The sequence below is a fragment of the Mya arenaria genome, chromosome 2 (genome assembly GCF_026914265.1).
Source record: "Mya arenaria isolate MELC-2E11 chromosome 2, ASM2691426v1".
NCBI classification, from domain to species: domain Eukaryota; kingdom Metazoa; phylum Mollusca; class Bivalvia; order Myida; family Myidae; genus Mya; species Mya arenaria.
The window spans coordinates 22,482,671-22,765,270 of record NC_069123.1 but is presented as its reverse complement, the minus strand read 5'-3'; the positions used below and the strand labels follow the sequence as shown (position 1 = coordinate 22,765,270).

The following is a 282,600-nucleotide window of genomic DNA, read 5'->3' as shown; positions in this document are numbered from 1 at the left end:
AGCCTTCGAATGATTTCTCCTGATTTGGAGATTTCAGCACATGCTCCTTTTGGAGCACTACCAGGTATAATTATTTGTACCCAGAGGCGTACTGGCGTAAGCCTAGGTATGCCCCTTCTTTCAGCCATCAATATGTTTGTTAACTTGTGATAAAAGTCACTTCCTCTAATTTATGGAATTTTTTTTTAGCATCTTGACCTTTATAAGGTCGCATACAGGAAATGATGTAATGAACAGGAATACAATTAGGAGCATTTTTCTGTGGAAGTTTAAATATACACCCATTTTTATACAGTAGACACATGTATATCTTATTTATATTGATGGTGAAGCTGAGTACTATAAATTGTTTATGACACTGTTCAACATGTATGTTAGTGACTTAATAAAATATATTTTGTAAATTGCCTCACATGATCTTTAGTTTTCCATACCTGGCTTAGTTGATAATAATTGTCGGTGCATTGTTTTTTATGAAACGAAGCAGAAAAGGTTCGTTTTTCTAGTATACCATTTTGCCCTATTTTGCACTGACCCTGATTTGTCAAGCCTGCTTGAATTGATTGTCGTACACCAGAGCAATGATACTTAGAGTAACACAGATTTAGCACAGTCGACCTCTGATAAATGAGAATGGCTTGCAATGAGCTCGACATAGCTGTCACAATGGCTGTGAGGAGTTTGTGTAAGTGTGTGCGTGCAACAAGACTGAACCTTGACCATGCATTATAGACACTATTTATATCACACTTAGAGGACGAAAGTTAAAATGAGCACTGTTGATATATTGATAAATTGAGTGAATGATTAATTTAGAGGTCAACACCTTGTACAACATACATAACCAAATGCTATGTCTTAATGAACATAATTATCTGCTCATTGTTCAACTCCATGTTATTCTGTGTTTGCACAGAAGAACATTATGTCTGTGTCTAAGGCTCTTTAAACAGGCTCGGCATGTCACCATTTGGCATCTAGTTTTAATTATCAGCAGACTTATTTCTGACTGTTACTTTTTTCCCTGTAATAATATTTTAGTAGTTATATTGCATGGGGAAAAAAATGTACCTTCTCTTTATTTTTGGGTAATGAAAGACAATATCCAATTCTGTTAATAATGTTAGCTAATGAAAGCAAGGAAGAAAAAAATGTATGTGCTACTGGATGGCTTTGAACCTCTACCTTGCATGCCTCAAAAGATTTATAATTCTGTGCTGAACAACATAGGCTAAATCATTAAAACTGAAGTGTGTCAAGTGAAGGTTTTAATTGGGGGCGAGCTACCTGAAGTTGATTATCAATGGCTCTGGGCAGACACATTCAAGCTTTTTTATTAATTGAAGTGCAATAAATTGTGTGTTACTGACCTGATATTGACGAATCATGTGCATGCACCCTGCACAAGGGTTATACACACTTCACTAAAGTTTCGTTAGTTCTGTCAATGAGGAACAAAGAAACGACTACAGCTGGACACATTTTAGCTGTTTTTCTACATTAAGGACTATTACTCCTGTAGTACTGATACCATAAAGCCAAATATTAGGTGTGCACCACTTGAAACTATGGTTAGACATAACTGACATCAGATTCATGAATGTTGGTCTAGTAATTACAAAGTAATGCATCTGCACGACGGAAGGACAGATGGACATTGATATATCTATATCCCTACATCAAAAATATTTGCTCAAAAAATGTAGTAGAATAATAAAAATGCTCAAGTTAGAGAGTGTACATAAAAGTGTAGTTGTACAAAAGACTAAGACGATGATTACGTGAAGACACTGTCAGGATCTGTGTGTCTGCCATGTACACTGGTGACATAAAAACTTTCTACACTATACTTATTCTCAAATTACCCTTTTTAGGATATGTCCAGAAATTTAAAAGTCATGCAAATATCACATTTGATTTATAGTAGTATGCTTGTTGTGAAATGCTTTAAAACACACACAAGGTTTTAGAAATATATTATCAAATCTGTTTGTGAACACAAAAAAATGTCATCACCAAACAAAAATTCATTTAAAAGATACAAGTATAAATTGAGATAAAAAGAATATCTTGACACTGTATTTCGCAAATACCAGAATATTAGAGAGTACTAGCTTGTCACTTATACATATATGGTGTGTATATCACTGCTAAGCCTCTGGGTCAATTCCAACTTCATGTCTTATTTCACAAGTACAATATTTGCCTATAAACATTGTATACTGTGATAATAACTATATGTTGGTAAGCTTATGTTATCTGAATCATGCTCATATATCAAGAACCAAAACATCAAGAGTTCTTTAAAATGCAGCCATTGTCACTCAGATTATAGCAGGGCAGTGAGCAGCACACTCACACACCCTCTCTCCACACCATTGTTATTACAGTCCAGCACCTCCCTGGCAGGGCGGTGAGCGGGACACTTTACCCCCTGTGTCCTCCCACTGGGCTGGGGTCTTTGCCTGAAATAAAACAATCCTTGAAAAACTGCGGGGAAAATGAAATGCTTCATATGTTAGACTTATTTAATAATCTTACTGACAATTTCACAAATTATCATTAGAATCCAGGAAGACATACAGTTATTACACCTGATGTCTAATCCCATAACTCAGTCTAGTTGTAAGAAGTTTCTTCTTTCATGTGACCTTGTGGCCATGGGCTTGACCCTACTTGACCCATAATCAAATTTGACTTCGATTTGATGCAGACAAACATCCTGACCAAAATTCATTATTTTTAAAGTGTAAAGAAGGCATGTTGCTCTTCTGATCTAACAACCTTGTTTTTGAACCAACATAATTCAGTGTCAAATGTGACCTTACTGTTATGAAGAAAATCATTTTTGACCAAGTTTCATTGATTCGGGCTAAATTTGTGTTTACTTGTTACAAGTTTTGTTTTTGTTTTATTTCTCCTTTAATTTCATGTATTGTAACCCTACATAACCTATAATCCAACTTATAACTAACATTTTTGTAAACTACAGACTTAGCCCCTTATTTTGATGTATAGAAACCTGTGTTTACAGACACAGACCGGTATGGTGTCAGTTTTACCAACATATTTGCAGGACTATAAGCCTAGATTTTAGCAGACAAAAATATTATTATTAAAGTTTCATTGATATTTGGCTGAATTTTTGGCATGATTAGTGTTAACAATATTTTTCTTAAACCTCTAGAACTGTGGCCTATCAAGTTTTAACAAATCAATTGTCAGCAACAGACATCCAATGATCCTAAAAGCTCAATAGAGGTTAAATGAGCTTAGAGATACCACATTTCAAAACTAAACATCTGATCTTAATTCTAGGCAACTGCCAGCAAACAAATAAAAACAGCTGAATAAAGTGTAAAATTTCATTAGACTTGCATTAAGCAATGCCACCACACTAGATGTACTGAGGGTAAAACTTACAACAATGGATAAGGCATGCACTCCCGTGTCTAACTCTTCCTTCAATGTTTCATTGACAAGGCGATGTCGCTGAAAACAAATTATTAAGATGATAAATGACATGTGGTGCACACAACTTATACGTTGCTTAGGCATAACAAAAAGGAATGTTTGTTTCCAGTTCAGCAATTGCCACCTGACAAAATGTTCTGTCCGTTTACTTACTTATGTGCAATATTTTTTTAAAGAAAATCTTTCATATGTCACTTTCTTGAAGAATATACTTAAACTATGCAAACCTTGATAAGAGGCAAACTGTCAAATTTATCCGCGACTATGACAACTTTGAAGTGGGTTTCTGATCCTGAAAAAGATATTGAGGACTTATCAAATATGACAGATTTTATGACAATATATGTATACATGTAGAATAATAAGACTTAAAATTACAGTATTGCAAATACACTGAAATTTCTAGTTTTACAGTATGCACCAGTATTCTGGGCAATGAAAATGATATGCAAGTGAAATCGGCAGGAAAACGACCATTTTGGTGAAACATTGGTTTCCTTCGGCAAAAGTTATTAAAGGGACTGTACACCAGATTGGCACAAAAAAAAGTTCTTTTCTGTAACAAATCTCAGGACAATTATTTAATAAAATGTTTTACTCTTTGAAATCATAATCGTAAAAAAAACATAACAAAATGTAAAAAAAAAATCCAGTCGGAAACTGGGTTCCAACTGGTGTCCCCAAAATTGCAGTCCAGTGCTGTATCCACTGTGCTACGAAGGCTTACACATACAGTTGGGATATTTAAGCTTTATACCTAACATTGTCATATCACGTGATAACATCATCTAGCCAATCACACATAAGGAATGAATTCTACTAGGTAGACATACCTAGTAATATTTTTTAATGGAAAAATACGAAAAAAACTGCGAAAAATAAATTAATTGTAAACTATGTGGTACTTTAGTTAGTAAATTCCAATGCATTGTACACAGCGATACCAAGTTTATGTCAGTTTTCGACAATTTTTTTTTAATTATACGGAGTACAGTCCCTTTAACGCAAAAACACAATAGTTTTTAAATAAATTGATAAAGCAAGGACAAATGATGATTATTCTTTGTAAAAATACAATATAGTGAAATCCGATGCCTCTCATGTACGTTCGTGAACCAAGCCCTTTTGATGTACAAATGTATTCGAACTTTCATAACTTCTAAGTCAATTTTTAGTGCAAAATGTTTAGGCTGCGCCTGTGCCAACAACTGTGAAAAATACATGTGCAAAATATAGTTGATAATTGCTTGTTTCAGTGTAAGATCATAATATATTTCACTTAGTGAGCACCAAAACTTCATTTATGAGTGGTGTAGCCATGAGTAAAATATTTACTTTTGATGTTCAAAAGGTGAAATATATTGCAACCATAAACTGAAAAAAAAACTCTTTTTTTCTGTTTACCATTTGTCTAAAAAGGATATAAAATGACAGCTAATTGTAGTTTTAAAAGTGCCCCAAATAGTATGCCAACTTAATGTCATTTCAGAAATGATGTCGTTAAAATTGTGTCCCAGCCCCGTAGGCAAATGAAAATAATCAAAAGTCAATTACAAATTACATTCCTTTGTAAACATTTATGGGGTAGAATGCTCTTTTCTTACAAACCTTTGGGAACACTGTGCATGTAACTTTCATTCATCACTTGTAAAACTGAAGGCTGAAAAACAATAGTCAATTTTAAAATGAATTACATAAGGTACAAATGTAAATACATATAGGCCAGTAAGAATTACATTCATCATATTGATAAAACAACATCTGTCAGAATCAAGGGTGCTTTGTCAGAATCAAGGGTGCTTTGTCAAAATCAAGGGCTGTTTGTCAGAATCAAGGGTGCTTTGTCAGAATCAAGGGCTGCCTGTCAAAATCAAGGACTGCTTGTCAAAATCAAGGACTGCTTAACAGAATCAAGGGCTATTCATTAGAATCAAGGACCGCTAGGATTGATACTTCAATATCTTTCTTCTTCTTTTTTTTTAAGCATAACATTTTTTCTTTTTAAAATAAACAAACACAAGCCGTTAAACTTCTATGAGCTAGTTATGTAAAGTACAAAATGTATTGGTAATATGCACTACAATATGTGTTAGTATTGTACTCTACAATATGTGTTTGTTATGTACGCTACAATATGTGTTAGTATTGTACTCTACACTATGTGTTTGTTATGTACGCTACAATATGTGTTAGTATTGTACTCTACACTATGTGTTAGTATTGTACTCTACAATATGTGTTAGTATTGTACGCTACACTATGTGTTAGTATTGTACTCTACACTATGTGTTAGTATTGTACTCTACACTATGTGTTAGTATTGTACGCTACACTATGTGTTAGTATTGTACTCAACACTATGTGTTAGTATTGTACGCTACACTATGTGTTAGTATTGTACTCAACACTATGTGTTAGTATTGTACGCTACTCTATGTGTTAGTATTGTACTCAACACTTTGTGTTAGTATTGTACGCTACACTATGTGTTAGTATTGTACTCTACACTATGTGTTAGTATTGTACGCTACACTATGTGTTAGTATTGTACTCTACACTATGTGTTAGTATTGTACGCTACACTATGTGTTAGTATTGTACTCTACACTATGTGTTAGTATTGTACGCTACACTATGTGTTAGTATTGTACTCTACACTATGTGTTAGTATTGTACGCTACACTATGTGTTAGTATTGTACGCTACACTATGTGTTAGTATTGTACGCTACACTATGTGTTAGTATTGTACGCTACACTATGTGTTAGTATTGTACGGTGTTAGTATTGCACGAAACACTATGTGTTAGAATTGTACGCTACAATATGTGTTAGTATTGCACGCTACACTATGTGTTAGAATTGTACGCTACAATATGTGTTAGTATTGCACGCTACAATATGTGTTACTATTGTACGCTACAATATGTGTTATTATTGCACGCTACAATATGTGTTACTATTGTACGCTACAATATGTGTTAGTATTGCACGCTACAATATGTGTTAGTATTGTACGCTACAATATGTGTTAGTATTGCACGCTACAATATGTGTTAGTATTGTACGCTACAATATGTGTTAGTATTGCACGCTACAATATGTGTTGGTATTGTACGCTACAATATGTGTTAGTATTGCACGCTACAATATGTGTTGGTATTGTACGCTACAATATGTGTTAGTATTGCACGCTACACTATGTGTTAGTATTGCACGCTACACTATGTGTTAGTATTGCACTCTACACTATGTGTTAGTATTGTACTCTACACTATGTGTTAGTATTGCACTCTACACTATGTGTTAGTATTGTACTCTACAATATGTGTTAGTATTGTACTCTACAATATGTGTTTGTTATGTACGCTTCAATATGTGTTTGTTATGTACGCTACAATATGTGTTTGTTATGTACGCTACAATATGTGTTTGTTATGTACGCTACAATATGTGTTTGTAATGTATGCTACAAAATGTTCACATGTACCTGGAAGGCATTCTGCAATTTCTTTTTTATCAAGTTTTCAACAGGTTTGAGCTGGAAAAAAAACAAAAAAAAAACGATTAAGATTTTTTGAAGCACTATTTTAACCACCTTAAATACATTTCAAATCATTGTTACTAAAATATACTTGGTAATTAAGAAAATAAACACAACAAGGATTGAAAAGATTTGGCCAAACATGCATGGATTACTGTTTTAAGTCTCAATTAAACAAGAGATGTTTGTCAAACATTATGCCCCCCCCCCCCCCCCCCTGAGCGCCATGTTGTAAAAATTATTTGGACAATTAAATCAAGTATGCATGGACATCCAAGTCAAGGTTCAGGGCCATGGGTGCAGGCAGTGTCAAGTTATCACACAAGCTTTTTGCGTTCAAGGTCACCATGACCTTGTACCCGATCCCTATCTTCATGTCAAGTTTGATAACCATACGTCAAGGAATTGTTATCACTCAGACAAGCTTTGGTCTACTAACCAACCGACCGACTTCCTGACCGACCGACATGTGCAAAGCAATATACACCTCTTCTTCAAAGGGGGGCATAATAAATAAAGTAGTTGGTGAGGTATTAACCTATATGTGCGTACATGCAAAACCTTGATCAGAATTTCTAAGTCCAATACTAAAGGGGCAAGATTTATATTATATGCAAGATAGAGTTATCTAACTTGATATATTAAGAAGGTTGAATGGCTGGGAAACCTTTTATAAAGTTTCAATGCAATACATGTTGTATTTGCTGAGATATTAACATAAATGTGGTTACATGCAAACTTTTAACCAGAATTTTAAGTCCAATAATAAAGGGCCATTATTTGCAAAATAAAGTTATCTAACTTGGTTATTCAAGTAGGTTGGGTGGTTGATCATTATTGCATAAAGTCTCAATGCAATATATCAAGTAGTTGCTGAGATATTAACCTATGTGTGCTTACATTCAAAACCTTAACCAGAATTTCTAAGTCCAATAATAAAGGCCAATAATTTGCATTGTATTCAAAGTGTTATCAAAAGTTTCAATGCAATAAATGAGATATTGACTTAAATGTGCTTACATGCAAAACCTTAACAAAGGTGTGACGCTGACAGCGCCACCAATGCCGACGCCAGGGTGAGTAGAAAAGCTCTCCTTATTCTTCGAATAGTCCAGCTAAAAATATCTAAGAGTTGCTCATACATGTTTAATTTAAAGCCTGCAAAAGGTCTCTTTTTGTCATTAACTTTCATCAATTTTTTTTTTTAACTTGTTTTCTAAGAAAACAATATCATTACAGATCCTTATTCACAGAGTTATTTCTTAAGATAATTTTTCAGGTATGATTATTTTAGTATTGTGGTTCATCTGAGTAGAAAATCATTTGGTCAGTGCAAGAAAGGGTTTCACAATTATCCGAGCACTGACCATTTGATTTCATACAAAGATGGACCACAAATCTAAAACATTCAATGTTTATATTAATACTTATATTAGAAAATTTCATTTCAATAATCTAAATAAAACTTGAACTAATAAAAATTTGGCCATTTGAACAGTGGCAGTGTTAATGATGTCACTTGTAAATATCAACGTCAAATACATCTTACTGTTGTTAAAATGCATTTCACCAACCACAAGCAGTATGTGCTATTGGAGGTATTCGGATGATGTTGGGTGCATCAGAATGTGATATTATGAAGCATGTGTAGGAGAGGTTATATATGTATACCTCCACTTGCTCAGCCATGAACCTTGCCTGGGTATACTGGTGGTACCTAACTGCCGAGATAAGTCTGCTGTATGCTAAAAAAGATCAATTACTTGACTTGAGCAAAATTATTAAATACAAGTTGTACAGTCTTTAAGGTGTCACAATTAAATGTATAAAACATAAATAGTGAGAACATTTAAAATTTGCCATAATAAAAATGAATTATTCACGTGATACAGTTATATGTTCAAACATTCTGAATCAACAGTACCAGTCTGTCTTTACCCAAGAAAACAACTCAAATACACCAACACCCGATGGAGATCCATACCCATCCATGAATGACATAGAAGTAACACCAGAAGGAGTACTAGCTTTGTTAAAGAAACTTAACCCCAACAAGGCCACAGGTCCAGATATGATACCATCCAGAATCCTTAAAGAATTAGCCGACCAGTGTGCACCATACCTCAGCACGATCTTCAATAAGTGCCTACAGTCTGGGGAGGTCCCATCCATCTGGAAAACTGCCAACGTTTCTGCCATTTTCAAGAAAGGTGAACGTTTTAAGGCCAGTAATTACAGACCAGTGTCCCTAACCTGCATATGCTGCAAACTTCTTGAGCACATAGTTGTAAGCAACGTTATGAAGCACTTCGACAGTCACGATATCCTCACAGATAGCCAACATGGCTTCAGACGTAAGCGTAGCTGTGAAACCCAACTTGTAACACTGGTTGATGAACTCATATCTTCTATGAGTAAAGGAAAACAGTTTGACCTCGCCGTACTCGACTTCTCCAAAGCGTTCGACAAGGTGCCACACAGACGACTCTTGGCTAAACTAGACCACTACGGTATTCGAGGAACTACTCTGCCTTGGATTAGATCGTTTCTGTCAAACAGATCCCAGAGGGTAATTGTTGATGGCGCTACGTCCGAGCCAGCACCCGTAGTCAGCGGAGTCCCACAGGGAAGCGTACTCGGGCCCATATTATTTCTAGTGTTTATCAACGATCTGCCACTTCAGGTTTCATCCAGCACGAGACTGTTCGCCGATGACTGTGTGGTTTACAGACAGATAGACAACCAATCAGACTGCAACCAACTACAAACTGATCTACACAACCTAGCTAAATGGGAAGAAAAGTGGGGGATGTCCTTCCATCCGGAAAAGTGCAGCATCTTGCGGGTTCACAGGAAGAGATCTCCAACTGTACACGATTACAAACTTAAGGGCCATACATTAGAAACAGAAGACTGTACAAAATACCTTGGTTTGAACATCTGTACCAACCTCTCCTGGGACACTCACATCAGTAAGATCGCTAAGAGGGGCAACTCAACCTTGGGATTTCTTCGACGCAATCTACGTATCTCAAGTGAAGAAACGAAAGCCCGCGCCTACAACGCTCTAGTGCGCCCACAACTTGAGTATTGCTCAACAGTCTGGAACCCCTACACCAACACACACATTAGGAAGCTTGAAATGGTTCAGAGAAGAGCTGCAAGGTATGTGACAAAACGCTATCACAACACCAGTAGTGTAACATCCATGCTGGAAGATCTTGGATGGGAGACCTTAGAATCGCGTAGGACCAAGGCACAACTGACCATGATGTATAAGATCGTGAACAACCTGGTCGACATACAAGCTGATTCCTACCTCACTCCCTCCAACCGCTCCACAAGAACCTCTAACAACAGGAACTTTACACAGATATCAACTTCTACCTCTTACTACAAGTTCTCCTTCTTTCCATGGACCATCACAGAGTGGAACAAGCTACCATCAAGCATTGTTGAAGCCCCAGACTTGGTATCCTTCAAGCAGGGGCTGTCCACCGTCTTCTCGTTAAGGGTTAGGGGTCAGTTACAAGTAGCTTTCGAGGATTCTTAAGGCTGTGCCGGCAGTGGCCACCATAACCGGATTGGCTTAGGTTAAGGAGGTGAAAACGTAACTGACAATAAGTACTTTAGACTTTTTCTTCTTTTATCTATCTGCTTACTCTAATCTTTCCTATCATTTCATTCTTTTTTCTTGACCCTATACCACCCGTCACATAAAAGTCAAGCGTGACTGAGATGACGTAACATATAGATGTAGATGTAGATATTTAAAGATTTTTACATTTTCAAATCATGTACAGTATATACATGAAATGTTTTTTTATCAATTTTTTTGTTTATAATAAATCAGTGCTGCCAGTTGTGTACTGAATAAAAAGTCTCAATCGATTTTAGAGTATATTCCTTGACGATGATGATGATGGCTAAAATATTACATCACACAACCTAAATTATACACGCGAAATGACTAGTTTTGTTTAATTAACATTTGAGACGTCACGAGTCTAACAGCATTTGATGTGCTTTGATTCAACAGCTTTGACATTTTCAAAAAGACAAGACATTTTGATTTATCAATGATTTGAATACCTTAGAAAGTAATGTGAGTAATACATGTGGTACTTTTTATTCACTTAGTTTCCAGAATTCATTCTAAAAAGTGAAAATGTCTTTAATATTGTATAAGAAAAGGCCTACCTAATCTCATATTAGTAAGCGGAGCAGGCAACAGTTTACTTAACATATTAAATGCAGTGGTTACTTCCCTTCTTGCTCAGAATTCGGTTAAAAGCTGGGGCCAATAACAAAATCCTACCCAAAGCAAATAGTGAACGCATGAACTAAAATAGATTCTTTACTTAATTTTAAAATTCAGATATAATTAATTTGGATAAGTTAATGTATATTTTTGAATACGCATGCATTATTTCTTCTGCCATACCCATTACCTACTTGAGTAAAGTGAGCGTACACAGTCAAGTTGCCAGTTACCATGCAGGTACCTAAGTTACATACAAATGTATATTCACCAAAAATAAATGTCAAAAATAAATTAGGCTGTAATTAAATTGACCAGCAGAATGCTGTTTTCACTCATAACTGTAAAAAACCCGTTTACAACTAAGATGTAGAATGATAGCTAATTAATGATGTAAGCCGTATCAAACGATTTTCCGGTATTCATGTAAATTATTTTGTGATGGAAAAAGGAAAAATAGTCATAACTGCCCTTTCCGGAAAAATGAAACAGCAAGTGAAATTCTCACGATATTCTCATTTAATTTGCTTCTTTACAAGCAATAATTATATTCTCTTTGTCAGCCATGAATAAATCAGAAAACGCGATCCATAATTGCAGAACAACTCTTGTTGCTGGGACAAATGAATGAAACGACGAAAACGAGTGTATCTCTACCCTTGACCGATAATAGCCTAAACGAAGAAGGACACCGGCTTTCAATACTTTCAGTTTGTTAAGAACCGACATGCATCTACAGAAACATTGCAGACAATTTTAACAGCAATTTATGTAATGGAGTTGAACTTGTGAATAATGTTATTGTGACAAGCCCCTCGCTTAAATGTGTCACAGAAAAGAGAGTGAATGTTATTTAACGGCTATGGCGATACATCGTTATCCGAAACTGACCTGGCTGTATTGGGAAACAAATGTATGTAACCCAGATCTATCAGACATACATGTCTTCCTATACAGTTTTGTCCAATACGATGTGGTAAGCGGAAATGTCTGTGAACAAGGCTATTGTATGTGCTGTAACAACGAATTGACTTCATACGTCTTCGAATATAAAACTGTAGCCAGTAGAATAATTTTCTTTTGTGCCGATTCGTAATTAGGTACGTGTTATTCTCATGACGACTGGGGAAAAATGCTGTTTAATTTCTCGGACCAATAATTGTTTCTATGGTTACTCCTTAACAGAAAGTCGAAGTTATAACTGTGAAGTTACACCATAAAGGGTTCGGGTTTCATTGCCATGGACATCATATTTTTTCTGAGCCCATGTTCATACAGTGCCAAAATAGGTAGTTTTCCGGACATAGCGGAATAACATTCTAGAAACTAGTGATCTGAAAAATCAGGCGATATCTCATTGCCATGGCAACAAATTGGAACACGAGACCCCCTGACAATGACACAGTTTCACTGAGGCCATACCAAGAGCTGGAGGTTGATGTGAGTATAAAGTACAAATGTAAAGGTTAAGTTCAGAAATCATCACTATTTTAAGAGAATGCCTTTGTAAAATAGAATGTAAAACAGCATTAGCCGTACATACAAACCCATATGATTGTATCCGTGACAGGCTCAACTAACATAATTATACAGTACACGTATAGAATAAGGATACTAGCTGAAACTGAATTATTTGAGTGATGCCTATTTAAATATGAGATGCCGAGAATTAGATTTACACAATTATTCTTAACTCTGAAGGAATGTGCAATCGATTTCTCAATACCTTCTCTTCTTAAATTCGCAACCCCAGCATCAATCATTTAGTTTGACAGAAACAAAAGCAATTAATAAGACTATTTAAAACACACACACACACGCACGCACGCACGCACGCACGCACGCACACACACACACACACTATTTTGTAAATCTTCTCTTTTGAACATTGTGTTTAAGTGTGTACGTGTTTGTTTGTTCCCCAAACCATGCACGCCAAATGCACAATTACTAGCCAGTATAGTGTTTGTTGTAAAAATATTAGCTTGATATTGAAATCAAATATCAAGAGTCGCAGATGTTTTCAGTTGGTGTTACATAATGAGTATAGAGACAAGTTTCCGACTGGTGGGTGCTGTTTTATATTGATTGTCTTCCGAAATAACGCCCGTCACATTGTATCTCCCACAATCTTTGCCTTGTTTGGCCCAGATCCTAAGCAAGTAGACACTCTCTTATTTGCAGAAAATGTTCAAAGTGCTGCATTTGTCATTCATATTGCTTTGTTTCGCAATTATTTGGCGATTTTACATTATGGTTACTAGAATGATTTTTTTTATTTCCATTCTCTGTGATAAAGACAAATGCAAGGCCCGAAACGATTTAGTAGGTATTCCATGTGCATACTGTCCGCACCTGCTTGCATTAGTTTTATTTAAGTTCTTTTATTCTCCGGTAATTAGTGTTTTAGCATCTGTTTCTAAACATTTAAATCCAAATCCCAGCGGTCACGGGTTGGACAATGACCAGAGGCGCATTTTTCTGCGGAGACATGGAATAAACCTTGTAGTTATATAAACGGGTTGCTGCGGAGACATGACATAGATCTAGTAGATATATAAACTGGTTACTACGGAGACATGGTATAGACCTCGTAGTTATATAAAGTGGTTGCTGCGGAGACATGGAAAAAATCTAGTAGATATATAAACGGGTTGCTGCGGAGACATGACATAGATCTAGTAGATATATAAACTGGTTGCTGCGGAGACATGGTATAGACCTCGTAGTTATATAAAGTGGTTGCTGCGGAGACATGGAAAAAATCTAGTAGATATATAAACGGGTTGCTGCGGAGACATGACATAGATCTAGTAGATATATAAACGGGTTGCTGCGGAGACATGGAATAGACCTTGTAGTTATATAAACGGGTTGCTGCGGAGACATGGTATAGACCTAGTAGTTATATAAACTGGTTGCTGCGGAGACATGGAATATAAATGGTAGTTATATACACGGGTTGCTGCGGAGACATGGTATAGACCTTGTATTATATAAACGTGTTGCTGCGGAGACATGGAATAAACCTAGTTGTTATATAAACTGGTGGCTGCAGAGACATGGAATATACCTAGTTGTTAAATAAACGGGTTGCTGCGGAGACATGGTATAGACCTTGTAGTTATATAAACGGGTTGCTGCGGAGACATGGTATAGACCTAGTAGTTATATAAACTGGTATAGATATAGTAGATATATAAACTGGTTGCTGCGGAGACATGGTATAGACCAAGTATATATATTAACGGGTTGCTGCGGAGACATGGAATAGACCTCGTAGTTACATAAACCGGTTGCTGTGGAGACATGGAATAAACCTAGTAGTTATATAAACGAGTTGCTGCAGAGACATGGTAAGATCTAGTAGATATATAAACTGGTTGCTGCGGGGACATGGAATAAACCTAGTAGTTATATAAACGGGTTTCTGCGGAGACATGGTAAGATCTAGTAGATAAATAAACTGTTTGCTGCGGAGACATGGAATAGACCTAGTAGTTATATAAACGTGTTGCCGTGGATGGAATAAACCTAGTAGTTATATAAACGGGTTGCTGTGGAGACATGGTATAGACCTAGTAGTTATATAAACTAGTTGCTGCGAAGACATGGAATAGACCTAGTAGTTATATAAACGGGTTGCTGCGGAGACATGGAACACACCTAGTAGTTATATAAACGGGTTGCTGCGGAGACATGGCATGGACCTAGTAGTTATATTAACAGGTTGCCGAGAAGACATGGAATAAACCTAGTAGTTATATAAATTGGTTGCTGCGGAGACATGGAATAAACCTAGTAGTTATATAAACGAGTTGCTGTGGATGGAATAAACCTAGTAGTTATATAAACGGCTTGCTGCGGAGGCATGGAATAAACCTAGTAGTTATATAAACTGGTTGCTGCGGAGACATGGAATAAACCTAGTAGTTATACAAACAGGTTGCTGCGGAGACATGGAATAAACCTAGTAGTTATATAAAAGGGTTGCTGCGGGGACATGGAATAAAACTAGTTGTTATATAAACAGGTTGCTGCGGAGGCATGGAATAGACCTAGTAGTTATATAAACGGGTTGCTGCGGAGACATGGAATAGACCTAGTAGTTATATAAACGGGTTGCTGCGGAAACATGGAATAAATCTAGAAGTTATATAAAACGGTTGCTGTGGAGACATGGAATAAACCTAGTAGTTATATAAACGTGTTGCTGCAGTGACATGGAATAAACCTTGTAGTTATATAAACGTGTTGCTGCGGAGACATGGAATAGACCTAGTAGTTATATAAACGTGTTGCTGCGGAGACATGGAATAAACCTTGTAGTTATATAAACGTGTTGCTGCGGAGACATGGAATAGACCTAGTAGTTATATAAACGTGTTGCTGCGGAGACATGGAATAAACCTTGTAGTTATATAAACGTGTTGCTGCGGAGACATGGAATAGACCTAGTAGTTATATAAACGTGTTGCTGCGGAGACATGGAATAGACCTAGTAGTTATATAAACGTGTTGCTGCGGAGACATGGAATAGACCTAGTAGTTATATAAACGTGTTGCTGCGGAGACATGGAATAAACCTAGTAGTTATATAAACGTGTTGCTGCGGAGACATGGAATAGACCTAGTAGTTATATAAACGTGTTGCTGCGGAGACATGGAATAGACCTAGTTGTTATATAAACGTGTTGCTGCGGAGACATGGAATGAACCTAGTAGTTATATAAACGTGTTGCTGCGGAGACATGGAATAGACCTAGTAGTTATATAAACGTGTTGCTGCGGAGACATGGAATAGACCTAGTAGTTATATAAACGTGTTGCTGCGGAGACATGGAATAAACCTAGTAGTTATATAAACGTGTTGCTGCGGAGACATGGAATAGACCTTGTAGTTATATAAACGTGTTGCTGCGGAGACATGGAATAGACCTAGTAGTTATATAAACGTGTTGCTGCGGAGACATGGAATAAACCTTGTAGTTATATAAACAGTAGTTAAATAAACGTGTTACTGCGGAGGCATGGTATATACCTAGTAGTTATATCAACTGGTTTCGTTTAATTAAACGTTCGGACGGCGGGCGCACGCGGGCTATGGAGCCATCTTTTCAAATATCGTATCATACGAACGCTTTTTCAAATCAATGTTTCTATGGAGTATGAATATATATATTTCCAAAGTTACAGTTGTATTTGTAAATTCAGTCATATTTTATTGGATTTTGCAGACAAAACGTTCAATCTTATTTGCAACGCTGACTATAGGAGTATTCTAAAATACTTACGATCGATTGTAGTACACACGTAGATAAGATTTACTCTACTTAAAGACAAAATAAGGAGAAAGATTTTCCCTGGTAACCTGACCTAATGGTATTATTAGAACAAATATGTTATTTTCCGCTGATGTACATTTAAGTTATCAATTTGTCTTGGATTAAACTATTCCGCGGTCAACAGTGTTCACATACTGTTTGCACTTAGAGAAACATAAACTAAGTGAGTTGATGAGTTGTTCATTTTTAATTGAGACAAAAATAACTACTATTACTATGTACACTAAAACAGCATATACAATGCACTCTTTTCCTTGATAAGTAAAAATAAACCTTTAAAATAATACCAATATTACGTTGGGTCATTTAACATTTTTATTAAAGGGGCTAGACACCAGATGGTCCAAAAATTGGCATACTAGTATACAGTATTTCCTCAAAACAAGCCTAGAGTTGTCAGTGCATGTGAGTAGGAGGCCGAAAATACATCATTTAAATGATTAAAAGAATATTTACGCAACACTCATGTTGCTGTCTCCTCTGAGTTTCCCCATTTAAAAATGCATGTAGCGCATAATAGATTCCAAGTTTAAGTAATATCTGTTTGAATACAGATTAATATACCGACGCTAGTTTTTAACTTACTGGGATTTACGTGTTAGGCAAACCAAGAAAGTTTCGAATTTGAAAAATGCGCAAAAACTGCGAAAGATGCAGGCGTCGTAAGCGATGAGATACATCAGTAAGTAAGATTCAATGCGTTGTACACAACGATGTCAATTTTATGTAAGTTTTTTACAATTTTATTTTTTACTTGCAATTGTATCATCTGGTGATAAGTCTCTTTAATGGAACGAATAGTTTCGAAAAGTGCACACTATAACATGAGTTTTATGTTTGCCTCATTGCCAACGCACTTTCTTGATGTCAATCATTTGGCCTCAGTGTGACAAACCTGAGACCAAGAAAACATGATATGAATCGGAACATTCTAGACATCATTGTATGGACTCAGAAGCAATCGACTTGAAAGTACGTCGTTTATGGAGCACTGATCTCACCGATAACCCAGCGGCATTCTTTTCGAAAAACAATATTCCCTAGTAAATAATAACACAAATAAATACAACAAATACCAAACAGACTGATGTTGATTTTATCTTTTTTCCCTAATACTTCCCTTAAAATAAGCTTTTCGCCTTTTTTATATGATACGTTTACTCATTTATATTTTCAGAAATGGAGAATACTATTCGATAAGGTAAGTGAATACTTTTGAATTTGTTTTTCTTCCAATTCTATTTGGTCTGGCGTGAATATTCAAAACACAGCATTAAAAAGAGACGCCCTAATAACACACTAATAGCAATCTGATGGAGGGAGGATTATATGAATCCCAGCTGTCTGTCGTATTTCTAGTTTGCCCCCGATCAATGATGATTCCCTAGAATTTGTCAGTCATGTCCATCGCGTATCCGTTCCTTAACTAATGAAACGCCACCGTTTTCACCTACCCCGAATTCAATTTTCGATCATCATAGCCTGTTAAGAGATGGATACCGTTTTGAATATGGATTTAGTAGAATTACTTCATTTTAGTATTGTGTTTTTTATGGACCTGTAGTTAAATAGAGTTGCACAAGAAATTTCCATAAATTCTAGACACAAATTGTATCAGCCACAGAAACATTATAATGTTGATTTTTACGAAACCATCAACATCAATTTGCATCACACACACTTAACTCAATAAATGCATTTATTTCAGTACTGTGCTTATTTCAGTATGACGAGCTACAGTGCGGGGAGATCACGGTATGGGCGCTCAGACAGCTCCTACGGGATCCTGACTTCCGGGAAATGGCGGACGCGCACGTGATTACCGTGCTCGACATGAAGTGCACGTGCAGCATTTATACCTACCTCACATATCAAGAATTTGTAAACATTGTAAGTTTGTCAGAGTATCTCAATAGAATCAAATATTTTTTTAAAATGCTCGTCTATCCTCATTTTTAGCTTATAATGATCTGAAATGAGGAAATGGTTAACCGCCTGTTTCATAAAGTTAACGCATACAAGTAGCAAGAGGCCCGTTCATACTATTTTCATAGCATGTTGATTTAACAGACGGATTGAAGGAACAAGCTAACGGTCATCTTTTGTCTGTAACTGACCCTTACTCTGATGACTGTATTGTCCTAAAATGAAGCCCGGGCTATATTCGCTAAATTGATACATAACAGCGTTTGCAAGTCTGATAAAACGGACAATTTGGATAAATCATCCAATTGCGTGCGATGTTTAATTTTGTTCTCTCTCTGAGTTAAATAGCTTGGGAAATTACTGTTCTGCTGGGGCTTCTTTTTGTTAGATCCTTTTTAAATAGTGTTCACTCTTGTAGCGAATTATAAAGGATTAATGTATCACAACTTGTCCGGTGTGTATTAAAACACTCTTCATGTTTATGGCATAAAATTCAGCCCCTTTTTATTGCAATTTTGCAGCCTTGTTTTCTCTGAAGACAATATTTCTTCTCCGATTTTAATACCGGCAAAAAAATCCAAACCATCGAGTTTGTAGTTATAAATTAGTTCTGCTTTCAGACTATATGTTAGGAATCGTTTTTTTTATCTTAACAGCCAAATCTTCTTTATTCATACTTGCATATGTACATTTTAAATATCTCCGAAAAGTTCAAAAGTCACAAAAATTTCAAGCTCACAATGCTTGACTGCCCAACTTCATACTGAGCAACTTGCATCTGCTACCGTGTCTATTTGGCAGTTACAAGCTGTCGTGTATAATCTCAACATAACAATTAAACTGTTCATTACTAATTTACAGGAGTGAGAGTCACCTTAATATGAATTGGAATAAAAAAAACTCCGTTTCAATGCCCCGTTGTGGTGCACAATAGTCCCGTGTCATCGGAGCGGCGATGATGAAAATACTATTGACAAAATACAGCCACAATCAAAGCGCGTTAAGTAATAGTGAAATGGAGCCATCGACATGTAATACAAATTTGGAATTATTTGTAACAAGAGAGATAGACGGACTCTTTATAAACAACTGGGACTCAGTATCTTCGTGGTTTTCCAATTAATAATAAATCACCACAATTTTGTCCTCAGGGAAATACAAATAACAAAACTTTCCCCCACTATTTCCGCTTAGTTTGTTAAACCTAAACGCAAAGACAATGGTCATCATTTGGTCTTTGTAAAGTAATTTATTATCCTGACCCTGTCTGTTTTGTCTTTTGTAAGGTATGTTAGGACGTCCATGATTTTTTTAAATCATTAATAAGTATTCGCAAAAAAATCGGTCATGAGCAATGCTTTAATGAAATCGCGCGTAAAACCTGGAAACGGGTTAGCTGTCAAACATTAAACACAATTTTTAGCTCTTTCAGTTGCATAATTTGTTAAAATAAACTTTCAAAATACAAGGATTCTTTCATGAGGACATTTATAGCGTAAATACACACACCGAATTATGATTGGGTAAGCAAAGTGCAATTTAAATAGTATATTTTGTTATGTATTTTTGTATTACAAAGGTAACATTTTATTTTTAGTATTCTGCTGGTGTCACTCACTATGTAAATATATTTCATGAAACATTGTTCGCTTATATCAAGCTCGATGCCGCGATGGCACAACTCTAGCAATAAGCAAAACAAAGAGTAAAACTAATGTCACAATAAATAATTGCTTTTTTCTGCATTTATTGAAAACTTTTATTTATGAAACACTTTTAAATCCTGTTCGTATATGGTTAAATAATCGGCTTTCATAATCACTGTAATGCAAATATTCAACCATGTTTTGTTATTTCAAATGACTGTGGCGCATGCTTTTACAGTGATCGTTGGACTTTTACAACACAAAATACACACTTCGACAACAGAGTTCATAAAAGGTATAGCATCATACGCCAATGGCCATGAGCTGCAAACCTTTTTCTTTTGATGTACATGTATATCGTAATTAAGTTAATCAAATTTAACGGAAAGTATGCATTTGAAAAAAAATCCTTGACTATTTAGATGAGCAACAGGAGAAACGCAAGCTTCCGGTTAGCCGTCGAACATGCAGGGCCACAGTGCCTGGTTCCCCTGAGCAGAAACAACTTTCGGTACCATTCTATAGAGCGATCAAGAACCAGCCACAAACTCTTCAGGACAATGGTGAAAAAAGTAGCGCGGGAGTTTCTCACGGATGACCTTGACCGACAGTATTACGCCGACAACTACACGTGCTGCCCTCCACCTCTCTTTGTGCCTTTAATCACCTTCGTAGAGGTATTGTAGTCTATTGACAAATATGCTTTTCTCCCACCTCAGATAAGTAGATCAAAATAAATTAACCATGCTAGAAATTCTTAACTTGCCCACGGGCAGAGATAAAACCAGTACCCGCATGGAACTCCTTTTTAATGGTCATCACATTGTAATTACCTCCCTTGTTAAAGACTGTCGTCTGGTGCACCATAGAAACCTTGTTTTGTGGAAATATTTAAAATTCTAATTAATCATTTATCGCTTTAAATGTCACCTTAAAAATGTTTTCACGCACGTTTCGAGAAATGATGTTTCACTCTCCTCAGAACTATTTAAAGCCCGATTTAACTATTAGCATAATCTGAATCACTGCGCGTATATCCATGACAACAACGAATTTTTACATATTCATACGCATTTATTTTTACAACGCACAAAATAGTTCCAGCAAAATATACATTTTTACTTAATTTTGTTTAACTGAGGTGGGAAAAAAAGCATTTACCATAGCCGCTCGTGTAAGATAGGTTCATCCCAACCCTCGCGCAGGGTGTTAGCGGAAAATATACAATTTTACTTAATTTTGTTTTACTGGGGTGGGAAAAAACCATTTACCATAGCCGCTCGTGTAAGATAGGGAAACCTCGTTTCCGCAAAACACCCTACGTTCGGGTCGGGATGAACCTATCTTAGACTTTCGGCCATGGAAGATACTTATAATCTTAGTATCTCATGTATTTATAACGACACAATTACGTATAAATATATATATATTATGTGTTACATCTTCGAAAGAATAGTAATAATTTTGTTGTATTTCCTATAGAACCGGTTTAAGCAATTTTTTGTTTACCTTTTCATTAATATGCATTTTGACAAGTAGATTTGATCAAAGACGTGTCTCCAAATTTCAGATCGGTTGTTTCATGTACTACAGCGTTGACGGAGGTCGTCTCACAATAAACGGCCCTCTCCCTCTCTCCAGCATCTTTATATACCGACCAGACAGACGGATAGAGATATGGAGATTCGTCTTCTATATGTTCATTCATGCTGGGTATGGCATTCTTTTATGAAGTAAATGATATTGTAAATTATACATGTATTTGTATGGGTGAATGATTCTTTCTCCAAGCCATGGGAGGGCTCGATTTTGTTGAATTTCATTTTCACCTTGCGGTAAAACAATTAGACCCCATTCTGTGCTTTAAACAAAAATGACCGTGTAAACCGTGAAAAATCTCCATATATGACGTTACCCGTACTTTCCATTTTGATGTTGTAGTCTGGAAAGTATATGTATTCGATACTCCACATGTACATACTGTATCATCATACCAAAAGTTGAACAGTCATATTCTGTTTACGAATGTGTACATGTATCCCTTTCTTTGTGGTGGTCTTGTGAGAGGAATGAGGGTTGGTTCTGTTGCAGGAAAACTGATAACGGCAATCTACACAGTAAACGTAGTTCTTCCTGTTTTCCTATCTGATCAAATTAGGCTGTATTTTATCACGCTTATTCGATTAGCGATCTCAAAGTAACTGGCCAACAGAATGACCAACTACATAGATTTCTCTTCCTCAACACAGAAACATATAGTTTAAGGTATAATGTTCAAATTATATCCTGAGTCCAACTATTGAAAGCTACTGCCAAAACGATACCATATATATGGCATATGTAAGTATACTTTTGTTTGGCAGAGTGGTGCCTTTCTAAGGAACCTGACCAACAATTTTACCAAAATGTTAGAAATTAAAGCCGCTTGATCCCATTTAATTTAGGTATCATTTGAATTGGGTATTGCTTGTTGAAAAAAATATGTTAAATAAAAGACCAAAACTGCATTATTTGTAAAGTTATTGCCGTTCGTGTTTTTGCTTTTTATTTTAACTAAAATCAGACGATAAATGACCTACTTCGCAATTTTGCAAGGCCAAACATCCTTGTTTGTATACTTTTTAGTCTGTTTTATCTTTTTCTGCACAGAAATCCCTTTCAAATGATACCAAAATAATTTTGTTTCACACGCCAAATGTGCAGCACACATACGCACATTTCTTGTTTCACACAGACATAGTTTATAAAGTAATAATTCATTTTGAAATCTGCAAAAATTCGTCTGTTGGAATCACATACTACTATTTCAAAACCATGGCATTGTTCCATGGGTCTTCATGAAGAACTCGGGATGCGGAGGAAATGAATTAACGTAATAAAAGCAACATTGTATCCAGACTTCTGCATTTGCTACATAGAAATAACACTGAGAATGCCGATCGACATTTATATAATGTTTCTATACTTAAGGTCTGTTGTTCTGTACTATATTATCTATTAGTTACAGTAATTATGGAAAATGGTATTGCAATAATTGACACAATTCTTGGCAACATCCAGTAAATCTCATGTTTATTTTATTTTACACCAAAACTCACATTGCACACAATACGTAGTTTCTAAACCTTAGGTATATAATACTGTAGTTTAATGCCTATTGATTACAATAATTCTGGTAATTTAATTGCAATATTTGACACAGTAATCGGTAAATTCCAGAAATTCCCATTTTATTTAATTTTCTTAACATTTTAACCCCAAAATCACTTTTCACAAAATGACGTAGTTTCTATACTTTTAAGTATGTTTTACAGTAGTATAATATCTATTTAATATAATAATTCTGGTAACTTTATTGCAAAAATTGACAAAATTATTGGCAAATTCCCGAAATCCTCATTTTCGTATATTTTTCAAACATTTTACCCCTAAAATCATCTTTCTCAAAATAAGGTATTTCTTAACTTTCGGTATATTAAACTGTATTATAATATTCATTACATACAGTAATTCTTTATTGCATTGCAAAATTGGACACAGTTATTGGCAAATTTCAGAAATTCTCACTTTAATTGAATTTTTCCAAAATTTTACCTCAAAAATCACATTTTGGACCATTGTTTTATACTTTTAGTATGTTAAATGCGATGCCTGATATGACACGAATCCACCAAAAAAAATCTGTGCATCCCCCGCCCCCATTTTTTTCCTTGGATATATTATACATGACCTTTGCAGATAGTTGTTACTGGTCTTTAACATGTTATAAATATTGCTCTCACCTGCTGTTTAACTTGAGTTGAATACTAATCTTTTGTAGATAGTTGCACCTGGTCTTTAAAATGTAATGCATCTGCTGTTCAACATGATATAAAAACGTACCATATATATTTTGCAAAGGAGTATATCTGCTGTTATTTAGACAGAAATAAATGTTAAATGGGTGCACCTGTTGTTTCATCCTCGGCACCTATAGGTTATGATACGCTGGGTGCCGAGGATGCTACTATTTAACATGATACGAATACTATATATGTTGAAGATGGTAGCACTTGTTGATTAACAAGATACGAATTTAATATATTGCAGATGGTTTACCTGTTGTTTAACATTATACGGACACTGTATGTTGCACATGGGCGCACTTGTTGTTTAACATGATACGAATAATATATGTTGCAAATGGTTTTACCTGTTGTTAACCATGATACGAATAATATATGTTGCAGATGGTTTTACCTGTTGTTTAGCATTATACGAATACTGTATGTTGCAGATGTTTTTACCTGTTGTTTAACATGATACGAATTCTTTATGTTGAAGATGGTTACGTCTGTTGTTAAAACATAATACGAATTATACAATGTTTATGTTGCAGATGGTATTATCTGTTGTTTAACATGATACGAATTATATATGTTGTAGATGGTTTTACATGTTGCTTAACATTATACGAATACCGGTATGTTGCAGATGGGCGCACTTGTTGTTTAACATGAAACGAATAATATATGTTGCAGATGGGCGCACCGCACCTGTTGTTTAATATGAAACGAATAATGTATGTTGCAGATGGGTGCACCTGTTGTTTAACATGAAACGAATAATGCATGTTGCAGATAGGCGCACCTGTTGTTTAACATGAAACGAATAATGTATGTTGCAGATGGGTGCACCTGCTGTTTAACATGCTTATACAACTGATTGTGGGTGTGCCGCTGGAGATGATCCACGGACCGTGTAGGATCGCCACAGTCTATCTAGCGGGCGTTTTGGCAGGTAAGAACAATTGGTTTATATTTTTTTTGTTCAGGTCTTTACCGTTCCTGTTGACTGAAATAGTTGATGGTGTTTTCTGGTATGGTGTAATGAAGCTGAGATTTGGTCAGATATGCGTATGTAGTGGAACAGAATTGTCGAATTGTTCGCAAACATGTATAGTTTGCAGAGCTGAATAACTACCGCTAACTAACTAGTTAAAAGGATATGGAATACATCAACATAGTCATGTTTTATTTTGTCTACTTTTTAATCTTAAATTTAAATGTTGGTCAATTTTATATTTGTCATTTGAATAACCGATATTTTCCAAAGGTTCTTTGGGTACCAGTGTATTTGACACGAATGCGGTGCTAGTGGGGGCGTCTGGAGGCGTGTACGCCCTCCTTGCAGGCCACCTCGCCAACATTCTCCTGGTAAATACTATACAACCCATCTTTATAAAATTACCGTTAAAGTATGTCTTAACATACGTACGGAATATGTGTCATAAAAAGGCTCATATGTTTGTTTATTGTGAAAACAATCGTATTGACCATGATACAAACAGCTGTGTGAAGTTAGCTAAACATACGACATTGGACATTGGACATTCAAAATCGAATGTTGTGCTGGCACGACATTGGACATTGGACATTCAAAAGTGAAAGTCGTGCTAGCACGACATTGGACATCGGACATTCAAAATCGAATGTTGTGCTGGCACGACATTGGACATTGGACATTCAAAAGTGAAAGTCGTGCTAGCACGACATTGGACATTCAAAATCGAATGTTGTGCTGGCACGACATTGGACATTGGACATTCAAAAGTGAAAGTCGTGCTAGCACGACATTGGACATTGGACATTCAAAATCGAATGTTGTGCTGGCACGACATTGGACATTGGACATTCAAAAGTGAAAGTCGTGCTAGCACGACATTGGACATTCAAAATCGAATGTTGTGCTGGCACGACATTGGACATTGGACATTCAAAAGTGAAAGTCGTGCTAGCACGACATTGGACATTGGACATTCATAATCGAATATTGTTCTGGCACGACATTGGACATTCAAAGTGAAAGTCGTGCTAGCACGAAATTGGACATTGGACATTCAAAAACGATTGTCGTGCCGGCACGACATTGGACATTGGACATTCATAACCGAATGTTGTGCTGGCACGACATTGGACATTCAAAAGTGAAAGTCGTGCTAGCACGACATTGGACATTGGACATTCAAAATCGAATGTTGTGCTGGCACGACATTGGACATTGGACATTCAAAAACGATTGTCGTGCAGGCACGACATTGGACATTGGACATTCATAATCGAATGTTGTGCTGGCACGACATTGGACATTGGATATTCAAAAGTGAAAGTCGTGCTAGCACGACATTGGACATTGGACATTCAAAATCGAATGTTGTGCTGGCACGACATTGGACATTCAAAAGTGAAAGTCGTGCTAGCACGACATTGGACTTTGGACATTCAAAATCGAATGTTGTGCTGGCACGACATTGGACATTGGACATTCAAAAGTGAAAGTCGTGCTAGCACGTCATTGGACATTGGACATTCAAAATCGAATGTTGCGCTGGCACGATATTGGACATTGGACATTCAAAAACGATTGTCGTGCCGGCACGACATTGGACATTGGACATTCATAATCGAATGTTGTGCTGGCACGACATTGGACATTGGATATTCAAAAGTGAAAGTCGTGCTAGCACGACATTGGACATTGGACATTCAAAATCGAATGTTGTGCTGGCACGACATTGGACATTCAAAAGTGAAAGTCGTGCTAGCACGACATTGGACATTGGACATTCAAAATCGAATGTTGTGCTGGCACGACATTGGACATTGGACATTCAAAAGTGAAAGTCGTGCTAGCACGTCATTGGACATTGGACATTCAAAATCGAATGTTGCGCTGGCACGATATTGGACATTGGACATTCAAAAGTGAAAGTCGTGCTAGCACGACATTGGACATTGGACATTCAAAATCGAATGTAGTGCTGGCACGACATTGGACATTAGACATTCAAAAACGATTGTCGTGCCGGCACGACATTGGACATTGGACATTGATAATCGAATGTTGTGCTGGCACGACATTGGACATTGGACATTCACAATCGAATGTTGTGCTGGCACAACATTGGACATTGGACATTCGAAAACGATTGTCGTGCCGGCACGACATTGGACATTGGACATTCATAATCGAATGTTGTGCTGGCATGACATTGGACATTGGCCATTCAAAATCGAATGTTGTGCTAGCACGACATTGGACATTGGACATTCAAAATCGAATGTTGTGCCAGCACGACATTGGACATTGGACATTCAAAAGTGAAAGTCGTGCTAGCAGTTAGCACATTCAAATCAATGTATGACATGTTTTATGAATGAATGTTTTTTTTACCGACTTTAAATTAATTTTGATGGCATGCAATGTTCGGATTTTTTGTTTGTTTGAGATATTGTCTTGAAATCATTTAAAAAGGGTCAGAGATCACAAAGCAATGAACCATTATAAAATTTATTAACACCAAGAGAGCATTGTCATGACGATTCCATCGCAATATTTGTAACTTAAGCATGATTCAGATATCTATGATGTCACATATGCAGAGAAAGATTCAAATGAATATACTTATGAATGGTCGTGGATTATATGAAGACAAACAGTGATAATGCTTTCAAAATGGCATATTTTTAATAAGCTTAATTGTTTACACACCACTGCTACACATCTAGTACCATTTATAAAGGAGGTGACGATAATTATATCCACAGTATATAATGACATATGGAAAATATAGACATGCATTGATGATTCCTACAAGTATAAATGTAATCGTCCGTACATCTTTTTTTATCTGGTTTTACGTAAACACAAAAAAATATTGTCAATGAGTCGATAAAGTAACCTATTCCTGCCTGTCGACTTGTGTTTTTATCGACTCAGTTAGTCGAACATGCTACGTCGTCTTCATTTGGTAAAGATTATATGAAATAATTGTTTTCGATAAACCTTTTTGATATTTATAAGTCGACAGAATTACACAAAGCGTTTTATAATCAATCGCATCGACATTTAAGAATTCAAAATGACGTCTTCATCACATACGACATAAGTTCTTATAGGTTTTACAGAATATACAATTTATACATGTAAAATGTGACACCAGAGACATTGGAAATGGCATCTTTGGCAGAACTGACAATGGTTGAAATGGTTGAAAGGAAACAAAGCGCAAATAATTATATAAACCCAACAAATGTGCACTTCAGAATGTGTTTATCTACAGAGCTTTAGAATAATTATATTACATTAATGAATGTGTCTGCATTTACATGGGAATATGTATGTATATCAATCGAAAGGATTGTTTTAATACAACTCTCAATAACAATGTTGCGGACCTTCAAATACAAGTTTCTTTGTTAAATATGTGTTAGGTACCTCAAACGTATAATATTGTCGGACATGGATGTGACTTAAGGCAACATACACACAGCTAAACTTGTCAATGCATAAACCATTGGCGATAATGCTACATTTTGATGCATGGGGATCCCATATAATTTTGGTATTATTTTAAAGTGTACTCCTGACAGATAATTAATGAGTAAAAATGACATATATCCAACAATTATTATTTGTATACTGGTTGTCGTTTCATTATATTTTTTCTCTTAATATTTACCACTTCCATTGGATGCCTAAATAATATTTGGTCACTATGAATAGACAGATATACGTTATTATTAACCATATTTTAAAAAATAAAAGCCAAGTTGAATGTCGTTATTTAACACATTAATTTGAATGGACAAATTAGAATTGCAGCCTTATCACCAGTCCAAGATTTCAGATATATATATTTCTGCCACCTCAGAAAAGTAGATTCAAACATTTGTCCATGCGTGAAATTCTTATCTTCCCAAAGGGCAAAGATAAACAAGTACCCGTATGGAACTCTTTTTATTGCCTTCACTTTGCTGCATCCAGAACTATTTAAAGAACGATTTGACTATTAACATAATCTGAATCACTGCGCGAATATCTATGACAACCAGGAATTGTCATATATCTATACGCACATTATTTTCACTACGCACAAAAAAGTTCCAGCGATAAAATACATTTTTACATCATTTTGTTTAACTGCGGTGATAGAGAAAAACATCTACCATAGTCGCTCGTGTAAGATAGGTTCATACCAACCCTCGCACAGGGTGTTCTGCGGAAACAGGTAAACATCGGGTTGGGCTGAACCCATCTTACACTCTCGGCCATGGAAGATACTAATAGGCTACATAATGTGATTCTTGAGAAAACTAAATAAACTTGAGTGCTTCTACACTTGACAAAAAATAGCGTGGTAATGGACCTAGCTGTCCGACCAGCCCGTCATACCACACGTTTCCAAAGGTTTCTGATTGAAGTACTGCACAATAGTGCGTCTCTCTGTGCATCGTGACTCCTGCAAGTTGATATATTTTGTTCTGACACCTAATTGTTGAGTGATTCAGCACTTGTTCCAATGAAACAAAACTCGTTACGACACTTTCGTATAACCGTAGAACCATCACTGGGGAACACAATGTGACGGTCCTCGTGTTGGTACGCCGTCCCTTGCACGATATATTGACACTGAAATGTAACAAGGTCACCTGTAGACCAGTGGTCATAATAAGAGAAAAATTTACTAAAATTTGACTATTGGTATTTTCAACAGACTAAAAATCTTGCCAGGGAAATACTACGGCGTATTTAAATCGTTCTAAACGCCATATTTCAGCGATGTCATGGAACTTTAACAAGTAAAGCATAACATATGCAAGTCTTCGAAATTAGTCCAGTTTCCGGAAAAAAAGCTGAGCACATACTTTTGATTCGGTATAGATTGTGTAATTTCTCTTTTTAAAGAGTTCTTAGACCCTTAATGGAAAAAGTATTAGAGATAAATAAGATCAGCTTCTGTTTTGTTTAATCATATTTTAGTTTTTAATTTTGCTGAATGAAATAATATACTTAAGCGCGTTACGCTTAAGAATTGTCGAGAAATTAGGGTCGGGAGAAACGAATAATTTGTTCGTCCGAGCTTGCTGCAGTGCTCCGCTACATACAGCAAGCTCCAAAGGTATTAACACAATACTAATTTTGATGCAAAGCATCAAAGCCTTCGCGAATGTTGTTAAAACATGGCTAAATGGAAGTAGATGGAGTTTAGTAACTTATCATCATTTTCCAGTGATACCGGGACATTATCGGATGAAAAATCTCGGTATCAAATGGTTATACAATTACAATTGTAAAGGATCATTATTTAGTGATATATCTACTGCCTTTATGTATACAATGACTATATGTACAATTTGGATTTCACTTTATTGGGGCTAACATCTGCAACATTTTATAAATGTCGCACTCAATAAATGTTCAAATATAAAACAAGCAGTTCAATTCGACTACAATACTGGCCACATATTATTCAGCTAATGGACGCGTGAACTGCTCAAATCTATCTTAAAGGATCATTCGAAGTCTCTGTCTATCATGGGTCCAAAATTTATATTTATTACCAAGACAACTAGCCAGCACGACATATTATTTTGAATGCCCAATGTCGTGCTATTTCGATTTTGAATGTCCAATGTCGTACCAGCACAACATTCGATTTTGAATGTCCAATGTCCAATGTCGTGCTAGCACGACTTTCACTTTTGAATGTCCAATGTCCAATGTCGTGCCAGCACAACATTCGATTTTGAATGTCCAATGTCCAATGTCGTGCTAGCACGACTTTCACTTTTGAATGTCCAATGTCCAATGTCGTGCCAGCACGACTTTCACTTTTGAATGTCCAATGTCCAATGTCGTGCCAGCACAACATTCGATTTTGAATGTACAATGTCCAATGTCGTGCTAGCACGACTTTCACTTTTGAATGTCCAATGTCCAATGTCGTGCCAGCACAACATTCGATTTTGAATGTCCAATGTACAATGTCGTGCTAGCACGACTTTCACTTTTGAATGTCCAATGTCGTGCCAGCACAACATTCGATTTTGAATGTCCAATGTCGTGCCAGCACAACATTCGATTTTGAATGTCCAATGTCCAATGTCGTATGTTTAGCTAACTTCACACAGCTGATACAGCCAGTGTAGCATTATAGCATCCCGCCGATTTTAGCCTGGCGTTCAATACTTCGTGTATCCATAAACAGTATTAAACATTATGTGCGCAAAAATAATGCAGTAATAACTATGCCCTAAACTGCACGCATGATAGTTAAAGGGCTGTATTTCGTCCGATTCCAATTGAAATTTGGAACAAAATTACAAGCAACACGAATTTTGGCTCCATCAACAAGTAATTGCAGTGTTATTTATTCAGTTATTTTAATGCACATATTCTTGCACAGCAAACAGAACCTTTCAAGGCAACTAGAAGCAATTATGAGTATCAACATTCGTCTTTTGGTTAAAGGGTATATTAAAAAAAACTAATACACCATAACGAAACGTATTCAAAATAAAGACTTGTAAATAATTTGAAATACGAACACATGCATTTGCGCCTCTTTCAGTGGCTTTATGATATTTATACTGTTTTCTTTCCAGAACTACACGAACATGGAGCTTGGTATTCTAAAACTAGCAGCAATATTCATCATAGGTAATAACATGGGTGTCGTTGGTGTAGCAAAATCATTAAAGGTAATAACAGGGGTGTCGTTACTGTAGCCATATTAATCATAGGTTTTACAGGGGTGTCGTTGGTGTAGCAAAATCATTATAGGTAATAACAGGGGTGTCATTGGTGCAGCAATATTAATCATAGTTAATAACAGGGGTGTCGTTGGTGTAGCAATATTCATCACACTAAGGTTATAATAGGGGCGTCGTCGGTGAAGCAATATTCATCAAAGGTGATAACAGAGGTGTCGTTGGTGTAGCAATATTCATCATAGGTAATAACATGGGTGTCGTTGGTGTAGCAATATTCATGATAGGTTATAACAGAGGTGTCGTCGGTGCAGCAATATTCATCATAGGTAATAACAGAGGTGTCGTTGGTGTAGCAATATTCATCATAGGTAATAACAGAGGTGTCGTTGGTGTAGCAATATTCATCATAGGTGATAACAGAGGTGTCGTTGGTGTAGCAATATTCATGATGGGTGATAACAGAGGTGTCGTTGGTGTAGCAATATTCATCATAGGTAATAGTGTAGCAATATTCATCATATGTTATAACAGAGGTGTCGTTGGTGCAGCAATATTCATCATAGGTAATAACAGAGGTGTCGTTCGTGTAGCAATATTCATCATAGGTTATAACAGAGGTGTCGTTGGTGTACCAATATTCATGATGTGTAATAACAGAGGTGTCGTTGGTGCAGCAATATTCATCATAGGTAATAACAGGGGTGTCGTTGGTGCAGCAATATTCATCATAGGTAAAAACAGAGGTGTCGTTGTTGTAGCAATATTCATCATAGGTAATAACAGAGGTGTCGTTGGTGTAGCAATATTCATGATGGGTGATAACAGGGGTGTCGTTGGTGTAGCAATATTCATCATAGGTGATAACAGAGGTGTCGTTGGTGTAGCAATATTCATAATAGGTAATAATAGGGGTGTCGTTGGTGCAGCAATATTCATCATAGGTAATAACAGGGGTGTGGTTGGTGTAGCAATATTCATCATAGGTAATAACAGGGGTGTCGTTGGTGTAGCAATATTCATCATAGGTAATAACAGGGGTGTCGTTGGTGTAGCAATATTCATCATAGGTAATAACAGGGGTGTCGTTGGTGTAGCAAAATCATTATAGGTAATAACAGGGGTGTCGTTGGTGTAGCAATATTCATCATAGGTAATAACAGAGGTGTCGTTGGTGCAGCAATATTCATCATAGGTAATAACATGGGTGTCGTTGGTGTAGCAATATTCATCATAGGTAATAACAGAGGTGTCGTTGGTGCAGCAATATTCATCATAGGTAATAACATGGGTGTCGTTGGTGTAGCAAAATCATTATAGGTAATAACAGGGGTGTCGTTGGTGTAGCAATATTAATCATAGGTTATAACAGAGGTGTCGTTGGTGTAGCAATATTCATGATGGGTGATAACAGGGGTGTCGTTGGTGTAGCAATATTCATCATAGGTAATAATAGGGGTGTCGTTGGTGTAGCAATATTCATGATGGGTGATAACAGAGGTGTCGTTGGTGTAGCAATATTCATCATAGGTGATAACAGAGGTGTCGTTGGTGTAGCAATATTCATAATAGGTAATAATAGGGGTGTCGTTGGTGCAGCTATATTCATCATAGGTAATAACAGGGGTGTGGTTGGTGTAGCAATATTCATCATAGGTAATAACAGGGGTGTCGTTGGTGTAGCAAAATCATTATAGGTAATAACAGGAGTGTCGTTGGTGTAGCAAAATTATTATAGGTAATAATAGGGGCGTCGTTGGTGTAGCAATATTCATCATAGGTAATAACAGGGGTGTCGTTGGTGTAGCAAAATCATTATAGGTAATAACAGGGGTGTCGTTGGTGTAGCAAAATTATTATAGGTAATAACAGGGGTGTCGTTGGTGTAGCAATATTCATCATAGGTAATAACAGGGGTGTCGTTGGTGTAGCAATATTCATCATAGGTAATAACAGGGGTGTCGTTGGTGTAGCAAAATTATTATAGGTAATAACAGGGGTGTCGTTGGTGTAGCAAAATTATTATAGGTAATAATAGGGGCGTCGTTGGTGTAGCAATATTCATCATAGGTAATAACAGGGGTGTCGTTGGTGTAGCAAAATTATTATAGGTAATAACAGGGGTGTCGTTGGTGTAGCAAAATTATTATAGGTAATAATAGGGGCGTCGTTGGTGTAGCAATATTCATCAAAGTTGATAACAGAGGTGTCGTTGGTTAAGCAATATTCATTATGGGTGATAACAGGGGTGCCGTTGGTGTAGCAATATTCATCATAGGTAATAACATGGGTGTCGTTGGTGTAGCAATATTCATGATAGGTTATAACAGAGGTGTCGTTGGTGTAGCAATATTCATGATGGGTGATAACAGATGTGTCGTTGGTGCAGCAATATTCATCATATGTAATAACAAAGGTGTCGTTGGTGCATTAATATTCATAACAGGTAATAACAGGGGTGTCGTTGGTGTAGCAATATTCATCATAGGTTATAACAGAGGTGTCGTTGGTGTAGCAATATTCATCATAGGTAAAAACAGAGGTGTCGTTGGTGCAGCAATATTCATCATAGGTAATAACAAGGGTGTCGTTGGTGTAGCAATATTCATCATAGGTAATAACAGAGGTGTCGTTGTTGTAGCAATATTCATCATAGGTAAAAACAGAGGTGTCGTTGGTGCAGGAATATTCATCATAGGTAATAACAGAGGTGTCGTTGGTGTAGTAATATTCATCATAGGTAATAACAGGGGTGTCGTTGGTGTAGCAATATTCATCATAGGTTATAACAGAGGTGTCGTTGGTGCAGGAATATTCATCATAGGTAATAACAAGGGTGTCGTTGGTGTAGCAATATTCATCATAGGTAATAACAGAGGTGTCGTTGGTGCAGGAATATTCATCATAGGTAATAACAAGGGTGTCGTTGGTGTAGCAATATTCATCATAGGTAATAACAGAGGTGTCGTTGGTGCAGCAATATTCATCATAGGTAATAACAAGGGTGTCGTTGGTGTAGCAATATTCATCATAGGTAATAACAGAGGTGTCGTTGGTGCAGGAATATTCATCATAGGTAATAACAGAGGTGTCGTTGGTGTAGCAAAATCATTATAGGTAATAATAGGGGTGTCGTTGTTGTAGCAATATTCATCAAAGGTGATAACAGAGGCGTCGTTGGTGTAGCAAAATCATTATAGGTAATAATAGGGGTGTCGTTGTTGTAGCAAAATCATTATAGGTAATAATAGGGGTGTCGTTGTTGTAGCAAAATCATTATAGGTAATAACAGAGGCGTCGTTGGTGTAGCAAAATCATTATAGGTAATAATAGGGGTGTCGTTGTTGTAGCAAAATCATTATAGGTAATAACAGAGGTGTCGTTGGTGTAGCAATATTCATCATAGGTGATAACAGAGGTGTCGTTGGTGTAGCAATATTCATCATAGGTAATAACAGAGGTGTCGTTGGTGCAGGAATATTCATCATAGGTAATAACAAGGGTGTCGTTGGTGTAGCAATATTCATCATAGGTAATAACAGAGGTGTCGTTGGTGCAGGAATATTCATCATAGGTAATAACAAGGGTGTCGTTGGTGTAGCAATATTCATCATAGGTAATAACAGAGGTGTCGTTGGTGCAGCAATATTCATCATAGGTAATAACAAGGGTGTCGTTGGTGTAGCAATATTCATCATAGGTAATAACAGAGGTGTCGTTGGTGCAGGAATATTCATCATAGGTAATAACAGAGGTGTCGTTGGTGTAGCAAAATCATTATAGGTAATAATAGGGGTGTCGTTGTTGTAGCAATATTCATCAAAGGTGATAACAGAGGCGTCGTTGGTGTAGCAAAATCATTATAGGTAATAATAGGGGTGTCGTTGTTGTAGCAATATTCATCATAGGTAATAACAGAGGTGTCGTTGGTGCAGGAATATTCATCATAGGTAATAACAGAGGTGTCGTTGGTGTAGCAAAATCATTATAGGTAATAATAGGGGTGTCGTTGTTGTAGCAATATTCATCAAAGGTGATAACAGAGGTGTCGTTGGTGCAGGAATATTCATCATAGGTAATAACAGAGGTGTCGTTGGTGTAGCAAAATCATTATAGGTAATAATAGGGGTGTCGTTGTTGTAGCAATATTCATCAAAGGTGATAACAGAGGCGTCGTTGTTGTAGCAAAATCATTATAGGTAATAACAGAGGTGTCGTTGGTGTAGCAATATTCATCATAGGTGATAACAGAGGTGTCGTTGGTGTAGCAATATTCATGATGTGTAATAACAGAGGTGTCGTTGGTGTAGCAATATTCATCAAAGGTGATAACAGAGGTGTCGTTAGTTAAGCAATATTCATTATGGGTGATAACAGGGGTGTCGTTGGTGTAGCAATATTCATCAAAGGTGATAACAGAGGTGTCGTTAGTTAAGCAATATTCATTATGGGTGATAACAGGGGTGTCGTTGGTGTAGCAATATTCATCAAAGGTGATAACAGAGGCGTCGTTGGTGTAGCAATATTCATCAAAGGTGATAACAGAGGTGTCGTTAGTTAAGCAATATTCATTATGGGTGATAACAGGGGTGTCGTTGGTGTAGCAATATTCATCATAGGTAATAACAGGGGTGTCGTTGGTGTAGCAATATTCATCATAGGTAATAACAGGGGTGTCGTTGGTGTAGCAATATTCATCAAAGGTGATAACAGAGGTGTCGTTAGTTAAGCAATATTCATTATGGGTGATAACAGGGGTGTCGTTGGTGTAGCAATATTCATCAAAGGTGATAACAGAGGCGTCGTTGGTCTAGCAATATTCATCAAAGGTGATAACAGAGGTGTCGTTAGTTAAGCAATATTCATCATAGGTGATAACAGAGGCGTCGTTGGTGTAGCAATATTCATCAAAGGTGATAACAGAGGTGTCGTTAGTTAAGCAATATTCATTATGGGTGATAACAGGGGTGTCGTTGGTGTAGCAATATTCATCATAGGTAATAACATGGGTGTCGTTGGTGTAGCAATATTCATGATAGGTTATAACAGAGGTGTCGTTGGTGTAGCAATATTCATGATGGGTGATAACAGATGTGTCGTTGGTGCAGCAATATTCATCATAGGTAATAACAGAGGTGTGTTGTTGTAGTAATATTCATCATAGGTAATAACAGGGGTGTCGTTGGTGTATCAATATTCATCATAGGTTATAACAGAGGTGTCGTTGGTGTAGCAATATTCATCATAGGTAATAACAGAGGTGTCGTTGGTGCAGCAATATTCATGATGGGTGATAACAGGGGTGTCGTTGGTCCAGCAATATTCATCATAGGTAATAACAGAGGTGTCGTTGGTGTAGCAATATTCATCATACTAGGTGATAACAGAGCTGTCGTTTGTGTAGCAATATTCATGATGGGTGATAACAGGGGTGTCGTTGGTGTAGCAATATATATCATAGGCTATAACAGGGGTGTCGTTGGTGTAGCAATATTCATCATAGGCTATAACAGGGGTGTCGTTGGTGTAGCAATATTCATCATAGGCTATAACAGGGGTGTCGTTGGTGTAGCAATATTCATCATAGGTGATAACAGAGATGTCGTTGATGTAGCAATATGCATCATAGGTGATAACAGAGGTGTCGTTGGTGTAGCAATATTCATGATGGGTGATAACAGGGGTGTCGTTGGTGTAGCAATATTCATCATAGGTAATAACAGAGGTGTCGTTGGTGTAGCAATATTCATCATAGGTAATAACAGGGGTGTCGTTGGTGTAGCAATATTCATCATATGTTATAACAGAGGTGTCGTTGGTGCAGCAATATTCATCATAGGTAATAACAGGGGTGTCGTTGGTGTAGCAATATTCATCATAGGTAATAACACGGGTGTCGTTGGTGAAGCAATATTCATCATAGGTAATAATATGGGTGTCGTTGGTGCAGCAATATTCATCATAGGTAATAACAGAGGTGTCGTTGGTGTAGCAATATTCATCATAGGTGATAACAGAGGTGTCGTTGGTGTAGCAATATTCATGATGTGTAATAACAGAGGTGTCGTTGGTGCAGCAATATTCATCATAGGTAATAACATGGGTGTCGTTGGTATAGCAATATTCATCATAGGTAATAACAGAGGTGTCGTTGGTGTAGCAATATTCATCATAGGTTATAACAGGGGTGTCGTTGGTGTAGCAATATTCATCACACTCGGGTTATAACAGGGGTGTCGTTGGTGTAGCCATATTCATTATAGGTAATAACATGGGTGTCGTTGGTGTAGCAATATTCATTATAGGTAATAACAGGGGTCTTTTTGGTGTAGCAAAATCATTATAGGTAATAAGATGGGTGTCGTTGGTGCAGCAATATTCATCACACTAAGGTTATAATAGGGGTGTCGTTGGTGTAGCAATATTCATCATAGGTAATAACAGAGGTGTCGTTGGTGTAGCAATATTCATCATAGGTGATAACATGGGTGTCGTTGGTGTAGCAATATTCATGATGGGTGATAACAGGGGTGTCGTTGGTGTAGCAATATTCATCATAGTTAATAACAGGGGTGTTGCTGGTGTAGCAATATTCATCACACTAAGGTTATAATAGGGGTGTTGCTGGTGCAGCAATATTCATCACACTAAGGTTATAATAGGGGTGTTGCTTGTGTAGCAATATTCATCACACTAAGGTTATAATAGGGGTGTCGTTGGTGTAGCAATATTCATCATAGGTAATAACAGAGGTGTCGTTGGTGTAGCAATATTCATCATAGGTGATAACAGGGGTGTCGTTGGTGTAGCAATATTCATGATGGGTGATAACAGGGGTGTCGTTGGTGTAGCAATATTCATCATAGGTAATAACATGGGTGTCGTTGGTGCAGCAATATTCATTATGGGTAATAACAAGGGTGTCCTTGGTGTAGCAATATTCATCATAGGTTATAACAGAGGTGTCGTTGGTGTAGCAATATTCATCATAGGTAATAACAGAGGTGTCGTTGGTGTAGCAATATTCATCACACTAAGGTTATAGTAGGGGCGTCGTTGGTGCAGCAATATTCATCATAGGTAATAACAGGGATGTCGTTGGTGTAGCAATATTCATCATAGGTAATAACATGGGTGTCGTTGGTGCAGCAATATTCATGATGGGTGATAACAAGGGTGTCCTTGGTGTAGCAATATTCATCATAGGTTATAAAAGAGGTGTCGTTGGTGTAGCAATATTCATCATAGGTAATAACAGAGGTGTCGTTGGTGCAGCAATATTCCTCATAGGTAATAACATGGGTGTCGTTGGTGCAGCAATATTCATCATAGGTAATAACAGAGGTGTCGTTGGTGCAGCAATATTCATCATAGGTAATAACATGGGTGTCGTTGGTGCAGCAATATTCATCATAGGTAATAACAGAGGTGTCGTTGGTGCAGTAATATTCATCATAGGTAATAACATAGGTGTTGTTGGTGCAGCAATATTCATGATGGGTGATAACTGGGGTGTCGCTGGTGCAGCAATATTCATGATGGGTGATAACAGAGGTGTCGTTGGTGTAGCAATATTCATGATGGGTGATAACAGAGGTTGTCGTTGGTGCAGCAATATTCATCATAGGTAATAAAAGGGGTGTCGTTGGTGCAGCAATATTCATCATAGGTAATAACAGAGGTGTCGTTGGTGCAGTAATATTCATCATAGGTAATAACATAGGTGTTGTTGGTGCAGCAATATTCATGATGGGTGATAACTTGGGTGTCGCTGGTGCAGCAATATTCATGATGGGTGATAACAGAGGTGTTGTTGGTGTAGCAATATTCATGATGGGTGATAACAGAGGGTGTCGTTGGTGCAGCAATATTCATCGTGCAGCAATATTCATCATAGGTTATAATAGGGGTGTCGTTGGTGAAGCAATAATCATGATGGGTGATAACAGGGGTGTCGTTGGTGTAGCAATATTCATGGTGGGTGATAACAGAGGTGTCTTTGGTGTAGCAATATTCATGATGGGTGATTACAGGGGTGACGTTGGTGTAGCAATATTCATGATGTGTGATAACAGGTGTGTCGTTGGTGTAGCAATATTTATCATGGGTTATAACAGGGGTGTCGTTGGTGTAGTAATATTTATCATGGGTTATAACAGGGGTATCGTTGATGTAGCAATATTCATCATAGGTAATAACAGGGGTGTTGTTGGTGTAGCAATATTCATCATAGGTAATAACAGGGGTGTTGTTGGTGTAGCAATATTCATCATAGGTAATAACAGGGGTGTGGTTGGTGTAGCGATATTCATCATAGGTAATAACAGGGGTGTTGTTGGTGTAGCAATATTCATCATAGGTAATAACAGGGGTGTCGTTGGTGTAGCGATATTCATCATAGTTGATAATAGGTGTGTTGCTGGTGTAGCGATATTCATCATAGTTGATAATAGGTGTGTTGCTGGTGTAGCGATATTCATCATAGTTGATAATAGGTGTGTTGCTGGTGTAGCAATATTCGTGATGGGTGATAACAGGGGTGTTATTGGTGTAGCAATATTCATCAGTGGCAATAACAGGCGTGTTCCTGGTACAGCAAAATTAATCACAGGTAATAACATTGGTGTTGTTGCAGCAACAGGGGTGTTGCGACGGAAATGTATATCGTAGGTTATAACAGGGATGTTGCGGTGGAAATATATATCTAAGGTTGTAGCAGGTGTGTTGCAATTTTCGTAATATGTATAAACGGGGTTGTAGTGGCAGCAGTATTCATCATAGGTTATAACAAAGTGCTGATGGGGCTGTAGATATAAATATTGACACTAAGTGTGTTCTATAATGATAGATGTACCACAGCCGTAAGTGTTTCCAGTAAGCGGTTTTTATGTTCCGCTGTCTGGGCATCTGAAATGGAAGTATTTCGGGGATGTTTATTGTATTCGATTCGAGGGAACTGTTCTGAAACAAATTTTTGTTTTTACATTTTTGTTTTATGTTTCTATACTTTATAGGGAACCAATGATAAATAAAGAAATGGCAGTTCGAAATTAAATGTGTGTAATGATCAAATATCATTAGTTATACCAATAATCAGCATTTGTATAAACATAATTTTGTGAAGGTGTCGCTGTATGTTCTCATATATGTTTTTGCATGTTAATACAATATTACAACATTTGGTAACATTTTGGTCAACTCATCATGAATTTTAGCGGTTTGATCTTATTTTACTCACAGCCAGCGCGGATGTGGGTTTCGCCGTCTGGGACCGCTACACCATGCGCAGTTCCAGTGAGATGCCCGTTGGTTATACTGCTCACGTGATGGGCGCTCTGGCTGGGCTCACCATCGGACTCGTGGTGCTAAAGAACTTTGAACAGAGGCTGCACGAACATTACCTGTGGTGGTTGGCGCTGGCTGTATACATGGCGGGCATAGCATTTGCAATATTCTGGAATATTTTCTACTACTAAAACTCACAACATCTCATGGGCATGTTTATTATCGGTGTGAGAAGCGTAACTAGAAATGTTTGAAATAATCATGTCTGTGTTGACGTAATGAAGCTATTAAATGTGATTAGACCATTTTCGATTTTGCTAAAAATAAAATCTGCACCATTTGCAAGAACTATAAAGCGCCTGATTAACCAACATTATTTTGGAACGAAAAAATACATATTCCAACTCTTCAACAATTTCTTACAAGCTTATTTTATGCAGCACTTCCATCAATTATTAAAAAACAACAACACCGCAATTATTTTTCAGCACGAAAATGAATGACAAAAATATCATGGAGCTCAAGCAAGGGGTTTTAACAAAGTGAACGATATTTGTGTATTTGTACGGTCATTTTGAGCTGTAGCTCACTGTTTCAAAACAACCATTCACTATAAAATTTCGTTGTCTTTGTATGAACACCATTATTCATCAGCCAACGATAACAAGTATGCACTTATGCATTGCATTTCCGATTCAATCTTCATTTCGTTGACTTAACACTAGTGGCGGCAGCTTAGCCTAAGGTTGTACAGTCCTGGAATTGATTTACAGAGATGGAAATATTTAACACTTAAAGAAACTTAGTGATAATGAAACGAAACAGTTCATTAATTTAAAGTAAGGAAACAATAAATGGCAGTCATGCGGCATGTTTATATCACAATATTCGTCGAAGATTTCGAAAGTAATCTTTTACCTTTACACTACATTTCCGATAAAATCACAGCTGTCACACATTTGTTGTAATCAATATCTTTATTTCTCATACCGTATCAAAACTGCTGCTTCCCCTAATAAGTGGTCAACATAATATTTGTCCAATTGGAAGGCAGTATTTCTCAGGTTTCAGTAAATCAGCAGTCATCCGTTATCTATTTTTATCAGGCGAAGCGGTAGATATAAGCAGTGGCTGGCCCAGTTAGTGGATAGTTCACAAACTAGTATGTAGACCACTCTAAGATAGTTAGCTGTCCTTAAACAAAATAAATAGTTATGCGACTGCCTTTCATCAAACCATTTATTGTTTTAAGTGCATACTTTTAATACAATCTTTAACCATTAAATAGCTGATGATTTTCCCCGGCAAAAATATCTATACTTTGTTGTGTATATAACAGTGAATAGCTTGCTGTGTAAAATGAAGGCGAATTTACATGTCCGGAAGTTCAACTACATTTTTCACAAATGCATTGTTTTACATTTTAAAATTGTAATAGAATCTAAATGAAAAATTATATTTCGCTGTGCTTTAATGGCCAGTTACTATTAGCAATGACGAGGTAACATTAGTTGACTAACATATTAACCTCACTGTTGAAATACCTGTTGTTTTGGTTAAGTTACTCTTTATAATGATTCCACCAAAACTAGCCGGCAATGATTTTCTCAATTTTTCATATAAAAAAATAAATGATGGTCTTCAAAGAGTTAACACTGTTTGTATTTGTTGTGCAGCCGGTTTCAAAGTAATTTCACGTTTAAACGTCGCTTGCCGTCTTGTATACATTTGATTCAGATATACAAACTATCAGTATGGTTTTAGTATCTACCTCGAAACATTTGCTATGTTGTTTGGATCTGTATTATAAATGTATGCTAATTTCTTACATGTACATATACATGTACATACTGTCCGTAAAAAGTCATTGACTGTGGTTGATTCCCGGCTGTAGTAGTTGTACAAGTCTGCCCTTGAACTATTCAACGGTATAACACAACTTTAAGATTACATAGAAATGTGTTTTCAATGTGATAGTGTTTACATTTTATTTAAGTAATTAAAATATCGATGTTAAAGTAGCAACTCATGGTATCGATGAAAAATGTCGAAAAGGAGCCAAAACCAAGAGAGAGGTTGCGAAGCATTTCTTGTAAGTGAACGTGTACATCTTGGTTTTTCTTGCACAACGTCATCAAAGTATGTGTACTTTGTACACATTAAGTATCCCGCATACGGCATAAGATCAGCGATCATTCAAGTATACGTTTAAGGTGAAAAAAAAATACAAATTACATTTGAATTTAAAATTCAATTAAGACATGCACGTGTAGCTACACATTCATGAACACGTACGTACGTGTAGCTACACATACATGTACACGCACACGTCGTATGGCTATGAATAGAGGTACACGCACGTGTACCTACACATTCAGATACACGCACGCGTACGTATAGCAAGCACATGTCGCTTAGCTACACATACGGGTACAAACACACATTATTTAGTTACACATACGCACGTTTTGCTCTACCGTGATCCAGGCACACGCAAACGTAGGTATTATTACTCATACATGTACAAACACACGTCGTTTAGCTTCACATACAGGTACGTCGTACGGGGGTGCTACAGGACCCAATAGTTTGATGCCTGCACATCGAAATTGGAATAGCTTACGCCCCTGAGAATTTTATTATTACCCAACCTACAATGTCTTGAGGCTTTGTGGAAATGAATTTAATCCACTCTTTTTCATTATTTTATTGAGTATCTTTCTTATTTGAAAAGATATCACCAAGAACCCTCAATACATTGTTGAGTGTGTGGTATGGGGCATTTTGACACGAAAACAAAGTTATAATGTCGATAGATTTTTCCGAAAAATGAACCAAAATCTGATAAAATCTTCTTTCGTAAAATTTGATCAACTCCGTACTGCCCCCAAACATGTCACAAACAATGTAAAAGTTACTCCCGAAAAAGATAGTTCCTCAAAACTAAATAAAACAAACTTTTGAAATGTTTTAACTCGTGGCCTTCCCCACCCAATTTTGCACTGTGGGAGACAGTGGAAGACCCTTAAGTTAAAAGAATTTGTATATTCTATGATGGTATACAAATGACTAAATGCAATTTGTATTGTGAATTTGTAATAAATAAGAGAACTGAATGGGTGGGTGCGTTTGACTGTCTCTTTTTCAAAATCGGAATTATTAAAAGACAGTTCAACAGTCTCTGCAACACGAAATCACCTACCTCAGCAATCGTTTACAATCTAGTATGCTACAACGTATAGTATATGAGCTCAATTTCACCTAAGAGGCGCAGCGGCTCCATAGCTCAGTGGCTAGAGCGCCTGTCTAGTAAACAGGAGGTCGTGGGTTCGATCCCCACTGGAGCCTTTTATAAGTTTTTTTTTCTCTTTTTTTTAATTACCGTGTTATTTTATAAGCTGTCAAACACTTATTTGATCTCCAATGAAAATGGATTATATACCAATGAAAATATTACGGACAGAGTAAAACGGTATTGCAAAAAGGTTTATCAAGAATAATGAGAAATGAACATGCTCCACCACATCTCGACCATTTGAAACACTTAAACTATCATTGACAACAAAGGCTAGAGCTCCTCTTTACTTTTTTAAACAAAATAAAAACAATTCAAACTCATGAGTAATTTTCTTTTCCCTTTTTGCTGGCTGACTGACTTAGAAGCAACAGTGTTTTTTTTTCAGACTGCAAATCTTACATTGACGGAAAGGATGACCCAGGATTAGGGGCACTGATTACGAACAGTCTCAAGTCCAAGTCTAGACTCAGAAAAGCACATTTTAGTAAAGTACTACCGATCATCTTTATTCCATTCGAAAGCAACTTCTTTTTACTGTAAAATGTTTAAAGAACGTGACATTCTGTTGGCGCTAAGAAAGGTTTCCACTTAAAATGAGATTCACACACATACAATTTAACCAGAAAGCAGCAACTGTTCATTATGCTACAAATGAACTAAAAAAATCTATAAACACTGAAAATCGGTTGCAAAATGGTTTTTAACTTTTCTAACACAATATTATTAACATGTTTCTTTAGTGCAAACAAAATAGAAATGAATCGAACAAGCCGTTATAAATTTCAGAAAATATGTATCCAAACCATGATATCGTTCGTAAGCAAAAACACAATCAATATGGAAACAAACATACTCTTTAAACACCGGATACGATAGAACATGTTGCATATATAACGCTGACAAAAAAACGTGTGTCATGAGTGGGATTCAAACCCATGCCCAAATACGTGGACCAGAAAACTCGTTGTGAAAGTAAGACGGGCATTGAGTCTGGCGCCTTAGACTAGTCGGCCATGATTTTACAGCTGTCGGACCGCGAAGCTTAGCTAGCCTTCATTATACATATATTGTCGAGATAACTGGTATAGCCAAGAATAAGAAAGATAACGTGTACATAGAACATGGCTCCATAGCTCAGTGGCTAGAGCGCCTGTCTAGAAAACAGGAGGTCGTGGATTCGTTCCCACTGGAGCCTTTTTAAATTAGTTTTGAGCTTAAGGTTCGATGTTTAAATTTCTATTTTGAATACAACATTCGTAAAACTATGACGATTTTCTCCTACTAACGGCCGGACAAAGGTGCATGGTTACATCTATCATAACTTACACAACGGGGAATTACTAACAAACATTTCAAGAAAAAAAAGCAACACCAATTCACTTTGTTCATCTTAAAACATTGCGTATGATAGAAAAAGGCTGCAAAGATTACGCTGACTAAAGTGTGTGTGTCAGAAGTGGGATTCGATACACGCCCACATACGTGGACCAGAACACTCGTTATGAAGGTGAGACAGACCTTGAGTCTGGCGCCTTAGACCACGGTTACTCTTAATACCGAATAATACCGGATAATACCGAATAATACCGGATAATACCAAATAACTACCGAATAATACATTTATTTTGCAAATAAAACTTATATTAGTATAAATTTAGGTGAAATATATATAAATAGTTTAATTATTTAGTAAAAAACCCTGTTTTGAGCATATAGGCCTATTGTTCAAAATGTCTGTTTCAAATGTTTTTGAGTGTTCTCCCTTTAGATTTATAAGAGTGTTTCCATTTGTTCAGTCCATCAAGAAGTCTTTAGATTCAAAGTGTTTATTTTAAGTTGTGTATCAAGTTATATAAAATAATTGTGAAAGAAAAATAAAAACATATTGAAGTCATATGTAAAAGGTTTCGTTTGAATATAAGCATGTAACAACATTGCAAAATAAACTACTAAGAAGTTGTTTAAGGTATTAGCACGTATGAAATGATTATGTAGTGAAGTAAATGATTATGACAATATCTAAAAATAAATTTAGAAAGGAATTATATTCTGGAATTGTTCTATTTATTTGCGCATTTTTAGAAACACTGTTCATGAGAATCTTCGATGACAGGTTGGTTGTCATATCAGAGATTGTTCATAGAAAAGGGGTCTCCATTAAAGCATTTAGCATACGACATACATGTAAAAATATAAATTAAATTGAAATGATGACTTGTTTTTAAAGGATATGATATAATGAGCGTCGAAATGACCCGTAAAAAGCAAAATGTTTCATTTCATTGGTAAGCTTCTTGTTTACATATCATTTGAAACTCACGAGTTTGAGTGTAAATGTAAATATGATTTCATGGGGTTACGTACTCAGATTGCGTATAGCAGTGCGCGTGGAACGCATGGGACGTAAGCAACATATGAAACGTGGAACAGCTCAAATTCAGACACGAACTAAAATCATATTGTACAAAAAATATCATCCACAAATATAAGCCATATGTTTAAACATTATGTCCATTGATTAACACTGTCTATTATTGATTAACAGTTTAACCACCAATGAAGAATAGTCAGATTTGTGTCATTGAAGGGTTAAAAAGTGACGAATGCAATCCATAGAGATAATTAATTTGGCTAATTTATACCATTATGAAACTGTGTCCTTTAGTTCGAAGAAATATTACGAAGTTTATTTATTTAATGCACAAACTATTTTTTTTCTATTTGACATGTTAACGTCATTCTCGTTCAACGGAGCTATAATGCTACGTGAACAATATGCGTTAATAAAGCATTGTCGAACTTCTGAGGACTTGTACATAATATAAAATTGAATCAGATATTGATACTTTTTTTATCCAATAATTATGCCAGTGACGAATAGTGTTAATATAACATTGTATTTATAATTGAAAATGTTATAAACTCAACACGTGAGACTAATTGAACATTTCCAGGCAAAAAAGAAGAATCCCACCTGGACGGAGGCGAACACGAAATGTCAGCAGTATTGTTCATGTAAAATTTACCCTTTATAAATTATTTGAAAATATTAATGACTTTGTCCATTGCATTTATTTTATGTGTATATGCTATTGCTTTACTAAATGGTAAAATAATTGTGAATAGAACATATATGGTATAAATCGCTATGAATTCTTTAACACGACGATAAAAAGTGTGTGACTTATTGGACCCACTCAATAAACTGTGTATTGACCCCCCCACTAATACCCCTTATCTGATTGTTGAAATATCCTATTTCTGCGCGTTACTGATACCCGGATTAAGAGGAATATTGATGGGCGTGTCTTAGCCAATCGTACTGTTCAAAAGTTCTGCTAACCCCTATTCGTTCATCCAATCAGAGAGCACGCTGTATGACCAGATCAGCTGGAGGCTGGACCATGAAAAGAATGTTTTTAAGTTTAACTACTATCTGTTAGCTTCGGATGGTTCGCTAAGTACCGTCTTCCTGCGCCAGGAACAGTCCTGTGTCCGAAAAGTTGTCCAGAAAAAGGTTGTGTACGTACCTGTGAACCCGCAGCCAGAAAAGGCTAAGGTTGTCGTGGTTCACAGGTACTACACAGCTTCTAAACTTGATAACAAATACAAAAAAGGGTCACTTGGCTTGGGGATAGGGGTCTTCAAAGTTCCTGAGCTGTTGTCGAGTACTTGGGGCAATTCCCAGGTCTTGCCCCACACGGAAAGGCATCTAGTAAGTCTAGTGAGTATGTAAGAAGCGACAAAGAGGTGTTCACAAATATTGATGAAATGACAGATAAGGTCAAGCCCCACCAAATTTACAACCATCTGAAGAACAATTTTGATGAGGTCACTGGTCCGTCAGATCGTAAACAGAGTCAAAAGTAAGAAGTCTAATGGTCACTCAAATAACATGGCGGACCAAATTCTTGAGTTAGAGAACATGGTCTCTGAAGGTCGTTCCTTTATTAAGTCCATCATCAGAAATAGTGGAAAGCCCCCTTCAATCCTCCTCTACACCGATGAGCAGTTGGCAGATATAAAGACTTTCTGCTGTTTAGGTCAAACTGTTCTCGGTGTCGATAAGACATTTATGCTCTGCAAAATGCATGTCACAGTGATGTGTTACAAGCAATTAACAGTCACCAGATCTCTAACAGGAGAACCCCCATCTGCATAGGACCTATGTTCATTCACGATTGCAGTGATTATGAAACATACGCCCATTTTTTCCACCATCTTAGGCTAAAGTTACCAGGTGCCAACTTAGGAAAATTGGTTATTGGGTCAGATGATGAAAGGGCACTGGTAAAGGCAATAACGACAACTTTCCACCCATATACTTTGTACCCGGCATTTAGAACAAAATGCTAAGCAAAAAACGACTGATGTAGGGTTAGGTAGGAACGATAGGAAAAAGATGATGAAAACATCTTTGGTCATGATGGCATAGTGAGTGCAGATGACACAGTTTGCTTTGAGGAGCGCTGTGACGAATTTGCCCAACAATACTCCTCCACATCAGGGCCCTTCTTGGAGTATTTTAGGAAACAGTCAAAAGCAAATTTGCAAACCAAAGTCAACGAACCCTCTAGGAAAGCACCATTATGCCAAAAGTGGATGAACAACAATTGTGAATCCATCAACCATTTGTTGAAGCAAACTGTAAATTGGAAGTCAAAAGGTTTAACCGAATTTGCCCAGTTAGCTCATGATCTAGTAATAGGTCAGTTCAAAGAGGACAAACGTGCCCTGTTAGGAACTGGCGAGTTTCGTCTTGCCCCGTCCCATAGCAAATTCAAGGTTACTAAGACTGAGTGGCTGGCCATGACAGTTACTCAGTGGTCAAATTTGTATAAGAAGTTTAGGTCACATAGGACAAACAAGTCCTTGGTAAACTCTACTGATGGACGTTGTATAATTGTTGAACCCCGCACCAATGGAAAAAAGCCTGGAGCGCGAAAGCGCAAGGTCAACATCAAAACAAGAACATCCAAGAAGGTCAAACACCAGGCCCCCATTGACCCCACTTAGGTCTAAGGTCTTGGTCAAACAACTCTGCTCACAACTTCTTTGTGTCTTTTCGTGTGGGGCTTGGATGAAGCTTGTGTGACGTTACGTCATTAAGCCGTTACGCACGATGTTGCCATTATTTACGGTATCATAACTTGACGTTGGCTTTACTATGCCATGGTAAAAGTATATTGTAAATACCATCATCGCTTTACAATTGAATGTTTTACGATTAATATCGGAATTGATACGCTTATGCAGAGACATAAAATAAAGATATGTATTATATGGCTCTGGCTTAAGCGATAGGAAATGCTGCATACATATATTACACCTAATTTCAAACTGGTACGTGTCTCAATTCGGAGATACTTAAAAATAAAAATGAGCACTTTCTTTTGCAATTGAGTATAATCATATTTATTGAATGTTGAAACAAGGATCGCGGACTTCCATCTTGATAATATGATATTATTATTCATGAACTGATAGCGGTAAAATACAAAGGGAGGCAAATCTTGGATAAAATAAAATGTTGAAAAAAGCAATAAAAACAATAAAAATGTACCTTTTTACGTCATATTTATATATACTTCACCTAAATTTATACTAATATAAGTTTTATTTGCAAAATAAATGTATTATTCGGTAGTTATTTGGTATTATTCGGTATTATCCGGTATTATCCGGTATTATTCGGTATTAAGAGTAACCCCTTAGACCACTCGGCCATCCTGACAACTGCCAGATATACAAACTATGGTTAAAGTATCTACGTCGAAGCATTTGCTATATTGTATCAATCTGTGTTATAAATGTATGCGTAATTACGTACACGTACATGTGCATGATACTGTCTGCAAAAGGGACTGGTATTCGTATTAGAAAGTTGCATCTTCTTATCGTATTTCGTTGTACGTCTGAAAGCTGCACTCACATAGATTGACAGTTTTGCCATTTTTTGAATTTTTGTCTCAGAATCAGCTTATTTATGGCATCAATACCTTCAAATCAGTCGTTTAAGACAACTAGAGCAGATCTCATTCGGTTGTAAAACTGCGCAACAATTCATTTTCCTTAAAGCGTTTGTAACGCTTTTAGCCATAGAATATAAATTTTCGACATAACGGTATGCAATTCTGCGATTTTATCTTTTGTCAGCATTCGTATATCACTGGTTTCCAGACATTTACGAAGAAAATGGCTCTTTCCAATGCAAAAATATACAAAAAGTTGTCAAAACTTCTATCAGTGTCTGTGTTTTTCCACTGGAGTACTTCACAGTAGAGGCGTAAAGTTGATACAAAACCTTTTGTCAGAAGCCACGCCCACATACCTGATCTGAAAGTGAGATAGTCTGGCGCCTTTGACAAGATTTTATCATGCTTAATTAAATAATCAAAGTGCTGAAAGCACTGATGGACTAGGGCTTCATTTAGGGGAATTTTGACAACCATGTTCTAAGCATTGAAAAAATCGGCTCACATCACAAGGGGTCACTGTTTAATGGGCTAGCTTAAACTTTTGACTTAAATTGCTTGCAAGATGCAAAGGAAATTTGAAAAATCTCGTTAAGTGTGTGTAGAGTGAGGGGGGCGGGGTGTGGGGCTAAAACGTTAAATCAGATAAAGTCATAGTTCTTTTGAATTTCTCAAAGTCGTTTAATCAGACTTGTACAAATCAATTTACGTGTTTGGCGTATGTTAGTTAACCAAAGTACACAAACTTCTTTAATTTGATCAAATCTTTTATATCAAAGGTCTGTTATTTGCAGTTTCAGAGAAGATTTTCAATGATGTAATTATATACTATATAGAAAACCTGTCACCTCTTTTTCAGGGGAGCTTTAAACCACAGGGCCATACTTTGAACAATCTTTGTAAAAGACATCTACATTGTACACCTATGTCAGACTGCATGCACAATGCTATTAGGAAGTAGTTTTTATTTAAAAAGTGAAGAATTATTTTCTCCCTCTTAATTAGTGCTTGGTATTCAATTAATATAAAATGTTACCATGATAACTTAGTGCTGTTGATAAATATAAGGCACTGCCTTCTGTCTCATGCTATTCTTATTACTGCTGCAGACTTTTGTACAAAGCAAGTTGAGTAGACTAAGATGAGATGAATATCGTTTATCAAGTATGAAATATTGAAATGTCTTTTAAATACATTGACCATCAAATTTCATAACATGGTGTCAGCAGTTCATCACACTGTTTGTGAGAATGGAATACCAAACATAATCATATTCTTTATTATATACCCATCATCAATCCACATGCAATACATATCACAAAATACTTTAACCCATATTCCGCTCCAGTGCATTACGGCCATATACCACTCTTGTGACGTCACGTCATAACAAGTATGTTGCGCAATATTAAATTGACGTCATTAAACCAATGAGTGCATCCTTAAAATGCAATTTATTATGCAAAGATGTGGCTTCTAAGTGATCTAATCAGTAATGTATATAATAAAGGGATTATTAGTTTGGAAAAATGAGAATTATTTTCTCCGTCTTAATTTGTATGCATTAGATAACTCAATAAATGCAGCAGTTGACCATTCTTGTATTGTCCTCTGTCACTGTCCTGATAGCTCCCTATCTCAATAGTTGCAAAAGGTTGTAGGTTCATGATTCCCTGGTCCAATATGTCATACAGAAAGAAGATGTTAAATGTAGAATCAAGAAGCTTTCTTTTCAGGCACTTCGAATTGAATAGTACTGTAACATTTGGAGTGCCTAGAATTTGTTGGATTCGTAGGCAACATGTATCAGGTGTTGCAGTACATTTGGCAATTACTTTTCACCCGTCATTGTAAATCTAAAAAAGCTTTCATTTTGCAAAAGTAGTTCATATAACTATAATAAGGTTGCTAAATCAGATTTTGAATAATTCTGAAAACTAGATGTGCCTTTAATTGCAGCAATTTGAACTCCAACTCATAATGTCAATTAAGCTGGTTAAGCAATACTGCAGTTCCTTGGTATGGGGATTGCTTTATTTACTTGAATAAACACACATTTCTTGCGTTGGATAGTACAATGTATCTTTGATTTGGATTGTAAAGTATAACTTATATAAATAAATATATACTCTTAACTTTTAATATGTAATTAGACAATTAGTTAATTTTTCAACTGCGCACCAAAACCCTGAACCCGGAATAGTGGGGACCTTTTTTTTCGGTCCAGCCAACCCCAGCTAAATTCCCCGCCCTGCGGAGATAATCTGGTGGTTAAGTCCCCACCAAATGCACCCGCACCCAAGGGACAATAGGTTAAGCCCCATCCACACTGTATTTTCCGGGAAGACCCGGCACTGCGGGGCCTACTGAAAGGTAAAAACATGGCCCATTTCGACGGCTATCCCCGGTATATCCCCGGATGTGGTTTCAATTGACTGGTGCATAATGATCCTTGTGATCCAATCTCATGCCAAGACGATTTCTGTTCTAACATTGCCAGGTTAGTTATTCTTAAGCATAAAAAGCCTTTAGACAGTATTTGAGAAAGACTGTTGTGAGGTTAAATCTTCATTACTTCACTACATTTTGTATTCCACAACATTGGGTGATAATGGAACTTAATTGAATATTTTGATTTTAATTTTGTTCCCTAAACGCCACAAGTCAACTGATTAATACAAATTAATTCAATTCTATCTCCACAATATTCGGCACTGCATTGTTAAATGAAACTCAAAAGTTACACTTGTAAATTATATAACCAAATACCTTTCCCTCAAATATTTCACAAATTTATATTGATATATCAACAACAATGCATCACCATACTGTATCTCTGACTGATTATTGATTTTCATTCTTGGCTAGAAAACAAAAAGTGAGCACAAATCGTCTTCAGAAAAAGAAATTGTAAAGTATGCACCAGTCAATTGTAACCACGCTCCCTCCCCCCGCAGTGAACAGCAGGTACTTTGACTTTCGGTCCAGCAAACAGGAATAGCAAACAGGGATTCATGGGTTCAACCCCCATGGGAGCCTCAAGTATTTTACAACTCTTGTTTAGTTAACATGAGTAGTTGTTTTCTCTTTTCATCGACTGTGGTTGATTCCCGGCTGTAGTAGTGGTACAATTCTGCCCTTGAACTATTCAACGGTATAACACAACTTTCAGATTACATAGAAATGTGTTTTCAATGTGATAGTGTTTACATTTTACTTAAGATATTAAAATATCGATGTTAAAATAGCAACTCATGGTATCGATGAAAAATGTCGAAAAGGAGCCAAAACCAAGAGAGAGGTTGCGAAGCATTTCTTGTAAGTGTACGTGTACATCGTGGTTTTTCTTGCACAACGTCATCAAAGTATGTGTACTTTGTACACATTAAGTATTCCGCATACGGCATAAGATCAGCGATCATTCAAGTATACGTTTAAGATGAAAAAAACAATGCAAATGACATTTGAATCTAAAATTCAATTAAGACATGCACGTGTATCTACACATTCATGAACACGTACGTACGTGTAGCTACACATACATGTACACGCACACGTCGTATGGCTATGAATAGAGGTACACGCACGTGTACCTACACATTCAGATACACGCACGCGTACGTATAGCAAGCACATGTCGCTTAGCTACACATACGGGTACAAACACACATTATTTAGTTACACATACGCACGTTTTGCTCTACCGTGATCCAGGCACACGCAAACGTAGGTATTATTACTCATACATGTACAAACACACGTCGTTTAGCTTCACATACAGGTACGTCGTACGGGGGTGCTACGGACCCAATAGTTTGATGCCTGCACATCGAAATTGGAATAGCTTACGCCCCTGAGAATTTAATATTACCCAATCAACAATGTCTTGAGGCTTTGTGGAAATGAATTTAATCCACTCTTTTTCATTATTTTATTGAGTATCTTTCTTATTTGAAAAGATATCACCAAGAACCCTCAATACATTGTTGAGTGTGTGGTATGGGGCATTTTGACACGAAAACAAAGTTATAATGTCGATAGATTTTTCCGAAAAATGAACCAAAATCTGATAAAATCTTCTTTCGTAAAATTTGATCAACTCCGTACTGCCCCCAAACATGTCACAAACAATGTAAAAGTTACTCCCGAAAAAGATAGTTCCTAAAAACTAAATAAAACATAAACTTTTGAAATGTTTTAATTCGTGACCTTCCCCACCCAATTTTGCACTGTGGGAGACATTGGAAGACCATTAAGTTAAAAGAATTTGTATATTCTATGATGGTATACAAATGACTAAATGCAATTTGTATTGTGAATTTGTAATATATAAGAGAACTGAATTGGTGGGTGCGTTTGACTGTCTCTTTTTCAAAATCGGAATTATTAAAAGACAGTTCAACAGTCTCTGCAACACGTAATCAACTACCTCAGCAATCGTTTACAATCTAGTATGCTACAACGTATAATAAATATATGAGTTCAATTACACCTACGAGGCGCAGCGGCTCCATAGCTCAGTGGCTAGAGCGCCTGTCTAGTAAACAGGAGGTCGTGGGTTCGATCCCCACTGGAGCCTTTTAAAAGTTTTTTTCTCTCTTTTTTAATTACCGTGTTATTAGACTTGGAGGCCGCGTCTATAGGGAAACATGTTTGCAATTGTCAATGGGGAAGTGTATACGGATACATTTTAGTTATGAAAAAAAAATGTGTTAATGATTTCAACTCTCATTCAACTTTACTTAAAATTTGTCGTCAATAACCGTTTTGAAGCGTGTAAAACTTCCAAACGTCATATAACACGAATAAGGCTAATGTTTAAAACAGGAAATTAAAAAAAAAAGTTATTCTCTGTGTTTTTGTATTGACTGTCGCCGGTCGTACAAGTTCGTTATTTTAGAAATTTACTTTCTGTGAAAATGATTTATATACACGCTGTGGTAGTAAATAAGCATGTGAGAATTTACGGGCATATTGTGAATAATAGTTTATATTATGAATTTGATAACAAATATAAGTGCCTTAACACGACATTAATTGACTATTTTAAATTTAAGTGATATTAAATGGAAGTACAAAGCTTAATTCACACGATTTTACTAACAAATATAAGTCGCAACGTCTAATAATGATATTTACACAATTTGAATTTAACTGATATAAAATGAAAGTTCAAAGCGTAATTCACACAATTTAAAATAAACATTAATGAAAAAATAGGCCGAAAAGGATCAGGCCGAAATGATATCTCGGCCGAATCGACCCGACACAAATAATTTTATCGGTGATAATGCAAGGTGCCAGTCTAAATAATTTACGCATGCCGGAGACGACCGAGTAACTACGATCTAGAAGTTTATTAAACCGTCATAGTTCGGCTATGTCCGTGTTTATTCGGAATGTTAACAATTGTTTACTCTTGAATGTGTTTTTGACAATATGACGCTTTTTTCAATCACTAATATACAATGTATATTAAGTGTTAAAACTTATGCATGTTTATCCTTATTCGAATTATGCTGAAAACATATATTCACTCTTAATCCTATTCTGCCGCGTCTTTGATGTCTTGCTGCGAAATTCGTCTTGTTTTATAATCTGTCAAACACTTATTTGATCTCCAATGAAAATGGATTATAGGTTTATCAAGTATAATGAGAAATGAACCTGCTCCACCACATCTCGACCATTTGAAACACTTAAACTATCATTGACAACAAAGGTAATCGCTCCTCTTTACTTTTTTTAAACATAATAAAAACAATTCAAACCCATGAGCAATTTTATTTCCCCTTTTGCTGGCTGACTGTTCCTTTAATAATCATCTTATCAAAGACTAACGTACACAATAAGTGATAGAATAAAAACAGTTTTTTCAGACTGCATATCCTACATTGACAAAAGGATGACCCAGGATTAGGGGCACTGATTACGAACAGCCTCAAGTCCAAGTCTAGACTCAGAAAAGCACATTTATTAAATTACTACCAATCATCTTTATTCCATCCGAAAGCAACTTCTTTTTACTCTAAAATGTTTAAAGAAAGTGACATTCTGTTGGCGTAAAGTGAGGTTTCCACTTAAAATGAGATTCACACACATAAAAACTAAAAATCGGTTGCAAAATGGTTTTTAACTTTTCTTACACAATATTATTAACACGTTTCTTTAGGGCAAACAAAATAGAAATGAATCGAACAAGCCGTTCGTTAAATATTTCAGGAAATATGTATCCAAACCATGATATCGTTCGTAAGCAAAAACACAATCAATATGGAAACAAACATACTCTTTAAACACCGGATACGATAGAACATGTTGCATATATAACGCTGACAAAAAGCGTGTGTCATGAGTGGGATTCAAACCCATGCCCAAATACGTGGACCAAAAAACTCGTTGTGAAGGTAAGACAGACCTTAAGTCTGGGGCCTTAGACCACTCGGCCATCCTGACAATTGCTCGTACTACAAGAGGTCCACAGAGCTTACGTGGCATTCATTATACATATATTATCGAGATAATTTGTAATGCCACGTATACGGATTAGAAAGATAACTAAAGTGACGTACACAAACAATGGCTCAGACATAAAAAGAATGGCTCCATAGCTCAGTGGCTAGAGCGCCTGTCTAGTAAACAGGAGGTCGTGGGTTCGATCCCCACTGGAGCCTTTTTTAATTAATATAGGTTCGATGTTTAAAGTTGTGCTTTAAGTTCAACATTCGTTTCAAAACTAAGAAGATTCAATCTTGCTTACGGACGTGGAAATAGTAACCTTCATCATTAACGAACAACATGGGGAAGTACATGTACTAACACATTTTACAAGAAGAAAGAAACTCCTATTCATTTTATTCATCTTAAACACAGTGTATTTTACATATATTCCTATCAACATGAAAAGCTGTAATTAGGAGATGAGCATTTTTTACGAAAGAATATTTGATTAGATTTCCAATCAAAAAGCATTTACGTTTTCCAGGAAATTTCTTAATACAAAAATAATATGTTTATGAGTCAAATTTATCGGAACTGCCCAATCAACAATGTCTTGGGGCTTTGTGTTGATTGCAACTATTTTAAAAAAGATATATGGATTTTTGTAACCCGGAAATAAGTTTCATCTACTATTTTTCATTATTTTTTTATTTTTCTGAATAACTTTTCTTAGTTGACAAGACATCATCAAGAGCTCTCAAGACATTGTTGAATAGGTAGTCTTGGGCATTTTGACAAAAAAAGTAATAATGTCGATAGACTTTTCCGAAATAGTGTGAATACTTATTTTTATTCAAAATCTGATAAAATCTTTTTTTTGTAACATTTGTATAACTCCTTACTACCAAGAAACATGTCACCAAGAATATATGTTTCACTCCCAAAAAAGATCGTTCCTCAAAACAAAACAAAACATTAACTTTTTAAACATTTTAGTTTTTGACCTTCCCCACCACTTTTGCATTGTGGCCGGCCCTTAACTGACAACATGGGGAATTACTAACACATTGTACAAGAAGAAAGCAACTCCTGTTCATTTTATTTATCTTAAACACAGTGTTTGATAGAACAATTTGCAAATAAATCTGACAAAGGTGTGTGTCAGAAGTGGGATTCGAACCCACGCCCACATACGTGGACCAGAACACTCGTTATGAAGGTGAGACAGACCTTGAGTCTGGCGCCTTAGACCACTCGGCCATCCTGACAACTACGTGTATTTCATTTGATCCGCGGAGCTTATCTAGCCTTCGGTATACATATCTTATCGAGATTTTGTAAAACCACGTATACGGATACGAAAGTTAACAAAAGTGACTTGTACAAAGAATATGGCTCCATAGCTCAGTGGCTAGAGCGCCTGTCTAGTAAACAGGAGGTCGTGGGTTCGATCCCCACTGGAGCCTTTTTGAATTAATATAAGTTCGATGTTTAAAGTTCTGCTTTAAGTTTAACATTCGTTTCAAAACTGAGAGGTTTTAATCCTGCTTACGGACTTACAAATGGTTACATTAATCATTAACGAACAACATGGGGAATTACTAACACATTGTACAAGAAGAAAGCAACTCATTTTATTCATCTTAAACTTAGTGTATGATACACAGACAGACAGACAGACATTTTTTTATTAAGACTTGTACAATGTACATCATCTACATAAACAGAATATATTTTCATATAACATGTCAACGTGTATATACAACATGTAATGGTAAATACGTTTTATTTCGAATAACAAGAGCTTCTGTAATATAGAAAGCTAGTTTAATTAATTCATTGCTATCATTTGATTTCAATAATCGTAGAAATTTGTATACAGAAGGGTGCATGTATTAACAACGTTTTAGATATTTCTTTCTAACATCGGAATAACATGGACATGCATTTAAATGAAATTCTTTTTCAATATCATTAGTATTGCAAGTTAAATAATAACGTTCCTCTCGAGGTATTCGGTTTCTGGCATATCTACCAGTCTGAATTCTCAGAGGAAATACAGATAACCTTAGTCTGGAGAAATACAAGCGTAAATTAGAACAATCTGCAAATATTACGCTGACAAAAAGTGTGTGTCAGAAGTGGGATTCGAACCCACGCCCACATACGTGGACCAGAACACTCGTTATGAAGGTGACACAGACCTTAAGTCTGGCGCCTTAGACCACTGTGCCATCCTGACAATTGCTCGTACTACAAGAGGTCCACAGAGGTTACGTAGCCTTCATTGGCGCCGCACTGAAATATATTATCGAGATAATTTGTAATTCCACGTATACGGATTAGAAAGATAACTAAAGTGACGTACACAAACAATGGCTCAGACATAAAAAGAATGGCTCCATAGCTCAGTGGCTAGAGCGCCTGTCTAGTAAACAGGAGGTCGTGGGTTCGATCCCCACTGGAGCCTTTTTTAATTAATATAGGTTCGATGTTTAAAGTTCTGCTTTAAGTTCAACATTCGTTTCAAAACTAAAAAGATTCAATCTTGCTTACGAACGTGGAAATTGTAACCTTAATCATGAACGAACAAGATGGGGAATTACTAACACATTTTACAAGAAGAAAGAAACTCCTGTTCATTTTATTCATCTTAAACACAGTGTATTTTTCATACATCCCTAGCAACATGAAAAGCTGTAATTAGTTGTTGAGCATTTTTTACGAAAGAATATTTTATCAGATTTCCAATCAAAAAGCGTTTACGTTTTCCCGGAAATGTCTTAATTCAAAAGAATATGTTTATGAGTCAAATTTATCGGAACTGCCCAATCAACAATGTCTTGGGGCTTTGTGTTGATTGCAACTATTTTAAAAAAAGATATATGGATTTTTGTAACCCGGAAATAAATTTCATCTACTATTTTTCAATATTTTTCTGAATAACTTTCTTATTTGACAAGACATCATCAAGAGCTCTCAAGACATTGTTGAATAGGTAGTCTTGGGCATTTTGACAAAAAAAGTAATAATGTCGATAGACTTTTCCGAAATAGTGTAACACTGTTTTTTATCCAAAATCTGATAAAATCTTCTTATGTAAAATTGTTTAACTCCTTACTATCAAGAAACATGACACCAAGAATATATGTTTCACTCCCAAAAAAGATCGTTCCTCAAAACAAAACAAAACATTAACTTTTTAAACATTTTAGTTTTTGACCTTCCCCACCACTTTTGCATTGTGGCCGGCCCTTAACTGACAACATGGGGAATTACTAACACATTGTACAAGAAGAAAGCAACTCCTGTTCATTTTATTCATCTTAAACACAGTGTTTGATAGAACAATTTGCAAATAAATCTGACAAAAAGTGTGTGTCAGAAGTGGGATTCGAACCCACGCCCACATACGTGGACCAGAACACTCGTTATGAAGGTGAGACAGACCTTGAGTCTGGCGCCTTAGACCACTCGGCCATCCTGACAACTACGTGTATTTCATTTGATCCGCGGAGCTTATCTAGCCTTCGGTATACATATCTTATCGAGATTTTGTAAAACCACGTATACGGATACGAAAGTTAACAAAAGTGACTTGTACAAAGAATATGGCTCCATAGCTCAGTGGCTAGAGCGCCTGTCTAGTAAACAGGAGGTCGTGGGTTCGATCCCCACTGGAGCCTTTTTGAATTAATATAAGTTCGATGTTTAAAGTTCTGCTTTAAGTTTAACATTCGTTTCAAAACTGAGAGGTTTTAATCCTGCTTACGGACTTACAAATGGTTACATTAATCATTAACGAACAACATGGGGAATTACTAACACATTGTACAAGAAGAAAGCAACTCATTTTATTCATCTTAAACTTAGTGTATGATACACAGACAGACAGACAGACATTTTTTTATTAAGACTTGTACAATGTACATCATCTACATAAACAGAATATATTTTCATATAACATGTCAACGTGTATATACAACATGTAATGGTAAATACGTTTTATTTCGAATAACAAGAGCTTCTGTAATATAGAAAGCTAGTTTAATTAATTCATTGCTATCATTTGATTTCAATAATCGTAGAAATTTGTATACAGAAGGGTGCATGTATTAACAACGTTTTAGATATTTCTTTCTAACATCGGAATGACATGGACATGCATTTAAATGAAATTCTTTTTCAATATCATTAGTATTGCAAGTTAAATAATAACGTTCCTCTCGAGGTATTCGGTTTCTGGCATATCTACCAGTCTGAATTCTCAGAGGAAATACAGATAACCTTAGTCTGGAGAAATACAAGCGTAAATTAGAACAATCTGCAAATATTACGCTGACAAAAAGTGTGTGTCAGAAGTGGGATTCGAACCCACGCCCACATACGTGGACCAGAACACTCGTTATGAAGGTGACACAGACCTTAAGTCTGGCGCCTTAGACCACTGTGCCATCCTGACAATTGCTCGTACTACAAGAGGTCCACAGAGGTTACGTAGCCTTCATTGGCGCCGCACTGAAATATATTATCGAGATAATTTGTAATTCCACGTATACGGATTAGAAAGATAACTAAAGTGACGTACACAAACAATGGCTCAGACATAAAAAGAATGGCTCCATAGCTCAGTGGCTAGAGCGCCTGTCTAGTAAACAGGAGGTCGTGGGTTCGATCCCCACTGGAGCCTTTTTTAATTAATATAGGTTCGATGTTTAAAGTTCTGCTTTAAGTTCAACATTCGTTTCAAAACTAAAAAGATTCAATCTTGCTTACGAACGTGGAAATTGTAACCTTAATCATGAACGAACAAGATGGGGAATTACTAACACATTTTACAAGAAGAAAGAAACTCCTGTTCATTTTATTCATCTTAAACACAGTGTATTTTTCATACATCCCTAGCAACATGAAAAGCTGTAATTAGTTGTTGAGCATTTTTTACGAAAGAATATTTTATCAGATTTCCAATCAAAAAGCGTTTACGTTTTCCCGGAAATGTCTTAATTCAAAAGAATATGTTTATGAGTCAAATTTATCGGAACTGCCCAATCAACAATGTCTTGGGGCTTTGTGTTGATTGCAACTATTTTAAAAAAAGATATATGGATTTTTGTAACCCGGAAATAAATTTCATCTACTATTTTTCAATATTTTTCTGAATAACTTTCTTATTTGACAAGACATCATCAAGAGCTCTCAAGACATTGTTGAATAGGTAGTCTTGGGCATTTTGACAAAAAAAGTAATAATGTCGATAGACTTTTCCGAAATAGTGTAACACTGTTTTTTATCCAAAATCTGATAAAATCTTCTTATGTAAAATTGTTTAACTCCTTACTATCAAGAAACATGACACCAAGAATATATGTTTCACTCCCAAAAAAGATCGTTCCTCAAAACAAAACAAAACATTAACTTTTTAAACATTTTAGTTTTTGACCTTCCCCACCACTTTTGCATTGTGGCCGGCCCTTAACTGACAACATGGGGAATTACTAACACATTGTACAAGAAGAAAGCAACTCCTGTTCATTTTATTCATCTTAAACACAGTGTTTGATAGAACAATTTGCAAATAAATCTGACAAAAAGTGTGTGTCAGAAGTGGGATTCGAACCCACGCCCACATACGTGGACCAGAACACTCGTTATGAAGGTGAGACAGACCTTGAGTCTGGCGCCTTAGACCACTCGGCCATCCTGACAACTACGTGTATTTCATTTGATCCGCGGAGCTTATCTAGCCTTCGGTATACATATCTTATCGAGATTTTGTAAAACCACGTATACGGATACGAAAGTTAACAAAAGTGACTTGTACAAAGAATATGGCTCCATAGCTCAGTGGCTAGAGCGCCTGTCTAGTAAACAGGAGGTCGTGGGTTCGATCCCCACTGGAGCCTTTTTGAATTAATATAAGTTCGATGTTTAAAGTTCTGCTTTAAGTTTAACATTCGTTTCAAAACTGAGAGGTTTTAATCCTGCTTACGGACTTACAAATGGTTACATTAATCATTAACGAACAACATGGGGAATTACTAACACATTGTACAAGAAGAAAGCAACTCATTTTATTCATCTTAAACTTAGTGTATGATAGACAGACAGACAGACATTTTTTTATTAAGACTTGTACAATGTACATCATCTACATAAACAGAATATATTTTCATATAACATGTCAACGTGTATATACAACATGTAATGGTAAATACGTTTTATTTCGAATAACAAGAGCTTCTGTAATATAGAAAGCTAGTTTAATTAATTCATTGCTATCATTTGATTTCAATAATCGTAGAAATTTGTATACAGAAGGGTGCATGTATTAACAACGTTTTAGATATTTCTTTCTAACATTGGAATAACATGGACATGCATTTAAATGAAATTCTTTTTCAATATCATTAGTATTGCAAGTTAAATAATAACGTTCCTCTCGAGGTATTCGGTTTCTGGCATATCTACCAGTCTGAATTCTCAGAGGAAATACAGATAACCTTAGTCTGGAGAAATACAAGCGTAAATTAGAACAATCTGCAAATATTACGCTGACAAAAAGTGTGTGTCAGAAGTGGGATTCGAACCCACGCCCACATACGTGGACCAGAACACTCGTTATGAAGGTGAGACAGACCTTAAGTCTGGCGCCTTAGACCACTGTGCCATCCTGACAATTGCTCGTACTACAAGAGGTCCACAGAGGTTACGTAGCCTTCATTGGCTCCGCACTGAAATATATTATCGAGATAATTTGTAATGCCACGTATACGGATTAGAAAGATAACTAAAGTGACTTATACAAACAATGGCTCAGACATAAAAAGAATGGCTCCATAGCACAGTGGCTAGAGCGCCTGTCTAGTAAACAGGAGGTCGTGGGTTCGATCCCCACTGGAGCCTTTTTTAATTAATATAGGTTCGATGTTTAAAGTTCTGCTTTAAGTTCAACATTCGTTTCAAAACTAAAAAGATTCAATCTTGCTTACGGACGTGGAAATTGTAACCTTAATCATGAACGAACAAGATGGGGAATTACTAACACATTTTACAAGAAGAAAGAAACTCCTGTTCATTTTATTCATCTTAAACACAGTGTATTTTTCATACATCCCTAGCAACATGAAAAGCTGTAATTAGTTGTTGAGCATTTTTTACGAAAGAATATTTTATCAGATTTCCAATCAAAAAGCGTTTACGTTTTCCCGGAAATGTCTTAATTCAAAAGAATATGTTTATGAGTCAAATTTATCGGAACTGCCCAATCAACAATGTCTTGGGGCTTTGTGTTGATTGCAACTATTTAAAAAAAAGATATATGGATTTTTGTAACCCGGAAATAAATTTCATCTACTATTTTTCAATATTTTTCTGAATAACTTTCTTATTTGACAAGACATCATCAAGAGCTCTCAAGACATTGTTGAATAGGTAGTCTTGGGCATTTTGACAAAAAAAGTAATAATGTCGATAGACTTTTCCGAAATAGTGTAACACTGTTTTTTATCCAAAATCTGATAAAATCTTCTTATGTAAAATTGTTTAACTCCTTACTATCAAGAAACATGACACCAAGAATATATGTTTCACTCCCAAAAAAGATCGTTCCTCAAAACAAAACAAAACATTAACTTTTTAAACATTTTAGTTTTTGACCTTCCCCACCACTTTTGCATTGTGGCCGGCCCTTAACTGACAACATGGGGAATTACTAACACATTGTACAAGAAGAAAGCAACTCCTGTTCATTTTATTCATCTTAAACACAGTGTTTGATAGAACAATCTGCAAATAAATCTGACAAAAAGTGTGTGTCAGAAGTGGGATTCGAACCCACGCCCACATACGTGGACCAGCACACTCGTTATGAAGGTGAGACAGACCTTGAGTCTGGCGCCTTAGACCACTCGGCCATCCTGACAACTACGTGTATTTCATTTGATCCGCGGAGCTTATCTAGCCTTCGGTATACATATCTTATCGAGATTTTGTAAAACCACGTATACGGATACGAAAGTTAACAAAAGTGACTTGTACAAAGAATATGGCTCCATAGCTCAGTGGCTAGAGCGCCTGTCTAGTAAACAGGAGGTCGTGGGTTCGATCCCCACTGGAGCCTTTTTGAATTAATATAAGTTCGATGTTTAAAGTTCTGCTTTAAGTTTAACATTCGTTTCAAAACTGAGAGGTTTTAATCCTGCTTACGGACTTACAAATGGTTACATTAATCATTAAAGAACAACATGGGGAATTACTAACACATTGTACAAGAAGAAAGCAACTCATTTTATTCATCTTAAACTTAGTGTATGATAGACAGACAGACAGACATTTTTTTATTAAGACTTGTACAATGTACATCATCTACATAAACAGAATATATTTTCATATAACATGTCAACGTGTATATACAACATGTAATGGTAAATACGTTTTATTTCGAATAACAAGAGCTTCTGTAATATAGAAAGCTAGTTTAATTAATTCATTGCTATCATTTGATTTCAATAATCGTAGAAATTTGTATACAGAAGGGTGCATGTATTAACAACGTTTTAGATATTACTTTCTAACATTGGAATAACATGGACATGCATTTAAATGAAATTCTTTTTCAATATCATTAGTATTGCAAGTTAGATAATAACGTTCCTCTCGAGGTATTCGGTTTCTGGCATATCTACCAGTCTGAATTCTCAGAGGAAATACAGATAACCTTAGTCTGGAGAAATACAAGCGTAAATTAGAACAATCTGCAAATATTACGCTGACAAAAAGTGTGTGTCAGAAGTGGGATTCGAACCCACGCCCACATACGTTGACCAGAACACTCGTTATGAAGGTGAGACAGACCTTAAGTCTGGCGCCTTAGACCACTGTGCCATCCTGACAATTGCTCGTACTACAAGAGGTCCACAGAGCTTACGTAGCCTTCATTGGCGCCGCACTGAAATATATTATCGAGATAATTTGTAATGCCACGTATACGGATTAGAAAGATAACTAAAGTGACGTATACAAACAATGGCTCAGACATAAAAAGAATGGCTCCATAGCTCAGTGGCTAGAGCGCCTGTCTAGTAAACAGGAGGTCGTGGGTTCGATCCCCACTGGAGCCTTTTTTAATTAATATAGGTTCGATGTTTAAAGTTCTGCTTTAAGTTCAACATTCGTTTCAAAACTAAAAAGATTCAATCTTGCTTACGGACGTGGAAATTGTAACCTTAATCATGAACGAACAAGATGGGGAATTACTAACACATTTTACAAGAAGAAAGAAACTCCTGTTCATTTTATTCATCTTAAACACAGTGTATTTTTCATACATCCCTAGCAACATGAAAAGCTGTAATTAGTTGTTGAGCATTTTTACGAAAGAATATTTTATCAGATTTCCAATCAAAAAGCGTTTACGTTTTCCCGGAAATGTCTTAATTCAAAAGAATATGTTTATGAGTCAAATTTATCGGAACTGCCCAATCAACAATGTCTTGGGGCTTTGTGTTGATTGCAACTATTTTAAAAAAAGATATATGGATTTTTGTAACCCGGAAATAAATTTCATCTACTATTTTTCAATATTTTTCTGAATAACTTTCTTATTTGACAAGACATCATCAAGAGCTCTCAAGACATTGTTGAATAGGTAGTCTTGGGCATTTTGACAAAAAAAGTAATAATGTCGATAGACTTTTCCGAAATAGTGTAACACTGTTTTTTATCCAAAATCTGATAAAATCTTCTTATGTAAAATTGTTTAACTCCTTACTATCAAGAAACATGACACCAAGAATATATGTTTCACTCCCAAAAAAGATCGTTCCTCAAAACAAAACAAAACATTAACTTTTTAAACATTTTAGTTTTTGACCTTCCCCACCACTTTTGCATTGTGGCCGGCCCTTAACTGACAACATGGGGAATTACTAACACATTGTACAAGAAGAAAGCAACTCCTGTTCATTTTATTCATCTTAAACACAGTGTTTGATAGAACAATCTGCAAATAAATCTGACAAAAAGTGTGTGTCAGAAGTGGGATTCGAACCCACGCCCACATACGTGGACCAGAACACTCGTTATGAAGGTGAGACAGACCTTGAGTCTGGCGCCTTAGACCACTCGGCCATCCTGACAACTACGTGTATTTCATTTGATCCGCGGAGCTTATCTAGCCTTCGGTATACATATCTTATCGAGATTTTGTAAAACCACGTATACGGATACGAAAGTTATCAAAAGTGACTTGTACAAAGAATATGGCTCCATAGCTCAGTGGCTAGAGCGCCTGTCTAGTAAACAGGAGGTCGTGGGTTCGATCCCCACTGGAGCCTTTTTGAATTAATATAAGTTCGATGTTTAAAGTTCTGCTTTAAGTTTAACATTCGTTTCAAAACTGAGAGGTTTTAATCCTGCTTACGGACTTACAAATGGTTACATTAATCATTAAAGAACAACATGGGGAATTACTAACACATTGTACAAGAAGAAAGCAACTCATTTTATTCATCTTAAACTTAGTGTATGATAGACAGACAGACAGACAGACATTTTTTTATTAAGACTTGTACAATGTACATCATCTACATAAACAGAATATATTTTCATATAACATGTCAACGTGTATATACAACATGTAATGGTAAATACGTTTTATTTCGAATAACAAGAGCTTCTGTAATATAGAAAGCTAGTTTAATTAATTCATTGCTATCATTTGATTTCAATAATCGTAGAAATTTGTATACAGAAGGGTGCATGTATTAACAACGTTTTAGATATTTCTTTCTAACATTGGAATAACATGGACATGCATTTAAATGAAATTCTTTTTCAATATCATTAGTATTGCAAGTTAGATAATAACGTTCCTCTCGAGGTATTCGGTTTCTGGCATATCTACCAGTCTGAATTCTCAGAGGAAATACAGATAACCTTAGTCTGGAGAAATACAAGCGTAAATTAGAACAATCTGCAAATATTACGCTGACAAAAAGTGTGTGTCAGAAGTGGGATTCGAACCCACGCCCACATACGTGGACCAGAACACTCGTTATGAAGGTGAGACAGACCTTAAGTCTGACGCCTTAGACCACTGGGCCATCCTGACAATTGCTCGTACTACGAGAGGTCCACAGAGCTTACGTAGCCTTCATTGGCGCCGCACTGAAATATATTATCGAGATAATTTGTAATGCCACGTATACGTATTAGAAAGATAACTAAAGTGACGTATAGAAACAATATCTCAGACATAAAAAGAATGGCTCCATAGCTCAGTGGCTAGAGCGCCTGTCTAGTAAACAGGAGGTCGTGGGTTCGATCCCCACTGGAGCCTTTTTTAATTAATATAGGTTCGATGTTTAAAGTTCTGCTTTAAGTTCAACATTCGTTTCAAAACTAATAAGATTCAATCTTGCTTACGGACGTGGAAATTGTAACCTTAATCATGAACGAACAAGATGGGGAATTACTAACACATTTTACAAGAAGAAAGAAACTCCTGTTCATTTTATTCATCTTAAACACAGTGTATTTTTCATACATCCCTAGCAACATGAAAAGCTGTAATTAGTTGTTGAGCATTTTTTACGAAAGAATATTTTATCAGATTTCCAATCAAAAAGCGTTTACGTTTTCCCGGAAATGTCTTAATTCAAAAGAATATGTTTATGAGTCAAATTTATCGGAACTGCCCAATCAACAATGTCTTGGGGCTTTGTGTTGATTGCAACTATTTTAAAAAAAGATATATGGATTTTTGAAACTCGGAAATAAATTTCATCTACTATTTTTCAATATTTTTCTGAATAACTTTCTTATTTGACAAGACATCATCAAGAGCTCTCAAGACATTGTTGAATAGGTAGTCTTGGGCATTTTGACAAAAAAAGTAATAATGTCGATAGACTTTTCCGAAATAGTGTAACACTGTTTTTTATCCAAAATCTGATAAAATCTTCTGATGTAAAATTGTTTAACTCCTTACTACCAAGAAACATGACACCAAGAATATATGTTTCACTCCCAAAAAAGATCGTTCCTCAAAACAAAACAAAACATTAACTTTTTAAACATTTTAGTTTTTGACCTTCCCCACCACTTTTGTATTGTGGCCGGCCCTTAACTGACAACATGGGGAAATACTAACACATTGTATAAGAAGAAAGCAACTCCTGTTCATTTTATTCATCTTAAACACAGTGTTTGATAGAACAATCTGCAAATATTACGCTGACAAAAAGTGTGTGTCAGAAGTTGGATTCGAACCCACGCCCACATACGTGGACCAGAACACTCGTTATGAAGGTGAGACAGACCTTGAGTCTGGCGCCTTAGACCACTCGGCCATCCTGACAACTACGTGTACTGCATTTGATCTGCGGAGCTTATCTAGCCTTCGGTATACATATCTTTTCGAGATTTTGTAAAACCACGTATACGGATACGAAAGTTAACTAAAGTGACTTGTACAAAGAATATGGCTCCATAGCTCAGTGGCTAGAGCGCCTGTCTAGTAAACAGGAGGTCGTGGGTTCGATCCCCACTGGAGCCTTTTGAATTAATATAAGTTCGATGTTTAAAGTTCTGCTTTAAGTTTAACATTCGTTTCAAAACTGAGAGGTTTTAATCCTGCTTACGGACTTACAAATGGTTACATTAATCATTAACGAACAACATGGGGAATTACTAACACATTGTACAAGAAGAAAGCAACTCATTTTATTCATCTTAAACTTAGTGTATGATAGACAGACAGACAGACAGACAGACATTTTTTTATTAAGACTTGTACAATGTACATCATCTACATAAACAGAATATATTTTCATATAACATGTCAACGTGTATATACAACATGTAATGGTGAATACGTTTTGTTTTATATAACACAACATACTATGTGTAACAAAAGCAACATACTATTTGTAACAAAAAATTGGAGGCTGAACTTAATATTTATCTTTCAACATTCAACAAATTATTTCGAATAACAAGAGCTTCTTTAATATACAAAGCTAGTTTAATTAATTCATTGCTATCATTTGATTTCAATAATCGTAGAAATTTGTATACAGAAGGGTGCATGTATTAACAACGTTTTAGATATTTCTTTCTAACATCGGAATAACATGGACATGCATTTAAATGAAATTCTTTTTCAATATCATTAGTATTGCAAGTTAAATAATAACGTTCCTCTCGAGGTATTCGGTTTCTGGCATATCTACCAGTCTGAATTTTCAGAGGAAATACAGATAACCTTAGTCTGGAGAAATACAAGCGTAAATTAGAACAATCTGCAAATATTACGCTGACAAAAAGTGTGTGTCAGAAGTGGGATTCGAACCCACGCCCACATACGTTGACCAGAACACTCGTTATGAAGGTGAGACAGACCTTGAGTCTGGCGCCTTAGACTACTCGGCCATCCTGACAATTGATCGTTGTACAAGAGGTTCGAGTAGCTAACCTAGTCTTCATTATATATATTTTATCTAGATAATTTGTAAAACCTCGTAAATGGATAAAAAATAACGAGTCTTTGACCAAGAGCATGGCTCCATAGCTCAGTGGCTAGAGCGCCTGTCTAGTAAACAGGAGGTCGTGGGTTCGATTCCCACTGGAGCCTTTTTAAAATTTTATTTGGGATATAGGTTCGATGTTTAATTTCTGTTTTTTAAACCATTATTCCTTCTTTTTAGAAATATAACGATTCAATCTTGCTTACGGACTTGCAAATGGTAACCTTAATCATTTACTGACAACATGAAGAATTACTAACACATTTTACAACAAGAAAACAACTCCTGTTCATTTTGTTTATCTCAAAACACAGTGTATGATAAAAAAGTCTGCAAATATTACCCTGACAAAAAGAGTGTCTCTGAAGTGGGATTTCTCTTCCCCTGCTTATGTAACGACCGGGCAGAAATACTCTTTATTATTAACTTACTTACACAAATGGATAATTACAAACGTACATTTGAAGAAAAAAGCAACTACTTTTCATTAAACTTTAAAGATATATGAACAATGAAAATTCTGCGGAAAATATGTTCCTGCATATAGTTATTAATTTTAAATATATATTATAGTCATATGTCAAGTAACGAAAAACAACCACTGGTTAGTGTTATACAAGCTAATTATACATAAAGAAACCTATCAAATTTCACTTCCAGTTTAAGCCAATACTTTTAATATTTTTGTTTCGGCAACCACATTAGAAATGAGACCATAATATTTTCCCAAAAATGAAATAATTTTTAATAATAATGTCTTATTTCGATCTAAACAAATATGTCTTATGTTAGCGAAATTACAATATAAAAGGCCGGATATTGACATGTAATCTTACAAACATGATAGAACGGACGGGAAATACTGCATTAACAAATACAATCTATCCGTAGTGGTATTCGAGCCAACGTCCACATTCGTGGCTTCCAAGATCTTAACAATAATATATTTTGTATTGATTCAACCAGCTAATGTGCTATGTACGTGCATTTAACGTCGCCACAGAACTTTCCATACCAGTCCAAATACTGATGATGTCTTGTTCGGTTGCATACATACAGTTGAGGAAGATCAAGCTCAATAACAATCGTAACAGATAAGCCTGGGTTCGAGTTTATGACCCGGTTGATGGTTGTGTTTCGGGACGGAGATACAAATAAATGGGTTACTTACACATTTGCCCAAAATAAATTGATCGTCTTTATCTATTATTGCACTACCACGGATAAAGCATTCGGGCATTTTTAGTATTTGTATACATACCGTAGAAATCTACTCTACACTTCATAATTGAGTCGTATATAGTTTACTATGCCCTCCAAACAAAATGTAACTAAATGCGTTTGACATATAAATAAAATTAATGTTTAATGTCTTTTTCTACAATGACAGGATCTTTGTGCAAAATCCCTCCGGATCTAATCATACACGCACTATGTCTTCCCTGTATGTATCTAAATATTGCTCACAACCTATGTCACTTGCGGATAAAATGAACATGCATTTATATCAGTGGCTTATTAATATGCAAATATAAAACTTGCTCAAGATTCTGAGCTGAAATTACTGAGACAAAATGAGAAATTTTCACAGACGTCACATTCGATTTGGGACTTAATTCATATTTTCCGGAAGATGGACTTGATTTTCATTACTTAACTTCATTCACAAAACGTAGCTGACCGGCAGCCTTGCAACGCTTTAAGCGTTTTGATTAAGTATTTGTTATACCTAAGTACAGTACTTAATAATGTAAGAGAAAACGAATATGGTTAAGGTATGATATTAAAGATATTTATTGCTAAATAATAAATTATCTCTATACCTGTTGGATTCGGATTCTACAATGAAAATGAATTATCGGCGTTTTATTATTGACGTTTCTCCAACATCCTCTTTCACTGGTTTGTATGGTGTTCCGTCAAGTGTTAAACTCAAGTTTTTGACGGTTATGTTTCAGTAGTTTTAATGTAATAATTAAGAGCCATATTTTTTTATAATAGACACTAAGCATAGTAATCAATACGAAGTGTTTCATAAGAAGACACACCAAAATGAACGGAATTATGATTACACCCTTTGTTTTATAGACACTATTGAAATTCAGTGCGTTAACAAAAATGTACTGTATTGATTGGATTCGAACTCACGCTCACAAATTATCTCTGAGTTACGAGGAAATTTACTTGGGCAGATCCTTTGTTGTTTAAATATAAAAAAACAAAATTATGCCATGTATAATGGCCTAATTACTCGTAAATACAGTCAAACTATCTGTTAAAACGGATGTATAATTTCTTTAATGGACAGTTTGTTTTTGCACTGCATGCTTAGCTTACATATTTATCTTTCCGGAAAAGATGTTTGATAAACAACAAGCAGCGTTATTATTTTCCTGGGATAAATCACTGTGTGTGAACGGACACCGGATATTCAAAAAAGTGATTAGTAAACAGACAAATTATGCAGTTGTTTTTCTTAACCAGAGGTAAGATCTTGCTGCGTTAACGCATATCTACCGTATCCACAAATGAAGCAAGTGTTTGAATTAATAGCTGAATGCTAAATTTAGCCTATGGTATACTTTAAACTGCTTACGATTTAGCAGACTTCGTAAAATGTTTCTTCAAATCTGAGCTGATCACCTCAAAACTTACAGAATTTCGACAAGTATTGTTATTTTTAGGAAATATGTCGAATAAATAAAAAAATCTGAATCGAAGGATTTCACTAGCATAAGCTCAACTATTTTTAATGTAAGATATGGCAATGTAACTTTTTAAACTGTTATAGATATGCCCTTAGAAATGTTCACAGTAATGTACTGGGGATAGCCGTATTATGTACTGGGGATAGTTCAAAGTTGCGAAATTTGTGTCCTGGTGATAACATATAAAATGGGACAAAAATTGATAGTAACACTGTTAATATACAATATACATGTATATGTCTATTTCGAACTTTCAAATAATCTGCAAAAAGTGAGAGAACAATTTGATAAGAAATTATTGAGCAAACTTTAGTTAACAATGAGTTTGATCCATGCTCTCCTAAATGAACGTATATGCACGCTGCGTAAATATCAGGGTTGGTCACAATACATTCTTTCTCACTGAAATGAACAAACATGGACCATTATTCTGTTCTAAGTAATACCAAAATCGACCCAAGCTAAGAAAAAAGTTTTACGTGTTCCACATTTGATCACAATATCTCATTCCCTACTGGTGACTTTCTGTGTGCAAAAACGTACCTACTTGATTTACAAAGCAACACTATATATATGAATAGCAAACACCACAAAATTCTACGGCCATATGTTTTGTGTTACTCATTAAATCAGATTACTGGCGTATTTCAAATAGTTAGATATTGATGCTTGTGAAAAACACATCATGGTTAAATAATATGTATGAATGAAACAGTTTTAAGTGCATACAGATACAAAAAAACAAAACAACATACATACTTTTGCTCTCATCCCTCGATATGGACAACATCGACCAATTTCCCTCGAGCTCGCGTATAGATAAATAGCCGTAATCATGATCAGAGTCTCGTTATTCTAAATGCATCGTTACTATTCTCAGTCCACTTAATAGCCATCCCCTGTGCAGTTATTTATTTGCTTCCTCTATCCCCAGTACACTGCCAGGGCATCAAAAGGTATGAATATCTCCGTAACAACAAACTATATCATATTGATATTTTACACATTACTAGATTATGTAATTACAATAAAATCGCTCGATTCAGTTTTTATTCTTATTTTTAATTTGTTGATTTATGTTTGAAATCGTACCACATAAATTAACATTTGTGAGCGATTATGCAACTTTCGGAGTGAATTGGGCTATTATACAAAAGAGGAGACATATTTCCATCATAGTCGTATATTGCACGGTATCAAGTAATTCAAAACTCTTCGATTTTGTTAAATATATCAACATAAAATACAAAAAAAGATAAAAAAACTGACCATGTGTCAAAATCAAACGCTTATCGATTGATCATTTTTAAGCTATATCCGGTGTCCATTCCCACACCGTGTAAATGACGAAAAAGAAACCAAAGGTCACCAATGCCCGCTACGCTACGATTAAATTCGTCTATACACTGAAGCCACTAAAGAGACTGTAGACTAGTACTTAAAATGGCTTTCCTTAGGCAGATATTGTTATACATATATGGTGTTTCGACCAGTGATTTGGTATTTCTTTATGCCTAATGTTCAATGTTTATAATACCTCATGGATTTGGACATGTTAATAAAATTTTGTCCTACATGAACCTGATAGTAAATTGAGGCCAGCTTACACTTGATAATGAATCATGTATTCATTGCTCATTCTTGTTCAACATGAGAGCATTCAAACTTGCACTTCTATTTGCGTGTTTTGATTTATCGCACTGCCACGTCTTCGATGACTTTTCGAAAGAACTTCTGAACAGGATAGAGAAACTAGAAAATAGAGGTACATGTAAACGGCAACAGCTCAGTAGTCGAATGCATTGTTAAGATAAACAATCATATTATCAGTTCTTCTTCAATGCTTCTCTACTTATATTACAGCGGGGTTTTGTATGCTCGTTTTTTTGTAACACTCTCATTGTCTTACCTCTACAGAGAGAGAACTTTCGTCCACGACCGAGTCACTTCGATTGCTAGTTTTGGATAAGGCCCAAACCATTCAAAACCAAGGAGAAGAGATTAAAACTCTTAAGACAATGCTTCTCGTAAACAATGGTGGAGTCGGCAACTCGAAGACACCAGACTTGCTCGAGAGTCTCAGACGCCAGATCGAGAGAAACTTTCAGACACGTCAGGAACTAATTCAAAGTCCAAATTATTCAATATTGAAGATGATGTCCTCGGACAAAATATATCGACTGAACTGAAAATAAAAAGACGAATTTCTCTTCCCCTTGAGCCAGTAGCCTTTCATGCACTCGTGGCACGCGGCGATGTCTACCATGTTGGACTTCAGCAGCCGATTGTCTTCGAAGATATTCTCACAAACATCGGAAACTGCTACAACGGAAATCATGGAAGCTTTACAGCTGCAGTCCGAGGCATCTACTTGTTCAGTGTAAGCATATTGAGTGAGTTCGCCGACCATTCATACATATACACGGAGTTAGTGAAGGATGGTGCCGTTATAGGAAGAACATACAGTCATGGTGACAGCAGCATGCGCGATCAAGGATCCGTCACCGTGGTAACAGAGCTACAATCCGGGGAAGAAGTCTGGGTCCGCCTTTATCATCCCCACGATGCTGCGTTTTATGGAAGAGAGTACAGTTCGTTTGCTGGAGTATTGCTATATGAAATGTGATTTTAAATTTAGAATAAAGAATAAACTTATATGAGCATACTTTATCATTGGAAACGGTTTACATGTAGTTTCTGAATGCTCAAAAATTGACTTTTACTGAAAAAAACACATTATAAATGGGATAAATAAGAATAAAATAATGAGGGGGTTTGAATGTTTCCATCGTAGGATCGATACCTCTGGGTCTGACTATCACCATGACATGACATGGTATAGCTTGCCATACATGTACATACATGGTGTCGAAAGTCGAAATCGAATAATCATTTTTCAGAAAAATCAGTGGTTTAAGCATATAATCAGTGGTTTAAGCATATGAATGGTTGGTTAGTTTTATTTTCAAGAAATGTTTATTTAATGAACTTATAGTATCCATATTATTTCATTTGATGAGGTCAATATTCGCAAATGCCTGGAGTTGAAATCAGTAATGCAAAATTCTGTCACATTATGGAAGTTTGGATGCAGAATGTGATGAAATGAAATGGAGACAACATTTTTCGTTAACGGCTTGGTTATTGAGTTGTGATTGATTATATCTATTTATCTGTAATATGAACATAAAGGCACTTAATAAGAAGTTTGGAAGTGGAATAAGGTGTAAATATGCGATGAATCGCCTGTGGATGTCATTGGCTATGCCGTATTTCGAAACTGATGTGACAAGTTTTGACTCTTTTGTTGCTATTTAGCAGCAAATAAATTTTAACATTTACGTACTGAAATAGTTACAATTTTCCCCAATTAATATTTTTTTATTATTATTATTAAAGGCCCTCGTATAGTCGACTGTGTTTTTATAAAGCTCGTAACTAACTTATTTTTCAACCAATTGTCTCCAAATTACTTGAATTATTCTCAAAACATAATAAAAGTTCAGAAAATGTTTAACATTTTTACACCCATCAACAATATGGATTTTATAAGCCCAACCCCCGACAATCATCGATAAGCCCTTAGTAGGCAACTCATAATCACTATCGGAATTTGTGCTTTCAACATAAATTTGCTCCTTTCATTAAATTAAACAAATGGGAGAGCATGGTGTTTTTTTCGTTGAGTTTTAAATGAATCACATATCAAAAACTCTACTTTTATTATCACCCCCCGAATTAGACATGGGTTATAACATAAGAATAAATCAAAACTAGCTTTCTTCTCCATAATTCAGCTTGAAACTATTTCTTCTGATTTGGATGCAAAGTTTTACAGTGGCTCGGAGTTCTCTGTGAGTGGCTGTAAAGATGATGCTTACTTCATTTGGTGACGCATTTTCTTACAAGTTTAGAGTATATGACCAAAATACTGTCTGTATTGATAAGGTTCAGTCATTGCGATACAACCTCGGACAAATCTTATAAAATATCAAGAGGTCCGGGTAACTTTCGAAGAAAATCGCTCCTTGTGTCCGGGGAAATTCCTGTCCAAGTAAATCCAATGTTTACAGATTTTTTTTGTCAGGATTATTTTGCAGGCCTGAATCCTATCTCATGGGTTGCTCAATACAGTATGTATGTAGGTCATGCATACAAGCCTGCATTGAAAGTTGAAACAGAAGGCGAAAACCGTACTCGCTAAGGAATTAGTTGCTGAATAATACCGGACAAATTGTATCCAATGGTGTAATATACAAAATACACGGTGCTTTAAGATGTTTTAAGATTGATAATTCATTTTCAAATTGATATTGCCACACAATTACTTGAATCAAAACACTTTTATGTCCTTGATTGCCTGTATAGTATATATCATGGTCATTTTAGTAGACATTAAAGTGCCGGTGTTTATTGCCATATAAAAGAGAAACAATATAATATAATATATAATATTTTGCTATAAAATTTGCAACTTTGGGAATATCTCACTGAAGGTTACGACTGGGAATGACTCACTGAAGGTTACGACTGGGAATAACTCACTGAAGGTTACGACTGGGAATGACTCACTGAAGGTTACGACTGGGAATAACTCACTGAAGGTTACGACTGGGAATAACTCACTGAAGGTTACGACTGGGAATGACTCACTGAAGGTTACGACTTGGACTATTTTTTTTAGACAAGACAAGACAAGACAAGAGATGTAACTTTTTGGAACTGTTGCCATTGGTTTAACCATATAAATGCTCGTCCTATTGCACAATTCAACATGCACATATCAACCCTTAGATAGAATGAAAGTAACAACATGTAAAATTCAATTTAATCAATTATATATGTCATCGAATGGTAGGTTGAGGCATATGGAGTTACGTATTATTTTCGAAAGTCACAACGGAATGTTGGTAAAACAATGCATACAAGTGTTGTTGTTTTTTTATTAATGATCTTAAAACATGCACTCGATGTGTGATACATTGTAAAATTAGGATTCTCAATTAGATGAATAGCATTTCCATTGATATAATAATTTCATATCATACATGTCGCATCTAAGTATTATGAATGTTAAATATTGCATGCCATTTGCATTTAACTGATTCTTTATAATACACTTTTTGAACAAATGCACGGAGATGCATATACACAGTGTAGGAAATAGCAACTGCTTGAAAGACATCGGTTCGTAGTGTAGATTTTTATGAGCAGTACTTGACTAAATATTGAATATAAAAGATATCAATTACTTTGCCAATTCGATATCACACAATCTAAGTTTAGCCCTTCCGCTCCCTCGGGTCCCTGAGCAAGGCAGCCTGGGCCTGGTACTTAGTCGAGTGGGACGCTGCCGCATACACAGGGCCGTACTTCACCGGTGCCCCCATTTTCGACTGCCCGGTCTGCGGGGCGTAAACATAACGGGGAGCCGCGGGATTCTTTGGGTAGCCTCCCAGAGCGCCAGCGTAAAATACTGGATAAGCAGGTCCTGGAAATCCACGCGCTCCATTTTCACCCGTAGGGCCCTGGTCCCCGTTGCTACCTTTGGATCCAGGATTACCATGACCTCCAGAAGCGCCAACTTCGCCCTGGTATCCCTTGGGTCCTGCACGTCCTGGTGGTCCGCGAACTCCGATGGCGCCCTCGACTCCCCTCAGCCCCGGCCGCCCCGGATCTCCCATCGATCCACGATGTCCCTTGGGGCCTTGCCATCCGAAGGCTCCCATGAAACCCATGTGTCCCATTACTCCCTTTTGTCCAACGCGGCCGTCGACTCCATCCACGCCCTGCAGTCCCTCATCGCCCCAGTCTCCCCGGGTTCCGGGGAAGCCAGCGAAACCATCTTCACCTGGGATCCCTGTTGGTCCAATAGGTCCGGGTGCGCCGTCTACGCCTGGGTTTCCGTAGGGACCTGGTGGACCCCGGGTTCCCTGTGAACCCTTCACCCCCTTGTCGCCATTGTTTCCGCGAGGACCTTCACGTCCCGGTCGACCTGGTTGGCCTGGAGGACCTGGGGAAATGTCAAAACGCAGTTAATGTCGTGATACACTGATATCTATATATTTCCAGAGAATGAAATGTCAACTTATTTTATATGGCAACGATATTTATGTACTTTACGCCTGCAGCTTGAGGAATATATTAAAACAAGAGGGCTTATGGAATTAATTTTTAAAAAGAACCAGTGTATATAATTAACAAAGATGTTTTGAAGTGTAACCATACTATTGTCGTTTTAGCTTAAAGAACTCGTCTAGTCAAAACAACAGAAGGCACGTACCATTCGGTCCTGGTGGGCCCACCGGTATCTCGGAGGTGTGGACGACGTCAGGCCCCATGTAGACGGGGGCCGCCACCATCTTGCCGCCAACCATCTTGCCGCCCATCATCTTGCCTCCCATCATCGGGGCCATCATGACGTGGCGCTTCTCACCTACAGTACATATATAACGCTGATATGAACAACTTGTTGACGAATTTTAAAATATTGGTACTTGTATTCAATAGTTGACATGTACGTATCGTTAGACGGGTCACAGTGATTACATTCAGGCCGATTGACGTCAAATGAAACTATCTTATTGAGTACTATCAATCTGTGATGTTTATTGAGAATGGCATATATCTGTTACTTTATGTAGCGATCGCGTTCATATCTTGTTAGTACATTCTGGGGTGGTAGTCATAAAATATCTTAAAGATGCACTCTCACAGATTGAACGTTTTGACAACTTTTTTTATTTTTTGTCTTGAAACGAGCAAATTTTTGCGTAAACATCTGCAAACCAGTGATAAAAGACGGCCGACAAAAGATCAGATCGCAGCTTTTCATATTTCCGTCCCAAAATTGATGTTTTATGCATTTTTCTTAAACCGTTAGTAACGGTTTATGCCATACATTCGTAAATTTTGAATGGAAATATGAAGATATGCGATCTGATCTTTTGTCAGTAGTCTTTTATCACTGGTTAGCAGATATTTAAGAAAACAAAATCTAATTCCAAGCCAAAAAATAAAAGTTGGAAAAACGGTAAATCTGTGAAGGTTGCAGGTTTAAGTCATCTCTGAACTTTAGTTAATTTCTTTAAAAAAATAAAAATAAAAGAAAGGTATAGATGTTGTGTATTTTGCACCAATTAAATGCTTATAAAGTTTCAGATATTATGAAGCGATTATATCATAGGATAAGTGAGATATTTAACTTAAGAAAATGTCTTAAGTTAATAGGAAATGACTTAAGATGTTTCATGAATATCGCACTTGGTCTCTGCATGGAATGCACAACATATAACTAATAATGAAAAATTCACGATGGTTACATTCGTAAGTTCTATAAACATTTAGAGTACGTAAAATTGTTTTTAAAGGCGCTCAATGTAAGGTGGTTTTTTTATCTTTTCATGCATCATTATAAATTATGATCTAATGTATGATAAAAACAACATATGATTTGTGTACAGATAACCAAAATATAAGCGGTATGTTTTTGTGGCTACTTATCTATTTCTTAAAAAATATATATATATAAATTATAAAAAAAAAAAAAAATTATAATAGCTCATATTATAACTGAACAGAAATCATTTTTGTGGTCATTTTTTAAAAATCAAATGAGTTTAACATAATAATGCATTACAATCACATTTTATGCATCAGCCTATATTGTGAGCCTAAAACAAAGTAGCGAATACAATATGTACACATGTATATGAGTTTCTATAAGATTCTAAGCAACGTACGAAGTTCAGCGCGTTCTGCCTTCATGTCATCGAAGACTTGCTCGAGCCTGGCGACACGATCCATGTACTCCACGAGGAACGCATGATCCTCATCCACAGACGTTTGCAATTGCCGGATCTGCTCTCGGAGGTCAGAGATCTGGAGTGAGAAAATGCTTATACATGAGAACTATCGAGAAATCTCGGGGCCCTAATACGCGCCAGGGAGTCTACGAAGATGCATCCAAGGTGCCCTGCTGCTGTCGTCTGCATCTGTCAATAATCCGCACATGAAGGTAAGCGCTAAATAAGGACTTAATCAAGGTGTACGATGCACAATTATGTGTATTTCGGGGTTTGTGTGTGTGATAACCATGCCGCACAGAATATCACACATACGGGGTTTGTGTGTGTGATAACCATGCCGCACAGAATATCACACATGCGGGGTTTGTGTGTGTGGTAACCATGCCGCACAGAATATCACACATGCGGGGTTTGTGTGTGTGATAACCATGCCGCACAGAATATCACACATGCGGGGTTTGTGTGTGTGATAACCATGCCGCACAGAATATCACACATACGGGGTTTGTGTGTGTGATAACCATGTCGCACAGAATATCACACATGCGGGGTTTGTGTGTGTGATAACCATGTCGCACAGAATATCACACATGCGGGGTTTGTGTGTGTGATAACCATGTCGCACAGAATATCACACATGCGGCGTTTGTGTGTGCGATAACAATGCCGCACGGAATATCACACATGCGGGGTTTTTGTGTGCGATAACCATGCCGCACAGAATATCACACATGCGGGATTTGTGTGTGCGATAACCATGCCGCACGGAATATCACACATGCGGGGTTTGTGTGTGTGTGATAACCATGCCGCACAGAATATCACACATACGGGGTTTGTGTGTGTGATAACTATGCCGCACGGAATATCACACATGCGGGGTTTGTGTGTGTGTGTGATAACCATGCCGCACTGAATATCACATATGCGGGGTTTGTGTGTGTGATTACCATGCCGCACAGAATATCACACAAACGGGGTTTGTGTGTGTGATAACTATGCCGCACGGAATATCACACATACGGGGTTTGTGTGTGTGATAACCATGCCGCACAGAATATCACACATACGGGGTTTGTGTGTGTGATAACCATGCCGCACAGAATATCACAAGCACGGGGTTTGGGCTATGAAAGATTACAAAATATGTAATTTCACTTTGTTGTAGAGGAAAAAAAACAAAAACAAAAACACGAACTACAGTACTTTATCTTGAATATGTTTTTCGGCCATTCATTTTACAAACCACTGGGACATACCCTTTCAAATAATAACAAAATTATTTGTGGGTCACGCACGAACTTAAACATTGCATGATAAAACGAAAAACCTTAATACATATAGAATTAATAAACATTCGCGATTGACAAGGCATCGTCAAACCGGGTACAGTCCTAATGTCGTTGGCTGCTGCGCTGATCATTTGTAAGGAATTTATTTCAAAAATCTATGCTATATACATGCGAATATTGACCCGAACCTTGTTGCCTTATGCCATGGAAACCACGAGGAACCCATTGGTATTATTTTTTTTATATTTTTCAAATTCGTCTGCAACTGCCTGACATACTATCGGAGGACAGATGAATCTAGAGTTCGTAATGGTAATTTATGGTAAATTAAGACTTTCATTTTCATTTTGACTCAGTTTTTAAACATTACACATATAACACAGTATAACTGCATATATATTGCACGCATATCTTTTACGTTTGTATTCGTAAATAGTTTCATTATCATAGGGGCATTATTTTATGTAGGTTTCCTTTATTTGATGAAAGATTTACAAAAAATCAATGGCAACCGTTCGATAACAACAAAATAAGAATAACTCTACAATATAAGTCTTGAAATGAGTGTAAACTATGCGAAACAATGTCCAAACACTTTTTATACGCGATTTAATCATGACCCTTGAAGGCCCTATTTGTCGATAGGCACTTCCTTCGTCATTAGACATTTATTGCAACATTGATCTTTAGTAGACTTGTTCGGAATCGTCATTCTTTTAAGACAAAGTGAGTAAAGTTCCACATATAAACTCTTACATATAACACTGTATTTTCATACATTATAATTGTATTTGATTTTCTATTCCAATAACTACGTAACATTTTATTTAATTGACCAAAAAGGTGGCCGAAAACATTCTTAAATTGTTTAAAAATAGCTCAGTTTTTATTATAAAAACGCAAAAGAAACTATTTAAGTTTTTGTTTGACCAAAAAAATAATGCCATTCCTGATATTGGTGACATCGACGCCAACACGACTTGTCTTAATAAGATATCATGAACAAAATACTAAAATTTATAAAATTGCGAATTAAAAACGACGTACCTTGTCCTGAACGCCGGCATACGCCAGGGTAGCCAAAGCCAGTAGCAATATAAGTCGAGTTGTCATCCTGTGATCCTGCGAGCTTGTGGTCCAAGTTCCAGAAAACACGACCCTGTCTTATCAACTATCTCTTGGGGGCTGATTATAGACCACTGAAATCTCCGCCTTCCCTTGCTGGTAACAAAGCTGGCTCCTGTTCAAATTGGGAGGTGCGTACGTTACTGTTTTGGTTTGAAAGTAATTTGATTTAGAGCCACATGCCAGGAATTAAAGATCAAGAATCTCCGGCCGTGATGCCGTAATTTCATTGACACGCTCGACCTACATTGATAATGTAGCCTGGTATCCATTCTCCGTAATTTTGACTAGTCTGAAGTTTTAATGGAATCTTGTTAAGTTATGCGGTATTTTGGAATTCATGTTCTTTTAATTCAATACATCATCAACATTTATAAACACCAGGTACAGCATTTTTTACAACCAATTCCTGGTGTGTCTAAATTCAAAAGCTGGCAGGAACAAACATTACTGGTACATGTATTGCTTAATTCTTTGCAGAAATATTGTACTTAAGAGTATATGACCGGATGAATACTTTCTATGTATATGTTAGAGTTCACTGTGGCCTCATTGCGCTCGCTCCATTTTCTGTAGATCCGCCAAAATGAACTCTAACTTATTTGGTGTTCGAAATTAGTTGACCCACTACCTCCGAGGAAGGAGGTGTGCCATGACAAGTTCGAACTAGGATGGGAAACGTAAATGTTGTATTAAACCACAATAATAATTAAACATGTATTCCAACACAAACATATTACGACAATTTTTAAACATATCTACCATCAAAAAAATCGATGGTAAATTCGTTCTAAAATACCAGATTTACAAAAATGTGCCATTGCGGCAGCCAATTATTCAAATTTCCTTTCGTGCCTCCCTATTCCATTTGCAATGTGAGAATCACAACAATAATATGATTTAAGATGCTACGTTAAAAGCTGTAAATGATGCTGGGTGGAGTCTGGAGAAAGTTACTGTTAGCTTTAATTTTATAGATAACTTACTTAGGTGTTTAATTAGAAACTTGGTTACATAGTTTTACACGCAGTTAAAACAAGTAGTTCGTCTTACGATGACTCATGAATTTCTCTCTAAGTATTCAGTATACAACGAAGAAGTTAAAATGATAAATACTCCATTTTTGTTGGTAGGAATTTGGCCGAGAAAAATATAAGTTACATCGAAAAATTATTTTTTAACTGTTTCAATCTTTCGAAAGATGTCAGGGACAAAGTTGTATCAACTAGTGCAGCATAACATACTGTTTCTTCACGTTTTTAAAACCATATTTCATCAGTTTGTTTAATGTGAATGGGGATTTGAGAAGGTTCGTTTGTAACAAAGCATGCTGCATTGTTGAACTTAAATACTTATAATGACATTATGCACACAAAAGGCTCCAGTGGGGATCGAACCCACGACCTCCCGTTTACTAGACAGGCGCTCTAGCCACTGAGCTATGTGCCTTAGCGAGCAGAGTTATATTTATAATGAGTATTGCTATACAAGTTATCTCCATAACGGTATACTCAGGCCCAAAAAATATGTTTGGTTAGGGTTACATCCTTTTCAAAAATAGGTAGGGTAGGTAGGCTTTTTTATTAGGTTTATATAAGAATGTCATTTTCATCATAGCGGAATGGTGTTAAAGTTATCTTCAGTGTAAGCATTTAAGGTTTTAAACTACACATTGAAAAGCAATTAAAAAAAAACTTTCTTTTTTTTCATATTTTTTTTCAAACTCACTATACAAACGGTAGAGTCGGCGCCTATTCCGTAGGTAGGGTCGGGTAACCCGAACCAAATGTATTTTTTTTTTAGGCCTCAGCAAAATTCCTAACGTAACGACAAAATTTCGATTCTTTGTCTATCATTATCCAATTAATAGTCAGAACCTTATTGATTGAGAAGAGTGAGCCGAGCTACGCTGGAGATCCAAACCCAATGCCTCATGTTTTGTGGACATGCTCCAGTGGGGGATCGAATCAACGACCATCTGTTTACTGGACCGGATCCAATATAAATCGAACCCACGATTATCCGCTAACTGTACAGACAGCAGTGGGGATCGAATCATCGACCATCTATTAACTGGGCCGGCTCAAGTATGGATCGAACCCACGACTATCTGCTTACTGTACTGACACCAATGGGGATCGAATCAACGACCATCTGCTAACTGGACCGGCTCCAGTATGTATAGAACCTACGACTATCTGCTAACTGGACTGACACCAGTATGTATAGAACCCACGACTATCTGCTAACTGGACTGACACCAGTATGTATAGAACCCACGACTATCTGCTAACTGGACTGACACCAGTATGTATAAAACCCACGACTATCTGCTAACTGTACTGACACCAGTATGTATAGAACCCACGACTATCTGCTAACTGGACTGACACCAGTATGTATAGAACTCACGACTATCTGCTGACTGTACTGACACCAGTATGTATAGAACCTACGACTATCTGCTAACTGGACTGAAACCAGTATGTATAGAACCCACGACTATCTGTTAACTGGACTGAAACCAGTATGTATAGAACCCACGACTATCTGCTAACTGGACTGACACCAGCGGGGATCGAGCCCGAGACTATCTGCTAACTGGACTGACACCAGTATGTATAGAACCTACGACTATCTGCTAACTGGACTGACACCAGTATGTATAGAACCCACGACTATCTGCTAACTGGACTGAAACCAGTATGTATAGAACCCACGACTATCTGCTAACTGGACTGACACCAGTATGTATAGAACCCACGACTATCTGCTAACTGGACTGACACCAGTATGTATAAAACCCACGACTATCTGCTTACTGTACTGACACCAGTATGTATAGAACCCACGACTATCTGCTAACTGGACTGACACCAGCGGGGATCGAGCCCGAGACTATCTGATAACTGGACCGGCTACAGTATGTATAGAACCCACGACTATCTGCTTACTGGACTGACACCAGCGGGGATCAAGCCCGAGACTATCTGCTAACTGGACCGGCTCCAGTATATATAAAACCCACGACTATCTGCTAACTGGACTGACACCAGTATATATAGAACCCACGACTATCTGCTAACTGTACTGACACCAGTATGTATAGAACCCACGACTATCTGCTAACTGTACTGACACCAGTATGTATAGAACCCACGACTATCTGCTAACTGGACCGACTCCAGTATGTATAGAACCCGAACCCACGACTATCTGCTAACTGGATCGGCTCCAGTATGTATAGAACCCACGACTATCTGCTAACTGGACTGACGCGAGTATGTATAGAACCCACGACTATCTGCTAACTGGACTGACACCAGTGTGAATAGAACCCACGACTATCTGCTAACTGGACTGACACCAGTATGTATAGAACCTACGACTATCTGCTAACTGGACTGACACCAGTATGTATAGAACCCACGACTATCTGCTAACTGTACTGACACCAGTATGTATAGAACCCACGACTATCTGCTAACTGGACTGACACCAGTATGTATAGAACCCACGACTATCTGCTAACTGGACTGACACCAGTATGTATAGAACCCACGACTATCTGCTAACTGTACTGACACCAGTATGTATAGAACCCACGACTATCTGCTAACTGTACTGACACCAGTATGTATAGAACCTACGACTATCTGCTAACTGGACTGACACCAGTATGTATAGAACCCACGACTATCTGCTAACTGGACTGACACCAGTATGTATAGAACCCACGACTATCTGCTAACTGTAGTGACACCAGTATGTACAGAACCCACGACTATCTGCTAACTGTACTGACACCAGTATGTACAGAACCCACGACTATCTGCTAACTGGACCGGGTCCAGTATGTATAGAACCCGATCCCACGACTATCTGCTAACTGGACCGGCTCCAGTATGTATAGAACCTACGACTATCTGCTAACTGTACTGACACCAGTATGTATAGAACCAACGACTATCTGCTTACTGGACTGACACCAGTATGTATAGAACCCACGACTATCTGCTAACTGGACTGACACCAGTATGTATAGAACCAACGACTATCTGCTAACTGGACTGACACCAGTATGTATAGAACCCACGACTATCTGCTAACTGGACTGACACCAGTATGTATAGAACCCACGACTATCTGCTAACTGGACTGACACCAGTATGTATAGAACCCACGACTATCTGCTAACTGGACTGACACCAGTATGTATAGAACCCACGACTATCTGCTAACTGGACTGACACCAGTATGTATAAAACCCACGACTATCTGCTAACTGTACTGACACCAGTATGTATAGAACCCACGACTATCTGCTAACTGTACTGACACCAGTATGTATAAAATCCATGACTATCTGCTAACTGGACTGACACCAGTATGTATAGAACCAACGACTATCTGCTAACTGTACTGACACCAGTATGTATAGAACCCACGACTATCTGCTAACTGGACTGACGCGAGTATGTATAGAACCCACGACTATCTGCTAACTGGACTGACACGAGTATGTATAGAACCCACGACTATCTGCTAACTGGACTGACACCAGTATGTATAGAACCCACGACTATCTGCTTACTGTACTGACACCAATATGTATAGAACCCACGACTATCTGCTAACTGGACTGACACCAGTGTGAATAGAACCCACGACTATCTGCTAACTGGACTGACACCAGTATGTATAGAACCCACGACTATCTGCTAACTGGACTGACACCAGTGTGAATAGAATCCACGACTATCTGCTAACTGGACTGACACCAGTATGTATATAACCCACGACTATCTGCTAACTGGACTGACACCAGTGTGAATAGAACCCACGACTATCTGCTAACTGGACTGACACCAGTATGTATAGAACCCACGACTATCTGCTAACTGGACTGACACCAGTATGTATAGAACCCACGACTATCTGCTAACTGGACTGACACCAGTATGTATAGAACCCACGACTATCTGCTAACTGGACTGACACCAGTATGTATAGAACCCACGACTATCTGCTAACTGGACTGACACCAGTATGTATAGAACCCACGACTATCTGCTAACTGGACCGACACCAGTATGTATAGAACCCACGACTATCTGCTAACTGGACCGACACCAGTGTGAATAGAACCCACGACTATCTGCTAACTGGACTGACACCAGTATGTATAGAACCCACGACTATCTGCTAACTGGACTGACACCAGTGTGAATAGAACCCACGACTATCTGCTAACTGGACTGACACCAGTATGTATAGAACCCACGACTATCTGCTAACTGGACTGACACCAGTATGTATAGAACCCACGACTATCTGCTAACTGGACTGACACCAGTATGTATAGAACCCACGACTATCTGCTAACTGTACTGACACCAGTATGTATAGAACCCACGACTATCTGCTAACTGTAGTGACACCAGTATGTACAGAACCCACGACTATCTGCTAACTGTACTGACACCAGTATGTATAGAACCCACGACTATCTGCTAACTGGACCGGGTCCAGTATGTATAGAACCCGATCCCACGACTATCTGCTAACTGGACCGGCTCCAGTATGTATAGAACCCACGACTATCTGCTAACTGTACTGACACCAGTATGTATAGAACCAACGACTATCTGCTTACTGGACTGACACCAGTATGTATAGAACCCACGACTATCTGCTAACTGGACTGACACCAGTATGTATAGAACCAACGACTATCTGCTAACTGGACTGACACCAGTATGTATAGAACCCACGACTATCTGCTAACTGGACTGACACCAGTATGTATAGAACCCACGACTATCTGCTAACTGGACTGACACCAGTATGTATAGAACCCACGACTATCTGCTAACTGGACTGACACCAGTATGTATAGAACCCACGACTATATGCTAACTGGACTGACACCAGTATGTATAAAACCCACGACTATCTGCTAACTGGACTGACACCAGTATGTATAGAACCCACGACTATCTGCTAACTGGACTGACACCAGTATGTATAGAACCCACGACTATATGCTAACTGGACTGACACCAGTATGTATAAAACCCACGACTATCTGCTAACTGTACTGACACCAGTATGTATAGAACCCACGACTATCTGCTAACTGTACTGACACCAGTATGTATAAAATCCATGACTATCTGCTAACTGGACTGACACCAGTATGTATAGAACCCACGACTATCTGCTAACTGTACTGACACCAGTATGTATAGAACCCACGACTATCTGCTAACTGGACTGACGCGAGTATGTATAGAACCCACGACTATCTGCTAACTGGACTGACACGAGTATGTATAGAACCCACGACTATCTGCTAACTGGACTGACACCAGTATGTATAGAACCCACGACTATCTGCTTACTGTACTGACACCAATATGTATAGAACCCACGACTATCTGCTAACTGGACTGACACCAGTGTGAATAGAACCCACGACTATCTGCTAACTGGACTGACACCAGTATGTATAGAACCCACGACTATCTGCTAACTGGACTGACACCAGTGTGAATAGAATCCACGACTATCTGCTAACTGGACTGACACCAGTATGTATAGAACCCACGACTATCTGCTAACTGGACTGACACCAGTGTGAATAGAACCCACGACTATCTGCTAACTGGACTGACACCAGTATGTATAGAACCCACGACTATCTGCTAACTGGACTGACACCAGTATGTATAGAACCCACGACTATCTGCTAACTGGACTGACACCAGTATGTATAGAACCCACGACTATCTGCTAACTGGACTGACACCAGTATGTATAGAACCCACGACTATCTGCTAACTGGACTGACACCAGTATGTATAGAACCCACGACTATCTGCTAACTGGACCGACACCAGTATGTATAGAACCCACGACTATCTGCTAACTGGACCGACACCAGTGTGAATAGAACCCACGACTATCTGCTAACTGGACTGACACCAGTATGTATAGAACCCACGACTATCTGCTAACTGGACTGACACCAGTGTGAATAGAACCCACGACTATCTGCTAACTGGACTGACACCAGTATGTATAGAACCCACGACTATCTGCTAACTGGACTGACACCAGTATGTATAGAACCCACGACTATCTGCTAACTCTACTGACACCAGTATGTATAGAACCCACGACTATCTGCTAACTGGACTGACACCAGTATGTATAGAACCTACGACTATCTGCTAACTGGACTGACACCAGTATGTATAGAACCCACGACTATCTGCTAACTGGACTGACACCAGTGTGAATAGAACCCACGACTATCTGCTAACTGGACTGACACCAGTATGTATAGAACCCACGACTATCTGCTAACTGGACTGACACCAGTTTGAATAGAACCCACGACTATCTGCTAACTGGACTGACACCAGTATGTATAGAACCCACGACTATCTGCTAACTGGACTGACACCAGTATGTATAGAACCCACGACTATCTGCTTACTGTACTGACACCAATATGTATAGAACCCACGACTATCTGCTAACTGGACTGACACCAGTATGTATAGAACCCACGACTATCTGCTAACTGGACTGACACCAATATGTATAGAACCCACGACTATCTGCTAACTGGACTGACACCAGTATGTATAGAACCCACGACTATCTGCTGACTGTACTGACACCAGCGGGGATCGAGCCCGAGACTATCTGCTAACTGGACTGGCACCTGTTGGGATCGAACCCACGGCTATTTGCTAACTGGACTGACACCAGTTGGGATCGAACCCAAGACTATCTGCTAACTGGACTAACACCAGTGGAGATCGAACCCACGACTATCTGCTAACTGGAATGACACCAGTTGGGATCGAGCCCACGGCCTCCTGTTAACTGGACAGGCTCTAGTGGAGATCGAACCCACGGCCCCCCGTTACCTAGACAGGCTCTAGTGGGGATCGAGCCAACAGCCTCCTGTAACCTGGACAGGCTGTAGTGGGGATCGAACTCACGGCCTCCTGTTACCTAGACAATCTCTAGTGGAGATCGAACCCACAAATTCATGTAAACTGACCAGGCTCCAGTTGGGATCGAACCCACGGCCTGCTGTTAACTGGACAGGCTTCATTGGGGATCGAACCCACGACTTCATGTTAACTGGACAGTCTCCAGTGGGGATCGAACCCACGGCCTGCTGTTAACTGGACGGGCTTCAGTGGGGATCGAACCCACGAATTCATGTTAACTGGCAAGGCTTCAGTGGGAATCGAACCCACAAATTCATGTTAGCTGGCTAGGCTCCAGTTGGGATTGAACCCACGAATTAATGTTAACTGGCTAGGCTTCAGTGGGAATCCAACGCACGAATTCATGTTAACTGGCTAGGTTCCAGTGAAAATAGACCGATTAACTAGACAGACTCTAGTGGGGATTGAACCCACGAATTCATGTTTACTAGACAGGCTCCAGTGGGAATCCAACCCACGAATTCATGTTAACTGGCTAGGCTCCAGTGAAAATAGACCGATGACCTCCTGTTAACTAGACAGGCTCCAGTAGGGATCGCTTTATAATTTGTTTGTAAAGTTATTCAACTTACTTTATTCTAATTATGTGATTTGTCAGGATGGCCGAGTGGTCTAAGGCGCCAGACGTAAGATCTATCTTACCTTCATAACGAGTGATCTGGTCCACGTATGTGGGCGTTGGTTCGAACCCACTTCTGACACACACTTTTTCTCTGCGTAATATTTGCAGCCTTTTCTATCAAAAACGATGTTTTATGATACACAAAATGAACAGGAGTTGCCTTTCTTCTTGAAATGTGTGTAAGTAATTTCAATTGTGTTACTTAATGATAAATGTTACCTTTGTCCGGCCGTAAACAGGAGAACATCGGCATAGTTTTAAAACGAGTCTTGTATTTAAAACAGAAATTTAAACATCGAATGTATATATATATATATATATATATAAAATACTTTAAAAGGCTCCAGTGGGGATCGAACCCACGACCTCCTGTTTACTAGACAGGCGCTCTAGCCACTGAGCTATGGAGCCATGTTATTTACATATGTCATTTTAGTTATATTTTGTTATAAATATACGTGATTTTACAAGTTATCTCGATACTATATGTGTAATAAGGACTAGGTAAGCTACGCGGATCTATTTCCGTTCAAACAGCTGTCATGATGGCCGAGTGGTCTAAGGCCTCAGACTCAAGGTCTGTCTCACCTACATAACGAGTGTTCTGGTCCACGTATGTGGGCGTGGGTTCGAATCCCACTTCTGACACACGCTTTTGTCAGAGTAATCTTTGCAGCCTTTTTCTATCATACGCAATGTTTTAAGATGAACAAAGTGAATTGGTGTTGCTTTTTTTTCTTGAAATGTGTGTTAGTAATTCCCCGTTGTGTAAGTTATGATAGATGTGACCATGCACCTTTGTCCGGCCGTTAGTAGGAGAAAATCGTCATAGTTTTACGAATGTTGTATTCAAAATAGAAATTTAAACATCGAACCTTAAGCTCAAAACTAATTTAAAAAGGCTCCAGTGGGAACGAATCCACGACCTCCTGTTTACTAGACAGGCGCTCTAGCCACTGAGCTATGGAGCCATGTTCTTTGTACAAGTCACTTAAGTTATCTTTCTTATTCTTGGCTTTACCAGTTATCTCGATAATATATGCATAATGAAGGCTAGCTAAGCTTCGCGGTTCTACAGCTATAACCATGACCGACAGGTGCCAGACTCAAGGTTTGTCTTACCTTCACAACGAGTTTTCTGGTCCACGTATTTGGGCATGGGTTTGAATACCACTCGTGACTCACGCTTTTTGTCAGCGTTATATATGCAACATGTTCTATCGTATCCGGTGTTTAAAGAGTATGTTTGTTTCCATATTGATTGTGTTTTTGCTTACGAACGATATCATGGTTTGGATACATATTTTCTGAAATTTATAACGAACGGCTTGTTCGATTCATTTCTATTTTGTTTGCCGTAAAGAAACATGTTAATAATATTGTGTTAGAAAAGTTTAAAACCATTTTGCAACCGATTTTCAGTTTTTTATGGATTTTTTTAGTTCATTTGTAGCATAATGAACAGTTGCTGCTTCCTGGTTAAATTGTATGTGTGTGAATCTCATTTCAAGTGGAAACCTTTCTTAACGTCAACAGAATGTTACTTTCTTTAAACATTTTACAGTAAAAAGAAGTTGCTTTCGAATGTAATAAAGATGATTGGTAGTAATTTAATTAATGTGCTTTTCTGAGTCTAGACTTGGATTTGAGGCTGTTCGTAATCAGTGTCCCTAATCCTGGGTCATCCTTTTCGTCAATGTAAGATTTGCAGTCTGAAAAAACACTGTTGCTTCTATCACTTATTGTGTACGTTAGTCTTTGATTAGATGATTTATTAAAGGAACAATCAGCCAGCAAAATGGGAAAAGAAAATTGCTCATGGGTTTAAATTGTTTTTATTATGTTTAAAAAAGTAAAGAGGAGCTATAGCCTTTGTTGTCAATGATAGTTTAAGTGTTTCAAATGGTCGAGATGTGGTGGAGCATGTTCATTTCTCATTATTCTTGATAAACCTTTTTGCAATACCTTTTTACTCTGTCCGTAATATTTTCATTAGTGTATAATCCATTTTCACTGGAGATCAAATAAGTGTTTGACAGATGATAAAATAACACGGTAATTAAAAAAAGAGAAAAAAAAACTTTTAAAAGGCTCCAGTGGGGATCGAACCCACGACCTCCTGTTTACTAGACAGGCGCTCTAGCCACTGAGCGCCTCACTGGTGTAATTGAACTGATATATTATACGTTATAGCATACTAGATTGTAAACGATTGCTGAGGTAGTTGATTACGTGTTGCAGGGACTGTTGAACTGTCTTTAAATAATTCCGATTTTGAAAAGGAGACAGTCAAACGCACCCACCCATTCAGTTCTCTTATCTATTACAAATTCACAATACAAATTGCATTTGTAACAGTGTCGCACCTACCATTGCTTTGAGCAGCGTTGGCAGTGTCGCACCTACCATTGCTTTGAGCAGCGTTGGCAGTGTCGCACCTACCATTGCTTTGAGCAGCGTTGGCAGTGTCGCACCTACCATTGCTTTGAGCAGCGTTGGCAGTGTCGCACCTACCATTGCTTTGAGCGGCGTTGGCAGTGTCGCACCTACCATTGCTTTAAGCAGCGCTGGCAGTATCGCGCCTACCATTGCTTTGAGCCGCGTTGGCAGTATCGCACCTACCATTGCTTTGAGCGGCGTTGGCAGTATCGCGTCTACCATTGCTTTGAGCCGCGTTGGCAGTGTCGCACCTACCATTGCTTTGAGCGGCGTTGGCAGTATCGCGCCTACCATTACTTTGAGCCGCGTTGGCAGTGTCGCACCTACCATTGCTTTGAGCGGCGTTGGCAGTATCGCGCCTACCACTGCTTTGAGCCGCGTTGGCAGTGTCGCACCTACCATTGCTTTGAGCGGCGTTGGCAGTATCGCGCCTACCATTGCTTTGAGCCGCGTTGGCAGTGTCACACCTACCATTGCTTTGAGCCGCGTTGGCAGTGTCGCACTTACAATTGCTTTGAGCGGCGTTGGCAGTGTCGCACCTACCATTGCTTTGAGCGGCGTTGGCAGTGTCACACCTACCATTGCTTTGAGCCGCGTTGGCAGTATCGCACCTACCACTGCTTTGAGCCGCGTTGGCAGTGTCACATCTTCCATTGCTTTGAGCCGCGTTGGCAGTGTCGCACCTACAATTGCTTTGAGCAGCGTTGCCAGTATCGCGCCTACCATTGCTATGAGCCGCGTTGGCAGTATTGTACCTTACATTTCTATGAGCCGCGTTGACAGTGTAACACCTACCATTGCTTTGAGCAGCGTTGGCAGTGTCGCACCTACCACTGCTTTGAGCCGCGTTGGAAGTGTCGCACCTACCATTGCTTTGAGCTGCGTTGGCAGTGTCGCACCTACCATTGCTTTAAGCAGCGCTGGCAGTATCGCGCCTACAAATGCTATGAGCCGCGATGGCAGTATTGCACCTACCATTGCTTTGAGCCGCGTTGGCAGTGTCGCACCTACCATTGCTATGAGCCACGTTGGTGGTATCGGGCCTACCATTGCTATGAGCCGCGCGGGCCGTGTTAATGAGCCACGTTGGCCGTGTAAATGAGCCGCGTTGGCCGTGTCAATGAGCCGCGTTAGCAGTGTTAATGAGCCGCGTTGGCAGTATCATGCCTACCATTGCTATGAACTGCGTTGGCAGTGTAACACTTGCCATTGCTTTGAACCGTGTTGGCAGTGTAACACCTACCATTGCTATGAACCGCGTTGGCAGTGTAACACCAACCATTGCTTTGAACCGCGTTGGCAGTGTAACACCAACCATTGCTATGAACCGCGTTGGCAGTGTAACACCAACCATTGCTATGAGCCGCGTTGGCAGTGTAACACCAACCATTGCTTTGAACCACGTTGGCAGTGTAACACCAACCATTGCTATGAGCCGCGTTGGCAGTGTAACACCAACCATTGCTATGAACCGCGTTGGCAGTGTAACACCTACCATTGCTATGAACCGCGTTGTCAGTGTAACACCAACCATTGCTATGAGCCGTGTTGGCAGTGTAACACCAACCATTGCTATGAGCCGCGTTGGCAGACTAACACCTACCATTGCTATGAACCGTGTTGGCAGACTAACACCTACCATTGCTATGAACCGCGTTGTCAGTGTAACACCAACCATTGCTATGAACCGTGTTGGCAGTGTAACACCAACCATTGCTATGAGCCGCGTTGGCAGACTAACACCTACCATTGCTATGAACCGCGTTGTCAGTGTAACACCAACCATTGCTATGAACCGTGTTGGCAGTGTAACACCAACCATTGCTATGAACCGTGTTGGCAGTGTAACACCAACCATTGCTATGAACCGCGTTGGCAGACTAACACCTACCATTGCTATGAACCGCGTTGTCAGTGTAACACCAACCATTGCTATGAACCGTGTTGGCAGTGTAACACCAACCATTGCTATGAGCCGCGTTGGCAGACTAACACCTACCATTGCTATGAACCGTGTTGGCAGTGTAACACCAACCATTGCTATGAGCCGCGTTGGCAGACTTACACCTACCATTGCTATGAACCGTGTTGGCAGACTTACACCTACCATTGCTATGAACCTTGTTGGCAGACTAACACCTACCATTGCTATGAGCCGTGTTGGCAGACTAACACCAACCATTGCTATGAGCCGCGTTGGCAGTGTAACACCAACAATTGCTATGAACCTTGTTGGCAGTGTAACACCAACCATTGCTATGAACCTTGTTGGCAGACTAACACCAACCATTGCTATGAACCTTGTTGGCAGACTAACACCTACCATTGCTATGAGCCGTGTTGGCAGACTAACACCAACCATTGCTATGAGCCGTGTTGGCGGACTAACACCAACCATTGCTATGAGCCGTGTTGGCAGTGTCGCATTGGGTTATACCTACCATTAGAAGGAGCCGCGCTGGCAGTGTCGCGTTTAGTTACACCTACCATTGGTAGGAACCGCTTAGGCAGTGTCGCACTGAGTAACACCTACCATTAGTAGGAGCTGCGTTGGCAATGTCGCACTGAGCTACACCTACCATACGTAGGAGCAGCCGCGTTGGCAGTGTCGTACTTAGTTACACCTAGTATTGGTAGGAGCCGCGTTGGCAGTGCTGCACTTAGATACACCTAGCATTGGTAGGAGCCGCGTTCGCAGTGCTGCACTTAGATACACCTAGCATTGGTAGGAGCCGCGTTCGCAGTGCTGCACTGAGTTACACCGTCCATTGGTAGGAGCAGCCGCGTTGGCAGTGTCGTACTTAGTTACACCTAGTATTGGTAGGAGCCGCGTTGGCAGTGCTGCACGGAGTTACACCTAGCATTGGTAGGAGCCGCGTTCGCAGTGCTGCACTGAGTTACACCGACCATTGGTAAGAGCAGCCGCGTTGGCAGTGCCGTACTTAGTTACACCTAGCATTGGTAGGAGCCGCGTTCGCAGTGCTGCCTGAGTTACACCGTCCATTGGTAGGAGCCGCCGCGTTGGCAGTGTCGTACTTAGTTACACCTAGCATTGGTAGGAGCCGCGTTCGTAGTGTCGCACGGAGTTACACCTAGCATTGGTAGGAGCCGCGTTCGTAGTGTCGCACTGAGTTACACATAGCATTGGTAGGAGCTGCGTTCGTAGTGTCGCACGGAGTTACACCTAGCATTGGTAGGAGCCGCGTTCGTAGTGTCGCACTGAGTTACACCTAGCATTGGTAGGAGCCGCGTTCGCAGTGTCGTACTGAGTTACACCTAGCATTTGTAGGAGCCGCGTTCGCAGTGTCGTACTGAGTTATACCTTGCATTGGTAGGAGCTGCGTTCGTAGTGTCGCACGGAGTTACACCGACCATTGGTAGGAGCCGCGTTCGTAGTGTCGTACTGAGTTATACCTTGCATTGGTAGGAGCCGCGTTCGTAGAGTCGCACTGAGTTACACCGACCATTGGTAGGAGCCGCGTTCGTAGTGCTGTACTGAGTTACACCTAGCATTTGTAGGAGCCGCGTTCGTAGTGTCGCACTGAGTTATACCTTGCATTGGTAGGAGCCGCGTTCGAAGTGTCGCACTGAGTTACACCTACCATTGGTAGGAGCCGCGTTCGTAGTGTCGTACGGAGTTACACCTTGCATTGGTAGGAGCCGCGTTCGCAGTGCTGCACTGAGTTACACCGACCATTGGTAGGAGCCGCGTTCGCAGTGCTGCACTGAGTTACACCGACCATTGGTAGGAGCCGCGTTCGCAGTGTCGCATTGAGTTACACCTAGCATTGGTAGGAGCCGCGTTCGTAGTGTCGCATTGAGTTACACCTAGCATTGGTAGGAGCCGCGTTCGTAGTGTCGCACTGAGTTATACCCAGCATTGGTAGGAGCCGCGTTCGCAGTGCTGCAATGAGTTATACCTTGCATTGGTAGGAGCCGCGTTCGTAGTGTCGCACTGAGTTACACCCAGCATTGGTAGGAGCCGCGTTCGTAGTGTCGCACTGAGTTATACCTTGCATTGGTAGGAGCCGCGTTCGTAGTGTCGCACTGAGTTACACCTACCATTGGTAGAACCCGCGTTCGCAGTGTCGTACTGAGTTACACCTAGCATTGGTAGGAGCCGCGTTCGTAGTGTCGCACTGAATTACACCCAGCATTGGTAGGAGCCGCGTTCGTAGTGTCGCACTGAGTTACACCGACCATTGGTAGGAGCCGCGTTCGCAGTGCTGCACTGAGTTACACCGACCATTGGTAGGAGCCGCGTTCGTAGTGCTGTACTGAGTTACACCTAGCATTGGTAGGAGACGCGTTCGTAGTGTCGCACTGAGTTATACCTTGCATTGGTAGGAGCCGCGTTCGTAGTGTCGCACTGAGTTACACCTACCATTGGTAGGAGCCGCGTTCGCAGTGCTGCACTGAGTTACACCGACCATTGGTAGGAGCCGCGTTCGTAGTGTCGCACTGAGTTACACCTACCATTGGTAGGAGCCGCGTTCGTAGTGTCGCACTGAGTTACACCGACCATTGGTAGGAGCCGCGTTCGTAGTGTCGCACTGAGTTATACCTTGCATTGGTACGAGCAGCGTTCGGAGTGTCGCACGGAGTTACACCTACCATTGGTAGGAGCCGCGTTCGTAGTGTCGCACTGAGTTACACCTAGCATTGGTAGGAGCCGCGTTCGCAGTGCTGCACTGAGTTACACCGACCATTGGTAGGAGCCGCGTTCGCAGTGCTGCACTGAGTTATACCTTGCATTGGTAGGAGCCGCGTTCGTAGTGTCGCACGGAGTTACACCTACCATTGGTAGGTGCCGCGTTCATAGTGTCGCACGGAGTTACACCTACCATTGGTAGGAGCCGCGTTCAAAGTGTCGCACGGAGTAACACCGACCATTGGTAGGAGCCGCGTTCGCAGTGCTGCACTGAGTTACACCGACCATTGGTAGGAACCGCGCTCGTAGTGTCGCACTGAGTTACACCTACCATTGTTAGGAGCCGCGTTCGCAGTGCTGCACTGAGTTACACCGACCATTGGTAGGAGCCGCGTTCGCAGTGCTACACTGAGTGACACCCAGCATTGGTAGGAGCCGCGTTCGCAGTGCTGCAATGAGTTATACCTTGCATTGGTAGGAGCCGCGTTCGTAGTGTCGCACTGAGTTACACCCAGCATTGGTAGGAGCCGCGTTCGTAGTGTCGCACTGAGTTATACCTTGCATTGGTAGGAGCCGCGTTCGTAGTGTCGCACTGAGTTACACCTCCCATTGGTAGGAGCCGCGTTCACAGTGTCGTACTGAGTTACACCTAGCATTGGTAGGAGCCGTGTTGGTAGGGTCGCACTGAATTACACCCAGCATTGGTAGGAGCCGCGTTCGTAGTGTCGCACTGAATTACACCCAGCATTGGTAGGAGCCGCGTTCGTAGTGTCGCACTGAGTTACACCCAGCATTGGTAGGAGCCGCGTTCGTAGTGTCGCACTGAGTTACACCCAGCATTGGTAGGAGCCCCGTTCTTAGTGTCGCACTGAGTTATACCTACCATTGGTAGGAGCCGCGTTCGTAGTGTCGCACTGAGTTACACCGACCATTGGTAGGAGCCGAGTTCGTAGTGTCGCACTGAGTTACACCGACCATTGGTAGGAGCCGCGTTCGTAGAGTCGCACTGAATTACACCGACCATTGGTAGGAGCCGCGTTCGTAGTTTCGCACTGAATTACACCCAGCATTGGTAGGAGCCGCGTTCGTAGTGTCGCATTGAGTTATACCTTGCATTGGTAGGAGCCGCGTTCGTAGTGTCGCACTGAGTTACGCCGACCATTGGTAGGAGCCGCGTTCGTAGTGTCACACTGAGTTACACCGACCTTTGTTAGGAGCCGCGTTCGTAGAGTCGCATTGAGTTACACCTACCATTGGTAGGAGCCGCGTTCGTAGTGTCGCACTGAATTACACCTTGCATTGGTAGGAGCCGCGTTCGTAGTGTCGCACTGAGTTACACCTACCATTGGTAGGAGCCGCGTTCGTAGTGTCGCACTGAGTTATACCTTGCATTGGTAGGAGCCGCGTTCGCAGTGTCGCACTGAGTTACACCTACCATTGGTATGAGCCGCGTTCATAGTGTCGCACGGAGTTACACCGACCATTGGTAGAACCCGCGTTCGCAGTGTCGTACTGAGTTACACCTAGCATTGGTAGGAGCCGCGTTCGTAGTGTCGCACTGAATTACACCCAGCATTGGTAGGAGCCGCGTTCGTAGTGTCGCACTGAGTTACACCGACCATTGGTAGGAGCCGCGTTCGCAGTGCTGCACTGAGTTACACCGACCATTGGTAGGAGCCGCGTTCGTAGTGCTGTACTGAGTTACACCTAGCATTGGTAGGAGACGCGTTCGTAGTGTCGCACTGAGTTATACCTTGCATTGGTAGGAGCCGCGTTCGTAGTGTCGCACTGAGTTACACCTACCATTGGTAGGAGCCGCGTTCGCAGTGCTGCACTGAGTTACACCGACCATTGATAGGAGCCGCGTTCGTAGTGTCGCACTGAGTTACACCTACCATTGGTAGGAGCCGCGTTCGTAGTGTCGCACTGAGTTACACCGACCATTGGTAGGAGCCGCGTTCGTAGTGTCGCACTGAGTTATACCTTGCATTGGTACGAGCAGCGTTCGGAGTGTCGCACGGAGTTACACCTACCATTGGTAGGAGCCGCGTTCGTAGTGTCGCACGGAGTTACACCTTGCATTGGTAGGAGCCGCGTTCGCAGTGCTGCACTGAGTTACACCGACCATTGGTAGGAGCCGCGTTCGCAGTGCTGCACTGAGTTATACCTTGCATTGGTAGGAGCCGCGTTCGTAGTGTCGCACGGAGTTACACCTACCATTGGTAGGTGCCGCGTTCATAGTGTCGCACGGAGTTACACCTACCATTGGTAGGAGCCGCGTTCAAAGTGTCGCACGGAGTAACACCGACCATTGGTAGGAGCCGCGTTCGCAGTGCTGCACTGAGTTACACCGACCATTGGTAGGAACCGCGCTCGTAGTGTCGCACTGAGTTACACCTACCATTGTTAGGAGCCGCGTTCGCAGTGCTGCACTGAGTTACACCGACCATTGGTAGGAGCCGCGTTCGCAGTGCTACACTGAGTGACACCCAGCATTGGTAGGAGCCGCGTTCGCAGTGCTGCAATGAGTTATACCTTGCATTGGTAGGAGCCGCGTTCGTAGTGTCGCACTGAGTTACACCCAGCATTGGTAGGAGCCGCGTTCGTAGTGTCGCACTGAGTTATACCTTGCATTGGTAGGAGCCGCGTTCGTAGTGTCGCACTGAGTTACACCTCCCATTGGTAGGAGCCGCGTTCACAGTGTCGTACTGAGTTACACCTAGCATTGGTAGGAGCCGTGTTGGTAGGGTCGCACTGAATTACACCCAGCATTGGTAGGAGCCGCGTTCGTAGTGTCGCACTGAATTACACCCAGCATTGGTAGGAGCCGCGTTCGTAGTGTCGCACTGAGTTACACCCAGCATTGGTAGGAGCCGCGTTCGTAGTGTCGCACTGAGTTACACCCAGCATTGGTAGGAGCCCCGTTCTTAGTGTCGCACTGAGTTATACCTACCATTGGTAGGAGCCGCGTTCGTAGTGTCGCACTGAGTTACACCGACCATTGGTAGGAGCCGCGTTCGTAGTGTCGCACTGAGTTACACCGACCATTGGTAGGAGCCGCGTTCGTAGAGTCGCACTGAATTACACCGACCATTGGTAGGAGCCGCGTTCGTAGTTTCGCACTGAATTACACCCAGCATTGGTAGGAGCCGCGTTCGTAGTGTCGCATTGAGTTATACCTTGCATTGGTAGGAGCCGCGTTCGTAGTGTCGCACTGAGTTACGCCGACCATTGGTAGGAGCCGCGTTCGTAGTGTCACACTGAGTTACACCGACCTTTGTTAGGAGCCGCGTTCGTAGAGTCGCATTGAGTTACACCTACCATTGGTAGGAGCCGCGTTCGTAGTGTCGCACTGAATTACACCTACCATTGGTAGGAGCCGCGTTCGTAGTGTCGCACTGAGTTACACCTACCATTGGTAGGAGCCGCGTTCGTAGTGTCGCACTGAGTTATACCTTGCATTGGTAGGAGCCGCGTTCGCAGTGTCGCACTGAGTTACACCTACCATTGGTATGAGCCGCGTTCATAGTGTCGCACGGAGTTACACCGACCATTGGTAGAACCCGCGTTCGCAGTGTCGTACTGAGTTACACCTAGCATTGGTAGGAGCCGCGTTCGTAGTGTCGCACTGAATTACACCCAGCATTGGTAGGAGCCGCGTTCGTAGTGTCGCACTGAGTTACACCGACCATTGGTAGGAGCCGCGTTCGCAGTGCTGCACTGAGTTACACCGACCATTGGTAGGAGCCGCGTTCGTAGTGCTGTACTGAGTTACACCTAGCATTGGTAGGAGACGCGTTCGTAGTGTCGCACTGAGTTATACCTTGCATTGGTAGGAGCCGCGTTCGTAGTGTCGCACTGAGTTACACCTACCATTGGTAGGAGCCGCGTTCGCAGTGCTGCACTGAGTTACACCGACCATTGATAGGAGCCGCGTTCGTAGTGTCGCACTGAGTTACACCTACCATTGGTAGGAGCCGCGTTCGTAGTGTCGCACTGAGTTACACCGACCATTGGTAGGAGCCGCGTTCATAGTGTCGCACGGAGTTACACCGACCATTGGTAGGAGCTGCGTTCGTAGTGTCGCACTGAGTTATACCTACCATTGGTAGGAGCCGCGTTCGTAGTGTCGCACTGAATTACACCCAGCATTGGTAGGAGCCGCGTTCGTAGTGTCGCACTGAGTTACACCCATCATTGGTAGGAGCCGCGTTCGTAGTGTCGCACTGAGTTACACCCAGCATTGGTAGGAGCCGCGTTCGTAGTGTCGCACTGAATTACACCCAGCATTGGTAGGAGCCGCGTTCGTAGTGTCGTACTGAGTTACACCTAGCATTGGTAGGAGCCGCGTTCGTAGTGTCGCACTGAGTTACACCCAGCATTGGTAGGAGCCGCGTTCGTAGTGTCGCACTGAGTTACACCCAGCATTGGTAGGAGCCGCGTTAGTAGTGTCGCACTGAGTTATACCTTGCATTGGTAGGAGCCGCGTTCGTAGTGTCGCACTGAGTTACACCGACCATTGGTAGGAGCCGCGTTCGCAGTGTCGTACTGAGTTACACCCAGCATTGGTAGGAGCCGCGTTCGTAGTGTCGCACTGAATTACACCCAGCATTGGTAGGAGCCGCGTTCGTAGTGTCGCACTGAGTTACACCCTGCATTGGTAGGAGCCGCGTTCGTAGTGTCGCACTGAGTTACACGCAGCATTGGTAGAAGCCGCGTTCGTAGTGTTGCACTGAGTTACACCCAGCATTGGTAGGAGCCGCGTTCGTAGTGTCGCACTGAGTTACACCCAGCATTGGTAGGAGCCGCGTTCGTAGTGTCGCACTGAGTTATACCTTGCATTGGTAGGAGCCGCGTTCGTAGTGTCGCACTGAGTTACACCGACCATTGGTAGGAGCCGAGTTCGTAGTGTCGCACTGAGTTGTACCTTGCATTGGTAGGAGCCGCGTTCGTAGTGTCGCACGGAGTTACACCGACCATTGGTAGGAGCCCCGTTCGTAGTGTCGCACTGAGTTACACCGACCATTGGTAGGAGCCGCGTTCGTAGTGTCGCACTGAGTTATACCTTGCATTGGTAGGAGCTGCGTTCGTAGTGTCTCACTGAGTTACACCTACCATTGGTAGGAGCCCCTTTCGTAGTGTCGCACTGAGTTACACCTACCATTGGTAGGAGCCGCGTTCGTAGTTTCGCACTGAGTTATACCTACCATTGGTAGGAGCCGCGTTCGTAGTGTCGCACTGAGTTACACCGACCATTGGTAGGAGCCGCGTTCGTAGTGTCGCACTGAGTTACACCGACCATTGGTAGGAGCCGCGTTCGTAGTGTCTCAACTACTATTCCTGTCTGTCATTGTCTCAATCATAACCTTATACAAATGATACCATAAATTATATTGGGTCATCAGGCATCAACAGTTTACTGTATGGCTAATGGAATTATCTGAGAAAAGTCGAATACCTAAAATAGACCACGGAACGTAAAAGAATATGTATTCAAGATCAAGCAGCTTTTTAAAATTTTATAAAAATATATTTAGGGTTGAAATCAATCATATTGTATTGTAAATTTTTTGTGTATTAACGTATTTAGCCTGACCGAAGGTTTTAAGATATAACTATGCAAAACCTATTTCTGCGTTTTGCACTTGAAATACCACAGCGTTTAATGCATCAAATGCCCAGATTTACACACTTGTTAATACAAACCCTATTGACTTTGCTCTTTAAAGACAAAAGACTTTCAGAAATGAACTTTACAATATCTAGTGAATATACGTACACATGAACTTTACAATATCTAGTGAATGTACGTACACATGAACTTTACAATATCTAGTGAATGTACGTACACATGAACTTTACAATATCTAGTGAATGTACGTACACATGAACTTTACAATATCTAGTGAATATACGTACACATGAACTTTACAATATCTAGTGAATATACGTACACATGAACTTTACACTATCTAGTGAATATACGTACACATGAACTTTACACTATCTAGTGAATATACGCACACATGAACTTTACACTATCTAGTGAATATACGCACACATGAACTTTACACTATCTAGTGAATATACGCACACATGAACTTTACACTATCTAGTGAATATACGCACACATGAACTTTACACTATCTAGTGAATATACGCACACATGAACTTTACACTATCTAGTGAATATACGCACACATGAACTTTACACTATCTAGTGAATATACGCACACATGAACTTTACACCATCTAGTGAATATACGCACACATGAACTTTACACCATCTAGTGAATATACGCACACATGAACTTTACACCATCTAGTGAATATACGCACACATGAACTTTACACCATCTAGTGAATATACGCACACATGAACTTTACACCATCTAGTGAATATACGCACACATGAACTTTACACCATCTAGTGAATATACGCACACATGAACTTTACACCATCTAGTGAATATACGCACACATGAACTTTACACTATCTAGTGAATATACGCACACATGAACTTTACACTATCTAGTGAATATACGTACAAATACTGTTAATGTTTAAAGTGTTTCGAAGCAAAGTCTTTAACGTACAATATTGCGATTATTTGAATATATACATATATATATATGTTTCGATGTCTCTCTCTGGAACCTGTACGCCCTGAAGCCATACGGTGTACGGGCAATTAATCAATAGCTGAATTTTGGAAGGCATATTCTTTAAAGAAAATGATAATATTTCTTAAATGCCTTAAATACGTATATTACTTTTACCACATAGTGTGCTTTCAACTGTTACCATAACTAGGCAAATTCTGGCTCTAGTTGTTATGATTTTTGTCTTGCAGACTGAATTTTAAAGTAAATAAATCATAATTGATTAAAAAGTATAGCCTTACACCGCATACACGTATCTGACAGACCGATCCGGGGGCTTAAGAGGGTAACACAGAATAGCTTAGTTTATTCCTAAGTAGGTTAGTTGTTTTCTTCTAGACCACAAGAATACACCACCTATTAAAGACCTGTTTTTTCTTTTTTTTCCAAAAAAGATGCTTATGGTCCATGAAAGCCTTGGAACTTTCAATAACTGTTTTATTATGTGATCTATGATTCATGGCAAGTGAGTGAAGTATGGAATTAAGTGGCCATTTCATTCCTTGAGTAGTGTTTCTCGTAATCACTCACTCATAGCCATTTTGAGATATATTTGGAGAAAAAAAAACGTTTAAAATATACATATTGTGATCAGGGTTTTTCTCTCAATCCTATCACTCTTGGTGTTGTTGTCAATGTCACTGCCTCACGCTGACGACACGTTATTTAAAGAACCATATTTGCAGGTCTGGCTGCATGGCGGACAGTCAGGGCGATATAAACGCTCGAATACAAGTATTATCAATGCATGATCAACTAAATAAAGTTGAATGTTATACTTTTACACTCTTTTGATGTCGTGCAAATGTTGCAGCTCAGGTGTTATAACAACTAACGACTTCAATGTATTTTCTACTGTTTATTTCGCCACAGCACCGGCCTCAGATATCACAATACTTTGCTAACAGTGAAAATTACTAAAACTGAGCTGAGAAAATATCGAAATTCGAACAGAGGAAACTATAACCAAAATGTAAAACGCATAAAATGAGTCAAACTACGACGGAAAAAAAATCAATTAAAAAGACCGAGGGAGATGAAAATATAATTAAAATATAAAAAAGGAAATTATAATAAAAATAGTAAAATATAAACTGAAACTGGGGGAAAATGAGGTAACCTAAATAATACAGAAGTGTATGGGTAATGGTTGTAACAAATAAACAGTGTATAAATGAGGAAGAAAGCAAACACAATAAATAAACAGACGTGTGATGTACCAATCCGACCGGGCCGGATTAGTTGGAATTAAATATGCGTGTTAATCAATAACGTATTTAACCCTTCTTTGACATAGGAGCAGCAACACCAGCAGCGACGTATGGGTATCCAGGAGCGCCTTGGGCACCGGGTCGTCCGGGGAATCCACGGTCTCCCTTTGCTCCGGGAGCGCCGGGCATGCCGTACGCGCCCTGAGGTCCTGGATGGCCCTGAGCGCCACGCTGTCCGGGGACGCCAGGAGCTCCCTGAGGACCGGTCTCCCCTGGTGATCCCTGTTCTCCCTGTGGTCCCTGGAGCCCAGCGTCACCTTCTTCGCCCTTGACTCCTGGAAGGCCTGGTGGTCCGAATGGTCCCTGGTCACCTTTTAGTCCTTGAGGTCCGTCGAGTCCGGGAATGCCGGGTGGTCCCTGAGGTCCTGATTCTCCCTTGTCTCCGGGAAGACCGGGGGCTCCGAACCCGCCACGCTCTCCCTGCATTCCCATTGGTCCCTCTGGTCCTTGCTCGCCTTGAAGCCCCTGGGGCCCTACTGGTCCGCGTGCACCCATATCTCCCTTGTCACCTGGCTCTCCCTGAACGCCTGGTGGGCCCATGGGTCCGTCACGACCAGGTGCTCCGGGGGCACCTATAAATGGTAGTTCAGTTGTTATACAAAATGGTTTTTTTTATCAACATTCTGATGTTGAATCTTAAATATGTAAATTAATACGCATAGTGCATTAGGAATATGTATATTTTCTTTATCAATAATGTAAATAACTTTTAAATCCACGAACGGTTTTTCATACTCTTAAACCCTTAGTTTTTTCATTAACTTTCTTCGATTAAGTGTCACTCAAAGATTAGCAAACCCTTTACACTTGTTTTTTCGTTCAAAGAAAATTGCAATTGAAGCTTTACTCAGAACAAAGTAATTGAAATATAATAAATTATTATATTGTTATTAAACTGGTGTTTTCATACTGGTTTTGTTGTTTGGCAGATAAATGTTCAATGTCAAATTACACAGCCAAATATTATGTGCAATAATTTGAAATAAATGATCCCGGGTTGGCTAAGGTTTCAAGCCAATCAAAATACTTCATTTCCGTATTAAATGCTCGGGATTTTTTTTAAATATATTATACAATTGAAAAAAAAAATTCACAGGTTGAGTCTTACCTGCTTCTCCGGCGGGTCCCGGGGGTCCGGCCAGATAGTAGCTTCTCTTCTTCCTTACAACGCCTGCAATAGAAATAATCATGTCAAATATAGCGATATCTATAGATCACATTGAAACAAGACTTCGTTTGGCCTAACCCACTGTTTGATTTGTACATTCTAACCCCTTAATTCCGTATTGTAAAGATGAAAAATAATGACCAACAAAGAGGCTAAACAAATTTCGGATCGCGGGTATTGTTGTGAGTCGGTCGTGTAAGGCCAAACACACTAATTAGTAATTGCGGCCCTATTGATGGGTCATAAATGTAATATGTTGGTACAAGCATTTACCAACAGGTGTTGTTTGGCTAAGGGTAATTCTCTATTATTTTATTTCAAACGCCTTTACGTATGTTTACGTTCTTGTGAGTTAGGTCGTAAGTTCCGAAGAGGCCGTGACGGACGAGATAGTTGGGCGATGTTACATATGTGCTTAAGCAGATAAATATATGTGACATTTGATGTGATGTTTATTATGTGTATAATTATGTATGATATTGTATTCTATGTGATATTAAAATTAAATAATTTGAGCGTGCAAGTAGTCAGGAAATATGAACAGTTTATAAAAAATAAACATAAAGTAAAAACAACGAGATTCATTTCGTAGGTCAGTGTTTGATAATTTAATTTGGTTGAAGTGTTCCACTAAATTAACTCTATCAAGTTTCTTTGAAAAGATAAAATTCAAAGAAACAGCCTCTTTAGAAATCACTTGAACAAGATTGGAAATGTTTACATTATCAGCTTGAAGTCTGACATGTCAAGGCTAATGTAATGCATGTTCACCGTCCTTTCATGACTGGCATGTGGGCAATTCATATTTCCACCTTTACTTATCATAATCATTCTTTAAAGGAGTATTATGATATAACTTTTCCGCAATACCATGAAAATTCATCAATATAGTGTTGGTCATCACGGTAATGGTAAGATAGTCACTGATTATTTTTGAGCGCAAGATAGTTTAGTTATTTTTCGCCGTTCAATGTTGTTAGGTCTGGTTCCTAATACAGAATTGAGAATGAGGTTACGTGCTTGAGTGAACGCGCTAAGTAGGCGTTAACGTCTTAAACGTAATTGCTCTACTTTATTGAAAGACGCCCATAGGCTGGCCGATTGTTTAAATTAATCAAGAGGAGGGCCCGTGAGAACCACTACAATCACGTTACGTAAACAGCGGTGCCGTGAAGCGTTACGACAAAGAACGAATCATTCGGCACATGCGAAACAAATCGCTTAAGTAAATTGTTAATCATTTCGACAATGTGGCGCCTTAGGACTTTGCCGTGTAAGACATTAAGTATCCAGAACATAATAGCAAGTGTATTTATCAAGTCATGTGATACATTAACACCGCAACATTGTTCATGGTATCGAAACATCGTGTTTAATCATACTGACGATAATATTCTAGTAATAATCTCGATTTTTATTGCTAATATACCATTTTCGACAAATACAATACGAAGTCGACAACAACGAATAAGTCATTTTTTTACCGATCCCGTAATGAGTAATGTATGCATCCTCAAATAGTTTCCTACACGTCATTTAGTTATATTATGTTTGTTAAGGATTACTCAAATGTTCGTATTTTATGATAGAGTAATATAAAAACATCATGTTAGAACTATAACAGGGTAACGAGAACATAAACTAACAGGGTAACGCGAACAAATTTCCAACAGAGTAACGCGAACTATAACAGGGTAACAAGAACATAGTTCCAACAGGGTAACGCGAACTATAACAGGATAACGAGAACATAGTTCCAACAGGGTAACGTGAACTATAACAGGGTAACGATAACATAGTTCCAACAGGGTAACGCGAACTATAACAGGATAACGAGAACATAGTTCCAACAAGGTAACGAGAACTACAACAAGGTAACGATAACATAGTTCCAACAGAGAAACGCGAACTATAACAGGGTAACGAGAACATAGTTCCAACAAGGTAACGCGAACTATAACAGGGTAACACGAACTATAACAGGGTAACGCGAACTATAACAGGATAACGAGAACATAGTTCCAACAAGGTAACGCGAACTATAACAAGGTAACGATAACATAGTTCCAACAGAGAAACGCGAACTATAACAGGGTAACGAGAACATAGTTCCAACAAGGTAACGCGAACTATAACAGGGTAACACGAACTATAACAGGGTAACGCGAACTATAACAGGGTAACGGGGACATAGTTCCAACAGGGTAACGCGAACTATAACAGGGAAACGCGAACTATAACAGGGTAACGAGAACATAGTTCCGACAGGGTAACGCGAACTATAACAGGGTAACGCGAACTATAAAAAGGTAACGCGAACATAGTTCCAACAGAGTAACGCGAACTATTACAGGATAACGCGAACATAGTTCCAACAGGGTAACGAGAACAAGGTTCCAACAAGGTAACGCGAACTATTACAGGGTTACACGAACTATAACTGGGTAACGCGAACTATAACAGGATAACGAAAACATAGTTCCAACAGGGTAACGCGAACATAGTTTCAACAGAGTTACGCGAACTATATCAGGGTAACGCGAACATAGTTTCAACAGAGTAACGCGAACTATAACAGGGTAACGCAATCATAGTTTCAACAGAGTTACGCGAACTATAACAGGGTAACGCGATCATAGTTTCAAAAGAGTTACGCGAACTATAGCAGGGTAACGCGAACATAGTTTCAACAGGGTAACGCGAAAACCTACGATATTGATATGTTTGTTTTGTAATGCATACGTGTAATACAATACAGTGTGTGTTGTCTTGCATACTTTAGTGTTTGACTTTTGAACCTGCTTTAATCAGAATATTCTAAGACATCAGGGAATTTCTAGACTTTACTTTATAACTAGGAGTTGATGTCAAAATAAAACAATGTTAACTAGGTTAACGAATCCAATCAATGAGTTTGAGAAATGGCACAATGATTTAAGCCCAAGAAATAAGCTTGTTCTCAGATAGCTACATTAACTTCAATGTTAACTTCTGATCCCTGTTGACCCCATATAATGTTGATATCATTTGAAAGGTTGCTGTTTACAAACATATTACTTAAATGACAAAAAGTAAAGTATGCTTAAAATTATTGCAGTTAGTACATTTCTTATAAATGAAATCGGACATACAATTATTTAATTGCAATCTTTGAAGGATTGTTTGATATTTCAATTTCAGTATTTTATTACATTTTCTTTCTTCTTTTTCTCCACACAATTTGTTTAAAGTGACACCAAAATGATCGGCACCCCAATTTCACTCTTGGTATGTAGGATACTTTCAAATACAGGTATCACTACTTGTTCGGGTTACAGCCTTAAAACGGTCAGAGACAACTACTTAGTATACAATGTAACACCTCTTGCTACGTTAGGCATTTAAGCCTAAGCTAGCACTGAACACTTACCCTCCTCGGTTTCGTCAAGTTCCCTTTCGAGTTGCTCGAGCTTTTCGAGGACTTCAGACCTCATTTTGTTGTTCAACTCCATCTGCTCCTGGATTCTGCAATACACAATTACATACACAATACAGATTCTGGGTGATGGATCCATTGGTTAAAGAACAATAATAAAACAATACAACCAATACAAGGTAGGAAAATTGCTGTCTCGCTTTGATAGAGACCCAGGTGCTCACTGACAGAAATGGTAGTGAATTAACACCCCTACAGTCAGCATAGGCCATATTCTATTTTCACGACCCTTAAGGACCACTCAAGCAGGCCAATACACTAAGCGTGCTCTATATGAACTACACTAACCTTTTATATTAAGATTTTGTTTTTGATGGCATACACAGCCATCCATGTTATTCCAAACGTTTTAGCTAAATTAAAGCTATTTTCCACACATTTTTACAGATGGAAAGTTTTTTTTTGTCCTGATACTGCGGAATTGTATATACAGATTTTTAATGCGGAATAGGGTATTATAAATATTTATAGATTAAAAATTTAGCAGAAGCTTAACTCAAACACGGATGACTGGTAATATAATCACCTTGCAACTCAAGTGTTCAACAAAACGTATTGCAAAATAATTTGGCTTAACTTCAATGTCAAACATCGTAAAACAAACTTGTTATTCCGTTGAAGTTGTTTCTTCGTTCTGCTTACTATAAACGTACCAAAATTGGCAATTGCAGGCAAACGAAATATTACAATGTTAAAAAATCATTTTACCAACAAATCTGATTACATGAAATTCAGATATCAAGTCCTTCTCAAGTCGATATATATATAGCATTATATAATTGAAACAGAAACAGAAACAGTATTTCAACAACAGCAACAACGCAACATGTTCATTCACAACACAAGCACGATCACACATATAACACGCACATTGTCCACTTACTGTTTAAGGCTCTCCTCACAGTTAAGAGTGACCATAGCGGTGGTCCAGCCGGCCAGGGCCAACAATAACACACACTTGATCGTCATTGTGTATGTGAAGCGCGTGAGCACATCGACTGATGAGGCCAGCCGACTGGCTGGGCTTATATACCGCCTCTGTTCCATGCTCAATTACCAACATATCTTTGATAGTATCTTGAATCTTGGAAGCTTTGAGCTGAATGTTTTCTTTCATGATGTAACTAAATAGTCCTGCAACATACATATATTTAAAGTAACGTAAAAAATAACGAAACTAAAGGATAAAAACACATGAAAAAAGCATTGTTTCAGCAAATAGGGGTTATCATAATGTTTTGAGTCATTTAAGAATTCACTATGTTGTGGTTTGAAGAGGAGTTGTAGTTGAATGGTGATAAAACATCTCCTGTGTGTTGACTGTTGCTCTAGAATAACGTAAAATAAACAAACTGTTCATACAAATAAGAACAGTCATTTTTGCCTGGTTCTAGAGCATTCCATTCATGCAATTATTATCAAAACATAATTAACTTGCTTACAATATGATAGCTAAGACGTTATTTCGCTGGCGTGTTCTTACTCTTCCCCAATTCATGAGATTGATTATGTTAACCCGAGTCCAAAAAGGGTCGCAGTGTGTTTGCCTTCGATTGAAGGAACTACATAAAAAGTAACCACACAACACAAAGCTGATGAAGTAAAATCCATAGTTACTTTCTATAGTTTTATGGCAAACAAAACGGATTAAATAGTTGTGTCTACCCGTCGTTTTTTAATTTAAGTCCAATTAATTTTAAGGTACAAAGGCGTCAATCTAGTCTGGTGTGGGTTAGAAGATGATCGAAAATACTGCATACTATTTCTATTTGTCTTTTGAACCTCTAGGCTGGAATCGGCATATGCCTTTCTCCTATTCATTTGTAAACTGGAAATTCTTTTGAATGATAATTTGAAATAAAATTTGAAAGAAGAAACAAGTCACATAGTAGGGCCAACCAAATTAATGATTTATTACTGATGCTACTCGTAAACCAAGTTTGACAAATGGTTCCAGTATTCTAAAATCTTAATGTAGATTAGTCAGAAACCAAACCCATAGCAAGTCAGTATGGGTGTTGTATTATTTATTTTACAAGGCGATTCGCCTCCTAGAGTTTTGGTATTAAAGCAATCAGGAGGTTAACTTATGACAGTTTGTGTCTTTGACAACACAACTTTATAATTATGCTCTGTCAGGTATAGGAAGGTGTATGACTTCTCGGAAGGAATACTAACATTAATCATAGTTTAACCATAAATGGAGCATTAGTTTAAGAAATGGTCTTTAAAACACGTACTTGCCCAATAAAAAGAAACGTTTTTGTATTCGGCATACCAAATGTCGCCAAGGTAAAGTGTAACCAGGGAGAGCATAATAACTGTCAACATCCATCACGTTCCGCCTACAAAACATTTCTGGACAATGGTTGGGGCAATGTTAGAAGTCTAGTATAATGAAGAATTATTGTTTGAATATAAAACATATTCATCTAAGTAAACTTTCCAATAAATTAACTGCAATCATGCTAATTGTGCACATGTTTTCCTCTTGTGTATTCGTATCTTATTCTAAAGTTTAAGTAATTTGACGGAGAATAATTTTTTTGTTTAAATTCACATACTTTGTTTTTTATTGCTGTTGGCTTTTTACCGGGACTACAAATTAGTTTGTTATTAATAAAGACTATAAGTATATGTGTTGTATTGCGCGGACATTTCAAATACTCAAAAGACAAAATTATACATATTGACACAGTTTTTTGTTTTGAAAAAAAGTATTCATTGAATCGAATTAAAGATAAAAATCATAAGTATTCACAGAAAACATTGCATAGACAAGGATTAAGCGTGAGTCAAGTTAAATCAGGTTAATGATAATACACTTTGTATTAAACATTTTGAAACGGAGTCATTTGTGGTGCCTGGATAGTGGGTGTGAATGCGTACAGTCATATGTAAGGATGTTTCTTGACAAATAGTTCTGACACCAAGAAAACACAACCATTGTCAATAGTGATGTAGAGAAAGCAACAGGACAGACGTAAGACCTTTGTCTGCGCTTTTTCACGGTGTGGTCACATAAGACACGGACTGTTTTTAACGTTGAGAGTACGTTAACGTGTGTAACGAGTGTGTTGTGTTAGAGTTTCTCCGTGGCATGTATTGTGACTTTGCTAATAATGCCCCGGGATTTTCTAAATAATCACACTCATAGCAGCTAAAATGTATTTGGCGATGTCTTTCACCACGGATTTGACGTTCTTTCTGATTGTTGATACTAATCATGCAGAACTTGAGTAGATCAGGATTAAAGAATGTTGACTTTAAATATTTGAAAAAATAAAAACCTGTTCTGATCACTGTTCTCAGAAAACTGAAGTTTTATGCGTAAAATTCGATGATATTCAGCAATGAACAACATCATGTTTTTGGTTTTAGATTAGTGTTGTAATTAAGTGTTCCTTCGTACTTTCTTATAATAACATTGTTTTCGACAACGAAATAACAATACTGATAAGGTTATATTTTGAAAATTAAGAATGATTATATTTGTTAAACAGCCAATAAAACATTCGGACGAGCAAATGAAATATGTTTGTTTTAGCGCTTTTTTAATTTTTGATCACAACACCATAGGTAATTTTATCATTCATAACAACTTGTATACATATAAATTACATGTGACTCATTTGGTCATAACATAAAGATATTTTTATCTAATTGAATTGAAGTTAGCATTCAATGAAAAGAAAGCTTAATCAGACAAGATGAGATTCCGCCTTATTCTTTCATTAACTATTTCAATACAGAATATATCTTTATTTCTATTGCTTGTTTCTTCATAAATCAATGTGCAGCCTAATATTCATAGATCCGGTATAATATAGCACTTAATGTTTATGGTTAAATTTATTATTTGATTAAGAAACACAAGGTATTTTTATTATTATTATTATTATTATTATAATTATTATTATTATTATTATTTTTATTATTATTATTATTATTATTATTATTATTATTAAACCAAGAGTGCTTGCAATAAATATTTCCATATGGGCAAACACTGCAAAAACCGATGATATCTTACGAAATATATTGCTAAATAATTGATATAAATTAACCACAATGTGCATTTTTTATGAAATAAATTTAGCTGAACCTATTTTATTTTTTTTAGTTAAGAGCAATTATATTGAAATTTAATGATTTGTTAACGTTTATTTAACAGAAAGTAATACAATCGAATAAATATATTGTTACCATACATGCACGTTGACATATTCCATTGCAACCGTTATGTGTTTGACGTCCATGTACATTGTTCAAAATGTCTGTCTCATGTCTATTTATTACTGTACAGTTGTAAATGTTCAAGTTTGTATTTACTTATTTCGAAACTTTATTATACATTTCATCAGAAAAGATTTAATTAGCAAACCGCATTTCGATATTAGTTTTTTTTCCTAAAAATGAATTTAAAAAGTATTTTTTAACAATAAATGCATCTGTAAAGCCAAGGTTTTTGTTACCCGAATGACGAAGAAAATCATTAGCAACAACATAATATTTATGTTTTTTTTATTAGATGAAAAAACAAACAAACAAATACAATTGGAGCAATGCTGAATAACCTTCTTTAAGGCGCCGAACTCCGCAAAACAAATCCTCTTGTTCATTTTCAAATCCCATACGGACTTCTTGTACATGTAAAAATCCAATACGGGATCTATTGTTCATTTACAAATCCAATACGGGACCTCTTGTACACTTACAAATCCAATACGGGACCTCTTGTACATTAACAAATTCAATACGGGACTTCTAGTACATTTACAAATCCTATACGGGACCTCTTGTTCATTTACAAATCCAATACGGACCTCTTGTTCATTTACAAATTCAATTCGGACCTCTTGATCATTAACAAATCCAATACGGGACCTCTTGTTCATTTACAAATCCAATACAGGACCTCTTGTTCATTTACAAATCCAATACGGGATCTCTTGTTAAATTTTCCAATCCAATACGGGACCTTTTGTCCACGTACAAATCAAATACGGGACTTTTGTCCACGTACAAATCCAATACGGGACTTTTTGTCAACGTACAAATCCAATACGGGACCTTTATCCACGTACAAATCCAATACGGGACCTTTTGTCCACGTACAAATTCAATAGGGGACATTTTGTCCACTTATCAATCCAATACAGGACCTTTTGTTCACGTACAAATCAAATACGGGACGTTTTGTCCACGAACAAATCCGATACGGGACGTTTTGTCCACGTACAAATCTGATAGGGACGTTTTGTCCACATGTATACAAATCCAATACGGGACCTTTTGTCCACGTACAAATCCGATACGGGACGTTTTGTCCACGTACAAATCTGGTACGGGACGTTTTGTCCACATACAAATCCAATACGGCACCTTTTGTCCACTTACAAATCCAATACGGGACCTTTTGTCCACGTACAAATCCAATACGGGACCTTTTGTCCACGTACAAATCTAATACGGGACCTTTTGTCCACTTATCAATCCAATACAGGACCTTTTGTCCACGTACAAATCAAATACGGGACCTTTTGTCCACGTACAAATCCGATACGGGACGTTTTGTCCACGTACAAATCTGATACGGGACGTTTTGTCCACATACAAATCCAATACGGGACCTTTTGTCCACGTACAAATCCAATACGGGACCTTTTGTCCACGTACAAATCCAATACGGGACCTTTTGTCCATGTACAAATCAGCTGCTCATTTTATCGACCGGCATGGCAGTGCCATTTGGCAATAAAAATAAGTCCTGGTGACCACAAATCATTTTTAGATTCTAATAATAATAATAATAATAATAATAATAATAGTAATAATAATAATAATATTTTTTTTTAATGATCATAATAATAATAATAATAATAATAATAATAATAATAATAATAACATTAATAATAATAATAATAATAATAATAATAATAATAATAATAATAATAATAATAATAATAATAATAAACTGATTCATTGGAGAGAAAGTTATTGTCGTTTGCACTTGTTTTTTATTTCGACTAAAAGTCGCCGTGAAAATTACCCATATATACAATCTCTCAAGGCCGAAAGACGACTTTGAAATATATGTTCGGTATGTTTTTCACATATTCTTTTTATATTCCTAAATCTTTCAAATGATAACAAAAAAACATGGGGTCACCAGGCATACATAAACAGAATTGTTTTTTGTTGTTGTTTTTTTTAGTTTTAATAAGGTACATTAATTGTCGTTAACATTTGATATGCTATGTTATAACTTAACTATATCCAAGTTCCTATGTTAAAATGTCAGAAAAAAAAATCATTGTTTACTATGTTTAACTAGAATTTTAATTGTAACACACTATACATAATGAGTTGCCTGCTGTTTGTAATTGGTTATGATAATTGCATAGAAAGGCAAAAGCGACTAAAACTACAATTTAGTGCAAGAGAATGACATGGAGAAATAGAAAATAATAAGGCAAGTTGATTTAGGTGAAAGCTGTTCTAAAGGAAGTTTCAGAAACCCATGGAAGGCTTGGGTTATATTCCCGAGAATGTACTATAAATTAAGCCATGGTATCTTACGCCTTTGATGGAGGATTTTTTTCGGTCGATTTCAAAATGTGGAGGGCCATTAGTAGTTCTTATTTATAGGGACAAACCAACTGGAAACACGCAGCTCAGTTGTAGTTCATTAAATCAAGAACTTATCATACACACACAACCAGTATGAATTTATTGGTCTAGTGCTGCATATTTCACACGGAAGGCCTTACTGAATATAATATATTAAACTGGCAAAACTTATTTTTCCTTTGCACATGTATTTATCATCACTTACGGATATGGCCAAGATGTCTGATACATATTGATTGCAATATGGTGCATTACAACACAAAACTATAGAGGTACGATGGCTCTAAACCGGCTCCTCCCCGCTTCCCGGCGACCCTACTTTTCATAGCTTTTTAAATAATTATTGCGAGAGCACATGTACAAAAATCCGGTAGAGGAGCAAATCTAAGGCAAAATCCTTCTTTTCATTTTCACAACAATACCAACAAAAAGGTGTTTCACAGGAAATCTCCAGAAGCGGTTTTCTTTTTTCTTCTTTCCGCGAAATAAATCTCAAATCAATTTCTGACAAGAAGAGTTTTGACGTTTTTACTACTAATATATATGATAGGGAACACAGCCCTACCCCGAATTTCAAATCCGTTTCTGGCATATAGGGTTTCAAAGCCTTTTCAAGAACTAAGTAGTAAACAGGGGCGGATCCAGGAAATGATGCTAGAGAGGGTGTAACTTAGGGGAACAACCTTTTGACGTGCATTCGTCCCTCTCACAAAGCCGAAATTGAAATAGTTTAAAATGTTGGCAGATGGGTTCTGGGGTTCTCCCCACGAAAGTTTTAACAATTTTTTGTCCGCCTTTTGACACATGCGAGTAATGTAAACACGGGGGATATGCATGCCCTAGTGCTAGTCTAGTGTTGTTTTGTTGCTATGGCTTCATAGTAGTTTCCGATGCCATTATTTTGGTGTTTTTTTTCATTGTAGTAAGTGGTTTCCCGTGTCGATTTTTATACGCCTGTTTGTATATCGGGACTTATTATAGTTTCACATGCGGCCTACTGGTGTCCAGTATGTTGTCCTGTCTATTTACTTTGTCCAATTATCACCAAATTGTGTCGGAATGCGGTTGAACATAATATTGCTCGAGTCACTTGAGAGTTATCGCCCTTTAATTATAGGAATTACTAAAAGTGGTTTTGTCCCATCAATAGCATTAGAAGCCTTTTTTCAATCATCATTACATTTGGTCGGAAATGCAGTGGCTGATCGAGGAAATGACGTCAGAGGGGGCGTTACTTCGGGGCACATCCTTTTTCCATTCGTCCCTCTCTCAGAACCGAGCTTTAGATGGTTTAAAATGTTGGCAGGGGGTTTGTGGGTACTGCCATACGAAAACTTCCACAATTTCTAGTCCGAAATGGTGCATTTTGGGCGTATTTTATTACTTTTTTCTCCGATATTAAACGTAAAATTTGACGATTTTAGGAGTGCCTCTCCTTACCTCTTGGAGCCGCTTGTACGTACATTAACCAGCCATATCGCTCGATGCACTCGAGAATTATCGCCCTTCAATTATAATAATACTGAAAATCGATTTTGTCCGACCAGTAACGTTAAAAGCCTTAGTCCGATCATCACCAAATTAAAAAAAAATGTGTTTATGTTGACTGAATCACTCCAGAGTAATCACCCTCGAATTGGCAAACAAAGTATTTACACGGTGTCCGCACTCTAAATTTGTCTGACGTACAACCAATAACGGAAACGTTCAAATAGTTTGTTGTAGAAGAATGCGGCATTATTGATAAAAGCTCTATTATTATGAACTTTGGCATAGAACGTGAAGTTAAGTTCGAGTGAAAAATGCATACATTGTAAGATCCGAACTCCAAAATGATATATCTAAAGCAATGGGCATTGAGGAGAACTGAATCCGACAAAGACTATTTCAACAGTTATTTTTAAACTGTTGCATTTCGTGAAACAAAAATGCAATAAAAAAATAAAATAAAACGCATTCTGGAACTGATAAATAATAGAAAAGGAGTATAAAAACGCCATTCTCGTCAACACTGAGCCTGGAACAGGAATGGTACTATTGGCAATACTGTCAACGCCTCATAGCATCAGCTTCAGATGTAGTTATACGGAATAATTGCCTAGACCAGAAAACAAATATCACCGTACGGCAACACGCCAACACACAGCAGTTAACACCACTGTAGTTGGAGAAAAGGAGAGATCGGAGCGTTGTTTGGTTGGGAAGGGTGGGGTCATCAAGAAGAATTGAGTTGCTCTGGATCCAAAACTGTTTCAGTATATATCGTATGTATGTATATATTTCAGATATTACGATATTCGATAAAACTTTACTTATTTTCAATGTGGTCCTTAGTTGTTGATTTAAAGACCACAGAGCAGAAGAGATAGTGCGAGATACAATGGAGTCCAGGTAAATTACTGTAGCCCTTTTTCGAATATAGGTACCCATTGGTTGTTTTAACGTGCCCGTCGTAAAGCATCGATATACTGGATACAACTTTCTATGATTTTACCGGTACTGCGAACTCAATGTATTAACCAGTACAAGTATTTTCCTCGAATCCGTTTGGCAGGTGATGTGAACCACTGGTACCATTTTTAACAATCCTCTTTGGTATGACGCGGCAGAGTATTGAACCGGGTACTCTTAATTGAGATTGTTGTGTACAAATCATTAAAAAGGAAGGATGTTGGTGGTATATTAGTTTCGGTCAGAAGCCAATAAAAATAAAACAAAAATAAAAACAAAGCTTTGACGCACTTTTTGCCGACTTCGCATTTAATAACATAGCCATTGTGAATTAGTAATGAGCATAAGAAGACATCTTTTAATAATATCAGAAAAACAAACAACTTAACGTGATTCTGTGACTCTGATCCATTTTGAACAATGGAAATCTCAAATATCAATAATTTACACACAAATTTCAAATTGGGTTGTCTTTCTTTTCTTTCTTACAAAAATCTATTTCATATTAACTGGGACAATTATACGCATATTAATCCCAGATTTTTGCCATATTTATGACCGCATCAACTAAGATCTTTTTGTTTTAATATATAAATCAATAATTCCATCTACTGCTTAATAAACCCACAAACAACAAAATAAAATTAGACCTACAATAAAAGTAATTTAGATAAAGCCGATCTGTCTGGTCTGCTAATGTAGAAATTATATACGGTCGTTTTTATAGACAAAGATTTTATTAAAATTTACATGCAGCATTGTTTATTTATGAAATAAGAATTTCAATTTCTTCAACTTGATTATTTTGCCAATTGCGGGTATTTATAAATGGAGAAATGACACCGCGCGAATTTCAAATATATCTATTTATAACAGGTCCAAATATAGTAACACTTCCTAGAAGGAAGGTCGAGCCGACTTCCATGAATTGAGCTAAATAGGGCGGCTTTCATGTATAGGCCAATAAATATCATTCCAGTGTTATAATCGAGTGAGTACGTGTGTTTACTTATTTATTACATTAGTGTCCGTCCGTGTGTTTGTAATATCTTAACGCAGTTTTGCGTTTTGCGCGTATAATCGGGGTATCTCGTGGCATTTTTAAGATGGAGTAAAATAATGCCCCGTGAAATCCTTATTTTGCGTGTTCGTCTGCATTTTGTGTGTCTTTGGAGTATGTCAGGTATGTACCCGTATTTATATGTGCTGGTGTGTCGAATTGTATAAATAATGTAGTACTGTAGTATACTTTTAAGATTTATCAGTATTATTATTATTATTATCATTATTATTATTATTGTTATTATTTTCATTGTTGTTTTTGTTGTTATTATTATTATTATCATTATTATAATTATAATATTATTATTATGATTATTATGATTATTATTCTTATTATTATTAACTTGTCTGCAAAATTTACATTGGAATTTCTACAAAATAGAATTATTGAACACGTTTTTGTTGATAAAAATAGCGTTCTTGGTGTTCTATGAGCGTAATTGAACTGGTATGTCGAGTTTTTCTGGACATTTCAGACGAAGTATTACCTTGTATTATCGAAGGAAATGAAAATACATGTTACACCAGTATATTTAATGAACCTTCAACAAACAGAAACAGTGCAGTTTCGTTAAGTGTTTTTGTACATATATTTTATATTCTAACCTTTATCTAACCAATAACAATCTGATGTTTAAAAATGAGTTGTATTAATAAAGGTTTTAAAATTGCAAGCATCATTCTATTAAAGGAATCTTACTTTAACCCATGTTAGATATCAGCACATCACCGATTGACCTACTGAACTGGTCAAGTCGCTCTTTATATACAGTCCCCGTTGCCGAAATGTCGCCAAGTTCATTATTTTGTTACAGTATTCTTAGATCACCTTTACTCTAAAGTTTAACTTGCAATGCCTTTATCCATTCATATATTTATCAAAAGAATTAAATATTTATCATATTAATTTATTCATTCATTCGTGTTTTTTCATCCATTTGAAGCTTTTTTCATTCCCTTATTTATTTATTTATTTATTTGTTTGTTTGTTTGTTTGTTTGTTTGTTTGTTATTTATTTATTTATTTTTATTTTTTTATTTTTTTTATTTATTTATTTATTTATTTATTTATTTATTTATTTTTTTTTTTTTTTTTTTATTTAATAATTAATTAATTTATTTATTCATTTAAATAAATAATATTTATTTATTTATTTATTTATTTATTTATTTATCTATTTATTCATTTATTTATTTACTTATTTATTTATTCATTCATTAATTTATTTATTTAATTATTTAATACATTCAAATTAATTTATTTAAACTATTTTTCTTTGCTGAGTTTTGTCGTAGTAACCGAGAAAAAAGTATTTATATCATGTGGCAAGAAGATCTTTCTCTATTATTTTAAACATAACATCATGATGTGTTTAGCAGTTTGCATGTTGATATGTTCTGTATAATTTCTTTATTTAGAAGATGGCAAAAGTGTGCAACAATTGATTTCGAAATGAGCTGAAATAAGTTTATTACATGTAGTTTGATTATGTATACCTTTTAATTTGTATTTCCATCATCTAAATGTTCAATTTATCTATAATCACTTGAATAATTCGGATACAAAATGTGCGTTACTCAACATACTTTTCATGGCGCAAGTCGCAAATGTAATATTGTTAATGTTTCCAGAGCTGCGATTTTTGTAATTTCTGCTATGGTTGAATATGGAATTTCAAAAAAACAATACTCTTATTATAACACTGTTAATAGTACATTAAATATATGCATCTATATTTGTATGTAAACATCTGTTGTCAGAAAGTTATGCAATTTCATGTAAATTTATAGGTTTTGTTTTCCCGCCCACTAATTTGCATTACATATGATGATCTATGGTCTTCCTTACAAAAAGGCGGACTTGAAATCACCAACTTAGCATAACGTGTAACTCACAACAACACTAAATAACAATTATGAATATATTGTATGAATGAAAGAAAAATAAATTTCATATTTAAGTCACTTTTGAAAATTCAATAAAAAGGAATCCCCAATGCTTCCTTGAGGTCAATTGCGTCATCAGTTACATACAGTAGCATTCCATGGTAGTTTTCAAAGAGCAGACCTGTCAAAGTTAAATGACTTAACGCTTGTATAAGAAGATAAAAAAACCATTATTGAAACATATATATATATCAAAATGGATGGTTTATACATTTAACCAAACAAAACACAATACAACAACAAGACAATATAAATGTACATTTTGATAATGTTGTAATTATAATTATAACCATACTAATTATTATATACTTTTTTGTTTCCGTTGATTTGGTTTAAGCAAAATTATTTGTGAGATTTCGTTTAAAACAATATTTGACTGTCGTCGATGGTTTGTTGTTGCCTTCAATGGAAGTAGACTCATTGGCATTTTAATGACAACCATTGCAAGTGAGCTCAAACAAATGTATACACTAAAATCCTGCTAATCTTGGCATTGATTTTATGGAAATCTACATAAGGTGATATTTTGAGTAATTTTATTTGATTTTTGAATGGCAAAATCTTTTTCAGGTGAAATATCAATAGTTAAACATGAAAATAATCACTGCAAGTGTCTTTAAAACATATTGTGAATTAGTCCCTTACTATTTACAGCATAATAAAAAATCTCAAATTGTTCTGTGTGTGTTTTTTTAAGTTTTTATTAAGAATCGTTATACATTGGACTTTTAAGACGCTATAGTTTATACAGCATTTTTTTTGCACAACTAGAGCCTTATATTGACGTAAAACAGAGGAATAATATTATGCAATCGTCACATATCCGAACGACTTAATGCATTCGCACTAATTTAAACTTCCTTGTTGGGCTGAAAGCGGCAATTCGATTGGCTGCTAGGGTTCACCCGTATTTGCGCTACGCAGCAGTGGTTATAAACGCGCGGTTATGGTGACCCTGGTACGATTACATACTTGATAAAACTTGTTTATTTGTTTCAAATGTACTTTACTGAATCATAAATTAAAATTCGAAATCGAATAAATGCTAGGCCCCAAGCTGTAGTTTCTTAAAAAAACTAAACCCATTTATTATATTTATATCCGTAAAAAGAATATTAAAACGACCGTCTGTTCACTTGTGTCTATGGCCCAATTGAAACACTTTAAAAAGTTGATGGCAAACACAAAGAAAACATATTACAATGCTTTTTGGCGTTTGAATTAAATTTTACAGAATACATTTATTTTTTTGCAACATAAACACTGTCAGAATTTGTGCATTTGTTTTCGCCGGATTCCACTCATAGAAAAACGGGGTTCGTATTCCATAAGAAAAATGACAGAAAATACAATGACATTCATTCCCAATTAAATCGTCCACTTGGCGACATTTTCAAAGAATGAATAAATTTTTTCTCAGGGGGAAGGCGCCCGCTCACCTCGTACCACATCAAAATTTACATGTATATTGTTTGGCTCATTGACAGGGGCAAATCTGCATGTACATTGTTTGGGGCAAAATCTACATGTATGTTGTTGGGGTCATGGAAACGGGCATTTTCCAAATCCTCCGAACCTTTTACTCCCAGCGCCAAATATAGAAATCTTCGCAAGCCACGTTCATCAAATATTAAAGTCTGTGGAGTAGCTCCAAATAATAGTTGGTTTTGAACAATGTATTTATTATACAGATTGACTGCGTAAATAGGTATATAAAAGAAACGGAAAGAACATATGAATTCTACGCGGTCTTTTTTCTTCTATTTCATATTTCTTTGGAATAACCATAATTTTGTGTGAACTTGACTGTTGGTGTGAAGGCCCGCACAATTCTAAGAATCAACTGGGCTTAGTCTGAAGTGATTACCGTCAACAACTATAGAGTTAGGGTGTGATCTTCACGAACTTTCGGTCGCATTCCGGGTTTGTTTGTTTTTTGGCTCACTTAGCTGGTTTTCATTTATATCTAGTATAAATCATAATTACATTATTGCATGTTAAATGTATAATCATGTATTAAATTATTAATGATAAAGTTTTCCATGTATTTGATTTAAGGCAGACAACGTTGGCATGCAATACCAGAAAACATGTTACTAATTGTTTTAATTATTCCAGATTTTTTAACGCTTCTTCTTTAAATACAATTTTCTCCGGATCCCTACCTAAACAGGCCTACATATGTTGTACGTCTCCCTATTCGTGTTAACTCACTGTAAACTCACAATAATAATAATAATAATAATAATAATAATAATAATAATAACAGTATGACCACTATGGAGTAGAGTGCCAGAGAAACCACGATAGAAAGAAAATGTACTCGTGAGCATAAAGCAAAATTGAGACAATTTATTCAATATTTATACTAAATAATATTCAGAATTTCATTTTAAAAGCGGTATTCCGAAATCCGATTCAAAATTAAGCGGTATTTTGAAATCTATGGGGAAGGGGCGACACCCTTATTATTTTATTATGCTCCTGCTTTTCCATTTAAATCTCTTCTTATTTAATGTCTTCTATCACCAGTATGAAACAACAAATATGTTACATATAAATTAATATATGTATTTATTTGCTTGTTTGTCTGATTGTTTATTTTTATTTAACTTTTTCCTATTTTTCAGTTTTTTCCCCGTACTTATTTACTTACACTTCATGTATTAAATATATAGGTTTGTCCCTCTTGGACATTGATGAGCTGTTGTTTAATTTAAATAAACCATCCAAGAGAATATTAAAAATTAAGCTTTTTTTTAAATCTTCCAAAAACACATATGTCTTTGTTTCTTACCTACTTCAATTAGCGTGTTTATTCCACACATATGAGCTTTCACTAGTATATAACACATACTTTCAAAACAGTCTACAAAGAAATATAACGCAGATCTCAAAACGCAGACATAGACGATATATAACAATATTCGTGACACGTGACGGGCGTATTTCTAGCAACAGCATTGACATTTCTTGGTAATTCGTTCTTTCAACATGGTAACCACTGTGCTAGAAAAGATGGATGACTAAACCCTCTTTCAACGCAAGGAAATCATATAAACGATATAAACTCTCACTCTCAGGTGTAAAGTAATGCCGCATATTTTATACCGGTATTACTATAATTAATTGCTGTAGTTGAGTGTTTCTAGGAAAAGTGGACAATTAAGAAGACTTTGACCCGCTGACCACTGGAAAATAGCAACTTTAGGACGAGACCTCAATCCGTGACACCAATTAACCGACAGAAAAAGATCGCCTTTTCATCAACCGAAAATGATTGCAAATTGTTAGGAAACTACATTAGGACCAATGAATTAATGGAACAGACAAAATATTATGTAAATATAGTATGTATGTAAACAATTATATTTATTTTAAATGTGTGCAATATAAATTGTTTCCGCTTAGGGAACAGTAAGCGATGTGACACAAAATTGTTATTTAAAAAAAAAACAATTGTCGGAACAACAATATACTAAAATATATTTGCAACACCTTCTAAAGTAGAAGTTGGCATTGGGGTTTGGGATTTTCATCAACCGGAAACTGAAGTTAAACTACGACTGTGTTAAATGTGCAGCAATAAAGACTTACAACTTGTATTCAAATGCATGTGCAAGATCTTCCAGAGAATCTGCCAAAGACCGAAATTGAGCAAGAAAATTGACATCAAACTTAAAAAAATACTTATGTTCCTTAAATACTGGTTTTGTCCGTCATTAAGTCACAATTTCTGTTTATCTACCAGCGAAACGTTGTTGTTGTTTTGTCTTGAAAACCTATAAGTAATCAAAAATATATGCGTTGACCAGCGACAAAGAAGTGTGCGTTTTTAAACCGAAGATACATGAGTGTAGTAGATTAATAGTGACGAAAAACATTGTCAGGTAGAAACATAGCAATGCCATTTTACGCGAGAGGCTCTATGGCGTATATAATAATATTGTGTATTTTTATTTGTTATATTTGTAAATATATTCAAAATAAACATGTTTGAAGTTAAGTGGTATTCAATGTTGTTTTTTTTTTTTTATCATGGACCAGTTCATACACCATTTGACACAAAGTCGTAATTTAAAAAAAAATCGTGCGGAAGCAAAATATACTAAAATATCATAAAATGGCCGTTCCTTATCAGATTGTGTGCCCTCGTTGCAGGGTTGATTATGCACACACATGTGCATGTTAGATGTTCGTTCATTATATCAGTACTAGAACTGCGGGTGTCTTGAGGTTAGGGCGTCGGCAGGTCCTTGCCCAATCCAGGATCGCTTTTATCAAATTGGGGGCAGTGAAAAAATCCGTAAGATAATATATTTTATTTAACAAATTATGTTCGTATCGAATTCATAAAGATATATACCGATGTACATATGTAAAATGTCGAAAAAACAAATCTGAGAATAATCGGTTATACATGTAATATTAAAAGGGACGACTAGTTTCCAACTTGACATTACAACATACAATATACTTCACTAGATAATCTAATTATGGAAAGATAAAAAATATCATGGTTAGAGCAATTGAAGCAAATATCATTATTAACTGTAGCTCCAATACAAAAATAAAAGAAATAATTTTCGCGTAAGGTTGTGGCTGTATATTTTAATAATTACTCTGTTGAGTGTTTAAAAAGAAAATAACATTTTTACTAAAATGCTTTATCAGTGACAATAAGTTGTAAATGATTTATCCGCAATCAAATGATGTGCGTCAGTTTGTATACTTTGCAACATATATTAACCGCGACAAGCAGGAATGGGGTCTTGTTTTAAGGTTAACAAGAGCTGTCATAGTCACGTGGCAAATGCCCCCGAGTGGGCCTCGTCGGACGAAAAGGCATCAATAGACCTCAAGAGATGTTTTTTTAAAAACCTCTATGCCCCTGTACACCAAATTAGTGGACCGTAATTCCAAGCGTTCTCTTCGGCAAGGGTTATTGTGTTCAAGGTCACTGTGGCCCTGAACATTTTAATCTGCTGACATCAACATAAAAAAGGGTCATAACCAACCATGGCATGACATGTGCATAGCAATAATTCCCCGCTTTTTCGAGGGGCCTTTTTCTGATTGTCGCGGTTAATGTGAATTTGAATAACCAGTGTCAGTAATAAGCAGTACACAAGATAGATATAAGAAAATCCACTGGCATTTACAGCAATAGTGCAATAGTAAAATGGTAAAACATGTCCTAAATGTTGGGCAAGCTCACATACAAAAGGACACCCCAACAAAAAAGAAGGCGACATCAGTGTATTGCCGAAACTTAAGTTTGTGGTTTTGATTTTAAAAATGTGGTGTGCAAATTAGTCATTTAAATTGCATTAAACAATAGAGCAACAACCTGGCAATCGAATACATACGCCTGTCGTGCGTGCCATGTAGTAAAAATGGTAGACTAAACTGCTAACTTTGGTGAATTGAAAAACAACGTTCGCCGCTGCAACAGCTGTGTGGCAACAGCTTAAGCTGTTAAGTGGTAAATATGTTATTGACATTGCATTCCACAACTGTTTGCATACAAACTAGTAAATCAGTAAAACAAAGCGCGATTGCAATGCTATTTTCCACCGAAGAGTTCGAAAATTTAACTTCCCAAACAGCGGCATACTATGGATAGGGTAACAAGTCCCCCTGTTCAGTAGTTAAATCCTGGTGATACGTCAGTGTATGCTTTATCACTGATGGTTGCCGCCGGTTTCTCTGATGTGGGAATTCGTTCAATGGGCTATAGATTTTTTCACTTGATTTTAATTCATTTGATGGAAAAGGGCGAACTTAAAGTCACGATCATGAAATGTTTCAAAAACTTGAAATGCTAAGTTCATTTGCAATAAGTAGTAAAGCATAATATCAGCTATATATAACCATAAATCCCCATGTGTACAGATTTGTGCCTTATTGTTTTGTGTATTTCTTATAGGTCAGAACATTGTCCCAAATATTCAAATCAATCAAGGTAGGGGATACCAGCATTAATGGTTTATAAGGTATTCCCTTCTTCCTAAACAACTTATAAGCGGGTATTTATTGTAAGCAGGGTTTTTCATATAGAAATCTAACAAGAAAGCCCTTTAACCTTATATTCCAGTTAAACCCGTAAACCCTAAATGTTGGTAATGATTTACCTACAGACATGAGTGTGGACAATGCCATACAATAGTATGTTTTCTCTAAAGAGCGTGCATTAAAATTCAACAAGAATATATATATAAAACAAAATAGCATGACAATATAATACACAGAAGAATATATATATATATATATATATATATATATATATATATATATATATATATATATATATATATATATATATATATATATATATATATATATATAGGGACCTGTGGCATTGTGTACCCCTCGTTGAAGCATTCATACATCTTCACATAATGCTGCAATTTGTCTTCAAAATATTGAATACATGCACATGTTGACATTTTGCAATTGCAATTGTAAAATAGGTTTAACAAACAAGTGTGTATACAGCTTAAATATCAAGCACATTTGATTATCTTTTATATTCATAAACACAGTTTTACTGAATATGAATGTTATACTTCAACAAATACAAATGTAAATCAATGGTTAATTACTGGTAACTCTTAAATCCCATTAATCTATACAAAGTAAACACAATTTCAGCAATCCCAACACCAATCTTGACAATATAAATAGATGTTGACTCTATGGAGTCTGTTTCTGTAGAATAAAGTATATGCTCGCTCAAGTACTCCCTCAAGAAAGTTTTGTGATTTAATTTTGATTAATATAAAACATTTACAAAATTACATTCCTCTGAATTACCTTACAGCTTTATTTTTTTTGATAAATTCTACCTGAACATTTACGGTCCATCTATTTAACATGTATACTAGTTTTCAGCATATTGTTTATGAAATATCTTTGGATACCTTGTGCTTCGAAGACTTAAAAAATGAGCAAATTTAATAGTATCTCGTTATAGTTTCCAAAATTAGTTGACAAGTAATGAGTTATGAAGGAATATTACTATAAGTTGGTACTCAAATGACTTAAAAATATGGTCAGCAAACTTATTGTACATATACACTTAAAGACAAAAGTTCTGCATGGGTTTTCAGTATTAAAATTAGACGTCCAAACATAAAGTATTGTTTTATTTATGTTATTGTAAGCAAATCCTTTCAACCAGATTATTTTAAAGCAATTGACTTATTTACGTTACAGATGATTTACCATGGGCACCCACAATAATTAAGATGAATTAATTTCAACAGACTCATGTGTAGACGTTTTTGCTCTCGGAGTCATGCAATACAAGCCACTATTTGACTTATGTAAATTTACGTAAACGTGCTCAAAATAATAACGTAAAGCAAAATTTGTGTAGGTAATTTGGGTTCTAGGGGGCAGTAAGAGCTGTACAATTACTAAGGACCTTGAATGTCAACAAACGGTCTTTGATAGGAAGCTGGCAAGTTGGAAACATTTTGATGTATCCATGTCCACAACATTGACCATTTGGCCACGCACATACATGTAGCAGTACTTATATACAGACAGAGCAAAACCTAGTCCGTTGATGGATTTTTTTTTACGAATTTTGATATGGCAGGGATTGGAAGAATCTTGCATAACACGTCTATTATTTTAGACTAAGCAACGCCTTGCTATACAAATAGTAAACTTAACGACGCAAATACAAGTACCTTTAAATGTCATTGGAACATCGGCAGTGGATATTTTCATAGATAAAATAATGTTCAACTATCGCCCTTATTCAGATCATCAGGGGCATCATCAGAAAAAACACAAACCATTAGATCCGCCAAAAAGTTGAGGAAAGAAAATGGAATTGGTTCATTGTTACAACGAAACTGTTGAATTCAAAATGATATCATTTGTTGGTTCCGTTAAGTATATGGGGTTATAACAAAACAAGACGGGTCCGTATTCACTAATGTCTTGAGTCTGTTTTTTCAGACGACATAATTTTTACATTTAAACATATCTATAATCTAACTAATTTTGAGAAAAGTTGTGTGTCTGATTGTAGAACAGGTTAATTGTGACAGATACAGCAAATTTTACCATCTTTGCTCTTCAAATAACATTTTTACAACAAAAGTAACATTTTGCTCTTCTAAGTCGGTGTCTCAAACATAGACTCAAGATGTTAGATAATTTGAGCCAAACTTTTGTCCTTAGGTATATATACTAGCTTACTACAGATTGCAACATCTATAAAGGCTCAAAACGCTCGGAAATGGTTTCACAATTTAAGATTAAAAAATCATTATTTCCCCCTTAAAGTCCTAAAATCTAAGCAGACAATAATAATTACAATTAATCCAATCAGAAAGCTGAAAAGTGGTTGCTTAGTCTGTTGTATTAGTTTCTTTGTGGAATCGGGCCCAAGAATCTAAGTGTGAGCAGCAGCCCTCATACAGTGAGAATGTATTCGGGGTTGACGAAGGAGAACCCTGAGAACTCTGTCTGGTCGAGGTTCATGATGAACAGCTTGTCTGTGGGTGTAAGTTTGGGCTGCTCACTGGTGAACTCACGGTCAAAGTTACTCACGTCCTTCCGAGATTTCTAAACAAATACATGGTAAAGATAAGTAAAATGGTTATTATTGGTTAACCTTTATACAGTTTTTGTAGGTTTAATAGTGTTGGAGAATTCGTTACTATATGTTCTAAAATATTTCTTTGTTTTACATCAAGATCCATGATTTTTTTTTCAATAACTTGATTTAATATGAATTCCAATAAAGAATGTATTTTTTTTTGTATTTAAACATAATAAATAAGGATGTCCAAAATGTAAAATGTATGCAAGTAAATTATGTATGAAATACAATGTACTATAACTGCAGTATTACTTAGATGATATACAATTACTGAATGTTAAGATGTATAAAAAATGTATGCTATGATATGTAATTGACTAGTAGAAAAGGGGTGGATATTTTACCCTACCCTAAATACAACACCATAACCCATCCATGTCTTCAACGTAACCCATCCATGTCTACATCGTAACCCATCCATGTCTTCAACGTAACCCATCCATGCCTACATCGTAACCCATCCATGTCTACACCATAACCCATCCATGTCTACACCGTAACCCATCCATGTCTACACCGTAACGCATCCATGTCTACACCATAACCCATCCATGTCTACATCGTAACCCATCCATGTCTACACCGTAACCCATCCATGTCTACACCATAACCCATCCATGTCTACACCATAACCCACCCATGTCTACATCGTAACCCACCCATGTCTACACCATAACCCATCCATGTCTACACCGTAACCCATCCATGTCTACATCGTAACCCATCCATGTTTACACCATAACCCACCCATGTCTACATCGTAACCCATCCATGTCTACACCGTAACCCATTCATGTCTGCACCATAACCCATCCATGTCTTTACCGTAACCCATCCATGTCTGCACCCTAACCCATCCATGTCTACACCCTAACCAATCCATGTCTACACCCTAACCCACCCATGTCTGCATCGTAACCCATCCATGTCTACACCGTAACCCATCCATGTCTACACCGTAACCCATCCATGTCAAATTCCCACTATGAACTTTCGTAAACTATACCATGGTATGAACAATATTCTACACGCAGTTTCAGTTAATATAACATTAACAAATATTCAGTGTAATGCTTAGGAGTAGGCCAAGGATCACCAATCGTCCGATTTGAGTGGCAGTATACATACATGTACATGCATTTATATAGCTTACAAATGGATTGTTACTTGGACATATGTTTTAATACATTAGGGCCTATTTCACTCGCCTCAGTAAATGCATTAGATTTTAATGTGAAAATGAGCACTGAGGACATCAAACAGAAACCCTCTGGTCAAGTTCAATGAAGACCATGGCATCAAACATGTCCAGTTTCCATACTCATATATTCGGCGTTTTTGCTCTGACATTAACATTACACCAACATGATCAGATTCTAAGGACACCAGTACATTTTGTATTCATTCAGGAGACAAATATACCTTCTTGTACATTATCTGACATTAAAAGATTAGGAAGAAAGGTGCCTCAAGATTCTTAATAGTGCTTCCCAGTCTCTAAAATAGCCAAATCGTTACTGACAGCGTGTTCAACATTTCATAAGGGTAAAAATGCTTTCAAAACCTCTAATATAGCCACCTAAATATTTACTGACAATGTGTCCTACATTTCATCAAGGTAACAATGCTAGCGGGCATTTTTTTTATTAAGTTCTATTATGATTTGATAACAAAAAATGCACTAGGAATACAAAATGTTTCAAGCCAGACAACTAATGATAGACAAAGGGCAACCAGAGTAGCCTATCATTAGCCCTTGTAGAAACATTGCATATACTTTTTTCTGTGTGTGAAATATTTCATACAAAGTTATTATTAGGATCATGACGAATTATTATCTAAAATCTAAGAGCATTCCGACAATCTAGGACTGTTTAAATATCTCTTTATTCCAAACAATACGTTGACAACCTAAAGCCTGTATTTCCATAAGGTGAGTATTTCAAATCCAGGCTAATCCTTAAAGTCAATATAATGTTTCAAACTAGAAGTCCGCGAGTCGGATGTGTCGCCTGACGAATTATTTACTGTCGACATTATAGCTGTTAGATTGGCATTTTATTCATTTATAGACAATGATGTTGCCATTTAACTTTCAAGTGTAGGTGGCATTTGAACCCTCAATCAGATATACCTACGGAATAAGTTTCAGGCTGAAACCTCCTATAGTTTACGGGAATGCCACAGACAAAACCTAAGCAAGAAAATTAACAAAGGGCAATAACTCTAAAAATATGGCAGCAAGAGTAACGGTTCTTGTGCACTGCACTTGCCCTCAATGAGATGTATCTAGCTATGAAGTTTCAAGTTGATACCTCTTATATTCTTCAAGATATGCCCCGGACAAGACTTTAAGCATGAAAATTAACAAAGGGCAATAACTTTAAAACTAAGAAAGCAAGAGTTACTGTTATTGTGCACTGCACTTGCCCTCAATCAATGAGATATATCTAGCTATGAAGTTTCAAGTTGATACCTCTTATATTCTTCAAGATATGCCCCGGACAAGACTTTAAGCATGAAAATTAACAAAGGGCAATAACTTTAAAACTAAGAAAGCAAGAGTTACTGTTATTGTGCACTGCACTTGCCCTCAATGAGATCTGTCTAGCTATGAAGTTTCAAGTTGATACCTCTTATATTCTTCAAGATATGCCCCGGACAAAACTTTAAGCATGAAAATTAACAAAGGGCAATAATTTTAAAACTAAGAAAGCAAGAGTTACTGTTATTGTGCACTGCACTTGCCCTCCATGAGATCTATCTACATATGAAGTTTCAAGTTGATAACTCTTATATTCTACAAGATATGCCCCGGACAAAACTTTAAGCATGAAAAATAACAAAGGGCAAAACTCTAAAAATATGGAAGCAAGAGTAAGTTCTTGTGCACTGCACTTGCCCTCAATTAGATCTATGTACATATGAAATTTCAAGTTGATACCACTAATAGTTTAGGAGATATACCCCGGACAAGCGAAAATGGGACGCGGACAAAAGTAACCCATATATGTCGTCTCTTCAGGTGACACAAAAATGCACTATTTTAAATTTGCTTTGGTCTGTTAAAACCAAACTATGAAAGCTTATTTTTTTCTAAATATTCACATGTTTAAAATAAACCTAATGCTAGTTATACAGCACAACACCATATTCAACAACACCAATCTCACTTCCTGTAATGAACAGCAGAAAACAACACACCCATTCATTGTTATTTATTATACTTCAAAATTTGAAAAAAAAAGAGAACAAAGATAATGTCATGCATTTATAAGCTGACTATGGAAGAAATATGAATAGAACACATGTAGATCTCATAAAAGTAAGCTGAGATTTCATTGCTAACAAAAGAAAAAGAAGATGTTGCACTGAGCATGATCTGGAAAGATGAAGACAAAATGTTTAGTGACAAGGCTCATGCAGATGTCATTGTGACCATGATCAAGTTCATTCTGATACTAAGGTAGATACCAATAGGGTATTCATGTTTTGACCTGTAAAACCACTTTTTGCAATGAAACAGCTAATCCTTACAAAAGTAATATTAAGAGAAAGAGGACCAGTCCAGTAGCATAAATAGCATAGTATTCTGGCTAGTTTACATGGCACCTCAACTGTATGGTCTTACAACTTACAAATCATTTCAGGCAAGATTTTCATCTTTCACTTACTTCATGAGAATATAAGTATCTATCATGTTTTACCGGTCTGGAGCAAAAAATCCGAACTGTGGGCACACGCTTTAGATGGTAACAAGGCTTGCTGAAAACCCAGCAACACAGCATGCCCGAGGGTCAGATTTTACGATCAGGACTGGACAATCAATGATTTATACTTTTTTGCATACCAAAATATATCATTTTGTGGAAAAATTGATTTAGAAAAAGCATTTTGGTACATTTCAACAAAAAGCATGTGCAAAGTTGTTTAATGACATCATGAAGCGTATTAAATTAAGATCACTATAGGTGTTCAATAGTTCATCTAACAATCATATTTTTTGCTGATTATGTATTTTCTAATTTAATCAAAAGTCTTGCATACTTATACAATTGATTGTTCTTTGTGATACTTTACATAAACCATAAAATAAAAGAAATAAGAAGTAGGCTGTTATTTTGCATGACTCATCTTGCATGGGGGTATAAGATGGGGTTTTCCAGCACTGGTCACTAGACCGAAAAACAAACGTTTGGTATGCAAAAATAAACATGACAATATGATGATACAATGATCTACTATGTACTAGAACTTGATTCTGCATGAGCCCTGATTACATCAGTGATAAGATTTAGATAACCACATTGGCAAAACCCAAATCTTAACACAAACAAACATGATAATGAAAAGATACCTTAAGTAATCATGAAAATAATGTTTGCCATTAACATTTTATCACAAATTATATGTGGAAACGAATCAGTGTTTTCCAAGAAAATGTGCACATATCATACTGGAAAGCTAGTTCAGACAGATAGCAAGACCACAAAGCCAGTGGCCTAAGGGGTCTGAAAAGGGTATTCAGTATGAATCACAACTGAAGCAATAGCCAGGTTTTGTGTACTAAAGAATTTAAACTAAAACAAATTAATTTTAAAATGAGGGCTAGCTGACCTTGGGTTGGCCTTCATTAGCATGCATGTACTTTTCATGCATTCATTTTAAGATATACTGAAGTGCATCCCTTGAGGCTCCCATACCATAATTCAGGAGTCCAAAGTATTGATTTCTACACATATTACATAAACAAGAGGGCCCTGAAGGCCCTGAATCGCTCACCTGATCCAATAAAGATCATCAACAATAACATTCTGATCAAGTTCCATGAACATATGGTCATAAATGTGGCCTCTAGAGTGTTAAAATACTTTTCCTATTATTTGACCTAGTGACCTAAAATTTTTTTACCGCACATGACCCAGATTCAAACTTGGCCTAGAGCTAATCAATATAAACATTCTGACTAATTTTCATGGACATACAGTCATAAATGTGACCTCTAGAGTGCTATCAAGCTTTTCCTATGATTTGACGTAATGACCTAGATTTTGACCACACATGACCCAGATTTAAACTTGACTTAGAGATTACTGATATTAACATTCTGACCAACTTTCATAAAACATTTATAAATGTGACCTCTAGCGTGTTAACAAGCTTTTCCTTTAATTTGACCTGGTGACCCAGTTTTTTACCGCACATGACCCAGATTCGAACTTGGCCTAGAGCTAATCAATATAAACATTCTGACTAATTTTCACGGACATACAGTCATAAATGTGACCTCTAGAGCGCTATCAAGCTTTTCCTATGATTTGACCTAATGACCTAGTTTTTGACCACAAATGACCTAGATTTAAACTTGACTTAGAGATTACTAATATAAACATTCTGACCAACTGCCATTAAGATACAGTTATAAATGTGACCTTCTAGAGTGTTAACAAGCTTTTTCTTAAATTTTACCTGGTGACCTAGTTTTTGACTGCACATGACCCAGATTCGAACTTGGACTAAATGGTAATCAATACAAACATTCTGACCAAGATTCCCGATGATACAGTCATAAATGTGACCTCTAGAGTGCTAACAAGCTTTTCCTATGATTTGACCTATGACCTAGTTTTTTGACCGCACATGACTCAGTTTTAAACTTGACTTAGAGATAATTAATGTTAACATTCTGACCAACGTTCATGAAGAAACCTTTATGAATGTGACCTCTAGAGTGTTAACAAGCTTTTCCTTTAATTTGACCTGGTGACCTAGTTTTTGATCGCACATGACCCAGATTCGAACTTGGCCTAGAGCTAATTAATATAAACATTTTGACTAAGCTTCATGAACAAACAGTCATAAATGTGACCTCTAGAGTGCTAACAAGATTTTCCTTCAATTTGACCTGGTGACCTAGTTTTTGACCGCACATGACCCAGAATCGAACTTGACCTAGAGAGTATTAATATTAACATTCTGACCAAGTTTTCTGAAGATACAGTCATAAATGTGACCTCTGTAGTGTTAACAAGCTTTTCCTTTAATTTGACCTGGTGCCCTAGTTTTTAACCCAAGATGACCCAATATCGAACTCATCCAAGATTTTATTGAGGGTAACATTCTGACCAACTTTCATTAAGATGGTGCCCAAATTGTGACCTCTTAACTGTTAACAGTCAAATTGTTGACGACGGACGACCACGACCGATGACAGACACAGGGGGATCACAATGAGCACGAATTGCTCAAGGTGAGCTAAAAAGCATCCCTAGGATGCACATATTTGGGGATAATGGGTCGAAAAACATTGAGTTTAGGACTCCAGATACACTGCAAAGTGAATATCTGACTTCTGAATCTACATAACACCAGGAAGCTATAATCATCTAGCTGGGCAAATCTTTTTTTTAATTCAGATTGGTTCCTAACATGTGCAGAGATTTCTTACATCTTTTGTAATAGAATCCACTATAGCCCAGCTCATAAACATGTATAAATAATTGAAAGTGCCACACAAACAATTATCATTTCCTTAATTGAGAGCATCTCCCTATGTGACACTATAAGCCAGTATTAAGTTTCTCTTACTTAAATATATTGAAGCTTCAGACACATTAATACTGAACGACCCTTCATAATGTAATGCCTCCCCTACTAAAGCTTCAGACACATTAATACTGAACGACCCTTTCATAATGAAATGCCTCCCCTTCTATAGTTTCAGTAACATTCATATTGAATGACCCTTCATTATGTAATGCCTCCCCTTCTAAAGCTTCAGTAGCATTCATATTGAACGACCCTTCATAATGTAATGCCTTCCCTTCTAAAGCTTCAGACACATTCAATATCGACCCTTCATAATGTAATGGCTCCCCTTCTACAGCTTCAGACACATTCATACTGAACGACCCTTCATAATGTAATGGCTCCCCTTCTAAAGCTTCAGACACATTCATACTGAACAACCCTTCATAATGTAATGGCTCCCCTTCTATAGCTTCAGTAACATTCATACTGAACGACCCTTCATAATGTAATGCCTCCCCTTCTAAAACTTCAGTCACATTCATATTGAACGACCCTTCATAATGAAATGCCACCCCTACTAAAGCTTCAGTCACATTCATACTGAACGACCCTTCATAATGAAATGCCACCCCTACTAAAGCTTCAGTAACATTCATACTGAACGACCCTTCATAATGTAATGCCACCCCTATTAAAGCTTCAGTAACATTCATACTGAATGACCCTTCATAATGTAATGCCTCCCCTTCCAAAGCTTCAGACACATTCATACTGAACGACCCTTCATAATGTAATGGCTCCCCTTCTAAAGCTTCAGTAACATTAATACTGAATGACCCATCATAATGTAATGCCTCCCCTTCTAAAGCTTCAGACACATTAATACTGAACGACCCTTCATAATGTAATGCCTCCCCTTTTAAAGCTTCAGACACATTCATACTGAACGACCCTTCATAATGTAATGGCTCCCCTTCTAAAGCTTCAGTAACATTCATACTGAACGACCCTTCATAATGTAATGGCTCCCCTTCTAAAGCTTCAGACACATTCATACTGAACGACCCTTCATAATGTAATGCCTCCCCTTCTAAAGCTTCAGACACATTCATACTGAACGACCCTTCATAATGTAATGCCTCCCCTTCTAAAGCTTCAGACACATTCATACTGAACGACCCTTCATAATGTAATGGCTCCCCTTCTAAAGCTTCAGTAACATTCATACTGAACGACCCTTCATAATGTAATGCCACCCCTACTAAAGCTTCAGTAACATTCATACTGAACGACGCATTATAATGTAATGGCTCTCTTTCTAAAGCTTCAGTCACATTCAAACTGAACGACCCTTCATAATCTAATGTCTCGCCTGAAATATATGTGTGTATGTAACAGCTGTTTAGTATTATATATAATGTGCGGTGTAGAGGAAAAAGACAACAGCGACATTTGGCAACCAGAGAACTAACAAATATGGCAAAAATAAATGGATTATAATTCCAATAAAAATCTACATTTCAACAATATAATAAATTCTGATTATATGATAAAGAAAATATGTAAAACATATGTAAAATAGTATGCACTTTGAATATAGAGACTATCTATTTTGATACAAGTGCTCCAAATAAATGTCATGAATTTTAAAATGATTGTTTTGGATATGTGTGTGAATAAAAATGTCCATGTTGTTACTATAGGCAGACAAGTTTCCATTTATATTGCACAATTTTATTATATGTGTAAAAACTTTTGAACATGAAATATAATTACACTTTGTCAATTTAATACAATATATAAAAATAATATTTATACTTTAAGTTATTAAAAACATTTTTTTTATATTTTACAATGTATGTGTATAATAGTTGATAAACATTTACATTATTGTGGATATAATATTTCATATATACTATTGTTCAACACACTTGGGAAAACTATATTATCTTTTCTACTAACCTTGCAAAATTTTCTTCCCCACATCTTTTGAATATATATCATTGTATGTAAAGAAAGCAGACAGTTTGAAAATAGTCTGGTTATATGACATTCAGTAACAAAACACAAGAAATTTAACAATTAAAAATCAATTCGGTATTTATAGGTTTGAATGTACTTTTTAAAAAAATAAACAGTTTAACAGTCTTATTAGACCAATACAAATGGTGGCAAAATACATGATAAATACATTATATTAATAGAAGTATCATCCACTTTCCTACATAATGACTGTCCAGTATGGAATGCCTGTAGAGTCCTAGAATTGAATAAGTACAACTGGCAATGTCAATATTAAATATATAATCTACTTTATTCATTATTAAACAGACTTTAACTGTGTAAAACAATTATCCCACTCAAGCATTAACAGTCCAAAATCTATCTTCAATAATGGCTTTTGCATCAATATGAGCTATAACAGTCACTAATTGATGATATGAAATATATATTTCACAGCAAGAACAACTATCATGTCATTTTTTAGCTGATTAGGTAGGCCACACTAAATTTATGTTTCATTCTAGGGTACTGGATAAATCTTTTTTTCTCTCTCTTGCCAACTTCAATTTTACTCAAAGAAAATCTGAAGAACGAAACATTCAATTGGTATGGTAATAGCCATGAACTGAAATCTATAGTCTGAAAACAGTTGATGCATGAGGCCATTCATAAAAGATTCTTTGTTTAACTTCAGGTTCCTATTTCAAAAGCTATCGACCAGGCAGGAAAAAACAAACAAATGAAGAGAAAAAACACAAGCATATTATCATTAATTTAAGTTCTTAAAGGTGTAATGCAAATGCTCAGAAAAGCTATCCTGCAGAATCAAACTAAACAAAATGGTTAAACAATTACCAAGGTTACATATGTAAGTGTATTATGATTTTTTAATTAACTTCTAAACTTGTATTTTTCAAAGACTGTACACCTACACATCAGATGACCCTAAACAGAATAATGACCTTCTAAATCAGCCAAAGAATCGTGGCCAAATAAATGCTTTTTTTATTTAAATGCTTGGTGCAACAAGGGGTAACAACTCCATGAATGTTCTTACTACAATATCAACTGGGGGGTTACATGTAACACAACATGACTCTCAACCAATAAAGGTATTGCAACAGAACTGGCAGAACCCACAGCTATACATTAACATTACAATTTGTCCCATGTTTCCATTGCCTTCAATCTTCAAGGATGTATTTCTCCTTCTGGTTCCAGAAAAGGTTGTTTCCTTTCTTTGGGTAAACACACTCCACACAGTCATGTTTTTAAATATGGTACATACATTCATAAATAAATCACAAGAGATAAGGTTGTTGACAGCACAAAACTTGTAAAGATTAACACATATATATATATAGATATACAATTGACATGAAGCTATAATGTTTATATAATGCTCTAAATAAGTGAGCAAATTTTCCATGTAAGTTGCATGAGTTGCTTGTGGCTAACACATGCACAGCAATGCCAGTTTGTACATGATTGTGAAGCTAAAGGTGCATTGAGTGATGGGAGAGCGAACTTGGTAGAGGCCTGTAGAAAGGATTGCAATAGGAAAAACGATAGAAGGCACTCTCATCAATGTTCATTATAACAAGACTATCTGTTGGAGTGAGCTTGAACGCTGACTTTGTGAACATCTTGTCAAAGTTCTCAGCCTTCTTTGGATCGTGCTGTAAAATTGGCAGAAAAGAAAAGACACAAATTAACAAAGGAAGCATACACAACAAAAAAGAAATCATACCTGTGAAATGCAACATAGTTGATGACATTCAGACAGCAAGAACAAGATGTTCCCTGAGACTGCATGAAGCAGGATTTAGATCCAACAGGGTAGGTTTGCCTTTGAGGCGCAAGACCCTTGATTTAAGGAGCAAGACCTACCCTGCATTTGGAGGAGCAAAAATTCATTCAGTCTAAAGGTTTGCTACGGGAAGCACACATGCTTGTTGTCAAATGAGATCAACTATACGCAGATCATAAATTGAAGCCATCTTAATGTAGTCATTGAATAATTATCAACACATTATCTGGCCAACCAATGTCAAGTGAAGGACGAAAGCGAAAGGTTCCAAAGTCATTGAAATCAGAAGCAGAGAACACCTTTGCGTTTTCATTCCTTAACATTGCTACAGTATTTATGTTGATATGTATCAAGCAAGCATGAGACTCATACCTTGATTCAGGTCATATTTATCATTTCAGATGTATTATAGTTCTGTATTTATTAGTTTAGTGAAAGCTTTCATACACAACCCTTTTGGCACAATTAAATTATCTGAAACATAGCTTTACATGTTAGGATGTGATTGTTAAGTAGCCTAGTATGTGATGTTACTCTTCAGGATATTTAATCTGATAAAATCAGGTGTGTTTTTTTATTTATATAAATTCATTTAAGAAAAACATGCGGAGGATTTTGTGTCAAGGTAAGCTATTTTCAGGCCATAATGCACATGCAAACAAAGCATCAGACACAGAGTTTTTTTAAAGAAATAGTATCATTACAGCAAGGAGATTTTTGGTATGATTGGCATGAGTAATTCATTAAATTCTTTAAACAGGTATTTTGGTATTTTGAGGATGATGTAATAGGGAAAGAAATATGTTATATTTTGTAACTTATTTTCAGATCGGGACTAAAGACAAACAAGAAAAAAACACAAGACAAATCTCTATTAACAAATATAAAAACATATAAGAAAAAAGGGGTTAACATTATAGAATGTCTCAACAATTAGATTGACCAATAAATTACTAAACAATAAGCTAATTTCTTGCAAATTGCAATTCCTAAGATTGCCAACAGGGAGTAGCAAGTACATCCCTGACATTTCAATAAGTAGCTATGTCTAGAAGTTCCAATGCCTTTCCTGTACATTCAAAAGATGATATACAAGGACAAGCCAGCCTAAATCATATGCAGTGATCTTCTTAAATGAAACAAGAACAAACCTAGCAGCAAAAAAATAAACAGTGATCTTGTAAGTCACCACAGGAAGAAACCTAGAAGCCCAACAAATACAAAAATCTTGTTAATGAACCAACAGGAACAGACCACACAGCTCAACACACACAGAGATCTTATTAAATGAGCAAACAGGAACAAATCTTGTAGCCCAACACACACACACACAGACTTTATTAAATGAACGAACAAGGATAAACCTAGCACCCCATCAGTTATCTTGTGGATGTAACAAGAAAGACCATCAGAGCAGCCCAAAATATAGTGTTTTTATTTAATGAACCAACAATGATAAACCTAGAAGCCCAAAACATACAGTGATCTTCTATGTCACGACAAGGTCAAACCTAGCAGCCCAAAACAAACTGTAGCCTTAAATGTCACAATGAGGTCAAACCTAGCAGCCTAACTGGTCATCTTTAATGTAATAAGAGAACAAATTGAGCAACCAAACACATAGTGATCTTGATTAATGTTTCAACAAAGACAAACCTAGCCCAAAACATATGGTGATCTTACATGTCATAACAAGGACAAACCTAGCAGCCTGAAACATACCATGATCTCCATTAATGTCACATCAAGGAAAAACCTAGCAGCCCAACACATATGGTTATTGTCTATAATGACAAAACACGGACAAACCTAGCAGCCCTACACATATCATGATCACAACTATGTCACAACAAGAACTAGCTTATCAGCCCAAAACATACAGTGAATGTTTAATGTAGTCCAAAACATACAGTGATCATCTTTAATGTCACAATAAGGCCAAACATAGCAGCCCAACACATAAAGTGATCTTTAATGAAACATCATGGAATAACCTAGCAGCCCAACACATACAGTGATCTTTAATGACACATCATGGACAAACCTAGCAGCCCAAAACATACAGTGAATGTTTAATGTAGCCTAAAACATAAATTAATCTTCTTTAATGTCTTAATAAGGACAAACCTAGCACCCCACAACATACAGTGATCTTCTTTAATGTCACATCATGGACTAACCTAGCAGCCCAACACATACAGTGACCTTCTTTAATGTCACATCATGGACAACCCAAGTAGCCCAAAACATACAGTGATCTTCTATAATGTCACAAGATGGACTAACCTAGTAGCCCAACACATACAGTGACCTTCTTAAATGTCACATCATGGCCAAACTGAGCAGCCCAAAACATACAGTGATCTTCTTTAATGTCAGATCAAGGACTAACCTAGCAGCCCAAAACATACAGTGATCTTCTTTAATGTCAGATCAAGGACAGACCTAGCAGCCAAAAACATACAATGTTCTTCATTAATGTCAGATCAAGGACAGACCTAGCAGCCCAAAACATACAGTGATCTTCTTTAATGTCAGATCAAGGACAGACCTAGCAGCCCAAAACATACAGTGATCTTTAATGTCAGATCAAGGACAGACCTAGCAGCCCAAAACATACAGTGATCTTCTTTAATGTCAGATCAAGGACATTCCTAGCAGCCCAAAACATACAGTGATCTTCTTTCATTTCACAACAAGGCCGTACCAAGCAACCCAAAACAAACAGTGATCTTCTTAAATGTCACAACAAGGACAAACCCAGTAGCCAAAACATACAGTGATCTTCTTTAATAACACATTAAGGACAAACCTAGGAGCCCAAAACATACAGTGATCTTCTTTAATAACACATCAAGGACAAACCTAGCAGCCCAAAACATACAGTCATCTTTTTTAATGCCATGACAAGGGCAAACCTAGCACCCAAAACATACAGTCATCTTCTTTATTGCCATAACAAGGGCAAACCTAGCAGCCCAAAACATACAGTCATCTTCTTTAATGCCATGACAAGGGCAAACCTAGCATCCCAAAACATACAGTCATCTTCTTTAATGCCATAACAAGGGCAAACCTAGCAGCCCAAAACATACAGTGATCGTCTTTAATGCCATAACAAGGGCAAACCTTGCAGCCCAAAACACACAGTCATCTTCTTTAATGCCATGACAAGGGCAAACCTAGCATCCCACATACAGTCATCTTCTTTAATGTCATAACAAGGGCAAACCTAGCAGCCCAAAACATACAGTGATCGTCTTTAATGACACAAGGTCAAACCTAGCAGCCCGAAACATACAGTGACCTACTTTATCATCACAACAAGGGCAAACCTATAATCCCAAAACATACAGTGATCGTCTTTAATGACACAAGGTCAAACCTAGCACCCAAACATACAGTCATCTTCTGTAATGCCATGACAAGGGCAAACCTAGCATCCCAAAACATACAGTCATCTTCTTTAATGCCATGACAAGGTCAAACCTAGCACCCAAAACATACAGTCATCTTCTGTAATGCCATAACAAGGGCAAACCTAGCATCCCAAAACATACAGTGATCGTCTTTAATGCCATAACAAGGGCAAACCTAGCATCCCAAAACGTACAGTCATCTTCTTCAATGCCATAACAAGGTCAAACCTAGCACCCAAAACATACAGTCATCTTCTTTAATGCCATAACAAGGGCAAACCTAGCATCCCAAAACACACAGTCATCTTCTTTAATGCCATGACAAGGGCAAACCTAGCATCCCGAAACATACAGTCATCTTCTGTAATGCCATAACAAGGGCAAATCTAGCATCCAAAACATACAGTCATCTTCTTTAATGCCATGACAAGGGCAAACCTAGCATCCCAAAACATACAGTCATCTTCTGTAATGCCATAACAAGGGCTAACCTAGCATCCCGAAACATACAGTCATCTTCTGTAATGCCATGACAAGGGCAAATCTAGCATCCAAAACATACAGTCATCTTCTTTAATGCCATAACAAGGGCAAACCTAGCATCCCGAAACATACAGTCATCTTCTGTAATGCCATGACAAGGGCAAATCTAGCATCCCGAAACATACAGTCATCTTCTGTAATGCCATAACAAGGGCAAACCTAGCATCCCGAAACATACAGTCATCTTCTGTAATGCCATAACAAGGGCAAATCTAGCATCCAAAACATACAGTCATCTTCTTTAATGCCATAACAAGGTCAAACCTATAATCCCAAAACTTACAGAGATCTTCCTTCATGTCACAACATGGACTTACCTAGTAGCCCAACACATACAGAGATCTTCCTTCATGTCACAACATGGACTTACCTAGTAGCCCAACACATACAGAGATCTTCCTTCATGTCACAACATGGACTTACCTAGTAGCCCAACTCATACAGAGATCTTCTTTATTGTCACAACAAGGGCAAACCTAGTAGCCCAACACATACAGAGATCTTCTTTATTGTCACAACATGGACTAACCTAGTAGCCCACAACATACAGTGATCTTCTTTAAAGTCACATCAAGGACATACCTAATAGCCCAACACATACAGTGACCTTCATTAATGTAACAAAATGGACAAACCTAGCAGCCCAACACATACAGTGACCTTCTTCAATGTCACATCAAGGACAAACCTAGTAGCCCACAACATACAGTGCCCTTTTTAATGTCACAACAAGGACTAACCTAGCAGCCCAAAACATACAGTGATCTTCTTTAAAGTCACATCAAGGACATACCTAATAGCCCAACACATACAGTGACCTTCATTAATGTAACAAAATGGACAAACCTAGCAGCCCAACACATACAGTGACCTTCTTCAATGTCACATCAAGGACAAACCTAGTAGCCCAAAACATACAGAGATCTTCTTTGTCACAATAAGGACAAACCTAGCAGACCAACACATACAGTGACCTTCTTCAAAGTCACATCAAGGACAAACCTAGCAGCCCAAAACATACAGTGATCTTCTATGTCACAATAAGGACAAACCTAGCAGCCCAACACATACAGTGATCTTCTATGTCACAATAAGGTCAAACCTAGCAGACCAACACATACAGTGATCTTCTATGTCACAATAAGGACAAACCTAGCAGACCAACACATACAGTGATCTTCTATGTCACAATAAGGACAAACCTAGCAGACCAACACATACAGTGATCTTCTATGTCACAATAAGGACAAACCTAGCAGCCCAAAACATACAGTGATCTTCTATGTCACAATAAGGACAAACCTAGCAGCCCAAAACATACAGTGACCTTTTATTTTCAAATAAAGAAGATAAAGGTTGAATAAATCCATCTCCAAAGTCACATAACAAGACTGTCACAGAGCGAATACAAACACTAATTTTTTATGTTTTCTGTTGAACAAGGAGCTCACCTAAACGAGTATTAGAGCCAGAGTTATGGGCATTGCTATACGTGTGCAAACTGTCTCTGACATAAAGTGTACCAAATTTCATTCCAAAATCTATTTGTTTTTGAGTTAAGATGCTGTTGCAGACACCAAGATTATCAAAATACCGGGACTTTTTATTTTTTAAAACAGGTCAGCTACAAAAAACATTTAAAAAACATCCACAAATAGGAATAGACAAGCAATGTTTAGACAAGACAAAAGAATATAAAAATCATCTCACTTTCCTTTTTAACACTGGACCAAATGTTGGCACATAAAACATTTAAACAGCACAGAAACAAATAGAAAACATGTTGGACATTGCCATTTAGCAAAGGACAAACAACAATCAAACTGCTTAGTAGAAACTTTGTAACAAGGGCACCACAAGGGGCATAACTTAAAAAAATACAAAAAAGGGTTATAGGCATATACTGTATTATATCATGCATAGGACGCACTTTTTTTACCCCCAATTATCGTCTTAAAAATTGCCTGCGTCCTTTCTATGCTATTAGAATTTCATCTGTTTTTTTCCTAGTCCATTTCAGGTTGAAAATATCGGACCGGGGAAGAACGCAGTAAAAGTAAGTATCTGTACTGCGTCACTGAAGAGAACAACTGACATAGGTAAAATCACGCAAGTTAACACACGCAGAAATATATTGAATGTTTACTTTAAAATGATTTATTGAGAAACAAATTGAAAACACTCATAACAAACATGAGTGTTTACTTTTTTACAAAAGGGATGCTCCTTACAAAAACTAGATGTGAGTCGATGTGAGTCAGCATTTAACTGGATTGAGTTATAACGGCAACGGAAAATCGGGAAAGGAGGTAAATATCAATTAATCGTTGTTCATGATTTTAATTTTTCGATATTTTACAAAACATTTTGTTGCATGTTACTGTTAAAATTAAAAATTAATAAAGGAATGTGCATAACGCAAAGTAGCAATATTGTCACTATCAAATCTTTTCAAATGTGCGAAGGTGTGAAAAACACCCGCTGTCTGTCATTAGAAAAACATCAATAGAACGAACTATTGCGATGGTAATACCGTATGGTTGTTTGTTCGCACTTTACCCGTCGTGCCTTCCGCTGGCAAGGATAATTACAGACACGCATTAATTATGCCTGACATGCTTTATTCCACGCAGCGACAAGCCTTATCAAAACAATCATCAGTTTTGACAGTACACAGTTTTGCAACGGTTGACTGTCATTCAGAAGGCATGTCGGAACTATTGCAACGGTTGCAACGGTTGACTGTCAGTCAAAAGGCGTGTCGGGACTATTACAGCATTTGTATAAGTCTTATAATATGCGTGAATGTTCTCAAAATGTCAAGACTTATATCATTGTTGTGTACACTAAATTACCGAAATGCTAAATTACTGAAATGCGACGATAATTATCGAAATACACAAGACAGTTATCGAAATATGCCTTATATACATTTTTTTTTTTTACTTTAATATATGTTATAAATTCTTTACCAACATTGATTTTTCGGCTCCGATTTTGACATTTTTCCGCTGCCTCCTATCTTATATATTAAGGGGTTTTACCCGTTTTTCCAACTATTTTTTTGCCTGCGTCCTATCTATGCTAGCGTCCTATACATGATATAATACGGTATGCATGTTATCAATGGAAACTTATACTAAATACTTTGAAAATATCAACTGGTATTTTAATTTATTTTAAACTGAAATACTCATAAACCAGGTTGTTAATATCAGTAAAAAATAATTATTTTGTTTGTAAATTCTTGAAATAAAATAAGGGATATTTGATTTTACGATTAAGTAATATAATTATAATTGCTTTGTTTTCTGATCTTCAACAGGATTTACTCTAGGGTGAAGATTAATGATGAGCTGACCAAAAAACCATGACTAAATTCAGATACTGGACATTGAAGGATATAAAAATCAAATTGTTTTAAAAAAATACACATATCATGATCTGAAACATAATTATGTTGAAATAGGTATTAACTAAAATATTCGGTTTGAGAGAATAAAATGGACTAAATTCACTGGGAAGTGTGTTTTGGAATGTGTGCTAGTTGGGTGAAATGTGCTTTACTCTCACTTTACCACAATTTGGCAACAATTTCGCTATGTGACATGGCTTATTCACTAAACTAGGTGGCTCCAATTTACGAATCTGCAGTGGATGGCTGACACTAAATTTTACCTCTTTACATAGACCACAGATGTCAATTATTGAAGTAATTGTTTTAATTGCAATAAGACGTGCTATTAAAGAAATATATCTAGTTTGCCAGAGACAATTTTGATATCTTAAAAAAGATTGCTTAAAATCTATGGTATGCTATTAGCTTTTTCAGCTTGTTTCGAAGGTTGAGGTAAAAGTTGGTGTCAAGGATGCCGGGACCATGCAGGGATAACCAGCAATTTTCCATGCCATAATATAGTACAACAACCAATGGTGGTATACTTCACAACAAATAGGCAGCATAAAGAAATTATGGGGGAGAAAGTAACATAATCACATGCATCGTATTCATAATTTTTCGTATTTCTGTTGTTCTGCATTTTTTCTTCTTTTTTAAAATTGCAAGATAAAAAAGTGCTCTATAACCCCTATTGTTTCTTTTGGTGTAAAAATGTAAATATCACTTTTCATGTAACATATAGCATTGAGTTTAAATCTTCTTGCTAAAGAAATGCTTGATAACAAACACTTGCAAACTCCCTGACCCACTTAATGGTCGATTTACATTAAAAAGATTACCAAAATTTACCAGACACGTGTTCTAGATAGTGTCCTAGATAGCCTTTCGTCTTGTTTGAAGATTTAAATCTGACATAATTGGCAGGAAATTGGGAATTAATCAGGATCTGAACATTTATCTGTTTACAATTTTCATTTTATGCCCTGAATGTTAAAGGAAAAGAAATCGTTTTTTTTGCACTGTTTTCTTTGTTTCAATTTATATTCATATTATCTTCAAGCTTATCTGACGGTTATGTCTTCAGGTTGATTCATGTTTTGTAATTGTATCCTAACAGCTAAAAATAGTTTTCGCTTAAACAGTGTGATCAGATTTTTTGAAAATGCCACTGGGTTGGCCAAGGCTAACTTCCTGGTTTAAAAAGCAAGATCTTCTCCAAAATGTCTCAATTGATTCCTACTTTGTTATAAACATTTTTGTTTTTACCTAATTATAATGGTTTATCAAAAGTAACCGCCAATTTATTAGATACAAATGTATGGCTCTCATTTGTAGTAATTTCATTTCATTTAACAGAATTTCTCTTTAATTTTGTAAGGACACTAGACCAATTCTTTTCAGACTGAATAGTAATAAATATTATTCTAAATTCTCATGCGATATAAATACTTTTTCAAACAAAGAATTCACGCTCATTATAGCAGACAATATGTAACTCGGTGGCTTAACTTTAAGTAATGTTATTAAGCCACAAAGTCTCACAAGATTATACAAAATATTGAATGTATATGCACACACAACATGTTAATCTAGTACTTACAATCTTAGGTTTGTATGGAGGCTGTACCTCCCTGTTTTCGATCTTTTCCCAGATGATTCTCTTGAAGAACAAATGGTCCTTGAAGTCCCGCTCCCCATGTACACCGCAGCCCAGTCTCTTTGCAGGGTTTTTCGTTAACAACTGTATGGAATTGAACAAAATGAGTAGAGCATTAGGTTTAATGGTATTAGGGATGATTTCCTTAGCACTTACAAGAGCATCGCACACTGATGCAAACGCTTGTCTGAATTCAATCCGGTTTATATGGGGCATAACTCAAAAATGATTAAAACCAGAGTTATGGCCCTTGCTTCACTTGTGGGTATTGTTTCTGTTAACATAGGCTCCATTTGAATGTTTCAGTGTCTTTTTAAACAAAGACAAAGTCTTTATATGCCTAAGCTGACAATAACGACCAAAACATAACCAAAGATGTAACAATACTTGGACTTATTCTCTGAAAAACAGACAAGCTATAAGATTTAAAACCAATATATTCATACAAATGATTATGAATCATTGAGTGTATAATCAACAAATATTCAAACAAAATGAAATGCAAGATTTTTTGAGACTAGGTCTGAAATGCTTACCACTAGGTTAGACGGAATGCCATGCCAACAAACTAAAATGGTGATATTTGACACAAAAGAATACATAAGAAAATATTCATGTTTCTAAATTTTCTCAGGCGTATTATGAAACAGACCAAAATAAACAGAGGAATTTAAATCACTTATTTTTTGCTTGGATAACATTCTTTTGGTATCAGTTCAAGTTTGTCTGTGTACTAATGGCATGAGCCAGACAGACTGATAAGCCCAGCCTCATCATACTGATGGCTTATAATTCCTTTAATCTAAACCAGACCATGACAGAAATCAAGTCTAATATGATATCGTTAAATTGCGGAAAAAAAATGGGGATGGCATACTTATCACATTATAGTACTTTTACGCAAAACAAGTTACATGTTTTGTGTCCGCGTTTTTTCACCAAAGGAGATGTACATTTCACACAAATATGTAACTGGGACAAAATTAATGAAGCTGAAAGAAAATCATTGGGGGAGAAGAATGTTCAGGTTTCAAATTGAGGAGTAAGAGCGAAAAGGTTCTAGTGACATTAAATCCACTTTTCTCGGTCACCCCTCGAAATGCATTTATGTCTAAAGAAAGAGGGAGACCTTGGAGATCAAACTTCAATGACAGTGTTCAATTTTAAGTCAATAGAGTTATTGAACAGTCTTAATCCGACCGAGATGTAGATGTAGTTTTTGTTTCAAAAGGATGTCTATTCCTAAATGAGTTTTCCCTATAGTGATTAAATTATAAAACAGTTCATGATCTTAAATGAAATCTTTTCCAACATTGTACTAATATTCTCCAATTTTTTAAAAATCAGTCTCCTTAATATCTGACCTAGACTTCAATTCTCCCAATCAAATCAGTTTGCAGTAATTATCTCATTTAAATGGTTAATTAAGCTCCTATCATTATCTCTGATTTCATTTCAATCACTTAAAGTGCAAATGTAAACATACTTGGTCTTGACTGAATACTTCTCCAACCAATAAGACAGGGATATTCACAATCACAATGAGGAAGTTTGAAACCTAATATGTATCAAGTATCAAGGAAGGTAAATGCTGATTTTATATTTTAAAAGTCTTGACAAAGTTAACCCCTTGTTTTCACACTACCCAAATCAGAGTGAAGACATTGCAGTGCTACCTATAGGACAATGTTCTTCATTCTGAGGTGATTCAAATTCAAGAGACTTGTTCCCAGAGTATTGTGGCAATTTTTACTGTTGTTGAAATTGAGCAATTTTGCTTTTTTTACTGACAGTACTTTTTAAATCAAGACCCAACTCCGGCAAATTTTAAAGCATTACAATAACTTTTCAGTGAAATAACACCAATATGAACTTTTGATGATGTTTTATGGTTAAAGGAGTGTATTGTTTACAGTTCACACAAAATTATTATTATTATCTGATGTCTGACCCTAATACAGTGTGAACGAGTCCCATGAAGCTCCAACATATAATAGCAGTTCTGCCATTGCTTGCCATTACTTTCATGCCTGTAAAGATCACTTATCATAAATAATGTTTAGCTACAGAATATGTTAGGTTGGGTGATTCGTGGGACTGTATAACTTTAAAGTCCATATCCGATGAGACCGAAGATTGAGTGCCATGAACAATGTATCTTTACCCAAGCAATGAAAAGTGATAAAAATCCACCAAATGTCATTAGTGTCTTTTTTATTTCATACCTTTAAAAGAATTTTAAAAATAAAAAAAGAAGCAGGTTTCATTACAAAAGCCTATACTTCATGCGTTGTATTGCGAAAGAACATTAGCGAAAACAAACTACCAGGGTAGGCTACTGTGTGTTAGGGAATTGGAAATGCAGTGAGTCATACCAAAGTTTCTCTCTGGTTTCCATATTTTATGTTTAACTCATGCAATAATTTAATCAGATATTTAACAACTATTAGATAAAGCAATATCAAATTCATACATTATATTTTTTGCACTGTTAAACAGATGGTAAAGATTTGTATCAAGTCATTGTGCAAGTTATAAACTATGGGAAACAACAAGAGATAAATCTCTAACAGATAGTTAGTAAGAGTTGTACCCCTTTGCAGATTGAGACGGCCTCCTTAGACATGGACTTGGGATATGAGACGTTGTGGTCAGTGATGGACGTAAACAGCTCCTCCTCATCCTCACCATCAAATGGAGGCTGCAAAATATAAATCAAATTCACGTGAATATCAATATTACTTTTTATTAATCAACTATTACATATTTGGTGAAATACAGAGACAATTGCAGTACCAATACCAGACAATTGAAGACAATATATGCCAGAACTCGGCCAATATCAACAAAACTCATCTAATATGAGTTTCCTCTGTTTTGATTGGCTTAAAAACTCACATAATATAGGATTTGAGATATGGGCCATTTTCATTGGCTGTCGAAACTCGCCTAATTTGAGAAATGTGCCGGAAATTATTTTTAAAGGTAGCCATTTTGTTTTTAGTTTTCCGACTGTTTTGAAAAGTTTGTGCTTCTTATAAACCTATTTGGAATACTTGAACCTATTGTATGATTGAACCATCTTGTACGGTTTGATATTACAGTGTATTTAACCCGTTTGTGGATTTTACAACTATTACGATTTTGTACACCGACAAAATGAACGACGAAGGTGAAACATTTGACATTTGGCAAATGATTTACGAATTTAAGATGAAAAGACATGCTTCCTTACAATGTACAGTGCTTTATTCATAAGTATGTGCAATGTCACTCTAAGGATGCATGTCAAAATCAGCAAAGTCAAGTCTAGAAAAGCAGACACCATGAATGAATAAGGGATAAATACGGCTTCACTGTGAACTTAAAGGTAAGTTATAAGAATGTTTTTAACCAAAATGGTAATAGTTAATTAATAAAATAATATTATAATGTTATTAATTAGGTGATTTCATATTGGCCCAGTTATTTGTGCTCGGTCAACTGTATTTGCCTGAGCCCGACAGCTAACCTTGGACAAATAACTAGGCCAATATGAAATCACCTAATTAATAACATTATAATATACGGTACAAATTTGTCCTAACTGTCAGGCCAGGGGTGTGTCACTTTAAAACCATTTCCATTAATTTCATGGCAAAATCTGGGCACAACAAAGGAAATATTGAATTGACTGACTAATTAAAAGAGTATTGTACATGTATAAAAGAAATAAAAAAAATAAAATGGTTTGGCCTATTACAAGTTTTGAGTTTTATAGGATTATCTCTATAGAATTTATTTTTTTTGCCTGCGTCCTATCTATGCTAGCGTCCTATACATGATATAATACGGCTGTCAAACATTATACAATTGTTTTTTACCAATATGTTGCAAGTTGTTTGTGTAAAGTCTATATTACTCGAGACAGCAGGTTGAGCATGAGGTATCTTTATGCAATCAACGACATCAATTCAATTCCCCAAATAAGAAAAAAAGAAGAATTATTTCTGTTATTTTAGACCTATTTTCATTGTTTTTCATAAAATATAACTTCAATATTTTTAAAACCTACCATCAATCATATATGTGCACAATATTGTTCATGCCCATTATGCTACTGTGTGAAACGGAATAAGGAAACAGCATTATACAGAAATTCTGTCCACACATCCATACAATATGGCCATAATTATGCAGTACTTGAAAAGGTAGGAAATAAATCATGCACATGTAGTAATACATATATGATCTACGTAAAAACTATACTCTCCTGAACACTGGGATAATTCAATATATAACCAGCATTACCAGACCTGTCTCCATATAAAAGAGTTTAGTTTCCTGGCATTGACTTCCAATATGAAGGAATGAGGCCCATGGGGGGCCAAACTCTGTCTAGCTTGACAGTCTAAAACAAGTCGTGCTCTCTGATAGATGAACTACGGCGGAATATCCACCTCAATTATTTTCCAGAGAAAATTCAGGAAGGTAGAGCGTCATGAAGAAAACATTGATATACATGTATAGGATTTTGTCTGCATATTTTTTGGTGAAAAAGGCTAATATATTTTTCATAAAAAAGCCATTTACAAACAAAGGGAACTAACCAAAACAGATATCACAAAGCTGGATGATTCCTTCTTTACATTTTCACGGACTGAACTTTTTTCACAAGGTTAAACCTTTTACACAAATATCAATAGCAATAAAATTCTGTCATAAATTTCTTTAAATATATATGAGGCAAACTGATATTTTCCGTGCAAAATAAGAAATAAAGCTTTCCATAAAGAGTTACAGGCAATAATCATGGTCTACTCATAACAAGTATCCAATAATGATTTACTGACACTGGGCATAGACTTCATATACCACACAATTTATAATAAGATGTGTTTTCATCCTTTTTCCGCTATTGTCAGGCAAAGATCCGGGGAAAATCCCATAAGCACAGTGCATAGATAAAGATTGTTTGTAAAAACTGTTAAATTTTTTTCTTTCAAAATGGAATCCTGCTTATATGCACTAGTGCAATTATGGTTTCTGTAGGTTAAAAAAATTGGTCTTCATGTTTCTCATTAAGATTTTTTTGCAAACCTTAGGTGTCACATAAGTTCATTTTTAAGATTCTTCAGGATTAAGCCATGTTATATGTGAGACTTAATTCTTGTAGGCAAGAAATAACATCAAATGATAAGGAACTAGTTGTTTTAAACTTAAGCACATGAGTAGATAAGAAATGAGAGTTTGCTGCTCAGATTTATGGGTTTAATTAGGTCTCAAGGATTTCTTGTCTTACTTTCAGTTCTATGTTATGGTGACACAATGTGCTTGAAGCTTCAACATGAACCAGTCAAGTTTTATATTGAGTCATGCAATGTAGCACATCAATAAAATTGCCACCATTTCAAAACCGGAGTTTTGAAGACAATTTTTTAATGCCTTTCTTTTGAGATTTAGAACAATTGCTAGATAAAGCAGCCCCTAAATAATGATTCCAAATTGACTGGCATTCAAAAAGAAAAGGTGTTCATTTAGAACACCAAACGTAAGTACTTCATTCATGGAATATAACTTTTGGTGCTCATTCTGTGAAATAATGTGCGATCTTAACACAGAAACAATTATACTCTATTTATTTTTTTATTCAGAAACCCTAAAGAAAGTATGTCAGTCAAGCACATTTCTTGGATCAACGATAAAAAACTTTCAACAAAAGGAGAGAAAAGTAGAGTTCAAGATTAAACTGTGACTTTCAAAATAGTGCCATGCAGCCCTACAAATCCAGTTTTGAGTGTGTATAGTGTTCAGGCCATACATCTGCCAATAGGAATGTCGGAGAGATTTAAATACTCATTTAGAAGACCTCTATCAAAAATCTATTAAGCAGATTGAAACCGCCAAATTTCCATTTATTAGCGAAAACAAAACAAAATTCCATTTTGTCATCATTTGTTTTGTTTTAATGAGTTATTCAGAAGCTTGTGCATGGTACTGGCTTATACAAAGGCATCGATGGGCATTTCACTCTGAACACTAACAAAGTTAGCATATATTACGAGTCTTCTACACAATTAGTCTGCAGGCAGCCTGCTGACATAATTCTTCAGAAGACAAAAAATGAACACCTTTGTTATTAAGTTTACACTGTTTTCTTTCTTTGTGGCCATAAAGTGTACCATGCTGCCTGTCGAACGTTAAAACTATCATTCTCAATGCCATATTGGTTTACCTGTCCAGCCAGCATTTCATATAGCAGCACACCATACGCCCACCAGTCTACCGACTTCCCATACGCCTGGTATAACACAATCTGAAACAAAATGAGTCAAATTATACGATAGGTTATCCCAAATAATGAGGCCATTTGTGAAAAACAACACTTCATACTTATATTTGAAGCTTTTTTTTAATTCATTAGAAAAATGGAACATAATTCTGTTTGATTTGTCACAGGAGAGATGAATAACACCAGAAGCAGACTGGACACATAAATGGTAATATTTAATGGTGCATAACTCCTTCAAACACAGTGTGGTTAGTGAATGTGAGAGCATGTCATTAAACTACTGTCTGACATGTTCCCTAGAGGAAATCAATTACACTATCTTTCTACCTTCAGCAAGATTTCAGATATTGTAATTTAATTAACAAATGTTTTTATCAAATCTCAATTCATGTTCAAGAAAACATTATGATTATTTCCAAAAATATCTTTATTTAAACATATGCAACATTATATAATAGTTATATATAATTATTATTTGTGGCAACATTTACTGGTTCATAAGAGATTCCTTATTTTGCAGTGAATTTATCAAATTGATACTTTCACTGTTATTTCACTGATAAATGTCCATATTTTATCAAAAAGCATGACAAAAAAGGTTTATACAGTAATAAAGGAAAAATTCATTTGGTGCCAAAATGTGAACCAAATCCTTTAAAACAGAACAGTATTTATTTTAGTCAATGTATCATATATTTTTTATTTATGCTTTCTGATTTCATCCTTTTCAATTCATATTATATCCAAATTTCATCAATATTTATACAAGACTGAAAACAATTTCTATTTACAAATATGTGACCACAAAATATTAAGACCTTATTTTGTGATGTATCAAGAAAATGTATGAGGATGTCTAGTTTTAATAGCCATAAACCTCAAAGGTTAGTGATGAAAACAATAAAATAGAATGTCTTTTCTAAATATAATAACTACTTCTAATATAATGACTTTCTCTCATGATAAAGTCTCCTAGAGACATGTATGTCTAACATTGATCATTCTGTTTTTAGCAAGAACTAATCATATAAACAGAAAATCAATCAAAAGAAAAAAAGTGATGGAGATAAAAAGAAAAAATCATAAAAAAGGAGTAAAACTCTGTAATTTGTCACAGATGAAACACAATTAATTAAAAAAATGTTTGGAAAGAAGCTCTGTCAATATCATCATTATTGAAATGATTGAAATTGCTTGTCAGCTGATAAATCTTAAAAGCATCCATACATGCCATATCCCCCGGCGGGGGCCCCGGAATTTCGATCCATCCCCCGGTCTCCTGGTGGGAGGTAAAAATCCCCCGGATTTAAAAAAAATAAAAAAATAAAAAAAAAAATTTCAGAAATTTTACATCAAGCAATAATGACAAAGTGAAACCACAGTATGTGAGTGAAACTGAATGTAAAGACTCCTCAAGGGTGAAATTACTGTTTAAAAAAGGTTTGATAAATGCCAAAAGGAAACCTTAACAACAACTGATTAATTCATTTGAAGTAATGATCAAAGGCAAAGAAATATTACTATTTTGGAAAAGGAAGAAATTAATAATATTCATTCCATTCTCTTAGTGTCTGAACCTCATCATAGCTGATAGTATTAAGGATTTTTTAAGACTTTGAAGGAAGGTAGATTTGATTTACAGTATTACAGTATGACATGACAGTGTATAATAAGAATATGATAAATCATGACATAAAATAATTCTGTATAATGAAAAAGTTAGAGGTTTTCATTGCAAAATACATGTGAATACATTTTTTCGTACTTGCGTCTAAAATTACTTTGAAATTTTGCCAACTTAAAACCAGCTAAAAAATCCCCCTGAATACTACCAAAATCCCCCTGAAATTCAGCCATTCTGAACAAATCCCCCTGAATGGTCTCCAGAAAATATGGCATGTATGAGCATCGGAGAAAAAAAGTAAAACAGAACAAGCAAGCAACTGAGGACTCAATGTTTAAAAGTACATTATGTCCCATGATGACCCCGATCAATTAATAACAGACTGGTGTTCTGTTCTGTTCTGTATGGATGATATTGATATGCTATTGGAAACCATTAAAATTTCAAGTTAATTTTACAAAAATTCTCTTTCCTTGGATTGATTTCAACACTTGAAACTTGCCAAAAGGACATGTTTGATTTAAACTTGATGTGAAACCTGATAATAATAATATGAAAATAATTTCTTTTTTTCCCTTTGTACCTCAAAACATTGCGTTATGATTGAGTTTAGGATTGTAGGTACTACCTAGACACCGGATGTCTGAAAATATAGAAACCACCACTGGCCATATATGTAAAACTGCATATTCATGGGTAAAAGTTGAGAATTTTGAAAATCCTGAAAAATGCTGGGGGCCGCAGGGCCCCCGGTCAGGTCCAGGGCGAAGCCTTGGCCAAGGGTCCAGGTGGCCAGAGGCCCCCGGAAGCTCCTTGAACATAGCCATTTTAGTGGATATGAAATGCCTTTTCCAGGCTTTAATTTTAAATAATGACGAGTATTGGAATAAGGTTTTTCAGACAAATATGACTATGAATAAGTATACTGATATACATGTGACACTACATACTAAAGAATATCCTGCATAAGCAAGCAAGTAATCATGATTTACTAATTTTATTTTAAAAACCTCAAAATTAACCATGCTAAAATACCATATTAATCTGTCACTTTAAAGAACATGGTGCAATAAGCAACTTGTCAAATCACTTCGCACTTCGGCCGAGATCGTTGCTAAGTTACCGGTACGGTACAAAAGACCATTAATCATTCTTGTTAATTGGCATCCTACTAATCAGCATTTTTGTAAATATCAAAGACATAATAAAACTGTCAAAACATAAAGGAAACAACATTACTAAGGTGTTATAAATTATCTACAGTGTATAAAATTTACGACATTTTGGGGGGAAATTTGACATATACGGTACTGCAGTCGTCTGCACTTACACTCCGACCTGTTTTGGCAGTCTGATTTGATTTTTTTAGCAGCACTTCTGATAATAAACTTGTTTTTACAAGTCAGAGGTAATATTTCTTCTGTTTCTCAATCAAAAACACTGGCACTTGACAAGTCTCAACCATGACGTATTTAATGCGTATTTTCCGAAAATCTAAAAATAGTAACAAATATCAAGTTTTTGTTTACATTGTTTCCGTCATTGTTTTTGTCTGAAAATTTAAGAAATTAGAAATTCTACCGCTTTTGAACACAAACTACCGCTAATGAGACCTAAATCTACCTCTCTGTCATTGCCAAAGTAAACTCAGCAAGTTTGCGGTTATTTTTGAGAGGCCTGTTGTAAGTTTTTCGGTATCGGAAGTAGAGGTTACCTTATATGGAAAATGCTTAAAATAGCACATGACGTATTGCAAAGGTTACGATCTACGCACACTTCTGGAGAAATGACCCGGAAACTGATGCTTTCTGTCACGGAAAGCTCACGAGAGAGATTCAATTCGAATTTCTTGAGATTGAAACTGAGATTTAAGCTTGCTTAGATATCATCGCTGACCAAACTTGAAAACAAAATACTACTCGCGCCTTTTTTTTTAAAATATAATTGTGACTAAGGACCGCGTCTGACATATATGGAAACTTTCGTGATTCTCCTCAATGACGTTAATCTTCCGATCGATTCGATTAGTCGAGCAGCAAGTCGTGTTTTCCCGCCTATTTCCGTGAAATATACGTCACAGCATCGTTTCAAAATACCGCAGTGTTCGGATAAGACAATAATAGCATAAGTTATCGCAGATCTATACGAACGTCGAAGCATCGAATAAGCGATGGAAAATATATTTCTAGGTCCCAGCCTAACCCCCTCCCCCCCCCCAATTTTCTCAACGGATCTCGCCGGGAATACGAAAATCCGGAATTTCCGGATAAATCTGGAAAACTTTTACCCATGCATATTTAACCACAGGTTATCCTATCGCTAGTTTTCAAATAAAAATAACTTGATTGGTCTACACTAATTATTGGATAAATATTGACCGATCAATCAACATTTTGGCTAAACCAAGACAAAAAAACAGGAATTTAAAATTTAGTCAATAGTATGTGAACATCTATTATGGCTAAACCAGTTTTATTATTTGGGAACTATAAAAAAAATATTGGAAACTTTTGACAAGAAAGCAGAAAATGATTTACATAGACATGGAGAAGATCGCAATGAAGCCGTATTTGAAATCAGAGCCGGTATAATGTAGCATTGCACTTCCTGATGGCACGGAGGCAAAGCTCCCCCACTTTTATTCATTTATGCAATACAAACCTATGATGTCATTAAATTTTCAAGAGCTTTGGGAACAATTCCCAACCAAATGAGATAACTATTGCATTAGGAACATTTGAGGGGAAACATTTTTCTTGATTTATCTCAATCATAAATGCCATTTTCAAATTGCCATTAACCCTCTTGGCCTATCAGTGATGCCAGTTGTGTCCTGAGGGTTACAAACAGATGGCTGATATTTTCCAGCTACCCATTACGTCTTGCTCAACAAATAGTACATTCGTTTTTGACAAAAAATAAAAACATAACAGCATTTTGTATACTTCTGATACTAAAGCCAGGAGGAATATTCATGAATTAATCTTTGATTAAAAAAATATTCTCCCAACACTTTGAGAAAATAATTAGTGTTTTAATTGAAAGATTTGCTTCGTTCTTTCCCATCCTACTTCTTTCGTATCTCATAGTTACTTTAAATTTTGTAATTTTCATAAAAAATACTATTTTATTACTCTTTAATCATGAATAATTAAAACAGATATATTTCTTAAGAGTCTGCCCAGACGAGCTGTCCTGAAGTGAGCGATGTATTATACCTCCGGAGCGATGTAGTCTGGAGTGCCACAGAACGTTTTTGTAGTTTTCTCGCCAAGGATGCCTTCCTTGCACATCCCAAAGTCTGCGATCTTCACGTGACCCTCCGCATCTAGTAATACATTATCTAACTTCAAGTCTCTGAAACAGGCATACCACATTTGTCACTTGTCAGATCAGCAAAGATGTTATAAGATGCAAAAGACCTCCATTTAAGAATTAAAACAGGTGATAATCAGTGCACTTACAATTGAATCTTATGATCCAGGTATATTACATAACAGCTGTTTTAAACATCAACAACAGTTCAAAATAATTCAAAAACAAATTACCTAAACAATTTACCTTATTTATATTTTCAGATTTTGAACAAAGTAATAACTGGCACAATCAGTATAATACTGGAGCAGTTGTGAGTAGACATAAATAGAAATCTATTAAGGAAACTAGTACAACTCATATAATATATTTTGAATATAAAACTCTACAGTAAATAATCAACCATACTTTCCTATTTTAACAGCCTTACCTATATATAATACCTTGCTTGTGCAGATAGAATAAACCTATTGCAATTTCAGCAGCATAAAACCTGAAAATACAAGAACGTATCATTACAGAAGTTGCCAGCAGCATTACAGGAGCACCACAACTTGAGAGCATTGTTGATGAGTGGCCATAACTTGATAATTATTTTGGCCAAGGTTATGGGACTTGCTACCAAACATACTGAACATGTGAACAAAGTTCTGTAATTGTACACTTATAAGCGTACCTTAGAGATATTGTATGAAAGATGAGAATAATCATCATGAAGACTTTGCAAGGGCTTTGCCAATAAATCAACTTTATTTCTTTGAAAAACACTGATGATAAAATGTGGCATCAACATCCAGACTGTTTTCAAGTAAATTCTGACACCCAATCAAATATTCATGAGTAGCAGTTAATTATCTCTAACGATGAAAAAATGAAGGGTAATGGTTGATATTATAACATTTGAATTTTTATCCTGGGCTAGACAGAAATCGATATCACCAACATTTCAATGCAATGAAATCACGATCAGCCCTTCATTACGCTGACTCGTTATGAATTTCAGTTGGATGAATGATGTAAAATCATGTTTTGGCACGCCATCTATTGGAGTCATGTCATCTTTCCACTTCCTTCTCTCCTCCCATTCTTTATTCTCAAGACTTTGCGTGAACATGTTTAGATAATATAAGACATAGATTTTAATAATTTGCTATGATACTTTTAAAAATAACATAAAAACATTGATTTAATCAGTATAACAATAAAATTGAACATAAAGTCATTAAAGTATGGAGTTTTCAAGAGTCACAGGCTTTTGCTTTTTTTAATTCTTCTTATTTAGGACAATCCATTCATGTATTGCTTAGACTTTCTTATACATGTAGTTCTAGAAGTTATATTCATTTTAACTATCAACACTATAAGCCATACACATTGGACCAAGTTAGACATTTTAAGACAGTGGTCTAATGTAACTATTCTAAAAGCGACTTTAAGCAGACTATAAGACGTAGCAACAACTTTAAAAAAAATATTTTTGTACTTTTTAATTATTGGAAATTAACACATACTCTTTCTCAGAAAAATGCTTGATCATAGTCAAGTATTCATTCTATTCAATAGTATTGAGGAAATGACCTTGAAAATAATGAGCCAATGTCAAGATTTCTACAAATAATGACAAGGTATGTCAATTGCCATTCTCTTTTTTCTAAATTAGATGAATAAACACTTAAAGGAAATTCAAAAGGACTACTTAAAAGAGTTAAAGGAAGAAATCTAAAAAAGACTCCAGAAACACTTTGTAACCAGTCTATTTTTTGCTACAAAAGAAAACCTCATTGAAATGTTAGCCATTACTGATTTTATCCACATTTCCTTTTCAGGTTGGAACTAATATCTGGAATTAAGTGATGGGAGAAAACAATTAATGTTCTATTAGAAGACCTCAGGATTTCTTCGATTACTTCCAATATGCCTCTTGTCATTTCACTTTAATATATTGTATATGTCTAAGGGCATGTTTCTTTATGAGAACTCTGTGTGCTAAAATAGAATCATTTTTTCCCAATTCAGGAAATTTTTAAAATATGCTAAATTGGATTAAAAAAACAGTATAAAAAACAGTAATAAAACAATGTGTATCTGCTTCATCATAGCTGAAACCATTCAATGCTGTGTTAATCAATAAAAAGTTCCACTCAATATATCAATACACAACTTCAATTGTATCGCTACTGGCATTAATGTACCATAGGGTGAGGTTTTTCCCTATATGCATGACATCAGCAGATTTCCTAAAATGATGGCAGTAAGAATGCTTTTCATCGAAATTCATCACATTTTTTAGAGTTTAAGGCTAATGTATTCATTGTTTATGTCACAGAATCAAAAAATGGACCCATGAAAAGACTCCAGGCAAATCTTTTATGGCATATGCATTTAATAGGACATGAACGGTTGGTTATTGTTTTATTTATCTATTCATACCACTCAACCACTCTCACTCTCTCATTACCTAGTAGACATGTGAGCCTATCCTTCATGATCTTTTAATGTGATGGCAAACTTATCTTTTAGGATAATGGCAATGGCAAGTACTGCCACTTTAAATGTTACGAAGGGTCGGACAGAGAGTTCACCTCTCACCCAAAATGGGTTTGATCCCCAACAGCGAAACAATAACATTTCATAACAATCAAGCTAAAGTAAAAGCTAAATTATGGCTATGACAACAATTTTTACTTGGTAAAGCAGACAAGCTAAATCCCAAAGGTCTTACACTGCGACTGGTTCTTTAAACTTTCCCTCCGCCTGTATTCGGAACATCAGGTCACCACCATTGACATACTCCATCACAAAGTACAAACGGTCCTGAAAAAGAGTTTTTCAAATATTTTATCATTATTAAATAACAAGAGGCCCAAAAGACTGTATCGTGTTCACAAGCTAGTGTTTACATAATAGCATTTTTTTATACTATCAAGGGCCATAATCTAGGCATGCATGGGCGGATCGGGCTGGCTTTCAAAAGCAACCGAGCTCTAATGGATATCTAGATACTGTACAAGTTTCATCGAGATACAATCAAAACTGAAGACTGTATCGTGTTCACAACCAATTGTTTACACAATAGCATTTTTTTATACTTTCAAGGGCCATAATCTAGGCATGCATGGGCGGATCTGGCTGGTTTTCGAAAGGAACCCAGCTCTAATGGATATCTAGATACTGTATCGTGTTTACAAGCAATTGTTTACAGACGCACGAACGCACGGACGCACAGACGCACGGATGCACATACTACGTACACATTACCATTGCATAAGCTTTTCTGGCCTTGGCCAGTAGAGCTAACAAACAACTGAAGCCATTTTAGTAAACAGACACTGGCCCTACAAAGATGTTGTGTATACTGAAACCCCCCTTTTTGGTTTTCAAGAGTGAGGTTTGTGGTACGCAGAAACTCAACATGTGGCATTAGGGAGTCATGCAGATTCCAAAAACTGTTAAATATTATTTCCTAAAGTTTTCGGTAGCAAGGTGGTTTACACCCTCTTAAGGATAAAATTATCGAAATAAAATGACATGATGCTCTCAACAAAAATGCCTCCCTATTCAAGAATTTTCAGAAGAGATCATGGCAAAGGGTTATAAAGTCGGCCATTTCAATACCAAAAAAACCCCAGAGTCGAGTTAAAAATGAATTTGTTCTCTGAAATTGCCTTCTCCTGTTAGTTTACTTGTCACCATTTAATTGACACTTCCATGAACACTGAATAATTCTTCTCTGTTTTGGGTTTAAAGTTGTGGAGTTGTGCATGCCAAGACGGCTCACATACATCATTTCTAATTTATCAAATGCAAAACAAATGCAATGTGTTAGACTTTTTTGTGCCTCCTCCCGAAACCCAATCATGCATTATTTTGCATGGATAGTTCTTGGTGGAAGAAATTGTTCTGAAAGGCAGTTAAATCACATTTTGTTGTAGAATTTCAGAATGTGCATGCTCAGATGTTTCTTGTTTATGTCACACTCTGGTTACATATACATTCAGGATTCTCATAATTGTCAATTTGAAAAGACAAATGACAACTAACTAGAGGATAACAAGAAAAACGGCCAATTAATGCAATAAGAATAGCCTCCATTCTGCCAAATCTAATTTATTAAAACATTACTGTGAAATGAAATTGTAACTTTTATGTTCTACTCAGTACAGTTCGGTTAAATTTGCTTTATCTAAATGTACATGTAAGCCTTGATAAAGCTAAATGGTAAAAAAATTAAGGCATCAGCAATATTTATATTGTGCATAAAAAATACTATGTTACTGTCAATGAAATTTCAGGATAATAGATTTACGCTGTGTTGACCCTCAATCTTATTAAAAAATATTGGCAAATTGGACTTAATTTCTGACTTAAGCTTTCACATAAGTGATGTTGCCTGGACACAGAAAAGGTGCATTTACTAAGCCAAGGACCATAACTCTTGTTGCACAAAAAGAAATATCACTGGAATGGCTGGTGAACAATTATCCATGCTGACCCAATTTCTCTTCTGAAGTTTTATGAGTGTAGGAGCAACACTTTGAGCTATTTAATACAAATAATGATTTTTCAGGGGCACAATGGGACAGACCCAACACGACAGGAGGGACATAACTCCTACATAGCACCAGCAATATATATCTTGGGGTATTATTATCAAGAGCATTACAAGTAAAGGGACATATATTCAAGAAATCTTTATAGCCAGATGTGCTATAAATATGTGTTTTGTCATTGTGAAGATTTGTACTTAATTTCATACTTAGACCTTAAATGAATTCCGATGTATAGGGCAACTACACCAGCGCAATGATACAATCAGGGATCAAGCTAGGGGAGGCTTGGGATAAAACTGTCAAACTTCTCCCTCTTTTGAGCTGAGGGAAAATTATTATAGACCAGAAAAGAAAATGTGATTAAATTTGTTAAAATTCTCCTCCTTGCCAAAGTCTAGTCTGATCCAGCTGTGTTATCACAAAAGAGCAACTCTCTCAGATAAATCTAAATATCTAACCATAGTTTGAAAGCAGGAATGGAGCTGAACAAGGAATGGTGGCTTGCTGGGCAAGGCAAGGACACGTTTCTCTATCATCGTACATTCCACGTCGTCATCTTGGATTATCACGTCTTTCTTCAGGATCTTGATTGCGTAAAGTTCATCTGTGCCTTTCCGCTCAGCCAACACCACCTGGTGAAAGAATAATTAAAAAATATTTCATTGATAAGAAGTGAAACTTAAAGGCTTGGCTGTTTTAAAAAAACACAGAGTTGAGGTATTGTCATAGCCTTGGTTTTGTTGTTGGCATTGGAGTTCAAAATATTCAACCTTCACCATAACTCTAAAACCATTCAAGATAATCAAATGAAACTTGGTACATATGTTGCCAGAGACATAATTCATAAGTACACTAAAGCCCATAATTCTAGCTTAAATATTTATTGAGTAATGCCCCTTCTTTGACTTAAAAGTAACAAACAAGTGTTGTTCACTCTGCAGGTCAATGCCAGTGCTTGATTGTTTTGAAGTTGGCCAATTGGCAAAATTCAACTTTAGCCAGAGTAATGGGACTTGCTTAACATTTGTGCGTTGTAATAAGGAACAAGTGTACCAAGTTTAATGAGAATATCTTAAATAATTTTTACATTTTTTTTTACATCATGTCAATGGTTACAACAACTTTGCTGCTTCTGACAATACTTAGAGTACTTTGAGTACCAAGTTTACTACTCGTTCCATCTATATTATTAAGGAATACTTAACAAGAGTGTTTATTACAATACCAAATCATACTTAAGAAGTTCCAACAAGAGAATTTGAAACTTTGATTAACCCTTTGACATCATGTTATATAAATAATGGCCATATTGCTTCATCAAATCTCATAAAAGCTACCAAACAGATCCTCATATAAGTGCCAATGATACCCTTTATGGAATCAGATCAATTTTCATGATGAGATTCTTTCCTATACGTTTCTCTGTAATATCAGAAAATTGGATATTTTAATATGCTACATAGTCTGTTTTATATTAGGTTGAAAGGCTTGGGTAGCGTATCACACAACAAAACAACTGTAAATTATTTATTTTTTAACCCATTGAATCAATTGCAGCGAACCTACATGTAATTGAGCAAAATAACTTGGATTTAATTCACTTAATATAATAACACAATTCATTGAAGGGAAGTTGGAAGCCCAAGAACCTTCTTCTGGCTAATATTAAATATTATTAGTAGTGTATTTTAATGATGCTTTGATGGCTACAGCCAACTCCTGCTTTCCAGAGTTAAAGCTTTACAATCCAGTAATTAATAGGAACAAACACTTGGCTGGCTATTCTTCATTCATGAACTATGGCACTTTTTTTTAAGTCAGACAACAATGGTCAGACAAAAAAATTGAAGTGTCTACACCAGATACAATGTGCCCATCACAGTAAGTCTTACTTACGACCAAACATCTTTTAGTTACAAAATTAAGAGAGATGCATTGCCAATGCTGCCCTTAACACAAGAAAAGTGTTCACTTGAAACAGTTGTTAATTATAATGGCTTGAAACCAACCCTTCCCACAAACAGTAAAGCAGTTCCCTTGCCAATGATCAGTGGCCCATGCCATAAAGGGGCAATTTCCTTGCCAAAACTGCCCTTGCTATAATAAAGAGGCAATTTCCTTACCAAAACTGCCCTTGCTGCAACGAAGAGGCAATTTCCTTACCAAAACTGCCCTAGCCATAATAAGGAGGCAATTTCCTTGCCAAAACTGCCTTTGTCACAATAAAGAGGCAATTTCCTTGCCAAAACTGCCCTTGCCGCAATGAAGATTCAATTTCCTAACCAAAGCTGCCCTTGCCACAGTAAAGAGGTAGTGTCCTTACCAAAGCTGCCCTTGGCGTAAAAAATTCTCAATTACCTTGCCACAATGAAGAGGTAATTTCCTTAGCAAAACTACCCTTGCCGCAATGAAAAGGCAATTTCCTTACCATAACTTTCCTTGCCACAATGAAGAGGCAATTAACTAGCCAAAACTGCTCTTGCCCCAATGAAGAGGCAATTTTCTGGCCAAAACTGCCCTTCCCGATATGAAGGGGCAATTTCCATACCAAAACTTCCCATGCCTCAATGAAGAGGCAATTTCCTTGCCAAAACTTCCCTTATCGCAATGAAGGGGCAATTTCCTTGCCAAGACTTCCCTTTCCGCAATGAAGGGGCAATTTCCTTGCCAAGACTTCCCTTGCCGCAATGAAGGGGCAATTTCCTTGCCAAGACTTCCCTTGCCACAATGAAGGGGCAATTTCCTTGTCAAGACTTCCCTTGCCGCATTGAAGGGGCAATTTCCTTGACAAAGCTGCCCTTGCCGCAATGAAGAGGCAATTTCCTTGCCAAAGCTGCCCTTGCTGCAATGAAGAGGCAATTTCCTTGCCAAAGCTGCCCTTGCCGCAATGAAGAGGCAATTTCCTTGCCAAAGCTGCCCTTGCCATAATAAAGAGGCAGTGTCTTTACCAAAGCTGCCCTTGGCGTAAAAAATTCTCAATTACCATGCCAAATTTGCCCTTGCCGCAATGAAGAGGCAATTTACTTGCCAAAACTGCCCTTGCCGCAATGAAGATTTAATTTCCTAACCAAAGCTGCCCTTCCCGATATGAAGGGGCAATTTCCGTACCAAGACTTCCCTTGCCTCAATGAAGGGGCAATTTCCTTGCCAAGCCTTCCTTTGCCGCAATGAAGGGGCAATTTCCTTGCCAAGACTTCCCTTGCCACAATGAAGGGGCATTTTCCTTGCCAAGGCTTCCCTTGCCGCAATGAAGGGGCAATTTCCTTGCCATGACTTCCCTTGCCGCAATGAAGGGGAAATTTCCTTGCCAAGACTTCCCTTGCCGCAATGAAGGGGCAATTTCCTTGCCAAGGTTTCCCTTGCCGCAATGAAGAGGCAATTTCCTTGCCAAAGCTGCCCTTGCCACAATAAAGAGGCAGTGTCCTTACCAAAGCTGCCCTTGGCATAAAAAATTCTTAATTACCATGCCAAATTTACCTTTGCCACCAAAAAAGGAAATGATCTTGCCAAAGCTGCGTTTACAAAATTAATAGGCAGTTATCATTCCCCAGCTCCTTTTGGCACAATAAAAAATAGCTTTTACCTTGCCAAAGCTGCCCTTGCCAAGCACTGTGAGGAAGTTGAAGTCTGAGGCTCGGACAATGTCCTGCTTGCTCATGTTTTGAGGCAAGTCCACTGGTTCAGGCCGCCGGTCAATCTTTGTCTCCTGAGAAAAAAAAGTGACATGTGATTATTTTACAAACGTTATTTTTAATTGATTTTTTTATTAATTTTTTGTTTGTGTACCGGTACCATTTTATTACATTCATTTAAATTACCCCCCCCCCTAAAAAATAAATCTTTTTTAAAGCTGCACTCTCACAGGTTGTCACGTTCAAAAAAAAAATCTCAGCATTAGCTGATTTTGGCATCAATGCTTTCAATTTAGTCATATCAGATAATACATGAAAAAACAGATCTCAATTGTTTAACAAACTACAAGAAATTTTGTTTTTCTTAAAACTTTAGCCATAAATCATCAATTTTCAAACGTAAATATGATAAACTGTGATCTGATCTTTTGTCGGCAGTCTTATATCACTGATTTCCAGACATTTACACAAAAAAATGGCTCATTCAAAGACAACAAAATAAAAAAAGTTGTCAAAATGATAAATCTGTGAGTGTGTAGCTTTAAGACAAAAAATCCCCAAATCAGAATGAATGTCAGAAATGAACAACATGACATTTGCCCCCTAAAAATATCACTCCCTCTTTTCCAAAAGAAAATTAAATCCAACTAAATGATTCATGAGTGGAAACAATAATCCCTAAAGTGCTGAAACAATCTATCATTAAGCTACAAACCTGATAATATGTGTCGTCGCATCCCATTTTTGGTAAGATTTCGATAGTTTTAAGTCACCATTTCTTTGATACGCTAGACTCAATCATTCATTAAGTATTATAAAACCATTCCCAAGGAAACCAGAGGGTCTTGCCTACGAAATGGATTCGCTATACATAATTTAGATCATAACTGTGCATATTCAAGCAAATTGGTTCAAATGTGATTACTTAAATCCCAATACTATTGAGGAGATTCAGTGAACAGAGAAAAAAGACAGACACAAAAATACACACACAAAAATGACGTAATGATCATAGAATACCTGCATAATATATTTACTAATATATATTGAGTGTAATAACTTTTGACATGAGTTCAAAAATGAATAGCGGTGAAAATATGCGCTCTATGTAGTGAGGTTTTATGAATTGTAAATGATGAAATTAGCATTTATGATATAAATAAAATATGACATTCATGGTCTTCATTACGAAATTGATTAAACTTGTTTACTAAAATTGATAAAGACTCCGCAAGGCTCATTTTAAGAAAACTTGTCTTTACCAATTTTAGGAATTATGTTCAATTAATTTCATATTGAATGCCCGCTGAAGTAATTTCCTCTTTTTATAAATTCTTCAATGCTTTGACTCTGAATAGCTTATTAAAAAATCACTCAAATTCTGTAAAGCTAACAACTATGTGATAATTAAGAAGCAGTTCAAAGAACAACAAAGAACATGTTACATGATGAAATTGCATTCACCTTTAATGCAAAATGTCTGTATTAATTAATGCTTTTTCCAATAACTGTCAGAATGTGTGCAGGTATTATGAAAAAACCCTCACCGGATACTTGGGAATGGCATTCATTAAGCAAATTTCATCTCTAGAATATTGAATATTCAAACCTGTCTTTAAAAAGTGCACTCTTTCATTTTATTGTATTTATTCTATTTACACATTGTAAATCTGCATTCAATGCACATTGCAAAATACAATTGCGCAATATGTCCTCGTTCAACTCTGCTGATGCCAGGTCATTTATTATTAGTTCAATTATTGCATGACTGTAAAATGACATATAAAACAGTGCTTAATTAAAAAAACTAGAAATGTGTCCATAGGACACGGATGCCCCCACTTCGATTTTTTGTCACAGAAAATAAGCCATAATGATTATTCAGGATAATCTGAGGGCCCTAACTCCTAAATGATTAAGGCGATTTCCATGGCTATCGAACTTGATCAAGATATTATGGTCACAAACATGTGTTAAAAGTTTGGTGAGGATTGGACAAACAGTTTTCAAGAATTAGATCGGAAACAATCTTCGGGACGTATTTTTCAAGTCTTTTTTTGCAAATAAAGGGCCGTAACTCCTAAATGACAAAAGCGATTTCCATGGCTATCGAACTTGATCAAGATATTATGGTCACAATCATGTATGTAAAGTTTGGTGAGGATTGGACACATACTTTTCAAGAATTAGATTGGAAACATATATTTTTGAAGTATTTTTGGCAAAAAAAGGCCGTAACTCCTAAATGACTAAAGCGATTTCCATGACTATCGAACTTGATCAAGATATTATGGTCACAAACATGTGTTTAAAGTTTGGTGAGGATTGGACAAACGGTTTTCAAGAATTAGATCGGAAACAATCTTCGGGACGTACGTACGTACGGACAAGGGCAACCCTATATGCCGCCACTTTGTGGGGGCATAAAAAATATGTAAGAACATGTCGTTTAAGTGAGTTAATTCAGTAATGTACAAAATAAAAGTAGTTCTCAGTACTGTGTTTTGTTCTGGGAGGTTGTACAAGAATTTGATGGATTGTTAGCAGGTCTCGACTGCACTCGACTTGAGTCGAATATGTCCTCACAGATAATCAAGGTACACAAAATAAATTTTTTTTTTTGTTTTGCCCAATGTATATCGTTACATTTTAACCAAATTGTGTGTGTTACCTTTTTTTATACATTAGGTCAATAAATATGTCAGAGGCAGTTGAGCACAACATAAAATCCTTGCGAAATAACTCAAATGCACTTCTTGCTTTAAAACAACTCTTGTTCAAAAATCTATATCAATATAATATATGAGAGAATTAAGTTCTAACGGAGCAAAAAAACATTCCATATTTTGAAATCTGCTGGGCTGTATACCGTAAATCACTGTGTATAGGACCCCTGCATAGATAGGAAGCAGGCAAAAAATATACAAGAACAAGAGATATTTGTCAAACATTATACCCCCCTGAGGGCCATGTTGTCAGAAATATTTGGACAATTAAATGAAATAATTGCATGACCAAAACGACAACTGATTTTTCATAGACATTGGATGCCTTTGAGACAGTTTTAAGATTATAACCATTCAAAGTGTGAAGATAGTAGGTACAGTTTTGATTATGTTTAGATGATGACTGATATTTGCAGATAAACATGTATCCTCTTAGCAGCAGGGAAAAAGTAAATATGACGTAAATTTCAATGACCAACATGAGTTGTGAAATTAACCTTTGACTCTATGACCTCAAAATCCATAGGGGTCATCTACTAGTCACTCCAAACCTAAATGTCCAGTTTGAGGGCCATGGGTGCATGATTTGACAAGTTATCACACAGATAAGCTTTTTGGGTTCAAGGTCACTGTGGTCTTGACCTTTGACCTTATGACCCTAAAATCTATAGGGGTCATCTACTGGTCAGGACTAACCTCAAAGTCATGTTTGAGGGCCATGTCTGCAAGCATTGCAGAGTTATCACATGGACTACCTTTTTACATTCAAGGTAACTGTGGCCTTGACCTTTGACACGATGACCCCTAAAATAAATATGGGTCAACTACTGGTCAGGCCCAATCTTCATGTAAAGTTTGATGACCATACTCCAGGAATTGCCATGTTTGCATTCAAGGTCATTTTCGAGCTTACCTTTGACAAAATGACCCATAAAAACAATATCTACTGGTCAGGCCCAACCTATAAGTCAAATTTGAGGGCCATGTCTGCAAGCATTGCAGAGTTATCACATGGACTACCTTTTTACATTCAAGGTAACTGTGGCCTTGACCTTTGACACGATGACCCCTAAAATAAATATGGGTCAACTACTGGTCAGGCCCAATCTTCATGTAAAGTTGGATGACCATACTCCAGGAATTGCCATGTTTGCATTCAAGGTCATTTTCGAGCTTACCTTTGACAAAATGACCCATAAAAACAATATCTACTGGTCAGGCCCAACCTATAAGTCAAATTTGAGGGCCATAGGTGCAGGCATTGTAGAGTTATCACTTGGACAACCTTTTAGCATTTAAGGTCACTGTGACCTTGACATTGGACTTGACGACCCTTTAAATCAACAGGGATCATCTTCTGGTCAGGGCCAGCCTCCATGTCAAGTTAATGAGCATAGGTCCAGGCATTGTTTAGTTATCACTTGGACAAGCTTTGACAGCCATTTCTCATGAAAGGTCACTGTGACTTTGACCCAATCCCCTAAAAATCAATCGGGGTCATCTACTGGTTATGCTGAACCTTCATGTCAAGTTTAATGACCATAGGTCTACGAATTGTTGATCTATCACTCGGACAAGCTTTGGTCTACCGACCGACATGTGCAAAGTAATATACCCCTCTCTTCTTCGAAGGGTAGCATAAAAATTGGGGGCAAAACTTCATACCACTAACACAATAGATAGGAGGATGCAATGAAAAAATGTCAAAATTCGCAGCCATCCTATTCAGCCTCTCAAATACCTGTTATTAATCAATTCAAACCCAATTGTATACCTCAAACTTTGCGCGAGCAATCTGAATATTAGCAGTGACATCGTCCACAACTGGCATCCCGTAAAACTCTCCCTCTTCCTGGCTGAGCAGCTTAAACCATCCCTCTGCGGGCTCCTTAATGATCTCCGAAATCCCGAAAGATAACGCGCCCATGAAGTCATTGCGTGTGGTCCTGTCCCAGTCCCAGATCTCAAGTGAGACACGTTTTGAGAAGTCATCAGGTGCCAGGGTGCTGGAAGATATGAGATTGGTTATAAGGTAATGTATAATAAGCATCAATGGACATTTGGGGGAATAAAAGGCATTTAAAAGACAAAAGGCAGTGTAAAAGAGTAATATGACTAATTTGTGAATTAAAGGCTGTTCAAAAGGGTCATTATTCATTACTAGTAATAAAAGGTATCCTTTATGTCAATGCAACATAGCTATGTATACTGTGTGTGATCGGAATAAGACTTGGATCAAAAAGCCTGAATCCTTATACTAGTGATTAATGTAATAAAAAATTAATTTATATATAATGTCCAGAATTTGGGCAAGCCTAAGGAAGCATTTTAAGAGTGCAGGAATTGCGGACTTGTGTTAACTTCAATCACTGTTAAATGTCTGAACTTAGCCAATTAAAAGTTCTGGAAATAATGTTTTAATGATTTTCAATGCTTTTTTTAATGGTCCATATTTGTCATTTCCAACAGAATGTCTAGAAAATTACAAGAAAAAAATATCCTGCATGAAAACCAGCTCATTTCTGAGACAAAGCAGGGTAAATTCTATGTGAGATTTTCAATGGGAAAATTGCTCCCATTGTCCAAAATTGGTATGAGAATTTAAATGTGAGATTTTCAGAAAGATTCTGATATTGTAGATGCTTATTAGCTGCAGTTTGAAACCCACATATACATGAAAAAAAATGATAATGTACAGGTAGACCATAGTCGAAAGCAACACCGTAATTCATAGGGGACAACGATGCTGCAGTTTGATAAACAACATAAGGCCACAACAAATTGATCATTTGTTCGTCGGATTTGCCGCACCTAAAATTCGAAAAACGAAAAAAAAATAAAAAAAACTTTTTTTGCGCCCGCACATACTATTTGGCCACGCATATTATTAATTTTTTTTTACTTCTGAATTTCCTCTATTTTCTGAAGTTTTTTTACTTAAAATCTAAACCTGCAACGTCAACTTCGCCCTTTTTTGAAGGTATTTCCATGCTTTCATTCCCCGCGAGCAAACTTTCCTCGTGTCAGGACAAAATCAGGTCCGGGTAACCGCAAAACAGCCGATATTTGTTGAAAGTCTTTTTTGTCGGGAAAATTTTGCAGGAAGCACCGTTGTTATTTATTTCCGGTATTAATTTGCACCTTGCAGGATACTTTCAGTTTTCGTAAATGTAAAATACACATTTTTAATTAAAAATCAGTGTCATAGTCAATGGATTATAGTTTTCAGTAAACAACAAAAGTTTGACAGCGTCGAAGGCAATAATTATTTATGTGTGTTTTAAGTAATTCATTGTTTTGTACTCAAAATTTAGTGTTAAATAATAACTAAATCAGATTTTGAGTGCAAAACTTATATTAAAATACACGGACACTCGACCAACAACAAATGAACATGTTCCCGTGAGTTATTTTTTAAATTCTAAAATGCATTTCTCAGTTTTTAATTCTCAATGTCAAAGTCACTTTTTGGAAATGCTCAAATGATGAATTACTCTTACTAGTCTTAAAACAAGAGGCACATCAGTGCCTGTGCTCCACTGGCCAAAAGGTTCAAGCAAAGACCACCTAACGAACATTTTCGTCAAGTTTCATAGAAATACAATCATCAATTTTTGAGGAGAAGTTATTTAAAAATTTTTTTTACTTTAATAGCTCTGGCTGCCATGTTGTGCAGTGGACCGAAATGATTTGGGCAATTTGAGTAAAGGAGCACCAAACAAACATTTCTGTCAAGTTTTATCGAAAAAAGGTCATCGGTTTCGACGACAAGTCGTATAAAGTTTTTTTTATTTTTTAGCTCTGGCAGCCATGGTGTGCAGTGGACTGGAACCATTTAACAAATTTTGGTTAATGACCACCCAAGGAACATTTCTGTCAAGTTTCATCAAAATCTGATCATCGGTTTCTGAGAAGATGTTCTTTAAGGTTTTTCTATTTTTTTGCCCTGGCAGCCATGTTGTGCAGCGGACCGGAACCATTTGAGCAATTTTGGTTAAGGACCACCCAAGGAACAATTCTGTCAAGTTTCATCAAAATCTGCCTATCCGTTTCAGAGGAGATGTCGTTTAAAGATTTTGCTATTTTTAGCTGTGGCGGCCATATTGTGCAATGGACCAGAACCATTTGAGCAATTTTAATAAAGGACTACCCAAGGAACATTACTGTCAAGTTTCATTGCAATACGATCATCGGTTTCTGAGGAGAAGTCGTTTAAAGGTTTTTCTATTTTTACCTCTGGGGGCCATCTTGTGCAGTGGACCGAAACCATTGAAGCAAATTTGATAAAGGACCATCCAAGGAACATTTCTTTTAAGTTTCATCAAAATCTGATCATCGGTTTCTGAGAAGATGTTCTTTAAAGGTTTTTCTATTTTTTTGCCCTGGCAGCCATGTTGTGCAGCGGACCGGAACCATTTGAGCAATTTTGGTTAAGGACCACCCTAGGAACAATTCTGTCAAGTTTCATCAAAATCTGCCTATCCGTTTCAGAGGAGATGTCGTTTAAAGATTTTGCTATTTTTAGCTGTGGCGGCCATATTGTGCAATGGACCAGAACCATTTGAGCAATTTTAATAAAGGACCACCCAAGGAACATTACTGTCAAGTTTCATCAAAATCTGCCGAACCGTTTCAGAGGAGATGTCGTTTAAAGATTTTGCTATTTTTAGCTCTGGCGGCCATATTGTGCAATGGACCGGAACCATTTGAGCAATTAAGGTAAAGGACCACCAAAGGAACATTCCTGTGAAGTTTTGTCAAAATCCGCTTATCAGTTTCAGAGGAGATGTCGTTTAAAGTAAAAGTTTACGCACGCACGTACTCACGACGGACAATCTGTGACGACATAAGCTCCATGGCCTTCGGCCAGTGGAGCTAAAAATTCTTTTGTGATAGTATTAAGTTACGGGATGAATACAATAGTTTTCTTTTTGGTCTTCGAATAATTGCACGTTACTATGAGGAATGTTGTCTTTACAATATATCCATGCTTAAATTGAAGTTAATAGTTAAGCACTGGATCTTATTGCCATTTTTTATATATTGAGACAGATTTTCATGTGATACAATCAAAACCTTTTAATTTATATTTAAACTAAGAACCTATGTTTGCAATTAAAAAGCATTTCTTGACATATTGCATGATATATTTGGTAAGAAATAAACTTTTTATATTTATTTTTTATTTTTCGCCTTGCGCTCGCCTCTGAATTGCCTGAAATTTAAAAAAAATATTTTAATTTTTTTTTCGCTCGCTCGCTCCTACTTTTTTTGGGCAAAATCCATAGAACAAATGATCAATTTGTTGTGGCCTAAGTGAAAAGGCACAAAATACACATACTGTGAGCGAGTGCAAGAACATCTCACTTTATATATCTTGAATGCAATTTAGACAGTTTTTTTAATGCGAGAAATCGCGAATATCACTTACTAGCATTTATCCCTGCAAAGTCTACCTTTGCAATAATATACTGAACGAGAACTAGTTTTGGGTCTGACCTTAAAGCTGCACTCTCACTGATTGACCGATTTGACAACTTTTTCATTTTTTGTCTTGGAGTCAGTTGATTTTGGCATCAGTGTTTTCAAATCAGTCATTTAGGATAACACACAATAGAACAGATCTCAAAAAAAAACTGCCAAAATTTTCATTTTTCTTAAAGCGTTAGTAACGCTTTTAGACATAAAACATCAATTTTCGAGTGCTGATATTAAAAACTGCGATCTGATCTTTCATCAGCAGTCTCATATCACCGGTTCCAGACTTTTATGCAAAATTTGGCTCCTTCTAAGACATAAAAATAAAAAGTTTTCAAAACAGTCAATCTGTGAGAGCGCAACTTTAATTTTTATCAGAAGTGATGACTTTTTATTGCAATAAACTTGACAGAATTTCAGTACCTAATAATTTGACTTTTTATACAAAGATTGGTTACAAAAACTGTATGCACTGCATTAGAACCCAGTATAAACCTTCCCTCGATTTTCTCCAAGGGATCATTAAAGTCATGGCTCTAGAGACAATCAAACAAGACCAATAATATTAAAAAAAAACACATCAGTTTCAAAACATGGGAGTGTTCAGTCCTCTAATTTTGTGCAATCACATAACATGATACAAACTGTTTGTTCAATATTGCTAGACTACAGTTAACATAGCAATAAGTCATAGCTGTAGTTCACCAGCTGTCGCTCCCTTGCAATTGTCATCATTTGTAAAATTTGTAATTCCATTTGTGAATTTTAACTGACATATAGTTTATCATTGTTATTAAGGTGAAAAGATCATCTAGGAAGTCGTAACAGTCAATTGAATGGATTGACAAACTTATGTAGACTGCTTGACAGAACAGAGGGCATGAAAAACTTGACGTTGATTGACTTCTTCGAAGAGATAAATAAACTATATAATGCATTAAGTACTTTTTTAGATACATGAAAATACCTTCTAATTTCATAATTCCTTTTATGACAGATTAGGCCGATTAAATCTAAAACATGTACAGAGAAATAAGAGATTATTCCTATTCCTACTAAGTATTTATCGAGCAGATGAAGCATTTTCAACCTTGGACGTAATTTGACATTTTAATATCAGCTGTAAGTCCTGCATATTTTATTGTACTGATACAATCATTCTCCCTCTTGCATGTAAGGCCGATACATAATTGCATATCGTTTCATGAGAGACAGTTTTTCCTCTCTGTTCCATCTTATTATTCCAGTAATTGCAAAGTTTTCAAATGCGGCATGTTTGTACCTTCAACTGCCATCGATCTGTGCAGTAATGTCTATTTAAATGCTGCAAGAAACCCCGTTCAATGAATCATTTAAATTAGTATAATAGCACAAAATAGGATATCAACTGAATATTGCTCCTGCTATGTCACGTGAAGGCGACAAACAGCACCGAGCAAGGCACCACAAGATTTCCCGAGGGAGCGAGACCAAAATGATGATGCTAAGACCTTTTACCGCCTGATGAATTTTCAATAGCTTAGAGTGAAATAACTTGTTCAAGAGTTTTGTATTTCAATGGTTATCCTGTTGCTTCTATTATTTAACAAAAATCTGGAAATTCTTCAACCATGGTTTCTCATTTCTCCTCAGAAATGCTGTTATAATCTTAAAAGTAAGTTTTGAGATATGCATTGCTTATCAATGGCCTCACTTTCAAATGTCGAAGGTACAAAATCCCATGTTTTAAGTAGCAATGCTTTGAGTATTTAATCTTGGTAATTTGATCACACATTTTTTTTACAAAATGTCAAAGTTACAAAAAAATTCTGAAGATTGGGCATTTTGCTCTCTGTGAGATGTGCAATTTTTGCTTGTTATTTTGATCACATGATGCAACACCATTTTCTCGTTGGACTTTTTACTCAACATTTTGCAATTAGTTTAGTATTTAGTTTTGAAAACATGATGTGCTTGAAAAGTTTCTGTTCCTGATGGAAACATTTAACACATTCTGCAATCAGCATTGTTAATACTCCTTGGATTGTTTAATGGATAGATTCTTCGTCCGTGATGAAGGACAAATTTGGTGCCGCAAACTGTTCTTTTCGAATAATTCTGGCAACCTAGTCTAACACAGAATACAGACAGGGCAGCCCGGGGGCAGAAAGCAGTATTTACATAGCAAACATAAGTTCCAAACCTGGGGGACATTGTAGTCTGGACACTTATGATCATATGAGAGGTTTGTTGTTGTGTTCTTGACACATCAAAGATATTCTCCCCAGGAACATTTCATCAAAACAAAACATACTGATCATACTGATGTCTCAAAATTCTCAATCTTAGAAACAAAACACCATGTTGTAGCCAGAAACTAGAATGTCCTTATGGATTAGAAATTTCCATTCACTTACTCGTTTACTGGAAGCCCCATGAATTGTTTTGTCCACTTTATTTTATTTGTCAATGAAAAAATGTAACCAAGTTTTATTTTAAAATTAATTGAGCTATAAAGAAATTTCATTGGGGTCTCATGAAGGCTGACACACTTAAATGATCATGGAACTCATCTAACAGTGAAAACTGTGTGGTAAGATCTGCATGGCTGCCTCAGGTCCTCTGGCTGTGGGTGATATAGAAACTTGTTTGTAAAGGTACCGTATTTTCCGACTATAAGGCGATCTGCTTATAAGACGACCCCCCTACTTTGCCCATGAAATCTGATGTTTTTGTCTCGACTCGTTTATAAGACGACTCCTTTATAAGACGGGGTAGATTTTTGAAGCAAATCCAGCACTTGAAATTCTCCAAGTCTGTGATAATGTTCAAGCTTAACAGTCAAATATCAACTCAATTTGTTCATTTGCTTGGGATTATTGATTTTTATTTTCCAATGGTATGGTATGTTTGAACCAGCCTAGACGCAATTTTGGGATTTAAGTGGGTTCATACGGTATATGATTGACCTATTTAAATATAAACCATTGCAGTGCATCTTTGATCTTTACACAGTTGTGCTGTGTACTGTTTGATCTGCAGCTAACAAACAGAACAAATTCCATTACATGTGTTAATGAGTTATATTTTCGCAAGTGTTTGTTTGGATTGCAGTTGATGGGACTTAAATTTTGAGTAATAAATAACCATTGATGATTGCGGATAAAATAATGTAACGATTAATGAAATATGTATTGAAATCTGCTAGTTACATGCACGTGCATGATATATGCAAAGCCTTAATTATAGTAAGGAAAAAGTAAGTTTTATTTACGACATAGAAAAAATAACAATGCATTTTTAAAAAAAATGTCAAAATATTTTTATTTTAAAGGTAACAAAATGTGTCTCCTGTGAAAAACAACGTGTTTGGATAACATGTGTTATATTGAGTGTTCATCGTAGCGAAACAAAGCAGATCTATGGTCGTCTTAATCCGATGGGTGTGATGGTGTCACTTTTATTGGGGTGTCATCCACAGACAAAAAATCAGTCAGTTGAATACCTTATGTTGAATATTCCTGATTATGACTCTATTCTTTATGAAATTCTTATAGACTCGCCTGTAAGACGGGCCCCCTACTTTAAGGTTCAAAATCAGGACCAAATTTCCCCGTCTTATAGTCGAGAAAATACAGTTTTAACACTCGAGATATTACCATCCAATAAAGCACCTGAGTGAAGCTGTTTTGCCAGACTTGCTCAAAACTCAATATTTCATAGCAGGATTTGTCTAAACTTTTTAAACCAAGAAGCCAGAAGAGAAAGAATTTGCATGGGTATGTTTCATTCAAGTCTAATTTTGATAAATGGGTTTTGGAAAATGTTGAGTAACTGTAATCCAAAAAAGGAACTTTGACAATCAGCATGATAACAGTAGTCTGCCTGCAGACACAAACAAATATTTGTATTAATCATACTCAGAGACAAACTTCTCTTGAATTATTTTCGCCTGAAGCTCATCTTTTACTGATAAACCTTAAGACACCAACTTGTCAATTATTGTGGGAAAAATGCCTACACAAATATAGTACTTACAACTCAAATTTCTGGTCCCAAACTGGATTTAGCGTGGCTTTGATTGTTTTCGTCTTCTTCTTGTTTGAGTTCTCCTCACTGGGTATTAGTTTTACCTTCACGTAAGGGTCAGCCAGACCGTTAGGGTCCATGGGGATGAGGTTCTTCGCTTCATGAACTGAAATAGAGCGTAAAACATTGGTTAGCATTCTCACTTCTAACTCTCATCCCAGACATTAGTGAGTTAGGTGTTTGGTCACCAAGCCCAGCATGTGAGTATTTTCCGGATAATCTGGCTTACACCACTAAACAAAACCACTCTCTCAAGCAACATTGTTCCAAGGAGAGTGACACAGCAGGAATGGTGTAACTCTCTTAGTATCACAATTGTTGCAAGTTCAAACTAACATAATGGTACCGAAGAAGAACATTGTAGCCCTGCAGTAACCAATAAACAATATAAAAATGACCAAGAAAATATGTCAAAAACACTTGCATTACGAAGAGCAGAAAATAATTCAACAAGCTGCAGCAAGAGTACTTAGATTGAATGATATTATTTAGGACCACGTCACAACTTTTATCTCTGTTTGTGGTTGGTTGGTTTGAGAAACACTTCTTGGGACAAAGATAAAGAAAGTTTCAACATTTTGCAGACAAAAGCCAAGTTAATGCTTTCAATTATTGCTGTCTTTAAACATGATTCAGTCAAGGACTTCCTAATCTGGGAGGAGGAGGAGGATATTTTCTTTTTCCTGTCAAGAACAAGATGAACTAGAAAGCAGTAATATAGAGCACCAACACATTAATACATTATAATTAGTGACAGCACAAACAGCTCATGAATATTGTATGAGACAAGGCTGTCAGCACTGGTCAACAGTGGTTAAGAGCAGAGGTATGTATGACTGGTGGGCTATCTGGAGGCCTCAAACACAGTGATCTGATTGTACTGTAGCAGTCAAGGATGGCAGCTATATTACTGTTGTATGTGGTAGTTTTATTACATTTATTAATTACATTAGCTGTACCACAGATCTCAGTACACTTGTAAACATGTATATTCAAAGTAAAACAACCAAGAATATTCATAGAAATCTTCATATAAACCGCACTTACACTGTATTTAGTGCAAGGAGCATCAAATGAATGGTCAATTAGCAAATTGCATTACACTAAAATGTCAGGGGGTTTATATGGACAATAACACACATTTTGATTCATTTTTCCCAGTTAGACAAGCGAATAAATAACCATGAAGCCATATCCATTGGCATTGTAATGATATAAGCAGACAGATTTACTGTGGCCTGTGACGCTAATGCAGTTGCCATATTTACCAGTACTGAAGGCTCTGAGAATGACATTAATCCAATAGAGATCACAGTTTCAGGGTCACTTACCAAAGGTTGCCAACTATAAATATTTCACTGTAAACAGATTAAGGTCCCCCCTCCCCCGACCCAAGTATGCCAAAATACATCTGGTCAGACTAAAAATAGGCAAAAATTCTTGATGGAGCACCCCAAATCACATTTAAACAATATCTAATTTGGTTCTGGAAGAAGGGGTGCAAGAGCTGACCTTGACAGTCTGATTGACATGGACAGTTACTCAATACAAAATACAATAGAATAATAAATGTGCTGCTATGCATATTCTGCAACCTTCACATGCATCCTTGTGGAATACTATCTACATTTAGAAGTGCACGGAGCTTACATTTAGGCTGCCTAACATTGCACTGCTTATAATTAAAGTGGTCGAAAAAAATGATGTACAGAGTCTGGCAAACTTCTCTCCAAATTGTTGCAAGTGTCTGTGCAGACCCAGCAACTTGAAGCAAGTGTCTGTTTGATAGATGTCCGTAATTGGCAGTAATAGCCATTTACCACCTCTGAGCGAGGGCCAGGGAAAACCTCCACCATGCCAAAGTACTCCTGCCAGTCTCACAGTAGCCATAAAAGCCCAGATTAATATATCTCAAGACTCCCACACCACATCATGTCTGCAGAAACAATACAACTTCTGGTCCAAAAGAAAAACATTTTCTCTCCCTGTGTACAAAACTCATTCAAATGCTTGTAACATTGAATATGAATCAAGATTGAATTCCATTGCTTAAATTAGACATGCCATGGTATTTGATATCATGTTTACCTCATTATGACTTTAATTTGATGTCCTTTATTTCTGAGATTGCCATATCAATTGAAATGAGTTGGATATAAAAATACAGAAACAAGAAAAAAAGTACAATGACAACATATAAAGATGTTTTGAAGGAATCCTCTCTGTGCTTTTTGCTGGATTGTTTTAAGTGCAGATGCCTGTTCTTTTTTCGACCAGCTTCCAAATTGCAATCATTAAGACATTAAGAGCCATTTGTATGCAAGTCTGATAGTCACTAGAAAGATTATTTGCGATTATTGCTAAGTTATTCTGGTCAACATGGATTTGGAATAATGTTTCCCACTAATTTCCATTTTCTGTAACAAGATTCGAAGACAATTAACTGCCATAAGAGATGTGATCAGGTCAACCTTCTTTGACATCACTAAAATAATAAAACTCTAAATACTAAAAATCCCTCTGCAGAGCATATTACAACATTGCTGGACTGCTTTTCAAGCTGTGCATATGGGGCCATTTTCTCAAAATCTTAAGTCCCTTGTAACAGGATCAAACTTAGTTTTTTTATCATTTGTGCAATCTTCCCGAAATTGTAAAAATTCTGCCTGTCCAACGGACAGGCCCTTTGGAAGTTTTTGCCTGTCGGAAAATATATTTGCCTGTCCAAACAAATATGTCATTACATAGTACACAGAGTAGACAAGAGGCCCAAGAGGGCCTATGCTCTACTGGCATGGCTCTTGTGGACATTTTCAATGCAGAGCATGTACGTATGAGTAATAGGCAACAAATATATAGTTCGCTCTTTGTATTTGGGTTAGCTGAAAACGCTGCATGTTCAACTTCTGAGGACAGAAAGTGTTGTAAGCAGATTAGTTGCATGAACTATTTTGATATGTGCCAAGTAAAGGTAATCTGAGGGTAAAAAATATTTGCTTTCAAAACTGTACTCATGGTCAAAATTTCATTTCTGTAGCTTTAAAAATAAACAAGAGCTGTCACAGTATGTGACGAATGCCACCGATTGTGACATTGACCTATGAACAAGGTCAGTACATGAAAAGTTGATCTTGCCTTTACGTGTCAAATACATATGGCAAGTTATTTTAAATTGCCTCTAAACATAAAAAATACCACCCATAGTTGACAACCCACACTGTTATGTCCTTATATATGCAGCATTCCATTGTGAATAAACACCCAAGTGTGACCTTGACCTTTGAGATAGGGACACGGGTCTGTCATGCGACACGTCGTCTTGGTATGTGGAACACGTGCGGCAAGTTATTTTAAAATCTGTCCATACAAGGGAAAGTTACAGCCCGGACACGACAACTTATACTCTATGTCCTTATATGCAGCACTTTGTTGTGAATAAACACCTAAGTGTGACCTTGACCTTAGAGGTAGGGACACGGGTCTTGCACGCGACACGTCATCTTGGTATGTGGAACACATGTGGCAAGTTATTTTAAAATCTGTCCATACAAGGGAAAGTTACAGCCCGGACACGACAACCTATACTCTATGTCCTTATATGCAGCACTCCATTGTGAATAAACACTAAGTGTGACCTTGACCTTAGAGGTAGGGACACGGGTCGTTCACGCGACACGTTGTTTTGGTATGTGGAACACATGTGGCAAGTTATTTTAAAATCTGTCCATACATGGGAAAGTTACAGCCCGGACACCACAACCTATACTCTAAGTCCTTATATGCAGCACTCCATTGTGAATAAAGACTAAGTGTGACCTTGACCTTTGAGGTAGGGGCACGGGTCTTGCATGCAACACTTTGTCTTGGTATGTGAAACACATGTGGCAAGTTATTTTAAAATCTGTCCATACAAGGGAAAGTTACAGCCCGGACACGACAACCTATACTCTATGTCCTATATGCAGCAATCCATTGTGAATAAAGACTAAATGTGACCTTGACCTTTGAGGTAGGGACACAGGTCTTGCACGCGACACGTTGTCTTGGTATGTGGAACACATGTGGCAAGTTATTTTAAAATCTGTCCATACAAGGGAAAGTTACAGCCCGGACACGGAAGGACGGACGGACAGATGGACGGACGGACGGTGCGATTTTAATATGCCCACCTTCGGGGGCATAAAAAGTTGGTCAAAGTCAAGGTCATGGGAGGACAATATTGATGCTCGTTTGCAAAACTGTACACATGGTCAAAATTTCAATGCTGTAGCTTTAAAAATTAAAAAGTAAGTCAAATGGATGGGGCCAGCTTTTGCCCAAGGGGCTTAATTTCAAATGTTTTACTACACGGTTCATATGGTGCTCAACAACAAATATCAAAGGTATGGGCCTTGTGGTTTGAAAAAAGATTTTGAAAATATTTCTTTTTAGTCCCTTAAATAAGGAAATTTGTGACCCCTGGGGCAGTGCCAGTTTTGATCCAAGGGGCATAATTTGAACAACCATTGTAGTGGACCACTAAATTGAGCCTTGTTCAAAATATCAAGGATCTGCATAACTGTTTCAGACAAAAAGGTTTTTAATATTTCCCAATTTACGTATCCCAAACCTGTGAACCCAGGGGCATGGCCAGTAATGATCCCAGGGGCATAATTTGAACAAACATTCGCAAGCAATTGTGATTTTACCTGTAAGCTTGGCTAAAAATAGACTTCGCTCATGTAGATTTGGCTAAAAATAGACTTAGCTAAAAATAGCATTTTTTTTATACTTTCAAGACCCATAATCTAGTTATGCATGGGCGGATCTGGCTGGTTTTCAAAAGGAACCGAGCTTTAATGGATATCTAAAATTGTACAAGTTCCATCCAGATACAATCAAAACTGAAGACTGTATCGTTTTCACAAGCAATTGTCTACAGATGCACTGATTTTTTATACTTTCAAGGCCCATAATCTAGGCATGCATGGGCGGATCTGGCTGGTTTTCGAAAGAAACCAAGCTCTAATGGATATCTAGATACTGTATAAGATTCATCGAGATACAATCAAAACTGAAGACTGTATCGTGTTCACAAGCAATTGTTTACAGACACTGATTTTTTATACTTTCAAGGCCCATAATCTAGGCATGCATGGGCGGATCTGGCTAGTTTTCGAAAGAAACCAAGCTCTAATGGATATCTAGATACTGTATAAGTTTCATCGAGATACAATCAAAACTGAAGACTGTATTATGTTCACAAGCAATTGTTTACAGACACTGATTTTTTATACTTACAAGGCCCATAATCTAGGCATGCATGGGCGGATCTGGCTGGTTTTCGAAAGAAACCGAGCTCTAATAGATATCTTAATACTGTACAAGTTTCATCGACATACAATCAAAAATGAAGACTGTATCATGTTCACAAGCAATTGTTTACAGACGCACGGACGCACATACTACATACACATTACCATCGAATAAGCTCTTCTGGCCTTTTTAAAAAAATTGAATGTCAACTGGTTTTAATGCTTTCCTGATTTAATTCACAAAAACAACCATATAAACACTATGTGGACAAGTTATTTAGTAAAAATAAACACACTTAGTCTCACAAAAAAATATTTAAACACCCCCGCCATTTAGGTGCTTTCTGGTTTTTCTTTCGGTAATTCCACCAACCGCTGCCATTTTGACCGAAAACGAAGCATATTTAGTGCTGACGATTTTGATTTTACCTTGTTGCAAACCAAGAACCAATCAAAACAGTTGCAATAAAATTCCGTTACTGATGTATCGTATTTACTCATTTATCCCTGATAATCAACATCATGGTTGCATATAGAAAATTGCAGACTTTTGGCATTGTTGTGTGACGTCAATATCAGTATGGGATCCATGAACTACCTCTAAGGCAAATAATCAGCGAACAGTTTTTAAAGACATTTTGCTTTCAGGTACCTTTTTGCTTTTTAGTCGTCTCAAAATATGTCGGTCATCCAGACCGTTATTTACTGAAGACCTGCCGGACCGTACAAAATTTGCCGGACATGTTTGGCGGACCAGCACATTTCGGGAAGACTGTTTGTGTAACATTGATTTTCAATTGAGTTCAGAGACTTTTAAGGGAAATCATCGTTACAATAAAACCACAATAAAAAATAAAAATATTTTGTTAAATCAAGTAGGAAATTTGGCTTAATGAAATAAGTTACCTGAGCTTGTTATGCTTACAATTTTTTCTAGAAATTTGGGGCCTGTGTATATATGACAGGTTAAAGTGAAATGGTTCTATAATTATGCTTCTTAAATCATTTTGTCCACAACTCCCCTTTCACCCCTAACTTATTACAAATGTCTCTTATCGAACCTATTCCCTTTCACCCCTAACTTATTACAAATGTCTCTTGTCGTAAAACTGCGGTCGTTCGAGAACCCGGCGGTCACTCGAGGTAGGAGCTTGGTCCCGAACATTTTTCCTTCTATTTTCATATAAAATATACCTAAACTGCATCGAAACCTAAATATGTCGAGGAGTCAAGCAAAATAGTCGGTCACAAGTACACAAATCATGAACTAAACCTTATGGCTCCCTCAAGGTCATAATTTCACCCTTTTTACCGAACACGTGTTCCAAAATAAACAAACAATTTCTAGGTGTTAAAATTTTCGCAAATTGTAAAAGTTTCAATAACAGTTGAAAGGCAATTTGATAAGGTGTGAACAAACGTTTATCACTGTTTATGCATGACTGATAGTAGTTGATAAGGGCATTTGAGAAGATAATTATGAGAAGTTAATGACGAGAGGTTAAATGTGAGAAATATAAATAAATAACAAGAGCAGTCACAGAAAGCTATATCCCCCACCTCATGGGGGCATTTTTTGTAACGAAAGCCAATCAATGGTAAGGGTAGTTTCTCAGGAACATAAGAAATGCGTAAAAATTAAGAAAGGGCAATAACTCTTTCAAAAAAGGTCAAATTGCAAAAACCAGACAATATGCGCTGCGTCACTATATAGTCATCAATCTGTGAAAGTTTGGTAGAAATTGCATGAAAAACGTAAGAGGAGTTGCGAAGAAACCAATTTTAAATGTAAAATAACCAAAGGGCAATAACTCTTACAAAAATTGTCAAATCAGGAAAGCCCGACAATATGCACTGCTTCACTTTATGATCATCAATCTGTGAAAGTTTGGTAGAAATCGCATGAAAAACGTGAGAGGAGTTGCGAAGAAACCAATTTTAAATGTAAAATAAGCAAAGGGCAATAACTCTTACAAAAATTGTCAAATCAGGAAAGCACGACAAGATGCGCTGCTTCACTTTATGATATCAATCTGTGAAAGTTTGGTAGAAATCGCATGAAAAACATAAGAGGAGTTGCTAAGAAACCAATTTTAAATGTAAAATAAACAAAGGGCTATAACTCTTTCAACAAGAGCTCTCACAGAGACAGCGCGCTCGACTATTCCGCTGCTTTTCAGTGAAAGGATTAGAAAGTTTTGGCGAAACATGCATGGATCACTTTTAGATTAGATTTCAATGCAATACGTGATGTGCGGAGATATTAACATAAATGTGGTTACATGCAAAATTTTAACAAGAATTTTTAAGTGTAATAATAAAGGGCCATTACAGGCAAACCTGTATTAAGTGGCCACCCTTGGGAAATGATCAAAGTGGCTGCTTAAGACAGGTGCCCACTTAATCCAGGTTTGACATTTCCGCCACTTTAGCTTTATTCAGAGATGGAGTATGTATCTTAACCACCACCTCACACCACAATCAATAACATCTTTATCAATATTAATATTATTGAAGAAGGTTGAATACAAATACATTTGTATAGATAAAATAACTTTATTTCAAATTTGTATTTAAAATACATTTGATAAATGTTGATACAAGGCATAAACAAAACACACCACATATCAGTCTACTCATCTACACAACTACATGTACATACACATTGTTTAAGTTTACATTTTAAAGTAGTCCGTACATTAAATAAATGTTGATGCATATCATAAACAAAACACACCTCAGATCAGTCTACACATTTACACAACTACATGTGCATACACATTTCCTGTAATTTTCCTCTGTCTTTTTGCGTTTGGATTTCCATTGCTTTCATATTGCAAGAAAATGCATTGTAAATATCCGTTCGTAGAAATCCGTGCACTTTAAAAAAATAATATTGAAGTGAATAAAAATCGTAACTCGTTTCACGCCGTCGAATGACAATGCAAACTGTGAATTTATAATAACCGGTAATTTTGTCGGTATTTAGTAGTTCACTTCTTAATGATTTAATTATCGTATTAATTGTGTCATTAATTGTGTCAATTCTGATCAAAACATTCCCCAAGTGTGATAAACATGATTTCTCGATAAGTAAACACGCAAGTCAATCGTGTGATGCAATATTCATTTTCATGGGATGAAGGAGATATCCGAGCCCGTCACTCTTTTCCGTACACTTTTTTACGCAAATAAAGCTGTGTATTGGAAAATTTATAAGCGGAAGTGTCAATGACAAGGGATTAGTGGCCGCTATTTAGTGATTTTATGGCTTCATGGGGACAAAAATTAGTGGCCGTGGCCGCGTTAGACAGTTGGCCGCTTAATGCACGTACATTATATAGTAAAAACGTACGGGGGGAATTTGGAGTGGCCCGTTAAGGCAGGTGGCCATTTAAAGCAGGTGACCGTTCAACCAGGTTACTTGGTTATTTAAGTAGGTTGGATGGTTGAGTACCATTTTATAAAGTCTCAATGCAATTCATCCAGTAGTTGCTGAGATATTAACCTATGTGTGCTTACATGCAAAACCTTAACCAGAATTTCTGAGTCGAATAATAAAGGGCAATTATTTGCATTAAATACAAACTAGAGTTATCTAACTTGGTAAATTAAGTAGGTTGGATGGTTGAGTACCATTGTATCAAGTCTCAATGCAATACCTCAAGTAGTTGCTGAGATATTAACCTGTGTGCTTGCACGCAAAACCTTAACCAGAATTTCTTAGTCAAACAAAAAAGACCTATTTTTTGCATTAAATGCAAACTAGAGTTATCTCACTTGGTTAATTGAGTAGGTTGGATGGTTGAGTACCATTGTATCAAATCTCAATGCAATACCTCAAGTAGTTGCTGAGATATTAACCTATGTGTGGTTGCACGCAAAACCTTAACCAGAATTTCTAAGTCAAATAATAAAGGCCTATTATTGGCATTAAATGCAAGGTAGAGTTATCAAACTTGGTTAATTAAGTAGGTTGGATGGTTGAGTACCATTGTATAAAGTCTCAATGCAATACCTCAAGTAGTTGCTGAGATATTAACCTATGTGTGCTTGCACGCAAAACCTTAACCAGAATTTCTTAGTCAAATAATAAAGGCCTATTATTGGCATTAAATGCAAAGTAGAGTTATCAAACTTGGTTAATTAAGTAGGTTGGATGGTTGAGTACCATTGTATAAAGTCTCAATGCAATACCTCAAGTAGTTGCTGAGATATTAACCTATGTGTGCTTGCACGCAAAACCTTAACCAAGGGGTGACGCCAACGCTGACACCGACGCCGACGCTTGGGTGAGTAGTATAGCTCTCCTTATTCTTCAAATAGTCGAGTTAAAAATGGTTGAATCGCAAAAGCCTGACAGTATGAGCTGCTTCACTTTAAGATCATCAATATGTGAAAGTTTGGTAGAAATCGCATAAGAAATGTAAGAGGAGATGCAAAGAAATGAATGTGGGACGGACGGACGGACACACACACACACGCACGCACGCATGCACGGAATCACGTCTACCATTACTATATCCCCTCGCCTTTTCAAGGCGGGGGATAATAAAATTTGAAATTTGGGTCGTTCCAAACATCGGTTCCCTCAAGGTTTTGGCTCGGTCCCCAGGGTCCTCGAGCGATTGCATTTTTACTGTAATACAATCCATTATAGAACCTGTTCCCTTTCACCCCTAGGTATAACTAAGATCTCTTATAGAACCTGTTCCTTTTCACCCTAGGTATAACTGATGTCTCGTATAGAACCTGTTTGCTTTAACCCTAGGTATAACTGATGGCTCATATAGAACCTGTTCCCTTTAATCCTAGGTATTACAAATGTCTCTTATAGAACCTGTTCCCTTTCACCCCTAAGTAAAACAAATGTCCCTTATAGAACCGGAACCCTTTCACCCCAAGGTATTACAAATGTCTCTTATAGAACCTGTTCCCTTTCACCCCTAGGTAAAACAAATGTCCCTTATAGAACCGGAACCCTTTCACCCCTGGGTTTAACAAATGTCCCTTATAGAATGTGTTCCCTTTCACTCCTGGGTATAACAAATGTCTCTTATAGAATGTGTTCCCTTTCACCCCTGGGTATAACAAATGTCTCTTATAGAATGTATAACAAATGTCTCTTATAGAACGTGTTCCCTTTCATCCCTGGGTTTAACAAATGTCTCTTATAGAATGTATAACAAATGTCCCTTATAGAATGTGTTCCCTTTTATCCCTAGGTTTAACAAATGTCTCTTATAAAACGTGTTCCCTTTCACCCCTGGGTTTAACAAATGTCCCTTATAGAATGTGTTCCCTTTCACCCCTAGGTTTAACAAATGTCCCTTATAGAATGTGTTCCCTTTCACCCCTGGGTTTAACAAATGTCTCTTATAGAATGTGTTCCCTTTCATCCCTAGGTTTAACAAATGTCTCTTATAAAACGTGTTCCCTTTCACCCCTAGGTTTAACAAATGTCCCTTATAGAATGTGTTCCCTTTCACTCCTGGGTATAACAAATGTCTCTTATAGAATGTGTTCCCTTTCACCCCTGGGTATAACAAATGTCTCTTATAGAATGTATAACAAATGTCTCTTATAGAACGTGTTCCCTTTCATCCCTGGGTATAACAAATGTCTCTTATAGAATGTGTTCCCTTTCATCCCTGGGTATAACAAATGTCTCTTATAGAATCTGTTCCCTTTCGCCCCAAGGTTATAACTGATGTCTTGTATAGAACCTGTTCCTTTTAAACCTAGGTATAACTGATGTCTCTTATAGAACCTGTTCCCTTTCACCCCTTGGTATAACTGATGTTTCTTATAGAACCTGTTCCCTTTCACCCCTAGGTAAAACAAATGTCCCTTATAGAACCGGTTCCATTTCACCCCAAGGTATTACAAATGTCTCTTATAGAACGTGTTCCCTTTCACCCCTAGGTATAACAAATGTCTCTTATAGAACCTGTTCCATTTCATCCCTGGGTTTAACAAATGTCTCTTATAGAACCTGTTCCCTTTCACACCTAGGTTTAACATATGTCTCTTATTGAACCTGTTCCCTTTCGACCCTAGGTATAACTGAAGTCTCTTATAGAACCTGTTCCATTTCACCCCTAGGTTTAACAAATGTCTCTTATAGAACCTGTTCCGTTTCACCCCTAGGTATAACAAATGTCTCTTATTGAACCTGCTCCGTTTCACCCCTAGGTTTAACAAATGTCTCTTATTGAACCTGTTCCCTTTCACCCCTAGGTTTAACAAATGTCTCTTATAGAACCTGTTCCGTTTCACCCCTAGGTATAACAAATGTCTCTTATTGAACCTGCTCCGTTTCACCCCTAGGTTTAACAAATGTCTCTTATTGAACCTGCTCCCTTTCACCCCTGGGTATAACAAATGTCTCTTATTGAACCTGCTCCGTTTCACCCCTAGGTTTAACAAATGTCTCTTATTGAACCTGCTCCGTTTCACCCCTAGGTATAACTGAAGTCCATGGGTGAAAGTTGCAAATTTTCAAAATACTGAAAAATTAAGCTGGGGGGCAGGGGGCCGCAGGGCCTCTGGTGGGTCCAGGGCATAGCCCTGGCCAGGGGTCCAGAGGCCCCCGGAAGCTCCAGAAATTAAGCATTTTAAACACATTTCAAAGCCTTTCCTGTCTTTTAATCAATCAAATCCATGTTGTATATTTTAATATTTCTGGCAGCTTTTGTCAACATACATGTACATAAAGCCCCTGACAGAAACATCCCTCAATACTTCAATTCTTGCTCATTTAACTCTGTAACTCATTCAATAAAAGTTAAAAAAATGAAAAACAGAATACAATTAAAGAACAGAGTTTTGTATTTTATCAAGTTACCAATCGGACAATTTCACACCCTTCAAATCGACTTTTGACAGCCATTGCCACCTCCATTTGTTGTTCGCAGGCTGTTCAAGCTCTTTAGTATCATACCCTGGGGGTACAAACTTCATTGTTCAATTTTGACAGCAGTATTTCGATTTATTTCATTGTTTATTTTTGACTCCAATTTGCGGTATGTCGTAAAAGTCGTAAAGGATCCTGACCGAAAATATTCGGCGAAACCCGGCTTTTTCCGCCATCCAAGTTTTTGTTGGCGCGGAAACTGCCGAGATTATTCGGAGAACATTGGAATGACAATGCTTTTTTACGAAAAGAAACGACTATTTTCGGAAACGTTGATATCGCCGACAAAATTTTACCACTTATGGCAACGCTATTTATAGAACGAAATTGGGAAACCAGAAAATTTAACTTTGTTTTATCTTCGATTTTGAGTAGATCGCGATGTTGATGATGGGGTTTGGGGTACCCCCTCCACCCCCCGAAAAACTCCCCGGATTTACACAATTTAGAAAAATGACCTCTGAGAAAACCGAAAATACGGAATTCCGTATTAATACGGAAAACTTTCACCCATGGAAGTCTCTTACAGAACCTGTTCCATTTCACTCTAGGTATAACTGATGTCTCATATAGAACCTGTTTCCTTTCACTCCTATGTATAACTCATTAACGTCTCTTATTGAACCTGCTCCCTTTCACCCCTAGGTTTAACAAATGTCACTTATAGAACCTGTTCCCTTTCACCCCTAGGTATCACAAATGGCTCTTATAGAAACTGCTCTATTTCCCCCCAAGGTATTACAAAAGTCTCTAATAGAACCAGCTGTTCCATTTCACCTAAAGGTATTACAAATGTCTCTAATAGAACCTTCTCCATTTCACCCCAAGGTATGTCTCTTATAGAACCTGCTCCATTTCACCTCTAGGTATAATATAACAATTATATGATAAATGACTTCACTGAAATAACCTGAGCATTTCTGTGACAGAGGAAAGAGTTGAAGAGAAGATGATCAGATATTTGTTTAAGGCTATTTTCGTTTCTAAGCGGAGACAGCAGACTGATTGAATCAGCCCATTTGTGGCAGGGAGGCTAGAGGCTACCAGGATGGTCTGAGACTTTGAGACCAGACGGCATACATCTATCATTTATGTTACAAGGGAATTACGAAAATCACGATCCTTCAATTCGTGTGACCTGATGACAATTTCCAGACCAGTTTACCCAAATTGATGTTATTTGTCATCTGAAATGACAGAATCATACAATTTATAATGGAAAATGACCCTCAGCATTCATAATAACAACTACACATTCCTAAATCATAAAATAATCATATTCTTAAATACTATTACATGGAAATAATATTTGATTCATAAGGTTTTGCTCTATTAAGAGTGACTAGCGGGGATGACAGCGCCATTTTTAGCAAAGACACATTATTCTGACAATGGAAAAAGATTATATATTGAAGAAGGAGGACACAGTCACATTCCTTGAACAAATACAACAGGACACCATAAACCAACACAAGCATGAAATCATTTTCCCTTTGTGACAACCCACAACATGGTACTATTGTGCCCCATTTTTCATGAGTTAATGCAGAGGCACTCAAACACACTTTCATAATATGTAATTTATGTTTAAAATAAACTTGAACATGGCAATTGAAACAACTGTTTTGCAATAAATCTGGTGGACAGGAAAGCGGAAAGTGCAGCATAGGAGACCAGGGTGGGCTATTCCCCATCAAGCAAGCTGGACACTTAAATTGCTTTCTCTAAGATGGAAATATTAATTTGCCTTCAGAGACAAAATACATTCATCTTGTAGGACACGAGGACAATTTGTAGCATGATTAAACATAAAAGCAATGTGTTTCACAGATTCCCAAGATAGGAGGGCCCATGCTCTACTGGCATGGCTCTTGTGGTCATTTTCAATCCAGAGCATGTACATTTGAGTAATAGGCAACAAATATATAGTTCACTTTTAGTGTTTGGGTTAGCTGAAAATGCTGCACGTTCAACATCTGAGGACAGAAAGTATTGTAAGCAGATTAGTTGCATGAACTATTTTAATATGTGCCAAGTAAAGGTAATCTGAGGGTAAAAAATATCTGCTTTCAAAACTGTACTCATTGTCAAAATTTCATTTCTGTAGCTTTAAAAATTAAAAGTCGGTCAAAGTCAAGGACATCCGAGGACAACATTAATGCTTCTTTGCAAAACTGTTCACATGGTCAAAATTTCATTACTGTAGCTTTAAAAATAAATAAGTCAAAAGGGGTGGGGCCAGCTTTTGCCCAAGGGGCATTATTTCAAATGTTTTCAATTGCATCATATGATACACCACAACAAATATCAAAGGTATGGGCCTTGTGGTTTGAAACAAGAAGATTTTGAAAATATTTCTTAATAAGTCTCTAGGAAAATTGTGACACCCAGGGCAGTGCCAGTTTTGACCCATACCCCGGTCTCCCGGCGGGAGATAAAAATCCCCCGGAATTTAAAAATTTTAAATTTTACATCAGGCAATAATGACAAAGTAAAACCACAGTATGTGAGTGAAACTCTCCAAAAGGAAACTTTTACAACAAGTGATCAATTAATTTGTAGTAATTATCAAAGGCAAAGAAATATTACTATTTTGGAGGGAAGAAATTAATAATATTTATTCTATTCTCTTATTGTCTGAAAGTCATCAAAGCTGATAGAATTAAGCACAATTTTTTAAAGACTTTGGAGGAAGGTAAATTTAATTTAATTGTCTTGAAAACATATTTTTCCAATGACATATTTTGTTCTGCAAGTGCATTACAGTATGACATTACAGTGTATCATAAAAATATGATAAATCATGACATAAAATAATTCTGTATAATGAAAAAATTTAGAGGTTTTCAAAGCAAACTATGTGTGAATACATTTTTTCATACTTGCGTCTAAAAATACTTTAAAATTTCGCCAACTTAGACCTGCTTAAAAAATCCCCCTGAATACAACCAAAATCCCCCTGAATTTTCAGCCTTTTGAACAAATCCCCCTGAATGGTCTCCAGAAAATATGGCATGTATGATAATCTAGGCATGCATGGGCGGATCTGGCTGGTTTTCGAAAGAAACCCAGCTCTAATGGATATCTAGCTACTGTACAAGTTTCATCGAGATACAATCAAAAATGAAGACTGTATCGTGTTCACAAGCAATTGTTTACAGACGCACGGACGCACGCACGAACATACTAGGTACACATTACCATTGCATAAGCTCTTCTGGCCTTTGGCCAGTAGAGCTAAAAACTGGCTCCATAACAATTTCCAGAAATGACGCCAATATCTCCCAAGAAATAGATTATTACGAAACTTATGAGACATATGTATTACCATTGTCCAAATAGAGAAAAATTCTCCAATCTGTTGTAACCCTTTTTACTTTCTTATTGAATGACTTCAATAAAGCAAAATATGGACTTTTCTTAAAATGTTAAGATGAAATTGTGGGCTGTTTTCCTGGCCAATTTGAGGTCCCATTCCCAATGACAAATCATTTACTTTTAACCCAAAAATATATCATTCAAATTTGCTCCTTTCTTTTTTTATTTAGTTATTATGATTTGTGTGTGTGTGTGGGGGGGGGGGGGGGGGGGGGGGGATCAGGAAAAATCTGTGTGATTATTGCAAATAACAAACCTGTTCAAAGTCTTTCTTTTTCAAGGCAATATGGTAAATTATTAGCAAAAATGGGGTCACCCTTCCCACGGATGACATTAGTTTCATAAATATCTATTGACAATGAATTGTACATAGTCATCATGTCAAAGTACAAACTCATAACCACTGACAACTGTGAATTTGTAGAATATAAAACATCAGTGTAATTCTATTTGTATGACGCTCTTTTACATTTTCTAAGTTTAATTATTGTAGACAGTTGCTATATTCTTCTAAATTATATATATATAGTCTGTAAATTGAATTATGAATATAGACACCAGCTGATGTAAGTTTATTTATTCAAGAAAATTTATAATAGCCATATTGTGAGGAAAACTGATAGCTTATAGAATCACACAAAAGTCCATGTTTTCTGGTTTTTACCATGTACTTGTGTCCATTTAGAAAAGCCATAGGATATTTTTTCAGACAGGGCTCAAACCCACAGCCTACTGGGGCTCAAAGCCAAAGACCCCGGCGAAATAATGACCATGGTCGACCATGGTCCCCACGGTTTTTGACAGTTTTTGACGGTCAACCATGTTTTATCATGGTTAACCATCAAGTACCGTGGGAAAATCATTGCCTGGACCACGGTCTACCATGGTACAAAAAAAGATCACCATGGTATACCATGGTTTGACCATGGTCGACCATGGTCTACCATGGTACAAAAAAAGATCACCATGGTATACCATGGTTTTTGAAGGTCAACCATCAAGTACCGTGAAAAAACCCACAGTAGACCATGGTACAAAAGTTTTACTCCGAGAGTCACCATTTCAACCATGGTCTACCATGGTACACCAAGGTTGACCATGGTCAGCCACTGTGACAGTTTACCATAGTCTACCATCATCCTTTTTTATCTGATTCTTTACTTTGGATAAGTCTAAAAATGATTTGTTGATTTTGGTAAATAACAGAAATAGCAACTTAATAAATGTGGTCTTATTCTTTACTGATATTTAGTAAACACACAACTTGTCAACAACAGAAGTTGTGTTTCAGTATTAACCCTTTACCAGCTGTTCTGCTAATTTTAGACTCATCCACAACGAAAGCATCTGATGGAAAGGAAGAATATCTATTGGAAAGGAAGAATGCCAAATTTGAAAACCTTTGAAAACATTGTGGGAAATAGAGCATTTGCTCATTACCGAGCATCTATGCTCCATTACCTCTGTGAAATGATGTTCTTGTGTTTAATTACTGTTCAAGAACTATGCAAAACTGTACTAGAACAGTAACTGATCACTTTTAAGAACAGTAAATGTACTTGAACAGTTCAAGAATACTTTTTAAGAACAGTTCTTGAATTTTTTTAAAGACTATTGTTGTTCTACTACTGTTCTATATTAAAGTCTAGTACAATATAAGAACAGTTCATGAATAGTGTTTGCACTTAAAATGTTCTTGAACTGTTCATAAAGACAAGTTGGCACATTTAAAGAATAGTTTATGAACTTTTATGTTCTTAATATGTTCTTGAAATGTTCTTTTTAAACAATTTGGCACATCATAGGAACAGCTTATGAACATGGCAAGTTCTTAAAATGTTCTGCATATGTCTTTGAAAGGAAACTTGTACAAAAACAAGTAGTTGCATCAGCAAGTCAGGCAGGAAGTTGAGGTAGCTGTGGTTACAACTGGCTGGTGCATTTAGTGTAACACATTTGGCCCAGTTATAACCCAAAGATTATAAATAAAAAAATAACAAACGTAAAGAAAATTCCATATCAAAATAACATGAACATTAAAATTAAATTTATTTTAATTAAAGCACCACATATATCATATGTATCATGTAAGGTGCCATGGATTGCTGGTCACATTGCCTGGATACAGTAATTTATATTTTTTATATATTTTTTTTTTAATAGATTTTTTTATTTATTTTTTGTCAAGATTTTGTCAAGTTATTAGTAACTTTTTTTCATGAAAAATGTGGAATATTTTTTAAAATGACATATATTCACTATCTTGTCAAAAAAAAAATTAAATATAAAAAAATATAAAAAAATATTTTATTTTATATAAAATTACTGTATCCAGGCAATGTGACGAGCACCTGTGGTCAACACTGGTTAATTAGTTGTTAAACCGGTTAAATATAATATTTACAAAATACTATAGCCATATTCTAACGTAGCTATATAACTATATTCTAACGGTTTTGCATTTAAGACGAAACGCTCTTCACTGGCGGAGATAGTTTCGAACGCCCGCCATTTTTGTCGAAATAATGCGCCAAATAAACTGATGTCTTGTTTCGTTTATTTAAGGTAAGTTCAAGCGATGTAAGGAGTATAATTCAGTAACGTTTATAACGATCTTTTACGCTAATATTATTGTTTAAAATAACATAGCAACATTTTGAAGTAATGAGCAAATATGTTTTGTTGTAATACATTTTCGCGACAAACATACGAAATACGTTTGTGTAGAAACACAGTTAAATGCTTGTTTTTGACTAGCGTTCAGCTAATGCTTAATTTATATATATATATTAAAGCAGCTTTTAAATTTGTTTCTTAACGTTGGTAAGCTATTTTTGTCGAGAAAAAGGATCAATTGTAATGGGCCGGCAGCGATGCAAAAGTGGGTGGGGAAGGTCAAAAACTAAAACCTTTAAAAAAGTTTTTATTGTTTTGAGGAACGATCTTTTAGGGGAGTGAAACATATATTTTTGGCGACATGTTAGTAGGGAGTTAACAAATTTTACAATAGAATATTAATATTTTAATCAATACAATTCCATTTCACTGATTTTGATCTTTGTTAAGTTTGTTGTCAATCCTATTTATGTGACCATGGTCTACCATGGTATGTGACCATGGTCTACCATGGTATGTGACCATGGTAGTTCATGATATATCATGGTATACCATGTAACGTCAAATGGCCGCCCCACGGTTTATGACCATGGTCTACCATGGTGTGCTACCATGGTCTACCATGGTGTGCTACCATGGTCTACCATGGTATCAAACCATGGTAGACCATGGTCTACCATGGTATAATACCATGGTCTACCATGGTGTGATACCGTGGGGCGGCCATTTGACGTAACATGGTAGTCCATGGTCATATGACCATGAACTACCATGGTAGTCCATGGTAGTCCATGGTTATTGGCCATCATTTTCGCAGGGGGACCTATCAAACAAGACCACAAGACAACCTCACCTGCCAGCTGATACTTATAAATGCATATAGAGAAATTGAACTTGAATCAAACCTTTTCTTTAATAAACATGGATGCAAAAGAATGGACATTATTATTAAAAAGTAAGTTTGACTCATTATTTTATCTAATGTCACGATTATGTGGGCTTTTTCGAGAAATCGGGGAATGCAGTGCCATAATAAAAGTTTAATATTCACACAAGTTTCGATTATTTTATAAACATACTGTTAATAGAGTAAGAAGAAAGAGCTTTCTTTTTACAAACAGCTCCTACTGAGAGCTGAAGCCACTGTTTCGCATCCGTAATAACAAACTCATATTTCTGATGAAAAATACAAAACAGCCATTGATCTTGCATGAGAATCTGCTTGTTTCATACATTAATATGCAATAATCTCTAAAAGGGAAGTATTTTGTGACCAACTTATCTTGAACAAATATTTATAAAACACTCTGTCATCATGACTTTGTAACAATTAATTTGTTTTCCAACCACTTATGCAAGAAATATTTTGCAAAAAAAAACAACAGGTGGAGTGTAACAGAAATAATGATGGTGTCAATTGATTTTCATCACTTCGAGATTACAGACTTGACTTCTCTAGGAATAATTTTCTCAAGCTATATTACATTGATCTTTAACTTATTAAAAACAATATCAGAGCTTCTTCACAATTATTAACTGATTGACAGCACTGTTGTAACAAGAAACTAGGAAATACAACTTTCTTATTTGAGGTCCCATTAGATTTTTTTAAGGATATACAAAAAAAATTGATTAAAGAATTCTTTATTTGGGCCTCACAAAGTGTACCACAATGATGATTATGGAAATTGTGCATTAAACAGTGAAAAACTATTAATCTCAGAAGTGATGAATACCCCAACATGTTGCCTTGACACACAACGGTATTGCTTGCTTGACTAAAGCAAAAGTTGAAATCAAAATCATAAATTTTTTAAAGACTATATGAAGGAAAATTGTTCTTATTTGCCACAAGACCTTGACCAAGACATCGGAGTGACCTTGATGCTGAAGCTTAATATCCAGGGTGTCATCTTATGGTGGTCACCTTGGTATAATGCAAAATTATTGTAGTATTCAACCATGTATGGCAGTTATGGACTGGACATGAACCATTATCATCAGTAAGGCATGTATTATAGCACAACTGAGAGTGTTCAGAGGCACCCAGTGACCTTGAAACTAACAGACCCAGGTTGCGGCATGTAACACATTGTCATCTTATGGTCATAGGTCACGTCCATGAAAAATATTTCCAACTCCCAACTTACATGACCGTACACAATCCCCAACCATTCTCAGTAAGGCTCTTAGAGCAACATTCACCAAGTACACAATCCTCTACCATAATCAGTAATCAGTAAGGCTTTTAAAGCAAAACTCACCAAGTACACGATCCTCTACCATAATCAGTAATCAGTAAGGCTTTTAAAGCAAAACTCACCAAGTACACAATCCCCTACCATAATCAGTAATCAGTAAGGCTTTTAAAGCAAAACTCACCAAGTACACGATCCCCTACCATAATCAGTAATCAGTAAGGCTTTTAAAGCAAAACTCACCAAGTACACAATCCCCTACCATAATCAGTAATCAGTAAGGCTTTTAAAGCAAAACTCACCAAGTACACGATCCCCTACCATAATCAGTAATCAGTAAGGCTTTTAACCCTTTACTTCATAGATACGCAATTTTTCTTATCTATCCACAGCTTCATAGATATGCAGATCAACGTTTTATCGATAGCTTCATAGATACGCAATCCTACGTACACGTAAGGTAGGGGCATTTATTTTCATACCTGATGCTAATTTATTCACTATAAATTCATATTCATGAATTATAAATTTCGATAAATACCATGCACTAAAAAAAACACTATGTTACTATTTAAAGAATTTCGGAAAATCGCAAAATAAGGTCATTAGTATCAAAGATGCGTAAAACGTTGACTGCGCAGGTTTGTGGGCATTCCTGTCTCGTTTTCCTCGTGGAAATTTACACAATACTGCAAGTTATAATTAACTACCAATAATACAACTATAATTTATTGATCAAGCGCCTGACGTCACAGGTCATGGTTCAGAATCGAGTCAAAATGTCGGCATCAAAAGTTCGAAATTCCTACCATGAATTACAAATTAATTGACTGGCCTTAAACCAGGCCCATATAGCGAATTTGACCTTTAAGCTCGGGAACCGGTTCTTACGCATCTTATTGTGGTCACTTCTACATAAATATTTTGAAATTGCTTTATGAACAGACACGAAAGCCAGAATAGCCCTCCACTTCACTCCATGGGAAGCAGTGTTATAACTAGATATACATAAAATGAAAACAATAAATTCAGTGAAGTATGTCTTTAAGTAATATTTTCCCTGTTCAAGTTTCACTTTAGCATTAGCAATAGTCTATTTTGTAACAATCGATCATTTCTTTCCTAGACAATTCTACAAATGTCAAAAACCACTCTAAGTGACAATCCTTGACTAAACTTTAAAATTTTATCATTTTTATATTGAACAAAAGATTATAAACAAACATTTACAGCTAAACTTCTCAACATGACCCAGTCTAAGACTTTGCCCTGAGCCCAGGCTTCACAACCAGTATCACTGTCAGCATTATTTCCACTCTGAAAGGTTCCAAAGGCTGTAAATAAGGAATCAACTTGAAAGTGTCACGGAACTTTGATTTGTAACTACTCCAACATACAGACATATAGTTATATTCTATTTCATCCACCAAAATTATAGGGAGATCCTGATTCCGACCCAGACCAGACAACCACTACAGCAACTAGAGATTGCTTTTTTGAAAAAGCGCATGTCTCCCCCATTGTGTGGTCGTAGGTGAGAAATAATCAATGATGGACATGAAATTTGTACTTCCTCCCTACCAAGTTTGGTGAACCTAGGTCAAACCATTCTCAAGATATTGAGCGGAAATGTTTTTACATTAGGGGTCGCCGCGACCTTGACCTTTGACCTAGTGACCCCAAAAACATTAGGGATCTTCTACACCTCATGACCAACCTCCCTACCAAGTTTGGTGAACCTAGGTCAAACCGTTCTCAAGATTTTGAGCAGAAATGTTTTTTATATTGGGGGTCGCCGCGACCTTGACCTTTGACCTAGTGACCCCAAAAACAATAGGGATCCTCTACACCTCACGATCAACCTCCCTACCAAGTTTGGTGAACCTAGGTCAAACCGTTCTCAAGATTTTGAGCAGAAATGTTTTTTATATTGGGGGTCGCCGCGACCTTGACCTTTGACCTAGTGATCCCAAAAACAATAGGGATCCTCTACACCTCACGACCAACCTCCCTACCAAGTTTGGTGATCCTAGGTCATGCGGTTTTCCAGTTATCGATCGGAAACGAACAAAGCATTCTCCTGATATTGCACGGAAATATTTTTTTACATTAGAGGTCACAGCGACGTTGACCTTTGACCTTGTGACCCCCCAAAATATAGGAGTTTTCTAAACCTCATGATCAACCTCCCTACCAAGTTTGGTGAACCTAGGTCAAACCATTCTCAAGATATTGAGCGGAAATGTTTTTTACATTGGGGGTCGCCGCGACCTTGACCTTTGACCTAGTGACCCCAAAAACAATAGGGATCTTCTACACCTCATGACCAACCTCCCTACCAAGTTTGGTGAACCTAGGTCAAACCGTTCTCAAGATTTTGAGCAGAAATGTTTTTTATATTGGGGGTCGCCGCGACCTTGACCTTTGACCTAGTGACCCCAAAAACAATAGGGATCCTCTACACCTCACGACCAACCTCCCTACCAAGTTTGGTGAACCTAGGTCAAACCGTTCTCAAGATTTTGAGCAGAAATGTTTTTTATATTGGGGGTCGCCGCGACCTTGACCTTTGACCTAGTGACCCCAAAAACAATAGGGATCCTTTACACCTCACGACCAACCTCCCTACCAAGTTTGGTGATCCTAGGTCATGCGGTTTTCCAGTTATCGATCGGAAACGAAGTGTGACGTACGGACAGACTGACGGACTACCGGACTACCGGACTGACGGACAGGGCAAAAACAATATGTCTCCCCCAGAGAGGGGGAGACATAATTACGGTGCAACCCCATGGAGAGTTTAACAGTGTCTTTGAAGTCATACAAAAGAATTACACAAACAGTAAACCTTGTCCTCCCAAAACATTGCAGATTTATCTTTTGGAGTTGTCATGTCCAGCTGAATAGTTCTTGGCAATAGAATAAACCACTTGAATCCTTAAGTAATAGAATTTATTGTCATCATTGTTGTTACATTACAAAGGAGGGCGGTCAACTGGATAACCAATCAAAAACTTCTTAATGATTGTAGTTCTAATATTTTCCCCACTTATGGGCTTCCAAAATGCCTGACTGCTTATATTAAGCCACATCATCAATAAAATCACAGAACCCTATATGTTTGAGGCTTTGACTGTATCTGATAGCTAGAATGGTGATGATATTTCAATCTAACGCATCTAACAACATAATCAATCTAATGCATCTAACAACTGTTGATGTGTAAGGTGATATTAGCTATACCTTTAAAGTTACCTGCTGTCCTTGACTGCAATATGGCATGCAAAGTGCTAGTCACACAAAACCGTTTGCATCAAACTCACAATTAATTTTCCATATTTAACTTGTTTTCCTATGAAGTGCGAATAATGAGTTATTAATGGCACAAAGATGCTTTAGAGGTTTCTATTCAATTTAGTTTCTCTTATTTCCCTTCAGTCTCCATGACTCCATTCTTCCATATACTGTGCATGCACACCATCCAGTCGTTTGTTTTAAACCCATATAACCAACTCTGACATAAAATTGAAGAGTAGAAGATTATATATTTCTGACATGAAAGCAGCATCTTTGTTCTGGGAAACTTGTTAAATAAGGCCCACACAACAGCAATGCAACAACATTATTAAATAACCGTGATTTTATTTCAAGTTTCCCCTTGCAAATTGCCATCATTTTTCCACACTAAATGACAATTCCTACACAATGATTTGAAAAAACAAGAGGCCCAAAAGGGCCTATGCTCTACTGGCATGGCTTTTGTGGTCATATCAATCTACAGCATATGTATGGGTAAAAGGCAACAGACATATAGTTTATGTTTTGTGTTTGGGTTACCTGAAAACGTAGCACGTTCAACATCTGAGCCCAGAAAGTATTGTAAGCAGATTAGTTGCTATTTTAATATGTGCCAAGTAAAAGTCATCTGAAAAAAAAAAAATGCAGAAGCAAAAAGCAAATTGTCTCTCAAAATCCTAGACTTGCAAATTGTCTCCCTTAACTCTAGACTTGAATTTACATGTACATGAAAACTTGGCTAAAAATAGAATTCGCTCATGCAGACCTGGCTAAAAATAGAAAGCATTTCTTTAAAACTTTCATGGCCCATAATCAAGGCATTTATAAGCGGATCTGGCTGGTTTTCGAAAGGAACTGAGCTCTAATGGATATCTAGATACTGTACAAGTTTCATCGAGATACAATCAAAACTGAAGACTGTATCGTGTTCACAATCAATTGTTTACAGACGCACGAACGCACGACCGCATGGACACACAACCGCACGGATGCACATACTACGTACACATTACCATCGCAAAAGCTCTTCTGGCCTTTGGCCAGTAGAGCTAAAAATTACACAAAATCAGATACATGTACAGTAGGAGATTCTTATCGGTTTCCTTGGAGTTTCGCGGTCTTGTCACTCCCGAGTAACGCGGTGATTGTAATTATACGGTCCACTGATCAGCTTCGGAGGGTGAACGAGTGGAAACGCTGAGGAAAGCGGATCATGATAAATCAGATGTCATGTCCGCGATGACGAAAATACGCCAAGGAAAACGGAAAGAGGTAGTTCCGCGTGGAGTGTACTGTAGGTGCAGAAATATTGACTTATGCACACTGACATGCAAAACTTGAATATCAAAGGGCCATAACTTGCATGATATGCAAAACAAGAGCTGTCACAGTATGTGACGAATGCCCCCGAATGTGACATTGACCTACGAACAAGGTCAGTACATGAAAAGTTGATCTTGCCTTCATGGGTGAAAGTTGGAAATTTTGAAAAACCTGAAATATTTTGCTGGAGGACTGAGGGCCGCAGGGCCCCTGGTGGGTCCAGGGCAAAGCCCTGGCAGGGGGTCCAGGGGGCCAGAGGCCCCCGGAAGCTCCTGAGATTTAAGAATTTTAAGAGAATAAAATGCCATTCCAGAGTATAAATTGACTATGAAATGAAATTGAAGCCTGACTTAAATTACTTTAATGTATGGCTAAATAATATTTTCTACACTATTAAAAAGAAAAAATATTAATATAAGAAAATGATACCATTAATGAATTTTATGCCTAAACTGATTTGTTTGGTAGGAAATGTATCAACAGTCACAAAAATGTATAAGGTAGAATTTCTTCATTTATTTATAATAATTAAGATTTGGATCAAAAAAACTTATAATATTTCAAACTGATGCTTTTGTCAACACTCTTTTAACCACCATTAATCAACCAAGTTTGATTCTTTTCCATTTATATTCTGACTGTTGCTACCATTTTCATTTTTTTCATTTCCTTTTAAGCACCGTCTGTTTGGCCAGTCTGTGTTATTTTGCAACCCTTTTTGCTTTTTCAGTTTTGAGAAGCTGCAGGAAAGATTCCCAAATGATTGGTTTTTACACATCATTTCATCGCAAAATGATTACGCCCCGCAGAGTGATTTCCCCATCTATCACCGTTTTTGTCAACCTCAGACAACATTCCCACCTCCACTTATTTTACTGCCTTATCCAAGTCCTTCGTATTATAACCCGCTAGCAAAAACTTAATTTTCAGATCAATTTTGTTTGATAAACAATCGTCTGCATCGAATGACAGTTGCTAATAATAACAATGTCGGCCATCTTTATGTGCAGTCCTTAAGTGATAAAAGACACGCTATTTCATTGGAGGGCAAATCGAGTAAGCCAATCAAAAGTATCCTTTCACACGAATGACGTATAGGGTTTTCCTCGACCTCGTTGGTCGGAATAACGATTCGGCGATTCCCGATGAAAGAGGATCGCACAGCTAGTTTGTTTGGCCGTAATCGAACAAAAAGATCGGCTATCTCCGTAAATGAAATAAAAAGGCGTACTTGCTCAAGCGGGCACCTGCTGGATCGCAAAAATGGAGGTTGTGAAATCGGACTTATTGTTGACCTCTGCAAAATATGATCGAAATTCGGAGGAGTTGGGTCATACCCCCTAACCCCCCTCTGAAAATCTCAACGGATTTACACGATTTGGAAAAACGACCCCTCTGGATCAGGAAAAAACCGGAAAATCCGGCATATGCCGGAAAACTTTCACCCATGTGCCTTTATGTGTCAAATACATATGGCAAGTTATTTTAAATTTCCTCTGAACATAAAAAAATACCACCCATACTTGACAACCTACACTGTTATGTCCTTATATTCAGAATTCCCTTGTGAATAAACACTTAGTGTATCTTTCACCTTAGAGGTAGGGACACAGGTCTTGCACGCGACACGTCGTCTTGGTATGTGGTACACATGTGGCAAGTTATTTTAAAATCTGTCCATACAAGAGAAAGTTACAGCCCGGACACGATAACCTATACTCTATGTCCTTATATGCAGCACTCCATTGTGAATAAACACTAAGTGTGACCTTGACCTTTGAGGTAGGGACACGAGTCTTGCACGCCACACTTCGTCTTGGTATGTGGAACACATGTGGCAAGTTATTTTAAAATCTGTCCATACAACGGAAAGTTACAGAGCCGGACGGACGGACGGTGCGATTTTAATATGCCCACCTTCGGGGGCATAAAAATGTTATCAAACTTGATAATCCAGTAGGTCTGATGGTTGCAAATGGCTGATATATTGACCTCGATCTGTGGGCAAAACCTTAACCATAATGTCTACTTTGAAAAATAAAGGTCCATAATTGCATTATATGCAAGAATGAGTTATCTCACTTCATTATTAAAGTAGGTTGGATGGTTTGGAAGAAGTGTCTAAAGTTTTGTTAAAAATTACGTATTTGCTGAGTAAACTGTTATTGACTAATGTGGCTAAATTCAAAAACCTTCACCAGAATTTATAAGTGGAATTATAAAGGGCCTTGATTTGCATTATTTGCAAAATAAGAGTTATCCTAAATAGTTAATGAAGTAGGCTGGATGGTTGAGAACCCTTGTATAAATTATCAATGCAATACATCCAGTAGTTGCTGAGATATTTACTTAATTGTGCCGGTTGTCCGGTTAGCGCAGTGGTTAGCGCACTCCCTTCTCACCAAGGCGACCCCGGTTCAATCCCTTGCCTGGGTGCATGTGAGTTTGGTTAGTGGTCACCAAGCCGGACAAGTGGGTTTTCACTGGGTACTCCGGTTTCCCCCACGACATAAGACCACACGAGAGTGACTTAATATAAGCTATCATAGCTTTCTTTACAATCATTGTAAAATAAATAATGTTTAAACTTTAAACTAAGTGTGCTTATATAAAAAAAAACTAAACCAGTCAAATAATTAACGGCAATTATTTGCAATGGTATGCAAGATAGAATGATCTGACTTGATTATCTAAGGAGGTTGGATGGATTGAATGTTGAAAGTTTCAATGTTACTTTGTAATGATGCCATAGTGAGTAGAATAGCTCACATATTCATCAAATAGTTGAGCTATAAAACTTGCATGAAAAATCACTGAATGCGGTTCCGATGATGAGAAATCAACGACTACACAATCGACCACTGTAATAATCTTGAATAAATTTACTGACAAAATCTTTACCAGTTTTAAATCATACAGGATATCAGCAGCTATTTAGTAATGCTACACACGAAATGACTAACGTCAAAATGTATCGTTTCTAGATGCAGTCACTTTTAACACAAACTAATTGCATTACAGCACAGAGCAGTATTAAAATTCCTTATCATGGTTGCATGGAGAAACAATGTTACGACTTTAAGTGATCAATACATAGAACATCTACATTTACAGTATTACCGGGAAAAATTTATACCATAAATGTCCTAATAAGCTTGCATGCCATAATAGTAGCACCAGGGGTCTTTTCGTGGGTCTGTTGTCTGATTCTGCGACATGATCAATAATTTCCTTTAATCAAAACTCCCAAACAAATTGCCATTTTAGAGCACTGCTCATGAGGCTGACATCATACATATATGGTAAAACCATACCCCTTTCTATCATTAACAGGGGCAAAAAGAATCATGTAATATCTCATCTCAGGATATTATGTGTAACATGGCTTTCGAAACATATGTCAGCCTTGTCCAATTCCTCGGTTAATATCACTGTTGTATGCTTGTGACATTACACACTACCATCCTCAGCTATGTGATATATTGGAGTTCATATAATATCTGCTCTGTTATAATTATACCTTCAGTGATCAATCTATCCCCTTGTACGTAGACCTTGAGAAGAATTCGCCCTCGTCGCTCCGTATGGTCAATCCCACAAAGTTTCGGCGTGTTCTTTTCACATCGTTTGTGAACATTCATATCACATACTAGAAAAAGAAACAATAGAGCATTTAGGCAAGGTACCATAGATATGAGAAAAAGAATATTGTTTCATCTAAAAAACAATATTTTAGTATCAAATAACACCTTCGTTAATTGGTTTTCTGGTAAGAACAGTGGTAAGAACCTTCCTTTCACATCATATTGTCCAAGGTTCAATTCCCAGCCTAATTGCGTGTGAGTTTTGTTGTCAGACAACCGCATTTTCTCCAGGTACTGCAGTCTCCAGAGAACATTCTCACGAAGCATTGTGCCAACAAGAGTGACTCAGCATAAGTTAAAATTAATTTCTTTGAAATTACTGTAAAATAAATTAAGTTTCAACTATTAAACAATTCAATACCATTTAGTAATAAGTAAAACATTAACAGTCATTAATAAATGCAAAACACATAATCTGGGTGACGAATTTCTTTCAAGAACTTGTTAAATTATCATCAGTAGATTTCCACATAAGTATAGAATTCAATGATCCTAGATATTTTTTATAAAGCTGTGACACAGGCTTTCATGGCAATTTTATCATAAAGCTAACAAATCTCTTTGCATCCAAGATATAAAAAAGTTTCTGAAAATCGGAAAGTAAATGAAGTAAGCCTCTTTTCTAATGCCGCAGCCAGCGCCATGGGTCCCATTTGTATTCTATGGGGCAATTTATGAATAATCACTACCATAATTATATCTCACATAATATTTTCCAATCATGGTAAAAGCTTGGTCACAGAACACAAATAAAAGAAACCTGTGACAAGCTTTAGTACAAATCTGTAAATAGAAACAATTACCCGAGTGCTACCCACTTAGCTGGCCATTTACCCTGTTCCTCTCGCATATATAATTATTGGCCAACTAAGGTCAAGATCTCTTTTTAGTACCTATTAAACAAACCAACTATGGTAAAGTGCACGATCTCTTACAGTAAGTCTCTTACTTATCAACAATGGGAAGGCATGACATCCATTTAAGTATGACTCTTACTTACCATATATTCAGAAACCTTTCTCGGGAATGGAGCCAACTGCTGAGATAACCATTTTGGCACTAAGGGTTATACTATAAATATGGGGTGTCTTGTCAGTATAATGCTACCCGTTAATTTTCTTCACCACCTAAACGACCAAATGGGGAATAATATGATAACAAACTGTTCTAATCAGGGGAAAACATAATATTCAGATAATGCATAGAAATAAATGAGGCAATGTTATCTGTATATGAAGCATAATGGACTTAATTGTAGACACAAGCAGTGGAAGAGGAGTTGGGATAATGTAATTCATCAATGTTGATCATGGATTGCAGGAGAGAATCTCTCCCACACAGGACAAGTGACTAAAGTCAGGCAACGCAGCCTAATCGAGCCCAACTCTGTTACAAATCAGTGCATGTTGCATTTTTTTCTCTTCCTTTTTTTAGGAATTATTCAAAAACAGACTGTGTACTAGAATGAAAATCTGAACATTATTTAATGCCACCAAATGTTTTTATTTAAAAAAAAAATTATATGCTTTCCTGCAGTTTATAGAGAATTATCAGTGAAATAAAATTATCTGGTGTCTTGTCCCTTGAACCAACTGTCATCTCTAATGCATCATCCCCAGTACATTCTAACCATAAACATACGTTCAGTATAATTATGTAACAGCTATTGTCAGGGGACGTTGGCAGAAAATGACAACTTAATCATTTCAAAGAAAAACGAGAGCACCACAAATGGCGACACCTCAATTTAATAGTATATATCAGGCTGCATAGTACATTAAAAACTACAAGAAAAACCAGCATGACAAATCTGAATAATCAAATATGCCGATTATATTTTTTTATATCACAAAATTTACTATCAAGTGTACCCCATTATGAATGCAAAAACCCACTGGGGTAAATTTATCCCTGAGGAGCTGGGGTAAATTTGCCCCTGTGGGTAATGTTATCTAAATAACTTAAATTTCTCGGTTGAGTGTTTTTACAAAGGACATTTGTTTTAAGGCTGTATGCCACAAGCCTACAGACCATACAACCAAATATTGTAATCAGGTATTGTCAGATCTACTTTTTGACATGACATATTTAAAGAAGTAATGCGACGGACGCATGGTGTTATGAGGTTTAAAATAAAGCAATTTGAAAGACCACTTTATTTAAATACATACATAAGATTGCAAAGTTAATGTTAATTTTAAAGCACTATTAATTAGCCAAAGAATCTTGATAAATCATGGTGGGTAACCGAGAATAGATCATTACAGATAACTATGAAGAAAATGGGGAGACTCTGACTTACTTTACCTACTACAAAAAGTCAAAACGTTCTCAGCCAATATCAGGTTTCATTTAATTAACTTTACACTTGCCAGATGAAAGCAATGTTTATATATTCTAGTACATATATAGGTTTATCAGTAACAACAAGCACTTTTTGGTTACAGTTTGGGGCCATCCAAAATATGTTTTTTTTTTGTATTTGATTTTAAATTATAATTGCCTGTGAACAGAATTGTAAAAAAGTAAAATCATGCCCACAGACTTTCAACGCTTTCATTAAGTTTGGCAATTTGGTCTTTCTTTGAGACTCATATGATACATTAAATACATTTGCTGCAAAGCTCTCCGTCCACTCCTATTGCAGCAGATACTTTGGAACTTTGGAACTACACAACTTCAATTTTAAACACATTCTTGGTTCTTAATTTGCTCTAGAATGAAACAAACATCAACACATTCAGTTTAAATGTTTTCAGACGGTAAACATGGGGTTTTTGTTCATGAAACATAGATTACAGTTATAACTTTCCCACAATTACTGCAAGAGAATATCTCAAGAGTGCTTTCGTTGTGAACAAGAGTGGTATATTATATTATACGGAAGTATCATCAGCTACACAAATTTTTGTCATTTTATCAAAAATATTCATTTTTCTCAATTGCTATAATTATAATTGTATCCAAAAAATACCCCCATCTGCAAATGTTCAACTTATAAACGCAACATTAGAAATACAGTAAGATTTAAAAGCCTCTGGTTGTCTATAAATCAATGGAAGACATGATGTTAATGCAAGTACTGGCCACGCTTGGAAACAGAACAGAATAAATGACACAATTTATCACAGCTATTACGGGATCTATGACTGTATAATGCAATCAGATGGCAATTATTGTAACTGAATCATTGTCATCGCTTTATCTGTTTTCATCTCCATATCTGTTTTGCCGTCAATTCCATGTTGTCTTGACTGGGTTTAATCTTGAAACAAGATAAATATCTTAAATTTCATGAATAATTTAACTTCATAATGGTATTAAAGTGGTAAACCTTTTACAAGACAATTTATTTTCAATAAAAAAGATTCAAATAATATATAAATAATTTGTGGTGGCAATATAAGAATCGTCTACAATTTTTTCCCCGCAAGTCAATTTGCCTTACACAAACTTTATTATGAACATATCTGTCCTTAGATAGAAGTACAGGTATAAAATCTAGTGAAAATGACGTATTTCTGTTCCTAAATTCTGCATTACCAAGTAATTACATTGTACAGGAAGAGAGTTGACACTTCTATCGAAGGGGATAAAGACCAAGCACAAGTTTTGTCATAATTAACTGGCTCATGTTTCCATAAATGACAGGAAATCAATGTTTACCTAGAAATCATTTAGCATTCTATGGAAATTCATGTAATTTGTATTAAAACTGCTGCCATTTTTCTGTTAACATCAGCCATCACAGCAAAATGTTAATCACAGCTAATTAGTTTTCTGGCTGAAATATATTTCCAGAAATTTAATGTTACTGAACTGTCATTAAACAAGATTTTTGAACCCAAAATGATGCTTGATATATAAAGTGCCAGTGAAATACTTCATGTATTTCTCAACACCCTTTTAGATTAAACCTACCGTAAATATCCTATTCAACGTGCATGCCCTAAAAGGTGCCCCTTGCGGTATTTTTGTGGGTCTTTTTCCAATTCTGTGTATAAACAATGAATACCTTTACTTTAAACTACAAACAAGAACTGTCACAGAGACAGCGCACTCGACTATTACGTCGCTTTTCAGTGTAAGGATTGAAAAGTTTTGGCGAAACATGGATCACTGAAAAATTATATTAGATTTCAATGCAATACATGACGTTTTTGCTGAGATATTAACATAAATGTGGTTACATGCAAAACATTAACCAGAATTTCTAAGTCCAATAATAAAGGGCCATTATTTGTGAAATACAGTTATCGAACTTGGTTATTCAAGTAGGTTGGGTGGTTGAGTACCATTGTATAAAGTCTCAATGCAATACATGAAGTAGTTGCTGAGATATTAACCTATGTGTGCTAACATGAAAAACCTTAACCAGAATTTCTAAGTCACATAATAAAAGGGCAAAAATGATATAATATGCAAGATTGAGTTATCTTTCCTGAGAATTTCCATATTTTGAGACTTTATACAATGGTACTCAACCACCCAACCTACTTGGTTATTTGCGAAATACAGTTATATTACTTGGTTAATTAAGTAGGTTGGATGGTTGAGTACCATTGTATAAAGTCTCAATGCAATACCTCAAGTAGTTGCTGAGATATTAACCTATGTGTGCTTACATGCAAAACCGTAACCGGAATTTCTAAGTCAAATTATAAAGGCCCATTATTTGCATTAAATTCAAATAAGTGTTATCTAACTACATTAATTTAGTAGGTTAGATAGTTGGGAATACATATCTAAAGTTTCACTGCAATATAATGTATTTACTGATATAATGACTTAAAGGTGCTTACATGCAAAACCTTAACCAAGGTGTGATGCCGACGCGACGCTTGGGTGAGTAGTATAGCTCTCCATATTCTTTGAATAGTCAAGCTAAAAACGCAAATCATTCTGATGAAAAGCATTCCTACGGCGCCATTTTCATGGGTAATGTCATGCATATATGGAAAACCCATGCCCTAATGTACACATGACAGAAGCATAAAATTCTGAAAGTTGTGTATTGATATTTTGAAGCCATGTATTCAGTAGTCAACTTTATTGATTTACACTGCATAGAATATTTACAGCAACTAATGATACTGATTGTTATTTCATGTTTTCCACTCCAATTTAACGAATTTTTAAAAGTTGCTGAATGGGGAAAAATTGTTGTTGTTTTTTATCAGGCTAAATATATATAGGGTCTGTTTAATAGGACATTTACGGCTTTGGCTTTCTGAACAATAAGAACAACTAAGCAGAAATGACATCATTATTTTGCCACCTTCAGCCTATTGTTTAAAACTGGTTAATTCTTTCCTTTGGTCAAAGTTAGCCAAATTGTTAATACATAATCCAATAATTCATATTAACCAATCCCATCTATTTAATTGTAAACGGTACTAAACTAACCAAAAATGACATGTAAACAATTTATCAATGTCTTATAAAATTGGTTGCATGTGAAAACATGTTATATTCTATGTCTGTTAGAAGATATTATCTTAAATCTTGGCTAAAATTAGGGCTCACCAGACAGAGGATTTTATTTCCTTTAAATTGTCATTTTATCTGTTTTTGGGACAAGAACAAAGCTTTAACCGATAAATAAAAACTGGTCTATATTAAAATCATAAAAATTAAAATGCAGGGTGTTAATTTTGACAATTTTTTAGTATTATGACAAATATGGTAGTTATATGAGCATATAAGGACTGTTGAGATTGCATGATTACATTCTGTGCAATAAATGTCCTAGAATTCGATGAGATGTGGAAATAAGGAAGACAAAACATGATCTTACAAAGCTTAACACCATAAATGGCACTGATTGTTACACAATCCTTTAAAAATGTGCAGTGTTGCACCTATCATTTCTGTCAGAGTAGGAGGTGTTGACAGTGTTGCACCTATCATTTCTGTCAGGGTAGGAGGTGTTGACAGTGTTGCACCTATCATTTCTGGCTGAGTAGGAGGTGTTGACAGTGTTGCACCTATCATTTCTGTCAGAGTAGGAGGCGATGACAGTGTTGCGCCTATCATTTCTGTCAGGGTAGGAGGTGTTGACAGTGTTGCACCTATCATTTCTGTCAGAGTAGGAGGCGTTGACAGTGTTGCACCTATCATTTCTGTCAGAGTAGGAGGCGTTGACAGTGTTGCGCCTATCATTTCTGTCAGAGTAGGAGGCGTTGACAGTGTTGCACCAATAATTTCTGTCAGAGTAGGAGGTGTTGACAGTGTTGCACCTATTATTTCTGTCAGAGTAGGAGGCGTTGACAGTGTTGCGCCTATCATTTCTGTCAGAGTAGGAGGCGTTGACAGTGTTGCACCAATCATTTCTGTCAATGTAGGGTCACTAAGGGGTGTGAGGGGGCAAAACGTCAATACCACTGGACCACTCTCAGATTGTGGGTATCACACCCACAACCTCATATGTGAGAGGAAAAGACATGTATACCACAAGTTCACTATATTACCCTGGTGGGGATCACACCAGCAACATCTTGTGAGAGAGGCAAAATGTCTATACCACTGGACCACTCTCACCCTGGTGGGGATCACATCCTCAACGTCATGTGTGAGAGGCAAAGAGTCTATACCACTAGACCTCTCTCAGCCTAGTGAGGCTCACACCCAAAACCTCTAAGGCGCGAGGCAAAGAGTCTATACCAATAGACCTCTCTCACCCTAGTGAGGCTCACATCCACAACCTCTAAGGCGCGAGGCAAAGAGTCTATACCATTAGACCTCTCTCACCCTGGTGGGGATCACACCCAAAACCTCTTGTGTGAGAGGCAAAATGCCTAAACACTTGACCACACTTAACTAGTTGCCAAGAGGTATTTGTATTTCTAGAGTAATTCGTAACACTTAAAAAGTATTTACCTCATGATGGACATAAAACATTTATCTTGATTAAAAACTCCCTATTTAATGAAAATTCTAAACAGATTACTCTCTGTGCATTTTTAGTTTAAATTCTCAATCAATGAACTCCTAAAACATTACCATTCCTTTCAAAGGTCAAATCTTTGTAATCACTTCCTATAAATGGCACAAGATATTTCTTTGAAAGAGAAAAAAGTCCATTAGAAAGAACACTTTGATAGATGCTTTTGCCTGATATATAGAGACTTTTCACTGGATCAATCAATGTAACCATTTATTTAGAAATCTATTTGACAGTCCATATAGCTTTCTTAAAAAAATGTAATTCTTGGCCCTGTCAACTGTCTGTTTGTGTATCTTCTATCGGTTACTATTTAAGAGCAATTAGAATGTTTACAATATCGTCTGTATGTGTAACTTTAATTTTGGTTACTATTTAAGGGCAATTGAATGTCAACAATAACACGTGTATGTGTAACTTTAATTTCGGTTACTATTTAAGGGCAATTTGAAAGTTAACAATAACACGTGTATGTGTAACTTTAATTTCGGTTACTATTTAAGGGCAATTTGAAAGTTAACAATAGTGTCTGTATGTGTAACTATTGGTTACTATTCAAGCCTTAGGGCAATTAGAATGTTAACAATATCATCTGTATGTGTAAATATTGGTTACTTTTTAAAGGCAATTAGAAAGTTAACAATAACATTTCTGTCAGGGTAGGAGGTGTTGACAGTGTTGCACCTATCATTTCTGGCTGAGTAGGAGGTGTTGACAGTGTTGCACCTATCATTTCTGTCAGAGTAGGAGGCGATGACAGTGTTGCGCCTATCATTTCTGTCAGGGTAGGAGGTGTTGACAGTGTTGCACCTATCATTTCTGTCAGAGTAGGAGGCGTTGACAGTGTTGCACCTATCATTTCTGTCAGAGTAGGAGGCGTTGACAGTGTTGCGCCTATCATTTCTGTCAGAGTAGGAGGCGTTGACAGTGTTGCACCAATAATTTCTGTCAGAGTAGGAGGTGTTGACAGTGTTGCACCTATTATTTCTGTCAGAGTAGGAGGCGTTGACAGTGTTGCGCCTATCATTTCTGTCAGAGTAGGAGGCGTTGACAGTGTTGCACCAATCATTTCTGTCAATGTAGGGTCACTAAGGGGTGTGAGGGGGCAAAACGTCAATACCACTGGACCACTCTCAGATTGTGGGTATCACACCCACAACCTCATATGTGAGAGGAAAAGACATGTATACCACAAGTTCACTATATTACCCTGGTGGGGATCACACCAGCAACATCTTGTGAGAGAGGCAAAATGTCTATACCACTGGACCACTCTCACCCTGGTGGGGATCACATCCTCAACGTCATGTGTGAGAGGCAAAGAGTCTATACCACTAGACCTCTCTCAGCCTAGTGAGGCTCACACCCAAAACCTCTAAGGCGCGAGGCAAAGAGTCTATACCAATAGACCTCTCTCACCCTAGTGAGGCTCACATCCACAACCTCTAAGGCGCGAGGCAAAGAGTCTATACCATTAGACCTCTCTCACCCTGGTGGGGATCACACCCAAAACCTCTTGTGTGAGAGGCAAAATGCCTAAACACTTGACCACACTTAACTAGTTGCCAAGAGGTATTTGTATTTCTAGAGTAATTCGTAACACTTAAAAAGTATTTACCTCATGATGGACATAAAACATTTATCTTGATTAAAAACTCCCTATTTAATGAAAATTCTAAACAGATTACTCTCTGTGCATTTTTAGTTTAAATTCTCAATCAATGAACTCCTAAAACATTACCATTCCTTTCAAAGGTCAAATCTTTGTAATCACTTCCTATAAATGGCACAAGATATTTCTTTGAAAGAGAAAAAAGTCCATTAGAAAGAACACTTTGATAGATGCTTTTGCCTGATATATAGAGACTTTTCACTGGATCAATCAATGTAACCATTTATTTAGAAATCTATTTGACAGTCCATATAGCTTTCTTAAAAAAATGTAATTCTTGGCCCTGTCAACTGTCTGTTTGTGTATCTTCTATCGGTTACTATTTAAGAGCAATTAGAATGTTTACAATATCGTCTGTATGTGTAACTTTAATTTTGGTTACTATTTAAGGGCAATTGAATGTCAACAATAACACGTGTATGTGTAACTTTAATTTCGGTTACTATTTAAGGGCAATTTGAAAGTTAACAATAACACGTGTATGTGTAACTTTAATTTCGGTTACTATTTAAGGGCAATTTGAAAGTTAACAATAGTGTCTGTATGTGTAACTATTGGTTACTATTCAAGCCTTAGGGCAATTAGAATGTTAACAATATCATCTGTATGTGTAAATATTGGTTACTTTTTAAAGGCAATTAGAAAGTTAACAATAACCGGTTTCCATTTAAGATCAATTAGAATGTTAACAAGAGATGTTTGTCAAACATTATGCCCCCCTGAGCGCCATGTTGTCAGGATTATATGGACAATTGAATGAAATATGCATGGACCAAAATGACAGCTGATTTGTCACTGACATTGGATGCCCTTGAGACAGTTTTAAGATTATGGCCATTCATAGTGTGAGGATAGAGTGTGTTATGACCATTACCTTTGACTCTATGACCTCAAAATCCATAGAGTCATCAGCTGGTCACCAAAAATCTAAATGTCAAGTTTGAGGGCCATGGGTGCAGGCATTGACAAGTTATTACACAGACAAGCTTTTTTCGTTCAAGGTCATTGTGACCTTGACCTTGGACCTGATGACCCCAAATTTCATAAGGGGTCATCTACAGGTCAGACGCAACTCCAAGTCAAGTTTGAGGGCCATGGGTGCAGGCATTGTTGAGTTATCAGTAAAAACATTTTCGCATTCACGGTCACTGTGAACTTGACCTTTGACCCGATGACTCCTAAAATCAATAAGGGTCATCTACTGGTCAGGCCCAACTTCCATGTCAAGTTTGATGATCATAGGTTCAGGCATTGTTGAGATATCAATGGGAGAAGATTTGTTACCTTTTTTGCGTTAAAGGTTACTGTGATCTTGACCTTGGCCCGATGACCCCCAAAGTCAAGAGGAGTCATCTACTGGTCAGGACCAACCTTCATGTCAAGTTTGATAAACATAGGTCCAGGAATTGTCGAGTTTGCTTTAAAGGTCACTGTAACCTTGACCTTTGACCCCTAAAATCAAAAGGGGTCATCTACTGGTCAGGCCCAACCTCCAAGTCAAAGTTTGAGAGCCATGGGTGCAGGCATTGTTGAGTTATCACTCGGCCAACCTTCTATCATTCAAGGTCACTGTGACCTTGACCTTTGGCCACATGACCCCTAAAATCAATAGGGGTCATCTACTGATCAGGCCCAACCTCCAAGTCAAGTTTGAGGGCCATAGGTGCAGGCATTGTTGAGTTATCACTCGGACAACCTTCTATCATTCAAAGTCACTGTGACCTTGACCTTTGGCCCGATGACCCCCAAAAACAATAGCGGTCTTCTACTGGTCAGGCCCAACCTCCAAGTCAAGTATGAGGGCCATGGATGCAGGCATTGTTGAGTTATCACTCGGACAACCTTTTATCATTCAAGCTCACTGTGACCTTGACCTTTGGCCCGATGACCCCCCAAAACATTAGGGGTCATCTACTGGTCAGGCCCAACTTCCATATCAAGTTTGATGACCATAGGTCTAGGCATGGTTGAGTTATCACTTGGACAAGCTTTAAAATTCTTTTACCATTAAAGGTCACTGTGACCTTGACCTTTGACCCAATGAGCCCTAAAATCTGTAGGGGTCATCTACTGGTCAGGCCCAACCTTCAAGTTCAGTTTGACCATACGTCCAGGAATTGTTGAGTTATCACTCGCACAAGCTTTGGTCTACCGACGGACCGACCGACCTATAGACCGACGGACTGACATGTGCAAAGCAATATACCCCTCTTCTTTGAAGGGGGGCATAACAAAAACATGCAGACACCTTTGTGACATTTGAAGAATGTTTGGTTATAAAACATTGCGCATGTTTTCATTTTAAAGAGTTGTGTAATTTTTTACATACAAGGAAACCTTAATTCATTGACACCATCCAACTTATGTTTCTATTCAGTTTGACATGCTGATACATTGTTGCATTTCGTCCATTTTATCTGTGTACAATATCTCCAAACATAACTTGCTCCGGATTGAGTCCGAGTCTACTAGACGATTTTGCACTGACTCAGAATTAGCATCTAGCTGTTTGTCCTGAATTCTAGGTATGGATTGTAATAGTAATACTTATTCAAGCAGACAGATTTCCCCCAGAATAGTATTCATTTTTATAATAATTAAATTACCCGCAGTACTAGCATATAACCCTAAATAATATACCTAATTACACTAGTTCAGACAGAATTTATTTCCCCTTAAAACATTAATTTAGAAGTACTAAATTACCCTAAATAATATAACTGTAGGCAGAACTAACTTTCCCTGAATAAGACACTAATTCAGGCAGTACTTACTTACCGTATTATAATGTGTCACGGACACATTTTTATGCCCCAGAATTCAATTTTAAAAAATGCCTACGTCCTATCTATATTATTAGGTTTCTGTCATTTTATTTTTTTTCGGATTTTATGTAGAAGGTTTCAGTATTAAATTAATAAATGATCATGCAAACTGTGAAGTGGCATCATTGTGCACTGTCAATGACATGTACCAATGGCAGTGATGTTCGTAGAATTATACCATGTGCTTGTAATACTTACCTGGTGTTACCATGTTGATTACATTTACGTACAATATACCATTGCTTTTATTATTTATGTAAATGTACTGTACTACTTTATAACCTTTGCCATTTTCATGATTCAATCCAATTTTCAAAACAAATATGGTGGCTGCTGATTATGAATTTGTTTCACTGCGTCCTATACATCTATGGTATTAATGTTTTTTTACCCGACTTTTCACATTTTTTAGTCTGTGTTCTATCTTTGCTAGCGTCCTATACATAGGTTCCCTGAATGATAGCAATATAGGACTAACTTGCCACTGTATACTTACCTACTTTATAGTTGGGGCCTTGGTCTGTAAGGCCAACCACTATTATCCATGCAATATAACCTTACCATGGATATGCTCACACAGATCAGGACAAAAACAACTTACCATGGTATCGGATGATGTTTTGGTTGATCAGGTATCAGTGACTTAATTCATTAATTCAGGCCGTATTAACCAGGCCAGATTATGAGCCTACTGGACTAATCTGCTTAAATTATGTTATACTCTGTACCTACCCTCACACTTCAAGCCTTGGTGAAGAAGTCCATACAGAAGTGAACCACACTGGTCACAAAAAGTTGGGCTGCCATATGTGTGAACTTTGAACTTGTGATTGTTTGTAGCCTGCAATATATACATATTTATGGTAATTAAGAACATATTTTGTTAATTAAATTGTTACATTTTATTCCAATTACGAAAAGTAAATCAGGTTAATTCTGGCATGTGTGTGCGGATTTCATTATTATATTCAAATTTTATGATAAATATCATTTCAAATGTCAATCTTACATGCTGAATTTCTTATAATTAGTGATGTTCCAATGATTGATTATAATCGAAAATCAATGGGTTGGGCCTGAAATCGGCGACAATCGATTGTATTTGGATATAATAAATCATCAAAAAAAAAAAAAAAATGAAAAAATATAAGTAAGTGTTCAGATGTTGTCCTTAACAAAATTCTTCATAAGCCACAATGAGCAAGTGAATGAACTATTTTTTATACATCACTTAATAACTTCAATCATAGACATAACGTATATGCATATAATGATAAAGAATTTAATACTGTGGATGAATAAAACTTCAATTCAGGTTCTATCTAGTATTCTAAAACATGAGGCCCAAAAGGGCCTATGCTCTACTGGCATGGCTCTTGTGGTCATTTTCAATCCAGAGCATGTACGTTTGAGTAATAGGCAACAAATATATAGTTCACTTTTAGTGTTTGGGTTAGCTGAAAACGCTGCACGTTCAACATCTGAGGACAGAAAGTGTTGTAAGCAGATTAGTTGCATGAACTATTTTAATATGTGCCAAGTAAAGGTAATCTGAGGGTAAAAAATATCTGCTTTCAAAACTGTACTCATCGTCAAAATTTCATTTCTGTAGCTTTAAAAATAACAAGTCGGTCAAAGTCAAGGACATCCGAGGACAACATTAATGCTTGTTTGTAAAACTGTTCACATGGTCAAAATTTCATTACTGTAGCTTTAAAAATAAATAAGTCAAAAGGGGTGGGGCCAGCTTTTGCCCAAGGGGCATTATTTCAAATGTTTTCAATTGCATCATATGATACACCACAACAAATATCAAAGGTATGGGCCTTGTGGTTTGAAACAAGAAGATTTTGAAAATATATCTTGAATAAGTCTCTAGGAAAATTGTGACACCCAGGGCAGTGCCAGTTTTGACCCAAGGTGCATAATTTGAACAACCATGGTAGTGGACCACTAAAAAAAGCCTTTTTCAAAATAGCAAGGATCAGTAATGACACCAGGGGCATAGTTTGAACAAACCTTCACAAGCAATTGTGACTTTACATGTAAACTTGGTTAAAAATAGACTTCGGTCATGTAGACTTGGCTAAAAATAGACTTAGCTTAAAATAGCATTTTTTATACTTTCAAGACCCATAATCCAGGCATGCATGGGCAGATCTGGCTTGTTTTCAAAAGGAACCGAGTTCTAATGGATATCTAAATACTGTACAAGTTTCATCGAGATACAATCAAAACTGAAGACTGTATCATGTTCACAAGCAATTGTTTACAGACAAACTGATTCTTTAATACTTTAAAGACCCATAATCTAGGCATGCATGGTCGGATCTGGCTGGTTTTTGATAGGAACTGAGCTCTAATGGATATCTAAATACTGTACACGTTTCATCGAGATACAATCAAAACTGAAGACTGTATCGTGTTCACAAGCAATTGTTTACAGACGCACGGATGCACATACTACGTACACATTTCCATTGCATAAGCTCTTCTGGCCTTTGGCCAGTAGAGCTAAAAACGATTGTACTATCGATAATCAGTTACTCGAGTTATTTGAATGGAACCGATTATCGACAGAAAAATATGAACCAATTCCCAACACTACTAATAATATAAGAACTTTCTTACAAATTTGTAAAACAAAATGATTGTACTATCGCATAATCAGTTACTTTATTTGAATGGAACCGATTATCGACAGAAAAATACGAACCAATTCCCAACACTACTAATAATATGAGAACTTTCTTACAAATTTGTAAAACAAAATGATGAGCATTTTCACATCATTATTTATGAAAAGGCCAGAACAATTTAGAAAACGGCAATTGAGTAAAGGAATAATTATGTTCTTGCCTGCTCTTGTATTCATAAATTCATTACAAACATGATTCTTGATGTAGGTTCTTTGCATGATATAGGATTTTAGTAACACTGTCTGCCTGATTTATTATATCGCTATAGTTTTGCATCTTATGCAGAAATGTTCTATGTTGGAATAAACAATTTAATTAGTATTTCCAGACAGAAGAAATTAACGCTGATGTGAAAAATTGTTTGCAAGTTTGTGATAATGAGGTCACACAGTTGCTAGGGTGTCTCTTTTTATCACTTCTATTTCTATTTTAATGCCTTTATCTTGGAAAATCAAACATATCTCAGCTGCTATAATGGACTGTGAGAAGACACAAGATTTCTAAAATGCAGTTCACCAACAGTAGTTAAGTTTTCCCTCCGGTGACTCTCTGTTCTGACTTTGTTTTCACCGAACTGGCTGTAAAAGCATAAAGATTCACTATTTCCATTTGTCAGGAACATTTTGTTTCCATAGCAACCATTTTACAACTGTAGAAGCGTACACCTTCGGGACAGAAATGTGTGTGACAATAGTTGACAGTGATTAACAATGCGTGAGGAGGCTGAAAACAATTCAAAATCAACAAGTGCATGTTGAGGTGTTTTAAAATAAAGAGATGACAGACTACATAAGAAATTCCCCTCCCCACCCCCCCTCAAAACCATTTCTTGTTAAAGTATATAAGAGATTCCGAGGATCTGCTTTATGAATCTCTCTCATACTGCAGATTTAAACCAATTCCAGCTTTGATACTAAATACAGCATAATCATGTCTCCTGAAATACTTAGCCACCACATGTGACACACAACAGACATTATATTAAATCTATATATGGGTTTCAAAGTTCAGAAATAGAGAAAAAGTTTAGTCCTTTATGGTTTTAGATCTCATATCTCATTTTGTGTACTATCTGTGACGCATTCTCTATTCCTGTAACATAACCGATCATGGGCGGCGTCAGGATTTGGCATAAGAGGGCCCATATTTGAAAATGCCCCCTCCACTAGAACAGAAAAGTATATTGTTTAAACATGGTTATCAAATTTGAAAAAATATTTGGCTAGTTTTAATTTGAAATGGTGCATCATTCTATTTGCTAATGCAGGTGAGCAAAGACTTGTTTATCCATTTCAACACACATTTTTTGAGAACATGATCCAGCTGGAGTCTGAACTCTGTTTTCATAATGTCATCTAAATTACAGGAAATTCCTTTAATTTAAATGAATAGCTTATTTTTGTTTACAGCTGACAGTGAAACAAGAGTGCTGTAATGAGAACACCAACACTCTTCCCTCGAACACCAACACTCTTCCCTCGAACAACAACATTCCCTCGAACACCAACACTCTTCCCTCGTACACCAACACTCTTTCCTCGAACACCAACACTCTTCCCTCGAACACCAACACTCTTCCCTCGAACCAGGGGCAGGACTTGACATGATTAAAGCCAAAGGTATGTGCCATGATGTACATTTGCCAATTGTCAAAGGAAACATGTGAACAAAAGTTTTAATTCAATTTATTGAGTTATGGCTATCTATAGTTAAACCTTTTTCACCACAATGATGCTGATGCCACCACCAAGGACACCTGAATGCTATAAAAATACGTGGACTTTGAAAACAGACAATTTCAAACAGAAGCACTTCCGAAAAACTGTTATAGTCCTTAATCTCAAAATTGCTGTACATTGAAATTAAATTCATTTAAAAATTAGAAAAAGTTACTTCAGACCATCAGCAAATTAGTTTTGACGACAAATTCTTGAAACAGACATCGCATGAGTGTACTAATGAAGACATTAACGCTATTCATTCAATTAGTCTTACATTCTTATGCACAAGGGAAATCCAAAGCCTAAATATTTTAAATTATACATCAAAACTCTTTGTCTAATTCCTAAAATGGAAACAACAACTGAAGTATAGAAAGTGCTTCTTAAAGAACAGCCCTAACACTTCACATGAAGACACGAGTTATTGTGAACTTGTTTAAAATCATTTATTTACTAATCCATTTACCCCAAGTCATGAAAATATTCAAGATACCTTGCAACTTAAAATAAACATCATAATAAGGGAAAACTCATAGAAAAAAGGAGATGAGACTCCTGATTGAAAACTAGCACACAGCCCGGAATACAGTGTGGGAGAGACTGAAGACCTCTTAAACATTGATGTTTGCTTATGTATATTATGGAGTTAAACCTTTTTTAAAACAGAAATTCTCCACATTTTGTCTATAACTTGAGCATGATCAAACATCTAGCTCAAATCTTTGAATGTGTATAACATACTAGTTCATGAATCATCCCAAAAAAGTTACTTATTGCTTTTCTGACTAAGTAAACATTTTCAAACTCAGACTTTAGGAAGAAAAAATAACACCAAAAATACCAACAATAGACGACAACAGTATGCGGCTCCATAACTGTACTGCCTTATAGAATTTCAGAAAATTACAGCAACCGCAAGGGAGCAATCTATTGTGACATCGGACCCTGCATTCTGCAAAACTAAAACTGAATAACTGGAGAAATTTATCATCATTGTCTGCTAATAGACATAAAACAAAGTGCAGAGATCCTTATCACAGAATTTCCATGGAATTTACTTATCTGGATGGACTGTTTGGAATTGGTAAAAGATATGGTTTTTAATTGCAAATAAAATAATTCTGACAGCAACCTTCAAATCAGTTATGTTTGACCTCAAAGTCACTTAGTAGCAAAAATCATGTCATTAAGAAAGCCCGACTTACAAGGAAACATTTTTAGCATTGGAGGATACGGAAATTTGATTTAATGGTATGTAACCTTCAACCCGTATATAACCTATTTGTTGATGGCTTAAAGGTGGGCATGGACCAACAATAGTGTAACTCTAGTCAGATAATGACAAGTACATGGTCAATGACAACTGGGATGTCGGGAGTTTAGGGACGCTGACAGATTCATGACCCGCTAGTCACAAATGAAGGCTTCCCTGTATGTACTAATTATGTCATTATAGCCTCAACAACCCTTTTATGATAGCTTGTCAACATGTCAAGGTCCCGAGCTGGTGTTATTACTTGTACATCATGTTACAAACATGGAAGTTTCATCTTTATTGGACTTTGATCCAAACACTTCAAATGTCTGAAACAAATATCTAACCCATTAAGAAATCACCATCTTAATGAGCACAAAATTTACTTCTAATTGAATCAACTACAGGTATTAAAGTGTACACACAAAAAAATGTTTCTGAAATGCTGTGGTGAGGCCAATTACCAATTACTTGGAAACCTCGCCAAGCACAGGAATGAAAGCATGAAAGGGGGTATATTTATGTACAGGTAGCAGTTGTTCAGTCTGGAATACATTCTTCTTCATTGTACAACCTGATCTGATTTTCTGCACTTTTGCCTAGCATATAGACCAGGAAACTAAGCCAGTGCTAGGCAATAAGCTTCAAGGCAGAGCAAACAATCAGGTTCATTCATCATTGTATTGCATTAACCTTATTAAGTCGATGAAACAAGTTAACATCCTTATTACATAAAGTCAGGGTGCAAACACTATTGTTACTAACTAATAATAACTACCATTTTGTTTACATCATACAAGCCTGAAATAAGTCATGTGTGTCTGCAGGACATCAGGAGAAAACAGTAGGAAATCATGTCATCCGGTGGAAACAGTAGAAAATCACATCATCAGGAGAAAACAGTAGGAAATCATGTCATCAGGTGAAAACAGTAGGAAATCATGTCATCAGGAGGAAACAGTAGGAAATCATGTCATCAGGAGAAAACAGTAGGAAATCATGTCATCAGGTGGAAACAGAAGGAAATCATGTCATCAGGAGGTAACAGTAGGAAATCACGTCATCAGGAGAAAACAGTAGGAAATCATGTCATCAGGAGGTAACAGTAGGAAATCATGTCATCAGGAGAAAACAGTAGGAAATCATGTCATCAGGAGGTAACAGTAGGAAATCATGTCATCAGGAGTTAACATTAGGAAATCATGTCATCAGGAGGTAACAGTAGGAACTCATGTCATCGGGTGGAAACAGTTGGAAATCATGTCATCAGGAGGTAACAGTAGGAAATCAAGTCATCGGGAGTTAACATTAGGAAATCATGTCATCAGGAGGTAACAGTAGGAAATCATGTCATCAGGAGTTAACATTAGGAAATCATGTCATCAGGAGGTAACAGTAGGAAATCATGTCATCGGGTGGAAACAGTTGGAAATCATGTCATCAGGAGGTAACAGTAGGAAATCATGTCATCAGGAGTTAACATTAGGAAATCATGTCATCAGGAGGTAACAGTAGGAAATCATGTCATCGGGTGGAAACAGTAGGAAATCATGTTATCGGGTGGAAACAGTTAGAAATCATGTTATCAGGTGGAAACAGTAGGAAATCATGTCATCAGGAGAAAACAGTAGGAAATCATGTCATCAGGAGGTAACAGTAGGAAATCACGTCATCAGGAGGAAACAGAAGGAAATCATGTCATCGGGAGGAAACAGTAAGAAATCATGTCATCAGGAGGTAACAGTAGGAAATCAGGTCATCAGGAGGAAACAGTAGGAAATCACGCCATCAGGAAGAAACAGTAAGAAATCAAGTCATCTGGCGAAAACAGTAGGAAATCATGTCATCAGGAGGAAACGGTAGGAAACCATGTCATCAGGAGGAAACAGTAGGAAATCATGTCATCAGGAGGTAACAGTTGGAAATCATGTCATCAGGAGAAAACAGTAGGAAATCATGTCATCAGGAGGTAACAGTTGGAAATCATGTCATCAGGAGGAAACAGTAGGAAATCATGTCATCGGGTGGAAACAGTTGGAAATCATGTTATCAGGTGGAAACAGTAGGAAATCATGTCATCAGGAGGTAACAGTAGGAAATCACGTCATCAGGAGGAAACAGAAGGAAATCATGTCATCAGGAGAAAACAGTAGGAAATCATGTCATCAGGAGGTAACAGTAGGAAATCACGTCATCAGGAGGAAACAGAAGGAAATCATGTCATCGGGAGGAAACAGTAAGAAATCATGTCATCAGGAGGTAACAGTAGGAAATCAGGTCATCAGGAGGAAACAGTAGGAAATCATGTCATCAGGAGGTAACAGTAGGAAATCACGTCATCAGGAGGAAACAGTTGGAAATCACACCATCAGGAGGAAACAGTAAGAAATCAAGTCATCTGGCGAAAACAGTAGGAAATCATGTCATCAGGAGGAAATGGTAGGAAACCATGTCATCAGGAGGAAACAGTAGGAAATCATGTCATCGGGAGGTAACAGTAGGAAATCATGTCATCGGGAGGTAACAGTAGGAAATCATGTCATCAGGAAGTGACAGTAGGAAATCATGTCATCAGGTGAAAACAGTAGGAAATCATGTAATCGGGTGGAAACAGTAGGAAATCATGTCATCATGAGGAAACAGTAGGAAATAATGTCATTGGGAGAAACAGTAGGAAATCATGTCATCAGGAGGAAGCAGTAGGAAATTATGTCATCAGGAGAAAACAGTAGGAAATCATGTCATCTGGAGAAAACAGTGGGAAATCATGTCATCTGGAGAAAACAGTAGGAAATCATGTCATCTGGAGAAAACAGTAGGAAATAATGTCATCGGGAGAAAACAGTAGGAAATAATGTCATCGGGAGAAACAGTAGGAAATCACATCATCAGGAGGAAACAGTAGGAAATCATGTCATCAGGAGAAAACAGTAAGAAATCACGTCATCTGGAGAAAACAATAGGAAATCATGTCATCTGGAGAAAACAGTAGGAAATCATGTCATCGGGAGGAAACAGTAGGAAATCATGTCATCTGGAGGTAACAGTATAAAATCTTGTCATCAGGAGGAAACAGTAGGAAATCATGTCATCAGGAGGAAACAGTAGGAAATCATGTCATCGGGAGGAAACAGTAGGAAATCATGTCATCTGGAGGTAACAGTATAAAATCTTGTCATCAGGAGGAAACAGTAGGAAATCATGTCCTCGGGTGGAAACAGTTGGAACTCATGATATCAGGAAACAAGAGTGACACTCACAAAATATGCCCATCAATAATTTCTTGGATTCTAAGACAACTTACTGTCTCCTGAAAATCGTGTCTATAGATATAGACGATTAATCCCAAATCATGCCCAAAGACGATCAACGTGTTCGGGATTTGAAAAACAACATTCATGTAAAAATCGTCTCCAAGAGATGATCCATCCTTAATCGTACCCAAGAGACAATCAGTGTGTACTTGGCAAAGCATTTATACCGGCAAACATTCTTGGTAAAGATTTTATAGCTACAAACATTTTCAGTAAGTTTGGTGAAGGTCAGATGAGAATTGTTCAAGTTAGAGAGTAGACAAAGCTTAAATGGCAAGGGCAGTAATCCTGAAGTGCTTCGGGGCATTTGGCTGATTATCATACTTGACAGATTTATTTTACCAACAAATATTTTCAGCAAGTTTGGTGAAGATCAGATGATAACTGTTCAAATTAGACAGTGGACAAAGCAAAAATGGCAAATTTTGACCAATTCAAGGGCCATAATCCTGAAGAGCCTGGCTGGTTATAGAACTTTGCCAAGAATATATACCAACAAACATTTATAGTAGCAAGTTTGGTGAAATTCGGATAAAAACTGTTCAAGTTTGAGAGTAGACAAAGCTAAAATGGCCAATTTTGATAAATTCAGGGGGCCATAACTCTGGAGTGCCTAAAGCGATTAGGCTGGTTATCGAACTTGACCTAGATATTTCACCAACAAACACTTTCATGAAGTTTGGTGGAAATTGGATGAGAAATGTTCAAGTTAGAGAGCGGACAAAGCTAAAATGGACAATTTTGACAAATTCAGGGGGCCATAACTCTGGAGTGCCTAAAGCGATTTGGCTGGTTATTGAACTTGACCGAGATATTTCACCAACAAACACTTTCAAGACGTTTGGTGGAAATTGGATGAGAAATGATCAAGTTAGAGAGCGGACAAAGCTAAAATGGCCAATTTTGACAAATTCAGGGGGCCATAACTCTGGAGTGCCTAAAGCGATTTGGCTGGTTATCAAACTTGACCTAGATATTTCACCAACAAACACTTTCATGAAGTTTGGTGGAAATTGGATGAGAAATGTTCAAGTTAGAGAGCGGACAACATTGTGGAAACCCCCGGCCGCCGCCCGCCCAATTTTGACAAATTCAGGGGGCCATAACTCTGGAGTGCCTAGAGCGATTTGGCTGGTTATCGAACTTGACCTAGATTTTTCACCAACAAACACTTTCATGAAGTTTGGTGGAAATTGGATGAGAAATGTTCAAGTTAGAGAGCGGACAACATTGTGAAGCCGCCCACCCGCCCGCCCGCCCGCCCGCCCGCCCGCCCGCCCGCCATGGGTGTTCCCATAATACGGCCATCGTAAGATGGGCGTATAAAAACAGTAGGAAATCATGATATCAGGAAAAAACAGTAGGAAACCATGTAGTCGGGAGGAAACAGTAGGAAATCCTGTCATCAGGAGGTAACAGTAGGAAATCATGTCATCAGGAGTTAACATTAGGAAATCAAGTCATCGGGAGGAAACGGTAGGAAATCAAGTCATCGGGAGGAAACGGTAGGAAATCAAGTCATTGGAAGGTAACAGTAGGAAATCATGTCATCGGGAGGTAACATTAGGAAATCAAGTCATCAGGAGTTAACATTAGGAAATCCTGTCATCAGGAGGTAACAGTAGGAAATCACGTCATCAGGAGTTAACATTAGGAAATCAAGTCATTGGGAGGAAACGGTAGGAAATCAAATCATCGGGAGGTAACAGTAGGAAATCAAGTCATTGGGAGGAAACAGTAGGAAATCATGTCATCAGGAGTTAACATTAGGAAATCACGTCATTGGGAGGTAACAGTAGGAAATCAAGTCATTGGGAGGAAACGGTAGGAAATCAAGTCATTGGGAGGAAACGGTAGGAAATCAAGTCATTGGGAGGTAACAGTAGGAAATCACATCATCAGGAGTTAACATTAGGAAATCAAGTCATTGGGAGGAAACAGTAGGAAATCACATCATCAGGAGTTAACATTAGGAAATCAAGTCATTGGGAGGAAACAGTAGGAAATCACATCATCAGGAGTTAACATTAGGAAATCAAGTCATTGGGAGGTAACAGTAGGAAATCACATCATCAGGAGTTAACATTAGGAAATCAAGTCATTGGGAGGAAACAGTAGGAAATCACATCATCAGGAGTTAACATTAGGAAATCAAGTCATTGGGAGGTAACAGTAGGAAATCACATCATCAGGAGTTAACATTAGGAAATCACGTCACTGGGAGGAAACAGTAGGAAATCACATCATCAGGAGTTAACATTAGGAAATCAAGTCATTGGGAGGAAACAGTAGGAAATCACATCATCAGGAGTTAACATTAGGAAATCACGTCACTGGGAGGTAACAGTAGGAAATAACGTCATTGGGAGGTAACAGTAGGAAATCACATCATCAGGAGTTAACATTAGGAAATCAAGTCATTGGGAGGTAACAGTAGGAAATCACATCATCAGGAGTTAACATTAGGAAATCAAGTCATCAGGAGGAAACAGTAGGAAATCAAGTCATTAGGAGTTAACATTAGGAAATCAAGTCATTAGGAGTTAACATTAGGAAATCAAGTCATTGGGAGGTAACAGTAGGAAATCACATCATCAGGAGTTAACATTAGGAAATCAAGTCATCGGGAGGAAACGGTAGGAAATCACGTCACTGGGAGGTAACAGTAGGAAATCACAACATTGGGAGGTAACAGTAGGAAATCGTTTCTGTGCTGATACCTTATATTACTTTTAGTCGCAACACATATTTCATGTTCAATTTGATATCAGAGTCATAAAAAATCTTTATTTTTTGTCATACTAAACATTTGTAGAAAGAGCGCTGCTGAGGGAATGCCAACGGTAGTCTGTCTTTTATAGTCAAACAGGGGGCATAACTCAACAACTATTAAAGCCAGAGTTGGGGCTCTTGCCATACATGTGCATGTTGTCTCTAGCAACATGTCTACCAAATTTTATTTGAATTATCTTGAGCAGTTTTTGAGCTTTGACCCACTTAGATATATCCATGATGCTGCCGCTGCTGTTGCTGCTGATATCAAGGCTATGGCATAAGAGACGCGCTAAAAGTTGAATATATTCATGTACATCAAAAATATGAATGTACATTGTAGCATAACATTGCCAAACGTATGATAAACTAACTGCTGAACTACACACACCCAGGAACATTCAATTTAAGAAAACAACAGACTTCCAGCAACACATTAAATCCTTAGAGTTAACTGATCATTCCAACATTGAGATCAATGTGTTTCATATCTATGTATTCATATGTCAATCAGAACCATTGGTCTGTTAACCAGTACGGGATATTGACAGCAGCAGTCTTTAGAGCATTTGTAACCACCAAAGGACTACTAGAACCATTCTAAATTTTACAGTTCAACTTCTACAAAACAAATCTTGATTCTGAACAAAACTTCCAGAATTCAGAATGACTTTGACCTTGAACTAATAACATGAAACAGCAATCCATTGTAAATCTGAAAGTCTCAAATGCACATTTATGTTGTGATAAGCTTAGGGTTTGTTCGGTACAGGTAAGCCGACTTCCATCCTGGCTCTATACTTACATCTGAATCTGGTCCCTGGTCCATGCCAGGACACTGGAATGACACGTATACATGACACCGCTTGTGCACAGCAAAACTGCATACTGAAAATAAACGGGACTGTACATGACACAGCAGTTTTGAACATGGATGATACAAGGGACAGGTACATTACATAAACAAGAGGCCCAAAAGGGCCTATGCTCTACTGGCATGACTTTTGTGGTCATATCAATCCACAGCATGTATGTATGGGTAAAAGGCAACAGACATATAGTTTATGTTTTGTGTTTGGGTTACCTGAAAACGTAGCACGTTCCAACATCTGAGCCCAGAAAGTATTGTAAGCAGATTAGTTGCATGAACTGTTTTAATATGTAATATAATTAATATAATTAATATATATAAGTAAAAGTCATCTGACAAAAAAAAAATGCTTTCAAAACTGTACTCATAGTAAAATTTTCTGTAGTTTTAAAAGTTAAAAAAAGTTGGTCAAAAGGTCAAAGTCGAGGGCATCCTAAGACAACATTGATCAATTTGAACAAACATTCACAATCAATTATGCTGAGATGGATGCACAACACACAAAAAGATTTTCAAACCTTTCCAGATGTATGTTTACCAAACCTGTGAACCCTGGGTGTGGCCAGTAATGACACCAGGTGCATAACTTAAACATTTACAACCAATTTTGTTAAGATGAATGCACAAACTACAGAACTTAAAGCTAAAAAATGGCCTTTGGGCTTTCAACAAGAACAAGGCAGAGTAATTCACAAAATCAACTGCAGAAGCAAAAAGCAAATTGTCTCTCAAAATCCTAGACTTGCAAATTGTCTCCCTTAACTCTAGACTTGAATTTACATGTACATGTAAACTTGGCTAAAAATAGAATTCGCTCATGCAGACCTGGCTAAAAATAGAAAGCATTTCTTTAAAACTTTCATGGCCCATAATCTAGGCATTCATGGGTTTTCGAAAGCAACCGAGCTCTAATGGATATCTAGATAGTGTACAAGTTTCATTGAGATACAATCAAAACTAAAGACTGTATCGTGTTCACAACCAATTGTTTACACAATAGCATTTTTTTATACTATCAAGGGCCATAATCTAGGCATGCATGGGCGGATCTGGCTGGCTTTCGAAAAGAACCCAGCTCTAATGGATATCTAGATACTGTACAAGTTTCATCGAGATACAATCAAAACTGAAGACTGTATCGTGTTCACAAGCAATTGTTTACAGACGCACGGACGCACGAATGCACATACTACGTACACATTACCACCACATAAGCTCTTCTGGCTTTTGGTCAGTAGAGCTAAAAATGACCTAAATGTGCCAAGTGATATTAGAAGAAAAAACAGATATAATTAACCTTTTCGCTTTTACCCCTTGAATAACAAATGGAAGGAATTATCTGTATAATATACATGTTTATAAACAATGTATATTAATCCTTACTACCTGTGTCTCCCACATTAACCCAAGTGCTTGATACATGATGAATCATCTTTGTTTTCCCCAGCAATCCACCTATCCATCCATTCAACACAACAAATCTTATGTGACAGGCCTTCCACAAGTCCACTAGGGTTTTACATAATGTGACAAGTTTTTTCTCCAAGTTTGATTAATAAGCACATTTGTTGACTGGACACAGCTGAGTTCTTGGACAAATTACTTTCAGAGAGGAAAATCAGTCAACCAGTCAGGCCTGCGAAGTAGAGGAACCCTCTGATACCAGTATGGTCAGTTCTTTTTTTCAATACTGAATCATATTACACTTACATTGGCATGGCCATTTACCATTCAGTGTAAAATCAGCCAAAAGTCTGCCTGAAGAGAGCTTTTTCAGCAAAAACCTGGGAAGAGGCCTGGCCTTTTCATTTTGGGGAAATTTAATGTTGAAACAATTCAAATAGGGAAAAATTCACTCGAGTGAGAATGAAATTCTACTTGCATTTTCTGAACTTAACTTGCTAAAAGCGAGTTAGCGACTGCTAAATTTGAACCCTGGTGACTAGTAGTAGAATACTTAACTGCAAGTTCTGGGAAAGTCTAGGTCAGGGTCTAGCAGAGAAACACTTTAAACTTTTCAAGGAACTCTTTTAGCTACATCCCCACTATTCAGTCTGGCTAAATGTACAAATCAACTGCAGCTTTGCAATAATACAGATGAGCAAATTATCTGCTCAATCTATATAAATATTGATGATGCACATCCTCCCATTTACTGCATCTGTAAGCTGACCTTGTGAGTATGACTGAGGGTCATGAATAAGTACCAGTTTAATCATAAGTCTGACTGCAAGATGATTTGTTCCGGAGTAAAAACAATCAAATGGCAAACTGGTGGAGAATGTTGTTAAATTATTCACCATTTAATGATTTTACTACCACCACGGTTAGACCTGGTGCTTAATTTGCAGTCAATATGATTTACTAGTGAATTTATTTCAGAAAAATTAACAAATGTCTTTCCCTTTTATCTAATGCTCTGCCTATATGATTTTATGGTTAACAGTGTGTCTTCTCACATTAATGCTTTGGAAATATTAGCCAGCACCTGGTGTAAGTAGCAACAATAACAGGCTTCACACATGGAAGTGACTTATTTGACTTTCCCAGATTTTAATTCCTGATAAAAATGCTGAGTTATCAAGTATCTTTACTCATGCTCTAAATTTTACTATCTACAATCAAATATGTTAGGGTTCTATTGTTTAAACAAGAGGGCAAAGATGGCCCTATATCGTTCACCTTATCGGACAAAAGGGTTATTGATCGGACAACATATTGGACCATCCCCGCCCAAATACTCAGTATTTAAGTTGGATTTATATACCTTGCCACAAAAGAGCAAATTGAAAATGTGAAGGAGTTCATGAAGTTTGAAGTCGATATCTTTAATGATTGTAAAAAAAAAAATAGTTATAAAAAATATTTTTAGAGTTTAACATATATATAAACAAATAGTGAAAACTAGCCATGTTTTTTTTATAAATCACAATGGGTGATATCTCGTCCCCGAAGGTACATTTTTGTGAAAAAAAATAATGAAAACAGGTCAATGGTTTCTGAAGAGAAGATTTATTTTATTTAGACTTCGAGTGAATTAACTAGCCCACCACTAGCGGCCATGTTGTTTTACAAATCAACATGGGGTGAACTTAGTATTCGCCCACTCGCCAATGGCGACTTATTTCCAATCTGGGCAAGGGCAATTCAAAACAAGTTTGCCCAAGTGGCATGTCCGATTTTTTTCAAAGCGGTACCGATTAATTTGCTCCCAGGTATCGAGAAATACTTCTTGCGAAATGGTTCCTAGCGCCGGGAAATAGCTATTTGCGATGGCCAATCACACATCAGAGAAATCCAATATGGCCACGCCAATGTAGAATTGTATGGAAATTCCTTGACAGCGTACGAAGCCTGCAAGGCCGGAAAAAAAAGTATTTTGAAGAATATGAAAAAATAAACAGCCAGTTCGTAAATACTCTCTTGACTGGCCAAATGACCGCCCGTAGCTGTCCAATACGGATCATTGTACGGTTTGTTTATCTTGCACGTTTGCAGGGTTTGCAAATAATTTTGTCACTGGCTGCTAGTTATGTTCCGATGATCGATTTTAATCAAAAATCGATTGGTTGGGCCTGAAATCGGCGACAATCGATAGTATTTAATTAAAATCGATTATCGAAAAAAAAGAAAAGAAAAAAAACATAATTAGTAAGTGTTCAGATGTAACAAAATGGCTGATGAAAGCCACAATGAGCAAGAAAATGAACTATTTTTTATACAACAACGCTTAATAACTTCAATCATAGACATAAGGTATATGCATATAATGATTAAGAGTTTGATACTGTACATGAATAAAACTACAACTCAGGTACTATCTAGTATTTTCAAAACCGATTGTACTATCAATAATCGGTTACTTGAGTGGAACCGATCATTGATAGTAAAATTGCAACCGATTCCCAACACTACTGGCTGCAAATTTTATAAACTTGGCGGTATAAAAAAAATTGAAACTAGTGATGCACACAAAACGGCTCTGGCTATTCAAAAAGGTAAAGAAAAGCATTTTGAAAATTCTGAGGCAGGAAACATTTTGAAGAACCTTTAAAAAGCTGCCTAATTATGTGTAATATTTCGAACCTGTCATGCACTTGTAATAAACAAAAGGCCAGTCAGTGATTTTACTTGGATGTGTGATTTGGATGATTTTAAAATCTTAAAACATTGTTTATTGAAGCGAATGTAAATGAAATGCGTAAACAAAATGTTAGGCTCGAGGGTTTAATGCTGGGCTAGTTGATTTAAAAAGCTACCAGCCCAGCTAGCTAGTGGTCCAGAAAAGATAAGTAATATCCCTGGAAGACCCCCCCCCCCACACACGAGGCCACGTTGTATTACAAATCAACATGGGGTGAAGGAATTTGATACAGGGTCAATGAAGGAATATTTCTGTGCACTCATTTTAAAATCAGGCCAGTGGATTCAGAGGAGGAGATTTTCAAGATTTCCCTATAGACATACAGTAAAAAGTAGCCCCGCAAACTGGTGGCAATGACTTTTAGGAATCAACACGGGATGAACTAGAAATGTGTCCATAGGACACGGATGCCCCCACTTCGATTTTTTGTCACAGAAAATAAGCCATAATGATTATTCAGGATAATCTGAGGGCCCTAACTCCTAAATGATTAAAGCGATTTCCATGGCTATCGAACTTGATCAAGATATTATGGTCACAAACATGTGTTAAAAGTTTGGTGAGGATTGGACAAACAGTTTTCAAGAATTAGATCGGAAACAATCTTCGGGACGTATTTTTCAAGTCTTTTTTTGCAAATAAAGGGCCGTAACTCCTAAATGACAAAAGCGATTTCCATGGCTATCGAACTTGATCAAGATATTATGGTCACAATCATGTATGTAAAGTTTGGTGAGGATTGGACACATACTTTTCAAGAATTAGATTGGAAACATATATTTTTGAAGTATTTTTGGCAAAAAAGGGCCGTAACTCCTAAATGACTAAAGCGATTTCCATGACTATCGAACTTGATCAAGATATTATGGTCACAAACATGTGTTTAAAGTTTGGTGAGGATTGGACAAACGGTTTTCAAGAATTAGATCGGAAACAATCTTCGGGAATTTTTGGCAAAAAAGGGCCGTAACTCCTAAATGACTAAAGCGATTTCCATGACTATCGAACTTGATCAAGATATTATGGTCACAAACATGTGTTTAAAGTTTGGTGAGGATTGGACAAACGGTTTTCAAGAATTAGATCGGAAACAATCTTCGGTACGTACGTACGTACGTACGTACGTACGTACGGACAAGGGCAACCCTATATGCCGCCACTTTGTGGGGGCATAAAAAAATTGATAGAGGGTCATCTAAGGATCATATCTGTAAAAATAATATTAAATCAGTCCAGTGGATTCTGAGGAGAAGATTTTCAAAGTATTCAATATCAACATATATATAGTGAAAAGAAACTCCACCCAATGGTTACTATGTTTTTTTACGAATCAACATGGGTAAAAATAATTGGATACAGGAGCATTTCTAAGAAATTAAGTTGGGCCAGCAGTTTCTGAGAAGAAGACTTTCAGAAGTTTTTCACTGGATGGGTCATGGTGGGACTTTTTGGTCTCCTTAGCTTTCTACTTTGGTAGAAAACTAGTGTAGGACTTGGTGGGTCACGGTGAGGCATTGGTCTCCTTAGCTTTCTACTTCAGTAGAAAACTAGTGTAGGACTGGTCCGGGTCATGGTGGGGCTTTGGTCTCCTTAGCCTACTAATTTGGTAAAATAATTAGTGTAGGTCTGAATGAAAGCAACATTTTCAGAATACCTCTGATAGTATAGAAATGTGGTTTGTGATTCTTGTAATTACGCAGACAATTGACGTTTTTTCTAAAAAAAAGTTTGGGACATCATTGACACTGCTGCTGCTGTTTGAGCAACCAAATTTATGGACATTTTTTTCTTGGAACTATCATTTTTGGCAGTGTTGTTATTAAATTATTCCAGAGAAAAGTTACAAATATTATAAACATTGAATATTTTAGAATAGCTGTTCATCTGTTTATAAAAACATTAAAACGTCAAAATTAATATTATCATGCACCAAGGAACGGCAATATTAAAACATTCAATCCTGAAATCTACCAAGGTACTGTAATAAGAGTTTGAACTATGCCTGAATATAATTTACAGGTATATTAAACCAACAACTAGCCTTCAACTTATGCCAATTGGATATTGATGGAAGCCATCTGTGACACATTCCTGTCATTTACAAGACATGCATGGTAAGCTGGTGTTTGGCACCAGACATTCAGATATGTCTGCAACACAACTGGGATGAAAGACGACATTATCAATGGTGTTTTTTTCCAGCAATTTTTCTGTTCCTTAATCATGCAGTTTGTTGAAGAAGCTTAGACTCAGAAGTAAATGCCAAAATGAACATGAACGTAAGATTCTTAAGAAATGGGAGTGTTTAAAATTAAGACTCAAAGATCAAGATGTTCAAAGTTAAACAAGAGATATTTGTCAAACATTATGCCCCCCTGAGTGCCATGTTGTCTGGAATATTTTGAAAATTGAATAAAATATGCATGGACTGAAATGCCAGATGATTTAAAATGTCATTTCACATTGGATTAAGCAGTTTTAGGTTTACGATCAATGTTCATTAAAAGTTTAAGGAAGGTAGGTACAGTTCTTCTTCGCATTGAGATGATGACTGATAATTAGCAGATGAACATAAAATATGTCCTGGCAGCAGGGAATAAGTACATATGATGTTAATTTGAATGAACAATTTGAGTTATAAAAAAGCATTAGTTATATGATAATGATACTTGTCTTGAAGAATGACCAAGACTGGTCAGCTGAGGGTAACTTTTATATACATTGAAAGGTCCAGGGATGTGATTAACCTGGCAGCTGGAGGGCTGAAACCATTTCAGCCATGGTTTCTCTGGGCACTTTTGGGGTCAAAAGCACACTGCCGTAAAAGAAAAACTGGCTTTTTAGAAGCTCTTTTGAGGGTTCTTCTGACTTTAAATTTGAAGGAAACTGGAATATCAACTCTTAACAAACAAAAGCACTCTAGTAACATTTTTAATCAGCAAAAACAATTCAATTACTCCTGAAGGTCAGCTGATGGTAACTTTTATATACATTAAAACTAGAAATAATTGTGACCTTGACCTTTAAGCCTGATCGCCCAAAAATGAATAGGGGTGATCTCCATGTCAAGTTTGAGGACTATAGTTCTAGGCATTTTCAAGTTATCAATTGAACAAGGTTTTCATATTCAAGGTCACTGTGACATTAAATGTAACTGTGACCTTGACCTTTGACCTGATGACCTCAAATTCAATAGGGGTTATCTACTGGTCACACCCACAACTTTCATATCAAGTTTGAGGGCCATGGTTGCAGACATTATCAAGTTACCCCTGGACAAGTTTTTTGTGTTCAAGGTCACTGTGACCTTGACCTTTGATCGAAGTCTTGAAAAAGCATTAGGAGACTAGGGCTCATCTACTTATCACCCCAAACCTCCAAGTCAAGTTTGAAGACCAGAGGTCATGGCATTGTCAAGATCACTCAGACAGGCTTTTGGTTCTACTGACAGACAGACTGAATAACCTTGAAAACCTTGAAAACATAAGCAAAGAAATATACCCCCTCTTCATTAGAGATGTGCTGCTTTTGCTCAACTTGACACTGGGATGGTAATGGTGTGTTCAGACATTCACATTGGATTAAGCAGTAATAAATAGGCGTTATGACATAATTCTCAACTTGACACTAGGATGGTAAAGGTGTTTTCAGACATTAACAGGCATTATGGCATAATTCTCAACTTTACACCTGGATGGAAATTGTGTTTTTAGACATCAAGAGGCATTAGGGCATACAGTCAAACCTGTATTAAGTGGCCACCTTTGGGAAAAGGTAAAAGTGGCTGCTTACTACAGGTGGCCACTTAGTCCAGGTTGAACTTTTCTGACACTTTGGCTTTGTTCAAACATAGGCCGATTATGTATCTTAAGCACCTGACCTCACCTCACATTCAGTACCATCAGTTCCGGCCATTAAAGAAAGTTGAAAACTTAATATAAATGTTGAAAAAGCAACATTATTGCAAATTTACAAAATGAATGCAATAGATAAAAATTAATACATAGCATAACAAAAAGACCGAAAATGAGTCCACACATAACTACATGTACATTTTTAAGTTCAATTTTTAAGTATTCCGTCATTTTTGTTTGCGTCACTTCTGTCTCTAATTTAAAGTGCATTTACATTGAGCCAACATATTCATCCCAAGCATGTCACTCTGTGAGTCAAAAACCATGAATACACAAGTTCAATGAGTTCCTCGTTTCCTGTAATTTACCTCTGTATTTTAGTGTTTGGATTTGAATTGCTAGCATAAGCAAGAAATTGATTTGAGTCCGTCCACCGTAGTTCTTGCAGTATGATGGTTTTCTAATAATTTAATACACGCGAAAGGTTCTTTTAGCGTCAAACACATCCGGTTTGTTTTATCACAAACAATGCAATGTAAATATCCGTTCGTAGAAGTATAAAGCCGTGCACTTTTAAAATTAATACGGAAGTGAATACACATCGTAACTCGTTTCTCACAATTAAATAAGAAGGCAAACTGTAAATTCATAATTATTATAACCGGCGTTTTTTGACGGTATTTGACAATTAACTTAATTATTAACGCCAATTATTAAAATATCTTTACTAGGTGTGTCAATTCTGCTTGAATCATCGCCGACGTGTTATAAACATGATTTCTCGATAGGTAAACATGTATGGTTATCGTGTGATGTTATAATTATGCATTATCATGGGATGACGGAAATATCCAAGGCTGTTGTTCTTTTCCGTCAACTTCAGTATCAATTAAAGCTGTGTATTGGCAAACTTACTTGCGGAACTGTCAGTGACAAGGGATTAGTGGCCGCTAATAAATGTTTTTATGGCTTCACGGGGACACATATTAGTGGCCGTGGCTGCGTTAAGACAGTTGGTCGCTTAATGCACATACTTTTTATAGTAAAAACGTACAGGGGGAATTTGGAGTGGCCCGATAAGGCAGGTGGCCATTAACGGCAGGTGACCATTCAACCAATTATGTATCTACAGAAATGAAAATGACTTCAAACCGCCTGGTGCAGAAGATGTTCCAAATTGGACTATAATCCTAGCCTAGGACACCAGGCTTCTCGGAGAATCTTGTCTGAAAACTAATTTTCCGGGCATAATCACTTGTACAATCATCTGTATCTTAATTAGCGCCATAAATCACTCTGTTGCTTGGGGAGCAAAATTTTTGCCATATTTACAGTGTCCCTGCTTGTTCCGATTGCACTTTCAGAACTCTCTCTTTCTTCACATTGTATTCTAATGATTATTTGCTGCATAAGAACCTTGACAAATAAGGCCCTATTCATTTATCAGAGATCTTTACCCCATATATTGCTGGGGCCGTATTTTCCCGTTTGAAAATATCTCTGAAATGATTCAGGTATCATGTATATAGGGTTTTTTCCTAAGATAGAATGCTAGAGTCCCTTCCACATAGCCCATTTGGTCTCTTTCTCATGTATATGCATAGCCCATTGGTAAAACATATATTTTTACATTACTTTTTTCTATTGCCAATTTCAGCCAGCACAAGTCAAGGGTTACAGCAGAAGTGTAGGCACCTTAATTGAAGAAAACGGCTTCAGAAAAAAACACAACAGAACCTGACATTATGAAAAAGTTACTGTCAGTTGAAGTTTTCATTTCATCAATATTTCAACTTAAATAAATGTTAAACTTCCAGTACATGCCTGAATAGAAAAAACAGCACTACCTACTGGTACCAAGGGCCATGGTTATGAACAGTCTCAAGTCCAAGTCTCTTACAGACTCAGAATAGCATTTTTATTAAATTACAAAGAAACATTTTTATTCCAATGATTTTACAAAAGTAATTCTGTGAGTAATTTGAAAATTTTGAAAATAAGTAAAATTCAGCAAATTTCATCATGAAAACTCCACTAGAAAGAAAGTTACACTGAAATGAAGCCTAATGAGCCTGAGCTCAGACATGAGAATGCTCCAGGCCTTCATGAGACCGCCCCAGGCCTTCATGAGACTGCTCCAGGCCTTCATGAGATTGCCCCATGCCTTCATGAGACTGCGCCATGCCTTCATGAGACCGCCCCAGGCCTTCATGAGACTGCCCCATGCCTTCATGAGACTGCTCCAGGCCTTCATGAGATTGCCCCATGCCTTCATGAGACTGCTCCAGGCCTTCATGAGACTGCTCCAGGCCTTCATGAGACTGCTCAAGGCCTTCATGAGATTGCCCCATGCCTTCATGAGACTGCGCCATGCCTTCATGAGACCGCCCCAGGCCTTCATGAGACTGCCCCATGCCTTCATGAGACTTCTCCAGGCCTTCATGAGATTGCCCCATGCCTTCATGAGACCGCGCCATGCCTTGATGAGACCGCCCCAGGCCTTCATGAGACCGCCCCAGGCCTTCATGAGACCGCCCCATGCCTTCATGAGACTGCCCCAGGCCTTCATGAGACCGCCCCAGGCCTTCATGAGACCGCCCCATGCCTTCATGAGACCGCCCCAGGCCTTCATGAGACCGCCCCAGGCCTTCATGAGACTGCCCCAGGTCTTCATGAGACTGCCCCAGGCCTTCATGAGACTGCCCCAGGATGTCACGAGACTGCATCAGGCCTTCATGAGACTGCTCTTTGTTATTGTAAAGAACTTGCTTAGGCCTAGTTTAGTTTCACAATGTCTTTAAACTGAACATGGACAGATCCAGCATCATTAAAACAATTAGATTACAAAACTAAGAATGTTGAACAAGTGAATTCAGGTCAACATAGAAACATACAGGTGAACTTTTAACATTCCATTAGTGAAGACTATTACTGACAAAGACAATGAGCTTTGACTTGAAACTGTACAAAACAATCTGATTCAGGTTCTGGCATATGTTCTGAATCAGACATTTCATTGGATAAAGAAATTGTGCAAAAAAGAAGAATTAGTTTTTGTATCAAGACACATACAAAAGTGTAGTACAAGACAATGTTTGAAATTCTATTCACTCGGCTAATTAACATACAGGTTCATTCAGTTTGATTTGATTGATGTAATTAGAATAAATGAATAGAGATATTATCAGTCTGCAAAATACAAGTACATGTCTGTGAAATGAATTTGTCCCTGATTGTTGGTTTAATCACAAACTGGGGTAAATTACACCTCCAACTTATAAACCATGCGAGTGGGCGGCCATTGATATAATGGGTAACATATGGGTGAAAGGCAAAAGGCCTCCTGAAAGGGTTCCATTAGACACAAGTCACATTTTCACAACTTTTAGAACAAAACTGAAAGTGTTTTGATTGCATTTATAGAATTGAATAATAAATTATTATTTTATTTCTAAGAAAAAATATTATACATCCTCAACAGATGATTAATATTATACAAGAGTAATTTCACCACTTTTTTAGGCACGACTACCCCTTAACAGTAATAGGCAAACATATATTTGTATGTTAGGCCAAATAATAAAATACCTCTGTTTCCGGTAACTGACCGACCCTAATTTTTCCTCGCCGACGCTAATCTTTTTTTAGGCATCAAAGCACAAAATCAAAAATTATATATATATTCGTTATTTTCGTTGTTTCTCTGTCTCTGTTCCCGGAGAATAAACTTTCATTCCTGATATTTTACCGAGACGCTTTGTCTGAATTGTCAACAGGAAAACAAAATGGCGGAGTTAGGTGAACCCTGTCAAATATCTTTCAGTTGGCAAACGCTTGTTTATGGTCTAAACACGTGGTTGATCAGAGAAGACACATTTTGCTGCCTTTATGATGAAAATATTTAGGATATAGATTGCGGTGTTATTTATCCTGTCCAAAACAAAACTTACTTTTTTCTTACGATTAGGCTTTGCGTATATCGTGCAGACTTCTTTCGATTAGGCTTTGCGAATTAATGCAGGCTTACTGCCAGATTCCAATACACATTTCATTAATCATTACATTAATGTATCCACAATTATCAATGGTTATTTATTTCACCTAATTTCAGTCCCACCAACTGAAATCCAAACACCTGCTAAAGTTAACAACACATTTATTGGAATGTGTCAGCTGCAGATCAAAATGGTACAATTTGTGACGTCTGTGGACAAGTGGCGACTAGATCAAAGGCGCGGGGCTATGGTTTGTATTTAAATCGGTCAGTCAAATACCGTATGATCCCATTTTATTGCAAGAATTTCGTCAAGGCTGCTAAGAAAATACCATACGATCTAAAAAAATAATAGATCTAAAAAATAATAATCCATAATCTTCGTCTGAGAATCTTAAAACAATGACTGAAATGTTTAAATTCACTACAAATATGAATTAAACTTTGATTGTACGAAAATAAGATACGTAAAATAAATCCATATCCACGTTTTCTTGTTCTATTATTAACCTACATGTATCCCGACATAAGAGAGCTCACAGTTGACAAGAAAATCGGCCATTTTCTTCAAACAAATTAACATATTTAGTTGATCATTCATTGACTGTTTGGCTAGAACATTATCACAGATTTGTAGAAATTGAAGTGCTGGATTTGTTCTAATAACCGATTGAGTTTTATAAACAAGTATTGTATACAAACACTAGAAGCGCCGCAATGCGACGAAACCAGGTTTTTGTTATGGGCAATCAGAAATTATAGCCAAACCATTTTTCTATTTTTAGTAATAGTGACCTTGACCTTAGCCCCTCCCCACTCAAAAGCAATCCCAAGCTAGCTCTTCACATAAGCTACCTACACACCAAGTTTCATCAATATCTGTCAATGCTAACTAAAGTTATTGGGCAGAAACCATTTTTCTATTTTAAGTAACAGTGACCTTGACCATTTTTCTATTTTTAGTAACAGTGACCTTGACCATAGCCCCACCCCCCTCAAAAGCAATCCCAAGCTAGCTTTTCCCATAAGCTACATACACACCAAGTTTCATCAATATCTATCAATGCTAACTAAAGTTACTTAACAGAAACCAATGTTTGACGACCGCCCGCCCGCCCGCCCAATGACAACCTCATTCTAATGACCCGGTTTTCGTTGAAAACCTGGTTAAAAACATCAGATTTCATGGGCAAAATAGGCGGTAAAATACGGTAGTCGAAGGTAAGGAAACGACTTCAGACATTAAACAAAGCTGTTTTTTTCTGACTTTTGTTGTGAATTATGAAACGCTTAGATATAACATAATTGATCCGATGAAATTGCATGAAACTTAAAAAAAAAATCCCGACCGACCGACCCTATTTTTTTCTTCCATGTTACCGGAAACAGAGGTATTTTTTTTATTTGGCCTTAGCAGAACAAAGCAACTTGGCAGGTTGAAAATATTAATTATGTACAGCTTTGGAAATTACACCTATTTTATGAAATATTTTGATTTGTGACAATAAAACAAATTGTTTTTGTATAAAAGCTAGCTCAATTCACTATAATACAACAAAAAGGGTATACATTTTAAGGATTCATGAATTCACAGAATTGATGTTGGCATTTTTAAATTTGAAAGTGAGTTATTTTAATTACTTTTATGAACAAACACCTAACCTCAACAGGCAGATACACATTTGAACAGAATTTTGTAAAACTTAGCATAATACATATCACTTTTCAACAGCGTTCCTTAAATGTTAAGGGCAAAATTGAACTTTTTTGGTCTCATATTTAAAAAGCTATCAACAATAGAGCTCTTAATCAATTATGTTTTATTCTTAAAAAAAACAGTTTCTTCAGATTTATACAGTTTTTTTTAAGTCCAGCCCTATTAAAGTCCCTTTTAAATCAAAATTTCTCAAATAGATATGTGCATGAGTAAATAAAAACCCTTATAAAGAGTTTAAAATGACACTCTTATTCAAAATCAATACATAAACATGTATAACATAATTTTGAGTGATTAAAGTTTGATTTCTTACTAAATAAAGCATTTATGGAAATTATCAATATTAAACTGATAACAAGATTGCAACTGTGTATTCAATAGCTGAAAATGCAAAAATATTAAATGATTGGTGAGAACTAAAAGATTTACTGTGGTCTACTATCGTCTCATTAGGTAGAAATTCCATGTTCCTTTCAATTTAAACTCAGTATCCTTCATAAGTACCATTGTTTTCAACATTTATTCATCCTTTTTGGTATATTAAAACAATTGTATTATAGTATAACTGTGGTAAATCTTAAATGGGTGTAAGAGGGCATCTTTAATCTGCTGTGTTTAATTACCTCTTTAAAATACATGTGGTAAGACTGTTACATGTGTTCATAAGATTATTTACTTGTGTCTAAATTCAAAGCCTGATCAAAACCTAGTTAAAAAGTCTTCATGAAGTCATTTACATATCAGAATAATCATGCAAATAATTACTTAATGAGAACATAATCAGTTACAGCAGATGCATCACAGAGGTATCTTTCCTACATCCTGGCCTCCCAGGCTGCTATCAGCTGAGCGATACATTATCTTTCTTAGCATCACATAAAAATACAGCATTTCTTACTTAATAATATACACTCCAGACGTTATTTATATTTTGCTTCTTGTAAACAAAAGGATATTGTTTATTTTTTCATCTTTATTCTTTCAATGAATAAAAAAAGATCAATACTAATTTATAATTATTTGGAATGCTTTTAAAAACAACAGCAAATCATTCAAATAAATGATATATCACTTAACGATTAGTTGACATACTATAAGAGTGGAACATTTTAAGATTGAAGTTATTTTTTCACCAGAATACCAGGATATTGTTGTATGATATTTTTGCTATGATAGCATGTAATCAGATACAACTTATTATATCCTGTTTAAGGCTCTTTAGAATTGAAACTTCATTGGGATATCCTGCGTTTAAATTGCAATGTAGTTTAAATCATTGTAGTAAAACGTTACCACACATGTTATTGTACATAGAGCAGGGAGATTCACTGCATGTTTCCTGTAACAATAATGAAATTCAAGCATGTTTATTTTAAGGAAGTTGCCCACCAATTTCGAGAAAAGGGGCTCAGGAAATTGAACCAGTCAATTTTAATCATCACTTTAAAAGTGGGCAATCCTACTAGATCCTGCTAAACTTTTAACTGCAAGTATAACGACTGACCTTGTAATTCAAGCCTTGTTTAGCCTCCTTCAGCTTGAAATTTGATGATTACAAATCTTTATCCATTGCATCCCTTTATGCAACTTATCAATCAAACAAAAGATAAGTTCAATTACAAAAAAAATCATTATTTTTCCACCTTCAGTGTCACTATCAACATTACAGGACCAAGCTGTTATGTGTGATCATTAATTATATGGAAATGACGTTAGCTCGCCATTGCTAAAGCCTCTGTATATTATGGTCCAGGTAAATTCTTATAAAGCTGCAATGAACTGAGTATATTTCAACCTGTTCATGCCTAAGGTCAGAGGTGTGATGTTTCTAGTTCCTGCTATTAATGGTCCATATATATTAGAGAATATTGACAGCAATTAGTTGCATGGTATCTGAAAGCAGTTTCCTATCTGTGAGATGTGCCAGTTTGATTTATCAGTGTGAAAGTCTAATGAGTACAGATTGCAATGACAGACTCATTATTCTGATGGAACTATTATAATATACAACATTTGCAGTTTAGTTTAATGATTCAATATTACTTTTGTTATAGTCAGGGCTGTCATTTAGTGGAATGGGGCTAGAGTCCTTATCCAAAAGGGGGTTTTGCCCGAAAACACAAATAACACTTATTTTAAACAAAAAACTGTAAGTGAACTGTTAAGACATATAGGCAAATGTAAACAATCACTTGGAACTGGATTCTAGTGACAGCATAATGCAGGCAAAATATATTATTTTGAAGGATGGGAATGGGGACGAATTTCAGATTTGATTTCATAAAAAGACAGCAATGATTTAGCAACTGGTTTCATTGCTGAGTATATATAGCAGTTAAATTATGTGCAAGTAAGAGTTGTGAAATAATGTTTCAAAGTAAAGAACATTATATGCAATCATAGCATATTTATCTCTAATAAAGTAGCCTGGTTCACACACAAATTGTGATTTTAATATCTGCATGTACAAATTTTATATGCGTATTAATTAAAAAAAAAAAAAAAAAGTGTACTGAAAATCACATTTTTTTCAATATATTTTCAGCTTTCATACAAGGAAGTAAAAACTAATATAAATAATAGAGGCAGACAAAAGTAGGAAGAAGACTGTTTTTAAAAATAAAATGTAACTTCCAAAAAATCAACATCAAATGATTCATGTATGTATGTGGAAAAGTGCATGGCCAAGGTCATAGTAACATCCATGGCAAGTGGACAGTTTTTTTTATTATAAATTGTAAGATATTAAATTATAATTACCAATCATTTGCATTAAACATTCGATAAAAGCGTTTTTCTTTAGAATCTACACATTAAAACAATGTCTAAAAAAAGTTAAACCCCTTAAAGTGAAGGGGTCAAGTTTTATAACTTTAATGGTTATCCTGTGTTATAAAAATGTCTCAGTTAATTGTTTTAATGATGTTGTGATTTAGTATAGATGTCATCACTAATTCTATGTTAAACAGTCTGTGATATAACTTTATGTGTTATTTGGTTTGCTATTATGACATATATATGCACAAATAAATCTATCTATCTATCTAAACTGATTGGCAATCTCTTTTTATACCCATATATTTATCAAAACACTGAAAAGGTGCTACTGCTGACATATATATACCTGTGCATTGGTATCCCTGTTTGCCAAATCCCCTGAAATTAAATGAAAATAAAAATATCAACAGATGAACTTCAGCCTCAGAAGTTCAGGATGAACAAATGTAAATAAATCGCGAAAATGAGTGACATAAAACTTTTGGACTTATCATTTTGTTATCTATCTACGCATCTTACCATATAAAATCCTTGCAATGTCCACAAAATGTTGGTTGTTTGAAAAACCTTGCGACCATTTTATGGTCCTTAATAACAGCCACATTTTTCTGGCGTAAAGCTCCGCGCCTTTGCACACCCTTCCTCTCGGTTTCGGCCATTTTGCCTGGCTCACACTGACAGCTCGTGCGAAGACTGTCGGTGATGAGAAGGTATATAGTGTATTGGTTTTTACAAATCCGTTGCCAGGGCCTGATCGACTGATCGTTATTCTGAAATAAATGTTATTCATTAAAACATATGTTCACACAACAATACGAGAATAATAAAGAGAAAAGAAACGCATATTAATAATATTGATTATGTCTAAAACTGACATGTTATTATGGCAGACTGACATGGGTTTTATGTCTACTTACAAGCTTGTTATGTGCAGTATATTGTCTACCGACATGTGATATGTCTAACTGAAAATTTATTATATATGTCAAACCGACATATTGTTTGTTTTTCTATAAACTAGCATATTATTATGTCAAACCGACATGTGATTATGTCTTATTGACATTGCGTAATGTCAGAGCGACGTGTTAAAATGTCTAATTGAAATAAGGTAGAATAGAGCCAAAATATCGCTAATATTTTTTATGGATCCGTTTTCACATATCACGTGTTTTATCATCAACCTATATTTTTCTCCTTTAAAGAGAATAATAATAATTATAACATGATTCATTTACAAAAAGCAGGATCGGATCCAGTATTTTTAAAGAAAGCTATTCATAGCTTATGTTAAACTGGTGATGATAGTACCCGACAATAAATAAATATTGACTTGATATTGACTTGACTTAGCCTACTTGACCTTTTGATTTGCGCCCCTTCCGCATAACCGAAATCAGTGATTTTGCTTGTGATGTAGGGATGTGGGTGTGGGGTTTTCACCACTATCATTTTTACAATTTCTAGTCACTGATGCATTTTGGTCGTATTTTTTACATTTTTTCTCTGATATTGCAATAAAACGTAAACCTGGACCTGAATTATTTTTTAAAAAAACAATTGGGGGGGGGGGGGGGGGGCGGTCCGGGTGTGAAACCCGATAGTGAAAAGTACGATAATACTGGTTTAAAGAAAGGGGTTCGCTCACGTTTTGGCACAAAATGGGTTTTTTCTCCATTATGCATATGAAAACACTAAACATTATAACCATTTTTAAGTCTTTGATACAGAACATGCAGAAAAAATACGCTCAGAGTATAAAACAAATCTAGTTTTTGGTGGTAAGCGAACCCTTGCCGGTACAGTCGAAGTAAATTAGAAAACTGACCACAAGGACTCAAACACAAACATATGGATAACTTAATATTTAAGCCTTTTGTTGATACGCGTTTCTTACGCTACTTCAATGACAATATTTGAGCATGTTGAAGGGTTCCGGCAGCCGACAGTATCCTTATTATTTGTCACACTTTATTTTGTCATACAAACAGTTCATTTTACAAATTTTACAAAAACATGAACGAGTCCCTTGACCGTTTTTCCCCTTTTTGGAAGATTTTCTTGCTAACGAGTTCCCGAGTTCCGTGACATTAAACATGTTGCCCTGTTTATACCGTAGAGTATTTTCGGGATGAATTATTTGCATTTTTTTGTTCTTTGACAATACACCTTTTCTGGTTACAAAATCATTTAAAATTGCTACCATAATATATTTTGGAAAACATAATAAGGCGCAACACTCAGTTATAGATATAATTTTTTTGATTATTTCAAACATGTAAAGGTGAAGTTTCATATCTTTTTAGTACGTTTTTACAATAAAATACTATCAGTTATTGTAAACAGACATAGTTTACAAAATTAGTGAATTTTCATGCTTGAAACTGGTTATTAAACCGTATGCGAGAAATTCTACATGTTTCTGACACTGACAGCCTTTTAATCGGCTATTAAAATTATCAATTACGACTAACGTAGTATATGTATTGGATGTTTATACGTTACTTTTTGTTTACCCACAAGAAACACTATAGAATGTGTTTTGAATACTTTGCGGGGAAGTAATGGAACCATAACATTTTATTATGCATTGAAAATGCTCCAGTTGACGCGTCTTTCGGTGTGGTGTCAGTAACTTGAGTAAGTAGAAAATGGACGTAAACGGCGTGGGTTTTTTTTTCCTTTTCAGAGGTTTATGCAAACAATATCAAATTTACGGTGTGTAGTTCCACGTAGGTTTGCCCATATCCTGTGCTGAATATAAAACGTCCTGAATGAAATATCAAATCTGATTGTAAAAAAAAACTTGCATATAATATAACCCTAGTGGATTTTTAGCTTTTATAATATGTTGAAATACCGTCGACACATCATGATAAATATTGTCCCATGGCGTGATAAGCAGCCCATAAAATGTTGTTTTTTTTTGTTTTTTTCAGGGTCAAGACTGTTTTACCCAACTGAAGCCACGGGCAACTATTTCAAGTAAGCCAGGGGCAGCTGTTGAGATCTGCATAATACTTTCAAGTATCTGTGACTTTTAGGGGATATGAGGAGGGCCTTTTCTTTTAAATTGTGAAAGGGAACCAGTCATGTATTTTATGGTTTCATTTTTAGAGTCTGTTATGAAAGGTCTGCCCAGCGTTCATTGGTTTCTTTATGACAGGACTCGCATGCCATCACAACTTAAAGGGAGCGTCAATGCCATAAGTGACAACAGTTAAAAGTGACTGCAATTTATAGTCACAGTTTTTAAAATTAAAATGAAATACAAGCGGACCCTAGCCTTTTTCGACAAGATCACTTGGTTCTTTGACGTGGCCGGTGTAAGGCCCGTACACGGACGACAACTCTCACGCGCCCGTTAAAGCGGCTACGGCAACCCATTTTCCATATTTTAGGCTGCCCTCAATTTCTGAGTCCCAAACGCCCTTTATAGGACGCGCTTGCGATTAAACACAGGACCTTCCACACAAAAAGTAGAGGTCCAAGCCATATTATGACTATTGAATACTGAGATATTGTAATTATTTCTTCTTCATTCAGTTGATTGGTTGCTTTGCAATCCCGTCACAAATAGTAGTTGTAAATTTTGATGCCCAATAAATTAAAACACATTATAAAAAAGAAGCCCGGTAATCGATTTGAAAATAAAATAAAATAAAGAGGTAAAACATGCATGCGCACATGATCACTGTCATCATCACAGGCCTAAGAGAACAAAGGCTTTGTCAGGTCAAGCCCCACAAAGCATGAGGCCCCGACAAGGATGCACCATATGTCTTCTGAAACTGGCCGCTGAATAACTTTCTCAAGGTCTTACGAAGCTCTCACAACTACCTCCCAATCAAGGACGAATCCCAACCAAATGTGCTCTTGTCTCTCCAAGAAGACCATCCGACTACCGCCCGATATTAACTCCAATCTCCTGCAGAGTTCTCAAACACATCGTCTTTAGCAATTTCATTTCAGACTTTGATCGTTTGAGCATCCTTACAGACTGCAAACATGGATTCCGCCAACGTCGACGTTTTGAAACTCAATTTAAGGATATTGACAACGACACATGATATGCCGACCAAGGTCAAGTCAACTGTCCGCCTGTTTGCTGACGTCATATTGTACTTGACCGGACCATTCGGAGTGATAAGGATGTCAGACTGCGACAGAAGACAATCAAAATCCTTCGAGATTGGAGCACGTGACTTGCAGGTGTCGTTTCATCCGGAAAAGTGTGGACTCATCCATATCAGTACGAAACATAACATTCCCTAGAGTCAGCCTTTAATAGAATAGTTGACAAAGAAAGACTGTATGTTTCATGCCCATGCCAAATGCTAGTTTCTCCTACATATTCTTGTAATGGTCTTCGGTATTAAATGTGTAGCCTTACCAGGGGGGTACACGTATTCTGAATCTGCAAGGGCTTAAGTGAGGTTTTGGAGCTTGATATGCAAGATGGCGGCGAAACCATGACGAAATAGGATTTTTGGAACCTGTTTTCGCCTGGTAAGTGGTATAAAGTATATATTTAAAAAAAACATTATGACGCGCATTCGGCTCTACAATTACCATGCCTCACTCGGCTGTTTATTTCATGCATTTAGGTTAGGGAATAAAAAAGTTATTGAAGGAAAACCTTCGGCCAGTCTGTTGTTTACAAATGTGGGAAGCGAGATTTTGATACTTTTTAGGACGTTTATGTTTCAAAAACACATATTTTTGCAATGGTTTCTGCTTTAACATTATTTAAATATGGTATTTAAAATTCCTGACAATTCCTTTGCTGTACAAGAGCCTTCATGGTAATTTTATTTTGGTTTAACCACCTAAATGTGTGCTGAAAATAGTTCAACCACCTTTTGGCATCTGCACTGAAAGACACTTTTATAAATGAAAACAAACTGTGTGACAAATACACATGCCAAGAAATACCAGCCAATTTTTCCACTTTTCATTTTTACACGAGAGTCAATTTCAGCTACACATTAACCCCTAATTGACCGAGAATCTGACCATGTGTTTTATCATGTTATCATATCTAGGGAGTTGCTGAAGTTCGGTTCAAGATTTGGAAGAATGTATTTAATTTTGCCCAGAAGGACTTGAAGAAGTATCAAGTGTTAGACATAATTACTGAGTACTTAATTTAGTAAAACTTATTATTTACTTATTCTTAAACAAAACTATGTTGTGTTTAATGAGTAACATTATTTTTTTAGACATATGACAGAAGTTAATGAAAATGGTATGCTTAACCAACCGTTTTATTTGGAATGAAAATGTAACCTATATTACATTATATATGAATCTGGCCATCTCATAGGTCGACTTATATTTAAGGGTATGCTTTACTAAGCGTGTGGATATTGATTTTAAAATGTCAGATTTATTGGGTTCGCATATTTTAACAAAAACACACACTCTTATTATTCATTTTTAAAGCTTTGTTGTTGTTTTTTTTTCACTGTAAAACATAATGAGTTCGTAAGTATACGTATACACCATGGAAAATGGAAAATACAAACGAAGCTTGAAAAATACATCACATTGGCGAAACTGAATCTCCGAATGTTAAATTTACTTCAATTTTGTTCATATCATCATGAACACATTCTGAGGCGTTTAAAATGCATTTTCGTATAACTGATTGCGATTTGTTTTTGCAATGTTTTAATCTAAAAAATTGCTTAGTTTTATGTTCATCTGGCATTGTCTTCATACCGTGACCGGTGAAAGAACATATTTTGACCCACATAAAATCACGACAATGTTCGCGGTCCTTGAGTGACTCCTTTTCTGTAAAATATTGGCACACCCCCACACCCCAAATAATAACATGACTCCTAACGATCGTTACTGTAAATAGGTATTTAACCCCACCGAACAGAACCGACTATGTTGGTCATTTAATACGTGTGCTCTTAAGTCTTAGTAATACAGGTGGTAATGCTGCAGCTATTGCTGTTGATACTACCACTACTGCTTCTGCTATTGCCACTGTCAAAACCACCGCCACAACACCACCGTCACCACCACCACAACCACCACCACCATCGATGATGATGATGATGATGATGATGATACCCCTAAAACAACTGCCGCTCCTGCTGAATTGTTGTTGTTGATGTTACCACTTCTACAACAACCGCTACCACTATTCCTTCTACTAACTATCATATACCTACTACTGATGCTGCTAATCTCACGTTAATCAACTATATGTTGCTGTGAATGAAGGAACTAAGCTTTCTGTATCAATGCGAAGACCCTTCATTTATCAGTTTATAATGAGCGCAAAGTACAATGAACCCTTAAAGGGACTGTACACCAGATTCGCACCGTTTTTTTCTGTAACATTTTCAGTTAATCTCAGGACAATTATCCAATGGCATGTGTTACGCTTTGATATCATAATTGTAATGAAGTACCAAAATGTAAAAAAAAATGTGTCGGAGACCCGGTTCGAACCTGTGTCGCCAAAATTGTAGTTCAGCGTCGTATCCACTGAGCTACGACGGCTTACTCTATTAATTACATAATTAAGCTATACACGTACAGGTCTCGGTAATATCACGTGATAACACCGACAGTCCAATCACGCATAAGGAATGAATTCTACCTGGTAGACATACCCAGTAATCTTTTTAACGGAAAAGTACGAAATAACTGCTAAACTTAAATAAATTGTAAACTATGTGGTACTTCAGTTAGTAAGTTTCAATGCATTGTACACATCGATGCCAAGTTTATGTCAGTTTTCGACAATTTTCTTTTTTCCCGCTATTTTATAATACGGAGTACAGCCCCTTTAAGCAGATTTTCGACCTCCACAAATAAACGACTCACCGGTATCATTTTATTAAATATACAAGAGTCTTAACATTTTGAGCCGGTAGTCGATAAATTTGACTGGGGTTCGTGATTCTATTTGAGTCAAAATACATCCTCACGCCGGCCAAATCCTAATAGCCTCTTATAGAACAATACCATAATCAAGTTGTTAAATTAAACGACTTGATTACGGTATTGTTCTGTAAGAGGCTATTAGGATTTGGCCCGCGTGAGGAAAATATTTAGCTGTTGGGGAACTAAGAAATATAGTAAGTACATTTGTACATGATGTTTTTAATCTTTAAACATAATTCAAGAGTGTGGTTTAGATAGTTAAATATTGTTATCAAGGAGATTGTTCATAAACAATATCAAAGATGTAATGCTTAGCTTAGTTAAATAATAATTATACGTTTTATAGTTAAGAAAATCATGTCAATACTTAATAATAAACTATTATTGAAATTTTTGATAAGTGTCGTAATAAACAAAATGAGATGAAGCGTTAAACCTAAGAAACATGCACTATAGAAAGATTTTTCCGAAAAATGGCCAAAATCATTGCTCCCCTGAATTTCATGCTGGTCGTAATGGCCATTAAATGAAATGAATTAGCTGTTACAGCAGATAACTGATAAAAATTACATAGAGAACCAAGTCAGTCCTTTAACCCTTAGCACAAAACCACTGAATGGAACATAATGCATATGCTGCTAAAGTCCAGGCATTTGCTGGCATACAGGGGTTTCCTTCTTAATCGAAAATCGGATAGGATTTCTTGGCATGATTATGTAGTTTTATAACTATAACTGATAAACCTATATATACGAAGATATACGGACATTGCTTTCACCGCGCAAGCGTATTGCTTGTGTAAAGTTAATTAAATGAAACCTGAATGAATGTTTCTATATATACACAACAATGGAAAAAATGTATACATACATAGTAAATGGCATGGTCAAGGTATAAAGACACCGATTATCGTAAGTTAGGAAAATAACTCAACTATCAAAAAAGTATAAATGAAATTGCTCATAGTGTTTGGTTTATTTGTTTATGATGGTCGGTGTTTGAACCTCGAGCAAAAGCAAAATTCTTAATTATACAATGCATGTGGAGAATCAAAATGTAAATGATTTAATAATATGGATATACAAATGTAAAATAGTTATCTTTGTATTACGCTGCATGTTGTATTAATAATTTAAGCTACGCAATTGAAACAGTTTCTATTATAATAGGTTTATGTGAATACAAAAGACTAGATACCTGCACAATACCTAAAAGAGCCCCGTCGCATATTTCTATACTCTAAAGTCTGTAGGCCGCCCCAATTTTAAGAACTTTACATATTATTCGTGGCAAAACTCCTTGCCCGGGAAGGACCTTTGTATATTCATGTCCATAGACCTCTCATGGACAAATCATATCAACAACATCTCCAAGAATATTAGTATCTTCCATGGCCGAGAGTGTAAGATAGGTTCCTTCCGACCCGAGCGTAGGGTGTTTTGCGGAAACGAGGTTTGATGCTTTTTCTCCCACCTCAGTTAAACAAAATTAAGTAAAAATGTATTTTTTTGCTGGAACTCTTTTGTGCTTAGTGAAAATAATTACGTATGGATATGCGATTATTCGTAGTTGTCATGGATATGCGCACAGTGAAACACATTATGTTAATAGCCAAATAGTTCTAAGGAGAGTGAAGCATTATTTCTTGAAAGGTGCGTGAAAACTGTTCTATGGTAACATTTGAAGCGAGAAATAATTAATAAGCGTTCTAAATATTGTCACAAGACATGGTTTCCATGATGCTACAGACGACAGTTTTCAACAAGGGAGGTAATTACTATGAGGCGACCATAAAAAAAGGAGTTCCATACGGGCATTTTATCTTCGCCCGTGGGCAAGATAAGAATTTCTAGCATTGTTAAATTATGGGATCTACTTATCTGAGGTGGGAGAATGTAAAATCCACCATGCCCTTTAAGAAGATTTCGTCGTGAAACAAATGCTTACGACACATACGTCTGTCCGTACGCTTGGTGTATTCTTATTGGCGCCGCACTGAAGTGCGCGCCTATTATGGAATGGGAATTTATTTTAGTTAGTGGTAGGAGCGGTTTTTAATTTGATTGACAGTCAGGTTTAATTGTTATTTTATTATGATTAAAAATGCAAATGGATGGCGATTGCATGGGTGTTAAAAACGCTATTTATGGTTGAATAGATTGTCTTCAATTTATCTTCAAAACATTATTCCGGAAGAACGACAAATAAGTTTAATAACTGTTCCCGATTCTTTTTCGTTTTCCGATTGGTTACCTGTAATTATGTGCCGGAAATGTAAAATGTGTGGACCGGTAATTATGTGAATGGGAATAATTATGTTTTATTTTCTTTTGTTATGTTTACTGCATTGATAAACCATGAGGTAAGCTGTTTTCTTTTATTTAATCGATATCAGAATTAAATGTTCACCTAACTTTATTTGTTAATGTGTTAAAGGTGACATAAGTAAAATTTCATTACGATTGTCCCCGAGTTGTTTTATTTTTAGAACACTACACAGTGCGCACAAAATTATTGGTCGAGTAAGTCATGTGATAAATTAGAATGAACATAAAACATGGTATTTCTGCCTTGTGATACTATAGTAAACCACAGTAAATCTTTTAGCAATCACCAAATATTTAATATTTGGCATGCTTTCTGCTATTATAAACAGGGTTACAAGCTTGTTATCAGTAAACAATATTTTCAGTAAATGCATTATTTAGTAAGTAGTTATTGGTTTATCAGTCAATTTGATGTGTGTTATACAATTGTATGTATTGATTTCAAATAAGAGTTTCACTTTAAAGATGCTCATTTAAAGATAATGAACAGACACACAAAAACTAGACACATTTGATACTAATTATATGAATGATTATTGTTTACATGTACTCTGATTTGTTATGAAGATATTCATAAAGGGCCGGGTGTTCTTCGTGTTATTATACATTTTGGACTTCATTTTTTCTGGTATATATTCATTTAATGCACAAAGAAATTATTTTAAGTGTTCAGTATCACTTTCACACATTGTCTGTGCATATCTGGCCTATTTATGCTTATGTGCATAGTTGTATTTCAAAACCTATGTGAAAAATAGAAACAGTATTATTTCTTTCATACATAGTCTGATACATATTCAGTTTGTATGCATTCTTTTTATCATATTTGAAAAAATGTGCCATCGTCCAATAAGACACATGCTGTTTTTGTGTTAATATCATTATCAACTAGAAACATCCATTTTCAACTCTTCTTTTCCATGTAAATGAAGAAGTTAACATTATAATTCCATTGACCTTATTTTTTTATGCAATTTGTTCAATTTTATACATTTTAGTATTATTAAACAGCTATAAACCAGGCATGCTATGTTTTAAATGCATTTCATCTAGTCAACAGTGTTCACTTTTTATATAACAGTTCAATAATTATGTTCCATTTATGTTTGCAACTTTCAGACGAAGTGATAATGTTTATTCAAGTACTACAAAAATTGTTAAATTGTTATTTCATATCACCCCTTCATGATGAATCCCCCATATAATGAGGAAATTTATTCCTCCCTTCAAGTTGTCATTCCAACATGGTGACGTGCCCCTCCCCCCTTAATGATTAGAACTGCAGTGTACAAGAACGATAACTCTGTTTCAGCGAATTGCAGAGTTATTCCCTTTGTACCTTTTCCTGTCCGGAGCATCACTAGAAAACTACTGTTTGGATTTTTTTTATTAAAACATCATTTAATGGTAAAGCACTACGAGAGGAAGTGCAGTGCACTATAACTATAGCTGTATTTCAGCTAATTACAGAATTATTGCCCTTTGCCGCTTTTTCTTGCCCAGAGCATTTCTTTAAAACTACTTATGGTATTGAAATAAAACTTGGTATATGGATAGGTGGCAATGCCAAAAAGTACAGTGCACAAGCACACTAATTCTGTCATGTTCATTAATGTATCACACCCCTATATATAATGAAATCTTCAACTTGAAACTCTTCAATTTAAATGCTTTAGCCTATGTTGTTAAGCAGAATACTACAAATATTTTGAGACTTTCATGGATGCGGTTCAATGCACCATAATATGCTTGTTGGCTTTGACTGTGCCTTGTTTTTCAACATATAACAAATGCAGAAACTATTAAACGGCGCCCTTTGATGCTTTGCATCAATGGTCTTTCTTGTAATGTTTAATACATGGACTGCCCGACTAAGCAATTAGAAATAGTGTTCCAGCGTAGGGCAGGTCGCTAGGTAAAATCAAAGCGCTGAAAGCACTGGAAGAATGTCGGTTAGATAACTGAAGTAAGCAAAAACTAAAGTTCTTCCAAATGAATAACGATAAATCTAGTAAATTCATTTGATGAAATCACTTAAAAGTAGATGAAATGGGATAAACACAAGTATATTGTCCCTATTAAATCAAGTATACAAGGGCCTATAAGATCCTTAATTCCAGTTTCCTGAGTTTGAATCTCTATAAAGGCCCAGTGTTACTAAGCATTGAATAATAAGAGAAAAAATAAAAGTGAGAATATATCTATGATAGGGTCTCATATAATGTCCGATAAAAACGGTGTTTTATTAAATAGAAATGTATGGGAAATACCAACGAAAAGCGGTGTTTTATTAAATAGAAATGTATGGGAAATACCAACGAAATCCTAAACTGGTCCACTGACTTACTATATATGCTAATTAGACAGATAAGTTGGTGGAGCATCAGTGTTGTTAATTTAAAAAAATCGCAGTAAGGTTCTCGCTCATTTTTTTGTCAAATGCATTTTTTTGTGTATGACGAAATAAAGTGAGGCAAATCGGAATGTTAAAACTAAGATATTAAAAGCTGGAACCCTTCAGCAAATGTTGTTATTTGCTCTAATATCGTTTTTGAAAAAAAAGAGTATTAAAGCGTCAAATAACTTTGTTGTTTCGTGACTTGTTGATTGGCAAAATCATGCAATGTTATCAATGTATGGTCAATATGTCAATATATCGATTAGATGCATGGTCTTGTGTGTCAGATGTCGTGTAGTCTTTTTTTCTTGACTTCTATTTTTTCTGCAATTTCGATATCATAGAGTAAAAAAATATAAAAAATAACTGTTTTCAGACGCATTTCCGGGAGTACTATATAAACCAAAAACCTCTTAGTTAAAAATGAAAATTATTAGTAAATAAAGCAACATAGAATTTTAGATATTCAGAAAGTCACGTGAAATGCAAGTTTCGTAATAACGTTGCGCATGCTAAATTTAGACTATACTCGTATACTTTAAGTTTTGTTGCATTTTATACTTGAGATATATGCATTTTTTATCATTCTGAGGGTCAAAAAAAGGTTAAGAGAAGTCCTGAAAAATATCATGACCGACCGACCCAAGTGCAACAAGTCCAAAAATGGCAATTTTTAGTTATTCAAGGGCTATGATACTGAATATTTTATGTGCAGCGGCAACCAAACTTGATGCACAACTTCAATACCCCCATTAACATTCCCCTACGACTCCACGTCTCTAATCATAAATTCGTTTTGGAATTTTGAGCGACAGAAGTCCTGAAATTCCTGAAGTTTGCTTATTCAAGGACCATCGCTCTGGTTAAACAGAGTGTATCGGGAAACGAAAACCCAGAGTCACAGCTTCCTCACACGAGCAACATTCCCCCAAGCTTTTATGACCGAAACCAATACAGAACTGACAAATATTGGTTATTCAAGGGCCATAACACTTGTTTTATTTAGTGCAGTAGGTAACGAAGCCCCTAGTACAAAACACTGACACCCCATTAACACTCTATGAAGTACAGTGTTTTAGCGACACAAGTCCAGAGATGCATAGTTTTACAAAGGGCTATAACTCTAGTTTTACAAAGTGCATCGGCAAACAAACCCAAGGTGCATAATCCCGTCACCCTCTTGGCATTCCCATAAGTAATCATATAACACTAGGTAGCTGAGTTTTGGAGTTTTTAATCGACACAATTAGAAATGTCACTTATTGCTATATTATGGACATAACTCGTGTTTTACTATTTGCAGTGGGAAACAAAACTCCAGTCGCAAAACTTCATCACCTAAATAACATTCCACCAAATTTTCTTCAATGGAGAAATAGTTTTGGGGTTTTAAGCGACACAGGTTCGAACGGAGCCACTTACACGCACGGCCAGACAAGGGCAAATCTTTGATCCAACCCAATTTGTGAGGACATAAAAATACATGATATTTAAAATTGAATAAATGCTTAAATATGTTTTGTGAATTATGTTGAATACCTGAAACAATATGTCAGCTTATATGGATATTTCCACATGCTCATTTTGGCATGTATATGGGTATTGATCTGAAAATAAGCATGAAACCTTTACAGTGTGATGCTCCCTCCTACAAATATTAATTGATATAATCAGGAGAAAAAGCACACTGCACATTGAATAAATTTCACACGCAATAGATGTTATTACATCATTCAAGTTATTCAAGTTTAATTTCACTCCTTTCTTTTGGTGACTTGAGCGCATTCCTGACTGCAGGTTTTTCCCATTTGCCATTATTGCATATCGGCCCCACACTGTCAGACCAGCATTTGGCTCCTCATCGCTAGGAATTATCTCTTGATCTCTACAGAAAAAAAACACACTGGTGCAAATTTCACTGAAACACCTGCAGAACATTTTTTATATACTTTAGTCTGAACACGAATTCAATTTTATTTTTTATTGGAATTGCGTAATGTCTTTGTTTTAATGGGCTAATAAAGGTTGATGCATTTTTTTTAATCCAGTTCATGTTGACTTTATTTGACTGTCATTGATCAAAACAAAAAAGACGTAAGATTTGTGTACAGACTAAATTTAAGCCTTTGTATACATAAAGAACTCAGAATAGTTTTGGGCATCAAACTATAGACTGCGACTTTAATCTTGAAAGAAACGTGTTCCCAACAGATGCTACATTTGTAGAAAATTAAAATAAACCAAGATTTTAATTAGAACATACCTGAAGAGTAAGTTGTCTACAACTGCTCTGCAATGAAAGCCCTATTTTACATTTTGAAAGGTGTATGGACTTGGGGCGGGAAATAGGGCTGTTCCATTCAAAGAGCTCAATTCCTTCTCGAAAACGGACCAGCGCCTCAATGTGGTTCCTGCCGTGGTGGTGAAATCAGTATTATAACGCGCCTTTACACAGATAATAATTCTTTGGATCTAGGTTACAAATTTAAGAACATATTTATACATATAATGTTGTTAAAAATAGCACTAAATTGCTACAGTATTATAACTGTTTGGGTGGTGATAACGCCCAACCAAAACATTCAAAGTAATTCAAAGTCATCTCAGTCTAAACAGGACCTATCTTGGCTACACAACCAGGACATTCCTCAACTTCACGGATACGAACCCGGCAAGGTTTCAACTAATCTCCCTTAGTGAATTACAAATATCAAAAGATAGTTACAATATTAAAAAAAACACCTGCAGCCATGTGTTTCTTGTACAATATGTCAGCTTCAATAGGCTCGGGTTTTCTGTCCTGACTAGGCTGCGCTTTGTAATTTTGTGCATCTCAATACTATGTTCTATGTCAATCCCTGGGTGATGTGTTCTAAAGTAAAGCGGCGTTCATGTGAATTAACGTGCGACCGGTATGGCGCTGGAACCCACGTTCACCGGAACACTAGCATGCATAACCACTAGCATCAGCGATACGTTGACAGAGCTAGCGACCGGAGTTGAAATGCAGTCCTGCAGGCCCCAGTTTCTCGAAACTTCTTAAGTCCCTTATAACAGGACTAAGCTAATCTCACTATTTTTCTTTGTCTTTAATTCCCGTAATATAAAATTCAATAAGAGTTATTAGACTTTAAATAGGAAATACTGTAATGGTTATCACAATAAACCATATTTTATTTACCAAATACACATTTAAGTATGTGTTTTGTCTAATTGAAATAAGCTACTTAAGCCATTTAAGTTTAAGAAGTTTTGAGAAATTGGGGGCCGCATGATTATAAATCACCTTGTCGAAATTCAATCACGAATCTCCACAAGGAACACAAACAGCTATTGATTCAGATTCAGGAGAGCAATCAAGCTATCCTACCCATACAACTCCTATCTCTCTGGATCTTGCTGTACCAGAGATGGTCAGCCAGCGCAACCACGATGGGTTCCAGTCAGCCAGCGCAGTTCCAGTCAGCCAGCACAGCCACGATGGGTTCCAGTCAGCCAGCGCAGTTCCAGTCAGCCAGCGCAACCACGATGGGTTCCAGTCAGCCATTGGAAGTGTTCGCATTCAGGTTTTATATGTAAAAAAGTTTCCGACTGCTGCGTTCGCTAAGTATTTTATTCGATCAAGAGGAAATCGATTACAATGTACTTCAGATGATTAACATTACAAAGTCGGTGTGCTATATCAGTGTAGTCTGTGATGGTGTTCGATTTCGTGGAATGATGCTAGCTGTTGGTGAAGGTGTTGTTGAATTACATGTACAAAACTATTAGACTGCCTGTTATGTATAAACAAATGAATGGCATAAGCAACACAAATTAATTACACATTTCCCACAGTATACATGATATACCGAGTTTCCAGCACACGACAAATTATAAATGTTGAACGAGCGTGATTATAGTATTATTAAATGATTCGGCAAGCGATTAACAATTAGTCACGGCAAACTATTTTCTTTTGCGTTATTACTCTTTTTGATGTTCTGTTTTTGATAACAAAGACATCAGAGAAAATTTAAGACAATTTTATAACTTTCCATCTTTACTTCGGCAAAGCATATGCATGTAATTTTAAAAATGGGTTAAGAACAAATAATTAAACAAACATTAACGGGCAAGATTCAAAGAAATTGCCAAATGATTCCATATGTACGAGCAACGAACATGTTAAATTTGTTTATTAAAGGATCACGACTCACTTTTTACCTACCGAACTCAAAATCAATAGGGGTCATCAGATGGTATTGTTAATACTGCTAACCAAGAATGGTGTTCATATGCCACCAGTGTTCATCAGTTTTTGACCTTAACCTTGGACCCACTGACTGCAATATCAATAGGGGCTATGTCCCCCAACTTTGAGATCCCTGAGCTCCAGCGTTGTGCCGTTATGAATTTGAAACCGTTTCTCAGCTGAAGGTCATAACGACCTTAACCTATGACACCCTGACCTCAAAATCAGTATGGTTCATCTAATCGTTATGACCAACCAGCCTAAAAACTAAAAATCTGTAGGCCTGAGTTTTCATCATTTAATGCTCGGAAACGGATTTCAAAACTCAAGGTCATCACGACCTTGGCCTTTGATACACTGACCTCAGAATCGTTAAGGTACATTTGCTGGTCATGACCAACCTGCTTACTAAGTTTGAGGGCACTAGGCCTAGCGTTCTTCATTTATTTATGGGAAAAGGAATTTTCAGCTGCAGGTCACTACAACCTTGTCCTTTGACCCATTGACCCCAAATGCAGTAGAGTTCATCTATTGATCATGACCAACCTGCTTTTGAGGTCCCTGGGTCCGATTTTTCTTCAGTTAATGATCGGAAACAAATCTTCACCTTAAGGTCAGCATTGCCATGACCTTTGACACAATGACCTCAAAATCGATAGGGTTTATTTGGTGGCCATGACAAACCTGCCTACCAAGTGTGTGCATGTTGTTGATCAGAAACCATGGTGACGGATGGACGGAACGACAAAGTGACAGGCAGTCCGATACTGTATGCCGCCCTTCGGGTCATAAATAAATATATTATTAATACTTTAATACTATTTTCTACTGTCATGTAATAAAACATTAATCAAAAAGCTTGCTGGTCAATAGTCAAAATAAATTACCCATGGTTTGAGAAGAACTTTTCTGCTTGGGCAATAGTTCAATGGTCTTTCCCCAGCCTCAGACAAATAAGTTTTGATTATTGACCAACAAGCCATTCAATAAGTGTATGTTATGTATGTTGAACATACAACTTGCTCGACAATCATTATGAAATAAAGCAAAATTGAAATTAGATGATAAATTCTATTTACGATAATTTCAGAGTAAAAATAATAGTTCCTTTTGAGTGGACCATAAACAACACTGCCTAAATTAAAACCATAGTGAATTTGAGTTGTAAATTGTAATTATCTTCGTGTCAGTTTCATTATTTTGCTACGTATTTGTGTAAATAGAACCCTAGCAACCATTGAAAATGAACACGAAGTTGGGGAAATATTTTTTTCATGTTTTGCCAATTATACAGATTTAAGACAAAACAAGTTACGACTAAAACCTTTTATTGAAATGGAATAATTTCCAATTCCCAACCGTTTTGTCAATATTTAGTAAAGTGTTTAAGATCCCTTTACGTTACTGTTTGCTCTTTTCTTTAAAACTGGGTCATAATTTGAACACTGGACACACAATACAAGACTCATTTCCGTTCAATGAACTAGAACGATTCAAGAAAATAATAACCACGAGCGGATGATTTCATTCACTTAATTTCACAAGTTATATTTACAAAATTATTTACACATATGAAGCCCAACAGAGGTAGGAAAATACAAAATGTTATAAAATGTGTCTGCTAAAATGTAAACAAAAAACAATGGGTAAAATGGGTAAACAAGGTAAAACAGTAGTTTGTTCACATCTAGAAGCTATAACAGTTCAAGAACATTATACAGTGGAAGATGGCAGGTGTACAAATGTTCAGTTGTTTAACTACTTAAAACATGGGAGTAACAACATGAAAAGTTACCATTCTAAATCAGAATTAGAATGTTCTGTTTTGGAACTGGCCTATTATATGTAATCTTTCGTAAAATCAGTTTGTAAAATAGTGTTCCTGTATACAGAAATTTAAAAAAATATACATACAATGTTTGATCAGATAAACAATTAACACTTCCTACAGAAAATGCGTATGAAAATGTATGGGTGTAACAGTACTGAAAAGCAGAGAAATATATTGACTACATATCACACCTTTAAGTCTTAGCATATAAACTTACAGGCTTTTGAGAAAACAAACCCGGAATACAAAATATGCTATTTCACAGTCCAGGAAATGAATGGTTTTGATACTACTATTAATTTAAAAACAGAATTCTATTCCATCAATGTCCGCATAATTTATAAGACTTGTGATAAATAAATCCAGATAAAGACAAGCAGTGGTGTAATACAATCATCAGAGACTGCTCATGTATAAAAGTTTTAACATTTAATGGCACTGGTGAAATCAAAATACAAGATACTTGACTATAATGTAAACTGAACAAATATTCGGAGGGATGAAAATCTTGTGACTTTGCAGGAATAAATAAATACTCCATTGACAGTAATCACAACAGAAATTTAAATCAATGGGCCCCAATTTCTCGAAACTTCTTAAGCTTAACAGGCTAAGTTGATTATTTCAATTCTAAATACATACTGAAAATGGTTTTGAAAAATGAAAAATGGTTTATTCTGATAATCTTACAGATTATTCCTACATAATTTCCTAAAAATTCTTGAAGAAGTAAATATAACACATTTTATAGAATAACAAAAAAAGTGAGATTAGCTTATTCCTGTTATAAGGGATTTAACAAGTTTTGAGAAATTGGGGCCGGGTGTGGATACACATATAATGATCTTGCTTTTAAAATTGTAAGAAACCCTGTACGTAAAACAAATTTAACATGCATTTTGAACAAGCAGAGAAAGGTCTTTTACTGGCATTAGGTTAACAGGCCAGTGGTAATGTTGACTGCGGCCTACAATATTCACTTCTGAATCATATAATCACATGAGACTATTAACTTGTCAAGTTAACCAATAATGTTACAGAACTCCAGGGTTGAGCTTGTTGATTACCACAAAACAACTTGTACTTAACAGTACATTTTTGTAGGAGAATGAAAATAACACTTAATTTAAATAAACAGTAATTACTCTCCTTCATCACAGAAAATATTGAAATAATACATGTCTCGACATTAATAATCAAAGCAGTAAATTAGATGTCAATATAACAGATCTTAACTCTAAACAAACATGTACAAGAAAATATACTTTCCTCACAATGAATAATAGTCCTGGCACAAACTTGTGTACACACAGTTAGTAACGTCACGTGTGTACCCACAGTTGGTAACGTCATGTACACACAGTTGGTAACGTCGTGTACACACACAGTTGGTAACGTCACGTGTGTACACACAGTTGGTAATTGCATGTATACACACAGTTGGTAACATCACGTGTGTACCCACAGTTGGTAATGTCGTGTACACACACAGTTGGTAACTCACATGTGTACACACAGTTGGTAATGTCGTGTACACACACAGTTGGTAACGTCACGTGTGTACACACAGTTGGTAACGTCACGTGTGTACACACAGTTAGTAACGTCACGTGTGTACCCACAGTTGGTAACGTCATGTGTGTACACACAGTTGGTAACGTTGTGTACACACACAGTTGGAAACGTCACGTGTGTACACACAGTTGGTAACGTCACGTGTGTACACACAGTTGGTAACGTCACATGTGTACACACAGTTGGTTACGTCATGTGTGTACACACAGTTGGTTACGTCACATATGTACACACAGTTGGTAACGTCATGTACACACAGTTGGTAACGTCGTGTACACACACAGTTAGTAACGTCACATGTGTACACACAGTTGGTTACGTCACGTGTGTACCCACAGTTGGTAACGTCACGTGTGTACACACAGTTGGTTACGTCACGTGTGTACACACAGTTGGTTACGTCACGTGTGTACCCACAATTGGTAACGTCACGTGTGTACACACAGTTGGTAACGTCACGTGTGTACACACAGTTGGTAACGTCACATGTGTACACACAGTTAGTAACGTCACGTGTGTAACATGTTTGTAATGTCACATGTATAAGGGTTGTTTTAGATAACATAACCCATGGCTTAATGTACATTAAAGGTCGTGGGTTCTTTATGGTAAATTACTTTAGTGTAACACAACTGTTATATAATACCAAAAACTGATTATTGAAAAATCTACTACAAGCCCTTTAAGCCACCTTATTCTTCTTGTCAAGATCAATTAATTCTAGTATAATGATAACACAAGTAGAAAGTGAAATAAGTATGATGTACATGTAGATACATTCATGACAACAATTTTAGCCTAAATACTGGAAGAATAAATACTAGTGTACAAGACAGTGAATCTATGACAGAAATAAGAGCTGTTTTTCACACCTGTTAACGGTCATAATACATAGTGTTTGATTAATAATACCATAAGGCCGAACCATTTTAATATTTTGTAAGTCAGATTTTTAGCCGAAAAAAATGCAGGCAAAGACAAAACCTTTTTCGTTCCAATATAATCAATATTTAGAAAGACAAGAATTTTTTAAAGCTTGTAGTGACTTGTAGTGCAACACCCCAATAAGTATTAATTTTATACATTCCGTAAATTGTCAGACATATAATTATTATAATGCCATTTCATTGACTTGTTTGAAGCACAGAAACATTAAGGTCTTTCTTGTTATATATATTTGTGAAGAGTGGTCACTATTATTATTTATATTTTTGGCAATTTCTGAAAAAAGTTGAAGTAAATCCGACAAATGAAACATCAATTTGGATTGGCCTTAGAGACGATAATAAAGGTGGGGAAAATATTTAAGTGTTGTTCTACACCTGAAGAGATCAAGGTTTAAGTAGTTTTTCACCATTAGACAATACGGAACATAGCACCAACATTTTTCTACAATGACTTCCCTGTTCACACATTTGTTACAAATAACGACTGAACAATTTACATTGATTTTACATGTAAATAGTTGATATTAATTCACAGGAAACAGTTTGACACATTTGTACTTAATAATTAAGAACTATTAATAGAACATATATTATTTGGTGAATTAAAACTGGACAAAACATGTAAAGGCAAAAGATAGAAATCATAACCTGTTTATATATATATATGTATAAAAATTAGCATGGGGGCCATAAGCAGTCTTAGACTAGACTAGGGCCTTATGACTTTTGGAACCAAAACTAAGCCTATTTAAATCAAATGTCAAAGGAGGAAAGAGAGAATTTTTCTCAATATAAACTCAAACACATATAAATATTAAAAGTGACATTGTCAGGGAAAATGTCTCCTGTGGAAGTGGAAGAAAGTTTTTGCCTTTTGTGCTTCTTATTGATCTCAACTTCAATTCTATAGGTTATGATCTGTAATAGTTTCACTCTTACTTATCACATGGCTAACTCCCGTTTTTCCTCAATATAGTGACTTTCTCCACAGGATTCATTTTCGCTAACGACGTACCATTTCTTCCTGGTTTCTCTAATTGCATTTGAACCAATTCACATATCACTTGTCAGGAACTGTTGGTACACATGCTGGTTAATAACTGGCTTCAGGGTCAGGTTAAATCTATATACAACAATTATAACCATTACAGCACAATACATGCATACCACTGCGTTTCTCCGACACACTTATCACAATATCAATCACTTAAACTCTGTCTACAGCTTTAACAAGTATGCAAAACACCAAGCATTTGCACTGACATGTATATATAAATGTAGAGTTGTCAACATTCGTACAATCTATCCCCTGATCTATTTATCTGCCATCAACAGTTCACGTTAGATATCTGCCGACAGACAGTTCACACAATATATAGGTCTGCTGATGGACAGCCAAGTCATGATACATGATACTGACAAACAGTTCACAACAGATATCTGTAGTTTTGACAGCTCAAACATGAACCACTATAGATTCCCAAAACCACACATCCTCCAAAATAGTAATTTCCAGCTATACCAAGTACACGTTTATTTCCTTATCACGGCTGGATGGCTTTAAGTCTTTCGATCTTTTCCGTCGCCTCAAGGATCTCGTGGAGTTTTGAAAGTGTTTTCTTCACCCTGAGCGCAGTGAGGCGGGCAGCAGGGTTGCCGCTCCAGCATTCCATCATCACCTTGGTTACTACCTTCATAAACTGGAATGGCACAGAAATCATGTCAAATTCGGGTTAACATATATGAAAGATATGTTGAGAAGAAAAAGGAAACAAGAGGCCCAAAAGGGCCTATGCTCTACTGGCATGGTTCTTGTGGACATTTTCAATCCAGAGCATGTACGTTTGAGTAATAGGCAACAAATATATAGTTCACTTTTTGTGTTTGGGTTAGCTGAAAACGCTGCACGTTCAACATCTGAGGACAGGAAGTGTTGTAAGCAGATTAGTTGCATGAACTATTTTAATATGTGCTAAGTAAATGTAATCTGAGGGTAAAAAATATTTGCTTTCAAAACTACTCATCGTCAAAATTTCATTTCTGTAGCATTAAAAACACATGGTCTAAATTTCATTACTGTAGCTTTAAAAATTAATAAGTAAGTCAATAAGGGTGGGGCCAGCTTTTGCCCAAGGGGCATTATTTAAAATGTTTTCAATTGCATCATATGATGCTCCACAACAAATATCAAAGGTATGGGCCTTGTGGTTTGAAACAAGATGATTTTGAAAATATTTCTCAAATAAGTCTCTAGGAAAATAGTGACACCCAGGGCAGTGCCCGTTTTGACCCAAGAGGCATAATTTGAACAGCCATGGTAGTGGACCACTAAATAAAGCCTTGTTCAAAATAGCAAGGACAATCTCCGTGGAGGGGGGGTGGCAGTAATGACCCAAGGGGCATAATTTGAACAAACCTTCACAAGCAATTGTGACTTTACATGTACTCTTGGCTAAAAAAATAGACTTTGCTCATGTAGACTTGGCTAAAAATAGACTTAGCTTAAAATAGCATCTTTTATACTTTCAAGACCCATAATCCAGGCATGCATGGGCAGATCTGGCTGGTTTTCAAAAGGAACTGAGTTCTAATAGATATCTAAATACTGTACAAGTTTCATCGAGATACAATCAAAACTGAAGACTGTATCATGTTCACATGCAATTGTTTACAGACGAACTGATTTTTTAATACTTTCAAGACCCATAATCCAGGCATGCAGATCTGGCTGGTTTTCGAAAGGAACCCAGCTCTAATGGATATCTAGATACTGTACAAGTTTCATCGAGATACAATCAAAACTAAAGACTGTATCGTGTTCACAAGCTAGTGTTTACACAATAGCATTGTTTTATACAATCAAGGGCCATAATCTAGGCATGCATGGGCGGATCGGGCTGGTTTTCGAAAGGAACCGAGCTCTAATGGATATCTAAATACTGTACAAGTTTCATCGAGATACAATCAAAAATGAAGACTGTATTGTGTTCACAACCAATTGTTTACACAATAGCATTTTTTTATACTATCAAGGGCCATAATCTAGGCATGCATGGGTGGATCTGGCTGGTTTTCAAAAGGAACCAAGCTCTAATGGATATCTAGATACTGTACAAGTTTCATCGTGATACATTCAAAACTGAAGACTGTATTGTGTTCACAAGCAATTGTTTACAGAAGCACGAACGCACGGATGCACATACTACGTACACATTACCATCGCATAAGCTCTTCTGGCCTTTGGCCAGTAGAGCTAAAAATAGTTTGAAATGTGTGCAGCTTCAGGCTGTTATAGTGATAACACATACAGGTATACCCTGCGAATCTCACTATTACAAATAAATCATGTCAATATTAGGTGAACACATATACAACAGAACTCATGTAACTGTTAAACAGAAAAGAAATAATAAAATTAAGAAAAAAAGTTGCCAAATGTTTCAAGTGTCATTTGGAAATATCATTTTCTCAGATATTTAAAAAAAAAATATTACGTGTGAGATTTTGAAGCTACTGGTTGTAATGTGCGTATAGCTTTAGGCTTCATAAATCATCCTTTTAGTAGAATTTTGCTGTGTTAAGTACTGCAAATTGTTGGTGCTTGTATATGTCTCATGCAAATATTTATCAGTTTACGGACTGAAGCAATCTGCTTACCTTAGTGTATTGAAGCAATGTGATCAAGGATCAAGGATCAAGTATTTGTTTTAGCCACTGCCAATGAGACAACGATAACATCATGACTTTTTAATCCAAAATCAGACAAGCTAATAAAGATTTCCATGGTATGGCACACTTCAACGATATGGCAAACATTAAAGATTAAACATGACAGAAATGACCACTCCAATACTGCCAGCAATGCCCGCCACTAAGGCCATGACGATACTTTTATTCAGAAGAACAAATGGCTGTTCTACTCACATCATCTTGCCCCCATCTGTGTGGTATTTGAGGGCGTATTTTGGCATCACACACGACCATCTTCATGTCGTCAAAGCTGGGGTCAGAGGGCACAAGGTCCTGGTATGGGATCCCCTGTTCTTCCACCACACCTACAAGGTCACAGGGTTATACAATGTAGATACCATAAACGTGAGAATATAAATCTTAAAGTGACACACTATTCAAAATCAATACATACACATGTAAAACAAACATCAATTTTGACTGATAAACATTTAACTACTTACTAAATAATGCATTTATGGAAAATATTAATTACTGATAACAAGATTGTAACCGTGTATTTAATAGCAGAAAGCGCAAAAATATTAAATGATTGGTGTATGCTAAAAGATTTACTGTTATCTACTATAGTCTCATAAGGTAGAAATAATGCTCATTTCTTTCAAATTAAACTTGGTATCCTTCACAAGAACCATAGTTTTCGACATGTATTCATCGTTTTTGGAATATTTAAACAATATTATTAATTGTGGTAAATCTTATTTGGGAGTAAGAGTGCATCTTTAAGGTATCAGATTCATAAAACTATGGTATTCTCTCCTCTTCCATAACAGGGAGCATCTCTCAAGGTAAGAGGTTGGGAGAGATGTGTAATGCAAATTCATGACAAGTTGTTATGGAATCTTTATGTCCAGCACTACAATCTTTGGTGTGAAAACATTGTTAGACATCATATTATTTTCAAGTTGTTTCTTGAAGGTTCAGAAAAATATTTGTTAAAAACGTAAAAAAGGAAGCTATTTTAAAATTAGATCCTGAGGCTTGGAATCCTAGATTTACATGATAACATGTTAAGATCAATGTATGGAGTACAACTATCCCATTCTGACAGTTGTAGACAAGTGAACCTGTACACAAACCTATTGACAATCAATTAAGCCAAGCTTACCCCCGATTGCTGTCCTCCTAGCAACTTCCCACAAACACAGCCCAAAGGAGTACATATCCCCCTGCTTGTACGCGTCAAACGAGTACATGTTAATTGACTCATCCAGGACCTCCGGTGCCATGTAGCGCTTCGTGCCCTGCCGTGTGTTCGGCGCAACATCTACCTCATTTGTCTCACTGAAAAGTCATGGTATAAACTATAGAATAAAGATGTACATGTTTACTTAATATGATACAGGTTACATGAAGCCTTTTCCCAGTCTGAGGATCAAACCCAAGACCCATTAAGGTATGATATTGATACTAGGATTCTTAAGACAAGGTCACCATGTGTTCTACCAAGCAAATTAACTTACCCGTATAACTCTTTCTCACCTGGAAAATCCCTACCATGACATACACAAAGCACTGTTTTAAGATTTTTTTAATTTCTGAAAATTAATGGTTACACTTATAATCAATAGAAACTAGAATTCCTGCGTTGACTGTCTGGAGCATCTCATTTTTCTCCTAAAGGCTACCATGGCCTTGAACTTTGACCTACTGAACCCACAACTAATAGGAGTCATTCACTGACCATTATGACCAATGTGTTTAAAGACCACCAAGACCTTCAAAAGTATTTGATTGAAAACCAAAAATTGTCAACAACATTGCTGCTGGACAAAGTTTCACCAAGTGTCTGCCATGTTTTGCAGTCAACACCAAGACCACTCCAACAAAGACTGTCATGCGTTGAAGTACCTTGATAAGAAAGTCCTTTTTAATGCCATCCTTTATCTCTCAATGATGGTAATCAGATAGTGAGGCTACAGTATGTCTATGGGGTTCCATTAACAGAAACCAGATAATACTATCAAACTTTTACAAAACATCATGGGCCAAAAATAAGTACAGTAGAAGCTCACTAAATCGGACAAGGTTTATAATCATCTTTTTTTCCAAGTGTAAAAATAAAACAACTCGCAAAAATGACCACTTCATCACCAATCAAAGTCCTTGATTATCGCACCGCTCTAATTTGATTCAATCATATAAATCTTTAGATAAAACAACCCTCCAAAGTGATCACTTAATAACTGTTTCTAGTTCTTTATTTTCTGCAACAAACAAAATGTTTCAATCAATTTTCTTTTAACAAGTTTGATTATCGTGTGGCAGTCAATCCACAGCGCAATCATCATTATCAAGTATCGAGTTAACAAAACATCACAGGTGCAATATTTAACGACGCATGCGCTGTAAAAACAAAGTGACATGTGATTCGCGAATTCCTAATACACAAAATCATTTTGACATGTTGGAACAAATATATGTCCGGTTTTGTGAGGTAAAATTACGTTGACAACTAACAAATTTTCTGGATTTTTTGTCCGGTATCCTGAATTCCGGGGTTCCGGTTTTGTAGGGATTTTTTTACATTGAAAATAGAAGGGGAAAACCAGGACTCTGAAAAAAAGTCTGGTATCCCGAGGATTGCGGTTTTGTGGAGTTCCGGTTTAGTGAGTATCTACTGTATTTTCAATATTTCTAAGCCTCATGTTACTGGCAGCTAATGTCTTTTTAACTTTAGATTATTTTATGATCAAACATTAAATTTTTTATGACACCAAAATATTTACAAACCCAAAATGTTCACTGCCTTAAGAGTTTCAGAAAATCACTTTTTCTTTTACTGTTTTCAAGATTTAACCACCCAGAAAACAGTCTTGCGCTATATGATTTATTTAGATTGTCTCGTAGGAATTAGACACATGTTGTAGAACATGATACCAAAACAAGAGTGACACTAAAATAAAATACGCCCATCAATAATTTCTTGGATTCTAAGACAACTTACTGTCACATTGGCCCTTTGAGAAGCAAGCTTTTCAAGAAGCAAATGATTTGGCACAATATGGCATTAACAGTAGGACCAAGCCCTTGATATTTACTGAGGGTTTCATGCAAAATTGTATTTACCAAGTACTTCTGTATTTCAGGGAACTATGGCACATTCTTCAGTTATCTATAGCAATTTTTCTGTCAAACTATGGTGTATACTTCAGCAAATATTTCATCCTTAATCGTACCCAAGAGACAATCAGTGTGTACTTGGCAAAGCATTTATACCGGCAAACATTCTTGGTAAAGATTTTATAGCTACAAACATTTTCAGCAAGTTTGGTGAAGGTCAGATGAGAATTGTTCAAGTTAGAGAGTAGACAAAGCTTAAATGGCAAGGGCAGTAATCCTAAAGTGCTTCGGGGCATTTGGCTGATTACTGTGAAATCATTAATGTTCGTGGGGCATTAATGTTCGTGGTTTTCGTGGGTTGGGTGATCCACGAATTCAAGATCCCACGAAATATAAACCCTTTATTCACTTTTTCAATTGCCTTGTTACGTACATACTCTAGTATATTCTTTACAGAGGTCGCAGTATACAGTGTTAAAACCTGTCTCACTGTATAACTTCATTATTCTGTTAATATATTATAACTGCCTTTAACAAATAATGAACCAAATCAATTAAATGTGTTTTATGCAGCAAAGGACAGTTATAAGCACGTGGTTAAACGTGTGCTGTTAATGAAAATCTCCAAGTTTACAAGATGTGCGTGATGAGTGTCCATACTCGATTTTTTAATTTAATGAAATAATTAATCGATTACTAGTACATTGAAGGTTACTAAGCACCGAACGTGACAATATACGCACCTTTTCGGTGTTTTCACAGTTTGCAAAATTCTTAATTGGCATTCAATGGCTTCCCCTATCTGTATTTATGATCAGGGTACATCTTCTTTTATTACCTTTATTCCCAATTAAATCGATAAGTGACTTGGGTATTTGCACTAATTGGCATGTCGTACCACAATAGCGAGTGTCATAAACCGAGTGACGTAGAAGACGGAAATCACGGGCCAGCGCGTGGATATAATGCAGACGATCTAGGCCGATCGCATCTTCGATTTTTTTTTTCAAAATGAAAATCCACGAATTCAAGTACCCACGAAATTGTTTTTTTTCGGCAAACCACGAAATTTCATGCCCACGAACATTAATGATTTCACAGTATCATACTTGACCAATTTATTTTACCAACAAATATTTTCAGCAAGTTTGGTGAAGATCAGATGATAACTGTTCAAATTAGACAGTGGACATTTTGACCAATTCAAGGGCCATAATCCTGAAGAGCCTGGCTGGTTATAGAACTTTGCCAAGAATATATACCAACAAACATTTATAGTAGCAAGTTTGGCGAAATTCGGATAAAAACTGTTCAAGTCTGAGAGTAGACAAAGCTAAAATGGCCAATTTTGATAAATTCAGGGGGCCATAACTCTGGAGTGCCTAAAGCGATTAGGCTGGTTATCGAACTTGACCTAGATATTTCACCAACAAACACTTTCATGAAGTTTGGTGGAAATTGGATGAGAAATGTTCAAGATAGAGAGCGGACAAAGCTAAAATGGACAATTTTGACAAATTCAGGGGGCCATAACTCTGGAGTGCCTAAAGCGATTTGGCTGGTTATTGAACTTGACCGAGATATTTCACCAACAAACACTTTCATGACGTTTGGTGGAAATTGGATGAGAAATGATCAAGTTAGAGAGTGGACAAAGCTAAAATGGCCAATTTTGACAAATTCAGGGGGCCATAACTCTGGAGTGCCTAAAGCGATTTGGCTGGTTATCGAACTTGACCTAGATATTTCACCAACAAACACTTTCATGAAGTTTGGTGGAAATTGGATGAGAAATGTTCAAGTTAGAGAGCGGACAACATTGTGGAGCCGCCCGCCTGCCGCCTGCCCGCCATGGGTGTTCCCATAATACGGCCATCGTAAGATGGGCATATAAAAATGATTTCTATGCTTGTCCCCCTACTTTATTTATTTTTGCACTAGGGGCACTAGTAATGAAGTATGAATAAGTTTCACTCATTTAATTAATAAGTTTCACTCTTTTAATGAATAAGTTTCACTCATTTATATCATGAACAAGATATATCTGATGAAATTCAAAATTGTATGCAATTTTAAGAAAACAACACTATATGACATTTATCATTTATCTCGTTGAGTTAATTTACTCCTTCCAGGCAACTGAATGGTCAACAATTGGATGGTAAGTTTTTCTATTTATTGCACCACCTACCTGACATATTTCACAGCAAGACCCAGGTCGGCTAAACAACAACTCCCGTCTCTTTTTACTAGAATGTTTTTAGTTTTGATGTCTCTATGAGCAATAGCAGGCTTCCCTGAAATCAAAATGAAAATTATCCAAAGGGAAGCATGTAAACACAAACCTGAATAGGGTTATATTTTATTTCCACATACCTGATACAATAGAAGTATAGCTTTGTTTTAACATTATAATGTAAAGTTCTACTTAATGTTTGATAACTACTATTAAAAAAATACTGTTTATTAGTTTCATTTCAAAAAAATATCTTCAACAAAAATATTCAGACTTCTTTTCAGATGTCCATAAATTGTTTTCCTTCAAACCTTCCAGCGTTTTTAAGAAGAACTGATTCCTCAATATACCAATCCAAAAATGTGAATTTATTTGCCGATTGGTTGTTCCACATAAATATCAGATAACAAGGACAATGGCACATTATGGTACAAGAAGTAACATGAACACCCCAAGTGGTTTATTTTTTTAAGGGGAATAATTTGACAATAATTAAATCAATAGTTATTTTTCACATTTAAACATTGTAAATATTACCATGTGTTCAAACTTTATGTGAATAACTTGAGCATTATTAAGGTAATGACCATTTTTTTTTTGCAAAACATAGCCAACAACAATGTTAAGGCTATCACAATTACTGGACTTTTTTCTTGCAAAACATATAAAGGAACAGTACCATTACTAAATTTTTTGGTCAACAGAAACTCTTTTCTTACCTCTGGTGCCAAATATTTCTGTGTGTAGATGTGAGAGCCCACAGGCGATGGAATGAGAGATGAGCAGCATGTCATGATGATCAAAGGTATTCTCGGTCAGGTAGTCGTACAGGGAACCGTTGTCATGGTAATC

At 36.8% G+C, this 282,600-nt stretch overlaps 7 protein-coding genes and 30 non-coding genes across 40 annotated transcripts in view; 19 read left to right on the top strand and 18 right to left on the bottom strand.

The window, feature by feature from the left end:
* Positions 1 to 1,959: 1,959 nt before the first annotated feature.
* Positions 1,960 to 11,250, bottom strand: LOC128202769 (DNA-binding transcriptional regulator BolA-like). Its single transcript, XM_052903908.1, has 7 exons — positions 11,218 to 11,250; positions 8,689 to 8,762; positions 6,964 to 7,014; positions 5,083 to 5,134; positions 3,702 to 3,766; positions 3,424 to 3,492; positions 1,960 to 2,465 (listed from the first exon to the last, which is right to left on the bottom strand). Exons 1-7 carry the CDS (start codon positions 11,225 to 11,227, stop codon positions 2,385 to 2,387), a joined length of 402 nt encoding a protein of 133 aa, XP_052759868.1. The 5' UTR covers positions 11,228 to 11,250; the 3' UTR covers positions 1,960 to 2,384.
* A 7,173-nt stretch (positions 11,251 to 18,423) lies between these two features.
* On the top strand, positions 18,424 to 42,305 carry LOC128202754 (rhomboid-related protein 3-like). Of its 2 annotated transcripts, none has more exons than XM_052903874.1 (7): positions 18,424 to 18,513; positions 20,618 to 20,872; positions 21,766 to 21,908; positions 24,862 to 24,974; positions 25,290 to 25,390; positions 31,622 to 31,676; positions 40,967 to 42,305. In XM_052903874.1, the coding sequence occupies exons 1-7, from the start codon at positions 18,424 to 18,426 to the stop codon at positions 41,200 to 41,202; spliced, it is 993 nt and encodes a 330-aa protein (XP_052759834.1). In that variant the 3' UTR covers positions 41,203 to 42,305. The 2 variants fall into 2 exon arrangements, with proteins under 2 accessions (XP_052759834.1, XP_052759843.1); XM_052903883.1 differs by lacking the exon at positions 18,424 to 18,513 and adding an exon at positions 19,932 to 20,072.
* Positions 42,306 to 44,286: 1,981 nt separating this feature from the next.
* Positions 44,287 to 44,359, top strand: Trnat-agu (transfer RNA threonine (anticodon AGU)). Its single transcript has one exon. It is a non-coding gene; the product is annotated as a tRNA-Thr (tRNA).
* Positions 44,360 to 45,432: 1,073 nt separating this feature from the next.
* Positions 45,433 to 45,504, top strand: Trnas-aga (transfer RNA serine (anticodon AGA)). Its single transcript has one exon. It is a non-coding gene; the product is annotated as a tRNA-Ser (tRNA).
* A 9,286-nt stretch (positions 45,505 to 54,790) lies between these two features.
* Trnat-agu (transfer RNA threonine (anticodon AGU)) lies at positions 54,791 to 54,863 on the top strand. Its single transcript has one exon. It is a non-coding gene; the product is annotated as a tRNA-Thr (tRNA).
* Positions 54,864 to 56,885: 2,022 nt separating this feature from the next.
* Trnat-agu (transfer RNA threonine (anticodon AGU)) lies at positions 56,886 to 56,958 on the top strand. Its single transcript has one exon. It is a non-coding gene; the product is annotated as a tRNA-Thr (tRNA).
* Positions 56,959 to 57,884: 926 nt separating this feature from the next.
* Trnal-caa (transfer RNA leucine (anticodon CAA)) lies at positions 57,885 to 57,993 on the bottom strand. The gene is made up of 2 exons: positions 57,956 to 57,993; positions 57,885 to 57,930 (listed from the first exon to the last, which is right to left on the bottom strand). It is a non-coding gene; the product is annotated as a tRNA-Leu (tRNA).
* A 125-nt stretch (positions 57,994 to 58,118) lies between these two features.
* Trnat-agu (transfer RNA threonine (anticodon AGU)) lies at positions 58,119 to 58,191 on the top strand. The gene has a single exon. It is a non-coding gene; the product is annotated as a tRNA-Thr (tRNA).
* A 667-nt stretch (positions 58,192 to 58,858) lies between these two features.
* Positions 58,859 to 58,967, bottom strand: Trnal-uaa (transfer RNA leucine (anticodon UAA)). Its single transcript has 2 exons — positions 58,930 to 58,967; positions 58,859 to 58,904 (listed from the first exon to the last, which is right to left on the bottom strand). It is a non-coding gene; the product is annotated as a tRNA-Leu (tRNA).
* A 155-nt stretch (positions 58,968 to 59,122) lies between these two features.
* On the top strand, positions 59,123 to 59,195 carry Trnat-agu (transfer RNA threonine (anticodon AGU)). Its single transcript has one exon. It is a non-coding gene; the product is annotated as a tRNA-Thr (tRNA).
* Positions 59,196 to 60,104: 909 nt separating this feature from the next.
* Trnal-caa (transfer RNA leucine (anticodon CAA)) lies at positions 60,105 to 60,213 on the bottom strand. The gene is made up of 2 exons: positions 60,176 to 60,213; positions 60,105 to 60,150 (listed from the first exon to the last, which is right to left on the bottom strand). It is a non-coding gene; the product is annotated as a tRNA-Leu (tRNA).
* Positions 60,214 to 60,338: 125 nt separating this feature from the next.
* Trnat-agu (transfer RNA threonine (anticodon AGU)) lies at positions 60,339 to 60,411 on the top strand. Its single transcript has one exon. It is a non-coding gene; the product is annotated as a tRNA-Thr (tRNA).
* A 667-nt stretch (positions 60,412 to 61,078) lies between these two features.
* On the bottom strand, positions 61,079 to 61,187 carry Trnal-uaa (transfer RNA leucine (anticodon UAA)). Its single transcript has 2 exons — positions 61,150 to 61,187; positions 61,079 to 61,124 (listed from the first exon to the last, which is right to left on the bottom strand). It is a non-coding gene; the product is annotated as a tRNA-Leu (tRNA).
* A 155-nt stretch (positions 61,188 to 61,342) lies between these two features.
* Positions 61,343 to 61,415, top strand: Trnat-agu (transfer RNA threonine (anticodon AGU)). The gene has a single exon. It is a non-coding gene; the product is annotated as a tRNA-Thr (tRNA).
* Positions 61,416 to 62,324: 909 nt separating this feature from the next.
* Trnal-caa (transfer RNA leucine (anticodon CAA)) lies at positions 62,325 to 62,433 on the bottom strand. The gene is made up of 2 exons: positions 62,396 to 62,433; positions 62,325 to 62,370 (listed from the first exon to the last, which is right to left on the bottom strand). It is a non-coding gene; the product is annotated as a tRNA-Leu (tRNA).
* Positions 62,434 to 62,558: 125 nt separating this feature from the next.
* On the top strand, positions 62,559 to 62,631 carry Trnat-agu (transfer RNA threonine (anticodon AGU)). The gene has a single exon. It is a non-coding gene; the product is annotated as a tRNA-Thr (tRNA).
* Positions 62,632 to 63,294: 663 nt separating this feature from the next.
* On the bottom strand, positions 63,295 to 63,403 carry Trnal-uaa (transfer RNA leucine (anticodon UAA)). The gene is made up of 2 exons: positions 63,366 to 63,403; positions 63,295 to 63,340 (listed from the first exon to the last, which is right to left on the bottom strand). It is a non-coding gene; the product is annotated as a tRNA-Leu (tRNA).
* A 155-nt stretch (positions 63,404 to 63,558) lies between these two features.
* Positions 63,559 to 63,631, top strand: Trnat-agu (transfer RNA threonine (anticodon AGU)). The gene has a single exon. It is a non-coding gene; the product is annotated as a tRNA-Thr (tRNA).
* Positions 63,632 to 64,540: 909 nt separating this feature from the next.
* Positions 64,541 to 64,649, bottom strand: Trnal-caa (transfer RNA leucine (anticodon CAA)). The gene is made up of 2 exons: positions 64,612 to 64,649; positions 64,541 to 64,586 (listed from the first exon to the last, which is right to left on the bottom strand). It is a non-coding gene; the product is annotated as a tRNA-Leu (tRNA).
* A 125-nt stretch (positions 64,650 to 64,774) lies between these two features.
* Trnat-agu (transfer RNA threonine (anticodon AGU)) lies at positions 64,775 to 64,847 on the top strand. Its single transcript has one exon. It is a non-coding gene; the product is annotated as a tRNA-Thr (tRNA).
* A 663-nt stretch (positions 64,848 to 65,510) lies between these two features.
* Positions 65,511 to 65,619, bottom strand: Trnal-uaa (transfer RNA leucine (anticodon UAA)). The gene is made up of 2 exons: positions 65,582 to 65,619; positions 65,511 to 65,556 (listed from the first exon to the last, which is right to left on the bottom strand). It is a non-coding gene; the product is annotated as a tRNA-Leu (tRNA).
* Positions 65,620 to 65,774: 155 nt separating this feature from the next.
* Trnat-agu (transfer RNA threonine (anticodon AGU)) lies at positions 65,775 to 65,847 on the top strand. Its single transcript has one exon. It is a non-coding gene; the product is annotated as a tRNA-Thr (tRNA).
* A 908-nt stretch (positions 65,848 to 66,755) lies between these two features.
* Trnal-caa (transfer RNA leucine (anticodon CAA)) lies at positions 66,756 to 66,864 on the bottom strand. Its single transcript has 2 exons — positions 66,827 to 66,864; positions 66,756 to 66,801 (listed from the first exon to the last, which is right to left on the bottom strand). It is a non-coding gene; the product is annotated as a tRNA-Leu (tRNA).
* Positions 66,865 to 66,989: 125 nt separating this feature from the next.
* Positions 66,990 to 67,062, top strand: Trnat-agu (transfer RNA threonine (anticodon AGU)). The gene has a single exon. It is a non-coding gene; the product is annotated as a tRNA-Thr (tRNA).
* Positions 67,063 to 67,729: 667 nt separating this feature from the next.
* On the bottom strand, positions 67,730 to 67,838 carry Trnal-uaa (transfer RNA leucine (anticodon UAA)). The gene is made up of 2 exons: positions 67,801 to 67,838; positions 67,730 to 67,775 (listed from the first exon to the last, which is right to left on the bottom strand). It is a non-coding gene; the product is annotated as a tRNA-Leu (tRNA).
* A 155-nt stretch (positions 67,839 to 67,993) lies between these two features.
* On the top strand, positions 67,994 to 68,066 carry Trnat-agu (transfer RNA threonine (anticodon AGU)). The gene has a single exon. It is a non-coding gene; the product is annotated as a tRNA-Thr (tRNA).
* A 911-nt stretch (positions 68,067 to 68,977) lies between these two features.
* Positions 68,978 to 69,086, bottom strand: Trnal-caa (transfer RNA leucine (anticodon CAA)). Its single transcript has 2 exons — positions 69,049 to 69,086; positions 68,978 to 69,023 (listed from the first exon to the last, which is right to left on the bottom strand). It is a non-coding gene; the product is annotated as a tRNA-Leu (tRNA).
* Positions 69,087 to 69,211: 125 nt separating this feature from the next.
* Positions 69,212 to 69,284, top strand: Trnat-agu (transfer RNA threonine (anticodon AGU)). The gene has a single exon. It is a non-coding gene; the product is annotated as a tRNA-Thr (tRNA).
* A 774-nt stretch (positions 69,285 to 70,058) lies between these two features.
* On the bottom strand, positions 70,059 to 70,167 carry Trnal-caa (transfer RNA leucine (anticodon CAA)). The gene is made up of 2 exons: positions 70,130 to 70,167; positions 70,059 to 70,104 (listed from the first exon to the last, which is right to left on the bottom strand). It is a non-coding gene; the product is annotated as a tRNA-Leu (tRNA).
* Positions 70,168 to 70,288: 121 nt separating this feature from the next.
* On the top strand, positions 70,289 to 70,361 carry Trnat-agu (transfer RNA threonine (anticodon AGU)). Its single transcript has one exon. It is a non-coding gene; the product is annotated as a tRNA-Thr (tRNA).
* A 7,530-nt stretch (positions 70,362 to 77,891) lies between these two features.
* Positions 77,892 to 83,265, bottom strand: LOC128202749 (collagen alpha-1(I) chain-like). The gene is made up of 4 exons (XM_052903860.1): positions 83,110 to 83,265; positions 80,705 to 80,843; positions 79,246 to 79,398; positions 77,892 to 78,975 (listed from the first exon to the last, which is right to left on the bottom strand). The coding sequence occupies exons 1-4, from the start codon at positions 83,173 to 83,175 to the stop codon at positions 78,245 to 78,247; spliced, it is 1,089 nt and encodes a 362-aa protein (XP_052759820.1). The 5' UTR covers positions 83,176 to 83,265; the 3' UTR covers positions 77,892 to 78,244.
* Positions 83,266 to 92,180: 8,915 nt separating this feature from the next.
* Trnat-agu (transfer RNA threonine (anticodon AGU)) lies at positions 92,181 to 92,253 on the bottom strand. The gene has a single exon. It is a non-coding gene; the product is annotated as a tRNA-Thr (tRNA).
* Positions 92,254 to 92,381: 128 nt separating this feature from the next.
* Positions 92,382 to 92,490, top strand: Trnal-caa (transfer RNA leucine (anticodon CAA)). Its single transcript has 2 exons — positions 92,382 to 92,419; positions 92,445 to 92,490. It is a non-coding gene; the product is annotated as a tRNA-Leu (tRNA).
* LOC128213769 (uncharacterized) lies at positions 92,388 to 95,383 on the top strand. The gene is made up of 2 exons (XM_052919821.1): positions 92,388 to 92,419; positions 94,201 to 95,383. Exons 1-2 carry the CDS (start codon positions 92,388 to 92,390, stop codon positions 95,381 to 95,383), a joined length of 1,215 nt encoding a protein of 404 aa, XP_052775781.1.
* Positions 95,384 to 106,439: 11,056 nt separating this feature from the next.
* On the bottom strand, positions 106,440 to 112,571 carry LOC128202761 (collagen alpha-1(VIII) chain-like). Its single transcript, XM_052903896.1, has 4 exons — positions 112,393 to 112,571; positions 111,444 to 111,538; positions 107,975 to 108,037; positions 106,440 to 107,438 (listed from the first exon to the last, which is right to left on the bottom strand). Exons 1-4 carry the CDS (start codon positions 112,554 to 112,556, stop codon positions 106,873 to 106,875), a joined length of 888 nt encoding a protein of 295 aa, XP_052759856.1. The 5' UTR covers positions 112,557 to 112,571; the 3' UTR covers positions 106,440 to 106,872.
* A 17,368-nt stretch (positions 112,572 to 129,939) lies between these two features.
* LOC128202729 (calcium-dependent protein kinase C-like) lies at positions 129,940 to 253,173 on the bottom strand. Of its 2 annotated transcripts, none has more exons than XM_052903818.1 (16): positions 252,998 to 253,173; positions 252,825 to 252,856; positions 235,926 to 236,008; positions 224,092 to 224,200; positions 211,796 to 211,924; positions 183,203 to 183,359; positions 175,482 to 175,713; positions 170,933 to 171,055; positions 167,808 to 167,981; positions 165,522 to 165,613; positions 163,230 to 163,292; positions 162,703 to 162,841; positions 157,804 to 157,884; positions 154,183 to 154,290; positions 151,533 to 151,673; positions 129,940 to 132,188 (listed from the first exon to the last, which is right to left on the bottom strand). In XM_052903818.1, the coding sequence occupies exons 1-16, from the start codon at positions 253,135 to 253,137 to the stop codon at positions 132,036 to 132,038; spliced, it is 1,956 nt and encodes a 651-aa protein (XP_052759778.1). In that variant the 5' UTR covers positions 253,138 to 253,173; the 3' UTR covers positions 129,940 to 132,035. The 2 variants fall into 2 exon arrangements, with proteins under 2 accessions (XP_052759778.1, XP_052759769.1); XM_052903809.1 differs by lacking the exon at positions 129,940 to 132,188 and adding an exon at positions 135,429 to 142,439.
* A 16,692-nt stretch (positions 253,174 to 269,865) lies between these two features.
* LOC128208402 (bone morphogenetic protein receptor type-1B-like) overlaps positions 269,866 to 282,600 on the bottom strand; it is a 24,367-nt gene continuing 11,632 nt past the window's right edge. For both annotated transcript variants that reach the window (XM_052911964.1, XM_052911971.1), the window contains 5 exons: positions 282,468 to 282,600; positions 281,704 to 281,809; positions 277,558 to 277,733; positions 276,624 to 276,754; positions 269,866 to 274,399 (listed from right to left, as the gene is read on the bottom strand). The exon at positions 282,468 to 282,600 is cut by the window's right edge and continues 59 nt beyond it. In XM_052911964.1, the coding sequence (XP_052767924.1) occupies positions 274,244 to 274,399; positions 276,624 to 276,754; positions 277,558 to 277,733; positions 281,704 to 281,809; positions 282,468 to 282,600 (702 nt within the window). In that variant the 3' untranslated portion in view covers positions 269,866 to 274,243. The remainder of the gene's footprint in view (positions 274,400 to 276,623; positions 276,755 to 277,557; positions 277,734 to 281,703; positions 281,810 to 282,467) is intronic.

What these genes read in the sequence shown, in the direction of transcription:
- LOC128202769 (XM_052903908.1), bottom strand. An exon ending in TCATGGCTGAGCAAGTGGAG is followed by an intron (nt 7,015 to 8,688) that starts GTATACATATAT and finishes TTTTTTTTCCAG; the next exon opens with CTCAAACCTGTTGAAAACTT. An exon ending in ACAGTTTGCCTCTTATCAAG is followed by an intron (nt 3,493 to 3,701) that starts GTTTGCATAGTT and finishes ATTTGTTTTCAG; the next exon opens with CGACATCGCCTTGTCAATGA.
- LOC128202754 (XM_052903874.1), top strand. Translation starts at nt 18,424, where the DNA reads ATGGCGGACGCGCACGTGATTACCGTGCTCGACATGAAGTGCACGTGC. An exon ending in CTTTAATCACCTTCGTAGAG is followed by an intron (nt 20,873 to 21,765) that starts GTATTGTAGTCT and finishes TCCAAATTTCAG; the next exon opens with ATCGGTTGTTTCATGTACTA. An exon ending in TCTAGCGGGCGTTTTGGCAG is followed by an intron (nt 24,975 to 25,289) that starts GTAAGAACAATT and finishes TATTTTCCAAAG; the next exon opens with GTTCTTTGGGTACCAGTGTA.
- LOC128202749 (XM_052903860.1), bottom strand. Translation starts at nt 83,175, where the DNA reads ATGACAACTCGACTTATATTGCTACTGGCTTTGGCTACCCTGGCGTAT. An exon ending in ATGCCGGCGTTCAGGACAAG is followed by an intron (nt 80,844 to 83,109) that starts GTACGTCGTTTT and finishes TTCTCACTCCAG; the next exon opens with ATCTCTGACCTCCGAGAGCA. An exon ending in GGCAGAACGCGCTGAACTTC is followed by an intron (nt 79,399 to 80,704) that starts GTACGTTGCTTA and finishes TATGTACTGTAG; the next exon opens with GTGAGAAGCGCCACGTCATG.
- LOC128213769 (XM_052919821.1), top strand. Translation starts at nt 92,388, where the DNA reads ATGGCCGAGTGGTCTAAGGCCTCAGACTCAAG. An exon ending in TCTAAGGCCTCAGACTCAAG is followed by an intron (nt 92,420 to 94,200) that starts GTCTGTCTCACC and finishes CATTTGTAACAG; the next exon opens with TGTCGCACCTACCATTGCTT.
- LOC128202761 (XM_052903896.1), bottom strand. Translation starts at nt 112,556, where the DNA reads ATGGAACAGAGGCGGTATATAAGCCCAGCCAGTCGGCTGGCCTCATCA. An exon ending in ACTTGACGAAACCGAGGAGG is followed by an intron (nt 108,038 to 111,443) that starts GTAAGTGTTCAG and finishes TTTCTATTGCAG; the next exon opens with GCGTTGTAAGGAAGAAGAGA. An exon ending in GGGACCCGCCGGAGAAGCAG is followed by an intron (nt 107,439 to 107,974) that starts GTAAGACTCAAC and finishes TACCATTTATAG; the next exon opens with GTGCCCCCGGAGCACCTGGT.
- LOC128202729 (XM_052903809.1), bottom strand. Translation starts at nt 253,137, where the DNA reads ATGGCCGAAACCGAGAGGAAGGGTGTGCAAAGGCGCGGAGCTTTACGC. An exon ending in TTTAAAGAACCAGTCGCAGT is followed by an intron (nt 163,293 to 165,521) that starts GTAAGACCTTTG and finishes TTGTATTTTCAG; the next exon opens with GTTTTATGCTGCTGAAATTG. An exon ending in ATGAAATGCTGGCTGGACAG is followed by an intron (nt 154,291 to 157,803) that starts GTAAACCAATAT and finishes TATATTTTGCAG; the next exon opens with CCTCCATTTGATGGTGAGGA.